Here is a 288,358-nt window from a genome sequence, read left to right on the forward strand (position 1 = left end):
AGATTTCCCAAGAAGCGTGCGAGTGAGAACAAATCACGTTGGAAGGACTCGTGTTGGTTTGCAGGGCCAGTCATCATTTCATGAAGCAACCATAGCGCCAAGGGGCATTACAAATGGTATCAAAGCCTTGACCCAGCTGGAAGTGTGGCCAACGAGGACGTCGGACCCCTAAGGGGGTGATTGTGATAGTCAGAATCCTGTGATCCATAGGGGTAAAGACCAAGTAAAGAGCTGTGTAATCCCACATCGCCTGGGGAAGGTCAAGTGTGATGATTTTAACACTGTATAGGTATGAGACTACATAGTTGAAGAGAGCATAAATACTACCTATGCCAACTAGATGCATCTTCTTTTTTGTAGCCCATCACTTAAGAACTCCAAAGTTAAGCGTGCTTGACCTGCAGTAGTCTCATGATGGGTGACCTCCTAGGAAGTTTTCTTAGGAAGCCTGCGAGTGAGGACAAAGCACGCTGGAAAGACTCGTGTTGGTTTGTAGGGCCGGTCGTCATTCGAGGAAGCAACCATAGTGACATGGGGCGTTACAGATTCCACTATTATAGAATTATGTTCCCAACCATTCATGATATTGAATCTCCAAAACAAAAGTCACTAGCCACATTATATTAAGAAATCTTAACGAATGAATCAAAAGATTCAATAAACATAAACAGGAGTTCATGATTACTCCAAATTTAGACTGATCTACTAATGATCATCTATTATGATATGAATTAAATCTTTATGGTAAACAATAAGTTTATAAATATAATTAATTTATATCGGTCATGTCATATATAATCAATATTACATACAACATATTTACCAAGATGTCTATCCACATTAGTAATCTTAATCTAAATTACTCGAACCCCATATGCTTAGTGAACCGTACTCGCAACCATTCATTACAACTTCATTTATTTAGTATGTTGCTAACTATTTTATTCATTATATATTATCTTAATTCTCTCATAATAATACAAGATAATATTCTCATAAATGAATATGGAATATTCTGATATTTATACAAATTATTCAAACAATAATTATAACATTCAAATATAATAAAATTGTACTTTTATTTAAATCAATAAAATATCTTTTCACACGCTTTTAGGCCATAAACCCTAACAATCTCCCAGTTTTCCTCAAAGCAATTGAGGCATCTCTCTCAATCCCATATTGCGAACATGACCCATTAACGACTTCGCATGAAGTGTCTTGGTGAACGGGTCTGCCACATTTTGTTCTGACGCTATCTTCATAACTATCAGATCACCTTGATGCACAATTTCTCTAACCATATCGTATTTGCATTCTATATCTCCGGGTACAATGCTAACTTCCGGGGCATCAAATTCAACCAAGCACGGTGGGGAAATCAATCCCGAGCACCCTAGGCTAGACTCCCGCACCTAAAATCCCCAAATGTTCAAGAATGCACCCAAGGGCTACAGCCCTTGAAGCCTAGCTGCGGCCCGCCTCTAAAACAGAGCCCAAGGCCCTCCCCCCCTGCATGCAGACACGCACCGCGGCGCCCTTGGGCAGGGCCGAGCCTCCTTGGCTCTTTTGCTTCGTAGGGCCATAGCGCTCTAGAACAGAGCCGCGGCCCTTCCCTTCATGCCCAGAAAAACCACCATTACTAGCATCCTCACCCAATCCAAAACCATTCCAAAGCATCCTGACTCAAAATCCATTAATCACAAAACTTTTATCATGACTCTAACAACATAATCCATCCGAAATTTTGCCCAAAAACCTACAAAAACCCCATTTTGATTCTCTGAAACCCAGCAACTCCAAACACCAAAACCAGTCATGCAAAACTAGAATTTAAACCTCTAAATTACGAATTGAAGCTTACCTCTTCTGCTGAACCACTTCCTGGACATATTCCTAAGCTAGAATCCAAGCTTCTCAGCTTAATTCAATCCTTAAACATTAAAACCATAAACACCTCAATATTCAGTCAAAACTCAGAATTTTAACTCCCATAAACAAACTCAATTCTTACCTTGATCCTGGTTGAGTTTCCTTAGCTGAGCACTAGATTTAACCTACAAGTTTCCAGCCCAAATCACTAAATTCCAACTGATTTCTCTAAAGTTTTTCTGTGGTTTCTTGGGAGAGAAAAGAGAAGAGAAGAGGAGGGAGATAGTATGAGTCAGTTTGTGTTTTGATCCCCTGTTTTCATTAACTTAATCTAATCCTAATCAGTTAAGTCAATCCCGAGGCTCGGGGTACTGGGAACGTCCCCGATGGCAAAATGGTAATTTTCCCCAATATTCACGCCTAAGCTTTCTATTCTCAAATATATCTCCATATATTTATTTCCATAACCCAATAGTCTAAATAACTACCCGATACCTAAAATACCCCAGACTTATCCAAAGTCAAATACTAAGCCCCATTGTGACTTTTCTCGCTATCTAGCTCCCTAGAATCGCCTCAAGTCGCTCACTGCAAATCTACCCACATAATAATGTGGTTCCCACAGATAGAACATTTAATCACATTTACATTCAAATAATCATATAAGCACGCATTGAATCAATAAATTCACTCATAAGTCAATTATGCCTTCCCAGCATACTAATCAGGGCCCTTAAGCCATATTAGTGATTTTGGGTCGTTACAACTATCCCCTCCTACTTAGAATTTCGTCCTCGAAATTTACCTGAATAGCTCGGGATGCTGATCCCGCATCACTGACTCTAACTCCCAGGTCGCTTCCTCGACCTTGCTACTTCTCCACAACACTTTCACTAACGGAATTGTCTTATTCCGTAAGACTTTGTCCTTCCGATCCAAAATATGGACTGGTCGCTCATCATAGGACAAATCTGTCTGTAACTCTAAGTCCTCATACCTCAGCACATGCATTGTATCTGAAACATACTTTCGCAACATGGAGACATGGAACACATCATGAACTCCTGACAGTGACGGTGGCAAGGCAAACCTATAAGCCACCTGTCCAATCCTCTCCAGGATCTCGAAAGGTCCAACAAAACAAGGGCTCAGCTTGCCCTTTACTCCAAATCTCCTTACCCCTCTCAATGGTGAAACTCGCAGAATAACGTGATCCCCAACCTGGAATTCCACGTCCTTACGCTTAGGATCATCGTAACTTTTCTGTCTACTCTGGGAAGCAAGCATTCTGGCTCGAATCTTCTCAATAGCCTCATTAGTCTTCTGAACCATATCTGGCCCTAGGTACCTCCTCTCACCCATCTCATCCCAATGTATGGGTGATCTACATTTTCTCCCATATAACATTTCATAAGGAGCCACTCCAAACGTGGATTGATAACTATTGCTATACAAGAACTCAATCAACGGTAAGTACTTACTCCAAGACCCCTCAAAATCAATCACACACACCCGAAGCATGTCCTCCAATACTTGAATCATCCTCTCAGACTCTCCATCAGTCTGAGGATGAAAAGTTGTGCTAAATTTCAACCGAGTCCCCATAGCTTTCTGCAGAGCTCCCCAAAACATAGAGGTATAGATGGGATCTCGATCAGACACAATAGACTTTAAAACCCCATGGAGACGAACTATCTCCCTCACATATAACTCTGGATACTGTTCCACTATATAGGTTGACTTCACTGGTAGAAAATGAGCTGACTTGGTGTATTTGTCTACTATCACCCACACCGAGTCACAAAGTCCCACTTTCCTGGGTAATCCTCCCACGAAATCCATCGTGATGTCCTCCCACTTCCATTCTGGGATACCCAAAGGCTGAAGCAGTCCCACTGGTCGCTGATGCTCAGCCTTTACCTGCTGACATGTCAAACATCTAGACACATACTCTACCACCTTCTTCATCTCGGGCCACCAGTATAATGTCTGTAGATCCTGATACATCTTTGTGGTACCCTGATGAAGCGAGTATGGCATAGTTTGAGACTCATCAAGTATCTCTCGTCTGATCCCCTCATCTGTTGGAACACAAATCCGCCCCTGATATCGAAATATACCGATCTCAGAGACGGAATATTCCTTAGCTTACCCCGCTAAAACATGCTGCCTGACTTCCTGTAACTGCGCATCCACCAATTGTCCCTCCTTAATCCTCTCTAAGAGAGTCGACTGCAAGGTAATATTAGCTAACTGGCCCACCACCAATTCTATCCTTGCTCTGGTCATTTCATCTGCTAACTCCCTCAAGATCTGGGTGGAACTATACAATTGTCCTGGGCCCCTCCTACTCAACGCATCTGCCACCACATTGGCTTTCCCCAAATGATAAAGAATATCGCAGTCATAATTCTTGACCAGTTCCAACCAACGCCTCTATCTCATGTTCAAATCTTTCTGAGTAAAGAAAGGTCAGTGTATATCTCGCACTTCTCCCCGTACAAATAATGCCGCCAAACCTTTAGTGCGAATACCACTGCCGCTAGTTCCAAATTATGAGTAGGATGCCGCTGCTCATACTCCTTCAGCTGTCGCGATGAATAGGCTATAACTTTCTCATTCTGCATCAGCACGCAACCTAAACCCGTCCTCGATGCATCACAGTAAACCACAAACTTTCCTTCCTCCGAAGGAAGACTCAGCACAGGTGCAGAAATAAGTCGTCGCTTCAACTCTTCGAAACTGTTCTCACATTTCTCAGACCAAACAAACTTCTGGTTCTTCCTCATCAACTCTGTCCTTGGTGAAGAAATCTTTGGAAACCCCTCTACGAACCGTCTGTAATAACTTGCCAATCCAAGGAAACTCCGCACCTCTGAGGCGTTCCTTGGCCACGGCCAATCTCTTACTGCTTCTACCTTGGACGGATCTACCTTAATCCCTTCTACTCCAACTATATGCCTAAGAAAAGTCACCTCTGGCAACCAAAACTCACACTTCTTAAACTTAGCGTATAATTGATGCTCCCTTAACCTCTGTAAAACCTGTCGAAGATGCTGCTCATGCTCTGCCTCTGAACTGGAGTATACCAAGATGTCGTCGATGAAGACAATGACGAACTGATCCAAGAAGTTGTTGAACATCCTGTTCATCAAATCCATAAAAGCTGTCGGGGCGTTGGATAAACCAAAAGACATGAACAAGAACTCATACTACCCATATCGCGTCTGGAAGGCTGTCTTTGGTATATCCTCATCTTTGATCCTCAGCTGGTGATAACCAGATCATAGATCAATCTTTGAGAACACCGTCTTTCCCTGCAGCTGATCAAACAAGTCATCAATCCTTGGTAGAGGGTACTTATTCTTTATAGTCAATTTGTTCAATTCTCGGTAGTATATACACATCCTCAACGTCCCGTCCTTCTTCTTAAAAAATAACACTGGTGCGCCCCATGGTGAGTAACTAGGTCTGATGAAACCCAGATCCAGAAGGTCCTTCAACTGTATCTTTAATTCCTTCAACTCAGCTGGAGCCATCCAATATGATGTCCTTGATACTGGTTCTGTCCCCGGTGCTAACTCAATCTCAAACAGAATCTCCCTGCGCGGCGGCAACCCTGGTAGATCCTTAGGAAATACATCCAAAAACTCACACACCAATCTGGTCTCTCTCGGCCCTGCCGGCGTAACCTTAGTAGTATCCACTACACTGGCCAGAAAACCTATGCATCCTCCCTGTAACAAATATCAAGCTCTCAATGCTGAAATCATGGGTACGCGGGGTCCACATACCGCACCCACAAAAACAAAAGGATCCTCCCCCTCAGGCTCAGAAGTCACTATCTTTTTCTTGCAGTCAATGGTAGCCCCATATCTGACCAACCAGTCCATCCCTAGAATCATGTCAAAATCCTCCATGTCTAACTCAATCAAATCCACCGAAAGTTCCCTACTATCAACCATCACTGGCAGTGCCCTAATCCATCTCCTAGAAACTACCAATTCCCATGTAGGCAATAAAGTCCCAAACCCTGCAGTATGATATTCACTAGGTCTACACAATATATCTATCAATCACTCTATTATAAACAAATGAATGTGTTGCACTTGAGTCAATCAATACAGTAAAAGGAGAGCCAGCGCTAGAAAGCTGACCTGTAACTACCGAGGGACTAGCCTCAGCCTCTGCCTGAGTCAAGGTGAATACTCGAGCTGGAGTCAAGCTATCCACCTTCCCTACTTCACCTTTCTTCACTGTTGGGCAGTCTTTCCTGAGATGCCCCACTGTTCCACACACAAAGCAAGCCTTGGCCCGACACTCACCCAGATGGCGTCTTCTACACCTTGGGCACTCCGGATAAGTTCGCCATGCCTCGCCGCCACCTTGACGGCCACCCTGACCCCTCCTATCAGGACCTGCAGCGGTCAAAGTTTCAGGAGTCTTCCTCTTGAAGTCACTGGGGCCTCCGCCCCTACCTGTCCCTGAATAAGAAGGCACCACTCTGCAGCTCTCGCGCCTCACCACAGTTTCCCTCCAAATCTTGTTCTCCGCTTCCTCAGCGGTAAGAGCCTTCTCAACGGCCTGGGCATAAGTTGTTCCTCCAGTTACCGTTATAATCCTAACATCTCGGGCTATCATAGCATTAAGCCCCCTAATGAATCTATCTTGCCTAGCAGCATCAGTAGGCACAAGATCTGGTGCAAACTTTGCAAGCCTTTCAAATTTTAGGGCATATTCAGTAACAGACATATTGCCATGCACCAAACTCACGAACTCATTAACTTTTGCTGCCCTGATGGCAACATTGTAGTATTTCTGACTGAACAAGTCTCTGAAGCCTTCCCAACTCAAAGCGGTAACATCCCTGGTCTGCGATGCCACTTCCCACCAGATGCGGGCATCTTCTCTCAACGTATACGTGACACAAGCCACTCTGTCATGTCCCTCTATCCTCATAAAATCCATGATAGTAGTGATCATAGTCAGCCATTGCTCGTCCTTTAGTGGATCTGGTCCCTCCTCAAAGATTGGAGGTTGCTGCTTCCTCAACCGCTCATATAACGGCTCCCACCTGTTCCCAACCTCCCTAGGATGTACAGCTGGTACCACTGCAGGTGGTATAATAGGGGCAGCGCTCCCTGATGGAGCCTACTGTCGCAATAAACGAATACGTTCATCTTGGCTCTGCAATCAAGCCTGCATATCCGCCATGAGTTACTACCAGTTCTCAGGGACTGGCGGAGGAATCTGGCCCCGGTCATCACCCCCGGTCCCAGACCTAGTGCCGGCTAGTCGTGTAGATTTTCTTGGACGCATAGCTATCCAAGTCAATCAACGACTCGGCAGTCAGACCATGATGACAGGGTAAAAAACTTCTCCAAAATCCACCAATGGAACATAACCAATCACAAAAAATCAACATATAGGCATCTATCCACATGCACCGGCTGCTAATAAGCATGCCCCCAATCTCTTCACACAATAGCTATGAATCAAGCACTCATCCATACACAATATGCAATTTAATCATCCAAATATTCATTTACATGCACGGCGATGTTAATAAACATGCCTCAATATTCTCACACAGCAGTCAAGGGCCAGGCCCTATCAGTATCTCATGCTTCCTATTAATCCAATAAGTAGCATCATTCATAACTCATTTCAGGCATATAAGCATATAAATACACATTACCAAACCCTGAATTGAACTTGTCTCTAGCAGCGAATGTACATGTCCAGCCAGTCTTCAGGAACCCTTAATCCTAGGACGCTCTAATACCAAGTTGTAGCGCCCTGGATAGCCAAGACCGCTACACTGTGTACTTATAAAGGTGCAAGACTTGCTAATCGACTCATTAGTTTAAAAACGTGTCACTAAACATGCATGAGCTAGGGTTAAAAAGGTTTTGGTCTCAAAAGTTTCACTTTATATAATTAAACAGTTTAACACGTGGGATCCAAAAAAGAAATAGAGTTTAAAAGTTGGTTTACAAAAATCCCAAAATAAAAACAACCATTAGCCATACTATGGCAAAATGGACATTTCTGGTTTTCGCGTCCCTGCCTAAACCCCAACCGTGGCAGCTGAGCAGCTGGTCGTGTACATTCGGCTCACAGAGCTCTCCAAGTCAGGGCTAATCAAGCTTGCCCTTGCCTTTACCTGCACCACGTAGCACCCGTGAGCCAAGGCCCAGCAAGAGAACATAAAGTGCAACACAAACAACAATAACAGATAGTCAATTCATTAAGCATGATCAATCATTAAATATTCCACATTAACTATTCAGCACAAACTCAGAATCAAAGATGCAACTAATCACAAATAACACTCAATTCTTATAATAATCAAGATCGACAACTTAGGCCACACCCTCTATTTACCCCACTGACTCTGGCCCGCTTAAACCGAGCTCAGTGCATAATAAGCTGTCCTCGACTACCAGTGGCCAAGTCGCGCCCTGTGCGCTTGTGTAACCCTTGGCACTCTTAGGTCGTTGGTTCAGTGTTTATATGGCATGATACCATCCTTTCAAGTATACATATTAGAGAGCCCTTAGTCCCATTACAAATACACAACCGGGTGCAGTTTTCTTACCTTTAGTCTCTGCGTTCACTGATTACGAGTGACACTCCTCAAGCACGATCCGTTCCCAAGCCCTAGCTTTAATACCTATTCACAACCAAGGTATTGGGTTCCATTAATATTCAAGTAAAGGTCTCCAGGTACAATGCTAACTTCCGGGGCATCGAATTCAACCAAGCACGGTGGGGAAATCGATCCCGAGCACCCTAGGCTAGACTCCCGCGCCTAAAATCCCCAAATGTTCAAGAATGCACCCAAGGGCTGCAGCCCTTGAAGCCTAGCCACGACCCACCTCTAAAACAGAGCCCAAGGCCCCCGCGCATGCAGACACGCGCTGCGGCGCCCTTGGGTAAGGCCGAGCCTCCTTGGCTCTTTTGTTTCGTAGGGCCGCAGCGCTGTAGAATAGAGCCGCGGCCCTTCCCTTCGTGCCCAGAAAAGCCACCATTTCTAGCATCCTAACCCCATCCAAAACCATTCCAAAGCATCCTAACTCAAAATCCATTAATCACAAAACTTTTATCATGACTCTAACAACATAATCCATCAGAAATTCTGCCCAAAAACCCCATTTTGATTCTCTGAAACCCAGCAACTCCAAACACCAAAACCAGTCATGCAAAACTAGAATTTAAACCTCTAAATTACGAATTGAAGCTTACCTCTTCTGCTGAACCACTTCCTATACAGATTCCTGAGCTAGAATCCAAGCTTCTCAGCTTAATTCAATCCTTAAACATTAAAACCATAAACACCTCAATATTCAACTAAAACTCAGAATTTTAACTCCCAAAAACAAACTCAATTCTTACCTTGATCCTGGTTGAGTTTCCTTAGCTGAGCACTAGATTTAACCTACAAGTTTCCAACCCAAATCACTAAATTCCAGCTGATTTCTCTAAAGTTTTTATGTGGTTTCTTGGGAGAGAAAAGAAAAGAGAAGAGGAGGGAGAGAGTATGAGTCAGTTTGGGTTTTGTTCCCCTGTTTTCATTAACTTAATCTAATCCTAATCAGTTAAGTCAATCCCAAGGCTCGGGGTACCGGGAACGTCCCCGAGGGCAAAACGGTAATTTTCCCCAATATTCCCGTCTAAGCTTTCTATTCTCAAATATATCTCCATATATTTATTTCCATAACACGATAGTCTAAATAACTACCCGATACCTAAAATACCCCTGACTTATCCAAAGTCAAATACTAAGCCCCATTGTGACTTTTCCCGCTATCTAGTTCCCTAGGATCGCCTCAAGTCGCTCACTACAAATCTACCCACATAATAATGTGGTTCCCACAGATATAACATTTACATTCAAATAATCATAGAAGCACGCATTGAATAAATAAATTCACTCATAAGTCAATTATGCCTTCCCAGCATACTAATCAGGGCCCTTAAGCCATATTAGTTATTTTGGGTCGTTACAATTCCTCCACCAAGAGTAAACACTGACTCAGACGTCAACTTACTACTGTCTTTTTCTGATTTGAATTCTGAATCAATGTATCCCGTACGGTTTAACTCACTCCTTGAATATACAAGCATTTAATCTCTCATTCTTCTAAGATACTTCAGAATGTGCTTTACTATAATTCAGTGTTCCAAATCAGGATTTGATTGATAGCGATTTATAATTCCCACTACATATGATATGTTGGGCCCAGTACACAACATAGCATACATAAGACTCCCAACTGCTAAAGCATAGGGATACTTTCTCATGTACTTTTCTACCTGAGGTGTATTTTTTCATTGCTCTCTAGAAAGAGTAATTCCATGTTTGATCGGTAACTGACCTTTCATGGAATTCTCCATTGAGAACTTTTCATGCACCTTATCTATATAATTAGCTTAAGAAAGTTCCAAGAGCTTGTTCTTCCTATTACTTAGGATTTGGATTCCCAGAACATAGCTTGCTTCGAGATAAGTCTAGTTTAGGGTAGTTTTAGAGTGTGTTTTAGTCTTAGTTTTGTAACGACCCGACTAACTTATAGACCTCGGACCATTAAAAACTACTATGACATAACTACTATTTTGGAATACATGCATAAAATAATATAACTTTATTATAAAAATCCAAAATACGGGATCCCATTGTTATTACATAATATCATAAAGAAAACAAATTACTTTAATTAATTGTTCAAATACTAAATGCCGAAAAACATAAATACATAATTGAAAAGACTTGAAACAAAACATCATCCTCGATCTTTCCCATCAGTCCATTAATTCATTTTTCACCCAATACACATGCCAAAGCTGCCATGAATCCATCCCGCCTTCCAAGCTCATTTACCTGCACCATCTAAAATAAAAAGGAATGAGCCTAATGCCGAGCAAGGAAAATCTACTAAAACATATCATAAAACATAAGACTAAAACATAAATCATAAAACATAGGACTAAAATATTAAAGGCCATTAACTCATTACTGTAGTATGTGATATAAACCATCTAGGTCCTCTTGCTACTATTCGAGGTAGGTTTAAACACAATATAGTATATGATAAACTATCTAGGTCCTATTGCTACTATTCGAGGTAGGTTAAATCATAACTATAGTATACGATAATGATAAAAATCTTGGGATTTGCTTATTTGCTATCTAAGCAACTATATTTCCCAAGTGACTACAACATAAAACATATACATACATATACATACATACACATAGCATATGAACATAATCATAACACATAAAATTCTAACTTATTTTCCGTACCAAAAACCACAATATTGGAGACAAAAGCAGGATTGAAAACTCCTAAAACCAAACAGTAAAAATCATAAGTTTTCTAAAGAAATTAAGATGAAGAGAATATCTAAACCATCAAGATAAGAACTTACCGAAAACCTTTAGTTTCAAGAAACTCAAACACCTAACCAAAAGCCATTATAACAAGTTAGGATTTTGAAGAAAATGAAAGAATAAGAGGAACTATAATGAACTAAACTTAAGGATAAAGAATACCTTGGATAGATTAGAAATTCGATCTACACCTTAATACAAAAATATCACTCTATCTTAATTCCCAAGTGTTTAGAAAAGCTTGGATTAGAAAGTTGTTAACCCCAAAACCCTAGTGTTTCTCTCTAGAATGAACTTAGCAGCTTGGAGGCTCTGAAGAATGCTGGAATGATGAAGCAAATGGCTGAGTGAAAGGTCCTATTTATAGAGTTCAAGGAGTGAAACTAACTCCTTTTAAAATGAATAAATAATTTAATAAAATTTTGAATTTCTGCTCAACAGATGCCCAGAACTCGTTCAAAAACATTCAAGAGCAAGTCCAAGTTGTTGAGGGTAGTTTCTAGCTCGGATTCCACAGAATTTCAAAATTGCCAAAGGGAGTCGATATATTGCCCCCTATAGGCGTTATATCACCTGTCCCTATATCTTGAGCCTCCATGGTTTCGTTCATGCGAAGTCGACGTGTTTTCCATATCAACCATAGGCGATATATCGACCCCTAAAGTTGCGATATATCAGCATACGCTAATATATCAAATTTTTTCACACTTTTACCACACTTGAAGTTTTTTAAAACAACTTTGACTGAGTAAAACGTGATCCTAACAGCTGAGGGAATGTTCTAGACTTTCTAGGTTTATCCTTTATTAAATTATTCATCTAAAATCCTTAAATCCTTAATAAACATTCATGTGACAAGTGTCATGTTCTTAATTATTCTATCTAAACTTTAGGTTATAATAAATATCATTTCTATGACCAGCTATATTAATCAAACCTTATGTTAAAATTAATATTTCTAAACTATAGGCTAAACTTATAAAATCCATAACTATCTCTATGAGTTTCCAACTAAATCCCAGTTTGAACCAATAACCACAAAAAATAAAATACTACAGCACAAGCTACTACTATCTAGCTAAGTAAAATTCTAAGATGCTACAATTCTCCCCTACTTAAAAGAATTTCATCCCTAAAATTTACTTACCAAACAATTTCAAATACCATGCTCGGATGTCTCCTTCAAACTCCCACGTTGCCTCCCATTTTGTACTATTACTCCATAAGACCTTAACTATCGGAATACTCTTAGACCGTAATTCATTTATCCCCTTCTCTAGGATTCTAACCGATTGTTCCTCGTAACTCAGGTCTTTCTGAAGTGATAACGCATCATACTTGAGAACATGAGATGGGCGTGACACATATCTACGCAACATCAATATGTGAAACACATTGTGGCTATCTGCAAGAGTTGATCGATTTCTTTTAGTATATGCAATTATGAAAGGTCTTATGATAGCATTGGTCAGGTGATCCCCACTAGCATCAAGGATTTGTGCAAACTCACTACCACTGCAGGCCTGGGGCATGGCTCTATGATCACTGATTTATGTGAGGTGTGGTAGGTGTATATTCCCTAGTGACATATATAGGAAAGTAATGAATCTTATATCTCGAGGTACTGTACATAATTTTCATACACTCTCACTGTTTCCCCCAGTGAGAAGACCTCGTGAGGCAGGAGACGCAGGAGAGGAAGACCGAGGCCATGAGCAAGCGAATGTTCAACAAGAAGAGCCTAGACAAGAAGAGCAGGGGAGTTGGTCCTCATTATCCAGCAAAACTAACACACTCATACCTACTTGGGCGAGCTTCATGATTATCATTGAGCCCAAGTCGACCGTCAAAATGAGTTGGTTTACCAGTGGTCAAACCAAGAAGAGGACAAGAACTACTTTTCGTACCCACAACAATGGCATCCATTCCAAGATTTGCCTTCATTTTGAAATTCATAGCATGGTAAGTTTTATTGTAACATTAGGGACAATGTTTAGTTTTAGTTTGGGATGAGGAACTTAAAATTTGTAAACTTTAGTCGTGTTACTTTAAATTGTTTTGTGTTATGTTTTGTGTTTCTGAGTCTTGAGTCTAACGTGAATCTATTTTGACAGTGATTATCAGCAAAGATAAAATGAATGTTTGGTTGAATAATCTGAAGAAAATGTATTCATAAAAATATGTGTGCTTGATTAGACTACTTTTGTATTTCACTTTAGTTAGTCAACATCTTTGAGTACATTTTCATGATCTTTAAATATTGCACTTGAGTTGTTTATGCATATTAAATGGGTTTGTGGACTGTTTTGGTGGAAATTTATAAATTCTAGAACTTGCTTACTTGTTGTTTGAAGCGAAATAATATACCATGCTTGCTTAGAAAAATGATTTAGTCCATCAATTGGATCATTTGAGCCTTTCTAGCTGACCTTGAATTTGTTTATCCTTTGATTACCCTTTCTGAGCCGAAAAATTAAGACCTTTTTTTTCTTTGCCATTTTCTTAGTCTAAATGAAAACCTTGTTAATATATCCATCCCTAGTACATTATAATCATATGATTAAAAAAATTGGGGTTTAATTGTAATGGGTTTTATTGATTTGAAAATAGTGGGTTGACAAAAAGGAATGGAGAGAGTATAAAAATATATACATCTCTCTCTAAAATAAAGAATAAATCAGGAGATTATTAGGTTGCATATTTTGCGATTGAAGTCGGGATTAGATTGGTCATGTGCTTATGGTATTCTTGAGCCTAAACATTTTCTTCTCATCTACCCTTACCTAAGCCTCACATTACAAGCTTATAAAGTCCTTTTGATTTCTAAGCATGTTTTGATTTATATTAGTGGATGATGACAAGTGAGAAAATGGAATAATTGGTCAGTTTGGTTTGTTTGACAAAAATTTGGTATGCATAAATGAGTTAAGAGTTTTATTTATTGAGCATGACTAGGTAATCTTGGATGTGATTAGTCTAAAGTGTTTTAGAGGAGTAGTTTGACTAAAATTCTATGTTGTGCATAATTTTTATTAATTTTCTGAGAATTATGTGACCTAGTTTAATGATTTGGAGGCATTAAAAAAAATTGTTGTTCATTGGGTTCACATTAAAAGTGTTGTGTTGTTTCTTTTTGTTTGTCATGTGAGTTTGTGTCCTTTGCTCGAGGGCGAGCAATGATTGAGTTTGGGGGAATTCCATAAGTCTAGTTTAGGGTAGTTTTAGAGTGTGTTTTAGTCTTAGTTTCAAGTCAAATTGGGGGTTTTGTGTGATATTATTCTTGTGTTTGTTTTGTGTTAAGGTTTTTGCTATGAATCTGAGAATGGAGAGGAAACGAGCAGATTTAGTGATGAAATTGGGTATTTTGGGAGCTTTTGGCCATTTTGTGTGAGTTCGGGAGAGCCGAGAACATTCAGAATGAATCTGGTGCTAAACAAAGGTTGAAAAGGCGTGAACTCAAGATATCTGGAACACGTTCCATGACTTGGCTCATTGAGTCACGACTCTGAAAGGACAGAGGCATTCAGGACAAAGGAACCCAGGAATCTCGACTTGGATACTTGGGTCGAGGCACGCATGGAGGCAGAGGAGAACCAGAAAAGGGGACCAAAAAGACACGAGTCGTGACTTTGTCTATCAAGTCCGGCGCCTGAACTTCCAGAGATGGAGAGAAGTTGCACGAAAATACATGGGCTGCAACTCAAGAATGAGCAAGTCGCGGCCCGCTTCACCAAAAAGGAAAACGTGTTTTGTTTAAGTGCGAGTTTTAGGTCATTTGTGAGGAGGTTTTTTTTCATTGTGGGATTGGAAACTGTTTATCTCTAATACTCTATTTTTCTTCAGTTTTTAGTAGCTTAATTCTAAGTTTCTTAACATCTATTTTATTGTGTTAGTCATGTATGTTATGAACAAAACATCTTTTCTAGGGTTTAATGTGGTCACTTGGATATTTGTTAATTTTCTATGAAGTTCGTATAATCTATTCTTCTTCTATCCTCTTTCTATATGATTTGTGCTTAATGCATGTGGAAAATTGATCACTATTTATATACATGATTTGTGATTTTGATTTGAGATCCGAGAGAGGAGAGTTGAATATAGGACGAGAGTACATGTATGGTTTGTGTAGCGTTTAGGGTTTACATGCTTCATGCCTGCTATATGTTAAAACTTATCACATATATGTAGAAAGTTTTCATATAGGTTGATATCTTTTTATCTTGAGAAAGAATTAGGATTGTTTTAGTTAACCCACTATTAGGATAGAAATTGAAGAATTATATGTGTTAATCTGTAAAATTAACAGGTTGAAAAGTTTTTTAAGTTAATACCCTAGGTTTTTAACTATTGAATCAATCTTTATAATTGCACAGTTTATTTCAATTTTAAGTTTTAGTTTAAAAATCACTCTATTTTCGCTAGCCAAATAGAAAGATAGAATTGGTTATTGGTACTTGATTGATAGTCTCCATGGGAATGATTCTTGTTTAATATCTATATTACTTGAATCAATTGCATATACTTGTGCATTATATTTTCGCTACCACTTCGCCCAAATCTTTCATTTGGAACTTTTCAGGTAACAAATTTTTCACATTTGACAGTGTCTCTACATCGTTTCCAATGAGAAGAAAGTCATCCATGTAAATAACTAAGAAAACAACAACTTTAACTTTGACATATTTATACACACATGCTTCGCCGACATTCTGTTCGAAGCCATATGTTTTAATTGTCTCATCAAAGGTGATGTTCCAAGATCTAAATGCTTGCTTCAATCCATAAATGGATTTTAGAAACTTACACATCTTATGATTTTTCCCTTTCTTCACGAACCTTTCTGGTTGTACCATATAGATACTCTCATCAAGATAGCCATTAAGGAAAGTTGTCTGGACATCCATCTGCCATATCTCATAATCATAGGCGGCAACTATGGATAAGAGGAGGCATATCGACTTTAGCATGACTACAGGAGAAAATGTCTCTTCATAATCAACACCCTTTCTCTGTGTGTAATCTTTGGCTACTAGCCTCTCTTTGAAAGTCTCTAATTTCCCATCTACACCTCTTTTCTTCTTGAAGATCAATTTACACCCTATCCTGACATCATCAGGTGGGTCTACAAGTTCCCAAAAAAAATTGGAATACCTCAATTCCATTTCTTGGTCCATGGCCTCTTTAAAAGTCAATGGGTCATCCTTGTCTGTGTCAGAAATAAGGACATGTGCCTCATGTTCATAGCGAATAGGTAGGGCTTCCTTTTTAGGAACAGTGGTTTCCTCAGTTTGTCATTTATCATTTGATGATGATGATGGTGTTGGTGGTGGTGGTGGTGGTAGTGGAATTTTATCAGTTGTGAGTTCCTCAAAAACTACCTTGCTCCGAGGTTTATAGTTAGTCATATAGTCGTGTTCAATGAAGGCCGTACTTGTGGAAACAAATACCTTTTTGGTCCTTGTGACTATAGAAGTAACCACCTCGTCTCAGGGAGCATAGCCCATGAAAATGCACACTTAAGACCTTGAGTCATGTTTCCCTGACTTAGGTCTAAGAACATGAGCAAGACAACCTCGAATGTGGAAATGACACAAACTAGGTTTTTTACCATTCTAGAGTTCCGGTGGCATCTTGCTTATGGTCTTAGATGGAACTACATTCAAAATGTAAGTCATCGTTTGAAGTGCATATCTCAAAATGAGAGAGGAATATATGAGTAGCTTAACATAGACCTAACCATGTCCAAAAATGTCTTGATTCTTTTTTCTGAAACACCATTTTGCTGTGGTGTTCCAGGTGTTGTGAGTTAGGATAGAATACCATGCTCCACCATGAAATCTTTGAATTATAAATACAAATATTCACCACCTCGAACTGATCAAAGTGTTTTAAGATTCTTACCTAACTGCTTCTCAGCCTCAGTTTTGAAGTCCTCAAACTTGCCAAAGGTTTTTGACTTTCTAAGCATTAGGTAAGTATGACTATATACCTTGAGTAATTGTCAATGAAAGTGACAAAGTACTCATATCCCCCTCTAGCCTGTACATTGATTGGTCTACAGACATCGTTCTATACAAGCTCTAATGGCTCTTTGGCTCTATTGCCTTTTACTGAGAAAGTTTATTTGGTCATTTTCCCTTCTAGACAAGATTCACAAACCGAAAGAGTTTCAACAGTTAAATCTTTCAATGGTTCTTCCTTTGTCACGGATTTATTCTGTTTGGACTAATATGACCAAGTCTTAGATGCCATAGATATTTATCATAATCTTTTGAAACCTTTTGTCTTTTGTTTCCTTCAGTTTAGCTACTTTAAATAATTTAGAGTAATTTAGCGATCATTCATTTAGTGAAAGCGTTTACTGTCCAAATTTTTGTAATTGCATGTCTACTTAAAGAAAATTAAGAATAATCATATTATTATTTAAAAAATATTCAAATGTCACTACATGCAATAAAAGAAAATTAAAATACTAAAAGAAACAAATTAAAATTGTTCCAAAAAAAATAAAGTTTTCTTAAAATAATAAACTGAAACAAAACGGACTGTGCCCAATGCTTTCTTGAACTAAACGCGCTTTCTCTCTCCTTCCTAGTTCATTTGTCTCTATCGGCAAGTTCCTAGTTTGCTCAAGTATCTATAAAGAAGAACAAAAAATACAATTAGTGGTTTCTAAATCAAAGATTCATAATGATACATTATAATCCACTATTCAATCTTAAGGTAAAGGTAGTTCATATTTACATGTTTAGTGAATGTGGTCTTGTTTGTATATCCGGATAGACAACATCCCACATATCACGAGCATATTCAATCCCTTCAACTTTTTCCTTAGATTTTCTTCCATGTTGCTAAGAATATAAAATCTTGCCATGTAATTCAATCTCATCCAATCAACATATCTTTCATGTTCCTCTTTCCTTGCATCACATGATGGCATAGGAGGATATCATCTTTCTTTTAAAATATGTTTAAGCTTTTTAGCCAGAAAAACAAACATAGTTGAATTAATCCATCCTCCTTCATCCTCTTCAGCGAGTTTCACTTAACTAATTTGTTCATCAATCATTTGATGCTTGACAAGGCGCATAATTGGAATGTAATTGGGTGTCAGTATTTTTATAACTTAAAAAAATAAAAGTTACAAATTTTTTTGTATTTTGAAAATAAATATCAATAATTCGGAAAGTAAACACAATGCATGAATGCAACAATTAAAATACATAAACTTTACATTTATTATTCCATGATAAAACTATCCAACAAATAAAATGTCGCCTTAGGGTCGGTCAAGTTAATTTCAGATAGCTTATAAGACACTCTTATCTTTATTATTTAAAACTCAAAATAACTCATATTTTCTCTTTTAAAAATAAAGTACCACTTGTTTGGTCACTATACAATTATCCACTACAAAAGCTTAATTGTATCTTTGTAAGTGTAACCCATTATTTCAGAATTTATGACGTAACTTAGAGAGTGTTATCTTAGGGTAGGTCAAACCTAAAATACATCATTCTCTCTTATCTTCGTAAAAATTCAACCTTGATATTAATATGACCAAAAACCTTCCTTAGGGGGATGGAAACAAAGCCACCTCGAGACCCTGATCATATTTCATAGTGTTGTACTAATAATGGAGACCATATGTCATATTGAGATGTTAACATTCTCTCACCACTACTACAATTTGGACATCAGCCATCGGAAATGAGAGGTCGGTTCTCCTTAAACCGAATTAACACATGTTCGTAAGTCGGTTTACACAGGACCGACCTATCATGTATGTTCAAGGTAAGCATGGGAGGTCGGTTGCGCGAGAACCGACCTTCTATGTGGACATGGTAGGTCGGTTCTGTGTGAATCGACCTCCCATGCTTGTAGAGGACATAATAGGTCGGTTCATACAAAACTAACCTACCATGTTGTCATGGTAGGTCAGCTCTGTGTAGACCGACCTACCATGTCCTACCTTGCTGACATGGTAGGTTGCTACTATGTGAACCGACTTATCATGTCACATTATAAAAATTTTAAAATATATTAATTTATTTAAACTATAAATATATATATGTAAGTTATTAGTGTATGAAATGATTGTAAGAAATTTAAATTTATTAATATTACATTATAATGTTTTGAAGTATAAATAAATAAATGAATTAAATTAAATTAATATATTTTAATTTTTGAAATATAAATAAATTAATAAATTATTTGTAATTAAAACAAATTAATTTAATTTTTTATAAATAAGAAAATATTTTAGTTTAGTAGTATTTATAATTTAAAATAAAATAAAACTTTATAAAATAATTTAGAGTATCTCTTTAATAATATTTAGATGACATGGTAGGTCGGTTGTGTGAGAAATGACTTCTCATGTGACATGGTAGGTCGGTTGTGTAGAACCGACCTACCATGTCATTGTAAAAATACATTATTATAGATGTGAATGCCAAAAAATGAACCAGAGCCATAGTCAACAGTTTCCCTCAATTAGCCTCGAGCAAGCAAAGCAGCCTAATATCTTGTCCGACACGAGACCCATGTCTCACAGGAGCCCTTAGTGAAAGTGCCCGGAAGGACCTAAGGGGCCTCGCTACGCAAGGCTGCCCTTCCCCCACGGCCTCGGCCCCATGGCCTCGGCCCCATGGCCTTGCACCCATGGCCCCGTGCCCATGGCCTCGCGCCCCATGGCCTCGCCCCCATGGTCTCGGCCCCAAGGCCTTGCGCCCATGGCCTCGGCCCCATGGCCCCGTGCCCATGCCTTCGGCCCCATGGCCTCGCCCCCATGGCCTCGCGCCCCATGGCCTCGCCCCCATGGTCTCGGCCCCATGGCCTTGCGCCCATGCCTTCGGCCCCATGGCCTCGCCCCCATGGTCTCGGCCCCATGGCCTCGCGCCCCATGGCCTCATGCCCATGGCCTTGCGCCCATGCCCTCGGCCCCGTGGCCTCGCCCCCATGGTCTCGGCCCCATGGCCTCATCCCCATGGCCTTGCGCCCATGCCTTCGGCCCCATGGCCTCGCCCCCATGGTCTCGGCCCCATGGCCTATGCCCATGGCCTTGCGCCCATGGCCTCACGCTCCATGGCCTCGGCCCCATGGTCCCGCGTCCATGGCCTTGGAGGTGAGAATACTCACAAGTGGCAAGGTACACGAATGAATGTGGAATGTACCTGCAAACCTAAAGAAGTCAGAGTACGGATATGGTACCCCTACCAGACAAGTAGTGGGAACGTCAGGAGTGGGAATGCAAGGATAGGAGTTAGAGCCCGTACGTCTATGGCCAGGAGTTAGAGTCGACACCACTACCACCTGCACCACTACGTCTGCCACCACTCCTCTGGCATGGGTATGGACAAGTAGTGGAGACATCCTCCTGACACCTGCTCCTGTACTGGATGTATGACCACAACCTCTGAAGCCACTCCCCTGACATAGTACTTATGTACCCCTTGGTCTCCTAGACCACCATGTACCAAGGACCATTAGAGCCTACTATAAAAGGGACTCTAACACCACCTGAAACAGGGTTGGGAGTTCTACTATAGCAAAGGCTTGAGAGTTAATGAAAGATTGATTGATTTCTCCATTGTTATTCTGTCATAATTCTTGAGTTATTGCTTTGATTTCTATAGCTTTTTTATTGACGATCCTAACTTGATAATTTCTTCCAACTCAACTTAGTTGACGAGTTCTCACCGTCAACAGTTTGGCGCCGTCTGTGGGAAGAACAAGCATCAAGCCAGCGTTCTTCCATCATTCCCAGCAAAGAAAGATGCTAAGACGTTCAAAACGCCTATGGCAAATACAAGATGATGAGGTTCTCCGGGATGAAGTAGAGCAGAGGGCTACCCAGAAAGACCCCCCTCCGCCTAAGCATGGAGGCAGACCGGAGGAGTCTCTTCCCCCAAGGGAGGAGAAGGAAGCCTCATCTCCAACCACCTGGCCCGATGGAGGTCATTTGGAGCCGCCAGTGCATTCACTCCATCAGCCTCCGGCAGCGCCACGCTCAGGCCACCAAGGCCCAGGTCCATCAACGCACGGGCCAAGCAAGAGTCCCGGGGTACGATCGGTAAGTTCAGGCTCAAGGACTTGCCTCTACAGGGATGAGATTCAAGAGTTACATAAAAAGACTCGAAAGTTGGAAACCCAGATAGAGAACATGCAAGAGGTTTTAAATGACCTACTGCGAGGAAAGTCAAGCACACCCCCTCCTATGCGTAAAGGGAAGGAGCATGAAAAATGGGAAAGCACTGTCCCCGTCGATGGTGGAGGAACCCAATTTTCCACCAGTAAAACCACCCAGGCAAGGTATCAGGGGAGACCTAGGCCAACAAAAGGTCCCTAGGGGCAAAGGCGGAGGGAAGGTGATGGTCGTAAGAGCGAGGCCGAAGTCCCCTCAGAAGAGGCACCCCCTGGCCTAAGAAAAGAGCACCATGGGGAGAGGTCAGAAGTAAGAGATGTACCCCCCGCAATTCCACCGAGGGACACAACCAAGGCAAGGGATCAGCCCGAGACCCCGCAAAACTCCTTATGTAAAAAGAGGAGGGGGCTAGACACCAAAATGCAAAGCCCTTGGGACAAGATCACCACAGCACTTGGGGGGCGCATGGATGACGGAGAATTCGACCGTGATTCACCCTTCACAAGGGAGATTCAGGCTGAACAAATGCCCAGTGGCTTCAGAGAGCCTCGCATGACTCCGTACGAGGGTACTACAGACCCAAAATATCACTTAGACTCCTTCAATAACTTGATGAGGTTAAGAGGGGTCAACAGCAGAGCAAAGTGTCATTGTTTCATCGTTACACTTAAAGGAGTGGCGTACAAGTGGTTCAGGAGGTTAGGGCCAGGAACAATCAAGTCATGGCAACAATTCTCTGGTGAATTTCTTCAGCAACACCACGCAGCGTGTGACTACATCATGCCAACTACCAGCCTCGCTAACATCAAACAAGGAGAGAATGAAAGTTTGAAGGACTACATCCATAGGTTCGGTATAGAAGCAACAAAGGTGGGAGATTTAACCGAAGCGGAGCTCAAGATGGCTATTACAGCCGGAGTTCGTCCAGGAAGCAGGTTATGGAGTAACATGCTAAAAAGAGAAGTTTCGAGTTTGGACGACTTCTTCGAGAGAGCACAGAAGTACATACGTGTGGAAGAGGGCCATAAGAACCTCCATGTCGAAGAAAGCGAACCTTCCTCCAGTGGCCATACTACCAATATGTCTAGGGATTCCATATAAAAGGGGGGCATCGTGCTAGAGGGGTCACTGACCAAGTCTGTGATCGAATGAAGACCATCTAGCCATGAAAGTCCCCACCCGAGGGGAGATCACCTCAAAAGCAGACGCCTCCAAAAAGGGTCTCTAAAGCAGACGCCTCCAAAAAGGGTCTCATAAGCAGACGCTTGCAAAAAGGGTCTCTAAAGTAGACGCTTCCAAAAAGGGACTCATAAGTAGACGCCCGCAAAAAGGGTCTCCAAAGTAGACGCATGCAAAAAGGGTCTCAAAGTAGACGCTTCCAAAAAGCGTGTCAAAGAAGACGCTTGCAAAAATAATACTATGCCTAATGACGAGAAGGACACTTCTCGCAACAAATAATAAGTGCGCGCAAAAACACATAAAAGGATAGCAAAGACCCAAGGGGTCAATATATCCTTACAAGTAATCAAAGTGCACCAACGGACACGGATCACCCAGCAATACCACCAGAGCATAGGGAGTGTAGCATTAATATGAGTCTACCAGGAAGCCTAAAAACTTCCTCATAGACTCGGGGGGCAAGTGTGAATGCCAAAAAATGGACCAGAGCCATAGCCAACAGTTTCCCTCAATTAGCCTCGAGCAAGCAAAGCAGCCTAATATCTTGTCCGACACGAGACCCATGTCTCACAGGAGCCCTTAGCGAAAGTGCCCGGAAGGACCTAAGGGGCCTCGCTACGCAAGGCTGCCCTTCCCCCACGGCCTCGGCCCCATGGCCTCGGCCCCGTGGCTCCGCGCACATGGCCTCGGCCCCATGGCCTTGCACCCATGGCCTCGGCCCCATGGCCCCGTGCCCATGGCCTCGCGCCCCATGGCCTCGCCCCCATGGTCTCGGCCCCATGGCCTCGCCCCCATGGTCTCGGCCCCATGGCCTTGCGCCCATGGCCTCGGCCCCATGGCCCCGTGCCCATGCCTTCGGCCCCATGGCCTCTCCCCCATGGCCTCGGCCCCATGGCCTCGCCCCCATGGTCTCGGCCCCATGGCCTTGCGCCCATGCCTTTGGCCCCATGGCCTTGCCCCCATGGTCTCGGCCCCATGGCCTCGCGCCCCATGGCCTCATCCCCATGGCCTTGCGCCCATGCCTTCGGCCCCATGGCCTCGCCCCCATGGTCTCGGCCCCATGGCCTCGCGCCCCATGGCCTCATGCCCATGGTCTCACGCTCCATGGCCTCGGCCCCATGGTCCCGCGTCCATGGCCTTGGAGGTGACAATACTCACAAGTGGCAAGGTACATGCATGAATGTGGAATGTACCTGCAAACCTAAAGAAGTCAGAGTACGGATATGGTACCCCTACCAGACAAGTAGTGGGAACGTCAGCAGTGGGAATGCAAGGATAGGAGTTAGAGCCCGTACGTCTATGGCCAGGAGTCAGAGTCGACACCACTACCACCTGCACCACTACGTCTGCCACCACTCCTCTAGCATGGGTACGGACAAGTAGTGGAGACATCCTCCTGACTCCTGCTCCTGTACTGGATGTACGACCACAACCTCTGAAGCCACTCCCCTGACATAGTACTTATGTACCCCTTGGTCTCCTGGACCACCATGTACCAAGGGCCATTAGAGCCTACTATAAAAGGAACTCTAATACCACCTGAAACGGGGTTGGGAGTTCTACTGTAGCAAAGGCTTGAGAGTTAATGAAAGATTGATTGATTTCTCCATTGTTATTCTGTCATAATTCTTGAGTTATTGCTTTGATTTCTATAGCTTTTTTATTGATGATCCTAACTTGATAATTTCTTCCAACTCAACTTAGTTGACGAGTTCTCACCGTCAACAATAGATACTCTAATTTGTTTTATATTATTGAAATTTTTAAATATATTAATTTATTTAAACAATAAATATATATAATTTATTTGGGTATGAAATAAGTATAAAAAATATATACTTATTAATATTACATATATTATAATTTTTTAAATATAAATAAATTAAAAAATTATTTGTAGTTAAAAAAATTTATTTCATTTTTATAAACAAGAAAATATTTTAATTTAACAAAATTTATAATTTAAAATAAAAAATACTTTATAAAATAATTTAGAGTACCTCTTTAATAATTTTTTAGATGACATGGTAGGTCGGTTGTGTGGGAAATGACTTCTCATGTGACATTGTAGGTCGGTTGTGTAGAACCGACCTACCATGTCATTATAAAGATACTGTAATTTGTTTTATATTATTGAAAGTTTAAAATATATTAATTTCTTTAAACAATACATATATATAATTTATTTGGTTATGAAATAAGTATAAAAAAATATATACGTATTAATATTACATATATTTTAATTTTTGAAATATAAATAAATTAATAAATTATTTGTAATTAAAAAAAAATATTTCAATTTTATAAACAAGAAAATATTTTAATTTAATAATATTTATAATTTAAAATAAAAAACACTTTATAAAATAATTTAGAGTATCTCTTTAATTATTTTTTAGATGACATGGTAGGTCAGTTGTGTTGAAAATGACTTCTCATGTGACATGGTAGGTCGGTTGTATAGGTCAGCTGTGTAGAGCCGACCTACCATGTCATTATAAAAATACATTATTAAAGATACTCTAATTTTTTTTATATTATTGAAATTATATAATATATTAATTTATTTAAACAATACATATATATAATTTATTTGTGTTACACCCAGATTTCGAGACCTAAGGGTGTGACCTCGAAAGCTGGACTCGTCAGGTGTAAGCTCGTGATGTCTAAAGTGCATGTTCGTTATCTAGGTGTCAAACCCTCGAAGAAAGGTGGCAACCTCGAAGATATGTAGCCTCGGAACGATATCTAAGCTCGAAAGACGTAGCGTCGGAGTATATCCGTTGTCGGGTGTCTTCGGATCAAGTAGCCCGAGCTCGGCAATGGTATAAGCTCGGAGTATAATGGTCTCGGTGGTATTCACCCGCTCCGAGCTGGTCTTGGGGTAAAGTGACTAGCTCATAATTTCATGAAAGACCTAGTCCGGCCTGATACTGATTACCGATCTCGAACAACGTAATGGGTCATCTGATGAGACGCGGTCCATGCGTTTAAAAGATATTCATTGTTGTAACTCCCCTACATTAAAGGGATATTAACTAGTCTTATATGCCCCCTGGTCTTCAGGGGACGTTTCCTTGTACATGGGAGTTACAAACATTAAAGTAATTAAATTTATTAATTTACAGAATAACTTCCCGAAATGTGTGGGATTAGATTCTGAGATCTCCTCTATAAATAGAGATGTCATGTACCTTTGAAAAGGACCGAATTTTTGTAATCTGAGGAAAAATTCTGGAGAATTCATCCCTGAAGGATTTCCAGAAAATTCTAAACTCCTAATAAAATTGACTCGTGGACTAGGGAGAGTTAACTGCTGAACCATGTAAAAAACTCTCATTGTTTTACTGTATTATTCTTCTTTGCCATAGTTCTTACTGTTTACGTGCTCTACATTTTAAGTTGACGAAAAACGGCGTCAACAGTTTGGTGCTTTCACTGAGAGCCTTAAGCGGTACAATCCCTGAACAGCTATGGTCGCGAATGATCAGAATATTCCTGAAGAAAACTATCCACGACGCCCTGGGAAACAGCCAATGGTAAATCAAGAAACTTAAGAGAGAAGTGAGTCCTCCGATTCTCGAGGACCTCCAGCACCTCCGGCCCCAAGGGATGATGAGGACATGTACTATAATCCTGAATGGTACGTCCCCATTGTGGAACTTGAAAACCGACAGTTGAGAAAACAGTTGGCTGAGGCTAATAAGCGGAACGAGGAATTGGCTAGGTTAGCCACGGAGGCCCAGGCAGGTCAGGCCCCACCTCCGCATGAGAACCAAGCCCCACCTCTTCGGGATGTGCATGTTCCTCCCCACAGGCCTCGTGGGCAACCTCGGAAAAACGCTGCGACAAGGAGACCGGAGCAACCTCCGCCACCGGTGGAGCAACCTGCTCCCTCGCGACCCCGGAGAAGTACTCGGGCTAGGGCTCTGGTTAACTCAACTGCAGAGGTACCAGCGGAAACTGGGAATAACCGAGCCCCTGCGGAGGCTCGAACTCAGATTCCTGGTAACACACAAAATGTTACCGAGCCAACACGGGCGAACTCAAGACCGTCTAGACCCCGAAATGGGTGGCAGCCACCGTCACCCATACGATTCCCTCCGTCGCCTATAAGATACCCTTCATTGCCTCGCAGGAACGCTCAACCAGTTCGAGATGATGAGGAAAGGCGTGCAGGAAGGAAACAAGGAAATAGAGAAGCCTTCAGGGAGCGGAGAGGCGCCCAGCCTATGAGAAGTCAAATGTCTCGGTCTCGCACTGCAGAGATGAGGGAGCATGAAAGAGATCCATCTCGAAATAATCATGCCACAAGCCTCACCAATGATGACTCACGAGAGACTAGATCAGTCAGTATGTATGATCAAGGTCGAAGAAATACTGGAAACCATAGGAACCACTCCGACCTGGGGGAACACCTGAATCAAAATTGGGCTAGTAGTAATCCATCGAACCCGGACCTGAGAGATCGCCTAAATGGGCGCAAAGATCCCCTGCGAAGGCGCGAGCCTGGAATTGTGATCAATGATAGCCAATTTCAGGCAAGACCCCCTGCGGACCCGGTTCAGGAAAGAATTGATCAACTGGAAAAGGCCTTTAGGCTCTTGCAAAATGAGTGAGGTTGGAGTCGGGATGAGGATTCTGATGAGGAGCTCGAACCATTCGCTCCCCATATTTCCAACACTCTGTTTCCTCAAGGGTTTCGAATTCCTCATGTCCCGCCTTTTGAAGGGAAGTCTGACCCGTACGATCATCTGAGTACATTTAACACCATAATGAGAGCAAGTAATGTGGGTTACGAGCTCAGATGCATGTTATTTCCAGCATTGCTTACAAGACCAGAAAAAAGTTGGTTCGAGAAATATAAAAGACATTCAATCACTTCTTGGGATCAGCTATCAAAGGATTTCAAGAAAAAATTTAGAGCCATGATCGAGGTAAGACCCGAGGCATCAACTCTGACCAACGTTCGGCAACAGCCAGGCGAAACGTTGAAAAGCTACCTCACAAGGTTTAATCTGGAGGTTGCCCGAGCTCGAAATGTGGATGAATGCGGTCATCTAATGGCTGTCTAAGCTGGGGTAATGCCGAGAAGTCCTCTCTGGGATAATATGCAAAGAAAACCTGTGAGGTCCTTAACCGAGTTTAATAGGCGAGCTCAGAGGTTTGTCAATGTAGAGGAGGCGAGGTGAACACTGAATATGACTTCTCAGCCCATAACTACAACGATAAACGTAAACTCTACCTAGACTTCGGCGGACCCACCAGCTTCAAAACCTCCTGCGGAAAACCCTTCCAAAAGGAAGAAGAACGAAGGAAGTAACCCCGAGGCAGAAGGGGGAAAGGTATTTCTCCATGTTCAAAGTGTACACCGAGCTCAACGAGTCTCGGGAGAATATATACCTAGCTAATGAGAACCAGGTCCCTTTTAGGCGTCCAGACCCCATGAGAAAACAGATGTCCAAGAGGGACTCCAGCAAGTACTGTCGATTTCACAGAGACACTGGGCACACTACTGATGAATGCATGCAGTTGAAGGACGAGATCGAATGATTGATCTCGAGAGGATATTTCAGATAGTATGTCAAAAACCAGAGTAACAATCAGGCTTCTACTAGCCGGAGGGCAGCTGCGCCACAACCTGCTAAAAATAATAATTCCCGAGCAAGAGAAGAAGATAAGCCCCCTCCAATTGATGGAGAAGACGTGATAACCATCTTGGGCAGGCCTCATCTCGCAGGGATGGGTAGGAATGCCCAAAAGTGGTATGTGAATGAGCTAAAAACTGGGGACGGGTCCCCCTATGAACCCGAACCTAGAGCTCCAAAGTGCCTAAAAATTGATTCTCAGCCAATAACCTTTACCGAGGATGATGCCTCCCATGTTCAGTTTCCCCACAATGACCCACTGGTCATCACTCTCCAGCTCGCAGATAAGAGAGTTCACCGAGTTCTCATAGACAATGGGAGCTCAGTGAACACTCTCTATAAGGCCACCTTAGAAAAGATGGGACTCGCGCTTTGAGACCTAAAAGAATGTGCAATGACCTTGTACTATTTTTCAAGAGAGGGGATTGCCTGTATGGGGTCCATTGAACTCCCAGTAACCTTGGGAGACTACTCAGTCTCAGCAACCAAGATGATGGAGTTTGTAGTAGTGGACCTGCCATCGGCCTACAACATGCCGCTCGGGAGACCCGCCTTAGTAGGGCTGGGGCAGTCTCGTCTGTAAGGCATTTGGCCATCAAGTTCTCGACTTCTAGTGGCATCGGGACGCTGAAGGGAGACAAGTTAACCGGACGGGAATGCTATAGCATTTCTGTAAGAGGAAAGAAGCAGGCAAGCGTACAAGAACTCTTCGTTATTCAGACTAAGGACGGGACGGTCTTGGAGATAGACGAAGAGATAGATCCAAGAGTGGAGGAAAAAGATGATCTCAAACCATTGGAAGAGCTCGAAGAAATCAAGCTCGAAGAGTCAGATCCCTCGAAAACGGTAAAGGTCGGAAGAATCTCCATGAAGAAACTAAATAGCAATTAATTTGCTTTTTGAAGGAAAACCAGGATGTCTTCACGTGGTCACATTCGGACATGGTAGGAATAAGTCCAAATATAGTGAGCCACGCGTTGAATATCGATAAAAGCTTTCCACTGAAGCAACAAAAGCGAAGACAACTGGACGACGATAGGAAAAAGGCCCTAAAAGAGGAAATCGACAGGTTAAAGGCAAACTGATTCATTAGGGATGCTTTTTACCCCGATTGGGTAGCCAATCCGGTACTGGTCTCGAAGCCCAATGGGACATGGCGAACTTGCATTGACTACTCGGATCTCAACAAGGCCTGTCCTAAGGACTGCTTTCCTTTACCACGAATTGATCAGCTCGTGGATGCCATGGCAGGGCATGGACTAATGTCATTCATGGATGCCTATTCTGGATATAACCAGATTTCCATGCATGCCCCCGACCAGGAACATACGAGCTTCATAACAGATAAAGGGTTATATTTTTATAACGTCATGCCATTCAGGCTCAAAAATGCTGGGGCCACATACCAGCGGCTCGTGAACATGATGTTCTCTGAGCAAATAGGGAACAACATGGAAGTTTATGTTGACGATATGTTAGTCAAGTCTCAACTTAATGATAACCATGTTGATGATCTCGAAGAATGCTTTACCGTGCTCCAGAAATATAACATGAAGCCTAACCCTTAGAAATGCTCCTTTGGAGTATCTTCAGGAAAATTCCTAGGTTTCATTGTAAATGCTCGAGGAATAGAAGCTACTCCAGACAAGATCTAGGCCCTGATTGATATGTCCTCACTTCGAAAACACAAAGATGTCCAGAGTTTGACTGGCAGGATGGCGGCACTAAGTAGGTTTATCTCGAAATCTACAGACCGTTGTCTTCCGTTTTTCAACCTGTTGAGGGGAGGCAAGAAATTTGAATGGATAGAGGAGTGCGAGTTGGCTTTTCAGGAACTCAAGAAACACCTTGCAGAACCCCCTATACTGTAAAAACCTATTACAGGAGAAGTTCTGTACTTATATCTTGCCATGACTGAGCACGCCATAAGTGCAGTACTCGTACGAGAGGAAGAAAAGGTGCAAAGGCCCGTATATTACGTCAGTAAAAGGTTACTGGGGTCAGAATCGAGATATCCCTTGATGGACAAGCTAGCTCTCAGCTTAATTCACTCATCTCGGAAACTTCGACCCTACTTTCAAGCGCACCCCATCAATGTACTAACTGATCAACCACTAAGACAAGTCTTGTCTATGCCAGAAGCTTCAGGTCGTCTTCTTAAATGGGCAGTTGAACTCGGGCAATTCGAGATCACCTATCATCCAAGGACGACCATTAGGGCATAAGCCTTGGTAGACTTCATAGTGGAATGTACTGGTATGACCAGCGATGAAGTTATAACCCCGGCCCACAAGCTGTGGAAACTTTACGTTGATGGGTCATCTAATGAAAATGGATCAGAGGCAGGAGTAATTTTGATCACTCCTGGAGGAAGCGGATTTCATTCTGCCTTGAGATTTGACTTCAACGCATCAAATAACGAGGCCGAGTACGAGGCTTTACTGGCAGGACTTCGTATAGCCAAGGAGCTCAATGCTAAAGCAATACATTGCTACAACGACTCCCAACTAGTGGTTAACCAAATTTTGGGAGAGTACCAGGCTTGTGGTACAAGAATGGCAGCTTACTTAGAAAAGGCCAAATCAGCATTGGAACACTTCGAGTTCTATGCAAAAGAGCAGGTCCCCCGAGAACAAAACTCGAATGCGGACGCCTTAGCCCAGCTCGCTACCTCTACCGAGAATGACGAACTAAATGTCGTACCAATTGAACATCTCTCAGCACCTAGAATTAACGAGCCAGAGCAGGAAGATGTGTGTATGATTGATTCTGAGCCTACCTAGATGACTCCGATAATTGAATATCTCGAGACCAGCATCCTTCTGAAAGATTGGAAACAGGCTCGAAAGTTGATGTATCAAATCCCTCGTTATACCATTATGGATGGAAGACTGTATAGAAGAGGATATTCCATGCCATTACTTCGATGTGTAACTCCACCCGAAGCCAAGAAATTCACAAAGGGTTCTATGGAGACCATACTGGGGGGCATAGCCTGTCCAAGAAAATCATACGCCAAGGTTATTTCTGGCCTACCATCAAGTCAGATTCTTTTGATTACGTAAAAAAGTGTGATAAGTGCCAACGATTCGCCACAGTTCCTCGAGCTCCACCGTCCGAGCTAACTATGATGACCTCCCCATGGCCATTTGCGGTATGGGGAATCGACCTCATAGGCTCTCTTCCGACGGGCAAGGGCGGAGTAAAATACGCGGTAGTTGCCGTAGATTACTTCACAAAATGGACAGAAGCTGAACCGTTAGCGACTATAACCTCCAAAAAAGTCCTTGACTTTGTGGTGAAGAACATCATATGTCGATATGGGATGCGGAGGAAGATTGTGTCCGATAACGGAACCCAGTTCATCAGCGATCTGTTTACCAACTTTTGCGAAAAAAATGGAATAATAAAGAGTTTTTCTTCCGTGGCCCATCCCCAGGCAAATGGCCAGGTCGAAGCTGTGAACAAGACTCTAAAAAGCTCGCTGAAGAAAAAGTTGGAAGAAGCAAAAGGAAGATGGCCCGAAGAATTGCCCCGAGTCTTATGGGGATATAGGACTACGACCCGTACATCGACAGGACATACCCCGTTCTCTCTGGCATACGGTTGCGAGGCTATGTTGCTATTTGAGGTCGAAATTCCCACAATTCGAGCCCTCGCTTACGATCAAGCCTCGAACCACTCTCAGCTCTAAGAAACTCTTGACCTGATCGAAGAAAGAAGGAACGAAACTCAACTAAAAAATGCTGCATACCAACAGCGAGCTACCCGGTACTTCAACAAAAGAGTTCAGGATTGAAAATTCGGTGTGGGAGATTTAGTACTAAGGCATGTACTCTTGGCAACGCGGGATCCAGCAGCTGGCGTGCTCGGGCCAAATTGGGAAGGACCCTACCAGATAGAATCAGTCATCTGACCCGGTGTTTACAAGTTGGCGAGATTGGATGGAAATCTAGTACCGCGAGCATGGAATGGCGAACACCTACGACCGTACTATCAATAGTATGGGAAAGATGTTGCCTGTAACCATGCTTGTTTATCTGTACTGTTTTTCTATTTTTGGATTCTGTCAAATAAAGGTTGATTTCGTTTAATATGCTATATGTTTTGCAATCTCTCTTAATTTAATAACCTATGGTGACTCTCATAGGATACTAAGGGGGCATTAGTGGTATATATACCATCAGCTTGAAAAATAAAATAACATATATGAAATACATACAAGTGTTTGGATATAACCAAATGCGCGAGCTAAGATAGTTTGGATGTAACCAAGCTATCAAACAAAAAAAAAACGTACAAGTGTTTGGACGTAACCAAATACGCGAGCTAAGACAGTTTAGATATAACCAAGCTAGCAAAAAGATAAAATGTTTGGATGTAACCAAATATGCAAACTAGATTAAAATGTAAGTGTATGGATTACAAACCTAACACGACCTTAATAGGTTTGGAACAAACTAGCTAAAACTAATCAGAAGTAAGTTGGAGCATAACCCACTTCATGTTAAGCCGAGATCGAGGCTGGAGTATCTTGCAAAACAATATCTTCGACCTCATAACTTCGGAGAACTAACCGAGGACGAGAAAAAGTAACTAAAAAGCAAGATATAACTAAACCATTTCCATTACATACCATACAAGTACTTTTGGGTGTATGGTTAAAGTAATATTCGACCTTGATAAATAACGAGATCGGAAGCGGATAATTCGAGCAAACTATTGATGAATGTATTGAATCTTGAGCTTAAATCCAAACTATGTTTGTGTGATTAAACAAGCATATATGACTCTTCAATATAAAATGTGAAAAATATTTCAAACCAAGAAATGTAAAGCATATATATTAAAAGGAAGTCAAAAAGAAAGAAAAATTGTACCAGCCCTATGGGCATAAATTAAAAGAAAACAATTACAAAAAATAAAGGGACGCAGCCCTGAGGTAAGATTTATGAAGGAGCAATCTCCTTAGTCTTCTCAGCATCAGCAGCACTAGACTCACCAGGACAAATAGCATGACTACCCTTCTGAGCCTCCCGAGCAGCCTCCTCCACTTCAAGCCGAGCATGCCATTTGGCCACAAATCCTGCCTCGAAAGAGCCTAGGAATTTGGTGTCGAGGTCGGCGTTGCTGGCCCAGATCCTATACATGGCTAGATCAATTACCTTGTCCTTCTTCTCTTTAAACTCGGTGAGGAGACGAGCCTTTGCATTCTCTATTATCTTGAAAGTGGCGGCCTTCTCCTCCTCAAGCTTGGCATTGGCCTTCTCCAGCTCCACAAGCCGAGCATTCACCTTTTCAAGCTTGGCTATCTTAGCCTCCACCTCTGTCTTCACAACCTTGAGCTCATCAGCCATCTTAAGCTGAAGATTCTTTGACTTTTGGGCAAAAGACATGCTCGAATGCACCTCGTTGGTCAGCTTATAATTAAGCTGAGTTGAGACAACAAAGCCTGACACACAAAGAGTTTGAATTAGAACATATGCTAAGGCACATAAACAATTAAAGTATGTTGTGAAAAGTTACTGCGGCCGTAAGCTCAATACTCTTACCATAAAGAGTATTACAGTCCCGAGCTTTATTCAAAACTCCCAATGCTCAGCGTCGAAACCACCAAGGCTCTGACCCACCCGAGACAGGATATCCGAGCCGAGTATAGCTCTGTGGGCCCCAGCAGCATTGTTAATCATGAACTCATCAACATGAGTACGGATTGACAGCATGTGTGACTTGGAAGTTGAGGGCTTCTTCGGGGGTGGGCCGAGTGTTGGGTGGACTGTGACCAAGGGAGACATGGAAGAAGTGGTCGAGATGGATGCTTCGACCTGGGCGGTCGGGTCCTCGGCTGTGCTCGCAGTAGTCGGAGCTGGTGGAGGAGTCTTCTCAGTGCGCTTGAGGACTTTGGAGGGTCGGTCCGACCTCCGCGAGCCTCTCGTGCGCTTACTTTTTTTAGCCCCCCGCCACTAGCAAGCACGGCATCAAGATCGAAATCCATGGCACCTGCACAATTGCAATGAAGATTTAGCATGGTGCTAATAGACAAAGAATAAAATAATAAGTAAAGAAAAACCTAACTGGAACTCTCCCCCGAGCTCGTGCTCGGCGACCAAGAAATCCCTCTATCTTCAGAGGAGGCTGGGGGAGTACCTTCCCTATAGGTGGAAGTCAATCTCAAAAGGTCCCTATAGTCATTAGTTCCGTACTGAACGGCTACTCCATCCCACACCTCGTTCAGGCTATACATGGTGTCGTATTTCCCGAGCCAGCTATCAAACCTATGTACCCTATCATCTACCCAAGACCATACATAGAAGTGGTCCCTATCATCCTTACATAGTACTAACCTATCAGGTTTATGTTTTAGCAGTGAGGGAGACCACATATTCGAGCTAAGGATGACTGTACCTTGCTCATCGAAGCCCGAGCTCGAGGCCTCATCGTTGGCCTCATTCCCCGATTGTGGACTCCTATGGCGGGCTAAAGATGGGGGCCTCGCATCTCTTCTCGGGGGGAGGTTGCCGGTTGGCAGAGGAACAAGCTCCCATCGGTCATATTTCTTATTGGACTAGTCCGATGTAGACTGATCCTCTCGTAAGAGCCCACATGCCCGGAGCTTGTCTTCATGCAGGAGGTAGGAGAGGGATCTCCTGCCGTAAGGAATTTGGAGTAGAGTCTCTCTATGCTCCTTCATCTCATCAGTGGGAGCAGGGCGATGATAGTTGGCTGGAAAATCAAACATATTTCAGCTAAGTACGGGCCTAAAAAAAAAGTTCGAGCACAGAAAAGAAGGAGGTTGAGATACTTACGAATCCGTCTGAACGAGTAGTATCGAGACAGGGCTAGGCCATCTGTCCAGAAGAAGGCCTTCTTGAAGTCAGGAGGATGATTGGGAAGATCCTCGAACATCTTCTTCTCCTTGGGATAGCTCGAGAGATAGTAGAAGCCATCTCCTCCCCGAGCTCGGGAGGGATTACTTTTCAAACAAAAGAGATATAAGATCTCTTCAGGCGAAGGCCCTTCCCACTTCAGCTCGTGGTAAAGTGACCTTAGGGCAGACAGAACCCTATAAGAATTGGTATTGAGTTGGAAGGGAGCCAGCCCAACATAGTCCAAGAAGCCTTTAAAGAAGGACTTCAAGGGAAGGACAGCTCCCACCTTCATGTGCTCCTGGCTCCAAGCTGCATACCTCAGCCTGCTGTCAAGGCTTCCATCCCCCGGAGCACGGCAGCTCCGCTCGTGGGCGGTTGGAGCTCGGCACCTAAGCGAGCCCGACAGCCCTAAGCCTTGCAGGGCCAGAATATCAGATATCTGTCCCAGCGACGTGACCAAACTCCAGTAGTGTTCGACCTCGAAGAATTCTCTGCTCGGCTGCGAAGTGGAGGGTTCCCCCATCAGTGAGAATCGAAGACCTCCCGACTTGTACGTGACTGTCACTTTCAGCCTGGGATCAAGGGGGATCGGTCTAGGCTCGGAGTCAAAATCTGAATAAAGAGCCTCTCAGAGGATTTTTCTCTTCTTCTCTATGACCTCGATGATTTGACGCCGGTAATGAGCTCGGGTTTCTTCTTGTTCACGAGCTAGCTCGTGTTCACGAATCAGACGTTGGTTCCGGGTAAACAACGACTCCGGGCTCGGAGTTTTTGGCGAATACGGGATGGCAAGTAACGACCCCCACCGTCTTTCCAGATTCTGTGACATTTAGCAAGAAAGAAAAAATGGTGAGGGCCATGCACGAAAGGAATCAAGAATAACGATCTCAATGGTTCAAGATCGAAAATGCTTGGATACGAAATGAGCTCGATCATGGGGACCCGATTAGTGTCATGACGTGTATTTCACATAAAAGGGAGGAAAATGGATTTAATTTTTGAAAATCCTGAAATATCAGGGAAAAAAGGTGGCGGTTATTCAAAATTGGTATTTTTGGGAATTGTGCATTCTTAAAACCTAGATTTTGTACCCAATATCTTGGTATACAAGATATGTCCTCCAAAAAATGGGAAACCCAGAAAAAAGACCATATTTGGGTCTTCCTACACATGAACTAAGTGAAGAAACCTAAATCTAATACCAATTAATCGAAGCATCCTAGTGCATTAAACTAAAGAATGAACCAGCACAATCCCAGAAACTAAAAAGCAACAGAGGCAGAAATGCACGTAAAATATATATATATATAAAGCCAAGAACAGATACTTACACACTGAAGATGGCGGTCGCAGAGAAATAGATGACTGAAGAAGAGGCTGCAAGTATAGTCTCAATGTCTCGAACAAGCTGATGGTTCTTTGTTTCTTTGGCTGAGAGAACATGCAAAAACAATGCAAATTCTTTCTAGGCTTGCCTCTAGTTTTCTCTCCTTTTTTCCCTCTGATAAACATAAAAATGGAAGGTGGAAGACGACTGGAGTCTTATTTATAGGTCTGAGGGAGTGCAAAGGGTTGGATTAATCTGGGCCATTGGCCAGATTCCGTATCAAATCCGACGGCCAAGGATAAGTGACATGATGGTACCGTAAAGGTGGCAGGCGAATGATCGTGGGCAAGTTTCCAAGGTACTCAAGTACATTGAGTGAGCAATACCGAGCTGACGCGTGTCCATACTCGAGTGTGTGTGACGGTACGGTTCCCGAAGAAAGTAGTTCAAAAGTTTCCTTCTCATACGATTCGAACTAATACTTTTGAGGGGGCAAAATGTTACACCCAGATTTCGAGACCTAAGGGTGTGACCTCGAAAGTTGGACTCGTCAGGTGTAAGCTCGTGATGTCTAAAGTGCATGTTCGTGATCCAAGTGTCAAACCGTCGAAGAAAGGTGGCAACCTCGAAGATATGTAGCCTCGGAATGATATCTAAGCTCGAAAGACGTAGCGTCGAAGTATATCCGTTGTCGGGTGTCTTCGGATCAAGTAGCCCGAGCTCGGCAAGGTTATAAGCTCAGAGTATAATGGCCTCGGTGGTATTCACCCGCTCCAAGCTGGTCTTGGGGTAAAGTGACTAGCTCATAATTTACCTAAAGACCTGGTCCGGCATGATACTGATTACCGATCTCGAACAACGTAATGGGTCATCTGATGAAACGCGGTCCTTGTGTTCAAAATATATTTATTATTGTAACTCCCCTACATTAAAGGGATATTAACTAGTCTTATATGCCCCCTGGTCTTCAGGGGACGTTTCCTTGTACATGGGAGTTACAAACTTTAAAGTAATTAAATTTATTAATTTACAGAATAACTTCCCAAAACGTGTGGGATTGGATTCTGAGATCTCCTCTATAAATAGAGATGTCATGTACCTTTGAAAAGGACCGAATTTTTGTAATCTGAGGAGAAATTCTGGAGAATTCATCCTTGAAGGATTTTCATAAAATTCTAAACTCCTAATAAAATTGTCTTATGGACTAGGCAGAGTTAACTGCTGAACCACGTAAAAAACTCTCATTGTTTTACTGTATTCTTCTTCTTTGCCATAGTTCTTACTGTTTACGTGCTCTACATTTTAAGTTGACGAAAAACGGCGTCAACAATTTGGTCATGAAATAAGTATAAAAATATATATACTTATTAATATTACATATATTTTAATTTTTGAAATATAAATAAATTAAAAAATTATTTGTAATTAAAAAAATTTATTTCATTTTTATAAACAAGAAAATATTTTAATTTAATAATATTTATAATTTAAAATAAAAAAATACTTTATAAAATAATTTGGAGTATCTCTTTAATAATTTTGTAGATGACATGGTAGGTTGGTTGTGTGGAAAATGACTTCTCATGTGACATTGTAGGTTAGTTGTGTAGAACCGACCTACCATGTCATTATAAAAATACATTATTAAAGATACTCTAATTTGTTTTATATTATTGAAAGTTTAAAATATATTAATTTATTTAAACAATACATATATATAATTTATTTGGGGTATGAAATAAGTATAAAAAAATATATACTTATTAATATTACATATATTTTAATTTTTGAAATATAAATAAATTAATAAATTATTTGTAATTAAAAAAAATTATTTCATTTTAATAAACAAGAAAATATTTTAATTTAATAATATTTATAATATAAAATAAAAAAAACTTTATAAAATAATTTAGAGTATTTCTTTAATAATTTTTTAGATGACATGGTAGGTCGGTTGTGTGGAAAATGACTTCTCATGTGACATTGTAGGTCAGTTGTGTAGAACCGACCTGCCATGACATTAAAATAATACATTATTAAAGAAACTCTAATTTGTTTTATATTATTGAAATTTTAAAATATATTAATTTATTTAAACAATACATATATATAATTTATTTGGGTATGAAATAAATATAAAAAAATATATATACTTATTAATATTACATATATTATAATTTTTGAAATATAAATAAATTAATAAATTATTTGTAATTAAAAAAAATTCATTTTCATAAACAAGAAAATATTTTAATTTAATAATATTTATAATTTAAAATAAAAAAAAATTATAAAATAATTTAGAGTATCTCTTTAATAATTTTTTAGATTACATGGTAGGTTGGTTGTGTGGGAAATGACTTCTCATGTAACATGGTAGGTCAGTTGTGTAGAACCGACCTACCATGTCATTATAAAAATACATTATTAAAGATACTCTAATTTGTTTTATATTATTGAAATTTTAAAATATATTAATTTATTTAAACAATACATATATATAATTTATTTGGGTATGAAATAAGTATAAAAAAATATATACTTATCTTGTCACTATAAAAATGTATTATTGAAGATACTCTAATTTGATTTTACATTATTTGAATTTTTAAATATATTATTACTTTATTTATATAATACATATAATTTATTTAGGTGTGAAATAAGTATAAAAAATATATACATATTAATATTACTTATATTCTAATTTTTGAAATATATATTAATTAATTATTTGGAATTAAAAAATAATAATTTAGTTCGTAGAACTAATAAAATATTATGATTTAATAGTTTTATAATTTAAAAAAAACTTTATAAAATCATTTAGAATATCTTTTTAAAAAAAAAAATTAAAGGACGTGGGAGGTCAGTTGTGTGGTAAATGAGTTACCATGTGACATGGTAGGTCGGTTGTGTGAGAAATGACTTAATATGTGACATGATAGGTCGCTTATGCTACAAACGACTTGTGGCATAAATTTTTCTTTTGTCATGCTGCATCATAAGTCGGTTGTAGAATAGACTTATCGTGTTACATTATAGGTCAGTTGCTAATGGACCGACTTACCATGTAAAAATTAGGGCATTGAAAAGAGAGGCAAATTTTTTTTTAAGTATCCTGCATCTTCTTCTTCACTGTATACACCCCAGCCATTTCTTTTTCTTCTTCTTCTTCATTCCGCAAGCGACCCAAAGGACCCTCCCTCCTCAACTCCAGTCACGATAGCGACTCTCCCTCCTCAACTCCAGTCGTGACAACAACCCTCGTCAACTTCGGCAGCAGCTCCTTCCGCTATTTACCTGTTTCTCTCACTGCGTACTGGTTATTCTATCAGGTCAGTCTCTTTATATATATATATATCATATATAAATGGGATTCGTGGGTTGTGTATATATTTATGTTGAATTCGGGAGCGATCTAGATGTTTTTGGTTCTTTGAGCGATTTAGTTTCTCACACTCAACCTCTCAATCGTTTCTCTCTCACACTCAGCCCTCTCGATCCGTTCAACCCTACCGAACTTAGCCTCTGCAAGAACTCAACCTCCGCCAAACTCAGCCTCTGCAAGAGCTGCACTCAGCCTCAGCAAGAACCAATCGACCCCGCCGAAGCAAGAACTAGGTGATCACGCAGCCAAATCTCAATCTATTCCTTTTAGTTTATGTGTTTGGGTTTCCTTTTAATTTATGAAATTTTTATTATTAGGTCTTTCAATTTATATGTCTGGAAGGAAAATGGATTATAGAAATATGGTGGGTTTTGATTTCAGGTTCATTTTGTTTAACCAAAAATATTTTTGAAAGGATTCTTGTCAATATTCTCTGTTGGAAAAAGTTTACTTTTATATCAGAATGGTGATTATGATTGCAACTGCCTCTTCACTTTTACATCCTTAGACATCAGTACATCATGATTTTCTCTTTATATGCGTGACTTTTTTTTGTCGTCAGGGTTATCTTTTTAGTGGAGGAGAACAAGCATTCATTTGTTTTCCCTTACAAATGTACTTGTGATATATATCTCCACTTATATATGTATGGGTATGTGGCTGAATAATTAATTTTTCAATGGTTTTGTATCTGCTTATTTCCTCTACGTTGTAAAGTTAATGAATGATATCTTTTGCACAAATAAAAACTAATTACTGTTACTGATCTAAAACAAGTGTATTGCTTATTAAATTTATTGGGCTTCTTTTCAAACTGGAATATTTGGAAAAGCTTGTTTGCCATTGATTCCATCTTCTTTTCTTTCTTTTTTTTGGTATCTGGAGATTCTTCTCTGAGTTTGGAAACCCAAGGGCGTACTGTCTTATTGCCATTTCTTACATGAGCCTCTACATCTTCCAGCTTGATCTTTGCTTTGCTGACTTGGCCTTCGACTCCAGAAAAGAATTTAGCTTCGGAAAGGATGAACTTTCCAAGACTCTTAGACAGAGAAAAAAGTTCAACCCTCTGCCATATCTTTTTATTCTTCTTTTTCAGTAAGTGAATTTATTTTAACTCTGTTTCAAATTTTAAGGCCTGATCATTGTTTTAAAGAAATTTGTCATTTACTTTTTTAATTATTTTAAAGTATTTCCACTAAATGACTTTAAATTATTTTAAAGCAAATTAAACTAGAATTGAAGTGATCATTTGTTTTGGTTTTGTTTGTTCAAATTAATGACCGTTATTTTAAATTGACTGGTGGTCCTTAATTCGGTGGTCAAAAGTAGCTTTGTGTTGTCTTAATGTATAGTGTGTACGTAATGTTTTTAAATTGATTCACCCTGACTTGGGAATGATGGTTATTAAAAACATGTTTGATAAAAAAATTACTCTTTCATTGGAGATATAGCTTGTAATCAAGTTTATGTGGAGAGGATAATGATATCTCTTGTAAACTTTGTTGTTGAGATAGGTCATGAGAATTATTTATATATCTCACAAGAAAATATAGTCCAGTTTGGCTTAATGGAGGAGATTGGAGCATCATGTATATCGTTATATATCAAGTATCAAAGATTTTTAAAACCATTATAAGTTTGTAGATAACTTATTTTATAAATTTAACAAAGATATATATTTTTTATGTAGGATTTTATACTTCCAATTAGTGAAAAGAGAGATCAGTCACTTTTTTCGTTTTGTTGAGCCAATTTGGTTATCAAATGTTGGATCAACTGAAGAAGAACGAGTTCAATGGGTATCAAAGCGTATGATTGATTCAAATCCGGGTCAAATTTAGTTGTTGCCATATCATAAGGGGTGATTTTTTTACTTTTAGTATTTTGTTAGTGATTATATATAATATTAATAATGAAATGTTTTTGTGTTTCTGTTAGAAAACATTGGATACTTCTAATAATGGATTTTGATTACCAATTGTGCTATTTCCTAGATTCTCCTGACAATTTTCAACCAGATGAAATCAAATCTCACATTTCTTGGTAATAATCTAACCAATTAACTATATACTCTTAAATTCATTTAAAATTTAACAACATATAAATGTTTATGTTTTTATTGCATAGTGTCTTTCAACATTTGCGCACAAATAATGTGAAAACTAAGGAAGTAGTGTGGAGAACTGTTAAGTGTCCTCATCAACAATCAAAATCAGTCAAATGTGGATTTTATGTTATGAGGATGATGAAAGACTTCGTGACAAATGAGTTTTCAATGCGATGGTTAACTAGTAAAGTAAGTGAAAATATTTATTATTAAAGTTCTAGCTTCATCTCAAGATTCAGTATATTAATTCAACTCACGCAAGGAATTTTGTTTTAGTGTGACGAGAAGAACTCTTACACAAAGGATGAGATCAATGAAGTACATGAAGAATGGGCACAATGCGTTGTGGATTTGATGAGTACTACATAGGTCTACTCACTTTTGTTAACTTATACTTTTAAGAAGATATACTTAGAATAACTTGGACTTTCTTTGAGATACACACATTTTTATTTTCTAACTATAATTTACAATGCTTATATGAGTAATTTTGTAATTAACTTAAGACTCGTCATTATTTTGGATATTTAATTCAAATTCTAGTAATTTATATTACTGTGATATATGTTTTGTTTTGTTAAGTTTGTTTGTATAAAAAGCAGGATTTGTTTTGGCATAACACTTTTAATGAAAAACAAAAAACACCATAAGTCGGTTCTACTAAAATTGACAATAGATGTCTACACCATAAGTCGGTTGGGAACCGACTTACCCTGATTTACACCAGAGGTCGGTGTGCCACACCAACCTATCATGATTTACACCAGAGGTCGGTATGCAACCAACCTACCATGTCTTACACTAGAGGTCGGTTTGGCGCCAACTGACCTACTATGTTTTTACATCATAAGTCACTGCATGTGAAGTCGGTTCCCAACCGACTTATGAACGTTCAGAAGTCGGTTTGTAACCGACTAACTATTTTAGAATATATGTGTTTATTAAACTAATTAATTAATTAATATTTTATTAATAACCCTATGAATGTAATTAATTACAAAAATTATAAAATTGATCTAAATAATTACCCATTACATTCATCTAACTTTACTAAAACACATATTAAATAAAGTTGGTTATTCTAAAAGACCTATAATAACTATTGCATTTATTATGATTTTACCAAGTTTTAACTAATTTAACACTTAGTAGTTTATATGCAATTGATTTCACCAAAACAATTAGTATAAACACTTAGGACAATCCTAGATAATCATTTTTCTAAAAGATGCATGATTAATCAAAATTATGTGGGGTTTCGTGTATGGAATTTAAGATACTAATACATGATCATGTTATCAATCAAACATATAATAACATTTATTTAAATAAATACAATAAATAAATAATAAAAGTTGAACCAAGTACTATTGGGTATTTCTAAATTTACAACCCTAAGAAAAATAGAAAATCAAATTATAAGATAGGCTTGAGTTGTTTTCAAGACTCTAAATGGCTTCTCCTTTTCATAGGCCCATCTTCATAATTCTTAGGAATCCATTAGATCCAATAATTAATTAAAAACTAATTTTCTAATTAATTTATTTAATTAAAACTAATTTTTAATTAAATGACCATTTTTATCATCTTTTTAATTTAGTTGAATTTAAATAATTAAAAGATTCAAATACAAATAATTATTTAAACTTAAGATAAAATCTTAACCAACTAAAATATATTTTATTTTTCTAATAAAAATAAAATAAGATAATTAATTTTTCAAATTCAACAATTGAAATAATTAATTAAATAAAAGATAATGCTAAAAATTATGGATTTTTGTGCTCCAAAATTTTGTGCAACAACCTAGGGTCGATGCAAAGGGCAAGCTCCCAAGGGACTCAGCATGCATGCATGTAGGGAGGGGAGCTAGGGCATGTGGCGTGGCTGGGTGGGCAGCCAATGGAGCACGCAGGCATAGGGCTCGGGTGGCCGAGGACTGTGCATGCATGCAGGAAAGGTACTTGGGCGCTAGGGCGAGGGGCTTAAGCAGGCAAAGGCTTGGGGGGTCGAGGTGTTGCTCGGATGCGAGCCTTGGGTGCTACTCGGGGCTCGGGCTGCAAGTGCAACCCATGTGGCTTAGGCCATGTTGCTTGGGTCCCATCTCTTTTTCTTCTCATCTTTGTAACTAGATTTTTTACAACTTCATTTCAAAAATAAAAGTACAAAAATTCCTATGCGCCATTTGGCTTACACAAGATTTAAGAAAAAATTAAAATTGATTCCTAACCCAATAGATTAATATAATTAACGATCCATCATTCAACCATATATTTGAAAAACATTATCATCCATTCAATATACATATCAACATACATATACAAAATGCAAGAAACCCACACAACATTTAACATATATATATATTTGTAGACTGCTCTGGTACAAATTGTTGGTATTAAATAGAAAAATATTAAAATACGCAGCCGAAGGTAGGGGAGAGGATTTTCAAAAAATATTAATACTAGCGAGAATCATACATATATATACATTAAATTAAATCATACAAGGATATATAGATTACCTCTCGCAGCCTATCAAGTATCCTTGAATCTTTTTGTAAAAATCAACGATCTTATTATCCAAGTTGAAAGCTCACACCCAGCCTTCCAAGTCGTTCCTCTAAAACACAAGGACGTGTGTGGGCACGTAGGATTCACAGGTTGATTTTAGGCTTTTTAGATATTCTCAACACATGAGATCTAGAGATGTTTGAGAAGAGAGAAGGCTATGGAAACCTCTAGAATTTTAGGCTTAGAAATTCTACCATTTCTTTTATTTGAGAGAGTCTGATAACCAAAATCTACTTACTTGAAAAGAATCGCTTCTTTTCATGTTAATAAAGATAATTAAAACTATTTTAATATTGTTTATTTAATTATATAAAAACTGATCAGTTATAACCTATTTTAATTAATTAATTTAAATCACATTTAAAAAGAATTATTAAATAATTAAAAAAACAAATTTATTTGAAATTCAAAATTCAAGTCTCATGGATGTGGCACACACATTTGTGGCGCTATATGTGACATCTTTACAAAGTTTTCTCTTGTAGTCCATTGATGTAATAAAAAAATGTAGTTTTATCCTCCATTTATTGGTTCGTTAATTAGAGTTGGTCAAAATTACCATTTTACCCTTCTAATTACATCTTATTCCTTATGTACCATTAATTAACCAGTGAATAATTAATCTATAATCAAATTACAAATTTGAGCTCAACAATTATTCAGTCCCAGAATAAACCCTTGAGGGAAGCAATATTCGATCCGTTAGGAAAGCATGAATTCAATTATTGTAGAATTATGCTCCCAACCATTCATGGTATTAAATCTTCAAAACAAAATTCAAAATCCCCATTATATTAGGAGACATTAACGAATGAATCAAAAGATCCAATAGACATAAGCAAGAATTCATGATTACCCAGGATTTAGACTGATGTACAAATGATCATTTATTATGATATGAACTAAATCTTTATGGTAAACAATAAGTTTATAAAGATAATTAATTCATATCAGTCTTGTCATATATAATCACTATTATATACAACATATTTACCAAGATGTCTATCCACATCAGTAATATGAATCTAGATTACTCGCCTCTCATATGCTTAGTAACCGTACTAGCAACCATTCATTAAAGATTACATACCTTAATACATTGCTGACTATTTATTCATTATATATAATCATAATTCTCTCGTACTAATACAAGATCATATTCTCATAAATGAATATGGAATTTTCTTGTATTTGTACAAATTATTCAAACGATAATTATAACATTCAAATATAATAAAATTGTATTTTTATTTAAATCAATAAAATGTCTTTTCACATGTGGGTTCGACATCATTTTCAATTAAAACTATACTATAATAACTTCGGACGCTTGTGGTGTTAAAATATGTATCAGAAATCACTGAATCTTTCTAAAAAAGAAGGAAATTGATGAAGAGTTTGTTTGAATAAAGGGACTGATTTCTCGCTTGATTTGTTTGAAAATAATTGAAATGATGGTTATTAAAATGGAAAATGCTCGTTGGAATAGAAATCGAAGCATGGATTACGATGAACATAAACAATAAAAACCTTTCATCTTTAGAAAAAATGTGCGGAGCAAAATGTCTAAGATGAGGGGGCTATTTAGGGGAATGATTTCCCTTGATGATGTGGCAAAATTGAAAAAATAAAATGCACAATTTCAATACAATGTTAAAAAAAAGAGCTTAGAGATCTGTATGAATGAATGGAGAGCTCAAAGCTCTGTATGAATGAATGAAGGGCATAAAGATCTGTATGAATGAATGAAGAGCTCGCAACTCTGGATGAATGGATGAGTAAAGAAGTTATAGCTCTAATTGAAACGAAGAGATCAATGCTCTTGATGAATGAAGAGCTTAAAGCTCTGCGTAGATAAAAGAACTCAGAGTTCCGTGTGATGATGAGAAACGAAAAAAGGTGGGGAGGCAGAAAAATTACTTTGCACCCAAATTTTAGAGATTGATCTAAAAGAAGGGAAAACAAGTGGGAACAAGGAATTAGAAAGATAGACACGTGGACCAATGAGAGGAAATCTTTCTAATTCCCTCGACTCATTAATTTTCCTATCACTACAAGAAATATTGGTTTTAGAGGCGACTCTATTAGGGGCGACTATATGTCGACTCTAATATTCTAGAAATCAGGGGCGACACATCATTAGTCGCCCCTGATATTGTATAAAAATATTAGGGGCGACACGTCGCCCCTAATATTGGTATAAATCGCCCCTGATGTTGAGAATTTTTCCCCATTTGTGAAAATTATTAGGGACGACGTGTCGCCCCTAATATTATAATATGTCGCCCCTGATACATTTTATCATTCACCTCTACCGCATAAAACCTAATTACACAGCCGCAGACCCTCATTTTCTATTTGTTTCCTCTTTGCCTTATAGTTTCGTTTTCATTATTGCCTCAGACCTCACCCTCACCCTCACTCTCATTCTCGATCTCTCTATTGTCGCACCCTCACCTCACCCTCACTCTCGGTCTGTTCTCCGATCTCTCCCCGATCTCTCAAACACCGAAGCCCAGGTAAGCTGAAACCCAACTCAGAATATATATATATAGTTTGCTTTTATATATATTTATATATATATGTATAATATAAAAATATGTATAACCGAAGCCCTGATTATTTTTATGTATATATGTGTGTATTTGGTCCGAAAGTTTGGGTTGTTGGAATTGGGTGTTGATTTTGTTTGTGGAATCTGTGTGATGCTATAAATATATGTATAATATTTGGGTTGTTGGAATTTGACAAAATTTTGTCTGGGTAATCTTTGGTTGGTCCGAAAGTTTTTTTTTTATTTCTTTGATTTTTCTGAGATGTAATTTTGTTATCACATTTTGATTTATTTGATTTTCCTGGTATGCTAACAAGGGACAAAGAGAATTGTGGATTTATATATAAATATATATATATATATTAAGTTGATTTAATTTTGTTTAAATTTAATTATTTGGGTTGATTTTGTGTAGAAATTGAAGGAGTATCTCTTGGAAATTCGGTCACTGGTATAATATAATTTTGTGGGATCAAGGTATTTATTTTTTAATTATGTTATTGGTTTAATTAATATAATTAATATGTGAATGTGTGTACAAAGTGAGATGTGTTTAGTGATATATTTATATATGTGTATAAAATTGTAGTATGTGTTAGTATTTAAATTTTATTAATAATATGTATATTGTGAATGTTCTGGGAATTTTCTGAATGTTTTTTGTAGGGTTTTAAATTTTTGGGATATGTTATAATAGAGATGTTATGATTTTGGTAGAGTTAGAGGATTAAATAAATAATAATATAATAAATAAGACATTGAATACTTAGAATTAACAAAATAAATTAAAGAATAAATTAAAATATTAGATAAATAATTTAATTTAATATTAACAATTTAATAATTTTAAAATAAAGTGAAAAATTATAATTTAATATTAAAAAATTTAGTAATTTAAAAATAAATTAAATAATTAGATATATAATTTAAAAATAAATTAAAAGTTAGATAAATAATTTCAAAATAAATTACAAAATTATAATTTAATTTAATATTAACAAATTTAGTAATTTAAAAATAAATTAAAAGTTAGATAAATAATTTCAAAATAAATTACAAATTTAGATAAATGAATTAAAAAATTATAATTTTATTTAATATTAACAAATTTAGTAATTTAAAAATAAATTAAATAATTAGATATATAATTACAAAATTTTAATTTAATTTAATATTAACAAATTTAGTAATTACAAAATTAGATAATTAATTTCAAAATAAATTAAAATTTTAGATAAATGAATTAAATAATCATAATTTTATTTAATATTAACAAATTTGGTAATTTAAAAATAAATTAAATAATTAGATAAATAATTTCAGAATAAATTACAAAATTATAATTTAATATCATAAGATTTTATAAGACATCATAAAACTTCTAGTGTTAAAAAATATTTCTTTTTTTGTTGCTTTTCTTTGGTGATAAAATTTGATCACCAAATATTGGATAGACGTTTTATATATTATCACTTAGTGATAATGTTTTATTAATTATTTTCAATCACGAAAAGCCTTAGACCCGTTCGGTGAAGCTAAGTCAGTAAGAACTCTTAAATATGCTTCTCCGAATTATCCAGGACGGTATGTGTCCGCATGGATAGTTTAGATTTGTTGTGTACCTATAATTTGGTCTAGTACTCATTTTATTGTTTCGTTAATAGAGATTTCAATATGTGTCTCCTTATTTGTTCTCGTAAGTGGGCAAACTTAATTTTAGTCTGCCCACTTATGAGAACTATAAGGAGGTGCTGCCGAAATTTTTACATAAACGAAACAATTTTAAGAGTGTAGATTAAATTATATGTATACTACAAATCTGAATGGGATAGGTTCTTTACCCTTATAGAAGTGGAGTGAAAAGGTGGATTAGGGCACACACACATAGTCAATAAGTTTTAATTATTGTTTATTCTTGTATCGTAGATGCCGATCGATAAGAGTTGGACGACATTAAGGAATCGTAACTGTGATGCTTATTGGAACGGTCTCCAAGCCTTCTTAAGAATGGAAAAAGAACACCTAGACTGCGACGGGAGAATTTTATGCCCGTGTGTGAGGTGCCTGAATGTTAAATTACAAACTATAGATACAGTGGAGGCTCATGTCTTTGACAAGGGTTTTCAACAAAGTTATCAAAAGTGGGTTTACCACGGTGAGGTGGAAGCTAGTGTCGCCAATGAGGTAGTTGAGGAGAATGAATATGTAGATGAGATGGTTGATGTCGTTGATGATTTCCTCTTACCGAAAAATGCAGAGGAAGCAGATGGTGTGTCTGGCAGTCGAATGGGACAGTATTATGACGAGTTGTTCGACGAGATTAAAGCTGAGTTGTATCCGGGTTGTGATTGGATATCATCCTTAAACTTTTTGGCGAAGTTAATGCATTTGAAAGTTAGAGGGAAGTGGCCAAATAACTCTTTCGATGAATTGTTGAAGTTACTAAAATTTGCATTTCCGAAAGATAAAAAAATTCCCCCAACACACTATGAGGCGAAAAATAAGCTGAGTAAGTTAGGGTTGGGATATCAATCAATCCATATGTGTAAATATGATTGTTCCTTATTTTATAATGAGCATGCAAGCAAAGATTCATGTCATGTGTGTGGGAGTAGCCAATGGATCAATGAAAAGAAGAAGGGGAAAAAGGTTCCACACAAGGTGATGCGTTACTTTCCGTTGACTCCCAGATTAAAGCGAATGTACAGTTCAAGACATACAGCTAATGACATGTTATGGCATCATACTGGGAGATCAATAGAAGATGGGGTGATGCGTCATCCGGTTGATGGGTCTGCATGGAAAGACTTTGATGCCACCCTTCCTGATTTTGCAAAAGATCCTAGAAATGTTCGTCTAGGCTTAGCTGCTGATGGGTTTAATCCTTTTGGCAACATGAGCTTATCATACAGCATGTGGCCTGTGATTTTGACGAACTACAATCTCCCCCCTTGGCTATGCATGAAGGAAGAGTATTTTATGCTAACTCTGCTTATTCCTGGGCCAAAATCACCGGGTAAAGACATGGATGTTGTTATCCAGATTTCTGGATAGCGTTTAGATTGATGTCCTCGGGGAAGCAGAATTATCGATGTCTTTCACGGTAGGTGACCAGAGCTCGCGGATGGACAGAAAGGCTTCACCTCTCCTCTTTAGTGTCCGGATTACTCTTCCAAGCAAGCACAACACGGAAACTCGTCGACTCTCCCGGACTCCCGAAGGATACCCCTCGGGGAAGCCCCTTCCAGGAGAAGCTCTTCGAGTGGTCTCCGCGGAAACAGTTCCGTGCCTCGCACAGAACAAAACCGAACGGTCGAGTCCGGGAGAAGGCATATTTGGAATGATATCCGTCTGACACAGGATCCCGCCTGACAGGCCCGTCAGGTCAAAGCCGCACACATCCCAGCACGCCTAAGGGTACCTTTTCGCCTACTGTTCCGCTGACAACTTGGAAAAGACGGCTGACTTTGTGTGTTCCCCATACTTTCACGTAAATATACCCACATAGAGTCTTGTAGCCATGCTACTACAGTAATTGTATCCCCTGTTTATGGCTGGTGTAATTAAGACTCATGTACGTAGAGAAAAACCCTAATCCGAAACCCTAGCTATAAAGACCCCTTCATTTTACAAGAAGAGGGACGGCCAACAAATCACATAGCAAGAACTCTGCTAAAATCTCTAGCTTCTTCTTCTTCAAGAGAACCCGAGAGAAACATTGTGAGTGTGTGAAGTTCTTGTACACCAGCCATCTTACTGTAATCCTTTCCAAGTATAATAACATCGACTCGTGGACTAGGGCTCGTTAACGCCTGAACCACGTAAAAACACTGTTTGTTTGGTTATATTTTAGTATTTCTACAGTTCTTATCTTTTTATTATTCTGTTTGTATTCGTTTCCGAAAAACTCGGTAAACATTTTGGTGCTTTCATTGAGAGCTGTAGGAAGTTGTTAGTCAGCTCTTTTTTTGTGTACGTTTTTTGTATTCACTTCGTGCTAAAGAGATGGTGACTACGAGAAAATCCGCTGTTGACAAAAATGCTACGGTCAACCCCGATACTGCGATGGAAGATGTGGTGCAAAGCGAACCCTTGGACTACCAAGGTGAAGACCCGACATCCCGCCAGGATCGGGTCAGTATCGAAGATACAACATACTTAGAAGACGAAGAAGAGTATGTCCAAGACGGTTATTACAAGGACGGCTGCTACTATGAGAAGGACCCAGAACTGGTCCAAGTAGCCGAAGAACTGGAGGTCACCAAAGCCAAGCTTGCTGAGCAGGAGCGCCTCTCCGAAAAAACGCAGCGCATGATGGAGCGCCTCCAAAGCAAGTTCGGAGACCTATGCGACTCGGACGAGGACGCCTCTGTTTTAGGTGGTGTTGATGCCGCTATGCCGGATCCAGCCGCTGCTGGACCATCCAAAGCCGCCCCTAACAAGGGCAAAGAAAAAGTTGGAGAGCCTCTACGCGCTGACGCCCCTGCAACTCCTAAAGGCGTGAATCACAAGGCCGACTGCCCCCCCCCCCCCCCCGCGCGCGCAGAAGGTCTCTGGCGCTCCTAAGCCCAGACGTCCTTCAGCCCCAAGGGGGCACTCCGTGCCTAAAGGGCCCGGTGCTAAGGACCCAGGCCTAGGGGAAGGAACAACCGCCCCAGTGATTCCGTCAGTCAGGACGGTCGGGCTGCGAACTCGCACTCCGAAGATAGCTGGTCCACGGTGGACCTAAGAAGAAGGTTGGAGGCCAAGTATGAAAAGGCCAAAGGAGAAAAGGCCCGGCCTCGCGGAGATGACCTCCGAAATCATATTAATGACAAGCTCCGGGGACGTGACCTCCCGGAGAGTGATACGAAGAGGCTCGAGGAACAGATTGCTGCCTTGACCAAGCTGGTCCGGAAGCAAAGTGGGGCCCTGTCAGACTCTGAGGAGGAAGACCCGGAACCATGTATTCGGAGGATCGCGGAAACGTCCCTCCCGGATAACTTCAAAATGCCCCACATAGAGTTATATGATGGGAGGACAGACCCGCGTACCCACCTAGCTAAATACAACAAAATGATGCAAGTGGCGCATGTCAGTGAGGACGCCAAATGCATGTGCTTCTCACTCACCCTTACCAAGTCCGCGGAGGACTGGTGGAAAAGATTAGCTCCCGGATCAATCCACAGTTGGAAGGAGCTACAGTCCGCATTCAGGAGGCAGTTTATTGCTGCCCGCGACCACGACATGGAGGTTGGTTCCTTAACCAACATCAAGCATCAACCCACTGAGAACCTCAAAGCTTTCATTCATAGAATGATGGAAGCTGCTGCAAAGACCAAGGTCAGCGATGACATGAAGCTGATCGCCCTTCAATCGGGCCTTACTGTCGGCTCCCTGCTATGGGGGGAAATGCAGAGGAGACGGGCAGAAACGCTGTCCGAATTCATGTCAAAGGCTCAGGGAATCATCAACCTTGAGGATGCCTACCAGCAGGCCTTTGGAGTTCCCCCAGCTCCAACGCCTTCCGTGACTGCGCCGAGCTTTGCTTCGCAAGCTCCCGCACCAACCCTCACGCTTCCAGGAGCCCAATTCACTCCAAGTGTGTATGGGCCTTCCGCGTCTGCTCAGACGCCGAGTCAAACCCATTTCTCTGGGTACGGAGCAGTACAAACCGGATGTAGTATCGCTCCTGGCATGCCGCAGCCGCAAGCGGAAGCCCCAGAACGAAATTTGAGCCAATCGCGGAGCAAACGAAGCGGAAGAAACTCCAACCGGGGAGACCATTCAAAGAAGCCCCGGAAGGACTATGAGCCCAAGTTCACAGAATATACCAGTTTGATAGACTCGCAAGAGAATGTCTATCGGGCGACCTGTAATATGGTCAACTACAGGAAGCCCCCGAAAGTGTCTCACGGAGGAAGACGTCCGCGAGACTCCAATAAAAGGTGTGAGTTCCACGGAGACGTGGGGCACACCACGAACGAGTGCCTTCAGCTGAAGGATGAGATCGAGTCCCTGGCAAGAGCGGGACACCTCGGTCAGTGGGTGAGGATACCCATTATCTATCCCGGACAGGGGGTAGTTCACGGAGCTGCATATTCCCCGGGACAGAGGGGGACCGCTAGCGCTCCTGGAGCCGGTCACCCCCAAGCTCCCGGGTCTCAGTACCCAGCGCTTCCTGCTCCACCCGCTCCGGCGCCCATTGCCTTGTTGGCTCCAGGACCGGGCAACCCATATCCGCCCGTCCTTGCTCCACCACCCGTTGACGGACACGTAGCCACCATTTCCGGAGGACCGCACCTTGCCGGAAGCACCCGCAACTCCCAGAAGAGGTACTTGAGGGAGTTAGAACACGCCGAGGAGATGTGCGCCTTGGTTCAATCACCTGCTCAACGTCCCCGAATGATGGATCTTCCCATCACCTTCACGGAGGACGATGCTCGACATGTGCACTTCCCCCACAACGATCCCCTCGTGGTGGAAGCCCAGATTGCCAATAAGAAGGTCTCACGGATCTTGGTCGATAACGGAAGCTCCGTAAACATCCTCTTCAAAGCGGCCTTCCACGCGATCGGATTGACCGAGACAGACCTGGCCCCATGCCCCATCCAGCTTCAAGGGTTCAATGGGGACGCACTCATGCCATTAGGCAAAATTCAACTTCCAGTCACCCTCAGAGGAGAAAGCGACGCTTGTGCCTTCAAGCATAGCACATTCGTGGTGGTCGACTGCCCCACGGCGTATTATGCCATCTTAGGCCGACCGGTCCTAATCGATTGTAGGGCCATAACCTCGATACGCCACTTATGTTTGAAGTTTGCATACGACGATGGGCGTATTGGCACCCTCCGAGGAGACCAAAGAAGTGCCCGGAGCTGTTATAACGTCTCCGTCCGATCCGTCTACACGGTCCAAGAGACGTTTGCTGCCATTCCTGTGGCGGAAGAATTACCAGAAACTGGGGGTGCTCAGGAGGCATACTTTGACGAACTCGACCCAAGAGTGGGAATCGAGAAAGCAATAGAGCCGATGGAGGAAGTCGAAGAGGTGATCCTCAACCCGGGAGAACCCACCAAAGTCATTCAGGTGGGGAAAAACCTGCCGTCGGCCATTCGAGATAAGATCGTGGCCACTGTGAAGGATAATCAGGATATCCTGGCATGGTGCCACGCTGATATGACGGGGATTAATCCCAATGTTGCGTGCCACGCACTCAACATAGACCCATCTGCAACTCCAATTCGCCAAAAGAGGAGGCCGTTGGACCCAGTGAGAGCCGAAGCCGTCAAAGCTGAAGTGGACAAATTGATGTCCATAGGCTTTCTCCAGGAGTCGCACTATCCCGTGTGGTTGGCCAACCCAGTTCTGGTCCCGAAACCCGATGGGTCCTGGAGAATGTGCATTGACTTCACGGACCTAAACAAGGCCTGCCCGAAAGATTGTTTCCCTCTTCCGCGAATCGATCAGATGGTAGACGCTACTTCCGGGTACGAACTCTTATCCTTCATGGATGCGTACTCCGGATACAACCAGATCAAGATGCATGTCGCGGACCAGGAACACACCAGCTTCCTCACGGACAAGGGTGTCTACTGTTACGTGGTCATGCCTTTCGGTTTGAAGAATGCTGGGGCGACGTACCAGCGTCTAGTAAACAGAATGTTCAAGGACCAACTGGGGAGGAACATGGAGGTGTACGTGGACGACATGTTGGTAAAGTCCAAGACCTTCGAGGACCACAGTGACGACCTTGAGGAAGCTTTCGCCGTGATCCGAAAGTACGGGATGAAACTAAATCCAAAGAAATGTACTTTCGGGGTCTCGTCTGGAAAGTTCCTCGGTTTCATTGTCAGCTCCCGCGGAGTGGAAGCCAACCCTGAGAAAATAAAGGCGTTCATATATATGCCTTCCCCCCGGAAACATAAGGATGTCCAGAGCGTTACCGGAAGGATAGCTGCTCTCAGCCGCTTCGTATCCAAGGCCACTGAAAAGTGTATCCCCTTCTTCAATGTGTTGCGAGGAAACAAGAAGTTCGAGTGGACCCCCGAATGCGAAGCAGCCTTCCAACACCTCAAAGAACATTTAACCCGAGCTCCCATTCTGTCCAAACCTGTCGAAGGAGAGGCGTTGTTCTTATACTTAGCTGTGACTGAGCACGCAGTGAGTGCCGCTCTCGTCCGGGAAGATGGCCGTATCCAACTCCCTGTGTATTACGTAAGCAAGAGGTTATTGGACGCCAAGTCCAGATATTCAATGATCGAGAAACGTGGATGGCCTTCCCCGAGCAAAATAAAACATCGCTTTCTGCTCCAGGAAGCTCCCGTACTCCTTGAAGTCCGGGAATGACATGCTGAGGGAAGAAGGGTCAACCATGATGACACCTTCTGGCAGACTACCGTCACTTAGACACCCGAGGAGCTCATCTACCCTATCACAATATCTGTCGAAGGGTATCCTACGCGGATCTAGCCTAAGGAAACGGGGATCAAACCCCATCTGAGAGGTCCGGGAAACCTCAGACAGGCTGGGGGTGTGGATCAATTGAAAACTAGTCTTACCTCTCCCGGAGGTACTAGCCCCCGGAGCCCCTTCGTTAGGGTAAGCCGCGGCGTGGCGAGCCTCGATCTCCTCTTCCTCCGGCTGGGGGTCGGGGAACCTCTCCGCCCAACTAGGAGATAAAGTATTTTCGTCCCGGGCTGCTTGGGTGATCACCTTGGACAGCTCCAGGGAAATCTGCTCCCGGATGTCAGCTGACACCTGACTTTGCCCCCTGCCACTCACTGGCTCGATGTTTTGGAAAGAGGCGAGTAGCCCATACTCCCTCAACGATTCGGAGGTCACAAGTCCCTCCACTTTCAACTCTTCCTCAGAAAGCCCTTCGTAGAACTTGTACCTCCTTATCATCTCCGCGCAGCGAGGTGTCCGCGGAACGACTTCTGTAAAAATCAAATACAAGCGTTAGAGATCCTCCCAAAAGGCAAATCAAACGCAAAGAAACAAAGTTGAAAAGGAGAGGAAGGAGCACTTACCAGGGATTTTGAAGTCCAAAGATAGGGCTGGCACCCTCTTCAGCGGGAAGCCAGTCGTCAGGAACCAGTATTCCCGGAGGTCTGGAACCATCGCGGTATGACAAGTGGGGCACATCACGTCCGGGTGCCTTTCCAGCCTGTAAAACCCCACCTTGTCTGAATGACCCCTCATAGGCTGAGACTTTAACCCGTAAAAGTACAGCACCTCCTCCGGGGTAGGAGCTTCCAGTCTACGGGACTTGCAAAAGATGAACCACCCCGCTAGGAGCTTGTAGCTGGGAGGAATCAACTGGAAGGGGGCAATCCCCGCCTTCACACAGAAATTGGTGAAGTAACTCCTTAGGGGCAAGTGCGCCCCACACACTATGTGTGCCCAGCTCCAGGCACCAAAGCCCTCGTGACTCTGGCTAGCTGACTCGCCCAGCACCGACAGACGGTGCCACATCAGACCTGGGATGTTCTTCAGGCCTGCCTCAGAGGAATACAGCTCCAGCATGCCATAATTCCTGAAAAGGTTCGGCTTTTGGTCCATCTCCCAGATGGAACTATTGGAGGTCGGTGGGCTAGCCGCGACCACTTTCGCCTTTCCTTTCCCCTTTGCACCAGCAACAGGAGAGCCCTTCTCTTGGGCAGAATCAGCCTCCCCCGCAGCAAGGAGTTGTTCCTTTGAGATGTTCGTCACTGGACAAAAGAAAGAAAGAAGAAAACACTCTAAGCAGTCAGCACCCTTGTCATACCCTAGTGCTATCAAAGGCGTCGGGGAGACCCTCCCCGAAAACTGCTTGGAGAGGCTCCCACCGAGCTTACCGAGGGATTGGCACCATGCCACCCGAAGGGCAGCAAGGAACCAGACTCAGACTCCGAGCCTAAGCCCACCAAAAGAAGTGTTTTTCCAGAGAAAGACACGCTAAAGGCGTTCATGCTTATGCCCTAAAACAGCAAAACAAGGGACGACTTTCCAAACGCAAATCGCCAAAGCATGCAGAAAAGGCTACTTATCGACTCACATCAATCACATGCCTACCAAAGCCCTATTCACGCATGCACATAAGCGATAATGGCAGAAACCTCTACTCTAACAACTACCAACAACCTAAGGTTTGGGAGGAAAGAGCAAAGTAGAAATACTTACTGATATTCGGGTAGTTGGAGGTTGAAGGAGTAACTGGATCACTACACAGCACGATCGCGAGAAGTAAAAGCTGCAAAGACGAACGACGATTCAAACCAGGAACTTCGGCGAATAAACCCACTGCCAAATCAAAAGAAAAGTTTCCAGATCCTTACCAAATGAAGTGGCAAGTTCGGAGGAACGGAAGCTGGGAAGCCTGAAAGTTCGTAGGTTTGGAAATCTGAAAATCCGAAAGATAGAGAATTTGAAAGCGTAAAGAGGAAGAAAGGTCCTTTCCCTCGTTTTTATAGCAGGGAAGAAGTCGTTTCGAATTCCTCAAATGGACGGTCCCGATCTTCCCATTCCGTGTGCATCAGATCCAACGGCTGGAGATGAAGCGACGATCCTATTTATGACTCCTCGGATGGGAATAAAGTATTTATTTCCCATCATTACACCACCTCGGGCCCGGAGTACCATTAAAAACCGTCAAATCATTACTCAGATGACTGACGCACGCATACTCAACCAGTCGCCTCACGCACACGTCTTGGTCGCAGAACCATTCCCAGAATGACACGTGGTCCTTGCCGCACTTGAGTACTTGAGTTCAAACAGAAGAAATTCCCTTTCTTTTTCATACTAACACTCAGGCGGGAAAAAGGAACTCTTCCGGGAACACAGAAGGTGGCCCCTCGCCTAATCTAAGAGACCGAAATACCCGGAGGACTGTACAAACTCCCGGATCTCTCAAAGCTCCGTGACCTTGGGGGGTAAATGTTATCCAGATTTCCGGATAGCGTTTAGATTGATGTCCTCGGGGAAGCAGAATTATCGATGTCTTTCACGGTAGGTGACCAGAGCTCGCGGATGGATAGAAAGGCTTCGCCTCTCCTCTTTAGTGTCCGGATTACTCTTCCAAGCAAGCACAACACGGAAACTCGTCGACTCTCCCGGACTCCCGAAGGATACCCCTCAGGGAAGCCCCTTCCAGGAGAAGCTCTTCGAGTGGTCTCCGCGGAAACAGTTCCGTGCCTCGCACAGAACAAAACCGAACGGTCGAGTCCGGGAGAAGGCATATTTGGAATGATATCCGTCTGACACAGGATCCCGCCTGACACGCCCGTCAGGTCAAAGCCGCACACATCCCAGCACGCCTAAGGGTACCTTTTCGCCTACTGTTCCGCTGACAACTTGGAAAAGACGGCTGACTTTGTGTGTTCCCCATACTTTCACGTAAATATACCCACATAGAGTCTTGTAGCCATGCTACTACAGTAATTGTATCCCCTATTTATGGCTGGTGTAATTAAGACTCATGTACGTAGAGAAAAACCCTAATCCGAAACCCTAGCTATAAAGACCCCTTCATTTTACAAGAAGAGGGACGGCCAACAAATCACATAGCAAGAACTCTGCTAAAATCTCTAGCTTCTTCTTCTTCAAGAGAACCCGAGAGAAACATTGTGAGTGTGTGAAGTTCTTGTACACCAGCCATCTTACTGTAATCCTTTCCAAGTATAATAACATCGACTCGTGGACTAGGGCTCGTTAACGCCTGAACCACGTAAAAACACTGTTTGTTTGGTTATATTTTAGTATTTCTACAGTTCTTATCTTTTTATTATTCTGTTTGTATTCGTTTCCGAAAAACTCGGTAAACAGATGTATTTCTAAGACCCTTGGTGGATGAGTTAAAACAATTGTTGATTAACGAGGTCGACACAAGAGATGGCACAAGGAATGAATTGTTCAAGATGCGTGCAGCCCTTCTGTGGAAAATTAACGATTTCCCTGATCGTAGTAGCTTGTCTGGTTGGAGCGGGCAAGGGTATAAAGCATGTCCAATGTGCAATGAAGACACCACTTCCATTCGAGTGATTGGTAAGACATCGTATGTCGGTCATAGGCGATTCTTGAGGAGTAATCATAAGTATAGAAGGGACAAAGAATTTGATGGAAAAGTTGAGAAAAGAAATCCTCCACAACAGTTTAATTGTCAACAAGTTTTAGATCAAGTCAATGCTTTACCGCTTCAAGTGTCTGGTAAACATGACAGAATTGGGGGAGTGAAGCGCAAGTGAGGTGCAGAGGAAAGTAATTGGAGGAAAAAAAGTATTTTCTATGAACTTGATTACTGGAGTTCAAATCAGTTAAAACACAACCTAGATGTGATGCATGTTGAGAAGAATGTGTGCGACAGTCTCCTTGGGACTTTGTTAGATAATGATAAATCTAAGGACACCACTAACGCAAGACATGATTTAAAGAATATGGGGGTTAGGAAATCGTTGTGGATTTACGAGGATGCCAATAAAAGGTTAATGAAACCGCATGCTCCATACGTGTTCACTTTTGAACAGAGGCGAGATTTTTGTCAATTTTTGAAAGGAGTGAAGTTGCCCGATGGTTTTTGTTCTAATCTAAAGAAAAAAGTCACAGACAATGACTCAAACATTGTTGGGTTGAAGTCCCATGATTGTCATGTGATAATGCAACGATTACTTGCAGTAGGTGTTCGCAAGTTTTTACCAGAATCTATACCCACTACCATCACTGAATTGTGTAATTTCTTCAAACAATTGTGCTCTAGGACACTGAACGTTTCTGATATGGAGAAAGCTAAGGATGACTTGATTGTTATTTTATGCAAGATGGAGTTGATTTTCCCTCCAGCATTCTTTGCCATAATGATCCATCTGGTTTTGCACTTGCCTGATGAAGCAATATTGGGAGGACCTATATTTATGAGGTGGATGTATCTTTTTGAAAGATACATGAAAAAATTAAAAAACTATGTCAGGAATAAAGCTCATCCTGAAGGATCTATAGCAGAAGGATATGTTGCAGATGAAGCTTTGACATTTTGTTCAATGTATTTCAAAGGTGTGGAAACAAAATTTAATCAGCCTGATCGTAACGAAGATGCACCGTATGTGAATCGACACCTCACAGTGTTTGAATCTCAATGTCGTCCTCTTAGTAAGGGAATTCACGTGCCCCTCAATGAAAATACTCGGAATAAAGCTGAGTGGTTCATATTGGATAATTCTCCAGAAACTAAAGTGTATTTAGAGTAAGTACATAATTAATATTCATTTTATTCTTTGTTCAATCTACTCCTTAATTAACAATATTGACATTGTTAATTAATTAACAGGGAACACCTAACTGAGGTGCAACAAAGAGATATGACTGCCAATCATAAATTGATACATAAGAAAAAGTTTCGTTCATGGTTTCATAAGAAGGTAACTTGTACTTTGCAAATTGCATACTACAAATTACATTCTCATTCTAATATATTTCTTTATTATTAGATATATGACTTGCACCAGCTTGGGTCATTAGAGCATGTTGATGAATTACTAGCTTTAGCATCTGGGTCAAATCTATTGGCTTACTCCTACCAAGCATGTATAGTGAACGGAGTTCGATTTGTTTCATACAATCGAGATTAGAATCGAATTACACAAAATAGTAGAGTATGTGTTGTTGGAACAGAAGGTTTTAACTATTACGAGCAACTTGAAGAAATACTCCAGCTGTCTTTTACTAGTTCTTATTCGGTGGTATTATTTCGATGTAAATGGTCCAATACAGATCCGAAAAAAAGAAAGAAAACCATCACTGTAAATAATTTTACTAGTATCAATGTTAGCGGTGAATGGTATAAAGATGAACCGTTCATACTAGCTAGTCAAGCAAAACAAGTATTCTACATCGATGATCTCGTTAGAGGACGAGATTGGAAAGTTGTCCAAGAAGTGAATCATCGGCAAGTTTGGGACTTTCTAAATGCTTCAGATATGATTGCTGATGTTGATGTTGTACATGACACAAACTCATCGAGTTTTGTTTTGACTGTGGATCTCGGAGAGTTGGTTGTTCAGCAATCTGATGTACCAGCGACTCAAGTCAACACGACCTATCGACCTTCTTTAGTTGTTCAAGAAGATGATGGATTTATTAATGACAATGAAGATGATATGGCAGACAGTGTAGAAGAAGCAGAAGATGAAGATGAATTAATTGTCGACCTTAGTGATGATAATACTGATGATGTGTGCTCGATAGATGTTGATGTAATTAGTGAAAATAGTGACTATTCTACTTAGTTTTGTATCTAGTGTTCAATGTATTATACATATTGAGAAATAAAAAGTTCGTTTCCAAACAACATGTTTCAAATTACCTAATCAATTGAAATAATACTCAATAAATTAATTATAAATAATAATTAAATATTAAAATAGATAGGTTAAATTACTGTCGTGTTAGTAGATGTCAGCAGATGTGGCTAGAGCTCACGGTGGAGACGCTGGCGGTGATCCTCCACCGGATCCTACTAGGATCCCGACTACATGCGAGTCAGGTAATTTTTTTGTTATTTTATTTACTCACATATGTTTATCATGTATATACTAATATTCTATGTATTATTAATAAAAAAAATACAGGAATCCCAACTAAGAAAAAGGGTCGTGGCGTAGCTATTGGAAAAGATCTAGAGGAGAGGCGGCGTAAAAATGGAAAACCACTGGAAGTAACGTTTTGCCCACGAACGTACAAGGTTGTTGGGGGCAAGCACGCTGCTTTTGTCCGCCTTGTGGGAACCCAAATTAAAACGAAAGTTCCCGAACATTACGGTTCATGGGAATTAGCGCCTAAACAATACAAGGATCAGGTCCTTGGCATAATTCAGGTAAAAATAGTATTAAATATATTTTTTAAAAACTTGTCTTTAATATAGTACATATATTATTAATATGTTTAATTTTCAATTTAGTACTATTATCAAATAGCGGGCCGCGAGGATTTCTTAAAGTGTTTAGATGGTATCGATCGAGAGATGAAAGACCGATACCGTAATAGGAAAACACTAAGACACGAACACTTTGAGAAACACTACAATGGACCGGAGGATTGGGATAAGGTTCTAAACAACCCAACCAATGATGTCAACAAGGAGGAGTGGAAGCAGATCTGTCAGTTATTTACAAGTCCACAATTTATTGCGTGCTCCATAAAGAATAAGGAAAATCGGAAGAAACAAAAGTATTCTACAACGCAGGGTACAAAATCGCTGGCAGCCATCCGTTTTGAAAAAGTAAGTAAAAGATAAAATATTATCAAAATTATGTTCTTTTAAATTATATGTTCTCTAACATTTTGGTTATATTTTTTAGACGAACCCGGACCTCATTGAGTCATGGAAGGATTATCATTGGAAGAAAGCAACAAATGATTTCGTGAACGATGATGCTCGCCAAGATTATGTAAGTTTGAATTATATTTTTTAATATTAATAGAGTTATATTTAATGATAGTGTCTAACATTTTTTTAAAACAGGAATAACTGAAGGCTGATTTTGAGTTACAAACTCAGCAAACATACACTGATGCTTCTAATAATGATAGTCTGTCATCAGTTGATCAGGTGGAGGTGCTACAAAAAGTATTAGGCCAAAGGCGTGGACATGTGCGAGGAGTGGGCACAAATTGAAGGGGTCGGGGTCGGGGTCGAGGTCGAGGTCGGGATCATCATCTACCCAACACTCTCACTTCAGCGAGTCTCAAGTTCCTCCTCATCATTCAAGAGAATATATAGAAAAATTGGAGAATAATCTACAGAAATTGACTGATCAAGTTAATTTCTTAACTCAATTTTTTGTACCTTCATTTCGTCCACCAAACGTTCAGATGCCGCCTGTGCCTAATAGTGACAATATTTCTAGGGCTTCGTCTTCTCAACCTCCAGCTCCAACTCATCCTTCTATGTACGGGGCAGCGCCGTCTCAACATATGGTACCTACATATATGTACGGAGCAACACCTTATCCGTGGTCGATTCCACCGTCCTCCCAGCCGTCGTATCCCTACATGTATGGAGCTGGATCGTCCACATTGCCTCCCCAATATCCTTGGCCGATGCCGCCACCGCAGCAATCACAACCACAGCCACCGCAACAACCACAACAAGAAGACAATAGGGAGGAGGACGAGGCAGCTGATTTAGGAGACTAGGTTTATTTTATTATTAATTATTGTTAAATTTTATGAACAATATGAATATTTGCTATGTTAATGTATTATGAATATGTACAATTGTTATTTTAATAAACTAATTTGAATATTTAATATAATATTTTTATTTTTAATATATTTGTTTTCAATTATTTAAATTTTAAATAATAATTTCGATAAATAATTAATTAAAAGTGTATTTAATTAATTTATTTTATTATTTTTTTATAAATAAAATAGTATTAGGGGCGACACTGTCGCCCCTGATAATATGCCACATGTAACCATTTGGGGCGTGTTATACCCTGATTTCGAGCCATGGTAAATGTGACCTCGAAAGTTGGATTCGCAACGAATGGTCTCGTAAGGATTAGAGTATGTTCTAGGATTGTATATCGAGCCTGCAAAGTACGATATATGATCTCGAATATGGTGACCTCGAAACGATTTCGATCTCGAAGGGTAGCTCCGAGAACACACTCATCCTTGAGGACGACTTCGGATCGGGGGTCTCGAGCTCGATGTACGTACTATCTCGAAAGACACGTGATCTCGGGAGATGTCATTAGCTCGCACAATGACGTGGGACCTGGGATGCTAAAGCCTTAGGGATACGCGATAACCACCTTGAATACCTACAAGTATTATAAATATGAGATGTAATCCTCATTTATTAATGTAAATCCCCAAGAATCGTGGGATATTATTTTGTCAGTTATGCATTTCCTGGTCTTCAGGGACGTTTCCTTTTATATCTGATTATAGGCATTTAAAGCCATTTATTTTATTCACAAAAGAGTAACTACCCAAAATATGTGGGATAGTATTATGCATCCTTCTCTACAAATAGAGAAGCCATGCACCATTGTAAGGGACCGAAATTCTGATCCTTGAGAGAAAACTCTGGAGAATTCATTCTTGAAGAATTCCTAGAGATAATCTTGAGTTTAATAACAAAGACTCGTGGACTAGGCAGATTTAACTGCTGAACCACGTAAAAATGGCGTGTTTGATTTGTTTTATTTCATTTAGCCATTGTCATTCATTGTTTACGTGCTCTTCTTTCACTGTTTGACGAAAAACAGCGTCAACAGTTTGGTGCTTTCATTGAGAGCCTTAAGTATTCATCCCTGAGAGATTCATGGCTACAAACAATCAGAACACCCCTGATGAAAGCTACCCAAGGCGTCATGGAAAACAACCAATGGAGAACCCGGATGCTGAGGAGAGAAGTGGGTCCTCCGATTCCCGGGGACCACCGCCTCCACCGAGGGATGAGGATATGTACTACAATCCTGAGCGTTACGTTCCTATTGTAGAATTGGAAAACAGGCAATTGAAATAGCTGTTGGCAGAAGCCAACAAACGAAATGAGGAGTTGACTAGGATGGCCGCAGAGGCGCAGGTGGCTCAACCCCCGCCTCCACGCGAAAACCAAGTCCCTCCTCCAAGGGACGTGCATGTTCCTCCCCGGAGGCCCTGTGGACGTCCACAAAAAGATGCTGCCACAAGGAGGCCGACTCAACCTCCGGCACCAGCAAAGCCATCTGCTCCTCCTAGGCCCCAGAGGAGTACCCAAGCTCGGGTCCCGCCTAATCCACCTGTGGAAGTGCCTACAGGAACTGAGAATAACCGAGCTCCTACCGAGGCTCGGACTCAGGTTCCCGGTAGTGCACCGAACGCGACTAACCCATCTCGGGCAAATTCTGGACCCTCTAGGCCGAGGCAAGGGCGGCAGCCACCGTCGCCTATACGGTTCCCTCCGTCTCCCATAAGATATCCTTCACCTCCCCACAGAAACGCTCAACTTGTTCTAGATCAGGATCAAGGGCGTACGAGGGATAGACAAGGACACAAGGAGACTTTCCAGGAGCGGAGAGGCGCACAATCTGAGAAAAGTCAAACGTCCCGGTCTCGCACTGCGGAGACAAGGCGACATGGGAAGAACCCATCGCGAAATGACCGATCGATGAGTTTCACCAGTGACGAGTCCGGAGAGACCAGGTCCGTCAGTAAACACGACCGAGGTCGTAAAAATACTGGAAGCCGCAAGAATCGTCCTGACCTGCGAAACCATCTGAATCAAAGCAGGGGGAAGGGAGATCAGACAAATCCGGACCTAAGGAATCACCTGAATGGGCGTAGAGATCCCTCACGGAGACACGAGCTTGGAATCATGATCAATGACTATCAATTCCAGACACCACCTAAGGACCCAGTCCAAGAAAGGATCGACCAGCTCGAAAAAGCCTTTAGGCTTTTAAAGAATGAACGAGGGAATGGTCGATATGAGGACTCTGACGAGGAGCTCGAGCCGTTTGCTCCACATATTTCTAACACTCAGTTTCCTCAAGGGTTCCGGATTCCTCACGTCCCAGCGTTTGAAGGAAAAACCGACCCATGCAGTCACCTGAGTACATTCAACACTATTATGAGAGCTAGTAACGTAGGTTACGAGCTCAGATGCATGTTGTTTCCAACATCATTGGCCGGACCTGCCAAGAGTTGGTTCGAAAAGTACAAGAGACACGCGATAACTTCATGGGATCAGTTGTCTAGAGACTTCAAGAAGCAGTTCCGAGCTATGATGGGAGTCAGACCAGAGGCATCCACTTTGACTAACGTCCGACAACAGCCGGGCGAAACACTGAAAAGCTACCTGACAAGATTTAATCTAGAGGTCGCCCGGGCTCGAGATGTGGATGACAGTGGGCACCTGATGGCCATCCGAGCTGGTGTTTTACCTGGAAGTGCCCTTTGGGATGACATGCAAGGGAAACCGGTGAGGTCAATAACCGAGTTTAACAGACGGGCGCAGAAGTTTGTCAATGTAGAGGAGGCGAGGTCAACACTCAAGGCGACCTCGCAGACCGAAACTACAACGATAAACATTAACTCCGCCTCAACCTCGGCTGACCCAGCAGCTCCACAGCCTACCTCGGAGAATCCCTCCAAGAGGAAAAAGAGCGAGGGAAATAACCCCGAGGCTGACGGAGGAAAGAAAAAGAAAGGAGAAAGGTATTTCTCCGTATATAAAGTGCACACCGAGCTCAACGAGTCTCGGGAAAACATATACCTGGCTAATGAGAACCAAGTCCCCTTCAGGCGTCCGGACCCAATGAGGAATCAAAAATCCAAGAGGGATTCCAGTAAGTATTGCCGGTTCCATAGAGACACCGGACACACAACTGATGAATGTCGACAGCTGAAGGATGAGATCGAAGGGTTGATCTCGAGAGGTTATTTCCGGCAGTATGTCAAAAACCAGAGTACTGGACAGACTACTGCGAGCCAGAGAGTAGCCGTGCCTTCGACGGCACAAAATAATAACTCCCGATCTCGAGAAGAAGACAGGCCCCCGCCGATAGATGGAGAGGACGTAATAACCATCTCAGGAGGGGCTCATCTCGTAGGAGGGGGCATAAATGCTCAAAAGCGATACGTTAATGAGCTGAAGACAGGGGACGGGTCTCCTTATGAACCCGAACCTAGGGCACCAAAAAGCCAAAGGGTTGAAACGCAACCGATAACCTTCACTGAGGAGGACGCTTCCCATGTTCAGTTCCCTCATCATGATCCATTGGTTATTACTCTTCAGCTTGCCAACAAGAGAGTCCGCCGAGTTCTCATAGACAATGGGAGCTCAGTCAACATTCTTTATAAAGCGACTCTCGAGAAAATGGGACTCTCCCTTCGCGACCTGAAGGCATGTGCAACTACTTTGTACGGCTTTTCAGGAGAAGGGACTGCCTGTATGGGATCCATTGAACTCCCTGTGACCTTGGGAGACTATCCAGTCTCAGTGACCAAGATAATGGAGTTCATGGTGGTAGATTTACCGTCTGCCTACAATGTACTGCTCGGGAGACCCGCCCTGGTCGGGCTGGGGGCAGTGTCATCTGTGAGGCTCCTGGCCCTTAAGTTCCCAACCCCAAGCGGGATCGGGACATTAAAAGGAGATCAATTGGCACGAAGGGAGTGCTATAGCATTTCTTTGAGGGGAAAGAAACAAATGAGCGCTCAAGCACTCGTTATCGTACAAAATAAAGATGGAACAGTTTTAGAAATTGACGAGGAAATCGATCCAAGGATTGAGGAGAAAGTTGACCTCGAACCATTGGAAGAGCTCGAAGAAGTTCAGCTCGACGAAGCTGATCCCTCGAAGAAGGTGAAGGTCGAAAAACACCTCCAAGACGAAGCAAAATAGCAATTAATTTGCTTTCTAAAGAAAAACCAGGATGCCTTCGCATGGTCACACTCAGACATGGTGGGGATAAGCCCAAATGTTGCCAGCCACGCATTAAACACAGACAAAAGCTTTCCCCCGAAGCAACAAAAGCGAAGACAACTGGACGAGGACAGAAAGAAAGCATTAAAGGAGGAAGTTGACAGATTAAAAGCAAACCATTTCATTAGGGATGCCTTTTACCCTGACTGGGTAGCCAATCCAGTGTTGGTCCCAAAGCCCAATGGGACGTGGAGAACCTGTATTGACTACTCGGACCTCAACAAGGCTTGCCCAAAAGACTGTTTTCCGCTGCCAAGAATTGATCAGCTCGTGGATGCCACGGCGGGGCATGGCTTGATGTCATTCATGGATGCATATTCTGGATATAACCAGATTCCCATGCATGCCCCCGACCAAGAACATACGAGCTTCATTACAGATAAAGGGCTATACTGTTATAATGTTATGCCGTTTGGACTCAAGAACGCTGGAGCTACATATCAGCGGCTCGTAAACATGATGTTTTCAGAACAAATAGGAAACAACATGGAAGTTTATGTTGATGACATGCTTGTAAAGTCTCAACTTAACAAGAACCATGTTGATGACCTCGAAGAGTGCTTTGGCGTGCTCAGAAAGTACAACATGAAGTTAAATCCTCAGAAGTGCACTTTTGGGGTATCTTCGGGAAAATTTCTGGGTTTCATTGTCAACTCTCGTGGAATCGAGGCTAATCCCGATAAAATAAAGGCCCTGATTGATATGCCTTCACCTCGGAAGCATAAAGATTTCCAAAGCTTGACTGGCAGGATGGCCGCCCTGAGCAGATTCATCTCGAAGTCAACAGATCGTGGCCTTCCATTCTTCAACTTATTAAAAAGAAGTAAGAAATTTGAATGGACAGAAGAGTGCGAGCTAGCCTTTTAGGAGCTCAAAAGACACCTCGCTGAGCCACCCATCCTGTCAAAACCCGAAACAGGAGAAGTATTGTACCTATACCTCTCAACCACCGAACACGCGATAAGCGCGGTGCTCGTTCGAGAGGATGAGAGGGTGCAGAAACCCGTCTATTACATCAGTAAGAGATTACTGGGGGCAGAGTCAAGATATCCATTGATGGAGAAACTCGCCCTCAGCTTACTCCACTCATCTCGCAAGCTCCGCCCCTACTTTCAGGCACATCCCATCCATGTACTGACAGATCAACCACTTAGGCAAGTCCTGTCTAAACCAGAGGCGTCAGGTCGACTCCTTAAATGGGCTGTTGAGCTCGGACTGTTCGAGATCACTTACCATCCAAGAACGACCATTAAGGCACAAGCCTTGGCAGACTTCATAGTGGAGTGCACTGGTATAGCCGACGACGAGGTAATAACCACGGCCCACGAGCTGTGGAAACTTTACGTCGACGGCTCGTCAAATGAAAATGGAGCGGGGGCAGGAGTTATTCTGATCACTCCTGCAGGGAGAAAATTTCACTCTGCTTTAAGATTTGGCTTTAAAGCATCTAATAATGAAGCTGAGTACGAGGCTCTACTTGCGGGACTACGAATAGCAAAAGAGCTCAAGGCCAAAGCTATACATTGCTACAGCGACTCCCAGCTCGTGGTTAATCAAATCTTGGGAGAGTACCAGGCTCGTGGCACAAGAATGGCAGCTTATCTGGAGAAGGAAAAATCCGCGTTGGAGTATTTCGAGTTTTATGCAATCGAATAGGTTCCCCAAGAAAAAAACTCAAATTCAGATGCCTTAGCTCGACTCGCCACTTCCACCGAAAATGAAGAGCTGAATGTTGTACCCGTAGAACACCTATCAGCACCCAGCATTACTGAGCCAGACGAGGAAGATGTGTGTATGATTGAAAGAGAACCAACTTGGATGAGTCCAATAGTTGATTATCTCGAAAATGGAATTCTTCCAAAAGATCGAAATCAAGCTCGAAAGTTGATGTATCAACTTCCTCGTTACACCATTTTGGATGGAAAGCTATACAGAAGAGGATATTCCATGCCAGTGCTTAGGTGTGTAACCCCTCCCAAAGCAAAGAAGATCATTGAAGAAATTCATGAAGGGTTCTGCGGAGACCACACTGGGGGGCATAGCCTGTCCAAGAAGATCATACGTCAAGGATATTTCTGGCCAACCATTTGAACAGAATCTTTTGAGTATGTGAAGAAATACGAAAAATGCCAGAGATTCGCCAACATACCCCGAGCTCCACCATCCGAACTAACCATGTTGACATCCCCATGGCCTTTCGCAGTATGGGGTATCGACCTCATAGGCTCTCTCCCAACTGGAAAAGGTGGAGTGAAATACGCTGTAGTCGCCGTTGATTACTTCACGAAATGGACGGAGGCTGAACCATTGGCAACTATAACTTCGAAAAAGATCCTTGACTTCATGGTAAAGAACATCGTATGCCGATACGGAGTACCGAGAAAGATTGTATCCGATAACGGAACCCAGTTCGATTGCGACTTATTCGCCAACTTTTGTGAAAAGAACGGCATAATAAAGAGTTTTTCATCAATGGCTCACCCTCAAGCGAATGGTCAGGTCGAGGCCGTTAACAAAACTCTCAAGAGCTCTCTATAGAGAAAGTTGGAGGAGGCAAAGGGACAATGGCCCGAGGAATTGCCTCAAGTCCTTTGGGGATACAGGACCACAGCTCGGACATCAACAGAACATACTTCGTTCTCTCTAGCGTACGGCTGCGAGGCAATGTTGCCCATCGAGGTCAAAATCTCGACGATCTGAACTCAAATTTACGATCAGGATTCAAATCATACTCAGCTCGAAGAAACCCTAGACTTGATCGAAGAAAAAAGAGAAGAGGCTCAGCTGAGAAATGCTGCTTACCAGCAACGAACTACACGATACTTCCATAAGAGGGTTCGAGATCGAAAGTTCGGAATGGGAGATCTGGTATTAAGACGCGTATTCTTGGCTACCCGAGATCCAGCAGCCAGAGTGCTCGGGCCGAACTGGGAAGGACCATACCAGATAGAGTCAGTCATCCGACCTGGTGTGTACAAGCTCGCGAGATTGGATGGGAGCCTAATACCGCGAGCATGGAATGGCGAACACCTTAGACCTTACTATCAATAGTGTAGGAAGTGTTGCCTGTAACCATGAATTTCTATCTGTACTAGTTTGTTTGTTTGTTTTTGAATTTCATCAAATAAAAGGTCTATTTTTTTCCATATGTAATTTCTTTTTATTTTTGCAACCTCTCTTAATTTAATAACCTATGGTCACACTCATAGGATATTAAGGGGGCATGATTGGTATATATACCATCAGATTAAAAAATAAAAAAATATATACATAGATAAAGTATTTGGATATAACCAAGTACGCGAGCCTAGATAGTTCGGACATAACCAACTTATCAAAAAGATAAAAGTATTTGGAGCTAACCAAATACGCGAGCCTAGATAACCGAGTTATCAAAAAGATAAAAGTATTTGGAGATAACCAAATACGCGAGCCTAGATAGCCGAGTTATCAAAAACATACGAAGTATTTGGATATAACCAAATACGCGAGCCTAGATGGTTCGGAGAAAACCGAACTACCAAAAACCTAAAACGTTTGGAGTTAACCAGATGTGCAAACTTAACAGGTCTGGAACAAACCAGCCAAAAAATTGATCGATGATAAGTAGGAGCCTAAACCTATAACGAGACAAGTCGAGATCGAGGCTGGAATATCTTAAGAGAAATAGTTTCAAACTCTTAACCTCGGAACAAAAACTGAGGATGAGGAAAAGTGACTAAACAAAAAAGATATAACCAGATCATTCACATTACATACCATATAAGTACTTTTGAGTTCATGGTTAAAGTAATATCCAACCTTGATAAGTAACGAGGTCGGAAGCGGATAATTCGAATAAACTATGCATGAATGCATCGAATTTCGAGCGTAAATCCAAACTATGTTTGTATGAATAAATAAACATAACCGGTTCATCAATATAAAAATATGCAAAATATTTCGAGCCAAGAAATGTAAAGCATGTAAAAGAATGGTAAAAGAAATTGTATCAGCCCCGTGGACATATATTAAAATAGTTACAGAAATAAGGGGACGCAGCCTCGATAACTGATCTCCCCGAGGTCAGATTCAAGGAAGAGGAGTCTCCTTGGCCTTCTCAGCATCAGTGGCACCGGACCCCTCAGGACGAATAGCATGACTATCCTCCTGAGCTTCCTCCGAAACGGTGCCCGAAACAGCCTTTTCCTTCTCGAGCTGCTCAGCCTTCTCCTTCTCAAGTCGTTCAGCCTCTTCCTTCTCGAGCCAAGAATTCCATCGTTCAAGAAGCGGCGCCTCGTGGGGACCTAAGAAGCTGGTGTCCAGCTCTTCGTTATAAGCCCACATCTGGTACATGGCTGAGTCGACCGCCTTTTCCTTCTTTTCTTTGTACTCGGCAAGCAGGCGAGTTTTGGCATCCTCTATGACGTCGAAGGTGGTGGCCTTGTCCTCTTCAAGCTTCTTATTGGTCTCCCGAAGTTGGGTGTTATCTTTCTTTTGCTCCTCGAGTTCAGCTCTCAGCTTTCTGAGCTCCTTGGCCATGTCCTCACGCTCCTTAACCACTGCCTCGAGCTTAGCATTCGCCGCCTTCAGATCGTCGTTCTCTCTAAGGTGGAGGTCCTTCGCCTCTTGAGCATGAGTCCTACTCGAATGGATCTCGTTGTTCAGCTCGTAATTGAGCTGGGCAGTGAAGGCAAGAGCCTGGAAAAAGGAAGAAACCACCATTAGCCTCGGGGTCAGTATGAATGTAAGCAAAAGGAACATAGAAGAATACTTACCGCAGCAGTGTGCTCGATACTCTTCTCGTAAACAACAGTGCGGTCTCGGGTGCCGGTTAAGCACTGCCACTGGGGAGCTTCGAAACTGCCATAGCTCTGGCCGATCCGGGACATGACATCTGAGATCAGAGTAGATCCGTGAGGACCAGCAGCATTGTCCACCACATATGAGTCCATATGGGTGGAGATTGTTAGCTTCTGAACTCGAGAAGCAGAAGGTCTTCTGGAAAGTTGAGCAGAAGACGTTTCACCCACCACAGGAGGTTGGGACTCAGCAATTGCAGGGGCACCAACCAGCGAAGTCGGTGCAACCGCGGAGACGACGGCCTGCGAGGATGGCATTGTCGTGGAGGCGCTGGCCTGGACAGTCGACGCAGCAACAGAGCTCGAAGCCGGCGGGGCAAGGGGAGGTGTCTTCTTAGATCTCTTGGAGCCTTTGCCCGGCTGGCCGGTCTTCAGTGACCCCGCCCTAGGGCGTTTGCTCCTCTTGGCGCCTGCATTGTCGATAAGGGTGTCAAGGTCGGAGTCCATCTCGCCTGCACAAGTCACAACACAGTGAGTCAGTAAAGGAAAAGTGTACATCAAGTTATTTCAGTATCACAGACATATAGAGTGATGATAGAAGAAACCTAACTGGAACTCTCCCCCGAGCTCGAGCTTGGGGACCATGAAATTCCCCCGTCTTCAGAGGAGGCGGGGGGAGTGCCTTCCCTATAAGTAGGTGATAACATCGAGAGGTCCCTATAATCATTGGTCCCGTACTGCACAGCTATCCCATTCCACACCTCGTTCGTGGTGTACATGGTATCGTATTTCCCGAGCCCACTATCAAACCTATGGACACAGTCATCTACCCAACTCCATATGTAGAAGTGGTATCTATCCTGTGGGCACGAGACTAACCTATTGGGCCTGTGTTTTAGTAAAGTGGGGGACCACATTCGCGAAGTAGGAAGGGTTTTACCTCCATCCGAATCCGAGCTCGAGGCTTCGTCATTGGTCTCATTCCCCGATCGCGGACTCCTCAGGCGAACCGGGAGTGACGGTCTCCTTTCTCTCCTCGGAGGAAGGGCGCCTGTGGGCAGTGGCACTTCCTCCCAGCGTTCATATTTTTTACTGGACCAGTCAGAGGTTGACTGGCCCTCTCACAACAACCCGCAGGCTCGGAGCTTGTCCTCATGCAATAGATATGAAAGAGATCTCCTGCCGTAAGGGAGTCGGAGCAAGGCTTCTTTGTGCCTTTTCATTGCCTCATCGGGGGTGGGACGCTGGAAATTAGCTGAAAGGCGAGACACATTTCAACTAAATATGGATTTAAGAACTAAAGTCTCGAGCTCAGGAATAAAAGTAACGAGAATACTTACGAATCCGCCTGAACGAATAATGCCGAGACGGGGATAGACCATCTGTCCAGAAGAAGGCCTTTTTGAAATCAGGCGGGTGGTTGGGAAGATCCCCAAAAACCTTCGTCTCCTTGGGGTAGCTCGAGAGGTAGTAAAAACCATCCCCTCCCCGAGCTCGGGAGGGGTTACTTTTCAAACAAAAGAGATATAAAATCTCTTGAGGTGAGGGTCCTTTCCACTGCAGCTCGTGATACAAGGACCTCAGGGCAGACAGCACCCTGTACAAATTGGTGTTGAGCTGGAACTGTGCCAACCCAACGAAATCAGTAAAGTCTTTGAAAAAAGACTTCAAGGGCAGCAAAGCTCCTGCCCTCATGTGCTCCTGGCTCCATGCCGCGTATCTCACTGTGGCGTCGCAGCCGCCAGGAGCGAAACAGCTCCGTTCATGGCTGGTCGGAACTCGACACTTAAAGGCGTCGGACGAGCTAAGGCCGTGGAAGACCAATATTTCAGATATTTGGCTGGCTGTGGTAACCGTGCTCCAGTAGAGCTCGGCCTCGAACATCTCCTTCCTCGGCTGCGAAGATGAAGTTTCCCCCATTAATGAAAACTGGAGTTCCCCTGGGTGATACGCAACAGTGACTTTTAGCGCCGGGTCGAGGGGAATAGGCCTAGGTCCTGAATTGAGCTCCGGATAGATGGCCTCCCGAAGAACTCTTATCTTCCTTTCGATGACTTCGTCTATCAGGCGGCGATAGTGAGCTCGAATGTCTTCTTGCTCGCGTGCAAGCTCGTATTCTCTTATCCGACGTTGGTTCCGGGCAAAGAGCGATTCCGGGCTCGGAGATTTCGGCTCGTAAGGGACTGCCAGCAATGACCCCCACCGTCTTTCCAGATTCTGTGACAACTAGCGAGAAAGAAAAAATGGTGAGGGCCATGCATGCAAGAGTCACAAGCTCGATGGAATGAGCTCGGAGGTTTAGGAACGAGACTAAAATACTAAGACCCTTATTGAGGAGTCAGGGGCGTGTATTCCACGAAAAAGAAAAGGAGTGTGGATAATTTTTTGAAAATCCTGAAATTCAAGGGAAAGAAGAGTGGCGGTTAGCCAGGAAAAGCGTTTTTGGGTTTCGTGCATTTGTCAAAGCCCATGTTTTTATCCGAAAACTTAATGTACAAGAAACGCTGCCTAAGGGTTTCAAAACCCAGAAAATGGGAACCACACTCAAACGTCAAAACTGGGTATAAACCAGAGACGAACATCCAGAATGAAAATCTAGGAAGCGTAAAAGCCTATCGGTTCAAAACCTCCTATCGTATCATGCTAAGAACATAAACTAGCACACACAGCAAGAACATTTTAAATGGAGAACAAAAATGGCATACTTACACAGTAATGGTGATTGCAGAGAGATCGTCGATTGAAGAAGAGGTTGCAGGAAAGAACTCACTGACTCGAACAGACCGGGATTCCTTTGCTTCTTTGGTCGAGAAAACATGCACGGAACAGGAACTTTGCAAAGAGGTCTCTGGGCTTGTTTTTCTTTTCTTGCTTATGGCGAATGAAGATAAAAGTGAAGAAGATGAAGAGTGGGGTCTTGTATATATAGGCGGGGAAAAGGAATTAATCAGGAGCGTCGAATGAAATCCTCACTAGATCGAACGGATGGGGATCAATGACAAGAAGGCACCGAAAAGTTGTCAGACGGACGATCGTGGGCGTGTTTCCAAGGTACTCAAGTACCTAAAGTGAGCAATACCCGGCTGACGCGTGTCCATTTTCAAGAGTGTATGACGGTACAGTTCTCAAAGAAAGTAGTTCAAAAGTTTCCTTCTCTTAGGATTCGAACAAATACTTTTGAGGGGGCAAGATGTTATACCCAGATTTCGAGCCATGGTAAATGTGACCTCGAAAGTTGGATTCGCAACGAATGGTCTCGTAAGGATTAGAGTATGTTCTAGGATTGTATATCGAGCCTGCAAAGTACGATATATGATCTCGAATATGGTGACCTCGAAACGATCTCGATCTCGAAGGGTAGCTCCGAGAACACACTCATCCTCGACGATGACTTCGGATCGGGGGTCTCGAGCTCGATGTACGTACGATCTCGAAAGACACGTGATCTCGGGAGATGTCATTAGCTCGCACAATGACGTGGGATCTGGGATGCTAAAGCCTTAGGGATACGAGATAACCACCTTGAATACCTACAAGTATTATAAATATGAGATGTAAATCCCCAAGAATCGTGGGATATTATTTGGTCAGTTATGTGTTTCCTGGTCTTCAGGGACGTTTCCTTTTATATCTGATTATAGGCATTTAAAGCCATTTATTTTATTCACAAAAGAGTAACTACCCAAAATATGTGGGATAGTATTCTGCATCCTTCTCTATAAATAGAGAAGCCATGCACCATTGTAAGGGACCGAAATTCTGATCCTTGAGAGAAAACTCTGGAGAATTCATTCTTGAAGAATTCCTAGAGATAATCTTGAGTTTAATAACAAAGACTCGTGGACTAGGCAGATTTAACTGCTGAACCACGTAAAAATGGCGTGTTTGATTTGTTTTATTTCATTTAGTCATTGTCATTCATTGTTTACGTGCTCTTCTTTCACTGTTCGACGAAAAACGGCGTCAACAGGGCGACATAGTATAGTATTAGTGGCGACACGTCGCCCCTAATAATTAAGTATTAGGGACGACTAATGAAGTATCAGGGGCGACATATCGACAAAAATAATTCAAAATATTCAAATTTTTGAGGCGACATTTCAAGTTTTAGGGGCGACTGTGTCGCCTTTGATATTTGAATATCAGGGGCGACTCGTTCCCTTTAGGGACATTTTTTCACAGGTGGCTAATCAGGGGCGACTTTTTGGGTTATTAGGGGCGACATGCGTCGCTCCTAAAACTCATTTTTGTTATAGTGTATAAAGAGTAGATAAGGAACTCATTTTGGGGATCTTTGATTTATTGATATTTGCTTGATTGTTAATTGAGGAGGAACAATCATTGAGTGACTTAAACATCATAGTATTTTTTTGCAGGTACTCCCCATGTTCACATTTTCAATTCGGTAGAAGATCACATTTATGTTAATGATTTAGCCAATAGAATGTGTAAAAGATTGTACTACATCAAACCACAACGAAAAGATGAAGATCTTACCAAATTGAGAAAGTTATTGTTTTGAGAAGATTTGGACCAGAATAATAATAATATATTTGTAGATACTCATAGAAATACATAAATTGCACACATTAATTCAACGTTTTTGTAGCTATATCAAATTATTCATGATTATACAGCTTTTATTTTATGAATCCATATATATATATATATATAGAATAGAGAAGTTAGTATGGCTCCGGTGGCGGTGATTTCCCAGCGAGGAATGACTTGAACAACACTAGTGATCTAGCTGGTTGTGTACTTGGAGCTGAGTGAGAGCCACCTCTAACGGTCGCATACGTTAATATATTCCCATACTCTTGTGTCCAACCCCCAACCTAAACACACACATGTATATTTTAAAGCAAAACTTAAATATATAAATCAACTATGGATATTGAACAGAGATGAATTAAAAAAAATTAAAATTTCTATCATTTTTTGTTGTCGCGGTTCTTATTATCCCGCTTTTATATATATTGATGTTCTACTCATTTACACTTTTTAATTTTCAATTAAAATTTCAAACCATGTTGAATGTTTGAATGCACAGATGAATAAACAATATCTAGATACCAAAATTGAGTTTGAGAAAAACATATTGTGCAACTAACTTGTTTCTGTTCAAACCAAGCTCTATAGGGTGTAGTTGTGTTCAACTCTGATTCCTTGGCTAAACCATGTAATAGAGTTCGAGTGCTGATGAGTGGGATAATTGAATCTTGATCTCCACTGCCACAATTTTGTTAGAATAAATAAATAAATTATATATCAGACAATGATGGTCTCCAACATATATATGTTACTTAAAATAAAATTTGAATAACAAAAAAATAACTACTGTGAGATAAAATGTACCTATAAATCAATGCCTTATCCCAGATCTAAGAAGAGAGCCTAGAATATTAATGGTTGGTATCTCTACATCAAATGGATTATAATTTACAACCCTGCCAAGAAAAATATAGTGGAAACGAATATGGGAATAAGTCATATAGTATATTATAAACTTATGGGATAGCATATAATTAATTAAACTTTATACAATGTGAGACTGTTAGAGAATAAATACATAAAAAAGAACTATATACCAGATAAGAGATGGCATTATCGTATAAATTAATATGAGGTGTTGTTATATAGATCCCTTACAAAAGAATTATATACACAGTTAATTCATACGTACGTGCTACACGAAATCCATTCTGATACTCCAACAAGCCGAGCATTAAGAGCCTTCTGAACATATTTTCTATTTAAATAATTAGATGCTGTTTTATCTATACAATCTTCATATTTCTCTGCAGACTATGTAATACATATACATTACATCAAAATTATGTCAGAAAATAAAAGAGCAAGTAGTATTAGAATATATATATATATTAAATCATAATTAATTAAAAATATTACCTTTCGAATTCCAAAGGCTTCGTAGTCGCTTATCTTTATTCCAAGTATAGTTGTATTATAAAAGTTTCCAAGAATATTAAACTCATCAATCAAGAAATTCTTTTCTTCTAAGACTTGTTTGAATACACGAATACAAGCAGGAGAAACACTTTGGCCAGGTTTCAATGCCACGACCTCTCTCAAAATTCGTGTAACGTTGCAAACTGAAGTGATTAGATGGTAAGAGTTATCAGATATCAGCCCGTGGGACCAGAGGTATTCAGCCCTAGAATTTTCATCTCAGTTGAATTCAAGTAATGGATTTCCAATCTGCAATAATTTCAAAATTTACCACAATATATGTTTGTTTATAATATTAAACAAATAGTAATTCAACATATATCTCTATACATAAAAATTGTGTAAATATGGTAAATTTTTGATATTTTTTTGTTATCTTTATCATAATATTTCAAATATTTAACCGAATATACTTTTAAAATATATTAAACATACATATTTATTAATTATATTAATATAAAATCAATTTGAAATGTTATAAAATATCATTATTATAATTATATATAAGACTATTTAATAATTATATTAATATAAATTCGATGTTATAAAATATTATTATAATAATAATATATAATCATAATTGTTTACTAATTATATTAATATGAATTCAAATATTATAAAAATATTATTATAATAATATTTAATACAAAACTATATATTTAATAATTATATTAATATAAATTCAAATATTATAAAATATTATTATAACAATAGTATATAATAATCATAATTGTTTACTAATTATGTTAATATGAATTCAAATATGAAAAAAATATTAATATAATATAATATTTAATACAAGGCTATATATTTAATAATTATATAAATATAAATCTAAATATTATGAAATATGATTATTACAATAATAATAATATATAATACATAATCTTAATTTTTATTAAAAATATTATCCTTTATATTTAAAAAGAAAACATTTTATTTTTTTATTTGATCTAACTTATATAAATATATGTATTCATATTGAATAAAAATAAATATTATAAATATATTATTTATAGGTGTTGTGTGTAAATAAATAGTATGACTATGTAACTACATAAGAAATTAGAATAACATTTATCTTCTATCAAGAATAAACAAGTTTATTCTCCAACCATTAAAGTGTAATTTATATAATATCACGAATATTTTGTATCTTAAATATGGTAGGTTATCATATTATATATATATATATATTTAAAAAATCAAAAACAATGTGTTGACCCTCGATCTAGTCAACGACACGAAGTCAATAAAAACGATAGAAATAAGATCGATTGAACTCAAGAATATAAATGACACCAAAGTTTATAGTGGTTCGGCCCTAGATATTGGTAATAACATACTTCCACTTAGTGTTGTTATTGATATCTTATGAAATCTGCGATCAACAAACAAGGGTTTACTGAGTTTCCCAAGCTCAGAAAAGGTACCCAGGGTCATTTTTCTAAAGGGCCCCTTGAGTCCTATTTATAGGCTCAAGAATCTATTTGTGGGCCGACGAGGCCCAATACACCTTTATTTATACATATTTAAAAAAATAACAGAAAACATAATCTTTTCATAAAAATAGGATAAAATATCTCAGAAATATCTTATAACTGTATTTGAAATGTGACTTTGTTACCACGACCAGACCTGGTCGTACATGCCAACACAACCTCTACCTTATGGTTGAGCATTCTTCTTAAATCCATCAAGCAACTTCTAATCTAGTCGTTGGTCGACCTGAATGTAGTCACTGAGTAAATACGTATAACCCTCGTGTACATGAATCTTGCCACGTTAGCGAGTAGTATATTTTATGGTAAACATTTGCCCCCCAAGTTTATTTTACTTCGACCAACAGTTAATAAACTTATTGATCAGCTATCTGTCTGACCTGTCACATCTGTCAGTACCTTTTTGAGAAAGCACGTAATCATGACCTTTACAGTTTGCCAAAAATATTTTAACGGTTATTGTGATTCCCCATGCCTCGAAACTCAATTCTCATTATTACCTTGCATTAATATTCTGATTAGTATAAATATATGTCCTTCCACTCCTTTTCATTTTTTACCCAAGCCTTCTCTCTCCTTAATACCACTTAGAAAAAACCTCCAAGAAAACCAGCGTCTTCTGTTCGATCCGAGGAATCTACGATCAACTTCAAGCACCATCCTCATGTTTTCTTCAACAAATTCGCACTTCAAGTAATTTTTCGAATTCATCTTCTTACTTTCGTAGCAATTTTCACGTGTTTTGGCCCTAATTTGCTTGTTCCCACAACTAGGCTCATACTGTTCTTGGAAAGTTTTTTGGGTAATCGAGTTTACGCAAAAATACATAGAATAACTATGCTAGAAGAGATTTTAGGCATTATAATGTACTAGGAAATGCTTAAAAATCAATGTGGGGTATAAGAGTACTGATGTTGGGTCCAAAATCGAAGTAAAAATTCAATTTTAAGCTTCTCGGAAAAACTGGGTTTTTTCCACCTATTTTGGGAGTTGAAAAGCTTTTTTTACTTTCGCATTTTGATCTGTTTTTTCAAACTGTTCGCGCATTTATTTTGTTTTTATCAGGATGTTGCTGGTCGTATAAAACTTTAACCTTTATACACAAGCAACGTTATCCTTGCTTTTCTTTTTCTTCTAACTATTGGTCGTAGATTCTTACATCCCCTTTGCTCTTCTCATATATTCATGCACGATCCCTAGGGAGGTGAGAGACCAATAGATGACGACCTTCTCGCGTTGTTGTTTGAGGATCAAGAACAGCCTTCTTTGCCCTTTCTTGAGCCTTTATCTTCACAACAAAATCCCACGACCAATCCTTTAGCCAGCCCACCAAACATGGGTCGTGTCAAATATACTGCTCATAAGAAAAAGAAAACTACCAATTCACCTTCTAACCATCCTGCAACCAATACCGAGGGTCCGTCAAATGACCCTCAACCTCTAAATTTTTCACCACCAGACATTCAGCCAAAAGCCCTTCCTCGCGATGGCCCTCGAGCATAAACAAGCTAGTATGTTGCCCATCCTAGTGTCATATCGACCAGGATTGTGGCAAAGTATTCCAAGAAGTATAGGCTTCCTAGTATTACCTTACATATACCCACACCCGACCAAAGGGCAAACGTGCCTGGAGGCGCCTTCAGTGCTTGGTCTAGGTATCACATCGAGGCAGGGACAACCTTGCCCTGACACGATTTTTTCCAAGAGGTGGCCAATTATTTCGAGGTCGCCCCTTTCCAAATAACACCCAATGGATATAGAGTACTATCATCACTCTATATCCTTTACAACCACCAAAAAAAAGGCTTGTGCCTACCCCACACGAGATCAACTATATGTTTTATCTTAAATCCAACCCCAACCAAAACAACACGGGGTTTTTCCACTTTTTCCACCAGAGTGATGTTACCCATAAATCCAACGTAGGAAAATACTTCCAGTAGTACTTCCTCACTACAGACCTGGTTGCTGAAAACATGGCCTTCACACGAGGAGTTACACTTTTCAATCTCTGGTTGGACTTTCTAGTCGTTCATTTTTATTAGTTTTTCCTTTCCTTGTCCTCAGTAATTTGGTATTGCGCTTCGGTCCATGGCATCGACCAGACCCCACTCCAAAGTGGAGATAAGGGCCACAACCCTAGTCAGCTTGACATAGAAAAGAGCATCAAGGAGTTGGTCACTGAAAGCAATTTAAGGCTGGTCGGCCTTTTGGAGCCTCATCAAGAAGTGAGGGAATCTACTGTGGGGAGTGCCACTGGAGAGGGCACTGAAGGACAGGAAATCCTCGAGCAGCAGCAAGATGTGTCACAACCCCAGAGGCGACGAACAATGGGAGCGACCATCCGAGAGCCCTCCAGCAACCCTCGAACCACCGCTGCCCTTGCCCTTCATGGGAGGGGAAAGAAAAAACTACCAGAATATACCGGTCCTATGCTTGAGTCCTCAGATGAGAACAGTATATACTTTTCACTTCTAGATAATTTGCCCATCCCTTATCATTTATTTTACAGGGATGGAAAATTTAAATTTACGACCAGTAATTTTAGCCTGGACCTCTTCGGGACAGATAGTGAGTGTAGTTGTAGTTCTTTAGATAATATATCGACGAGTGAATATAGTTAGGGTATACTACTTGGTATTTCTCTTTACATTATTTCACTATCACTCCAAACTGCTTCTTAACATATCTGCTCGTTTGTTATTGTTTTGTAGTCATGCCATCTGAAGACGCTTTTGACATGTACGCCTCTGCTGAAGCTCCTTCGAGCAAGAAGAAACTGAGCAGAAGGCATCCTGGGGAGAGCAATAGTGAGCCTTCCAAGAAAAAGGCTTGATCAGAAGACCCTCCGGCTCTAGCTCCTTCCTGAACTACAACGCCTCCTCCTCCTCCTCCTCGCAGTGGCCCTTCCTCCGAGTAGGCAGGGAGATCCCTGTAACGCCCTACTACCTTAGAGCCGTTACTTAGTGAGTTTAAAATAGAAATCGTGCTTTTGGACTGACTCTACGCGGTTTCTAAAACCAAAAGTGTGAATAAACCAGAATCTAAGGCTGTACTCTTTGAAAATGTTTAGTTTCATTGAAAACGTTAAGTATCAAACATCTGGGATCCCAAAATAAGGTTTACAAAATATTTACAACTCAAAAATGGATTTACACCAAGTTAACTATCAAAAGAATGAGTTAATACAGCCATATACAAAATGCCCCCAACCAAAGCAGTTGGGCAAGCCGAACATGTACGCGCCGCCCCCACACTCTCCATACTCATGGCCGGTTGACTGACTCCTTGCTTTTACCTGCCACGCAGAGCACCCGTGAGCCTAAGCCCAGCAAGAAAACCCAAATAGTACATAACATATGCATAGTATATAGCTGACATAATCCACTGATAAATAGGAAAACCATCAGACTAAACAAGTACGGCCATGCCGCCCCAGAGGCCTTGCCAAAGCCTGGGCTCTCGGTCTTCACCGTAAGGATAACTCATGTATCCCTTGGGTCCCACCCTGGCTATAGCATCCCATGTGCTGAGTGTTACTTCCGGCCCCAAGGCCGTACCCGGCCTTTGCCGCTCTCGGCCTTAGTCGTTCATTTCATTATAATTGCACGCATAATACATTTCGAAATAATCATTCAAACATATAATAATTCATTCAAGGTCATACATTTGCAAGTAAAACAATCTAGGGCCATGCCCTGCAATAACACTGTGGGCCCATGCCCTAATCCCGGGTGTTACGGTTTTCTTACCTTTAAATTCGATGGCCTTGATCAACCTGACTCCTTGAGCACGATCCTACTCGAGCCCTAGCGCTTACCTAAGAAAAATCCATAAGTCAAAGTCATTACCAAACCTTGAGTCCAAAACCTAGCCTCGGGACAAATCCCGAGCCCCCGGGGAGTCCTAGATCCCCAAAACAAAGTGGCGGAATCAAGTCCCGAACCCTAGGTCAAAAATCCCTTTACAAAAGCCCAAAAATCCCCTCTGTGAACAGTGCAGCGCTACAGCGCACTAAAGAGGGCGCTGTAGCGCTACAAGCAGAACCACCCCATCAGAAACAAGGGCTAGCGCTACAGCGCCCCCTGACTAGCGCTGTAGCGCTAGTTGCAGCCAGACCAAACCCAAAATCGCATCTTGCGATTTCCTTCTACCATTTCAACCCCAAACTTGTCCAAACCTTTTCCAAACCCAAAAACACACATATCCACACCTCACACTCATCCCAAGCATCCCAAGAACTCAATCCCAAGCTCAAGCAACCCAAAACTCAAAATCTAACACAATGAACCCAAAAACCAGAAATTCACTCAAACAACAAAGATAGGGTCTTAGAAATCATACCGTGGGTGGAATTTCGACCTTGAGCTAAACCCTAGACCTCCTTAGCTTGCACCTTCACAACCTTGACCTGATTTCCCCAAAAATCCCATCCATTTAGCTTAAAAACACAATCCAAACTAGTCAAGCCCTAAAACAGAAATCTCCAAGAACTTACCTCAAATTTCTGATGTGATCTTGCTAATCCCTTGTAAATCCTCAAGTCTAGCTTAGGATCCTTGATGCTCAGCCTACCCTAGCTCTCCACTGAGCTTGATTCCAAGAAAAATGAAGGAATTTGGTTTGGAGAGCCACAAACCGTTCTTTAAAGCCAAACCCTTCTGTTTTCCCTCTTTTCTTTTCTCTTCCTTCTTTCTTTCTTTTCAGCCTATACTCTTTTCTACAAAATCCACTAAGTATAAAGCCCCCCTTTAATTCATCTCTTACAAGCCTAAAGACCAAAATGCCCTCCCTTACTAATTCTAAACCTTTATGTCCTTAAAGGGGCATTTTAGTCATATTACCCAAATTCCCACTAATTCCTCAAGTGTTCCTAATAATTCCCGCTCGCTACCCATTACCTGGATAATCATCAAATATACATTCCTCATCATCAAGATTAACCTCAATATATTTCCAAATTCTCATTTAAACTCCCCAGGCTTAACCCAAGCCGGGTACAGATTCCCGCTTTGACTTTTCCGCTAACCCGCTCATTCTAGGATCGTCTCGAGTCATAGATCACAGATATCAACACAGTCATGCCCAAAATGGCCAAATTACAAATATGCTCAATCAGGTCTACATGCATACTAATTCACATAGTCATGCATCACAAATAATCAAATAGTCATATAACGTGCATTAAATCATAATCATGCATTAAACTCATTAAAGTCACACAAAGAATCCCATTATGCCGTCTAGGCACACTACTCAAGGCCCTTAAGCCTTAATAGCGAATTTGGGTCGTTACAATCCCCGACTGCTGACTTGTTGAATAATGCTTTTAATGCTACCTACGAGCAACTGCAAAGATTGTCCAAGCACCGTCATAGCCAGGAGGCCTTTGCTCATCTTCCCCCACTGAAGCATAGCCAGGTCCTTAGTCGTGGGCTTTCTGAAGTCCTCAGTGTAAGTGTTTTTTTTTTGTATTGTCTTAGTCGAGCAACATTTTCTCTAATAACCTCTAACTGTTTCACTTTTTCTCTGTTCAAAGGGTATCCCGACCATCATCAATGGTTGGCGTCGTGCTAAGGAGATTAAGGCCAAACATGCCGACGAGATCAAGGCGGTTGAAGGTAAAGTCGATGGTTTAACTGAGGAGGTAAAAAAGAGCCAAGAAGAGCTTGCCGAAGTCATTGCTGCCAAAGAGAAGTTTAAGGAAGCTTTGGAAAACAGCTTCAAGGAAGCAACCAAACTCCAAGAAGACCTGACAGCCAGCATGAAGGAGGCTACTGGGCTAGAGGAGCGGGTCAATCTGCTCGAGGAAAAAAATTCCCAAAACCTGGAGAGGTTCAGAGGAGCAACCTTCAATTACTTCTATTTGTTTTGGAAGAACAACCCAGGGGAGAATTTCGACTACCTTCCCAAGCAGATAAGGCAGGTCGAACTGGCAAAGTGCGCTGCTCGCCTAGAAGAGGAAAAGAATGCTCATGAATCTCCTGAAATTTCCCTGGCGATAGGCATCGATAGTGCTGAAGAAGATATGGGAACAACAGTTGACCAGCAATCTCAGCAAGACCATCCTCCAGCTGAACAATAATTTGTTTTTAATTTTTTTTAATTAACTTTGTAACCAAAACATGCGAACAATCAGTTCGTGTTGTAGAGACAATTTTGTTGCATAAGGCTTTATCTTTTAATTACATCCGAGCAGCAATTGCTCGCAGTGTAAAGACATTTCATTATGATATTATAATATACTTATTGTTATTATAACATCTGCTCTTATGACCGAACTTAGCATAACACTCTGTTAAGATTTTCACAAAACCAACTAAAACTTTTGAAAAATACTCTAGGTGTCGTAGTATGCTTTCCCTTATTTTGCTCGTGTGTTTACATATGCCTGATGATATGCTTTGTTTGCTTAGTATCTTATATGCCCCCGAAGTGATTGAGGAACTTAAGGTTCTCGGTCACTTGCCATGACCAAGTTCTGTTCGAACATTACTGCTCGTGTATTTGATAAATAGTTAATGATAATATAGCAAAACAACACACATAATGAGCAAATACTTGTAATAAATACAATAATTGGCAAGAGTAACTGCCTGTGCACAGTTCCTTTTATTTCTAGTAATAAAATGGACAAAATCGTGTCTGTATGAGTGATCAAAGATTGACCTTACACTTATAAGCGACCAGCCATTTAACTAACCAGCCCTTGTTCATAAACATGTAAAAAGTAAAATTAATACAAGCCAATTCTTTAAAAAGAATTGCTCATTGATAATACTTGCGCAAGTATTCTCCATTCCAATAGTGAGGAATGAGATCTCCATTTAAGCGAGCAAGTTTATATGTGCCTGGTTGAAAGATTTCTTCAATTCGATATGGGCCTTACCAGTTTGGGCCGAGCACTCCAGTACTATTGTCGCGAGTGTTGCAAAAAACTCTTCTGAGTACTAAATCTCCCACATCAAACTTTCTTTCGCGTACTTTAGAGTTGAAATATTGAGCGACTTTTTGTTGGTAAGTTGCAACTCGAAGTTAAGCCTCCTTGCTCCTTTCATTGACTAAGTCTGAAGACTCCATCAATAATTGGTCATTTGTATTCTGGTTGTATGTTAGCCTTCTATGTGATGGGGGATCTAACTCAACAGGCAACATGGCTTCATACCCATAGGCCAAAGAAAATGGTGTATGGCCTGTTGTTGTTTGGTGAGATGTTCTATACGACCAGAGTACTTTCGACAACTTTTCTGGCCATGCCCATTTTGCTTCTTTGAGTCTTTTCTTTAGTGTGTCCTTTAAAGTCTTGTTAACGGCTTCAACTTGTCTATTGGCCTGTGGATGAGCAACTGACAAAAAAGTCTTTATAATACCATGCCTTTCGCAGAAATCAATTAAAAGATCGCTGTCAAATTGCGTGCCATTATCTGAGACAATCTTTCTTGGTAACCCATACCGACATATGATGTTTTTAACAAAAAAATCCAATACTTTCTTGGTTGTTATAGTTGCAAGTGGCTCAGCTTCAGCCCACTTAGTAAAGTAGTCAACAACAACTACTGCATACTTGGCACTCCCTTTACTAGTAGGTAAAGATCCAATCAGATCAATTCCCCAAACTGCAAACGACCACGAAATTTGCATCTGTTTGAGCTCATTTGGGGCTGCTTGTGGTATCTTGGAGAATCTTTGACACTTGTCACACTTTTTAACAAATTCCATAGAGTCCTCGATCATGGTAGGCTAGAAATATCCTTGCCGGAGAATCTTTTTTGACAAACTTTGCCCCCCCAGCATGATCTCCACAGAAACCTTCATGTACTTCTTGCATTAATCCCTTAGTCTTCTCCTTAGAAATACACCATAATAGAGGCATTGAGTATCCTCGTCTATACAACACTCCGTCGACCAAAATAAATCGTGTTGATTGTCTTTGAAGCGTCTTCGCTTTGTTCCTTTCTGTTGGTAATACTCCTTGCTCGAGATATTTGATGATGGGTGTCATCCACGTGTCTGACGCTTGTATCACTAGCGAGGTTTCTTCCACTTGAATGCTTGGCGCTGACAAATGTTCGACGGGTACTATGCTCAAGGTGTCAGCATCTTTAGCGCTTGCCAACTTGGCTAAGGCATCAGCATTTGAGTTATGATCATGAAGAACTTGTTGGAGAGTATACTTTTCAAACCATGCCAGCAAGTCCTTCGCTTTGTTCAAATAAGCCACCATCTTGAGACCCCTGGCCTGATATTCTCCCATAATTTGATTAACTAATAGGTGAGAATCACTATATACTTCTAGTGGTATTATATCCATATCTTTGGCTAGCCTAAATCTTGCGAGCAGAGCCTCGTACTCGGCTTCATTGTTGGAGGTTGTAAAATCGAATCTGATTACACAGTGAAACCGATGTCCCTCGGGTGTGATTAAAATCAACCCTGCCCCTGAGTTGTGCTCATTAGATGAACCCTCTACGAACAACTTCCAGGTAGGGGATTGATTTTGATCATCAGTCTCTATCAACGGTTCACTAGCAGGGAGTCCGGTGAATTCCGCAACGAAATTCGGTAGGGCTTATCCCTTCATAGCTACTCGTGGTGGATAGGAAATTTCAAACTACCCTAACTCAACTGCCCATTTTAGTAGTCGACCAGCGGCTTCTGGTTTTTGTAGGACTTGTCGTAGTGGCTGGTCGGTAAGCACTATGATGGGGTGAGCCTGAAAATAGGGTTGCAGCTTTCTAGATGCCAGAATCAAGCAATATGCTAATTTCTCTATGGGTGGATATCGTAGTTCTGCTCCCACTAGCCTCTTACGTACGTAGTATGCTGCTTTTTGAATGTTGTACTCTTCTCTGATTAAAACAGAACTAGCTGCGTACTCTGTGATAGCTAAATAGATGAACAAAGCTTCTCCTTCGACCGGTTTGGACAAAATTGGTGGTTGCGACATGTGGGATTTTAATGCTTGAAAGGCTTGTTTACACTCTTCTGTCCATTCAAACTTTTTGTTGCCTCTGAGCAGATTAAAAAATGGAACACACTTTTCCGTTGATTTTGATATGAATCTACTTAGGGTCGCAATTCTTCCTGTTAGGCTTTGAACATCTTTAATCTTGGCGGGGGATTGCATTTCGATTAGTGCCTGAATTTTTTCAGGATTAGCCTCGATTCCTCGTGAGTTTACTATGAATCCCAAAATTTCCCTGATCCAATACCAAAGGAACACTTAAGAGGGTTTAGTTTCATTTGATATTTGTTGGAGATTTTGAAGCATTCTTTTAGGTCCTTGATGTGTTCTTCAACCTTTCATGACCTGACCAGGATATCGTCCACATAGACTTCCATGTTATTGCCGATCAGTTCTTTGAACATGTGGTTGACTAGCCGCTGGTAGGTTGCATGGTTCTAAATCTTGCACTGATATTTTCATTCTTTCTAGTGAAGATTTATACAAAATATTGACCGAGCTTCCTGTATCTACCAACACACGTTTTACCATCATGTTGGCAATCTGAACATCTACAACCAGAGGATCTGAGTGGGGAAATCAAACATGCTGAGCGTCTAGCTCAGAGAAAATTATTAACTCTTCCTCTATTCGAGCTTTTTTGGGAGTTCTCTCCTCGACAATTAGCATTTCGATGTCCTGATCGTGACGTAGAGTTCTAGCATATCTCTCCCTTGCCTTACCACTATCACCATCTATGTGTGGTCCTCCGCAGATGGTCAACAATGTACCGGCGACCGGAGCTAGCTGTAAAGGAGGTGAGCGTTGGTGTACAAGCGCCTGCTCATTGCCTCTGTGAGCCTCTTTTTGAGAACCTCCACCTGCTCGTACATACCTCCTTAGATGTCCTTGTCGGATAAGGAACTCGATCTCGTCCTTGAGCTAGTTACACTCATTGGTGTCATGGCCATAGTCGTTGTGGAAACGACAAAACTTGGTCGTGTCCCTTTTAGAGATATCTTTTCTAATCGGTGCTGGTCACCGAAAGGGAACAGTGGTATCACTGGCTTGATATAATTCAGCTCGGCTATCGATCAGGGCAGTGTAATTGGTGAACCTTGGCTTGTATCTATTTTGCTTGGGGCGCTTGTTATCAGATGTTGCTAACTCGTTGTTTGCCCTTTTCCCCCCATTTTTTCCGTTATTTTTGTCGTTGCCGTCAAGTTTACCGGACCCATTGGCGGCTTTGGTCTGGTCTTCCTTCTTGCCCTGGTTGTCCACAGGAAATTTCCCTTCTTTAGCAATAGCCTCTTCAAGCTTGATATACTTGTGTACTCAATCTAGGAATTCCCGAGTGCTCTTGACTCCATTCTTTTGTAGAGGGGAGAATGGTGTCGAACTCTAGCCGTAAATGCCATCATCTTTCCCTCATCTCCAATAGATTTTTCCCGAACAGCGGCTCGCATGAATTATTGAATATACCCTTTTAGGGTTTCTCCTTCCTTCTGTCAAATCTCGACCAGCTGATTGGCCTCTGTGGGGTGTATTAAACCAGCATAGAACTGTCTGTAAAACTCCTTTACGAACATTTCCCTGGAAACTATGCTGGCCGGAGGGAACTTGAAATACCACTCCTGAGCAGATTCAGAAAACATGGCAGGAAAAATCCTACATCAAGCATCATCTGACACCTTTTGGATGTTCATCTGTATCTCAAACTTGTTAACATGAGATACAGGATCTTCTCCTCTTGTAAAGTTGGGTAAAATTGGCATCTTAAATTTTCTCAGAGTTTCTGCCATAGCCATTCTATGAATGAATGGGGTGCCCTTCCTCCGATCAAATTCTATATGGGACGCCTTGTTCCCAACTAGTGTCTGCACGACCTGATTCAAGGCATCTATTTGGGCCTGAATAGCATTTGGTATTGCTGGAGCGACCAAGGCTGAGGGGAAGTAGTCATTGTGTCTTTCCCTTCAGTTATTGAGTACATCCTTCAGGTCTTCATCCCTTCTCCTTTTCTCGCTTACACCTAGTCGGTCAAAGACATTGGTCTATTTAGGCTGCCTCCTAGCATTTTGGCTTACAGGTTTGTTCTCCATTGGCGGAGGATTTTGTCGTTCGCCTCTCTCTTCCTGTTGTCGACCAACGTTCTTCCTACCAGAATCCACCTCATTATAATCATGGCAATCTCTAAATTGTGACCTATAAGGGTGCGACCTGTTGTTTGCACTATTTCCCTCTCTCCTTACCGGCACATCCCGATAAACAGGGGGAGGCCTGCGTTGGTTGATAGGTCCTCTGACATTACTATGTTGTGGGGGACCTCTAACCACAGAGCCTAAATCTGCGTGTCTCCTACTTCGTGAGGGACGTTGTCCCCTGCTAGGAGGGTTTTGCTCCTCAGCTGCCTAGCGTCTAGGGCTTCTGGGATACTGCTTGGCCATATTCTGCCTTTGCTGCTAGGAGTTATCTCGACCAACGCGAAAGGGTGGTCGCTGCTCAGGATCTTGGACTAGCCTCTCCTATTGAACAGCATGAGGTTTCTCTGGTCATTGAGGATTCCTTGGTTGTGGTGAATTATGATGATACTGGGGATGCTCTGAATGTATATTTTGCTGAGGCTGAGTGTTGGGTGGTTGATTTGGTTGGGAGGCAGGTGCAGGCTATCCTCGTGCCAATTGAATGGCTGCCTCTAAGGCTGTAGTGGCATCCCTCTGCTGGCGATCCTTGTTAGCTTACCACTCATTCATTTCTTGGCATTTCCGGTCAATCTCCCCTTGCTGCAAAACCATTGTCTCAGCTACATTCTCTTTATTAGCTATCAGATTGGCTAATTCTTCTTGCAATACAATCAAAGTTGACTGCAATGTTTCAGCATCCATCTCCTCCTCTTCCAACTCTACCTATGGCTCATCCTCTGCTACATCTTGTGGAGGAGGTTGATTTGGCATATTCCCATAAGTTTGGCCCGCTTCCTGGTTGTCTTTGCCATTTAATCTTCTTAAAGGACTTGAGTTCAACTCTTAATGAAAGCACCAAAATATTGACCCTCGATTTGGTCAACGACACAGAGTCAATAAAAATGATAGAAATAAGATCAATTGAACTCAAGAAGATAAACGACACCAAATTTTATAGTGGGGATGCTCTGAATGTAGATTTTGCTGAGGCTGAGTGTTGGGTGGCTGATTCGGTTGGGAGGCAAGTGCAGGCTATCCTCGTGCCAATTGAATGGCTGCCTCTAAGGCTATAGTGGCATCCCTCTGCTGGCGGTCCTTGTCAGCTTACCGCTCATTCATTTCTTGGCATTGCCGGTCAATCTCCCCTTGCTGCAACACCATTGTCTCAGCTAGATTCTCTTTATTAGCTATCAGATTGGCTAATTCTTCTTGCAATACAATCAAAGTTGACTGCAATGTTTCAGCATCCATCTCCTCCTCTTCCAACTCTACCTGTGGCTCATCCTCTGCTACATCTTGTGGAGGAGGTTGATTTGGCATATTCCCATAATTTGGGCCCGCTTCCTGGTTGTCTTTGCCATTTAATCTTCTTAAAGGTCTTGAGTTCAACTCTTAATGAAAGCACCAAAATATTGACCCTCGATTTGGTCAATGACACAGAGTCAATAAAAACGATAGAAATAAGATCAATTGAACTCAAGAAGATAAACGACACCAAAGTTTATAGTGGTTCGGCCCCAGATATTGGTAATAACCCACATCCACTTAGTGTTGTTATTGATATCTTATGAAACCTGCGATCAACAAACAAGGGTTTACTGAGTTTCAGAAGCTCAAAAAAGGTACCCAGGGTCCTTTTTCCAATGAGTCCCTTGAGTCCTATTTATAGGCTCAAGAATCTACTTGTTGGCTGACGGGGCCCAATACACCTTGATCTATACATCTTTCAAAAATAACAGAAAACATAATCTTTATATAAAAATAGGATAAAATGTAACGACTCAAATTCACTGATAAGGCTTAGGGCCTTGATTAGCGTGCCTGGAGGGCAATAAGTGAATTATTGTTATAATAGGTGAATTTGTGTGAATATGTGTTTAGAGATGCATGTTTATGTGAATTAAATATGCATGTGGGCCCCGTCTGGTTATTAGGGGCATGACTGGAATTTTAGTCCGTTGAGGGCATAAATGTAATAATTGTGATATATCTGTGTTGCACGATCCGAGACAGTTCTAGGGAGCGGTTAGCTAGGAAGTCACAACGGGGTTGAAAATCCGCCTCGGGGCGAGTCGAGGGGAGTTTGGGGTATTAGACATTTTATGGGGTTATCGGGTTAAGGAAATAAATATTTGGAGATATATTTGAGGTTAGAATGCCTAGGAGGGAATATTGGTAAAATTTACCATTTTCCCTCGAGGACGTTTTTGGTACCCCGAGCCTTAAGGTAACCTTATAGACTTAAGTTATATAAAACAAAGTTAAGGAAACACTCAGAATATAGGAACCGTCCCACTCACTCTATCTCTCTCATATTCTTCCTTGGGAGCTTGGAGGTTCTAGTTGTGAAAACTAATTGGAAGCTAGGAATCAAGCTAAAGCTTTGGAGGCTAGGAGCTTGGGGCTTAGGAGATCAACTCAGAGACTCAATTAAGCAAGGGTAAGTTTTAAATTATATGAATTGAGCTTGAAATTCCTGCTGGTTTTCTTAGAGTAGTGCATGTTCGTTGGGTGAAGAGTTGATTTTGAGTTTGATAAGGTTTTTGGCTTGAGCTCTTGTTGGGTTTTGTTGCTAAATCTATAGCATAACCTCTGTGATGATTAGTTTGGATTATTGGCTTGATTCTGGGGTTAATTAGGCTGGTTTTTGAGGTGAAAATGGTGAGTTTTTCTGAGCTCGAGGGGTCGGGCCGCGGCGCTGTTCTTGCTGAGCCGCAGCCCCTTAGATCATGGGGCGTCTGGAATTGAAGGCGCGCCAAGGTCGCTGCGCGTGTAGGCTAATTTGAGGCAGGGCCTCCGGTTGAGCTGGGGGTCGCGACGCTTAGTGCATTTTTGGGTTCTAGAGAGGTTTTAGGCTCGGGAATTCAATAGTTAAGGCTCGGGATGGATTTTATCACCCGGATTGATAGAGTTCAATGTCTCGGAGGCTAGAACCATAATCTAAAGCTATTTAATGGATTAGAACTTGATGGGTGGAAATTGTTAATGCTTTGCGACTAGGGTTTCGGCGAGGCTCGGATTAGAGAAATGTGCTCGGGACATCGGTGCTTGGAAATCTCGGGACACAGGTAAGAAAACTACTGTTCCCCATAGAGCTTGTGTTGCAGGGCTCAGCCCTATATGACTATGTTGCAGAGCGTGGCCCTTTAACTGAATTTATATGTGTTTAAATATTTGTTTAGTTATATTATGTGTGTATATAAATGATGGAACGACGATGGCCGAGAACGGCGAAGGCTGGGAACGGTGAAGGTCGAGAACAGCGAATGCCGAGAACGGCAAGGGGCCGGGGGCAGCGTTTAGCACGTGGAGTGCAAGTTGCCATGGCGAGTACCCAAGGGATACCTGGGATATCCTTACGGTATAGACCGCGAACCCAGGGCCTGGTAAAGCGCCTGGGACGGCGTGGCCGTACATGTATAGCCTGATGATGGCATGTTTATATGTTAAGTGTTTGTTATGCATATGTTATCTGCTTGTGAGGGTTTTCTTGCTGGGCTTCGGCTCACGGGTGCTCTATAGTGCAGGTAAAGGCAAGGGGAAAGTCGACCAACCTTGAGTATGGTGAGCGAGATAAGCGGAGTGTACATGTCTGGTCTGCCTGGCTATTACTCTAGGGGTGCTTTTGGGGAATGGTTGTACTAAACTTAAATTTTGTCGTTTAGTTGACTCTGGTTATATTTTGAGTTGTAAATATTTCTAAACAATGTTTTGGGATCCCAAATGTTAAATGTTTTATAATTTTCAATGAAATGTTTATTCTCAAGTTTATGACTCTGAATATGGTTTAACTACACTTTTGTCCTAAAACCTTGATTAGCGAGTTAATTGCACATTTTAAACTCACTTAGTAACGGCTCTAAGGCAGTAGGGTGTTACATAAAATATCTTAGAAATATCGTATAACTGTATTTGAAATGTGACTTTGTTACTACGACCAGACCTGGTCGTACATGCCAGCACACCATCTACCGTACGGTTGAGCATTCTTCTTAAATCCATCCAACAACTTCTGTCCTGGTCGTTGGTCGACCTAAATGTAGTCACTGAGTAAACACGTATAACCCACGTGTACACGAATCTTGCCACGTCAGCAAGTAGTATTTTTTTAGGATAAACATAATATTTTAGTTTAATTTTTCTTTTGAAATATTTATGTCATTTTTTTTATATATAATATATTTTATTTATTTAAAATTTATATGACAATTATACAAATTTAATTAAAATAATTAATAAATTTTATAAATAAAACTAAACGAACGTGTCTTGCATATTGCTTGTATCTAGTATAAATATACATATATATATACTAGGTATAAGTAACGTGCAATGCACGTCTACTTAAATTACAAAATTTATTAATTATTTTTATTAAGTTTTTATAATTGTCATATAAAATTTTAAATAAATAAACAATATTATATATAAAAGAATGACACAAACATACTTAAAAAAAATTAAACAAATATATTGTTTATAATTTTTTTTTTAAATATGATAACATTTTTTATCATAAACTACCATATTTAAAATATAAAGCATTCATCATATTATTCAAATCACATCTTAATGATTGGATAACAGACTTGTTTATTCTTGATAAAAGATAAATATTATTTTAATTTCTTATTTAGTTAGAGACTCATACTATTTATACACACGCCACTTATATACAATGTATTTATTATGTATTATATATTATTATAATAATAATATTTTATAACATTTGAATTATATTAATATAATTAATAAATATTTATTTTTAATTAATTTTAAAAATATATTTTATTAAATATTTAGAATATTTTTTAAAGTAAATAAAAAACCGTTAAACTAAAAATTTATGTTATCTACGCACTTTTTATATAGAAAATATATATATTTTTGGTTAATTCATGCATTTGAACTTTAATATATATTTATATAATATATATGATTGATGATGTAGTTCCACTCACAACAATTCCCTTCAGATTGAACTTTACTTTTGATTCACTGACAAGTTGAGCAAGTTGTGGCACAAAATGACCTTAAGAAAATAATAAAATGCGTACATATTAATTCTAATAATATATATTTTAATTAGCTTTATATATTTGACTTTACATTCACATGAACAATAAAAAATTATCTTGAAGAATATATATATAGGAAAATTTTTCTATAGGGGCTTCAATTTAAGCCCTATCGGTAAGACTCTCAGTGTTTACAACCCGTGAACAGTTTTCGGCGTAATTTTTTTTATGACCATATATATTGTAGCTATTTAGAGCATCCTGCAAATTTTTAGAAAATTTCGAATAGTTTACAGTACCGAAAACTAGGTTCAAACATGTTGTTGCACGCGCGACTAATTTTTTTTATGCGCGTAGAAAACAACATGTTTGAACCTAGTTTTCGGTACTGTAAACTATTCGAAATTTTCTGAAAATTTGCAGGATGCTCTAAATAGCTACAATATACACGGTCATAAAAAAAAGTCGCGCCGAAAACTTTTCACGGGTTGAGAAACACTGAAAGTCCTACCGGTAGGGTTTAAAGTGAAACCCCTATAAAAAAAATTATCATATATATATATAGCCAAATGTCAAATATATATATATATAGATAGATAGATAGATAAAGACAAATAATCGAAGAGGTACCTGCATAGCTCTCGCCTGTAAGGTAAAGTTCTGAGCTTTTGTACTCGGGGAATTTGTCAAACCAGCGTTCAAGGAATATGAGATTGTCTCGTGCTTAACAATTGAAAATTTCATGTGAATATAACATATAAAATTAAACATGAAACTTCTCCAAATAAATTTCAAACTTCTAACAATAAATTATTGGGTAATTCTACAGTGCAATCTCTAAAAATGGACCTATTGGTAGGGCCATTATGTTTTCGCAACATATAAAAATTATAATCCAAAATTTCTTATAATTATAAGAGACCTCCAACAAATTTTAATAAAATACTGAAATCTGAATCAAATAATTTCTTGCAAGCTTGTTTTTTTTGTTATTATTTTTTTAATATGTGTTATGAAACAAAACAATTTGGTACAATAAATTATGAATAATTTTTCGAAAATTTATTTTTAGGAGTTGCACTTCAAAATTTTATAAAATTATTATTAATAATATTTATTAAATTCGTATCATTGTTATATAAATTTTAAATAAATAAAAAATATTATATATAAAAGAATAACATAAACATATTAAATGAAAAATTAAACTAAAATACTATTTATAATTTTTTTTAAATATATATAATATCATAATCTTTTTAAACATAAATAATAATTTTTTAATAAAAATTAAGATTGTGTATTATATATTATTATTATTATGATATTTTATAATATTTAAAATTATATTGATATAATTATTAAATATCTAGTTTTGTATTAAATATTATTATAATAATATTGAATTCTGTTACACCCAGATTTCGAGACCTGAGATTGTGACCTCGAAAGTTGAATTCGTCAAGTATGAGCTCGTGATATCTAAAGTGCATGTTCGTGGTCCAGGTGCCAAACCCTCGAAGCAAGGTGGCAACCTCGAAGATGTGTAACCTCGAAGTTATTTCTGAGCTCGAAAGACATAGTATCGGAGTATATCCGCTGTCGGGTGTCTTCGGATCAAGTAGCTTGGCAAGGGTATAAGCTCGGAGTGTAACAGCCTCGGTGGTGTTTACCCGCTCCAAGCTGGTATTGGGGAAAGCTGCATAGCTCATAATTTACCTAAAGACCTAGACTAACATGATGCAGATTGCTGATCTCGAACGGCTTAGTGGGTCATCTGATGAGACGCAGGCCATGCGTCCAAAATATATTTATTGATGTAACTTCCCTACATTAAAGGGATATTAACTAGTCTGTTATATGCCCCCTGGTCTTTAGGGGACGTTTCCTTGTATATAGGAGTTACAGAATTTGTAACAACCCCAAATTCGCTAATGAGGCTTAAGGGCCTTGATTAGTGTGCCGGGAGGGCATTATTGGGTTAAATGTGATTTGAATGACTTTGTTGACTTAAATGAATGATTACATGATAAGCATGCTTGTATGATTATATGAATATAAATGTGATTAAATGTTATACTTGTGAGAACCACATTATTATGTGGGTAAATCTGTAGAGCACGACTCGAGGCGATCCTAGGGCTAGATAGCGGGAAAAAAGTCACATCGGGGCTTAATAGTTGACTCTGGATAAGTCAGGGGTATTTCAGGTATCGAGTAATTATTTAGACTATCGGGTTATGAAAATAAATATATGGAGATATATTTGAGGTTAGGAAGTCTAGGCGGGAATATTGGGGAATTTTACCATTTTGCCCTCGGGGACGTTTCGGTACCTCGAGCCTTGGGATTGACTTAACTAATTAGTGATAGAATAAGTAAAATATAGAACTCGGTGGAACAAAAGTTAGAACCAACCCTCTTCCTTCTCTCTCAAAGGAACCACAGAAGCAAGGGAAATTGGCTGGGAAATTCAGAGAAATTGAGTTAAGGATTTGGGGATTAGCTCAGGGTTAGCTAAAGGATCTAATCAAGAGTTAAGCTAAGTTCTGAGTTTTATTTTTGATGGTTAAATTATGTGTATATAGTTGAGTTCTAAGTGTTTATGGGTGTTGGCATTAAAGGTTGAATTTGAGGCTGGAACCTTGGAGGTTAGGTCAAAGAACTCTTGGAGGAGTGGTTCTGCAGCTGAGGTAAGCTCTAATCTAAGGTTTAATGGCTGAGTTATAGTGTTTTCATGGCTGGGTTTTGTGTTTTTAAGTTAGAAAGTTTCAGTAATTGAAATGGGTTTTTGATGGGTTTCTAGCCTAGGTTTCAGCTGGATTATGTTATTGGAATCTTGTGGGAAGTTTTTTGATAATTGAGTTGTGGATTTGGGGTGGTTTTGAGTGAGTTTGCATGAGGTTTGAGAGTTAAAAATGGAAGTTTTTCTAGGTTCGAAGGGTTCGAGCCGCGGCATAGTTCTTGGTGAGCCGCGGCCCTTCGAAGCTGATGGATGCTGAGGAAGGAAGGCAGGCCGCGGCATGGTCTAAGTAGGGTCGCGGCCCTTACCTATTTTTGTGCTTTGGGAGGCTTCTGGTTGGGGCCATGCCATGGCATGGATGGCTAATGCCGCGGCCCTTAAGGGATTTTGGGATTTTGAGATTCTAGGCTTGGGAATTTAACCTAGGGTGCTCGGGATTGAATCTTTTACCATGTTTGGTGAAGTTCAATGTTCCGGAGATTAGAACTTTGTCTAGAAGCTCATTTAAGTTTGTTGATGGTATCCTTCACCTTGGTTGTGGCTAGGTGATAAAAGCTTAGGCTCGGGAACGGATCATGCATGAGGAGCGTTGCTCGTAATCAGTAACCGCAAAGATTAAAGGTAAGAAAACTGCACCTAGTTGAATATATGTAATGGGACTAAGGGTTCCCTATTGTGTATGCTTGAAAAGATGGTATTATGCCATGCAAGCTAATTAGTGAACCAACGGCCTAAGGGTGCCAAGGGTTACACTAGCGCACAGGGCGCGGCTTGGCCACTGGTAGCCGAGGACAGTTTAATATGCACTGAGCTCGGTTTAAGCGGGCTGGAGTCAATGGGGTAAACAGAGGGTGCGGCCTAAGTTGTCGGCCCTGATTATTATGTGATATGAATGTTATAAGTGATTGATTGCATCCTTGATTCTGAATATATGTGCTGAATGGTTAAGGTGGATTATTTGATGAGAGTTCATGCTTAGAGAATTTACTATCTGTTGTTATTGTTTGTGTTGCACATCATGTTTTCTTGCTGGGCCTTGGCTTACGGGTGCTACATGGTGCAGGTAAAGGCAAGGGCAAACTTAATCAGCCTTTATTTGGAGAACTCGGCGAGCGGAATGTACATGGCCAGTTGCTCAGCCACCACGGTTGAGGTTTAGGCAAGGACGCGAGACCCAGTAAATGTTCATTTTGCCTTAGTATGGCTGACAGTTGTCTATATTTTTGGGAGTCTGTAATCCAACTTTTAAACTCTGTTTCTCTTGGGATCCCATGTATATAACCGCTTAATTATATGAAATGAAACTTTTGAGACCAAAACCTTTTTAACCCTAGCTCATACATGTTTAGTGACATGTTTTTAAATTAATGACTTGATTCACAAGTCTTGCACCTTTATAAGTACATAGTGTAGCGGTCTTGGCTATCCAGGGCGTTACAACTTGGTATTAGAGCATCCTAAGTTTAAGGGTTCCTGAAGACAGGCTGGACATGTACATTCGCTGCTAGAGATAAGCTCAAATCAGGGTTTGGTAATGTGTATATGTGTTTATGTGCTTATATGCCTAGAATGAATTATGATTGTTGTTATCTGTTGGATTAATAGGGAGCATGAGATACTGATAGGGCCTGGCCCTTGACTGTTGTGTGAAAATATTGAGGCATGTTTATTAGCATAGTCGTGCATGTACATGAATATTTGGGATGGTTAACTTTATATTGTGTATGGATAAATGCTTGATACATAGCTATTGTGTAATGAGATTGGAGGCGTGCATATTAGCAGCCAGTGCATGTGGATGGACGCCTATATGTTGATTGTTTATGATTGGTGATGTTCCATTGGTGGATTTTGGAGAAGTTTTCTTACCCTTTCATCATGGTCTGACTGCCGAGTCGTTATTTGCAGATTGACTTGGATAGCTATGCGTCCAAGAAAATCTACGCGACTACCCGACACTAGGTCCGGGACCGGGGGTGATGATCAAGGCCAGATTCCTCCGCCAGTCCCTAAGAACTGGCAGCAACTATGGCTTATATGCAGGCTCGATTACAGAGTCATGATGAGCAGATCCGTAATTTGACAGCAGGCTCCATCAGGGAGTGATGCCCCTATCGTACCACCTGCGGTGGTACCAGTTGTGCAATCAGGGGAGGTTGGTAATAGATGGGAGCTGTTATATGAGCGGTTCAGGAAGCAGCAACCCCCAATCTTTGAGGCTGGACTGGATCCATTGAAAGTCGAGCAATGGCTAACTATGATTACTACTATTCTGGATTTCATGAGGATAGAGGGGCATGATAGAGTGGCCTGTGCCACTTATATGTTGAGGGAGGATGCCCGCATCTGGTGGGAAGTGGCATCGCAGACCCAGGATGTTACTGCTTTGAGTTGGGAAGGTTTAATTTGGAGGTTGCCCGGGCTCGGGATGTAGATGACAGCAGTCATCTAATGGTCGTCCAAGCTGGGGTAATGCCAGGAAGTCCCCTCTGGGATGATATGCAGAGAAAGCCTGTGAGGTCCTTAACCGAGTTTAATAGACGAGTTTAGAGGTTTGTCAATGTAGAAGAGGCGAGGTCAACACTGAATATGACCTCTCAGCCTGTAACTACAACGATAAACGTAAACTCTGCCTCGGCATCGGCAGACCCGTCAACCTCAAAACCTCCTGCAAAAAACCCTTCCAAAAGGAAGAAGAACGAAGGAAGTAACCCCGAGGCGGAAGGGGGAAAGAAGAAGAAAGGGAAAAGGTATTTCTCCGTGTACAAAGTGTACACCGAGCTCAACGAGTCTCGGGAGAATATATACCTGGCTAATGAGAACCAGGACCCTTTCAGGCGTCCAGACCCCATGAGAAATCAGAAGTCCAAGAGGGACTCCAGCAAGTACTATCGATTTCACAGAGATACTAGGCACACTACTGATGAATGCAAGCAGTTGAAGGACAAGATCGAAGGACTGATCTCGAGAGGATACTTCAGACAGTATGTTAGGAACCAAAATAATAATCAGGCTTCTACTAGCCAGAGGGAAGCTGCGCCACAGCCTGCTCAAAACAATAATTCTCGAGCTATAGAAGAGGATAGGCCCCCTCCGATTGATTGAGAAGATGTGATAACCATCTCAGGTGGGCCTCATCTCGAAGGGATGGGAAAGAATGCCCAAAAGCGATATGTGAACGAGCTAAAAACTGGGGACAGGTCCCTCTATGAACCCGAACCTAGAGCTCCAAAGTGCCAAAAGATTGAATCTCAGCCGATAACCTTTACTGAGGATGATGCGTCCCATGTTCAGTTTCACCACAATGACCCACTGGTCATCACTCTCCAGCTCGCGAATAAGAGAGTTCACTGAGTTCTCATTGATAATGGGAGCTCAGTGAACATTCTCTATAAGGCCACCATAGAAAAGATGGGACTCGCGCTTCGAGACCTAAAAGCTTGTGCAACGACCTTGTATTCTTTTTCAGGAGAGGGGATTGCCTGTATGGGGTCCATTGAACTCCCTGTAACCTTGGGAGACTATCCAGTCTCAGCAACCAAGATAATGGAGTTTGTAGTAGTGGACCTGCCATCGGCCTACAACGTGCTGCTCGGGAGACCCGCCCTAGTAGAGCTGGGGGCACTCTCGTCTGTAAGGCATTTGGCCATCAAGTTCCCGACATCTAGTGGCATCGGGACATTGAAGGGAGACCAGTTGGCCAGGAAGGAATGCTATAGCATTTCCATGAGAGGAAAGAAGCAGGTAAGCGCACAAACGCTCGTCATTATTCAGAATAAAGATGGGACAATCTTGGAGAAAGATGAAGAAATCGACCGAAGGGTGGAGGAAAGAGCTGATCTCGAACCATTAGAAGAGCTCGAAGAATCAGACCCCCCGAAAATGGTAAAGGTCGGGAAAAACCTCCATGAAGAAACTAAATAACAATTAATTTGCTTTTTGAAGAAAAACCAGGATGTCTTCGCATGGTCACATTCGGACATGGTAGGAATAAGTCCAAATATAGTGAGCCATGCCCTAAATATCGATAAAAGCTTCCCACCGAAGCAACAAAAGCGAAGACAACTGGATGATGATAGGAAAAAGGCCCTAAAAGAGGAAATCGATAGGTTAAAGGAAAACCGATTCATTAGGGATGCTTTTTACCCCGATTGGGTAGCCAATCCAGTACTGGTCCCAAAGCCTAATGGAACATGGCTGTTGACGTGGTTCTTCGCCAACAGGAAATTTAGAAAAGAAGAGAAAGGGATTAGTGCTAAAGGTGAACCGAAACAGATATATGAGCTTAGGAAAAAGAAATGGCTACTCGAGACACGTTTTCTAAGTGGTTCGAAGGTTAAAATCCTTCTACTCCACTAGTCGATATTATTGCTATATTCAGGGGATACAATTATAGGGTGTTTGTTACAAGAGAGAATCCAACCCTTATCAACTCCCAAGGTCTCCATATTTATAGGAGAAGGCACCTGGGAGTTGGTAAGAAGGCCATCCTGTGACCTTCTTACCCATCATGTCGACTCTGTGACATTCATGATTAATTCCTAAACCTGACACATAAGTGTGGTCAAATCAATAGGTAAGGGGATAATGGGCCGCACGGCCCAACCTAGTTGAGGATGTCTGAATACGCACGTTCCTGCTGCGTGTTCGAGAAGTCAGGGATATATCAGACACGTGATGTCTGATATATGCACGTTTACCTTGCGTGGCTGACTTTATAAAGGGTCACAGCCTTCAACCCCAGCTCGTAATGCGGGCTGGATGCTTGACCCGACCTTCGATCGTCGTAACCCGGACTCTGTCTTTAAGTTACCAGAGGCGAACCCCCAACCATCCTCGAGCTAAGGAGGTATGACCTTACGACGCAGCTCTGGTTGCGAGGGATGTCCACGAGATAATCAAGGTTAGGCCGCAGCTCAGCTTGCTAATCAGCCCGTGGGAAAATCAGGGCGTACAATGGCGAACCTGCATTAACTACTCGGACCTCAACAAGGCCTGTCCTAAGGATTGCTTTCCTTTACCATAGATTGACCACCTCGTGGATGCAACGACAGGGCATGGACTAATGTCATTTATGGATGCCTATTCTGGATATAACCATATTGCCATGCATGCCCCTAACCAGGAACATACGAGCTTCATAACAGATAAAGGGTTATATTGTTATAACGTCATGCCATTCGGGCTCAAAAATGTTGGAGCCACTTACCAACAGCTTGTGAACATGATGTTCTCTGAGCAAATAGGGAACAACATGGAAGTTTATGTTGACGATATGTTAGTCAAATCTCAACTTAACAATAACCATATTGATGACCTCAAAGAATGCTTTGCCATGCTCTAGAAATATAACATGAAACTTAACCCTCAGAAGTGCTCTTTCGGAGTATCTTCAGGAAAATTCCTGGGTTTCATTGTAAATGCTTGAGGAATAGAGGCTAATCCGGATAAGATCCAAGCCCTGATCGATATGCCTTCACCTCGAAAACACAAAGATGTCCAAAGTTTGATAGGCAGGATGGCGGCACTGAGTAGGTTTATATCAAAATCTACAGACCGTTGTCTTCCGTTTTTCAACCAGTTGAGGGGAGGCAAGAAATTTGAATGGACAGAGGAATGCGAGTTGGCTTTTCAAGAACTCAAGAAGCACCTCGTAGAGCCCCCTATATTGTCAAAACCTATTACGGGAGAAGTTCTGTACTTATATCTTTCTACGACCGAGCACGCCATAAGTGCAGTACTCGTACGAGAGGAAGAAAAGGTGCAAAGGCCCGTGTATTACGTCAGTAAAAGGTTACTGGGGGCAGAATCAAGATATCCCTTGATGGAGAAGCTAGCTCCCAGCTTAATTCACTCATCTCGAAAACTTCGACCCTATTTTCAAGCGCACCCTATCCATGTACTAACTGATCAACCACTAAGACAAGTCTTGTCCAAGACGAAAGCTTCAGGTCAGCTTCTTGAATGGGTCGTTGAACTCGGGCAATTCGAGATCACCTATCATCCAAGGACGACCATTAGGGCGCAAGCCTTAGCAGACTTCATACTGGAGTGTATTGGCAAGACCAACGATGAAGTTATAACCCTGGCCCACGAGCTGTGGAAACTTTACGTTGATGGGTCATCTAATGAAAATGGATTGGGGGCAGGAGTAATTTTGATCACTCCTACAGGAAGCAGATTTCACTCTGCCTTAAGATTTGACTTCAACGCGTCAAATAACAAGGCCGAGTACGAGGCTTTACTGGCGGGACTTCGTATAGCCAAAGAGCTCAAAGCTAAAGCAATGCATTGCTACAACAACTCCCAGCTAGTGGTTAACTAGATCTTGGGAGAGTACCAAGCTCGTGGTACGAGAATGGCAGCGTACTTAGAAAAGGCAAAATCAGCGTTAGAACATTTCGAGTTCTATGCGATAGAGCAGGTCCCTCGAGAGCAGAACTCGAATGCGGATGCCTTAGCCAGGCTAGCTACCTCTATCGAAAATGACGAATTGAATGTTGTGCCAATTGAACATCTCTCGGCACCTAGTATTGACGAGCCAGAGCATGAGGACGTGTGTATGATCGACTCCGAGCCTACCTGGATGACTCCAATAGTTGAATATCTCGAGACTGGCATCCTTCCGAAAGAACAGACCCAGGCTCGAAAGTTGATGTATCAAACCCCTTGTTATACCATTATAGATGGAAGGCTGTATAGAAGATGATATTCCATGCCATTACTTCGGTGTGTGACTCCACCCGAAGCTAAGAAAATCATAGAAGAAATTCATGAAGGGTTCTGTGGAGACCATACTGGGGGGCATAGCCTGTCCAAGAAAATCATACGCCAAGGTTACTTCTGGCCTACCATCAAATCAGACTCATTTGATTACATAAAAAAGTGTGACAAGTGCCAATGATTCGCCACAATTCCTCGAGCTCCACCATCCGAGCTAACTATGATGACCTCCCCATGGCCATTTGCGGTATGGGGAATCGACCTCATAGGCTCTCTTCCGACTGGCAAGGGCGGAGTAAAGTACGCGGTAGTCGCCGTAGATTACTTCACAAAATGGACAGAAGCTGAACCTTTGGCAACCAAAACCTCCAAAAAAGTCCTTGACTTTGTGGTGAAAAATATCATATGTCGATATGGGATGCCGAGGAAGATTGTGTCCGTTAACGGAACCCAGTTCGACAGCGATCTGTTTACCAACTTTTGCGAAAAAAATGGAATAATAAAGAGTTTCTCGTTAGTGGTCCATCCCCAGGCGAATGGCCAGGTCGAAGTTGTAAACAAAACTCTAAAAAGTTCGCTGAAGAAAAAGTTGGAAGAAGCTAAAGGAAGATGGCCCGAAGAATTTCCCCAGGTCCTATAGGGATATAGGACTACGGCCGGTACATCGACAGGACATACCCCGTTCTCTCTGGCATACGGTTGCGAGGCTATGTTGCCAGTTGAGGTCGAAATTCCCACAATTCGAGCCCTCGCTTACAATCAAGCCTCGAACCACTCTCAGCTCAAAGAAACTCTTGACCTGATCGAAGAAAGAAGGAACGAAACTCAACTAAAAAATGTTGCATACCAACAGCGAGCTACCTAGTACTTCAACAAAAGAGTTCGGGATCGAAAATTCGGTATGGGAGATTTGGTGCTAAGGCGTGTATTCTTGGCAACGCGGGATCCAGAAGCTGGCGTGCTCGGGCCAAATTGGGAAGGACCCTACCAGATAGAGTCAGTCATCCGACCCGGTGTTTACAAGTTGGCGAGATTGGATGGAAGTCTAGTACCGCGAGCATGGAATGGCGAACACCTACGACCTTACTATCAATAGTATAGTAAGGATGTTGCCTGTACCAATGCTTGTTTATCTGTATTGTTTTTCTATTTTTGGATTTTTTTCAAATAAAGTTTGATTTCGGTTAATATGCTGTATTTTTTGCAATCTCTCTTAATTTAATAACCTATGGTCACACTCATAGGATATTAAGGGGACATTAGTGGTACATATACCATTAGCTTGAAAAAATAAAATAGCATATACGAAAAATATATAAGTGTTTGGATATAACCAAATGCGCAAGCTGAGATAGTTTGGATATAACCAAACTATCAAAAACATACAAGTGTTTGGATGTAACCAAATGCGCGAGCTAAGAAAATTTGGACATAACCGAATTATCGAAAGATAAAAATGTTTGGATGTGACCAAATATGCAAACTATATTAAAAATATAAGTGTATGGATTACAAACCTAACACGACCTTAATAGGTTTGGAACAAACCAGCTAAAACTAATCGCCAGTTAGTTGGAGCATAACCCACTTCGTGTTAAGCCGAGATCGAGGCTGGAGTATCTTGCAAAACAATATTTTGGACCTCATAACTTCAGAGAGCTAACCAAGGACGAGAAAAAGTAACTAAAATGTAAGATATAACTAAATCATTTGCATTACACACCATACAAGTACTTTCGGGTGCATGGTAAAAGTAATATCCGACCTTGACAAATAACGAGATCGGAAGCGGATAATTCGAGCAAACTGTGCATGAATGCATTGAACCTCGAGCTTAAATCCAAACTATGTCTGTGTGATTAAACAGACATATATGGCACTTTAATATAAAATGTGCAAAATATTTCAACCCAAGAAATGTAAAGCATATATATTAAAATGAAGTCAAAAAGAAAGAAAAATTGTATCAGCCCAACGGGCATAAATTAAAAGAAAGAAATTACAAAGAATAAAGGGACGCAGCCCCGAGATATCATCTAAAGAGAAGGAGCAACCCCCTTGGCCTTCTCAGCATCCTCCTTGGCCTTCTTAGCATCAGCATCCCCCTTGGCTCCCTCTGCGTCATCTCGAGCAGCCTCCTCCTCATTAAGCCGAGCCTGCCATTTGGCCACGAGCTTCGCTTCAAGATGGCCTAAGAAGCTGGTATCGAGGTCGACATTATTGGCCCAGATTCTGTACATGGCCAGGTCGACTGCCCGATCCTTTTTCTCCTTAAACTCTTCAAGAAGACGAGCCTTCTCATTCTCAATGATCTCAAAAGTGACGGCCTTATTTTTTTCAAGCTTGGCATTGACCCCCTCGAGCCGAGCATTCTCCTTTTCAAGCTCTGCGAGCTTGGCATTCTGCTTTTCAAGCTCGGATATCTTCACCTTAAGCTCCTCGACTCCTGCCTTTATCTTTGCCTTTGTTGCCTTGAGCTCATCACTCAGTTTGAGTTGAAGATCCTTCGCCTCCTGAGCAAGAGTCATGCTCGAGTGGACTTCGTTGTTCAGCCTATAATTAAGCTGAGCATCGACAGCAAGAGCCTGGCGTTCAAAAAACACAAAATTAGTATATGGGCTAAGTGTAAATGCAACTAACTGGTGAGAGAGGAAATATTACTGCAGCGTGGAGCTCAACACTCTTCTTGTAAAGAGTGTTGCAGTCTTTGGCATTGTTCAGAAACTGCCAGTGAGGAGCGTCAAAGCTCCCAAAGCTTTGGCCCACCCGAGACAGGATGTTTGAGCCTAGTGTTGCCCAGTGGGATCCAGCAGCATTGTCGATCACATACTCGTCAGCATGAGTAGAGATCGAGAGCAGGGGTGTCTTCAAGGACGAGGGTTTCTTCGGAGGCAGGCCAGCTGGGGGATTGAGTTGGGATGTAGAAGGAGCTGGGGGTAGGGTCGACGAAGAAGTCCCGACCTGGCCACATGGACTTAGAGCTGAGCTCGGAACAACTGGAGCCAGGGGAGGTGGTGTTTTCTCGGTCCTCTTAAGGACCTTGGCAGGCCAGTTGGTCTTTCGCGACCCCCTGGGACGCTTACTCCTCTTGGCTCCACCACTCTCAAGGATGTTGTCGAGATCGGAGTCCATCTCGCCTGTACAGTTACATCACAATATGAGTTATCAAAAAATAAAGTAACTCAGCATAATGCAAACATACATGGGATAAAAAGACAAGTGGAGAGAAACCTAACTGGAACTCTTCCCAAAGCTTGAGCTCGGCGACCATGAAATTCCCCCATCTTCAGAAGAGGCGGGGGGAGTACCTTCCCTATAGGTGGACGTCAACCTCGAAAGGTCCCTATAGTCGTTGGTCCCATATTGGACGGCTATTCCATTCCATACCTAGTTCAGGCTATACATGGTGTCATACTTCTTGAGCCAGCTATCGAACCTATGAACCCGTTCATCTACCCAAGACCATACATAAAAATGGTTCCTATCGTCCTCACACAATACTAACCTATCGGGTTTATGCTTTAGTAGGGAGGGGGACAACATATTCGAGCTTAGGATGACTGTACCTTGCTCATCCGAGCCCGAGCTTGAGGCCTCGTCGTTGGCCTCGTTCCCCGATTGAGGACTCCTTTGACGAGCTGGAGGTGGAGGCCTCGCCTCTCTCCTTGGGGGGAGGTTGCCGGTTGGCAGAGGAACGAGCTCCCACCGGTCATATTTCTTATTGGACCAGTCCGATGTAGACTGATCCTCTCCTAAGAGCCCACAGGCCCGAAGCTTTTCTTCATGCAGGAGATAGGAAAGGGATCTCCTGCCGTAAGGAAGTTGGAGCAGAGCCTCTCTGTGCTCCTTCATCTCATCAGTGGGAGTAGGGTGATGGTAGTTGGCTGGAAAGTTAAACACATTTTAGCTAAGCACGAGCCTAAAGCAAAGTTCGAGCACAGAAAAGAAGGAGGTTGAGATACTTACAAATCCATCTGAACGAGTAGTATTGAGACAGGGCTAGGAAATCTGTCCAGAAGAAGGCCTTCTTGAAGTCGGGAGGGTGATTGGGAAGATCCTCGAACACCTTCTTCTCCTTCAGATAGCTCAAAAGATAGTAGAAGCCGTCCCCTCCCCGAGCTCGGGAGGGATTGCTTTTCAAACAAAAGAGATACAGGATCTCCTTTGGCGATGGTCCTTCCCACTTTAGCTCGTGGTACAGCGACCTCAGGGCAGACAGAACCCTGTAAGAGTTGGTGTTGAGCTGGAAGGGGGCCAGCCCAACAAAATCTGTGAAGTCCTTGAAAAAAGACTTCAAGGGCAGTAACGCCCCCGCCTTCATGTGCTCCTGGCTCCAAGCTGCGTATCTAAGCTTGCTATCAGGATTTCCATCTCTTGGAGCGCGGCAGCTTCGCTCGTGGGAGGTCGGGGCTCGACACCTTAGCGAGCCTAATAGTCCTATACCATGAAAGGCCAGGATATCGGTTATCTGGCCTAGTGACGTAACTGAGCTCCAATAATGCTCGGCCTCGAAAAATTCCCTCCTCGGCTGCGAGGTAGAGAGTTCCCCCATCAGTGAAAACTGAAGATCACCTGGCTTGAAAGCAATCGTCACTTTAAGCGAAGGGTTGGGTGGAATCGATCTAGGCTCGCTGTCTGGATCTGGATGTAGGGCGACCCTTGTCTTTTCCTTTTTCCCTCTTCGACATCGTCTATCTGACGTCGAAAGTGATCTCGAGTGTCCTCTTGCTCACGCTTCAGTTCGTGCTCCCGAATTAAACGTTGATTCCGAGTGAAAGGAGATTCCGGGCTCAGAGTTACTGGCGAATAGGGGATTGCGAGCTTTGACCCCCACCACTTTCCCGAATTTTGCAGCATCTAACAAGAAAGTAAAAGGGTGAGGGCCAAGCAAGCAAGAAGCACAGAGATAAATAGTACCTAAGCTCGAATGATCGAGGCTACAAGGCAAGCTCGATCCAAAGGAGACGAGACCACTCCCAGAGCGTGTGTTCCACCGAAGGATAGGAAGGTGATATGTCATGGGAAATCCCGAAATATTAGGGAAGAAAGGTGGCGGTAATTAAAAAAGTGATATTTTTGGGAATCGTGCATTCCTTAAAGACACACCCTAATTTTGTACCCGATATCTTGGTGTACAAGATACGGTTCCTGAAATTTGAAAATCCAAAAAAGGAACCATTTTTGGACCATTTTTCGCATAAACTGGGTTTGAACCTAATGTCTACCAGTTGAAGCACCCTAATCCTAGTGCGTTAAACTAGTGAACGGACAAATGGGACGAGAGTAAAACCTAATGCCTACAGTGTAACAGAAGTATAAGCATGCATAAAAAAAATGTGTGTATATATATAACGCAAAAAAACCATAAACCGAAAACTTACACAATGAAATCGGTGGAAACAGAGTAATGGATGATTGGACGAGCGGTTGCAAATACGATCTCACTAAGTCAGAAAGTCCAACATTGCTTTGTCTTCTTGGCATGGAGAACATGCAAGAGCTGGGCAAAAGTTTCTGGTTTTTTCTCTCTGAGAATTTGAACGTGAAAGAGAAATGAAGAAGACGATCGGAAGCTTATTTATAGGCCCATGAAGATGTTAAAAGTTGAATTGATCTGAGCCATTGACCAGATTCCGTATCAGATCTGATGGCCAGGGACAAACGACATGATGGTACCATAAAGTTGGCAGGTGAACGATCGTGGGCAGAGTTTCAAGGCACTCAAGTACCTTGAATAAGCAATACTCAACTAACGCGTGTCTATACTCGAGTATGTGATGAAACGGTTCCCGAAGAAAGTAGTTCAAAAGTTTCCTTCTCATAGGATTCGAACTAATACTTTTGAGGGGGCAAAATGTTACACCTAGATTTCGAGACCTGAGATTGTGACCTCGAAAGCTGGATTCGTCAGGTGTGAGCTCGTGATATCTAAAGTGCATGTTCGTGGTCCAGGTGCCAAACCCTCGAAGCAAGGTGGCAACCTCGAAGATGTGTAACCTCGAAGTTATTTTTGAGCTCGAAAGACGTAGTATCGAAGTATATCCGTTGTCGGGTGTCTTCGGATCAAGTAGCCCGAGCTTGGCAAGGGTATAAGCTCGGAGTGTAACAGCCTCGGTGGTGTTTACCCGCTCCAAGCTGATATTGGGGAAAGCTGCATAGCTCATAATTTACCTAAAGACCTGGACTGACGTGATGCAGATTGCTGATCTCGAACGGCTTAGTGGGTCATCTGATGAGACGCAGTCCATGCGTCCAAAAGATATTTATTGTTTTAACTTCCCTACATTAAAGGGATATTAACTAGTCTATTATATGCCCCTGGTCTTCAGGGGACGTTTCCTTGTATATAGGAGTTACAGAATTTAATGTCATTATTCCCATTAATGAAGAGGAGTATCTTCTCGAAATATGTGGGAATGAACACTGAGAACTCTTTATAAATAGAGATGTCATGAACACTTGAGAAGGAATTTTTGTTATCTTAAGAGAATTTCTGGAGAATTCATCCTTGAAGGATTTCCAGAAACTCCAAAGTCCTAATAAAAAAGACTCGTGGACTAGGCAGAGGTAACTGCTGAACCACGTAAAAAATCCTCATTGTTCTACTATACTATTCATCTTTGCCATAGTTTTTATTGTTTATTTGCTCTGCATTTTAAGTTGACGAAAAACGGCGTCAATATATTCATATTAATATAATTCGTAAAAAATTAGGATTATATATTCATAATAATATTTTATAATATTTAAATTTATATCAATATAATTATTAAATATCTAGTATCATATTATATATTATTATAATAATAATATTTTATAACCTTTAAATTTATATCAATATAATTATTACATAGGTAGTTTTCTAGTAAATATTATTATAATAATAATAATTCATAATATTTGAATTTATATTAATATATTTTATAAATATCTATTTTAAGTTAGTTTTAAAAATATATTCCGTTAAATATTTAGATTATTTGGTTAAAATTAGCAAAACAAACTCTTGAGACGAATAATTTTTATTATCTACAAAGATTTTATTTATATAGAAGAGATATTGATTAATACTCTTGTATTTCCACTTATTATAAATAAGTTACGTTAAGTAGAAGAGGAACCTGTAATTTCATCTGTCACATTGCCATAAAATGATTTATTCGCAGAGTAAGAAAAACCAACTCCTGCAGGTGACTCCAAGTACAACATATTGGCTTCTGTAAAGAAAAAAGAAAAAAGAAAAAAAGAGTTAATTCCCATGTCAAAATTATGTTCTTAATTATTTATTTAAAATTACTAGAATATTAATGTGAGAGAGGGTAGGCATTGTTTGGGTCATAATGTTGAGTATTTGCACCAATGGTGAACCGCGGCCAACTAGTAAAACTTATAATATGATGGAGATTAATTTTAAGGAATTATTATACTAATTTTTTTTTTCTTTTCTTACCAATTTACACCATTGTGGTTTAACAAATACAAAAATATTATTTTATAATTAACGAACCAGTATACAAATATACCTTTAAGCATAAATTTAATTTAATTTATTTTAGATATTACCAAAGTATTATAATTTATTTTTTAAGCAAATTACATAAAATATCTTCTATAAAAAATATTACATGAAATATCTAATATATTAAAAAAATTCAAATTTTATCATTATTTTTCTAAAATTCAAATTTAAATTTAAGTATATAAAGTATTTAATTAATTTTAATTAACTAGAACCCTAAAATTAAAAAATATATATTATTATTTCAGTAATCGAAAGCTTAAGAAGAAAAATTAAAGTAGTCTTACAATTTAAGTTTTAATCAATTAAAATTATTTAAATATTTATAATTTTTAAACTTAGATTTTCGTTTTTAGAAAATTATTATTTTTCAATTTTATTTATTTAAAATAAATTTTTTTGTCATATTGAAAATTAAGATTATTAAAATTATGTTTAACGGATATTTTTATATTAATTTATTAAGTATATTAAAATATTTAATTATTTATGAAACGAGAAGACTATAAATATGATACTCAAATAAAGAAGAGGATATTAAAATAATAAAAATTTTAGTTTTGATTAATAAGTAGCAAGGCAAGGCATATTATAATATGGATAAATGTCAAATTGAAGGAGAAGGACGTATTCTAATGGTTTTTAAACAGATAACTCAAGTATATGGAAAAGATTTCAATTTGTTATATCAAGTATATGAGCATGAGTCATCACCTGTGTTCCAACTGTATTGATTTATACCGAGGTCTTGTTCATTCGGCTTGAAAGGACCATTTATAGCGAAAGCACCAAAGCCAACAGAAGAGCATCCTGGGCCAGCATAAGGTTAAAAGAAGGCCATACGTCATCACCAAAGTCCAATACCTTTTAACAAAAAGTTGCTCCAAATAAGAATAAAAAGAAAACGAAAAAAAAAATGATGTAAATACGTTGGTGAGTTATTACTTTGGATATTTGAAGTGTAGTGAAAGATCTAATCTTTGAAAGTAATAAATTATAGAAATTATAGGGGAATTCTCCAATAAGGGCTTCACTTTAAGTCTTACCGGTAGGGCTCTTACTGTTTACAACCCGTGAACAGTTTTCAGCGCGATTTTTTTTTATGACCGTGTATATTGTAGCTATTTAGAGCATCCTGCAAATTTTCAGAAAATTCCGAATAGTTTACAGTACCGAAAACTAGGTTCAAACATGTTGTTGCATGCGTAACTAATTTTTTTCATGCGCGTGAAAAACAATATGTTTGAACTTAGTTTTCGGTAATGTAAACTAGTCGGAATTTTCTAAAAATTTGCAAGATACTCTAAATAGCTACAATATACATGGTCATAAAAAAAAGTCGCGCCAAAAACTATTCACGGATCGAGAAACACTAAGAGCCCTACCGGTAGAGCTTAAAGTGAAATCCCTATAAAAGAATTGTCCATAAATTATATTCTAAGATGATAAATTACACTATATGTTTACTTTAAAATATATATACACTAGTAAATATAGTCGCGCAATTAGAAAATTATATATATATATATATGAATTTTTATATTTATTTGATTATTTTATAATATTTTAAAAAAATAATATAATATTGAGTAAGAAAATTATAATTTTTTTATAATGCTAGAAAATTATAATTTTTGTATACGTTTAATACTATATATGTTTGTGTACTTCACCAAAAATTATATATATGCATTATATTATATTATCTCTCAAAATTGTCTCATAAATCATTTCTTTTCAGTTTGCTAATAACTTTTCTAATCATTATATAAAAAAATACGATGAATTATATCATAATTTCCAAAGTTCACTTTTTTATAGAGGGTGTATATTTTTAATATTAGGGCGCATATATATTTTTTCAAACGAATTTAGTATCACCACATTATATAATTTTTTATATACTGCTTCAAAGATTGTGAATGTGACATTTTTTAAAATAGGTGATAAAAAAATATATATACATTCTTGTTACATTATACATTATGCCATATATATATTATTCTATTTACATTATATATTTGTCATTTTTTCAATATATAATATATAATACAAAATTAAATATATAAATATAAATAGTATGTTAAATAATAGTATAAATTGAAAAATTATATATGTTACTATTGGGCAAGATTGAGTTAAATCATTCACCATATAAGAAAACAAAATATTAATATTTGGAAAAATTACAAATCAAAGTAAATAAATGACACTTTATTTATAGCCTAAAAGTATAACAACCACAGTGGTTTATAAATCATGTGGGATTATAAGGACTTCTTAAATTGTTAATTAATTTATTTGTTAAATAGAAAAATCACAAATTATGAGAAAATAGATAAATCATATATTATTGATTCTAGAAAGTCACATCATCTCTATATAACTCTCAGTTATATAAGTACTAGATACAAGCAACGTGCAATGCACGTTTGCTTAGTTTTGTTTAAATAATTTATTAATTATTTTTGTTAAATGGGTATCGTTGTCATATAAATTTCAAATAAATAAATAATAATTTATATATAAAACTGACATAAACAAATTAAATGAAAAATTAAACCAAAACATTATTTATGTTTTTTAAAAAATATATATATATAATACCTTTTTAAACATAAATAATAATTCTTTTAATAAAAATTAATAAAATGGTTCAAATAGACCCCTAAACCAAATTTTAATGAAGAAAATATTGAATATAACATCAGTTGCCAAGAAGAATGATTTTAATTTATTTTAAATTGTTAGTTTGGTGACTTATTTGTAATTTTAGTTCAGACTTTCACCAAAATCGAATTTATGGTTATATTTGAACCAGTACAAAAAATCATTTATCAAAACGCATGGTCCAAACAAGTAATTGGATAAAAAATAGAGTCCAAAAAGTTATAAACCCTTAAATTTATATTAATATGATTAGTAATTATCCAGTCTTGTATTATATATTTTTATAATAATGATATTTTTTTATAACAATTGAATTTGAATTTATATTAATGTTGACGTCGTTTTTCGCCAACTTAATTAGTAGAGTAATTAAACAATAAAATACTGGAGCAAATGAATAAAGAGGAAAAAAGAAGATTTTTACATGGTTCAGCAGTTAACTCCGCCTAGTCCACGAGTCTATATTATTAAGACTTCGGAGTTTTCTGGAAACTTTTCAAAGAAGAGTTGCCCAGAGTGTTCTCTCCAAAAATCAGAAAGAAGGTCCTTTACAAATGGTGTTTCCTTCTCTATTTATAGGGAAGGTTGCAGAATTCATTCCCACATATTTCGAGTAGATATTTTGTAAATCAATTAACATAATGCTATTAAATGCATTATCTCCTACATACACGAAAACGTCCCATGAAGATCGGGAACAAATAACAGATTAAATGATATCCCTTAAATATTGGGATTGTAGAACAATAAACATGTTCACACGTAATGGGTTATCCCAGATGATTCATCAAATCTTCGAAATCAGCATTCGGCATTGAGTATGTCAAGACTATGAGTCGATCACGAGCTCGCCACCCAACTTCCTGCTATGCTCGAGACAAGTAGATGTTGACGAGGCTATCGCATCCGAGCTTGCACTTTCTGAGCTTGAGCTGTCTTGCCTGAAGGAAATCGGTGAAAAATATATTTAAGTGTCATGCCGTTGCGAGCTCAGAGAATACTCGAGGCTATACATCCTTGAGGTCGTTGTTTACTTTAAAGAGGTTCGACGATTGGACCATATGATGACCGCATGTATTTCGAGCTCACTCCTGACGAGCCCAGTTTTACAGGTCATAACTTCTTATCTCGAAATCTAGGTGTAACATTTTTCCCCCTCAAAAGTATCAGTTCGAATCCCGTGAGAAGGAAACTTTTGAACTGCCCTTCTTGGAAACTATACCATCAACTGCACTCGAGTGTGGACACGCGTCAGGCGGGTATTGGAAGATCAGAGTACTTGAGTATGTTTGCACCATGCCCACGTCTCCTCATCTGCCATCTTTTTGCCGCCATTGCCACGCCAATACATGTTCGTTCAATCAGATACCAATCTCATCCAACGGTCCATATTTAATTTGTCGTTTGGCATTCTGCTATGGCCTATAAATACGCCCATCGTCTTCTTCATTTCAATTTTACATTTTTGAGTTTTCAGAGAGAAGAGAAGAACAAAAACCCAGAACTTAAAACCCGTTCTACTGTTGTATGTTCTCGAAGCTGATGAAACAAAGCACCGTCGGCCTATTCGACTCCGTGAGATCGATTTTGCAACCTCTCCTTCGGTCATCCATTTCTCTGTTCTCACCATCTACATTGTGTGTCTATTCTTGACCCCCATATGTTCGTGTATATACTTTCTTTTTCCATGCATGTTTATGTTGTTGCACTTAGGCACATTTACTAGTTTTGTACTAGAATGCTTCAGTCAATACCGAGTAGTTTTTAGGCTCTTCTGTTGTTAAGATTTTTCAAAACCAGATTTTTGCATAAATGATGCTAATATGGCTTTTACTGGGTTATCTTGATTTCGACTATCGTATTGTGTAGACCAAGAAACTGGGTATAGGATTAGGGTTTTCAGATTGCACGTTTCCCAAAAATATCACCTTTTTGAGTTTCCGCCAACTTTTTTCCCTAAAAATCCAGAATTCTAAAAAATAAATCCACTTTTCCCCTTTACGTGGCATACACGCTCCGAGCCTAATCTCGCTCTTTTGACCGAGCTCATTCCATAGTCTCGAGCATTCGAGCTTAGACTGTCTTGATTTTCATTCTTAATCTCTTATTCGTCTGGCCCTGACCCTTTTGCTCTCTTACTAGATGTCGCAGAACTTGGAAAAGCGGTGGGGGTCAAAACTCGTGATTCCTTACTCACCAACAACTCCAAGCCCGGAGTCACCTTTTACTTGGAATTAGCGCTTGATTTGGGAACACAAACTAAGGTGTGAGCAAGAAGATACCCGAGCTCACTTTCGACGCCAAATCGACGAGGTCGAGGAGAAAAGGAGGAAAAAACTTAGGGTCGCGATCTATCCTGACTCAGACCCCGAGACTAGACCAATCCCCCTCAATCCTACTCTTAAAGTGACGATCGCATTCAAATCGGGTGATCTCCAATTTTCACTGATGGAAGAACCATCAAATCCCCCATCTACCTCGCAACCAACCACTATTCCCACGTCGAGGGGAGAATTTTTTGAGGCCGAGCATTATTGGAGATCGATTTCTTCACTAGAGAAAATCTTTGACATCTTGGCCCTCCACGAAATTGGATTATCAGGCTCGTTGAGGTGTCGAGCTCCTACCTCCCACAAGCAAAGCTGTCGCGCCCCGGGAGATGGTAATCCCGACAGTAAGTTAAAATATGCGACTTGGAGCCATGAGCACTTGAGGGCAGGGGCCTTATTGCCCTTGAAGTACTTTTTTAAGGACTTTTTGGATTTTGTTGGGCTCGCCCCCTTCCAACTCAACACCAACTCATACATGGTTTTGTCAGCCCTGAGGTCGCTTTACCACGAGCTAAAGTGGGAAGGACCTTCACCAAAAGAGATTGTGTATCTCTTTTGCTTGAAAAGCAATCCCTCCCGAGCTCAGGGAGGAGATGGCTTCTATTATCTCTCGAGCTATCCTCGTGAGAAGAAAATCTTCGAGGACCTACTGAACCATCCTCCCAACTTCAAGGTGGTGTTCTTTTGGACGGACGACTTGGCTCCCTCCAGACACTATTCGTTCAGGCGAATCCGTAAGTATTTTTCTTTTTATGCTCGAATTTTTTCATAGGCTCAAACCACTCATAATACATTTACTTCTTCAGCCAACTATCATCGTCCTACTCCCACTGGTGAGCTGAAGGAGCATAAGGAGACTTTGCTTCAACTCCCTTATGGCAGGCGCTCCCTGTCTTATCTTCTTCATTAAGATAAGCTTCGAGCCTGTGGTCTCTTAGAGAAGGATCAATCTACAAACGACTGGTCCAACAAGAAGTACACCAAGTGGGAGTGTGTGCCTCTCCCAACCAAAAGCCCTCCCCCGAGGCGAAGCTCTAAGGCACGATCCCCCATTCGCCATCCTAGGAGTCCGTGCTCGGGGAATGAGGCCAATGACGAGGCTTCGAGCTTGAGTGAAAGAGGTATGGTCATCCTTAGCTCGACTTTATGGTCTCCTTCACTACTTAAGCATAAGCCTGACACTCTAATCTTGTGCCTAGATGATAGGGACAATTTTTATGTATGGTCCTGGGTAGAGGAGAGGGTCCATAGGTTTGATAGCTGGTTAGGGAAATACGATACGATGTATAGTCTGAACAAGGTCTGGGATGGAATAGCCATCCAATATGGGACGAATGATTATAGGGACCTTTCGAGGTTGACTTCCACATATAGGGAAGGGACTCCCCCTGCCTCTTCCGAAGATGGGGGAATTACGTGGTCGTCGAGCACGAGCTCGGGGGAGAGTTCCAGTTAGGTTCCTCGTTACTTGTCCTTTTATTCCTTAACTGTTTGCATTGTGCTAACTTTTTGTGTCTTGAAATTTCTTTATAATGTGGTGTGACTGTGTAGGTACTATGGATTCTAATCTCGAGACCGTGCTCGCCATGGGTGAGGGGGCTAAGAAGAGTAAGCGCATGAGAGCCTCGCAAAAGTCTGATCGACCTACTAAGGTCTCTAAGAGGACCGGGAAGACTCCTCCTCCCCTAACTCCCATTATTACGAGCCCGGTCGTGGATCCCGCCTCCCAGGTCGATGCTTCCACAACATATGCTCCTCCTCTGCCTCCTGCTGTCAAGATCCTCTCCACGCTTGGCCCTCCTTCGAAGAAACCAGCGTCTAAAGGGCGTCTGTTGTCAATTTCTACTCATGTTGATGAGTATGTCGTCAACAATGCTGTCGGGACTCATGGGGCTACACTTGGCTCGGATGTCCTATCTCGAGTAGGCCAGAGCATTAGCAGCTTTGAGGCTCCCCAGTGGCAGTTTTTGAATAATGCTCGGGACTACAACACCCTTTTTGACAAGAGTGTCGAGCTTGCTGCTGCGGTAACTTCTCTCACCTTATTATTCGTTGTTGTTGTGCTTAGTGTATGTTCTAACTTTATTTGTTTGTGTGTCAGTCTCTTACTGCATTTGCTCAGCTAAATTATAAGCTGAACAACGAGATCCACTCGAGCATGTCATATGCTCAAGAGGTGAAGGATCTCCAGCTCAAGTTCGCGGACGAGTTTAAGGCTGAAAAATAAAAAATGGAGGCTGAGGCCGAGCGGATGAAGTCCAGGATAGCAGAGCTCGAGAAGTTGAGTGCCAGGCTTGAGGAGCTTGAGAAGATCAATGCCAAGCTTGAGGAGGAGAAAAAGGCCACCTTCGAGATAATGGAGGAGTAAAAGGCTCGTCTTCTCAAAGAGTTCAAGGAGAGGAAGGACCGAGCAGGCCATGTACAGGATTTGGGCCAGCAATGCCGATCTTGATACCAGCTTCCTAGGCTCTTTTGATGAGGAGCTTGTGGCCAAATGTCAAGCTCAGCTTGAAGCGGAGGAGGCTGCTCGGGAGGATGCAGAAAAGGCCAAGGAGGATGGTGAGAAGGCTAAGGGGGGCGCTCTATCCTCCTGAATCTTGATCTTGGGCTGCGTCCCTTTGAGACTTTTTGTAATAGTGTTTATTTCTTGCTTTTTATGCCCTTGGGGCTAAGACAATTTATAGCTCGTAAAAGAGCTGTTTTCTTATGATATTTACAATACCATATTTGACTTTACTTTTAATATTTTTTCTTTACATCTCTTAAATTGAAATATTTTAAGCAATTTGTATTAAAAGTTTGTCCTTATGTCTGTTTATTCACACAAACACGTGGTGGATTTAAGCTCGATTTTCAATACATTCATGCACAGTTTACTCGAAGTATCCGTGTCCGATCTCGTTACTTGTCGGAACTTACTTTTACCATGCACTCAAAAGTACTTATATGGCGTGTAAGGCAGGTAGTTTAGTTATATCCTGTTTTTCTAGTTACTTTTTCTCATCCTCGGGTAGCTCCCAAAGGTTATGAGGTTGAAACTATCCTTTTCGCAAGATATTCCAGCCTCGATCTCGACTTAATTTGAGGTGAATTTATCTATATCCCATCTTTTTGTCGATTAGTTTTAGTTGGTTTGTTCCAAACCTATTTAGGTCGTGTTTTTGGTTCGTAATCCATACACATATATTTTTGATCTAGTTATATCTAGATTGCGCATTTGGTTATATCCAAATTACCTTGGCTTGCGCATTTGGTTATATCCAAACACTTTACTTTTAATATCCAAATTATTTTAGCTCACGCATTCAGTTATATCCAAATACTTTACTTTTAATAATCTGGTTATTTTAGTTCGCGCATTTGGTTACATCCAAACACTTTACTTTTAATAATTTGGTTATGTCCAAATTATCTTAGCTCGCGTATTTGGTTATATCCAAACACTTTTATTTTTTAATAATTTGGTAATGTCCAAATTATCTTAGCTCACGTATTTAGTTATATCCAAACACTTAGATTTTTTTTGTGTATGCTATTTTTTATTTTTTCAAGCTTACGGTATATATACCACTAATGCCCCCTTAATATCCTATGAGTGTGACCATAGGTTATTAAATTAAGAGAGTTTGCAAAAAATACAGCATACTGAAATGAAAATGAACTTTATTCGCAATTGAAAAATTTATTAACAGAAGCATAGTAAAGATAAACAAGTACGGTTACAGGTGACATCATTCCTACACTATTGATACTAAGGTGTTCACCGTTCCATGCTCGTGGTACTAATTCCCCGTTTAATCCTGCCAATTTGTAGATGCTAGTTCGGATAACTGACTAGATTTAATAAGGCCCTTCCCAATGAGACCCAAGCACGCCAGCAGATGGGTCCCGCGTGGCTAGGAACACATGCCTTAGCACCAAGTCTCCCAATCCGAATTTCCTTTCCCAAATCTTTTTATTGAAATATCGAGTAGCTCGCTGTTGGTATGCTGCATTTTTTAGCTGAGCCTCTTCCCCTCTTTCTCCAATCAGGTCTAGACTTACTTCGAGCTGGGATTGGTTCGAGGTTTGGTCAAAAGCATGGCTACGAATAGTGGGTACTTCGACCTCAATTGGTAGCATAGCCTCGCATCCATATGCCAGAGAAAATGGGGTATGTCCTGTTGAAGTGCGAGTTGTGGTCCCATATCCCCACAAAACATGTGGTAACTCCTCGGGCCATTTTCCCTTTGCTTCTTCCGATTTCTTCTTCATGGTACTTTTCAGGGTTTTATTCACAGCTTTGACTTGGCCATTCACTTGGGGATGAGCCACAGAAGAGAAGCTCTTTATTATCCCATATTTCTCACAAAAATTGGTAAATAGTTCACTATCGAACTGAGTACCGTTATCCGATACTATCTTCCTTGGCATTCCATATCAGCAGATTATATTGTTTACCACAAAGTCCAAAATTTTCTTTGAGGTAATTGTTGTCAGAGGTTCGAACTCGGTCCACTTCGTAAAATAATCTATCACGACTACTGCATACTTAACTCCGCCTTTGCCAGCTGGCAACGAGCCTATAAGGTCAATTCCCCAGACCGCAAATGGCCATGGGGAGGTCATCATAGTTATCTCGGAAGGTGGAGCTCGTGGGATTGTGGCGAACCGTTGACACTTATCGCATCTCTTGACGTAATCAAATGAGTCTGCTTTGATAGTGGGCCAGAAGTATCCTTGGCGTATAATTTTCTTTAATAAGCTATGCCCCCCAGTGTGGTCCCCACAGAATCCCTCATGTATCTCTTCTAGGATCTTTTTGGCCTCGGGTGGAGTCACACATCGGAGTAATGGCATAGAGTATCCTGTCTGATATAGCCTTCCTTCCATAATAGTGTATCGGGGATCTGATGCATCATTTTTCGAGCCTTGTTCCATTTTACTGGGAGAATGCCGGTTTCAAGGTACTCAACTATTGGGGTCATCTAGGTTGGCTTGGAGTTGATCATGCAGACTTCTTCCTGTTCCAGCTCGCTAATACTGGGTGTCGACAGATGCTCGATTGGCACAACATTTAGCTCGTCAACCTCGGTAGATGTGGCGAGCCTGGCTAGGGCGTCTACGTTCGAATTTTGGTCTCGGGGAACCTACTCTATTGTGTAGAACTTGAAATGTTCGAGTGCTGTTTTTTCTTTTTATAAATATGCAACCATTTTTGTTCCGCGAGCCTGGTATTCCCCTAAAATTTGGTTGACCACCAACTACGAGTCACTATAACAGTGTATCGCTTTAGCCTTGAGTTCCTTGGCTACTCGAAGTCCTGCCAATAGAGCTTTGTATTCAGCCTCATTGTTAGATGCTTCGAAGTCAAATCTCAAGGTGGAGTGAAATCGGCTTCTAGTTGGAGTGATCAATATGATTCCTGCCCCCGATCCATTTTCGTTGGATGACCCATTGACATAAATTTTCCACAACTCGCGAGTTGGGGTTATAACTTTGTCGTCAGTCATTCCAGTACATTCTACTTTGAAGTCTGCCAGGGCCTGTCCTCTTATGGTTGTCCTCGGGTGATTTAGGCTGAGGGCCAATTTCTCCATTAAGGGCCAATTGTCCGAGCTCAACAACCCATTTTAATAATCAGCCCGAGGCTTCTGGCTTTGATAAGACTTGTCGTAGTGGTTGGTCATTCAGCACATGGATGGGGTGTGCTTGAAAATAAGGTTGGAGCTTTCGAGATGAGTGAATTAGGTTGAGGGCCAATTTCTCCATTAAGGGGTATCTTGATTCTGACACCAGTAACCTTTTGCTGACATAGTATACTGGCTTTGTACCTTCTGGTCTTTTGGGATGAGTACGGCACTGATGGCATGCTCAGTTGTAGCGAGATATAGGTACAAAATTTCTCCTGTGATAGGTTTCGACAAGTTAGTAGGCTCCGCGAGGTGCTTCTTGAGCTCCTGAAATGCTAGCTCACATTCCTCCGTCCACTTGAATTTTTTCCCCCTCTCAACAGGTTGAAAAATGTAAGACAACGGTCTGTAGATTTCGAGATAAACCTACTTAATGCCGCCATCCTTCCAGTCAAACTCTGGACATCTTTATGCTTTCGAGGTGAGGGCATGTCAATTAACGCCTGGATCTTGTCAGGATTAGCCTCTATTCCTTGTGCATTCACAATGAAACCCAAGAACTTCCCCGACGATACTCCAAAAGAGCATTTTTGGGGGATTGAGCTTCATGTTGTACTTTCGTAGCACGACGAAGCATTCTTCGAGGTCGTCCACATGGTTATTGTTATGTTTAGATTTGACCAACATATCATCAACATAAACTTCCATGTTATTACCTATAACATTATGTTTATGAGCCATTGGTACGTGGCTCCAGCATTCTTGAGCCCGAACGGCATGACGTTGTAGCAGTACAACCCTTTATCTGTCACAAAACTCGTATGCTCTTGGTCCGAGGCATGCATGGCAATATGGTTATATCTAGAATAAGCGTCCATGAATGAAATAAGTCCATGCCCGGCTGTGGCATCTACAAGCTGGTCGATCCGAGGTAGGGGGAAGCAGTCCTTAGGACATGCTTTATTGAGGTCTGAGTAGTCGATACAAGTCTGCCATGTTCCGTTAGGTTTTGGAACTAGGACCGGGTTGGCGACCCAATCAAGGTAGAAGGCGTCTTGTATGAATCGATTCGCCTTTAATCTATCGACCTCTTCCTTCAGGGCTTTCTTCTTGTCATCGTCCAGAAGTCTTCGTTTTTGTTACTTTGGGGGGAAGCTCTTGTCGATGTTAAGGGAATGGCTTATCACATTCGGGCTTATCCCCACCATGTATGAATGTGACCATGTGAAGACGTCCTGGTTCTTCCTCAGGAAGCAGATTAATAGATAGTTTGTTTCCTCCGACAAGTTTTTCCCTACCTTCACAGTTTTCGGGGGATCGACCTCTTCGAGCTTCATTTCTTCGAGTTCTTCTAGCAGCTCAAGATCAACCCTTTCTTTTACTCTTGGATCAATATCTTCGTCTATTTCGAAGACTGCCCCATCCTTATTCTGAATTACGACAATTGTTTGTGCACTTGTCTGCTTATTTCCTCTAATGGAAATGCTATAGCATTCCTTTCCTGTGAGATGGTCCCCTTTCAGGGTCTCGATGCCACTAGAAGTCGGGAACCTGATGGCCAGATGTCTTACAGACGTAACTGCCCCCCAGCCCTACTAGGGCGGGTCTCCCGAGCAGTACGTTGTAGGCCGATGGAAGATCCACTACTACAAACTCCATCATCTTGGTTATCGAGACTGGGACGTCACCCAAGGTTACGGTGTAACGCCCTACTTCCTTAGAGCCGTTACCAAGTGAGTTTTAAGACAAAACAATGTGCAATGAACTCGCTAACCGAGGTTTTTAAAACAAAAGTGTGACTAAGCAAAAGTTAAGGCTGTAATCTTTAAAAATGCGTGGTTTCATTGAAAACTTCTAGTGTTTAACATTTGGGATCCCAAAATAAGATTTTAAAACTATTTACAACTTAAAATAAGTTTACAGTTGGTCCGTTATTAAAATCACAGGATATTACAGCAATTTCTCGAAAATACCCCCAACCAAAGCAGTCGGGCAGGCCAAACATGTACGCGTCGCTTCACGCTCTCCGTACTCATGACTGTTCGACTCAATCTTTGCCCGTACCTGCAATACAGAGCACCCGTGAGCTGAAGCCCAGCAAGAAAACTCATGCAGTTCATAACATATGCAAATTATACAGTTAATCATATCAGATAGTCCATAGATAAACAGGTCAACCATTAGACTTAAGCGACCCAGCCATGCCGCCCCAGAAGCCTTACCAAAGCCTGGGGTCTCGGTCCTCACCGTAAGGATATCACAAGTATCCATGGGGGTCCCACCCTGACTACAAGCACTTCACGTGCTAAGTGGTACTTCCGGCCACACTGCCGTTCTCGGCCTTTCCCCGTTCTCGGCTCCATTGCTGTTCTCGGCTCCTCGCTGTTTCATTCAACTATAATCACAGATAGTCTAACTCAAATAACATTTGAACATATATCAATTCAATCAAGTCTGCACCCTAACATCTAATGCAATATAGGTCCGTGCCCTGCAATCACACTATGGGCCCATGCCCTGTCCTATGGGTGCTATAGTTTTCTTACCTTTCAATTCGATAGCTTCGATCACTTGACTCCTTGAGCAGGATCCCACTCGAGCCTTAGCGCACACCTAAGCACAAACATAGGCCAAAGTCAACACCAAACCTCGAGTCCAAAACCTCGCCTCGGGACCAATCCCGAGCCCCCCGGGAAGTCCTAGATCCACAAAACAAGGTGGTGGAATTGAACCCCGAACCCTAGGTCAAAATCCCTCACAAATAGCCCAAAAACCCCTTTCTGGGCACAGGGTAGCGCTACAGCGCTCAAAAGAGGGCGCTATAGCGCTACAAGCAGAATCAGCATCCCCAGAAACAGGGCCTAGCGCTACAGCGCCCAAAGACTAGCGCTGTAGCGCTAGTTGCAGGAAGGCAAATTCTCATTTTCTTCTCTGCGATTTCTTTGAGCCAATTTCGACCTTGGGTTAAACCCTAGAACTCCTTAGCTTGCTCTTCTCAAAGCTTGGCCTGAACCCCCCTAAAGTTCCCATCAATTCAGCTTAGATACACAGCCCAAACCAGTCAAAACCCAAAAACTGAAAACTCTAAAAATTACCTCAAACATTGATGTGTTCTTGCTAATCCCTTGCCAATCATCAAGCCTAGCTTAGGATCCTTGATGCTCAGTCTATCCTAGCTCTCCACTAAGCTTTGCTCCAAGAAAATTGAAGAGGAAATGGTGCTAGAATCCTCAAACCGCCCCTTTTGGAAAACCCTCTGTGTTTCTCTCTTTTATTTTTCTTCCTTTTTCTTTCTTTTCCTTCAGATTTCTCACACTCTCTAACAATCCCACTCACTATATAAAGCCTCATTTAATCTATCTCTAAGAAGTCTAATGACCAAAATGCCCTCCCTATAAATTCTAAACCCTTTTTGTCCACATAGGGCCATTTTAGTCATTTTACCCAATTCCCGCTAATTCCTCAAGTGTTTCTAATATTTTCCCGCTTGCTTCCCAATACCTGATAAATCACCAAATATGTATTCCTCATTATCATAATTAACCTCAATATATTCTCTAAATTTCCTGCTTATACCCCCAGGCTTAACCCAAGCCGGGTATAAATTTCCTCCTTGACTTTCCGCTAATCTGCTCTCTGGGATCGTCTCGAGTCACAAGTCACAGATACATCCACATACCAATGTGGTCTCAACAATCATCACATATCAATACAGTTATGCCCAAAATGGCCAAAATTACAATTATGCCCTTCTAACACAATCAGGGCCTACATGCATACTAATACACATAGTCATGCATCTCAAATAGTCAAATAGTCATATAACATGCTTTAAATCATAATCACGCATTTTACTCATTAAAATCAAACATAAATTCCATTATGCCCTCCAGGCACACTAATCAAGGCCCTTAAGCCTTATTAGCGATTTTGGGTCGTTACAACTATCCCCTCCTCATAAAAATTTCATCCTCGAAATTTACCCAAACACATCAATCAGTAAACCCGCAACTTTGACCATGATTTCCAAGGTCCACCGCCTTTACTTTACTTCTCAACAACACTCTTACAAGAGTATCATTCTTGTTCCACAAGATCTTGTCTAATAGCCATTCTTTTGTTAGCCCCTCATTTACACCGCAACCCTGCTGAAACTTCAGAGTCTGCTTAGGTTACAATGATTACCTCGCTGTCTTATTCCCAATTCCAGAGATATTCATAAGCCATCACCCCTACCAGGTGGGATCAACTTGTAGGCCCCGCTGGCCTAACCCTTGGTACAACTTCAGAATCTATATTGAATCAAGAGTCAGAACTCTCCCTTCTTTCCCTGAATACCATACAAATCCTCGTCTGTTATTATGTAGAGAGATACAACTCTTTCATCCCGAAGCTTTATTTTCTAAAAAATTTAACAATTTACCAGTTTCTTTATTCTCCCAGATAGGCAGACACTCCTGCCTTAAGAATTTCAATGACCTCTTTGGCTTTCTCTCTGAACTAATGCCAAACCGTAGTATTCACTATCCTTCACCTCTTACCATGTCCTATGTCGTGTTACATTAACAAGACGCCAGCATTTGCCACCACGAATAACTTATCAGGGATTACACTTCCCTTAATATCTCAAGTATTCGCATACTCAGCGCTTAATTCTTTAAGATATCTGATAAGTTTTCAGACTGCTATTTCACTTGCAATCAATTGATAATTCCGGATTCCCACTCTGTTCTTTTCGTTCTCTAGATCCATTCCAAAATTTAAAATACTACAAGGTCTCAATTCAGTATCATCGACGTTCTACCCTGAAACCAGTTCACTTGACCCAACTACATTAACTCGATCAACTGAGTTAAAACTTTTCATGTCTGGATACCTTACTTAAGATCTATTGTGGTCTACTCCCACGATACACCACCACATCACCTAACCCCTTAGGGTCCAAAGGAAAACACTAGATTCTGTCACCCGCTCAACCCTCCCGGTACAACGTACCCTAGGAGGTGGAATGATATCCATTCAGAATTCTCATTCATAAACCAAATCTAATTGGATCCTTCATCCAATCCTGGTATCCTAACTTGTACCACCTTGGCAGGGTTTTTCCCTGCTTCAACCAAAGCCAACACTTCGGATTCCATAGTTCAGTGACACTCACTAGCTAATCATTACCTACTAACGTTATGCCAATCTCAGTCGTTGCCTTGTCCACTCCATTACAATCTATGGCGTTATTCCTTGACTGACACACGCCTCTCAATTAGGAGTTCCGCCTCCAATTAAATGTCCCCTCGCTCAATCGAGGATTTCAAACACTGATCATCCGTCTGTTACTTTTCACCACATCTGGGTCTCAACGTTATCTTTCTTACTAATACCCAATACTCAGGCACCTTATGATATGCATAACTGTCAACTTAATGCTCCAAGTATATCAACCATGTTCATTCTTTCACCTCCCGCAAGGTTCGATCCCTCCTCGCGTCAATTTATGCCTGGGCGTGCCCAAATCGTGATGCACTCCCACATTTCCATATCCTTACCATAGATCAGGTCCTTTATGCTGTCACTCTATACTTAACCATAACACACACATATTCCAGCATCTCCAGATACCAATCAATTCTTACCTTGTCTTCTGAATTTCTTTCTGATTTGACACCACTCATTCCGTCTAACCTCAAGTTTTACTGTTCTCCTCATCTCTGATGTAGTTGTCTCTGAAGATACTTATGCAATAGGTGATGCGCTTACCAATCCTGTTATGCTTTCTATTCTTCAGATATTCATCATTAGCTTCTTTGTGGCTTCAGATCAATTCTCCTCATACCTGTCCTTTCTTCTTGTAGCCCTATTCTGAGTACTCCTAACGACACCCAAACTAACACTCCGTAGAACCTTACCTGTGACTCTGCCTTCTGGGTACTAATGTCTTCAGCATAATCTTTTGCTCACCATTTTCGTCTGGGAGTAATCCACATATACTGCTCATGAGCTTGATGGGGACTTGCCCATATCGTTCATGCATTCTCTGCCTAAAGGACTTATCTGTGCTGCTGTAGCTTGAACCATTCTAGAATCTTTGTTACCAACTCCTCACACCCTACCCGGTGCAAAATAGACAAATTCATGAAATGTCTCTATCCTTGGTTTCCAGCTGGTAATAACCAGGTCATAGATCAAATCTTGGAGACATTGTCCCATCTTGTATCCAACATTGTACTTTTCGTTCTAACCCGACGATGCTAACAATCCCCGCAGTATAACAGTCTGGCTACTCCAGGGTCAAATTCCTTCGATTGCTTCAATAGATTTTTCTGTCAGCCAAAACCATCTTTTACAACCTTCCTTATACCAATCCTATTTGTAGTCCGACCTTGAAGTACCCCCAAATCTTTCTTTACATACCCACATAATTTTCCCACTGGTCAGCTCAGTTTCCACTCAGTCTCATTTACATACTCCAGATGATATCCTCTACAATCCATGGTTATTTCTTAACTGATTAGCTCTCTCACTGTGACTCATGCTAAGGCTCCCTTAAGACAAACTCTGTCATATTACTATGCACTTCTTGATCACTTGCATCCCAATCCATCTGCCAGAGTTTCTAATTTCTTCTCAATAAGTATTACTATCATCAGCCTCTCGAATAGCACCCTTGAGGCAACCTCTCTATGTCCATCTCCCTCTCGGAACATTCTCAAAACCGAGTTCTTCCAGTTCGTTACATGACCAAAGCATAAACCAGTCAGTTAAATACTCATCCTCGAGGAATCAGCCTCGAACTTTGAATGTATCGATGCATTCTAGTCCTCCATTCCCTCACCATGGGAAATCCATCCTAACATATCGAGTCATTCTATGTAGAAGTCATGCCCTCACCTGACCTCCTCTCAGGTGGCATCCTCTCCCTCATGTGCATACCAAATAACCTCCCTGGTTCCTGTCACCATCTTGATAACTACCTTTTCAATCAGGCTTCTTTCCAATCTCAAATTAGGTGCCCAAGCACTGTCTGGGGTCCTTCTACCTCAAAAATTGAGAATCTGTCCTTGCTGCATTCTATCAATAAAAGTACCATCTTATCAATCAGACTTTTCCCCTTTTCTGGCAAAACCAGAAGCCACAGAACTATCCAGGGTTCTTTTAACTTGATTATCACGAATCTATCTTTACTAACTCCATCAAAGGAAGCACTGCCATTGCGGCTCGAGCACTCATGCTCTATACATCAACCATCAGTTCCTCGAACAACATGGCCCTCTCCGCCATCCACATACGGACGATAAATTCTTACATCAGAGCGGCCCAAATACCTTGGACTATCCCAGAGTTCAATCTTTAAATGGGTCGCCATCATTTCCAGATACATCCGTTAGTATGAATTCCCGAAATGAATTCCCGATTCACCAAACCCATTGATTTACACTGTTGTTACCCTATCAGTCCAAACCAAACTTATAAGCCCACCAGTCTCCACAGTTCAAATCATGTCTTTATAATCTCTTCTAACAATTCATCATCTAGGTTCTTTCCAACCCATTACACCTATGCCTCAGCCCAAGTGCCGCTTCCAGGCATCCCTCTAGCACAATACTTAACACAACCCTTTAGTCATGGGCTCTCATCCTCTTATAACCAAGGGTGGAATTAACTTTGCCCATCCACTGATAATTTCTTTGATAACCCGAACTTTCCTCAGAACCAGAGGATAACACCCTTTAAGCCTTTCACATAACACCCTTGTCTGTCCATATCCTCCCAATAAGCTAATACTGGTAACCTTATTCTTATCCAAGCACACAAAGCTGCTCTTTCCTAGAGAAGTCCATTACTCCTCTTTCCCATCTCAACTGTTAAATTCCACAGCCTGCTCACACATTGGCAATCGTTTACTGCATCTTTCAGGGGTAGATGGAGGTCTCCAACTCCAACTATTATAAAAAATCCCCCCAACAAAACAACACCAAGCCCACTTAACCAACCTAGGCACAAACAACTAGAATTCATCTTCCACCGCTGACCAAACTGTTCAACCTCGGGGTTCACACTCTGAACTAATCCATAACTAAATCCAAATAATCACAGTTATCATGCACACATAAGACATATTAGGTCAAATCCACAATGCCATACATTTAGCTACCCAATTTTAACACAACTAAGTATACCCAAGTTCCATCATGCTTTATCCAAGCCAGTAAACATATATTACATATGAATTTAATTCAGACAATTAACCACATACACTCAATATGTAAACCATTATGCCAATATTCATCCACATGCATAATAATGTTATTCAGCACGCATCAATCTCAACATGCACTAGTCAAGGGCCCAGCCCCAACAGTATCTCATGCATATGTCAACTCATTCCTCATGCTCCATATAAATAAGCAGGCAAACAGGGCATTCAAACATATGTTTAAGCATGTCAATCATTCATACCAACCAACCCTGAGTCGAGCTTGTCACTGACAGCGAGCGTACATGTTCGGTCAATCTCCAGAACCAATAAACCTTGGCTCGCTTTGATACCAAGTTGTAACGCCCTACTTCCTTAGAGCCGTTACCAAGTGAGTTTTAAGACAAAACAATGTGCAATGAACTCGCTAACCGAGGTTTTTAAAACAAAAGTGTGACTAATCAAAAGTTAAGGCTGTAATCTTTAAAAATGCGTGGTTTCATTGAAAACTTCTAGTATTTAACATTTGGGATCCCAAAATAAGATTTGAAAACTATTTACAACTTAAAATAAGTTTACAGTTGGTCCATTATTAAAATCACAGGTTATTACAGCCATTTCTCAAAAATACCCCCAACCAAAGCAGTCGAGCAGGCCAAACATGTACGCGTCGCTTCATGCTCTCCGTACTCATGGCTGGTCGACTCAATCTTTGCCCTTACCTGCAATACAGAGCACCCGTGAGCCGAAGCCCAGCAAGAAAACTCATGCAGTTCATAACATATGCAAAATTATGCAGTTAATCATATCAGATAGTCCACAGATAAACAGGTCAACCATTAGACTTAAGCGACCCGGCCATGCCGCCCCAGAAGCCTTACCAAAGCCTGGGGTCTCGGTCCTCACCGTAAGGATATCATATGTATCCATGGGGGTCCCATCCTGACTACAAGCACTTCACGTGCTAAGTGGTACTTCCGGCCCCACTGCCGTTCTCGGCCTTTCGCCGTTCTCGGCTCCTCGCCGTTTCATTCAACTATAATCACAGATAGTCTAACTCAAATAACATTTGAACATATATCAATTCAATCAAGTCTGCACCCTAACATCTAATGCAATATAGGTCCGTGCCCTGCAATCACACTATGGGCCCATGCCCTGTCCTATGGGTGCTATAGTTTTCTTACCTTTCAATTCGATAGCTTCGATCACTTGACTCCTTGAGCACGATCCCACTCGAGCCTTAGCGCACACCTAAGCACAAACATAGGCCAAACTCAACACCAAACCTCGAGTCCGAAACCTCGCCTCGGGACCAATCCCGAGCCCCCCGGGAAGTCCTAGATCCACAAAACAAGGTGGTGGAATCGAACCCCGAACCCTAGGTCAAAATCCCTCACAAATAGCCCAAAAACCCCTTTCTGGGCACAGGGTAGCGCTACAGCGCTCAAAAGAGGGCGCTATAGCGCTACAAGCCGAATCAGCATCCCCAGAAACAGGGCCTAGCGCTACAGCGCCCAAAGACTAGCGCTGTAGCGCTAGTTGCAGGCAGGCAAATTCTCATTTTCTTCTCTGCGATTTCTTTGAGCCAATTTCAACGTAAACTTCTCCAAATCTTCACCAAACTCAAAATCAAGCTTATAAACACTCTCCACTCATCCCAAGCATCCCAAATCCTCAAAATCCAAGTACCTTCATCCCAAATCTCAAAATCTACCATGATTAACCATAAACCCAGAAATTCAGTCAAACATCAAAGTTAAGGGCTTAGAATTCATACCGTTGATGCAATTTCAACCTTGGGTTAAACCCTAGACCTCCTTAGCTTGCTCTTCTTAAAGCTTGGCCTGAACCCCCCTAAAGTCCCCATCAATTCAGCTTAGATACACAGCCCAAACCAGTCAAAACCCAAAAACTGAAAACTCTAAAAACTTACCTCAAACATTGATGTGTTCTTGCTAATCCCTTGCCAATCATCAAGCCTAGCTTAGGATCCTTGATGCTCAGTCTATCCTAGCCCTCCACTAAGCTTTGCTCCAAGAAAATTGAAGAGGAAATGGTGCTAGAATCCTCAAACCGCCCCTTTTGGAAAACCCTCTGTTTTTCTCTCTTTTCTTTTTCTTCCTTTTTCTTCTTTTCCTTCAGATTTCTAACACTCTCTAACAATCCCACTCACTATATAAAGCCTCATTTAATCTATCTCTAAGAAGTATAATGACCAAAATGCCCTCCCTATAAATTCTAAACCCTTTTTGTCCACATAGGGCCATTTTAGTCATTTTACCCAATTCCCGCTAATTCCTCAAGTGTTTCTAATATTTTCCCGCTTGCTTCCCAATACCTGATAAATCACCAAATATGTATTCCTCATTATCATAATTAACCTCAATATATTCTCTAAATTTCCTGCTTATACCCCCAGGCTTAACCCAAGCCGGGTATAAATTTCCTCCTTGACTTTCCGCTAATCTGCTCTCTGGGATCGTCTCGAGTCACAAGTCACAGATACATCCACATACCAATGTGGTCTCAACAATCATCACATATCAATACAGTTATGCCCAAAATGGCCAAAATTACAATTATGCCCTTCTAACACAATCAGGGCCTACATGCATACTAATACACATAGTCATGCATCTCAAATAGTCAAATAGTCATATAACATGCTTTAAATCATAATCATGCATTTTACTCATTAAAATCAAACATAAATTCCATTATGCCCTCCAGGCACACTAATCAAGGCCCTTAAGCCTTATTAGCGATTTTGGGTCGTTACATACGGGGAGTTCGATGGATCCCGTATAGGCAATCCCTTCTCTTGAAAAGTCATACAACGTCATTGCACAGGCCTTTAGGTCACAAAGAGTGAGTCCCATATTTTCTAAGGTAGCCTTGTAGAGGATATTTACTGAGCTCCCGTTATCAACCAGGACTCGGGGCACCTTCTTTTTCGCGAGCTGCAGGGTGATGACCAGCGGGTAGTTGTGAGGAAAATGTACATGAGACGCATCATCCTCAGTAAAAGTTATGGGTTGAGATTCAACCCTTTGTTGTTTTGGAGCTTTGGGTTCGGGTTCGTAGGGAGACCAGTCACTAGTTTTCAGTTCATTCACATATCGTTTCTGGGCGTTCTTGCCCGATCCTACAATATGTGGTCCCCCCGAAATGGTTATGACATCTTCTCCATCAATCAGAGGGGGTCGTTCGTCCTCCCTTGCTCGGGAGTTGTTATTCTGAGCAGTTGGTGCTGCTGCTGCCCTCTGGCTGGTGGAAGCTTGATTGGGGTTTTGGTTCCTAACATATTGTATGAAATATCCTCTCGAGATCAATCCTTTGATCTCGTCTTTTAATTTTCTGCATTCATCGGTTGTATGTCCGATATCTCTATGAAATCTGCAGTACTTGGTGGAGTCTATTTTTGCCTTTTGGTTCCTCATGGGGTCGGGCCGTCTAAAAGGGACCTAATTTTCATTAGCTAGGTAGATATTCTCCGGAGACTCATTAAGCTCGGTATACACTTTGCATATCCTCCCAGAGAGGACTTCCAGGCATTACTCCGGCTCGGACATCCATTAAATGGCCACTGTCATCGATGTCACGAGCTCGGGCGACTTCCAAATTAAACCTCGTGAGGTAACTTTTCAGTGATTCGTTCGGCTTTTGTTGAACATTGGTCAAGGTAGATGCCTCGGGCCTAATGTCGACCATGGCCTTGAACTGTTTTTTTTTTTTAAATCTCTTGATAATTAATCCCAGGAAGCAATTGAATGTCTCTTATACTTCTCAAACCAGTTCTTCGCTGGTCCCGTGAGCGAGGCTGGGAACAACATACATCTGAGCTCGTAGCCCACATTACTGGCTCCCATGATCATGTTGAATGTGCTTAAATGACTATGCGGATCTGAATTTCCATCAAATGGTGTGACATGAGGAATTTTGAATCCCTGAGGAAACGCGGTGCTCGAAATATGTGGGGCGAAGGGCTCAAGTTCTTCATCGAACTATTCATCTCGTTCCCTACCTCGTTCATTTTGTAAGAGCCTGAACGCTCTTTCCAACTGTTCAATCCTTTCATGGACTGGATCTATGGGGGATCTTACTTGAAGCAGCGGGAACTGGTTATCGTTGATTATAACTCCAGTTTCGCGCCTCGGTACAGGGTTCTTGCGCCCATTGAGATGATCCCTCAAATCTAGGTTCGATGGATTATCATTCCCCCGGTTATGGTTCAGGTGTTCTCGTAAATCTGGGTGATTTCTTCGATTCCCAGTGTTTCTACGTTCTTGGTCATATATACTGACTGATCTAGTGTCTCCCGAGCCTTTATTGACATGGCTCGTTGCATGGTTGTTTCGAGATGGGTTTCTTGCCGGTTTCCTTGTCTCAATAGTGTGAGACCGAGACATTTGGCTTCCCGTGGGTTGGGGACCCCTATGCTCCCTAGCAGTCTCCCCATTTCCATGCCTTCGCCCAGCTCTCCTTTCCTTATCACCATGGGTCGGTTGTGTGTTTCTCCGAGTTGGTGAGGGATACCTTATTGGCAATGGTGGGTGCCTTATTGGTGATGGTGGCTGCCATCCATTACGGGGCCTAGAAGGTCCTGAGTTATCTCGACCAGATTCTGCAACGTTTTGCACGGTACTAGGATTTTGGGTCTGAGGCTCCGAGGGGGTTGAGTTATTCCCTACTCCGACTGGTGCCCTCACAGTTGGGTTGGCAGGACCTCCAGTCCGGTTACTTCTCCGGGGCCTCGGCGGAGCAAGCTGTTTTGCTGGCGGCGGAGGTTGCTCCGCTCTTCGGGTGGCAGCATTTTTGCGCGGCCGCCCTCGTGGCCTACATGGTGGAATATGAACGTCGCGCGGAGGCGGAGCCTGGGCCTTTGGTGGAGGTGGGGCCTAAGCCGCCTGCACCTCAGCAGCTAGTCTAGCTAGCTCTTCGTTGTGCTTCTTGGCCTCTGCCAACTGCTTTCGCAGTTGACGATTTTCGAGCTCCACTATCGGGACATATCGTTCAGGATTGTAGTACATGTCCTCGTCTTCCCTGGGGGCTAATGGTCCTCGAGAGTTGGATGAACCACTCCTCTCATCAGGGTCCGAGTTCACCATGGGCTGTTTTCCAGGGCGTCGGGGATAGTCAGCTTCATCTAAAATTTCCTCCTCAGGAACATTGGGATCATTTGCTGCCATTGTTGATTGAAGAGGCTCTTTGACTGAACAGACTCACACACAGACTGTTTAATGGCTCTCAATGAAAGCACCAAACTATTGACGCCGTTTTTTTCCAACTTAAATAGTAGAGCTATTAAACAATAAAATACTGGAGCAAATGAATAAAAAGGAAAACAAGAGGATTTTTACGTGGTTCAGCAGTTAACTCTGCCTAGTCCACAAGTCTATATTATTAAGACATGGGAGTTTTCTGGAAACTTTTCAGAGAAGAGTTGCACAGAGTGTTCTCTTCAGAAATCAGAAAGAAGGTCCGTTACAAATAATGTTTCCTTCTCTATTTATAGGGAAGGTTGCAGAATTCATTCCCACATATATCGGGAGGATATTCTGTAAATCAATTAACATAATGCTATTAAATTCATTTTCTCGTACATACACGAAAACGTCCCATGAAGATCGGGAACGGATAAAAGATTAAATGATATCCCTTTAATATTGGGATTGTAGAACAATAAACAATTTCACACGTAATGGGTTATCCCAGATGATTCATCAAATCTTCGAAATCAGCAATTGGCATTGAGTCTGTCGAGACTATGAGTCAATCACGAGCTCGCCACCCAACTTCGCGCTATGCTCGAGACAAGTAGATGCTGACGAGGCTATTGCATCCGAGCTTGCACTTTCCAAGCTCGAGCTATCTCGCCTGAAGGCAATCAGTGAAAAATATATTTAAGTGTCATGCCGTTTCGAGCTCAGAGAATACTTGAGGCTATACATCCTTGAGGTCGTTGTTTATTTTAAAGAGGTTCGATGGTTGGACCATATGATGACCGCATGTATTTCGAGCTTACTCCTGACGAGCCCAATTTTCGATGTCATAACTTATTATCTCGAAATCTGGGTGTAACAATTAATATAATTAATTAATATTTAATTTTAATTAATTTTAAAGGTATATTCTGTTAAATATTTAGAATATTTCGTTAAAGTTAACAAAACAAACTGTTAAAACCAAGAATTTACGTTATCTACACACTTTTTATATAGAAGAGAAGTGGTGCATTCAAGCTTTTAAGTAGAATACTTTTTTTCTAATTTTCTTTTAGAAAAAAATATTTATGAATTTCAATATAATAAAATATTAAAAAAATTCTAAATGAAAACTATGAATTTAAAAAGTTTATTGAATCAAATTTTAATTATTTACTTTAAAAAAATTTATAGCCAACAAAAAGTTATATAGAAATATATGTTGTTTAATTAATGGCTAGAGGAACTAAAATAATTTCTCATTAAAAAACTAAAGAGAAAAATAAGAAAATATGTTTATTTATGTCTTATTATGCTATCACATATATGTTTGGTTAAAGGAAATAAGTTAAATGAAAAAAATAAATAATTAATAAAAGAATGAAAAATATTAAATTTAAGTACATAAATATTTTTTTGATTATAGTTTTGAAAATATAATTGATAGAGTAATTTGAATATGTGATGAAAAAATATTATTCATTTATTACTTTTTTTTTCTTCAATTTATGAACCTTATTTATATGATTTTTTTTCTTCAATTTATTTACCTTATTTAGATGATTTTAAAATTATGAATGTTAGAAAACAATAAAAAAAATGTGTTAAATCTAAAGGAGAAAAAAAAATCTACTAAACGCACATTTATTATATATAAAGAAATAGATTTTTTTAATATATAATATATAAAAATATATACTATAAAATTAAATATAAATAATATGTTGAATATTAATATAAATTTGATAAATTAAAAAAATAATATAACTATTGGTCAAAATTGAGTTAAATCAATCATTATATATTACAATTTTTTTTTATTACAAATCAAAGTGAACGAATGATACTTTATTTATAGCCTAAAAGTATAATACTCATAATGGTTTGGAAACCATAAACACTTTTTAAATTGTTAATTAATTCTTTTGTTAAATAAAAAAAAAATAGAAAAACCACATATTATGATAAAATAGATAAATCATATATTATTTATTATAAGAAACCACATCACCTCCATATGGCTCTCATTTATGTAAGTACTAGATACAAATAACGTGCAATGCACATTTCCTTAGTTTTATTTATAGAGTTTTATTAAATTTGTATCATTGTCATATAAATTTCAAATACATAAACAATAGTGTACAAAAAAGAATGACATAAACATATTAAAAGAAAAATTAAACCAAAATATTATTTAAATGATTTTTAAATATATATATATACATAATATGTTAATCTTTTTAAATATAAATGATAATTTTTTTAATAAATTTAATATTATGTATTATATATTATTATTATAATAATATTATATAATATTTAAATTTATATTAATATAAGTATTAAATATCTAGTCTTGTATTAAATATTATAATAATAATATTTTATAACAATTGGATTTATATTAATATAATTATTAAATATCTAGTCTTGTATTATATATTATTATAATTATAATATTTTATAACATTTGAATTTGAATTTATATTAATATAATTAATAAATATCTATTTCTACTCGTTTTAAAGGTATATTTCGTTAAATATTTAGAATATTCCGTTAAAATTAAGAAAACAAACCTTTAAAAAAAATTGTTATCTACACATTTTTTATATAGAAGAGATATAGATGTATAATATGTATATTTGGTGGGTAGTAACAAATAATACATGTTTGTTTACTTTAATTGTTTTTTGACAATTTTTTAATATTTTATTAAAAAAATTATTAAGAAGAATGTAATGCTTTTAGAGTATTAAATAATGACATAATATTTATACTAGATAGAAGCAACGTGCAATGCACGTTTGCTTAGTTTTAAAGTATAATTTTAATATAAACTAGTTCATTTTTTTTAAATATATATATAATAAAATGAATTATAGTTCGATAGTATATATAAATATTTTTATATAAAATCTCTACATATATGACATTTAAGCACAATGTTGATATATATATATATTTACATAGCTACATGACATATATATGAAATACAATAATAATTATTGATTGCCTTTTTCACAATCAACTCTAAAAAGAGAGATTAAATAAATAAATGAATAGAAACACAATGAGTTTTACGTGGTTCAGGTTATAAAAGAACCCTAGTCCATGAATCTCTGGTATTAAAAGGATTGGGAGCTTGCGAGGGAAGCTCCAATAGAGTATTCTCAGGCAGCGTTTAGATTGCTCTGAGTATAAGGTGTTTTTTCTCTAAAAAACTGAACCCTTTACAAGGGAACCCCCAACCCTATTTATAGTGGCTGGGGTCATTAATATTAATCATAAGTAATTAATACATATTCTTCCCATTATTGGGGGATTAATACACTTCAATGCACTTGGTTGCATTGAATAGAGACCACGACCCAAGCGAGATTTGCGGGGCCACTGCAGAAAGATAACTGCTTTATGAGGAACATGCCCCTGGTGCTGCCAGGGCATGTTGTAAGTATTTTTGTGTCAAGCGGCATAGTGGGAGTGTGAATTTTCAAGTCGTACCATCGACAACATTGTAGGCAGATCGCCCAAAAAAGGTTGTCAGGTCTTCCTCTGAGGCAGCTAACCTGCATTGACTGAAACCTAGCTCATCCTTTAGATCCCGAGGACTAGGTCCTCGGCCTGGAATATAACTGATGGCAAGGAAACCCATGGACTACCAAGCATCTTCGGATATAACCTTGGGAAGACGTTCATAGCTCTTGGGACATGGCCCACGAGAGATGTCGACGTCCTCCCTCTATTCGAGGAGAATGATCTCTGACTATAAAACCGACCTCCCAAGGACTTATCCTCGGGGCGTTGCCTCATCAAACGAGACACATGTCCTACTCGGATGATCATGTGTCCTTGGGTGAAAATACAAACAACATTTGCCCCCCCCCCCCAAGTCTTTACTCGTCCTCGGACAGTGGAGACTTAAAATTGAGGAAGACTTCAAAAGGTCCTTGGACAGGAAACATTTGGACTTCTACTGACGTCGCTAAGAGATTTTTTGCCATGCGCTGGAACCCCATTGCTGGGCCATCAATCTGTGCAATTAATGAAAGGTCAATTCCGCGTCCCGAAACGTCTTTTCCGTACCCTAGGTGTCCTATCAGTTTACACTCGAGATTTCCTTTTTCCCATGCTAATGATCATGATCTGCACCGCTCTAATCTTAGGTCCTTGGATTGTTCTCGAGTACCCATGTCCTAGATAATCCGATGATTGGGGTGAATTTACTTCTCCCCCAAGCACTAAGTTTATAAAAGGTTGAGAATCAAATCCCCAACGTTACTTTAGCACATTTCAAATTTTTCATGCCTTCAAACTCTCTCAACTTCTCTCAAACCACTTTTCAGCATTGCCTCCTCTCCAGTTCCTTTTTTCACTATGGATGACTGGCACGAGGCTTCATACTTCTGGGTGAACGGCCAATTGTTCTTCAAAGTTCGCACTCGGTTCAGCATAATCCGACGCTTCATTTCAAGTAAGTATCCCTGAACTATGATTTCTCGTTTTCATGCATATTTGAGAGTTTAGGATGCATTCTTAGGAGTTGTTTTTAGAGCCGTTTTGAGGCTGTTTTTGCCTTATTTGCGATCATAAATGGCCCATTTAATCGCTCTATAGTGTTCTGGGGCATTTTTCCTTAGTCTGCGTCCTTGGTCGGATTCTGGAAAATTTCCAGATTCCGGCGATGTTCATCATCTCTGATGGTGTTCATCTTTTCTGGTGGTGTCTCTGGTGTCAAGTACTTGGCTCCGAGGATACCCCTGAACCATTAGTCTATTTCTTTCTCCTTCCCCGATAAATTTTCTTAGGGGCTCTCATTTTGGCCCAACTTCCTTTGGGTCAAAGCGCTAACTTCTTGGTGTTTGTTTTCAGATGTATGAGGAGCTTCATCAACTCCACAACCAAGGATTCTACGCCTTCGACAACGAAATCCTCCAGAAGGCTCGACAGGTAGAACAACGTTCCGAGAAGGGGAAACAAGTGGCTGGCAGTAGCCATGCTCTTACCGTATGGGAGAATTCGGAACCGACTGCGGTGAGACCTTGCAAAGTTGGCCTCTCGGAGGAGGAGGCCAATGCTAGTCCGATGCTATCAAGTACCTGGTATCCTGCCATAGGATTCGAAGCAGAAGACCTTCTGAGCAAGCTATGACATCGGGGTGCCTTGAATAAAATACTTGCCAACTACGGGGTAGACAATAGCGAGATACTAGTGCGCCTAGCTCGGGAGGATGAGAGGGCACGAAAGCGTTCATGGGCTCAGGCCTTGGAGCACCTCACATCTTCAAGTGGGTGCAGTCTTGCCGCTGCACCAATACTATGTCGACTTCCTCAAATACGTCGGGTATTGGCTGGACTCTACGTCTTATATAAGACCCAAAACTGTCCTACTCCGTGCCCCGCCGAAATACTATATATCTATATTTTTCGGCAATGCTCGAAAAAGGGAGAGAAAGGGGGATATTACATCCTGATGAAACACACGAGTCCGGGGAAAGGCTATAAAGCTCCAAGCGGCAACGAGAACCATGCTCGGGCTTATTAAGATCAATTCTTTTTGGCGGATGGTTTCCCAATGAGGACTAATCCCACCTTAATCCTAGACTTCACAACCATTAGTAAGTATCAAACTCGCGTAAGTTAGCCCGATGGCCCTTAGCTCGTAACTGATCTCTGTACATATTGTCCTAATTAGGTCCGTACCACCGTACCCCATTCGTTGATTCCTTCGACGAGAGGCTTCGGGCGATAGGCTCTTTCTCCAATGAAGTGCTAGAGCTCCCATGTCTCATCACCGATGTCCGTCTTCGACAGTGTGGGCTGCTGCAGGCGGGGCAAAGTCTAAATCCGGTGATCCTTACCGAGTTTCAGGACTCGAAGAGATCTCGGATGGAAGCGAAGCTACACACTAATTTCATGGTGGCCAAGGCGCTCCAACAATACCAACAGCGTCTTCGCGAGGAGCGCGCGGAAAGTGTTCTTGCTATCATAGTCGTTGCAGAGGCGAAAGAAGATGAGGAGCTTGAGGCAGAGGTAGAAGCGGGGATCGAATCATCCTCTACACATCAAGGTAAATCTTCGAACATTCTTCACTATGGTAGGAACATAGGGGAGGAACTAGTCCCCACCATATCTTGTTTTTTCCCTCCCTTCTCGAGTGTGGCCAAGTTTCGGAACGTTGCTGGTCTATGGAAGAGTACCAAGATTACCAGGATCTCATCGATGCGTTCCTCCACAACCCGAGGAGAAAAAGGCACCCTCCCGACTTCTTATCTCTTGACGAATCGACGACCATGCATGCATCTTGGTTTTGTCAGTACAAAACAAATTTAAAACAGGAAATGGGTTGTCTCGTACGTGAATTTTCTAGTACCGTCCTCCATTCTGAGGAGCCTGATCATGGTGGGGCTCCTGAGGAGTTTTATCTTTCTTTTATACATGTCTTATCCTGTTATGGTTTTCTTTTCATTTATCAGGACTAACCAGGGTGTTTGTGCAGATAGCATGGGCCTTTCAAATTTGGTGTGCTCGAAACGTCAAAGGGTGTCGGGCCCTTCTGAGATTGATCTCCTCACAGCTCTGACACCAGTGCCCACGCCCCCTTTGTCCGTTCTAGCACCCACAACTGCTGCTCTAATGGCCCTAACCTCAAGCGCAGTAATAGCTAGCGAGGTCATAGACCTTGAGGCCTCCTTTTCCCGAGATGAGGGGTTCTTTGGGAAAGGCAAGGAAATTCCTCCCAACCCCATCCCCAAGCCAAGAATCCTCGGTCGGTCATCTTTCTGGAATATTATGATGACGATGACTCAGTTCTACATAGGGAGGTCACTGAATACTACAATGCTCACATAGGCGAAGGCAACGAGAGTATCCGACTGCTAATCGAGTTTCTATGCAAGGACTGGCCGAAGGAACCTGTCTCTGCTCCTTGCCGCGAAGAACATGAACCTCTCCTCGCGGGGAGAATAGGAGAGAGGGCCATACCACTCGGAATGGAACTCCTACAGGGATTAACGACCTTCTTGTGCGATATGACCGCAGGCAGTTTCGCCCTTTGGGGCGGTGACAATGAGGTGGTGCTGGTGGAAACCAACCGTCACACTGCCACTAGGGTAAGTCTTGATTTCTGTTTAATTTCGATGAAAAATCTTGTCTTTTTGGTTGATTCATCTTCCTGAATTTATAGGTTGCTACCTTAAATCAACGACTTGGAGACCGTGTGCTGATGCAGTCCCTTGAGCTAAAGAAGACTCAGAAGGAGATGGCTCCTGTCCAGGTGGAGCTTGCTCAAACCCAAGAGACTACATTTCCTCTGAAGGAACATTCACAGCTTCAGAAAGAGATGGAGGACACCAGGGGCCACGTCCGAGAGGTGGAGGATCAATTGGTCACGGAGAGGTCAAAGCTGTCTGCCTTGGAGGAAACATCTGCCAAGTTATTGGAAGATTCCGCGGTTCAAACATGGATCGTGGAGGAGGAACTGGCCCGAGTTCGCGAGGAGTTTCGGTTGAGCCGAGTGGAACATGAAACCCATGTTGGGAAGCTGGAGAAAAACCAATGGGGAACTGGCCAAATACCTCGACTTGATGGCTGAGGACATGCTCTGTATTGCATGGCAGAGCAACAAGGACATGGACCTCTCTTTCATAGAGGATCCTAACATGGGGACAAAATTCGAGGCGCGACTCGAGGCGGACATTGCTTGTGTGGCTCAAAGAGAGAGGCCTCAACGGTGGGCCGAATTCCTGAGGATGACCCAATGGTCGAGTTGGTGACATAGGTGCCATCAGGCGAAGGCCCCCAGTATTCCTTAAGTAGAACAGGCCTGCGTTCCATAATTTTTAGGGGTACAAACACTCAATGCTCGAGCCCCCGAGCATGCTTGTACTTATTTTCCTGTTTAACTATGCATCTTTCCTTTCACTTGATTTGGTTCTCTAAATTCAATGTAACTTAAATTGACACGAGGATAAGCACTCAAACCAGTTTATACACTTGGTTTCATAAATTCAACGTAACACGAATGTCATGAGAACAAGAACTCAAACCGTTTTAAACACTTGGTTCTATAAACTCAATGTGACACGAATGTCATGACAACAAGAACTCAAACCGTTTTGAACACTTGGTTCTATAAATTCAACGTAATACGGATGTCACGAGAACAAGAACTCAAACTATTTTAAACATTTGGTTCTATAAATTCAATGTAACACAGATGTCACGATAACAAAAACTCAAAATGTTTTAAACACTTGGTTCTATAAATTCAACGTAACACGAATGTCACGAGAATAAGTGTAATGCCCAAAATTCTCCGATGTGGTTTAATGGCGGGAATAGTAGGCCAGGAGGGCCATACTTGCTTACTTATGCCATTAATTAATAGAATGCATGTTTATGTGAATTATATTATGATATGATGTTAAATGCATGCATGTGGGTCCATTTTTTAATTGCAGGGGTGTGATGATAATTTGGCCCATTGAGGGCATAATTGTATATTTGTATGCATGTCGGTGATATGTTGTTGAGACCACATTATAAAGTGGGTTTGTTCGAGCCATTCGGCATGAGACGACCATGGTATACTAATTAGCGGTTTAGTCATAACAGGTTTAAGTTCGAGGCTCGGGATGAGTCTCAGGATGATTTTAATGATTAGAGCGTTACCGGGAGTTAAAGGGTAACAGGATATGAATTATTGGTGTTTTTGATTATCGAGAATAGCGGGAATTGGAGAGCGTTAGTTATGATTAACGAGATAGGTTGGAAAGGACAATTTTTCCCTTGGGAGACTTTAGAATCCCTTAATTGACCTAGGGGTATAATGGTCTTTTTACCCCTAGGATAGATATAAACTACCTTTATGGCTGTGAAACAGAGGGAAAACAGAGCAAGTTCTTGACGCTTACCGTACCTTCCTTCTCATCCATCTTCTTTGAGATTTTTGAGCACTTATTGAGGATTTAAGCTTGGGAAGTAGGCCTTGGGAGTTTGGGAGAGTGGTCTACCATTGAAGAGCATCACAACCTGAGTTTGAGGTGAGTTTCAAGCCATTAGTTTTCTGGTATGCTCTGTTTTGATGTTTAGTTTTAACTTGTGATATCTTTGTGGATAGTTGGAATTGATGGAAGTTTTGGTTGGGGTTTAGCTTGGGTTTTGATGAGGGAGTGTTATAGATCAAGTTTAGGGGTTGTATTGGATATTTGAGAGGTGTTTGAGCTTGGTTTGAAAGGTTGTTTCCAAGGAAAATCGTTGGAGAAGAAAAACTAGAGTTTTGGCTGAACTGGGGTTTGGGCCGCGGCATGGCCAAGGAGGGCCACGACCCTTAGTGGCATTTTGGCCAGAAATGGGTTTTGGGCTTGGGGATTCTAGCCTTAGGCCTCGAGATCGATCCTACTACCCGGTTTAGTAGTATTCGATGTCTCGAAGGCTAGGTTTTGGTTTGGGAACCTTTGTTATTCATTTTATTGATGGAATCTCATAATTGGTTATGACTAGGTATCCGCTAAGGGTTAAAAAGACAGGTTGTTCTTACATTAATTCTCGCTCGAACCAAAGGTAAGAAAACTGCACCTCAAATGTGACATGCGTGGTTGTTCACGAGACATGTTGATTGTATAAATGTGGACATGGATTGATTATTGAATGCTTAGCAAATCTTGCTCACTTGTGCATGGTACTGGCTCATTAGTCAGAATTGGCAAAGTTGTCAGTATCAACTGTGAAGCTGTGACTCATTAGTCAGGTTCGGCAGTGATACTGGGCACGGGTCACACAGTGCTGACTCATAAGTCAGGACGGCCTTAGCGTGTTCAATGTAAGTCAATAAATATTAGATCTAATCGATATCTGCATTGGATGACTCAAAGAGCACTAATGCTGGATCGACCTCAAGTTCGATGAATATTATAAGCGCTTGTGTGACTTACCCATCAGTCACTCATCTGTTAAGTTAGAGACTTACCCATCAGTCTCTCATCTATTTAAGGCTAGTGGCTTACCCATCAACCACTCTTCTGTTTAAACTAGTGACTTGCTTGTCAGTCACTCAGTATGGTTTACTAGAACCTCAAGTGATATTCACTCATCTGTTTAAGAGTTATAAGCTCTGTATGATTATAATGATAATCATTTGATAATGTTTATATACAATACTGTGTTTTCTTGCTGGGCTTTGGCTCATGGGTGCTATGTGGTGCAAGTAAAGGGAAAGAAAAGCTCACCCAGCCCTGAGTGGAGAGCTTAGGTGGTGATGTGTACACATGCAGCCGCTTGACCACCACGGCCAAGGAGTTCTCAGAGGAACTAGGGGGTTTACCCTATTTTTGCCGCTTAGGTCAGCGGGTTTGTAAATTTGAAACAGTAATGTCCATTTTGAGTTGTAAATAACTTGTAAACATTTTGATGAGCTCATTAATAGTTTTATATACTCAATAAAGCATATCCTTTCCTTTTTACTGATTTTCCACCTTAGCCTGTTAATAACACTTAGAACACGTTTTTAACCAAAGGACTCGGGTAGCGGGTCAAATTTCCAGTTCACTGTTCACTGTAATGGTTCTGGGGTAGCTAGGGTATTACAATAAGAACTCAAACTATTTTAAACATTTGGTTCTATAAATTCAACGTAACACGAATGTCACGCGAACAAGAACTCAAACCATTTTAAACACCTGGTTCTATAAATTCAACGTAACATGAATGTAAGGAGAACAAGAACTCAAACTATTTTGCAGGTGGTTCCCTTGTTTAGTCTCTTGTAGACCCATAGTCCTAGAAGTAACTTTGATGGGAAATTTACCATTAGTCTTCACTCGGCATCCTATGCCCCCGCAATCCAAAGATTCAGGCTTTCAGGGATTCTTGCATGTGAAATAACCTGCCCCCCAAGTATGCAATACTCGAGAGGTCGGGGCTTTCAAGTCTGCTCTTCGAATGCATATCTCATCACTTCCATACCATCTCACACCTCCTCAAGAGGTGATGTTAACAAGGCGCCTATGTGTAGGCTTCCTGGGTATCCATTCATATCGCACAGATTAGGACTTGGTTATTACTCTCCGGGCGCGCGATGTCCTCGGGAGGTAACCTAAATTCTTAAATTTGCATTATACTGGGTTCTCTAAATGTGGGATATAGTGACATTAGGGGCGCTTTGCTCGTCGACTAGCCAAGCTTCCCATGTCATGGATTTCTCGAGGCCAAGTATAGGGTACTCGACCTTCCATTCGCATCTCAAGACCAAGAGACTAGGTCAGAGCTCCTCAGGCTATTCTCGTGCTACTTAGGTCATCTAGCTTCTATGTGCTAAGCTTGGTTCTGCCTGAAATAAGCTGCCTTCTAGGCTAGACTTTTCTAGTTTCCTAAGACTTTCTATTATCAGGATGGCGATGCTAGGCTTACTCCTTGACAATTGACAAGTTTAGTTTCCTAGGTCGTTCCTTGCAAGGCATAATGCTGACCTAACTCCATGCCCCCCAAGTGATCAGAGACTAGTCTGCAGTCACTTGTCCAGGAGAGCAGGGTGCTCTTACACATCATTAATAGAATATAAGCAAAACAAACAAATTTCTTACCGTGTTTTACATACACGGTTTCCATTACATGTGCCTGAAAGCCAAATAGGGTATTACAGAAATAGACAATGTTTTACTACTTATATTACTCGTAATACCGACGAAGATGCTCGACATTCCAGGCGTGAGGAATCAACTTCCCACTATGTCGACCTAATTTGTATGTTCCAGGACATACAACGCTCTCGAATCGGTATGGGCCCTCCCAGTTGGGTCCCAGTACTCCTGCACCAGGGTCTCGGGTGGCTAAGAAGACTCTTCGCAACACCAAGTCACCCCAAACTTCCTATCTTTCACTTTGGAGTTAAAATATCTGGCCACCTTCTGCTAGTAGGATGCTACTCCTAGTTGAGACACTTCGCGTAGCTCCTCCACGAGGTCCAGAGACTCCCAAAGTAAGGCATTATTCGTGGTCGGATCATACGTATCCCGTCAGTGCGTGGAGATTGCTGCTTCAACTGAGAGCATAGCCTCATACCCATAGGCCATCGAGAAGGGAGAATGGCCGGTGGATGTTGTGGCAATGGTGCGGTAGCTCCATAATGCTCTAGGAAACTCCTCAGGCCAAGCTTCTTTTGCCTGCTCTAGCCTTTTCTTCTAAGTGGACTTGAGTGTCTTGTTAACTGCTTCCCACTTGGCTATTGTCCTGCGGATGGGCCACGGAAGAGAAGCTCTTAATGACACCATGCCGTTGACAGAAGTCCGTGAGCACTTCACTGTCGAACTGCAATCCGTTGTCGGAGACTATCTTCCTCGGAAGCCCATACCGGGAAACAATATTTTCAACGAAGAAATCCAAAGCCTTTTTGGAGGTGATTGTTGTGAGCGGCTCGACCTCAACCCACTTCGTGAAGAAGTCGACGGACACTATGGAATATTTCACCCCTCCCTTCCTTATAGCCAAGGACCCTATAAGGTCGATGCCTCAGACATCAGAAGGCCATGGGCTGGTCATTTGTGTAAGCTCATTTGGAGGCGCTCGGGGGATATTGGCAAAGTGCTAGCATTTTTCGCATTTCTTGACGTAATCCATCGTGTTTGTATTCATAGTGGCCCAAAAATACCCTTGCCTTAAGATCTTATTGGAAAGGCTCTGCCCTTCAGCACGATCTCCGCAAAAACCTTCGTGTACCTCTCGTAGCATCAACCCAACCTCTTGCTTGGATATGCACTGAAGCAAAGGCAAAGTATAACCTTGCCTGTAAAGCCTACCATCCATAATTATGTACCTTGGTACTTGGTACAACAACTTCCAAGCAACCTTCTTATCTTGGGGCAACTCCCTAGAGACGAGGTATTTGACCATTGGCTTCATCCACCCATCTTGGGGTTGTACTGATTCCACCTCGTCTGGAGCCGAGATTCTCAGAGACACAAAATAGCTAATGGGGACCACATTGAGTAATTCAACATCTTTGGTCGTGGGCAGTTTAGCCAGGGCGTCCGCATTAGAATTTTGCTCCTGTGGTACTTGCTGAATACTGAATCTTCTGAAGTTATGCATCATTTCTCACACCCTTGCCAAATATGATGCCATCTTTGTCCCTCAGGCCTGGTACTCTCCGAGAAATCGGTTCACCATGAGTTGGGAATCGCTAAAAATTTCGAGTCCTTCGGCCTTGAGCTCCAGTGCCACGCGGAGCCCCACGATCAAGGCTTCGTACTCTGCTTCGTTATTAGAGACACTAAAGCCAAAGCGGAGGGCACTATGCACCCCATGACCCTCGGGGGAAACCAAAATAAGTCCTGCCTTGTCACCATTTTCGTTCGAAGACCCATCCACGAACAACTTCTATGCTGGTTCGACCACTGGGGCGTACTCTACACTTTTTTGATTCCCGGTGCACTCGATAATGAAATCAGCGAGAACCTGACCTTTTATGGCAGTTCTCAAATGATAGGTGATGTCAAACTAACTCAGCTCCATTGACCATTTCAAGATCCTTTCCGATGGCTCAGGTTTCTGAAGGACTTGTTGAAGGGGATGGTTTGTGAGGACCTTAAACGGATGCGCTTGGAAGTAGGGTCTTAGCTTCTGAGAGGAAACCATTGAGAAAAAGGTTAACTTCTAAATCAATGGGTATCTAGACTATGCTCCAAGGAGTCTTTTGTTGACATAATAGACGGGGTGTTGAACACGACTTTCTTCTCGTACCAACGCGATATTGATGGCATCTTCCCAAACAACCATGCAGAGCAGGAGACGTTCTTTGTCTATTGTCTTGGATAGGATCGGTGGGTTCACCATGTGTGCCTTGAGCTGTTGGAACATCTGTTTGCACTCTCCTGTCCATTCAAACCTCTGACTCCCTTAGAGAACATTGAAGAAAGGGATGCACTTGTCTGTTGGCTTGCAAACAAAATGGCTCAAAGTTGCGATCCTTCCTATCAGGCTCTGAACATCTTTATGTTTCCAGGGAGATGATTAGAGCCTTGTTCTTCTCAGGGTTTGCCTCAATCCCCCGAGCACTTACGATGAAGCCTAGGACTTGCTAGAGGCAACCCCAAATGTGTATTTTTGGGGGTTGAGCTTCATCCCAAACCGGCTGAGCACCGTAAAGACCTTAGTTAGATCGCCCACATGGTTTGCAGTGGTCCTGGACTTGACCAACATATCGTCCACATAGATCTCCATGTTCCGTCCCAACTGGACTTTGAACATCTTGTTAACCAGCCTTTGGTAGGTGGCGCCAACATTTTTCAACCCGAAATAAATCACGATGTAACAATAGACACCCTTGTTGGTTTGAAAGCTAGTGTGCTCTTGATCGGCGACGTGCATGGATATCTGGTTATATCCCGAGTATGCGTCCATGAACAACAACAACTGCTAACCAGAGGTGGCATTGACCATCTAATCTATCTTGGGAAGCAGAAAGCAGTCCTTTGGATAAGCCTTGTTAAGGTCCAAGAAATCGATTCATGTCCTCCAAGTGCCATTCAGATTTGGCATGGGGAAAGGATTGGATAGCTACCTGGGATATTGGGCTTCTCAGACAAACCCATTGGAGAGGAGCTTTTCCACTTCGGCCTTGAGAGCCTCTTTCCTAGAATCAAACATCGTTGTTTCTGCTAGACAGGAGCAAAGCTAGGATCGACATTCAAGGCATGGCATATGATATTCGAATCAATGCCAGTCATGTCAGAATGTGACCACGGGAACACGTCTTGGTTTCTTCGGAGGAAGCCCGCCAATGCCACTCAGACTTCTGTTTTTAAGCCTCTCCCAACTTTTATCTTCCTTTTGGGGGTGGAGGTATCAAGAACTACCTCCTCCACCTCCTCTATCGGTTCAATGGACCTCTCTTCTTGAACCCTCGGGTCTAATTTGTCGGGCCCCGACTCCTAGACAGCTTGTACTTCTGAGGCCTCGAATTTCTCGGGGCCTTCCTCCCTCACCATCATAACTAGAGCCTTAAGGGAGACATTGTAACACTATCTTGCCTCTTTCTGGTCACCACAGACTGTGTTGATACCTGCATCCTTGGGAAACTTCATGCACAGATGACAAATGGAAGTGACGGCCCCAAACTCCATAAGTGTAGGTCGTCCCAAGATGGCGTTGTACGCCGAGGAACAATCCACCACCACAAAGGTACAATATTTGAAGGCTGTGCGACGTACCTCTCCAAGAATCACAAGGAGTTTTAGCTGTCCCATCAGGATAAGGGCTTCTCCCGAGAATCCATAGAGTGTTGAGGTGGAAGGAGATAAGTCTGTCATGGTCAGCCCTATCTTCTCGAAGACTGACTTAAATAGGATATTCATCGAACTCCCGTTGTCTACTAGAATTCGCGACACCATTTTTTTGGAGACTTGGATTTCAATCACCAACGGGTCGTGATGCAGGAAATGCACTCTCCAAGTGTCGTCTTCGAAGAATGTTATGACTCGGTCAGTCATTCGTAGCATTTGGGCAGGCAGCTGGGCCAAAGCCATGACCTCATCTTCATGATTCAAAGCCCATGAATACTTATTCTGCGAGCCTCGAGAATTCCCCCCCCCCCCCAAGTGAGGCACTCGTGAGATGGTTCCTATCTGCCCGTTTACTGAAGCAGGTCCTTGGGCCACTGGATGTTGGGGGGCTACTAGAGCTGCTACTGGGGCCAGTGGTGTATCAGGTGGTACCATCGCTCCAGCCATGAGAGGCTTTGTCGGACATGCTCCTCCATTTTCTTATTGATGGAGGTGTCCCAGATTGATAAGATTCTCAATCTCATCCTTGAGTTGACGACACTCGTTGGTGTGGTGCCCTATGTCGTTGTGGAAACAACAAAATTTGTCAGGGTTCTGCCTATCCGTGTCTCTTCGGATGGGCTGCGACTTCCTGTAATGAACGTGCTATGACGTGGCCACAAAGATGTTCTCTCGGGAGTCTACCAAGTCAGTGTACTCAAAATACTGCGAGACGTACCTCGCCTGATTTGACTCCTTGCTCAGGTTGTGTGGTTCCGCTTCCTCTGGGTTTGCGGCCCTTGCCCTTCCCTCTGTGCCTTGTGCCGTTGGGAGCTCAACTGGATTCAGCAGGCTGGGATGGGGTAACAACTCTAGCACTGAAGGCCAGCTGAAAAGCGTTGTATCCAGTGGGGGCTGCCCCGAATCCTGCTAGAGCCATACCAAATCTAGGAGTAGACATGACGCTGTAACCGGAAGGGGTGGCACTCTTGCTGGGTTGGACACCTCCCGAGCCCTCTTGGATGGGAACATAGGGGGAATATTTGATCCTCGAGGCCACAGGGCCAAGTGTGGCCGATGTGGGGAAGAGGGTGGACGCTCCGAATACCCCAATCTTGGCGTCCTCCCAGCTAATGTATTCTTGTGCTTGATGAATGAAGTTGTCAAGATGTCTGCATCCCCTTTGTTGGAGATTATCCCAAAGCAGGGACCCTGCATGGATGCTTGCCTGTAACACCATCAACTGTTGGTTGTCATCTACCCTCTTTGTTCTCACCGCTTCTTCTTTAAAGGACTTGATGTAGGCCCTGAGGGTCTCGAAGGGCCCTTGCTTTATGTTGGCCAAAGCGTTGACCTCAAAGCTTACCTTCCAAACTCCTATGAATTGTCTTCAAATGGCAGACGATAACTGGTTCCATGACTGAATGGACACTGGTCAGAGATTTTTAAACCATTCATCTGCTGCCCCCATCAGGGTAAGCAGGAACACATGACACTTAGCATCGTTGGAGACACAATGCACCGATATTAACCTATTGAACTTAGATAGGTGGTCTGTGGGATCCCAACACCATCATAGGATGGTATGGATGGAATTTTAAAGCCCATAGGTAGCAGGGCCTCAACAAGATGAGGGGCACATGGCTCCACTTCTTCATCCTCAGAGTCAGACTCATGGCCTTGCCGCCTGGCCATCCTGAGCATTATTCGCTTTAGAATTTCCAATTTTGTATGAAGCGGGTCGCGATCCCAATTGATGCTCTGAGCCGGGTTATTTATTCTCCGAGCGTTGAGATTATCTCAGAGATCTAACAGACTTATCCCAACTGGCTCGCGTCTTCCTGCCTTATTGTACCTTCAGGCATTGAGGATGTCTCGCAGGTCAGCCTGTCCCTGAAAGGTATCGTTATTTGTTGGACGAGCCATTTCGGTCTCTCCATCGGACTTGACATTTTCATTTACCAAAATATTGATGGCACGTTCTCGGTTTTGTGGGATGTTCCTCGGGCAGGTCCCTGGACTGTTATGCCAACGGGGTTAGTTAGGTCCCGAGGGGACACCAGCTCTATGCCTCGTGCGATCTGTATGGGTACGTCGGGGCGGAACGCCCCGAGCCCCATGGGCGCTGACTACTTGGCGGTGTCCTCAGGCCCCTGTGTCATTATCTTTGCTAGCCTGCTGAGGAACCAGGTGGCCTTTGGGTTCTTGACGAGCCTTCTTTTGCTTTGGAGCAGGATTATCGCCAGCCTTTCCCTTACCATGGTCCTGTGGTGGCATCGAGGATCCAACTCCTATCAGATGCTTAACGGGCACCTCAGCTGGCGGATCTCGCTCCTGTACGGCTGGGTGCTCGGGAGGCACCCCAGCCGCATTGAGAGGTGGCACTCCAGCGGGGTGCGCAGGTGGCATGACAATTGGATGCCTAGTTGGTACATTGTCATTGGCGTCCACTCGCAACCCTTGGGCTGCAAGAGTGGCCTTCATGGCAAGTACCATCTCCTAAAGGGCGGCGATGTTACCTTCTTGAGCATCAATATTTTTTTGCTAGGTGGCCACCTGCTCACGGAGCAGCACCACCTCCGGTGTCTCTTCTGGATCCATGGGTTGAGGGTATTCTTCCTCATAATACCCCTGGTCGACACTATTATCCTCACTATCATATTTAGTGTATTCGTCGTAGTCCTCCATCATCTCAAGCACATCCTGAGGTGGTTGCCTACTTGGTTCTCCTCCTTCAACTCTGGTATGAGGGAGCACGTCATCTGTAACATTTCTTCGTGTAATTACCATGGTTGTGAGTGTTTCAAATGCTTTTTCAAGCTCTCAATAAAAGCACCAAAATGTTGACTGCCTTTTTCTCAATCAACTCTAAAAAGAGAGATTAAAGAAATAAATGAACAGAAACACAAGGACTTTTACATGGTTCAGGTTATAAAAGAACCCTAGTCTACGAGTCTCTCGTATTAAAAGGATTAGCAGCTTGTGAGGGCAAGCTCTAATGGAGTATTCTCAGGCAGCGTTTAGATTGCTCTGAGTACAAGGTGTTTTTTTCTCTAAAAAACCGAACCTTTTACAAGGAAACCCCCAGCCCTATTTATAGTGGCTGGGGTTATTGATATTAATCATAAGTAATTAATACACATTCTTCCCATTATTGGGGAATAATACACTTCAATGCACAGGGCTGCATTGAATAGAGACCACGGCCCAAGCAAGATTTCCGGGGCCACTGCAGAAAGATAACCACTTTATTAGAAACATGCCCCTGGTGCTGCCAGGGCACGCTGTTCGTATTTCTATGTCTTACGGCATAGTGGCAGTGCGAATTGTCGAGTCGTACCATCGATAACACTGTAGGAGGATCGCCCTAAAAAGGTTGGCAGATCTTCCTCTGAGGCAGCTAACCCGCATTGGTTGACACCTGGCTTATCCTTTAGATCCCGAGGACTAGATCCTTGGCTTGGAATATAGTTGATGGCATGGAAACCCGTGGACTACTAAGCATCCTCGGGATATAGCCTTGGGAAGACATTCATAGCTCTTGGGACATGGCCCAGGAGAGATATCGACGTCCTCCCTCTATCCGAGGAGAATGATCTTCGACTGTAGAACCGACCTCCCGAGGACTTATCCTCAGGGCGTTGCCTCGTCAAAAGATGCACATGTCCTACTCGAATGATCACGTGTCCTTGGGTGAAAACACAGACAAAAATAATTAAAAAGAAATTAATAATATAAATAAAGTAAGAATATAAAAAGTTATATTGTAGACAGTAGTATACATGCATAAATTATTTTTAGTTTCTAATGTATCTCACAATGTCCTTTGGTGAATTTGATGAAGAAAAAGAGCTTCAATCACTTGATAAAAAATAAATTATCACATAATTTTATAAGAGAAAAAAAATGATATGTATGCCTTTATTATTTTTAAATAAATATGATTTAATTATTTAAATTATTATAAAATATCCTTAAAATATCATATTTTAATTAATTTATTTATTTGTTTTTGTTTAAGTTTATGTTTGTTCTAGTTTTTGAATTTAGCAGTGACAACAAAAGATTATATATGATATGTTTAATATAATATTAAGTTTAAGTTTAATTAAATTTAATTTAAGTTATTAAATATATGGTTTTATTATTTTTAAATAATTATTATTGTAAAATATCTCAAAAATATCATATTTTAATTTGTTTAATTATTTTTTTATTTAAGTTTAAATGATGTTTATAATCTACCGTTAAATATAATAATATTCTGTTAAATATAAAAATATTCCGTAAAAGTTAAGAAAAAAAAAATAAAAAAACTGTTAAAACCAAGTATTTCTACACACTTTATATATAGAAGAGATAATTTATAAATAATTACAAATTATGATAAATAATTATTTTGATTAATTTTAAAATCTTAATAGTAAATGTTGACCCAGGATTTGGCCAACTGACACAGAGTCAGAATATGCTTGATATGAATGAATGTGTAGAGAGAAACATAATGACAAAACGTAATAACAACACGATATTTTTATAGTGGTTCGGCCCCAGGATCTGGTAATAACCTACGTCCACTTAGACTGTTATTGATATGAGAACCAAAGGAGTGATCAAAGAACAAGGGTTCAATGAGTTTCACTAACCTCTCAAGAACAATACAATATCACTAGGAGAATTACTATAGTCTCAAATGATTCAAAAGCCAAAAGTCCCTTCCTTGAGCTATCTTTCTCTATTTATAGGCTCAAGGGGGATTACATAAGATCGTTACAGATATTCTTTCCTGAATAATCAGATACTCAGGAGATTGTGTGAGTTAAATTCGGGATTTACAAAGATCTTCTCATTAATGTTGCTTTGTATGCGGAACTATCGACCAGACTGGTCGCAGGTGAGACTAGGGTGCTTGCTGCTTCTAATGCGTCTTCTGGTCGATACTCTAGCAGAACTTTTCCAGGTGTCAGCCATGTGTCCAGGGATCACTTGCCACGTCATCAATGCTAATTTTTTGGATAACATTTGCCCCCCAAGTTTATTTATCACGAGCAATAAATAAACTTTTGAACGAACGACTCTTCGGTAACCCTGCCTTACGTGTCAGAACCCTTCGTGTGTTCTTGGAAAAAGTAACCTACTTCCGTCTAATCACGTCTTTTCGGTTCCCCAGAAATAATTCGACGGCCATTTCACTTCCCCATACTTCGAAAAAGGGAAACTGATGATTACACCTTTTTAATGCCACAGACAAACTTATATAATACCTTCGAAATCTTCCTTTTCTTTTTACGCACGCCATTGTCTTCACAAGAAACCCTAAAAACCAGAGCTTTAATCGTCCCCGGAGACCATTTCTTCTGTATTCCCAAGACTCAGACCGAGAGTTCCCTGATCTCCGAAGACTCTTTTTCCATCTCCACGATCATTTTCTTGGTAAGTTTTCGAATTCTTATGCTTCAAATTTTCGTGGTGCATGCTTCTGTATGTTGACCGTTTGAGTTTATCTGTTTCTGGTTCGAGATGCTTGTGAGTAGAATGTTTTGTAGGCAAAAAAGGGTTACGAGTTAGTTTAATAGTCAGGATCATATTTTTAGGACGTAAGATCGAAGTAAAAATTCGATCTTTACGCTAGTTGGAAAATAGGTTTTTCCCGCCCTAAGGGGAGTTGAAAAAGCTTTCTTGAAAAAACTTTTTGCTTTCACCCTTTGATCCGTCTTTCAAACTGTTCGTATGGAATACTTAGCTTTTTGTTAGAATGTTGTTGTATAAAAGCTTGGCTTTTTATACTCGTCCAGCGCTATTCTAAAAAGCCTTTAAAAATTCTTTATCCTCACCTCCCCATTCTTCTGTTTGCAGACATTGATGCCAGATTTGTGGTGAGGTGAACGGCCCATCAACGACGATCTTCTCGCCCAGCTGCTCGAGGGCGAAGAACAACCGGCCGACTGAGTCCACGAGATTCCCTTCTCACAATCCTATACTAGACCTCGTCCTTCTCCTCCTCAAATGGCCCGTTCCAAATCCGTAGGCAAGAAAAGACCTGAGTCTGAAAATAGTCCAAACCTTCCTACCCAGCCTGATTCGCAGGCTAGGGCTCCCTCGACCAGTGGTCGAGAAAATCTTGCTCCTGACCCTAATATCCAAACCAGGGCCCGCCCTCGCCATTAGAATCTGCCTGATGTCGAGTGGTATTTCCCCGACCAGCTCAGTGACCATTCAGATGGTTGCTAACTACTTCAGGAAATACCCTCTTACAGGGGTTTCCATTACAATTCCTGCCGTAGACCAAAGGGCTAACCTCCCTGGGGGCATATACAGTGCCTGGTCTCGGTATCACTTAGAGGCGGGGGCTTACCTTCCTCTACATCCTTTTTATGAGGGGGTGGCCAATTATTTCGGTGTCGCCCCCTTCCAAATTACTCCAAACGGATATAGAATGCTGGCCGCACTCTATATCCTGTATAAACTCAAGAAATGGCCAGAACCTACCCCTCATGAGGTCAACTATCTTTTTGACCTTAAATCCAACCCGCAACAATATGGAACGGGTTTCTTCCACTTCTGTCACCAGGAGACCAACCGGACGTTCCTGAGTGACACCACGCATATATCGAATGTGGGGCAATACAGTAAGGAGTACTTCCTTACACCGGACATAACCAGCAACAACCTAGCCTTCGCTCGAGGAGGTAAGTGCTTGCCTTTGACTGGTCGTTACTTTTAATCAAGGTGTCTCCTTTCATTTTTCTCAAACTGTAATCTGTCTTTCAGGCCCATGGTTACGTCCGACCCCAACACCAGACATGGTGTTGAGGTCCAATAGACTGGCCAGGATGACAGATGCAGAAAAAAGCGTCAAGTCCCTGGTTACCGATGAAAACTTGAGGTTGTCTGGCCTCCTGGCTCCTCACCATGAAACGAGAGGGTCCATGGTAGACGATGCCACTGCCGAGGGGGTTCCCGAGCAGCAACCTCCTGCGTCTCCTCGGAGGAGGAGGCCAACGGGGGTTACAATCAGGGAGCCCACGGGCAATCCATCCGCAGAAAGGCCTTCTGCTCCCCAAGGCAAGGGGAAACAAAAGGCCAAAGAGCCAGTTGTGGACTTGGGGGAATCTTCTGATGAGAACGGTAAAATTATTTTGCTTTTAAGTAGCTTGCCAATTCCCTGTCATTTGTTTGACGGGGAGGGCAACTTTACATATACTCCAAATTTAGGGCCAGAGTTCTTCATGCCAGATAATGAGTGTGTGACTAATAGAGTCAATAGTATACCAACCAGTAATTGTAGCTCGGGTATTCACTTTGTGACCTCTTTTCTGTTGTATAAAGAATTTTCATCTGCTTTTATCTTTACCCTTTTGCATGCTTTTTCTTGTGTGCAGATATGGCCGCTCCCAACGTCTTCGATCTATACAATGCTGAAGAGGAAGAAGAAGTTCCTCAGCTCTGAAGGAAGTCGTCGCGAAGACAAACTGGCGAAACAAGCCAGAGACCGGCCAAGAAAAGTCGAACAGAGGACCCTCCCAGGGACGTGCCAGCTGGGCAAACTTCCATTCATCCTCCGGCCCCTGCCGAGAAAGAGACTCCTCCCGTTCCAAAGATCCCTCCTCTGGCTCCAAAGAACCCTCCTCCGGCTATGCTCAGCAGGGAACAAGACAGGCGGGAAGAGACCCTTGGGGCCAAACTCTCAAGCCGTGCTGTACGAGTAGCAAAAGACCGCATTGCGTTCATCAGGAAAAATGACCGCGTCAAGGATGCAATGGTTGAGGCAGAAAATATGACGGTCGACCTGATCCTGAACAGGACCTTGAACGAAATAGCCAGCGTAAGTACTTCTTTAATCCTTTTGGCCTTAGTCTTTTAGTCTTTGCCACATGTTCTAACTCTTATCCTCTGTCTTCAGGCTTTGCTGTCCGCCACCACTGCTCGCACCCGCACCCGCACCTAAGCCACCATCGAGCAGGCTAGGGCAAAGGCCATTGAGGGGTACTAAGTGAAGGTAGCCGAGGAGCTTTCGGCTGCAGAGGCCAGGCACGCCAAGGAGTTGGAGGCGATGGTTCAACAGAGGGACGCTGCGATGATAAAGTTGTCGGAGGCTGAAGCTATAAAGGAAGCTGTGATAAAGTCGAGGCAGGACTATCAAGATGCCAGCCGCACCCACCTTCACGAAATCAGAAGATTGGAAGAGGTGCTTAAGCCCAAGGACGAGGCCATCGCCACTCTTGAGGGCAAAGTAAAGTAGCTAGAGCTCGAAAACTCCAAAAATCTGGAAAGGTATAAGAGGACAACGCTTCGATGTTTCTACAACTTCTGGAAACACAATCAGGGAGCCGACTTCAGCTATCTTTCAGAGGATGTTAGGGCTGCCGAGCTGGCTCGCTGCACTGCCCAACTGGCTGAAGAGGAGGAAAGAGTGAGGATCCCTGCTTCCCCAAGCCTGGCTGGTGCTGAAGAAGAAGAAGGGGCTGTTGAGGATGTTGTCAACCAGAATGCCGCTAATGACCCTCCAGCCCCAAATGCCTCTTGAGCTTTTCCATTATTTTTTCTTTCTTTTTGATTACACTACCCACGGGTTGTGATGTAAAGACAGTATTTTTATTTTAAACTTTGCTGCACGGGCAGTAAATCTTTTTCTTCAACTTGAACAATTACATCCAAGCAGTGATGCTTGCGGTGTAAAAGATTGCATGATGCTATAACATTTTCATTTATTATAACATTTGTCCGTATGACCGAACTTAGCATAGTACTTTGGCATGATTTAACAAAATATAAATTTTGAAAAATACTCTAAGTACCTTAGCATGCTTTCACTCATTTTGTTCATGTGTTTACATACCTCATGGTATGCTTTGCTACTGATGTGCCTTATATGCCCCCCAAGTGATCGAGGAGCTTTAGGTCCTTGGTCACTTGCCTTGACCATGACCTGTTCGAACATTCCTGTTCGGGTGAAAAATAATACTTGTAATACAGCAAAACAACACACATAATGAACAAATACTTGTAAATATAAATTCACAAAGGTTGGCAAGAATGACTGGCTGCGCACAGTCCCTTATAATCTCGTATTAAAAATGGACTAAACATGTCTTTACGAGTGATCCTGAAATAGAATCTTACATATACGAGCGATTAGCCATATAGCGTGGCTAACCCTCTTTGCTAAACTTGTAAAAAGAAAGAATTAATACAAGCTAGTCCTTTAAAAAGGATTGTTCACTGATAATACTTGCGCAGGTGTTCTCCGTTCCAATAACGCGGAACGAGATCACCGTTTAAGTGTGCAAGTTTGTAGGTGCCCGGATGAAGGACTTCTTCAATCTGGTAAGGTCCTTCCCAATTAGGTCCGAGCACTCCAGCAGTTGGGTCGCGGGTATTTAAGAAAACTCGTCGTAGCACTAAGTCTCCGACGTTGAATTTTCTTTCTTTAACTTTGGAGTTAAAGTACCGGGCGAATTTTCGTTGGTATGCAGCAACTCAGAGTTGGGCCTTCTCCCGTATCTCGTCAATCGAGTCTAGGGATTCCATCATTAGTTGGCTGTTCTGGTCCTGGTCGTACGTTAGACGTCGATGTGAGGGGGGATCTAATTCGACAGGCAACATTGCCTCATATCCATAGGCTAGGGAAAATGGGGTATGTCTTGTCGCTGTTCGGTGAGACGTTCTATACGACCAGAGGACTTCAGGCAATTTCTCTGGCCACGCTCCCTTAGCTTCTTCAAGCCTCTTCTTCAAGGTGTCTTTAAGGGTTTTTTTCACGGCTTCGACCTGCCCATTCACCTGGGGGTGTGCAACTGAAGAAAAGCTTTTAATGACTCCATGTCTTTCGCAGAAATCGGTGAATAAGTCGCTATCAAATTGGGTTCCGTTGTCTGAAACTATCTTTCTAGGCAAACCATATCGACAGACAATGTTTTTGATAACAAAGTCAAGGACTTTCTTGGTCGTGATGGTAGCGAGCGGTTCAGCTTCGGCCCATTTGGTGAAGTAATCGACTGCCACGACTGCGTACTTTACTCCGCCTTTCCCTGTAGGCAGGGATCCAATCAAATCTATTCCCCATACTGCAAAAGGCCACAGACTTTGCATCTGTTTCAATTCATTTGGAGCTGCTCGTGGAATCTTGGAGAACCTTTGACATTTATCGCATCTTCGTACAAACTCCATCGAATCCTCGTTCATAGTTGGCCAGAAGTAGCCTTGCCTTAGGATCTTCTTTGCCAAACTCTGCCCCCCAACGTGATCCCCGCAGAAGCCTTCATGCACCTCTTTCATGAGTTCCTTAGCCTTGTCTGGTGTAACGCACCTGAGTAGTGGCATTGAATATCCTCTTCGGTACATAACACCATCGACCAGTATGTACCTAGCGGCTCGCCTTTGTAGAGTTCTGGCTTTGTTTCTATCTATTGGTAGCGTACCATTTGTCAGATACTCCAAATAAGGTGCCATCCATGTATCTTCCATTCGAATCCCCATACTGGATTCGGCCGCTTGCATGCTTGGCTTACTCAGTCTTTCTACTGGCACAATGTTCAGAGTGTCAGCATCCTTCGCGCTTGCGAGTTTGGCTAAGGCATCTGCGTTTGAATTCTGATCTCGCGGGATTTGCTGGAGGGTGTATTTAGTGAATTGGGCTAGCAGGTCTTTTGTTTTATTTAAGTAGGCCACCATTTTCAAGCCTCGCGCTTGATATTCTCCTAGGACCTGATTCACTACCAGCTGTGAATCACTGTAGATATCAAGCGTTTTTATGCTCATACCCTTCGCCATTCTCAACCCAGCGAGGAGTGCTTTGTATTCCGCTTCATTATTTGACGCGGTGAAGTCGAATTTGATGGCGCAGTGAAATCGATGCCCTTCCGGCGTTATCAATATCACTCCCGCTCCAGCGTGGGCTTTGTTGGATGAACCATCCGTGAATAACTTCCACGAAGGAGCTTTGTCTTGAGGCTCAGGCGCTTTAGGCTGTTCGCACTGTTCGCTGTCTGGGAGTTCGGTGAACTCTGCAATAAGGTCGGCCAAGACTTGTCCCTTGACTGCTGCTCGCGGTGAATAGGTTATATCGAACTGCCCTAGTTCGACTGCCCATTTTAATAATCGTCCAGCCGCTTCTGGTTTTTGGAGGACTTGCCGAAGGGGCTGGTCAGTTAGAACTATAATAGGATGGGCTTGAAAGTATGGGCGTAGTTTCCTAGAGGCCAGGATTAAGCAATATGCTAACCTCTCGATTGGTGGATATCTCAATTCTGCCCCGATCAGCCTCTTGCTGATATAGTAGATTGCCTTTTGTACGCCTTCCTCCTCTCGCACTAGTACCGCGCTAGTAGTAACTTCAGTAATCGCCAGGTAAATAAACAAAGTTTCTCCTTCAATTGGCTTTGATAAGATGGGAGGCTGTGCCATATGGGCTTTCAAGGCCTGGAATGCTTGCTCGCAGTCTCCTGTCCATTCAAACTTCTTATTTTCTCTAAGTAGATTGAAAAAAGGGACACACTTGTCTGTTGATTTCGAAATGAATCTACTTAGGGCTGCGATTCTTCTGGTTAGACTTTGTACATCTTTGATCCTTTCTGGCGATTTCATGTCGATCAGGGCTTTTATCTTGTCGGGGTTGGCCTCGATTCCTCTTGAATTTACAATGAACCCCAAAAACTTCCCTGATCCAACTCCGAAGGAACATTTGAGGGGATTTAACTTCATCTGGTATTTGTTCAACACACTAAAGCACTCTTGTAAATCACTCACATGTCCTTCTGCCTTCTTAGACTTTACCAGCATGTCGTCCACGTATATCTCCATGTTTACTCCGATTAGCTCCTTAAACATGTGGTTGACTAGCCGTTGGTAAGTCGCACCTGCGTTTTTCAGTCGGAAGGGCATTACTTTGTAACAGTATAAGCCCGTATCGGTCCGAAAGCTGGTGTGATCCTCGTCAGGGGGGTGCATGCTAATCTGGTTGTAGCCTGAATATGCATCCATGAACGAGAGGATCTCGTGCCCTGCAGTTGCATTGACCAGCTGGTCGATTCTTGGGAGTGGGAAGCAGTCTTTCGGGCAGGCTTTATTGAGGTCCGTAAAATCCACGCAGATTCGCCATTTGCCGTTAGGCTTGGGAACCAGCACTGGATTTGAGACCCACGATGGATAAAATGCCACCCTGATGAACCCATTCTCCTTTAGTTTTTCGACTTCTTCTTTTAAGGCTCTTGATCTATCTTTATCGAGCAGCCTTCTCTTTTGTTGCACGGGTGGAAAGGTCTTGTCTATATTCAGGACATGGCTGATAACTGCGGGATCTATCCCAGCCATGTCTTTATATGACCAGGCGAAAACCTCCTCGTTCTTTCGCAAAAATTCCACCAGTGCGTTCTTCGTGGTAGGCTCTAAGTTTTTCCCAACCTTTACGACTCTGGTCGGGTCTTCTTTGTCGAGTTGGACCTCCTCCAGGTCCTCGACGGGTCCAACATTTTCTTCAAAATCCCCAAAGCGAGGATCCAAATCTCTATCCTCACTTTGGGCAACACCCTATTTGGTGACTTCATCACCGGATTGGGCTTGTGTATCAACTGCCATCTGCAACCTATCTGAGGTAGCGCTCTTCGACGTCCCACTCTTCGCCTTTGTGATTGAGGCATTGTAGCACTCCCTGGCTTCCCTCTGGTTTCCCAACACGCGTCCTACCCCCGCGTCTGTTGGGAACTTCATGGCCAAGTGCCACATAGAGATGACGGCCCGTAGATCAACCAATATAGGCCTTCCAATAACGGCATTGTACGCCGAGGGACAATCGACCACTACAAAAGTGGCGAGTAATGTCCTTGTTACAGGCGCTGTACCCGTCGTTATTGGGAGTTTGATGAATCCGGCGGGGGCAAGTCCTTCTCCAGAGAAGCCGTATATCGTTTGGTTGCAGGGCTCCAAGTCCTTAACGGACAATTTCATGCGTTCCAGTGTTGATTTATACAGGATATTCACTGAACTTCCTGTATCGACCAGTACTCTTTTCACCATCATCTTGCCCATCTGGATATCCACGACCAGCGGATCGGAATGTGGGAACCTGACGTGTTGGGCGTCGCCATCAGAGAAGGTTATCTCACCTTCCTCTGACCGAGCCTTTTTTGATGCACGGTCCTCCACAGTCATCATTTCGATGTCCTGGTCATGGCGCAGAGTCCGAGCATATCGTTCCCTGGCCTTTCCGCTATTTCCCGCGAGGTGTGGGCCTCCACAGATGGTTAAGAGTGTTCCAGTCACGGGGGTAGGCTGTAAGGGTGGCGAGCGTTGGCGCGTGGGTGCTTGCTCATTGCCACCCGGAGCTTCTCGTTGGGAATTTCCCGAGGCCCGTACGTATCTTCTCAAGTGTCCTTGTATAATAAGGAACTCGATTTCGTCTTTCAACTGGTTGCATTCATTGGTGTCATGTCCGTAGTCGTTATGATAATGACAGAACTTGGTAGTGTCTCTCTTCGAAATATCCTTCCGAATGGGGCCAGGTTTTTTGTAAGGCACACTAGAACTTGTGGCCTGATAAACCTCTCCCCGAGACTCAACGAGGGTAGTGTAGTTAGTGAATCGAGGTTCATAACGATTACCCTTGGCTCGTTTGTTGTCGGAGGTGGAAGGCTCGTTATACGGCCGTTTTCCACCATTCTTGCCATTGCTGTTGCCGTTGCCATTAGGTTTGGAACCATTGGCGGCTTTGGCGGGTTCGGAAGCCTTCTTATCCTTGCTTGAGGGCCTTCCATCATCAGCAATGGCTTCTTCGAGCTTGATGTAGCGATCAGCTCGGTCTAAGAATTCTTGGGTAGTTCTCACTCCTTCCTTTCAGAGACTTTTCCAGAGGGGAGAACGATGTTTAACCCCTGCGGTAATGGCCATCATTTTGCCTTCGTCCTCTACCGTTTTTGCTCCAGCCGCCGCTTGCATAAAGCGCTGGATGTATTCCTTTACTGACTCCCCATCCTGCTGGCGAATTTCAACCAGCTGGTTTGCTTCGGTTGGATGCACACGACCTGCATAGAACTGTCGGTAAAACTCCCTTACGAACATTTCCCAGGAAACTATGCTTGTAGGAGGGAACTTAAAAAACCATTCCTGCGCAGCTTCAGAAAGTGTTGCAGGGAAGATCCTGCACCGAGCATCTTCGGACACTTTCTGAATGTCCATTTGAATTTCAAACTTGTTGACATGAGACACTGGGTCTCCATACCCGTCAAAGTTTGGGAGTGTAGGAATTTTGAACTTGCTTGGAGTTTCGGCATTAGCTATCCTCTGTACGAAATGAGTGCCTTTTCTCCTATCGTGGTCGATGTAAGATGTCCTTCCCCCGACCAGCTGTTGCATTGCCTGGTTGAGGGCGTCTATCTGGGCCTGTACAGCGGCAGGAATCGCTGTGGCCTCTGTCGCTGGGGGCACGTTCTCGCCATGCTGCTCGTGGCGATCGTTAATTACGTGACACAAATCCTCGTCTCTTCTCCGCTGCTCGCTACCTCTGAGCCGGTTGAAGACATTATTTTGTTTGGGCTGCCCCCCAGCATCCCATCTATTGGGTTGGTCATCTTGAGGTACCTGGCTCCTGCCTTTACCTCTTTCTTCATTCCTTCGGCCAGCGTTCCCCTTGCCTGAGTCAGCCTCATTATATCCATTGCCATCTCTGAACCTTGACTGGCTATGGTGGGATCGACTTTTCCCTCGATTTCCATTCCTGGCTGAAACGTCCCGAGCGTTAGAGGGTGGCCTGCGCTGGTCGTGGTGTCCCCGTGCATCATCCTGCCGTTGGGGACCCCGGACCGTAGAGCCTAACTCTGAGTCCTTCCTGTTACCAGGGGGATACTGACCTCTGTTCAGTAGGTTTGGCTCATCACCCCTACGGCGTCTAGGACTACGAGGCTGATACTCGGCCCTATTCTGCCTTTGTTGCGGGGGATGGCCGCGACCAGCCTGGGATGGTGGCTGCGCCTCATGGTCCAGCGGGACGTCGTCATGGGGCGCTTAAGGCTGCTCGGGCCTTTGTGGACTTGAAGGCTGGATCGGTGGGCTTGGATTAGGACCTCTCTGAGGTGGCCCATTGCCAGGTTGGTCAGGTTGCGAAACAGGTGCGGCCTGATTCCTTGCCAGCTGCAAGGCCGCATTGAGGGCTGCCGTGGCCTCGCTCTGGCGGCGGTCCATCTCCGCCTGCCTTTCGCTTAGTTCCGCGCGTTGCCGTTCAATCTCCTGCTGCTGCCGAGCTACAACTCCGGCAGCAGTCTCTTGACTGGCTTTCAGACTAGCCAGCTCTTCCTGCAACGCCCCCAGGGTACTCTTCAGCGTTGCATCATCCATTTCTTCCTCCTCAAAGTCCAGATGTGACTCATCCTTCGCCACGCTTGCAGGGGGAGGAGGAGGTGGATTTGATGACGCGGCAGCGGCCGCCTGTCCATCTTTCCTTCCAGTTTTCGCCATTAGTTTTCTCAGCAATGATAAATCAAGCTCTCAATGAAAGCACCAGAATGTTGACCTAGGATTTGGCCAACTGACACGGAGTCAGAATATGCTTGATATGAATGAATGTGTAGAGAGAAACGTAATGACAAAAAGTAATAACAACACGATATTTTTATAGTGGTTCGGCCCCAGGATCTGGTAATAACCTATGTCCACTTAGACTGTTATTGATATGAGAACCAAAGGAGTGATCAAAGAACAAGGGTTCAATGAGTTTCACTAACCTCTCAAGAACAATACAATATCACTAGGAGAATTACTATAGTCTCAAATGATTCAAAAGCCAAAAGTCCCTTCATTGAGCTATCTTTCTTTATTTATAGGCTCAAGGGGGATTACATAAGATCGTTACAGATATTCTTTCCTGAATAAACAGATACTCAGGAGATTGTGTGAGTTAAATTCGGGATTTACAAAGATCTTCTCATTAATGTTGCTTTGTATGCGAAACTATCGACCAGGCTGGTCGCAGGTGAGACTAGGGTGCTTGCTGCTTCTAATGTGTCTTCTGGTCGATACTCTAGCAGAACTTTTCCAGGTGTCAGCCACGTGTCCAGGGATCACTTGCCATGTCATCAATGCTAATTTTTTGGATAACAGTAAATAAAAGAGAATCAAATTGTTAATGTTTTTAGATTTTATATTTTTGATTATTTAAATTAATTTAAAATCTTTCAATTTTTTCATATTATATAACATTATTATTATTATTTAATCATAGTTTTAAGTTTTATTTAGCGCTTTATTTTTCCTAAAAAAAAGTACTGCTTTATTTTTTATATATTTCGCACATATTGATCAATTTTAGTGTTTCGCTTTTCCATTAGGTGGTCATTGGTAACACTTAGAAAAATAATTTTTTATTTAATTAATTAAAAATTTGATAATTAAATATAAAATGTGTTTGGTAATTCTATTTTTATTTATTATTTTTTTGAATTTTAATTAAAATTTATTAAATTTTGAAAATAGAATTTTTTTCAATTTCAAATTTTTTTTAAACCATTTTTGACTTTTATTTATTTTTCTTCTCTTCTTCAAATCAACACGTTATATTGTTAAACAAAAAATAAAAATAAAAGTTATCAAACGCGTTTATTATTTTTTGTTTTTAAAAACAAAAATAGTTACTAAACATATTTTTATTTTTTAAAATTAAAGAAACAAAAGTAAAATTATATTTCCAATTTTGTGTTTAAAAAATTCAAAAACAAAAATTTTACCAAACGCAACCTTAATAAATACCTTTTACTTTATTTTTAATTTGCAGATATATTACCCGTAGTTAGTTGTTGTTGTTTAAAAAATGTATATATTTATGAAAACGTAGTAATGTTACAAACTAAATTTGTTGAATTGTCAAGAAACTAAGAGTATATGATGTTTTCAATTCGTAAGTATTATAATTAAGTTAATATAACCTTATATGTCGACAAATCATGTAATAATTACATAAAAAAAAATATAATATAAACCAAAAAATTGATAAATTAAATAAAAAAAGAATATTTACAATGAAAATTTTAAAAGTGGGTCATTTTGTCAAGTTTCCTTACCATTTCAATAATATGATCAATTAGATTATTTTAGTTTTGAAAATTATGACAAATTAAGGGGTTGTTTGGTAATACTTAAAAAAATAGTTTTTTATTTAATTAATTAAAAATTTAAAAATTAAACATAAAATGTGTTTGATAACTCTATTTTTATTTATTATTTTTTTAAATTTTAATTAAAATTTATTAAATTTTGAAAACAAAATTTCACTTTCAAATTTTTTTTAAACAGTTTTCATTTTTTTTCTTCTCTTCTTCAAATCAACACCTTATATTGTTAAACAAAAAATAAAAATAAAAGTTATCAAACACGTTTATTATTTTTTGTTTTTACAAACAAAAACAAAAAATAGTTGCCAAACATATTTTCATTTTTTAAAAATAAAGAAACAAAAATAAAATTTTATTTTCTTTTTTGTGTTTAAAAAATTCAAAAACAAAATTTTTACCAAACACAACCTAAGGTGTTGTTTTGTAATACTTAAAAAAGTAGTATTTTATTTAATTAATTAAAAATTTATAATTAAATATAAAACAGTGTTTGGTAACTCTATTTTTATTTATTATTTTTAAAAAAATTTAATTAAAATTTATTAAATTTTAAAAATAATTTTTTTTCACTTTCAAAATTTTTTAAAATCGTTTTCGAATATTTTTTTTCATTCTCTTCTTCAAATCAACACCTTATTTTATATTTTTAAACAAAAAAAGTCATCCAATACATTTATTATTTTTTATTTTTAAAACAAAAAACAAAAATAATTACGAAACATATTTTTATTTTTTTAAAATAAAAAAACAAAAATAAAAATAATATTTCAATTTTTATGTTTAAAAAATTTAAAAACACAAATTTTAAAATAGTGACATTTTCTCACTTCTAATCATTACTTTTTTTTCTAAAAAGAAGCAACCTCTTCATGACCTGTATTACCCAATAGTATGTTTCAATACTACCATCGAAAGTAGTTAACAAAACTGTATACCCAAAAGAAACAGGAAAAAGGAAAAAAATCTACTTTTTTTTTTTTTTAAGAACAAATTGTAACTCTGTGATTTATTAACAGCGTTGAAAAAAAGTTCGTTTAATAGGAAATGTTACAGATAGAACAAAGTATAAATATAGTTATATAATATTAGAGTAAGAATTATAGGTACCTCCTTCAAGCCATAAAACAAGGGGCTTAGATTGAGGGTCGTTTTGTGCTTCCACAAAATAGTAAAACATAGCTTTATCTTGCTTTTCATCTGTGGTGATGTAGCCTGAGAATTGTTGAAACCTAACTTGTGGTTGGCCAGGTAATTTCACTATTTTGTCAGATAAAGGAAAGGAATTGGCAGTCACCAATACTATCATGTAAATCATTGCTTTGGCTACACTAACACATTGATCAATATGAGGATTAAACGACATTTTAACTTTCGTGTTTTAGCGGGCTTTTTTTTTTTCGTGTGAGACAGTGCTGAGTTTGGTGATTTGTATTCTTATATATCGCAATGGAGTCTACCGGTTTGGGTATGTTCTGTGCTAGATGATTAATTAGTTAATTAATTAATTAATCCAGGCAATGAAATGAGTACAGGTGTTATCTGTTTTGAATTTTAATAAAACTCCCCCCCTTCCAAGAAATTGCTAACAAACGAATACTAAGAGTAAAAGGGTGTGTGATATAAACTGACTGGAGAATTATTTTATGAGCACACAATAAATATATAGACCTCTATATAATGGTCGAAAAGTATGTGAACTTTCACCCTGGACTTTACATATTGAATCACTTATTTACAAGTACAACAAAAATCTTTTGATAATATATATTTACATATATATGAGAAACTCAATGAGAGAATCAATACATGATGCTACTACTGCATATTACCAAAAAAAAAAATCCAATGCCAAATTAAGTTGCAAATTATTTATTCAAAATTATAGTGAGAAATGGTTGGAGTCATGCATGGTATGATAATGTGAATATCGTCTGGAGTATTTACCAACATTCGATCACCAAATATTTTTAAAAACTTATTATTGAAGTGGAGCTTATTAATTTATAAGGCTATAGACCAATAGGTTATAAATAAGTAAGCATTTATATGTGACAAATATAAAAGCAATTATAACAATTGTGCTTGGCTATTAGAGTTTAAAATATTTTCTTTAGCATAATAGCTTACAGATGAAATTGTAAAATAACAAAACATTGAGAAATAACCAATGTTGTGTATCATACAAAGTCCTTAAAATAGTTACGTTTTCCACCGTGTGCTTGATGATTGCTAACAACGTTTGTCTCTTAAGATAACATGGTCAAAATGAGCAGCAACCAAATCCCTTTGTTGTTAATACGAATGAAGTAAAATGCAGCTCAAATCATGAGAGAATTGAGAAGTAACTCGTCTTCTGTATCATACAAGGTCCTTAAAATAGTTACGTTTCCCACTGTGTGCTTGATGATTGCTAACAACATTTGTCTATCAAGATAAAATGGTCAAATGAGCATCAACCAAATCCCTTTATTGTTAATACCAATGAAGTAAAATGTAGATCAAATCATCAGAGAATAAAAAAAATGAAGTCAATCAAACATGGGAGAATTGAGAAGTAACCAGTCTTGTGTATCATACAAGGTCCTAAAAATAGTTACATTTTTCCACTGTGTGCTTGATGATTGCTAACAACATTTGTTTTTCCAGATAAAATGGTCAAATAAGCAGCAACAAAATCCCTTTGTTGTTAATACCAATGAAGTAAACACTATAAGAAATACAACTTCTGCTGGGGCTTTTATAGTTACACGCCGGTAAACATGTCTTTCATTGGCACTTTTTATATTTTAGCGTTGGAAAAAGTGTCCACCAATATTGCCTCTTATGAACCTTTTGCTTGTGCTATTTTACGTCGGTAAAGATATCTTTTGCCGGCGGTGTTTCACTAACGCATCGGAAAAAGTTGGAGAAATTTCCCTCCTGTACGTGCCAAACTTTTGGTGAGAAATCAAGCCTTTGTCAGCGCATATTTGCGCCATCAAATGTTTTGGTGGGAAATTTCCTGCGTGCTAAAATTGGAGCCAAAAAAGTTGGTGGGAAAAGTTTTACCAGCACAATGTGTTGTGTGGGTAAAAGTAAGTCGCCATATAAAACGCAACGTTTTCAATTAGGGTTTAAGTGATGACTTTTGCCGGCGTGTATTTAGCTTTTGTGCCGGCAAAAGTCACTCGGAATAAATCCCTAACCTGAGCCCCTTACTTCCTCCTCTCTTCTTTTTTCTCCTTATCTCTCCACTGTGCGAAAAACCTCCACCTCCCTGCACGAGTATGTCAATTTTTATGGTATTTTTGGGTTTTTCTTCCTGTAAATCTATCTTTATTGTTTTCTATTTGCTATTATATCTCTCTAACAAGTTACTTTTTGCAGAAAAATGTTTGGGGCTACATTTTTGGGGTTTGTTTCCTCACCATTGTTGAGTTTTCTTCGACCTTGCTGCCGCCACTCTCCGCCCCGACCCTTAGGTATTATATTTTTTTTATAATATTTGTTAAATATCAATATAGTTTGTTATTTTTTGTTAAAAATCAATATAGATTATTTTATTTTGTTAAATGTGATATATTGATAGATTAGGATGATATATTGAAAGATTAAGTTAATAATATTTATAGATTAGGTTTTTCTATAATTTATTTTTTATTTGTGAAAGAGGAGATTGTGGTTAGAATTGAATTTGTGGTTTAATTTATTTCTTTGTTTTTGTTTAAATTTGATTAGATTACATTTAAATTTGTTTGTTTGTATTAGTATTAATTTTTTTTTTCAGATTTGTTTTTCATAAAAAGAAACAAAGTTTGCATTGGATTTAGAGCATTCACAAATTTCATTTGTGAAAAAATGTATTTTTATATGGATAATTTATTTTAATTATTGTGTTGAATTGAAATTAATATGTTAGTAGTATGAATAGGTAAATTAATAACATGAGATAGATTAGGTTTATAATAAAGTCTTAAGAAATATATATATTTTTTGTTTATCAATTTCTCAATCTTATTTGAATTTAGAAATAAGAATATGAATATTATTCTTTGTTTAATAATATTATTCAACTCTTAGAAGAGTTTAAATTTCTTAAATATTCATCCATAGTGAAGTAGGTTATGAGATTAAATATTGTGTGCTGCGGTGATAACTAAAAATTGATAACTTGTGTGTTTTAGTGAAGTAGGTTCTAGGCTTGTTTGTCTGCTGAGGAGATATAAGGAGAAAATTTATTACTTGTTGTGCTTGTTGTTTGTTGAATTGATAGGTACTAGTAAAATTGAGAAATTTTATAGAAACAGAGGAAACTCTGTCCAATTACTTCTTAGGATTGTGACCTTGATAGTGATGGAGTGACAAGGTGGATTAGGACACATACACACTTTTCTAGTTTTTTATCTTTGATTAATTGTTTTATAGAAAACCATATCAAACGATCGGAGTTGGATAACTGCAAAAAATGATCCGCATATTTTGGAGAGGTGTGGATGAATTTGTTGGAGTCACTGAAGCTCACCTTAATTCTTCTAGAGTTACTCGATGCCCTTGTAAGAAGTGTCTCAATGCTAAATTTCATATTTCACAAAAAATTAAGATCCATTTATTTGTAAATGGCATCCAACCATCGTACACAGTTGGTTTTATCATGTGGAGTCTTTTTATAACTCGGCCGATGAGGTTGAAGAGAATGAAGAAGAAGAGATGGTAGATGTGTTGGCATATTTATTAATACAAGATCAAAGTTATTGTGAATCAGCCAGCACTCCTTGTGGATCTTTTAATGACCCCCATCGGTGATAGTACCCAGAATGAGAAGTATGATGATCTATTTAAGGAGGTGGCCAATGAATTTTACCCAGGTTCCTCGAAATCGACCATCAATGCGCTGGTGAAGCTAATGCATTGCAAAGTTCTTAAAAGGGTGGAGTAATCATTCTTTCAACCAACTTTTTGATATATTGATTGAGCTATTTCTTATGGGGAAAAAATTACCAAAGTTTCACTATGAGTCGAAGAGGAAGTTGCGTAATCTTGGTTTATGTTACGACTCAATTCATTCATGCAACACTACTACGAAAACATCCTTTTAGGACACTTTTTTAGGACACTCACAAATATGCGAGTCCTAAAAACAACTTCTGGACTTTTTAGGACTCGCGTTGCGAGTCCTAAAATCTCTGTGTGTCCTAAAAAAGTTTGATTTTGGGTTTTAAAAAAACACCTCCTGGACTTTTTAGGACTCGCGTTGCGAGTCCTAAAATCTCTGTGTGTCCTAAAAAAATTTGATTTTGATTTTTAAAAAAACACCTCCTGGACTTTTTAGGACACTCATTGCGAGTCCTAAAAACTTATGTGTCTCCTAAAAATTTGAATTTTAAAAAATCACAAATTCCCTCCAATCTCCTGGACTTTTTAGGACTCATGTTGAGAGTCCTTAAAGAATTTCTTTCAGGACTCGCAACGCAAGTCCTAAAAACGAATGCGTGTCCTAAAAAAAATTAAAGTTTTATAAATAACTAAATTAAAAAAAAAAAACAAACCCACACTTATCAGCCCCCTCTTCTTTCTCTCTCCTCTCTCTCCTTCCCTCTCTCTCGCCTGAAAGTTTGCCGAGCTCGACCGCCGCCTTCCCCGCCGCCACCTGGAACACGCGCCGGCTAGGGAGCTCCAGAGGCCACCGAAGCTTTGACCCCCGTGAGCTCGAGCCCTCACGCGCTACCTAAGACGGACAACAGAGAAGATCGGTTTTGGGTTTTCCCGAAGTTTCTGACTAGATTCCGACCACCTTGGGTCGTTGTGAGTCGAGCCACCACCACCATCGTACTCAACACTTTCATGCGAGCAAAACCCAACCAAGGATCGGGTTAGAAGTTGCTAGATTTCATTTTTTGTGTTCGTCGGAATCTATGGAGTCCGAAACTTTTTACCTCCAATCCGGCCACCACATTTCGTTCCACGAAGAACCACCACCACCACGACGTTCCCCGAGCCTTAGGCTTCGAAAGCCAATCATTGTTTTCTCGAACCACCGTCGCTGGTGGTGGCGCCGCTGCTGTTGCCGGAGCTCCGGTGGGAGCTTTGGCCACCAATTCATTTTTTTAAAAATTAATAATAAAACGTTTTAGGACTCCCAATGCGAGTCCTAAAATACCCCAGTTTTTAAGGGCTCTCAAATAGAGGACTCGCAATGCTAGTCCTAAAAACCCTTTTTTGTAGTAGTGCAAGCATGACTGTGCATTTTTCTGGATGGAGAACGAGAAGAAGGATGTATGTCCTCTTTGTGGGGAAAGAAAATGGTAAAAATGTTGGGAATCTATTTTACAGGATCATAAATATTTTCATGTATATTTCATATATTGAAGAAATTAACATATAAAAAAAACCTAGAAACATGTTTTTAATGAATTTCATAAAGTAAATCAAACAACAGAGTTTAAGAATCTTACTTTTACGCAGCGGATATTAAGACTCCTTCCTTCACTCTCTCTAACCCTTATTCCTTTCTGTCGCAGAGTAATAACAATTGAGTGAACTGGAACTTCAAACTACAAAGTCTTCCACAATTTCCTTTGATCACGTAGACTAGGGTGGGCAATTCTCAACACATGAGATGAGAAAATTACGGAGAAGAAGAGAGTAGTGATGGGCGGTCGCAATAGGTCTCTTTTGAGTCTAAATTTTTGCATATTCACACTTACTTGACAACCCTAGACTTAAGTCCCTATTTACAGCAACATTTTAGGATTAATTTAATTTAATTAAATAATTAAAATAATAGCTTAAAATTCCCTATGACTGAATATTAGATATATTGCCAAGCCTTGGGATTTTTTCATTTTTAAATTCGAAGCAAAAAACCTTTTAAATTCAAATAGTATTATTTTCTATAATTATATAATAAAATAAAACCCTTATTAATCAATTAAATAAATATAATATGTTTGTTTACCGAGTTTTTCGGAAACGAATACAAACAGAATAATAAAAAGATAAGAACTGTAAAAGTGCTGAAATATAACTAAACAAACAGTGTTTTTACGTGGTTCAGGCGTTAACAAGCCCTAGTCCACGAGTCGATGTTATTATACTTGGAAAGGACTACAGTAAGATGGCTGGTGTACAAGAACTTCACACACTCACAGTGTTTCTCTCGGGTTCTCTTGAAGAAGATCAAGCTAGAGAGATTTTTGTAGAGTTTTTGCTATGTGATCTCTTGGCCGTCCCCCTTCTTGTAAAATGAAGGGGTCTTTATAGCTAGGGTTTTGGATTAGGGTTTTTCTCTACGTACATGAGTCTTAATTACTCCAGCCATAAATAGGGAATACAATTACTGTAGTAGCATGGCTACAAAACTCTATGTGGGTATATTTACATGAAAGTATGGGGAACACACAAAGTCAGCCGTCTTTTCCAAGTTGTCAGCGGAACAGTAGGCGAAAAGGTACCCTTAGGCGTGCTGGGATGTGTGCGGCTTTGACCTGTTGGGCGTGTCAGGCGGGATCTTGTGTCAGGTGGATATCATTCCAAATATGCCTCCTCCATGACTCGACCGCTTGGTGTTGTTCCGTGCGAGGCACGGAACCGTTTCTGCGAAGAACACTCGAAGAGCTTCTCCTGGAAGGAGCTTCCCCGAAGGATACTCCTTCGGGAGTCCAAGAGGGTTGACGGGTTTCCGTGTCGTGTTTTCTTGGAAGAGTAATCCGGACACTAAACAGGAGAGGCGAAGCCTTTCTGTCCATCCGCGAGCTCTGGTCACCTACCGTGAAAGACATCGATAATTCTGCTTCCCTGAGGACATCAATCTAAACGCTATCCGGAAATCTGGATAACATTTACCCCCCAAGGTCACGGAGCTTTGAGAGATCCGGGAGCTTGTACAGTCCTCCGGGTATTTCGGTCTCTTAGATTAGGCGAGGGGCCACCTTCTGTGTTCCCGGAAGGGTTCGTTTTTCCCGCCTGAGTGTTAGTATGAAAAAGAAAGGGAATTTCTTCTGTTTGAACTCAAGTACTCAAGTGCGGCAAGGACCACGTGTCATGCTGGGAATGGTTCTGCGACCAAGACGTGTGCGTGAGGCGACTGGTTGAGTATGCGTGCGTCAGTCATCTGAGTAATGATTTGACGGTTTTTAATGGTACTCCGGGCCCGAGGTGGTGTAATGATGGGAAATAAATACTTTATTCCCATCCGAGGAGTCATAAATAGGATCGTCGCTTCATCTCCAGCCGTTGGATCTGATGCACACGGAATGGGAAGATCGGGACCGTCCATTTGAGGAATTCGAAACGACTTCTTCCCTGCTATAAAAACGAGGGAAAGGACCCTTCTTCCTCTTTACGCTTTCAAATTCTCTATCTTTTGGGTTTTCAGATTTCCAAACCTTCGAACTCTCAGGCTTCCCAGCTTCCGTTCCTCCGAACTTGCCACTTCTTTTGGTAAGGATCTGGAAACTTTTCTTTTGATTTGGCAGTGGGTTTATTCGCCGAAGTTCTTGGTTTGAATCGCCGTTCGTCTTTGCAGCTTTTACTTCTCGCGATCGTGCTGTTCAGTGATCCAGTTACTCCTTCAACCTCCAACTACCCGAATATCAGTAAGTATTTCTACTTTGCTCTTTCCTCCCAAACCTTAGGTTGTTGGTAGTTGTTAGAGTAGAGGTTTCTGCCATTATCGCTTATGTGCATGCGTGAATAGGGCTTTGGTAGGCATGTGATTGATGTGAGTCGATAAGTAGCCTTTTTTGCATGCTTTGGCGATTTGCGTTTGGAAAGTCGTTCCTTGTTTTGCTGTTTTAGGGCATAAGCATGAACGCCTTTAGGGTGCCTTTCTCTGGAAAAACACTTCTTTTGGTGGGCTTAGGCTCGGAGTCTGAGTCTGGTTCCTTGCTGCCCTTCGGGTGGCATGGTGCCAATCCCTCGGTAAGCTCGGTGGGAGCCTCTCCAAGCAGTTTTCGGGGAGGGTCTCCCCGACGCCTTTGATACCACTAGGGTATGACAAGGGTGCTGACTGCTTAGAGTGTTTTCTTCTTTCTTTCTTTTGTCCAGTGACGAACATCTCAAAGGAACAACTCCTTGCTGTGGGGGAGGCTGATTCTGCCCAGGAGAAGGGTTCCCCTGTCACTGGTGCAAAGGGGAAAGGAAAGGCGAAAGTGGTCGCAGCTAGTCCACCGACTTCCAATAGTTCCATCTGGGAGATGGACCAAAAGCCGAACCTTTTCAGGAATTATGGCATGCTGGAGCTGTATTCCTCCGAGGCAGGCCTGAAGAACATCCCAGGTCTGATGTGGCACCGTCTGTCGGTGCTGGGCGAGTCGGCTAGCCAGAGTCACGAGGGCTTTGGTGCCTGGAGCTGGGCACATATAGTGTGTGGGGCGCACTTGCCCCTAAGGAGTTATTTTTCCAATTTCTGTGTGAAGGCGGGGATTGCCCCCTTCCAGTTGATTCCTCCCAGCTACAAGCTCCTAGCGGGGTGGTTCATCTTTTGCAAGTCCCGGAAACTGGAAGCTCCTACCCCGGAGGAGGTGCTGTACTTCTACGGGTTGAAGTCTCAGCCTATGAGGGGTCATTCAGACAAGGTGGGGTTTTACAGGCTGGAAAGGCACCCGGACGTGATGTGCCCCACCTGTCATACCGCGAGGGTTCCAGACCTCCGGGAGTACTGGTTCCTGACGACTGGCTTTCCGCTGAAGAGGGTGCCAGCCCTATCTTTGGACTTCAAAATCCCTGGTAAGTGCTCCTTCCTCTCCTTTTTAACTTTGTTTCTTTGCGTTTGATTTGCCTTTTGGTAGGATCTCTAACGCTCGTATTTGAATTTTGCAGAAGTCGTTCCGCGGACACCTCGCTGCGCGGAGATGATAATGAGGTCCAAGTTCTACGAAGGGCTTTCTGAGGAAGAGTTGAAAGTGGAGGGACTTGTGACCTCCGAATCGTTGAGGGAGTATGGGCTACTCGCCTCTTTCCAAAACATCGAGCCAGTGAGTGGCAGGGGGCAAAGTCAGGTGTCAGCTGACACCCGGGAGCAGATTGCCCTGGAGCTGTCCAAGGTGATCACCCAAGCAGCCCGGGACGAAAATACCTTATCTCCTAGTTGGGCGGAGAGGTTCCCCGACCCCCAGCCGGAGGAAGAGGAGATCGAGGCTCGCCACGCCGCGGCTTACCCTAACGAAGGGGCTCCGGGGGCTAGTACCTCCAGGAGAGGTAAGACTAGTTTTCGATTGATCCACACCCCCAGCCTGTCTGAGGTTTCCCGGACCTCTCAGATGGGGTTTGATCCCCGTTTCCTTAGGCTAGATCCGCGTAGGATACCCTTTGACAGATATTGCGATAGGGTAGATGAGCTCCTCGGGTGTCTGAGTGACGGTAGTCTGCCAGAAGGTGTCATCATGGTTGACCCTTCTTCCCTCAGCATGTCATTCCCGGACTTCAAGGAGTACGGGAGCTTCCTGGAGTAGGAAGCGGTGTTTTGTTTTGCTCGGGGAAGGCCATCCACGTTTCTCGTGCATGGTCGTCCCTTTCAAACTTTTCTTTTTCTTGTTTCTTGTTCCCTGCTGGCGGGCTTGCTTGTGCTTTTATGTTGTTGATTGTCTTGTCTTCCGCTTATCTTCTTTCTCAATTCTTGTTGGTTCGTTAACCTTGCTTTGTACGTTTCTTGCAGAGTATCCAGAAGCCAAGATGTTGGGGAGGGTTACTTTGCTCATTAAGAAGGCTGCCACCAGCCAAGACCCGTCCACGGGGAAAGGACGGAAGACCAAGGCTGGTAGGGGAGGTAAAGCTGCCTCCCCCAAGAAGACAAGTGGCGAGGTGCAAGCGTCTCCGGGGGTAGAGAAGTCTCCTGCTGACGGGCCTTCCGAGACTATGATGGTCTCGAGTAGCAGCAGCGACGGGGAAGGGCTTGTGTTCCCTGTGAAGACAACTGGGGTGAGCAAGCGTCCCGGAGAAGATGCTGAGGGCGCTAAGAAGAAACGCCTTAGACACTCTTCTCCTGGTCGAAGGCAACAACAACAGCAACGACAGCAACCACAACTACAACAACAGCAGCAACAAGAACAACAGAGACAATCACCAACGTCACAGCAGCAGCAACAACAACATCCAAACCAGCAGCAGCAACAAGGGCTAATAATTCCGCTGCCGCAGCAGCAAAAGCAACAGACCGGGGCCTTAATACCCCGTCTGCCTCCTCCTCCAGCCCAAAGGGGGTCCACCCTTCCGGGGTCTCCTTCTTCTCAGACAACCAACCTTCCTCTGCCTGGCCTGAAGTTCCACTTCCCGCGGAAGCCAACCAGTTTCCCCGCTGCCCTCCTGGAGGGTGTAAGACGGGCCGATAGTTTTTTGAAGAGGCGGTTAGAGGCGGAGAAGGCTGTTACTCAGGGAAGGGCAGATAACTTGTCTGCCGTGAAGAGAGCTGAGCTGGCGGAGGGGGTGAGATCCCTTCACCCGGCCGGAGCGGTTTTGGATGGTCCAGCCTTGGAGAAGAGGCTGGTGCCTAGGCTCGGACGTGCATTGGCGCCGTTCGGAGCTGAGATGATGGAGGACATGGCCCTGACCTTGTGCGAGCTCAATTCTGAGAAATGGGCCATCAGTAGCAGTAAGGATCCGCTGTTGCTGACACACGCTGTGAAGCAGCAACTGTCCGGGGTAAGCCGTCAGTTGTTGTTTTTTGGGATCATCTGTCTTTTGGTCCGGCTTTAGCTCATTCTGTTGTCTTTCCTTGCAGGCCTCTATGATCGCGGAACGCTCGTTCCGGGAGGTTGGTGCAGTTCTGGTTCAGCTGGAGGAGAGCCAGCTGGCTCGCCAGGCCTTGGAGGCGGAGAAGCAGAAACTGACCCAACAGGCCTTGGAGGCTTCGGAGAAGATTGATCTGGCCCGACGCACGGCTGAGGAAGAGGCGGACAAGAAATTTCTTGCCAAATATCAAGAGTACCGGGCCAAGGCAGAGAATGAGTTTAGACAGCGGTCGGATGGGATGAAGGCCGAAAACTCCAAGCTCCGGAAAGAGCTGTCCCAAGCCAAGGTGGAGAAGGATACCTTGGAAGCTCGCTTGCAATCAAAAAATGATCTCCTCCTTAAGCAGCAAGAGGAATATTCCACTCTTCAGAGTAAGCTGCACGAGGAGGAGCAACTCCATAAGAGGAGCAGGGATCTCGTGTCTATGCTGCAGTTGGGGCTCGCCGAGAAGGATAAAGAGATCGGGGCCTTGCAATTCACTGCTAGGGGGCATGTGACCGAGAAGCAATCCATGCTGAACCAAAATAAGGAGCAGCGCAAGGAGATTGATTCTCTTAAGGGGGAGCGGGATGCCTCCAAGGCCGAAATGGAAAAATTGAGGGCTCAACTAACTGTCGCGGAGGCACAGCTGGCAACCTCCGAGGCGGAGCGCTTGAAGGAGAAGGAGGATGCTGAGGTGATACTGAACAGGACGATTAATATATCGCATGTGGTCCTCATACATCAACTCTGGAAAGTGAACCCGGAGGTATTAGGCTATCTGGGAGATGATGCCGAAGCCATGAGGGAGAAGCTACTCGTGTGGGATCAAGGCCCAGAGGCGTACGTCCAAACTTACAACATTGACGAACGTGCTGGAGCCCCTGAGGTGGGAGATCCCGGAGAGGCGGGGACCTCTGAACCTTCTCACGACAAAGTTCCGCCTTCCAATGAGCCGACTCCGCCAGCCTCAGTTGAAGCCGATGCCCCCAAAGCCGCGGTCGTGGAAGCTGCAGTTACCCCCAATGCTTGAAGGGGTTTTATCTTTAATTATTTTTCATTTTGAGTTTTTCATTGCGGACATATTTGCCATAATTATAGCATTCTCCTTTCTTTTCTGCCGAGTTCTTTATTTATCTTTGCGCTTAGGGTAGACTTTTATACGGTAGAAACTGTTGTAGGGGCGTATGAGGTTTTGGTTCCAACGGCCAAAACCTATGCACTTCCCACTTGAAGCTCTAACGGATGATGTCTTTTCCCACGTAGTTTCTAGGTTATGAAGGTTTCCTGGTTCCAACGGCCAGGCTCCTTTCACCGTATTTTAGCTTTCCTAAGGAAAATAGCCAATCCCGGGACTTGTAGTTATACTGTTCGCTGGGATTGCTAAGGTGAGCCGTTCCATGGTTTGGAACGAGAGTTCTTTTGGTGAGCGTCGCTAGACTTAAGGTTAGATCTTTGCGAAGCAAAACTAACTGTTGTTGCGAACCTCATGGTGGCTGACTTCAAGGACCTGGCATGGAGCCCTGCGAGGCAAGGCTCGTTGCAGTCGGGGAAATCGCCACGCCCACCAGGTGTGATCCCGGAGCAGGGGCTTTGCGAAGCAAGGCCTGCTGTGAGTGGGGGATCGATCATGTCTGCTCCTGGAGCTGAAACTTGCAATGGTCGAGGAGCTCGCCATGCATTATTTTGTGAGATCCGGAGCTGGAGCCTGCGAAGCAAGGCTTACAACGGTCGCGGATCTTGTCATCTTTCGCCTTGAGGGACCCGGAGCTGGAGCTTGCGAAGCAGAGCTCTACAGTGATCACGGATCTTGCCATTTTTTGCCTTGCGGGACCCGGAGCTGGAGCTTGCGAAGCAAAGCTCTACAGCGATCGCGGATCTTGCCATCTTTCGCCTTGCGGGACCCAGAGCTGGAGCTTGCGAAGCAAAGCTCTACAGCGATCGCGGAGTATTCTGCAAAGGACTTGTCAGGGAGTTGGGGGTGTTTTGGCGTAGCTCTATGAACGTGCCTCAACCCCTAGTCCTGTCCATCGCTGGGCTACACAGGAGATAATTTTCATGATACATACTGGCAGGCATTTCCATGGAAATTTTCACATAAGCACATAATGCACATATGACACGTAATGCAAGCATGTTCATGGCAACAAATAAACCTTAACAATTTAAACATTTCAAACAATTTAAAAATTTCAAACACAATGCTAGCACATAAGTGGTGTTCTGTGTATGTTTTGTTCAAGGGGCGTATGGCTATGCCTTAGCCATGTATACCCCCCCAAGTGAGCGTGGGGTCCGGACGTCTCCGGACCGCGTGGTCACTTGTTTAAACGCAGCTTTGAACACAGGGATAAAAAGTGCAGTAAAAGCGGAGTGAATCTCTCCGTGTTTCATTAAATTAGCCTGCTAGGCGTGAGTTTTACAACAGGGAGGATTATTTCCACATTTTTCACTTTTGCTAATTTCACCAAGGACTTCCGACTGGATGGTCCGGGGCCTACTGGTAGTAACGGCGGAGGTGCTCCGCGTTCCAGGCGCGCGGGACTTTAGATCCGTCGAGTCTCTTTAAGTGATACCTCCCATGGCCCACTTTTTCTTGGACTTCGTAGGGGCCTTCCCAGTTGGGTTCGAGGACTCCCACTCCCGGATCCTGCGTAGCAGGAAATACTCTCCGTAGGACAAGATCCCCAACTTCGAATGTACGGCTCTTGACTCTCGTGTTAAAGTGTCAGGCTATTTTGCCTTGGTACATTTTTAGTTGGACCTGCGACTGCTCCCGGAGCTCTTCGATCATGTCCAAGGACTCCTGGAGAAGGGCATGGTTCCGGGTAGGGTCGTAGGTATCTTGCCTGTGAGAGGGGATCATAGTTTCTACTGGGATGACGGCCTCGCAACCGAAGGTCATGGAATAAGGCGTGTGCCCCGTCGAAGTTCTCTCTGTTGTGCGATAGGCCCAAAGTACTCGCGGAAGTTCTTCCGGCCAGTGAGCCTTGCAGGCTTGGAGTTTTTTCTTCAACGTGGTCTTTAATATTTTGTTTACAGCCTCCACTTGCCCATTAGCCTGGGGTCTGGCGACTGCGGAAAAGCTTTTGATAATTCCATGCGAAGCACAGAAGTTCGTGAAGTGTTCACTGTCAAATTGCTTTCCGTTGTCGGACACAATTTTTCGTGGAAGCCCAAAACGACACACTATATTCTTGATGACAAAGTCCAGTGCTTTTTTAGATGTGACCGTGTTCATAGGTTCAGCTTCAGCCCATTTGGTGAAGTAGTCTACCGCGACTATGGCATACTTCACTCCACCCTTTCCAGTTGGGAGGGAACCTACTAGGTCAATGCCCCAAACGGCGAACGGCCAGGGGCTGGTCATTAGGGTAATTTCTGTAGGCGGCGCTCGCGGAACCTTGGCGTACCTCTGGCACTGCTCACACTTCCTGACATAATCCACACAATCCTTCTTCATGGTGGGCCAGAAGTATCCTTGTCGAAGGATCTTTTGGAGAGGCTCTGCCCGGAGGTATGATCGCCACAGAAGCCTCCGTGAACCTCATGGATGATGGTGCTGACTTCGGTTCCGGCAACACACCTAAGGAAGGGTATGGACAACCCCCTGCGGTAAAGCTTTCCATCCATAACCACGTATCGGGGAGCTTGATATTGGAGCTTCCTTGCGTCAGCTTTATCAGTGGGGAGCTCTCCGGTGGTGAGAAATCTGAGGATGGGTCCTATCCAGGAGTGGGAATGGTCGATGATGGCGTTTATCCTTCGTGTCTCAGTACTGGGGGCTTCTAAGTGTCCGATGGGGACTAAGCCATACTATTCAATCTCCGGGTCCGTTGCAAGCTTTGCCAGCGTGTCCGCGAGTGAGTTCTGGTCCCGGGGGACCTGGCGGATTTGGTAGCCTTTGAAATGCTGCAGTAGGTCGCGGGAGAGAGACACGTAGGCAGCCATTCTTTCGCCTTTCGTCTGGTATTCCCCGGATATTTGGTTTACCACAAGTAGGGAGTCGCTGTATACTTCGATTTTTTGGGCTCCGACTTCTCTGGCCAGTCGTAATCCAGCTAACATGGCTTCGTTTTCTGCCTCGTTGTTGGATGCTGGGAATGCGAAACGGATGGCGCTCTGGAGCTGATGCCCTTGGGGAGATATTAGGATGACCCCTGCTCCAGCTCCTTTTTCATTTGAGGCTCCGTCTACATAGACCTTCCATGTGGGAAGTTCCGGGACAGGATCTTCCGGGAGGTCATTCATTCCCGAGCATTCCACAATAAAGTCCGCGAGAGCTTGACCTTTTATGGAAACACGTGGTTGGTAGTGGACGTCGAACTGGCTCAGTTCCATGGCCCACTTAAGCAATCTGCCAGAAGACTCGGGCTTCTGCAAGACTTGTCGGAGAGGGTGGTTGGTGAGTACTTTGATGGTGTGCGCCTGGAAATATGGCCTCAGCTTCCGTGAAGAAATTAGCAAGCAGAGGGAGAGTTTCTCGATCATTGAATATCTAGACTCGGCGTCCAATAACCTCTTGCTTACGTAATACACAGGGAGCTGGATACGGCCATCTTCCCGGACGAGAGCGGCACTCACTACGTGCTCAGTCACAGCTAAGTATAAGAACAACGCCTCTCCTTCGACAGGTTTGGACAGAATGGGAGCTCTGGTTAAATGTTCTTTGAGGTGTTGGAAGGCTGCTTCGCATTCGGGGGTCCACTCGAACTTCTTGTTTCCTCGCAACACATTGAAGAAGGGGATACACTTGTCAGTGGCCTTGGATACGAAGCGGCTGAGAGCAGCTATCCTTCCGGTAACGCTCTGGACATCCTTATGTTTCCAGGGGGAAGGCATATCTATGAACGCCTTTATTTTCTCCGGGTTGTCTTCCACTCCGCGGGAGCTGACAATGAAACCGAGGAACTTCCCAGACGAGACCCCGAAAGTACATTTCTTTGGATTCAGTTTCATCCCGTACTTTCGGATCACGGCGAAAGCTTCCTCAAGGTCGTCACTGTGGTCCCCGGAGGTCTTAGACTTTACCAACATGTCATCCACGTACACCTCCATGTTCCTCCCCAGTTGGTCCTTGAACATTCTGTTTACTAGACGCTGGTACGTCGCCCCAGCATTCTTCAAACCGAAAGGCATGACCACGTAACAGTAGACACCCTTGTCCGTGAGGAAGCTGGTGTGTTCCTGGTCCGCGACATGCATCTTGATCTGGTTGTATCCGGAATACGCATCCATGAAGGATAAGAGTTCGTACCCGGAAGTAGCGTCTACCATCTGATCGATTCGCGGAAGAGGGAAACAATCTTTCGGGCAGGCCTTGTTTAGGTCCGTGAAGTCAATGCACATTCTCCAGGACCCATCGGGTTTCGGGACCAGAACTGGGTTGGCCAACCACACGGGATAGTGCGACTCCTGGAGAAAGCCTATGGACATCAACTTGTCCACTTCAGCTTTGACGGCTCCGGCCCTCACTGGGTCTAACGGCCTCCTCTTTTGGCGAATTGGAGTTGCAGATGGGTCTATGTTGAGTGCGTGGCACACAACATTAGGATTAATCCCCATCATATCAGCGTGGCACCATGCCAGGATATCCTGATTATCCTTCACAGTGGCCACGATCTTATCTCGAATGGCCGACGGCAGGTTTTTCCCCACCTGAATGACTTTGGTGGGTTCTCCCGGGTTAAGGATCACCTCTTCGACTTCCTCCATCGGCTCTATTGCTTTCTCGATTCCCACTCTTGGGTCGAGTTCGTCAAAGTATGCCTCCTGAGCACCCCCAGTTTCTGGTAATTCTTCCGCCAAAGGAATGGCAGCAAACGTCTCCTGGACCGTGTAGACGGATCGGACGGAGACGTTATAACAGCTCCGTGCACTTCGTTGGTCTCCTCGGAGGGTGCCAATACGCCCATCGTCGCATGGAAACTTCAAACATAAGTGGCGTATCGAGGTTATTGGCCCCATAATCGATTAGGACCGGTCGGCCTAAGATGGCATTATACGCCGTGGGGCAGTCGACCACCACGAATGTGCTATGCTTGAAGGCGCAAGCGTTGCTTTCTCCTCTGAGGGTGACTGGAAGTTGAATTTTGCCTAATGGCATGAGTGCGTCCCCATTGAACCCTTGAAGCTAGATGGGGCATGGGGCCAGGTCTGTCTCGGTTAATCCGATCGCGTGGAAGGCCGCTTTGAAGAGGATGTTTACGGAGCTTCCGTTATCGACCAAGATCCGTGAGACCTTCTTATTGGCAATCTGGGCTTCCACCACGAGGGGATCGTTGTGGGGGAAGTGCACATGTCGAGCATCGTCCTCCGTGAAGGTGATGGGAAGATCCATCATTCGAGGACGTTGAGCAGGTGATTGAACCAAGGCGCACATCTCCCCGGTGTGTTCTAACTCCCTCAAGTACCTCTTCTGGGAGTTGCGGGTGCTTCCGGCAAGGTGCGGTCCTCCGGAAATGGTGGCTACGTGTCCGTCAACGGGTGGCGGAGCAAGGCCGGGCGGATATGGGTTGCCAGGCCCTGGAGCCAACAAGGCAATGGGTGCCGGAGCGGCTGGAGCAGGAAGCGCTGGGAACTGAGACCCGGGAGCTTGGGGGTGACCGGCTCCAGGAGCGCTAGCGGTCCCCCTCTGTCCCGGGGAATATGCCGCTCCGTGAACTACCCCCTGTCCGAGATAGATAATGGGTATCCTTACCCACTGACCGAGGTGTCCCGCTCTTGCCAGGGACTCGATCTCATCCTTCAGCTGAAGGCACTCGTTCGTGGTGTGCCCCACGTCTCCGCGGAACTCACACCTTTTATTGGAGTCTCGCGGACGCCTTCCTCCGTGAGACACTTTCGGGGGCTTCCTGTAGTTGACCATATTACAGGTCGCCCGATAGACATTCTCTCGCGAGTCTATCAAACTGGTATATTCCGTGAACTTGGGCTCATAGTCCTTCCGGGGCTTCTTTGAATGGTCTCCCCGGTTGGAGTTTCTTCCGCTTCGTTTGCTCCGCGATTGGCTCAAATTTCGTTCTGGGGCTTCCGCTTGCGGCTGCGGCATGCCAGGAGCGATACTACATCCGGTTTGTACAGCTCCGTACTCAGAGAAATGGGTTTGACTCGGCGTCCGAGCAGACGCGGAAGGCCCATACACACTTGGAGTGAATTGGGCTCCTGGAAGCGTGAGGGCTGGTGCGGGAGCTTGCGAAGCAAAGCTCGGCGCAGTCACGGAAGGCGTTGGAGCCGGGGGAACTCCAAAGGCCTGCTGGTAGGCATCCTCAAGGTTGATGATTCCCTGAGATTTTGACATGAATTCGGACAGCGTTTCTGCCCGTCTCCTTTGCATTTCCCCCCATAGCAGGGAGCCGACAGTAAGGCCCGATTGAAGGGCGATCAGCTTCATGTCATCGCTGACCTTGGTCTTTGCAGCAGCTTCCATCATTCTCTGAATGAAAGCTTTGAGGTTCTCATTGGGCTGCTGCTTGATGTTGGTTAAGGAACCAACTTCCATGTCGTGGTCGCGGGCAGCAATGAACTGCCTCCTAAACGCGGACTGTAGCTCCTTCCAACTGTGGATTGATCCGGGAGCTAATATTTTCCACCAGTCCTCCGCGGACTTGGTAAGGGTGAGTGAGAAGCACATGCATTTGGCGTCCTCACTGACACGCGCCACTTGCATCATTTTGTTGTATTTAGCTAGGTGGGTACGCGGGTCTGTCCTCCCATCATATAATTCTATGTGAGGCATTTTGAAGTTATCCGGGAGGGACGTTTCCGCGATCCTCCGAATACATGGTTCCGGGTCTTCCTCCTCAGAATCTGACAGGGCCCCACTTTGCTTCCGGACCAGCTTGGTCAAGGCAGCAATCTGTTCCTCGAGCCTCTTCGTATCACTCTCTGGGAGGTCACGTCCCCGGAGCTTGTCATTGATATGATTTCGGAGGTCAGCTCCGCGAGGCCGGGCCTTTTCTCCTTTGGCCTTTTCATACTTGGCCTCCAACTTTCTTCTTAGGTCCACCGTGGACCAGCTATCTTCAGAGTGCGAGTTCGCAGCCCGACCGTCCTGGTTGACGGAATCACTGGGGCGGTTGTTCCTTCCCCTAGGCCTGGGTGCCTTAGCACTGGGCCCTTTAGGCACAGAGTGCCCCTTGGGGCTGAAGGACGTCTGGGCTTAGGAGCGCCAGAGACCTTCTGCGCGCGGGGGGGGGGGGGGCAGTCGGCCTGGTGATTCACGCCTTTAGGAGGTGCAAGGGCGTCAGCGCGTACAGGCTCTCCAACTTTTTCTTTGCCCTTGTTAGGGGCGGCTTTGGATGGTCCAGCAGCGGCTGGATCCGGCATAGCGGCATCAGCACCACCTAAAACAGAGGCGTCCTCGTCCGAGTCGCCTAGGTCTCCGAACTTGCTTTGGAGGCGCTCCATCATGCGCTGCATTTTTTCGGAGAGGCGCTCCTGCTCAGCAAGCTTGGCTTTGGTGACCTCCAGTTCTTCGGCTACTTGGACCAGTTCTGGGTCCTTCTCATAGTAGCAGCCGTCCTTGTAATAACCGTCTTGGACATACTCTTCTTCGTCTTCTAAGTATGTCGTATCTTCAGTACTGACCCGATCCTGGCGGGATGTCGGGTCTTCACCTTGGTAGTCCAAGGGTTCGTTTTGCACCGCATCTTCCATCACAGTATCGGGGTTGACCCTAGAATTTTTGTCAACCGCGGATTTTCTCGTAGTCACCATCTCTTCAGCACGAAGTGAATACAAAAAACGTACACAGAAAAAGAGCTGACCAACAACTTCCTACAGCTCTCAATGAAAGCACCAAAATGTTTACCGAGTTTTTCGGAAACGAATACAAACAGAATAATAAAAAGATAAGAACTGTAAAAGTGCTGAAATATAACTAAACAAACAGTGTTTTTACGTGGTTCAGGCGTTAACAAGCCCTAGTCCACGAGTCGATGTTATTATACTTGGAAAGGACTACAGTAAGATGGCTGGTGTACAAGAACTTCACACACTCACAGTGTTTCTCTCGGGTTCTCTTGAAGAAGATCAAGCTAGAGAGATTTTTGTAGAGTTTTTGCTATGTGATCTCTTGGCCGTCCCCCTTCTTGTAAAATGAAGGGGTCTTTATAGCTAGGGTTTTGGATTAGGGTTTTTCTCTACGTACATGAGTCTTAATTACTCCAGCCATAAATAGGGAATACAATTACTGTAGTAGCATGGCTACAAAACTCTATGTGGGTATATTTACATGAAAGTATGGGGAACACACAAAGTCAGCCGTCTTTTCCAAGTTGTCAGCGGAACAGTAGGCGAAAAGGTACCCTTAGGCGTGCTGGGATGTGTGCGCCTTTGACCTGTTGGGCGTGTCAGGCGGGATCCTGTGTCAGGTGGATATCATTCCAAATATGCCTCCTCCATGACTCGACCGCTTGGTGTTGTTCCGTGCGAGGCACGGAACCGTTTCCGCGAAGAACACTCGAAGAGCTTCTCCTGGAAGGAGCTTCCCCGAAGGATACTCCTTCGGGAGTCCGAGAGGGTTGACGGGTTTCCGTGTCGTGTTTGCTTGGAAGAGTAATCCGGACACTAAACAGGAGAGGCGAAGCCTTTCTGTCCATCCGCGAGCTCTGGTCACCTACCGTGAAAGACATCGATAATTCTGCTTCCCCGAGGACATCAATCTAAACGCTATCCGGAAATCTGGATAACAATGTTGTACCCCAAAATAAGCATGAACTTAATCATTCAGCACGGGGGTATAGTTGGCAGACAAACACATGGAGAAAGCGTACAAGTAGAGCATCTAGCTAACTCTAATGTGAGTAGCTCGAGTTAGACTTGGCAGTATGACAACCAGAAAATCTCCAGATCGCCTCTCAGGACAATAACAAAGATCGAGATATGGTATGGCTAGATTGCCTTCTGGGTACTCTGAACTTGATCCGTATCAAAGTCTGTTCACTCTTTGACATCTAGTTTGAGGAAAATGTTCATCTCGTGGAAACTTGATCAAGATGTATAATGAAGGAACCCAAAAGACTCGAAGGTTCCTTATATGCTCATTAATGCCCAAGCCGCATTACACATTTATTGATCAAGATAAAAGATGTAAATTCCATAGGCAATCACATTCTTATGTAAATGGGAAATTATCCTGATTGATTATTTACCATATTTATGCACGCGGTTACCCAAAACTGTCCAGGAATACTTACTATAAATATAAGGGGAAATGGACAAGAAAAGGGACTGCTTTTTAAGACACAGAAACTCTGTAGAAATTATGAAAGATTAATAATATTTCCTCGTGGACTAGGTGGATTTTAACCAATGAACCACGTAAAAGTGTGAGTGTGAGAAATTTTTCATTTGATTAATTATAGTTTAGACAAGAGTACTAATATCTCTGTTATCAAGTTTCTTAATCCATTGTTGGCGAAAAACTGCGTCAACAGATTGGTGCTTTCGTTGAGAGCTCATTTGTGCTTAATCCCCTATGCAAAGTTTCACTCAACATTCATCATGTTGGTCACTAGATCTATGCATGACAATGAAATAGAGCAGCCTGGTGATCAAGAGGCGCATCATACGGCCGTTTCCGCTGGAAAAGGCCCAGATGCATAGCAACGCCCTAGAAAGCAACATTTGGGCCAAGACGATACTGGGAGTTCAGCATCACCCCCACCAAATCCCAATCTAGGGTATCTAACAGCCATCGAGATGGAAAATGTCCAATTATGGAGCCATCTCACTTGGGCTAACAACCAGATCGAGGAGGTCCTGGCTTGGTTACCCCCTCTTGTAACCGATGTTAACGTCGAAAAGAGGCAAAGTGGATCACATAGGTCTCACAGGAATAACCGACCCAATCCCAGTCGTTCTGTCAAGAGTGCAACTCCGAGCTCCGCACATTCCGAGCGAAATCAGCGGAGTACTCAACCTGCTAACCATCATAGGAACTATCGTTCCCATGTTAGTCGATCGGTTAGAATTGCGACCCCCAACTCCGTGCCTTCTGAAGAGATTCCAAGGAATGTTCACAACAACCCAACAAGGAAAGTTGTGACCAACTCAAGGAGACAAAACACCCCAGCAAATCCATCCGTGCTGCGATCAGAGACTCCAGCACAGAGGACCTGGGAGATCGGGATAGAACTGAGACGGGCCAACCTAGTGCGCCACAATGGAACAAGGATAGCCTCACTGATAAGACACCCACCATCATCGGTTAGACATCCAATACCACCGCGCCTGCAGAGGAATGCTCCAGTTCGAGGGGATAGCAGGAGAAATCCTCCTCCCTCAGAGGACATCAATGTGCCACGATCTCGCACTAATAATCCAGGACCTAGACCTCAACCGCGGGTTGTAAGTTTCGCTAACAAAAGTTACTAGACAGAGAGCCATCATGGAGGCAGATCTAAAAGGGACCCGAGGAATCATTTGAGTTCCGCACAAAGTCTCATTTTGATCCACATCCTGACCTGCGTGATAATTTGAACTCACAAAAGAGGTATCCAGCTCGCCATGATGATGTGACTTATACTCAGTATGGGGGAGATCCATCTATCGTACGTGACAATGAGAACGTCCCACCTAACCGAGCTCAAGCTTGGAGGGAAAACAACCCATCTAACGCATACAATAGGATGAGGGCTGGTGATCAGCTCTTAACTAACCTAGAGACCAAAGATCCAACCCTCGCGCGACTGACCTTTATAGAGGAGCAGATGAATAGGATCCTATCTAGAGAAAGAGTTGATAATTGTGATTGTGATGGGGAGCTCGAGCCTTTTCCTCCAAACATCGTGGCAGCTCCGTATCCTGTTGGCTTCAGGATGCCGACCATGCCTGCATATGATGGAAACACAAACCCATCCAATCACCTCGGGACATTCAATACACTAATGATGGCCCACAATGTCGGGTTCAACCTGAGATGTATCTTGTTCTCTGCAACTTTGACCGGACCCGCCAGGTTGTGGTTCAACAAATATAAAAGACATTCAATCACTTCTTGGAAAAAAAATTGTGTTCCGAATTTAAGAGACAATTCCGAGCTTCAAAGGAAACTCGTGTTGAGGCCGATTCGTTGGCCAACATAAAAAAACAACCAGGTGAGTCCCTGAAAGCATATCTGAGCAGATTCATCAATGCAGCAGCACGAGCTAGGGATGTTGATGATAGCTCCAAGCTCATGGCGATGAGGACGGGAATCACATTCGGAGGTGATTTATGGTAAGAGTTCAGCGAAAAGGATTAAAAAGTGTAGATGAATTCCTAGCTCGAGCTCAAGAATGGATAAATTTGGAGGAGGTGCGATTTGCTATCGCAGGAACCAGCCAGACCCTTGTTCAGCTCGCTGGAGAGGTGGCAGATGTTGCAACTACGATTCAACTTGTTACCCAGAATAACTAGGTGGGGAACAATAAGAGGAAGAGGATGGTGAGGGCGACCGGAATAGAAGAGTTCAAGCCCATTTACACCAACTATACTAACCTGACTGATAGGCAGGAGCATATTTTCTGGCGAACTAAAATCGCCTTCCATGGTAGAAGCCAGAGCCATTGAGGCACCAGAGGGAGAAGATAGATCCCTCTAAGTTCTTCTGGAATCACAATGACATCAGCCAATAACACTGATGATTGCCGAAAATTAAAGGATGAGAATGAAACCCTCTTCCGAGCTGGATCGTTAGCCCAGTATGCCCGGAACCGAGTAGTTCCCAATCAGCAAACCGGGAAAAATACTGATCCAGCCCCGAATAATTTGAACGACCAACCCCGTGCACGCACAGACCAGGGGAACCAAGACCATACCTCTCCAATAGTAGGATGGGGATATAAAAACTATCGCCGGAGGACCCCATTTGGCAGGCACAAGAAATGGGGCCCAAAAAAGGTACATACAGGAGCTGAAAACCCACAACAGTGCTGAATTCATCCCAGAGCAATATTTATCAAAACAACAATGGTTGGAGAAACAACCAATCATTTTCACGGAAGAGGACACTAGCCATGTTCAGTTCTTGCATAATGATCCACTGGTGATAACCGTTCAGCTCGCCAATCGAAGGATATGAAGGATACTGGTTGATAATTGGAGCTCAGTAAATATGCTACTCTGGTCCACCCTGGAAAAGATGGGATTTTCCGTAACCAATCTTAAGGCGACCTTAATGACCTTGCATGGATTCTCAGGTGTTGGAACAACAACCATATGGACGATCACACTAGTAGTTACTATAGGGGATGATACGCGAGCTATTTCTAAAATACTCAAGTTCGTCTTAATTGATTGTTCAGCCACCTACAATGCGATTTTGGGATGACCGACGCTGATGACTTTTGATGCCATCACCTCGATTCGACACTTGGCAATGAATTTTCCCTCAACTTTAGGTATCCGTACTATGAGAGGAGACTAGTTCGCTGCCAGAGAATGCTATAGCATTTCCATGAGGGTAAATTCACAATTCGGACAGCAAGCAATGGTCATAGTTGAAGGAGGAGAGGAACCCCAGGTAATGGAAGTTACCTGTGGGGCGGAAGAACTTCAAGAAAGAGATAATGAGGTTGCCCAACATGAGGACATTAATCCGATATTAAGCGAAGACAATTTTGAGCTCTAAGCATTGGAGGAGCTTATGGAAATCAATATCAACCCAGAGGCACCTTCAAGTGTTGTAAAGGTTGGGAAAAACCTTGGAGCCGATAAGATGAAGGAGCTGGTCCAGTTCTTGAGAAATAACCTAGATGTCCTCGCCTGGTCGCACGAAGATATGGTGGGAATTAGTCCGAATGTAATAATGCATACTCTGAATTTGGAAAGCAATGTTCCTGCAAAGGCCCCAAAATGGAGGCTTTTGGGGAGAGATTGATCAGAAGCTTTAGAAGAAGAAGTACCTTGCCTACTTAAATGCAGATTTATCAGGGAAGAAAAATATCCAACCAGGGTTGCTAACCCTATTATGGTCCCAAAACCCAATGGAAGTGGAGAACTTGCATTGACTTCTCCGATGTCAACAAGGCTGTCCTAAGGACTGTTTCCCACTACCTAGAATCGATCAGTTGGTAGATGCAACGACTGGTCACGAGCTCATGTTTTTCATGGATGCATATTCTGGATATAACCAGATTACGATGAACCCTATAGACCAATAGCATACTAGCTTCATGACTGAGCATAACGTATACTGATACAAAGTTATGCCATTCGGGCTAAAGAATGCCAGTGAAACATACCAACGGTTCATTAACAAAATGTTCGTTAACTAGATTGGGAAAAACATGGATGTATATGTTGATTACATGCTTGTCAAATCAAAGACTGCTAGTAACCATGTATCCGACTTTGAGGAATGTTTTGGCATTCTAAGAAGATATGACATGAAGCTAAACTCGCAGAAGTGCACTTTTGGGGTTTTGTCGAGAAAATTTCTAGGCTTCATAGTCAACACAAGGGGGATAGAGGCAAACCCAGAGAAAATCAGGTCATTACTAGAAATGCCTTCGCCTAGGTTGTGTAAAGAGGTATAGAGCTTAACTTGAAAAGTGGCGACCCTAAACCGCTTCGTTTCAAAATCCACTAACAAGTGTCTCCTGTTTTACAACTTTCTCAGAGGAAACAAAAAGTTTGAGTGGATCGAAGAATGCGAACAAGCATTTCATGATCTGAAAGCTCACCTAGATGAATCCCCCATACTATCAAAACCTATAGCTGGAGAATGTTTGCTTCTATATCTGGTTATCACAGAAAATGCGGTCAGCGGCATATTAGTTCGAGAGGAGAATTGGGCACAGAAATCGGTATACTACATGAGTAAAAGACTTCTGGGAGCTGAGTCCCTATATCCTTTAAAGAAAAACTTGCGTTCTTCTTGATTTTGGCCTCAAGAAAACTTAGACCGTACTTTTAGTCCCACACCATCAACTTCTTAACCGATCAAACTTTAATGCAGGTCTTGCAAAAGCCTGAAACATCGAGACGTCTACTAAATTGGGCCATCGAACTTATCCAGTTCGAGATATTGTATATGCCACACACAATGATCAAGAGTCATGTGCTCGCTGACTTTGTGGCCGAATGCACAAGTTTGCAGGACGAGCCAATGAGAGAACTAGTGCAAGAGTTGTGGAAAATCTTCATTGACGGATCCTCTAACGATAACGAATTAGGAGCTGGGATAATTCTGATCTCACCTGAGGGGCATCGATTCCATACAACTCTTAGGTTCGGGTTTGAAGCATCCAATAATGAGGCAGAGTACGAAGCTCTATTGGCAGGAGTAAGGGTGGCGAAAGAACTGTAGGCAAAGGTGATCCAATGTTATAGTGATTCCTAGCTCGTGGTTAATCAAATATTGGGAGAGTATCAAGCTCGCGGTATCAAAATGGCAGCTTACCTAGCTAAGGTTAAAGGCGAGTTGTGTGATTTTGAGTTATGCACCGTTGAACAAGTTCCCCACGAACATAATTCCAATGTAGATGCTTTACCCCGAATTGCAACCACCAAAGAGGTGGATACACTGAACGTAGTCCTGGTAGAGTTGTTGGAACAACCAAGCATAACGACAGAATCGGTTGAGATTGGAGTGATTGACACAAATCAGAACTGGATAACCCCCATAATGGAGTACCTCACAACCGGTAAAATACCAGACGATCGAAAGGATGCAAGAAAATTTCTGTACCAAGCCCCACAATATGTTATGGTTAAGGGAATTCTGTACCGACGAGGGAATTCGCTGCCCTTCCTGCAGTGTGTTCTGCCTTGGGAAGCACATATTATTTTATAAGAGTTACATGAAGGCTTCTATGGAGACCACGCTGGGGCAAAAAATTAGTTCTAAAGATATTGAGACAGGGATACTATTAGCCTACACTAAAAAAAGACCTTGTACGTACCGAAATGCGACAAGTGCCAACGTTTCGCCACAATTACCCAGGCTGCGCCTATTGAGTTAACCATGATCTCATCCCCATGGCCATTTGTAGTATGGGGAATCGACTTGATTGGTTCATTACCAATGGGAAAATGAGGAGTTTGCTATGCAATTGTCACCATCGAATACTTTACGAAGTGGGTCCAGGCCGAGCTCTTGGCGACCATAATCTCGAAGAAAGTCCTGGATTTTGTCGTAAAGAACATCATATGTTGTTTTGGGTTCCTGAAGAAGATTGTGTTTGACAATGGAACTCAGTTAGATAGCGATCTCTTAACATATTTTTGTGAGAATTACGGCATAACCAAGAGTTTCATGTCAGTGGCATACCCGCAAGCTAATGGGCAGATCGAGGCTGTAAACAAAACTCTAAAGGCGAGCTTAAAGAAGCGACTAGATGAAGCCAATGGATTATGGCCCGAGTAGCTCCCACAAGTACTTTGGGCCTATGGAACCTCACATTGCACCCCCACAGAGCATACTCCCTTCTCTTTAAATGTTGGAAGTAAGGCTATGCTCCCAATTGAGGCACTAGTGACGACACATAGACAGAAAACCTTCCTTCAAGATCAAAACCACGAGTTACTCAGCGCATCTTTGGATCTAATCGAGGAAAAACGAGGAGAGTCACAATTGCAACTCGCCCATTATCAGCAGATAATCACTAGTTACTTTAATTTGAAGGTGAATGGCCGCAGACTCGGACTCAGTGATTTAGTGCTTTAGAGGGTGTCTTTGGTGAGTAAAGATCCCAAGGACAGTGTATTAGGACCTTACTGGGAAGGGCCATACAAGATCGTGGAAATCCTACATGAAGGAACTTTTAAACTAGCTCAGTTAAGTGGAGAGTTAGTCCCATGGACTTGGAATGCCCTACATCTTAAAATACACTATCAGTAATAGTAGACAGGGTTAATTTTTCTTTGACATTTTCGGTACTTTTCATGGCTTATTTATAAAATTCATTCTATTTAAAAAACACTAGATTTTTACGTAGAACTAATATTTTCATCTTATTATTTTGATGTGTCATATGCTCATTTTGTAAAAGAGTCCTAGAATATGCATAAATTATGGTTGCTTGGGGGACATATAATCATCGAAGAGCTTTTAAAAGAGTTTAGCATATTTGGATAAAATTTGAAACTTAGAATTTGGAAAATTGATTATTTAGCGGCTTCTTAAAGCTCGAATTTTCAAGGAAATTTTGAATACGAACTAAGTTGGGAAAATTCAAGAACAAAACAAAACCTAGAAGTCAACTAGGGAATCCTAGATATAACCAGCCCCGAGGCCTGATTCATGAGGTATAACGCTATTAAGTGGATAAACTCCTGGACATAACTAGGTTCGAGGCCTGATTCGTAACAAGTATAATTCTATTAAGCAAATAAAGTCCTATACATAACCAGGTCCGAGGCCTGATTCCTGACAGATATAACGCTATCAGGCGAGAAAATTCCTCAGTATAACCTTGATATGGACTAAAACTATTTAGTCAAGCCATCAAAAACCTATGTCGATCTATAGATAACCCCTACGATTTCAAGTGTGCAAGAATTCAAAATTTATAAGCATGAGAAGACAAAAGATTAAGGAAAAAAATAGATCACAAAATAACGAACATGTACTAGAAAGTATATGATTATCTCGAGGAGAAATAAACTCGATCTAAGCTCGAATGCGATTGTTTGAGTTTGTGAGAACTTAATTATAGGAAAAAGAAAACAAAATAAACTGAATAAAAACATCACTGAGCTCCGACAACTTGCTCATGTGATGAAACATCTTTGTCATCCCCTTCGGCAGCTCCGGAAGAATCCATGGTCTTAAAAGGCTCTTGTGAGAATGGGCTCTAAAACTTGGGTAGAGAACGCCCCCAAAGCTCTAGCTCCATAAAAAAGAAGTCCCCATTCTAGTTGTAAGCCCAACATCGGTAGAGCATCTCCTCCAAGGAGTTATTTGATTCTGCAACATCTAGCTTCGCCTTCTCATCATCATCCTTGGCTTTGGCCTCGACCTCGGATAGTTTGCTCTTCAATGCATCGGCCTCCTCAAGTTTCTTGTAGATCTTAGCCTGCAGCTGATCCCGTCGTTGGCTCACCTCAACAATATGGTATTTGGCAATCCGCTTGTTCTCCTGAGACACAGCCAGGGCGGACTTGAGCTCCTCTCTTTCAGCTAGGAATCGGGCAATGCCATGGAGTTGGGCAAAAGCAGACTACAAAAGACAAGACAAGATTAGCTCGCGAAAGTAAAACAAAAAAAGAAGGAAATAATATAGGAAGAAGAAAGATGACTAACAGCTTGGTTCATCCCCAAGGCGGACTCCAAAACATCCCCAGGGGAATGCTCCACCATGGCACAGGCCACGACACAACTCACCTAGCGCCACGGCGCCAAGGCAGTTCGAGACATCTCCTTGTTCCTCCGCGACCCTGCAAACCCAGATTTTTGTGTTTTCATCCAAGGAAAAATCCCAAATTTTCCTCCCAAAACCAAACCCCATCCAAAAATAAGTCCCAAAAACATTCCCGAACATCTCAAACAACATATAAACCCCAAAAACTTCATCAAAATTCCATTAACACCAAAAATCCCATCTTGAGCTTCTAAGCTCGAAACACAGAGAACTCAAACCAGAAATTCACTAAGATAGGGGAGAACTCTTACCTCAATTGAATAATTTTGATACTAGGCTAAATCTCAAACAAATCCCCATCTCTCCCAAATTCCAAGCCTTTCCTAAAAAAAATTTCAAGAATTCCCCAAGTGCCCAAGATAAAAAAAAAACAACAGAGAGAGGAAGTGGGAGCTGCTTAGTGTTTTCTTTTGTTTTTGGTTACTTATGAGAGCTTCTGGTAAGCTTAAGTCACCCTTTTGCTTGGAAAAGATCAAACTAGCATTTGGTGAAATCAATTGCTCTTTAATGCCCTCAAGGGCAAAATGAACTTTTGTCACCATTTCCCACTAATCCACAATTAACACCATATTTCCCAATTAATTCCAATATCCCCAAATAATCACCAAATAATTCCCATTACCTGATAAATCCTGGTAATGTAGTAAATTACCAAAATTTCCCTAGGCTCACCCCAAGTCGGGTATTTAATCCAGTTGTGACTAAACAGCTAATTTTCTCACTAGGATCGTGTCATGCCTAATAACTCAAAAATATCCACATAATAATGTGGTCTACATCACAAAACACATATATTTACAAATATACCCTTAATGGGTCAAAATTACAAAATACCCCTTCTAATAAGAAACAGACCCACAGACATTCTTAATACACCTAAACATGCTACAATAGTCATATCATGATATAACTCACATAATTCACATAATCATGCATATAATCATAAAATGCACATAATACCCATTTATGCCCTCTCAACACACTAATCAAGATACTAAACCTGATTTGCAAATTTGAGATATTACAATTATCCCCTCCTTACAGAAATTTCGTGCTCGAAATTTTACCTGAACAGCTTGGAATACTGATCTCGCATATTTGATTCCAATTCCCAGTTCGCTTCCTCGGCCTTGATGTTCCTCCATAATACCTTAACCAAAGGTATATTTTTATTCCTGGACCTTGTCCTTCCTGTCCAACTATTCCTCGTAGGATAAGTCTGTCTGCAGCTCCAGATCTTCATAACTCAATACATGAGTATCATCCATTAAATTCGAGTACCAATGATTGCACCATTTTGGTGACAAACTGTATTATTATTGTAAAAAAAATATAATTGAGTATTATTGCTGCTAATATACCTTTTTTTAAAAAAAAAGTAAAACAGAAAACAATAATGTGTTTTTGAACTATTTTTTGGGACTTTTTTTTTTAAAATATAATTTATCGCACATAACTTTCTTATAATTTTTTCTCTCACATCACTCACTCTCATTAGTCATCATTTTGTGTCACGTCATTTGTTCTCTTTTATCATTTTCACACACATAATTTTTTTCTCTCTCTCTCACCATTTTCACTCAAATTACTTTCTCTCCTTTAATTTTTTTCTCTTCTCACTTTTTTCAATATTATTTATGTCTTATTACTTTCTCTCACAATACTCTATAAAAAATTTTCCCCTCCGTGTTTTCTTTCTCTCTCCTCTATTTTCATCATTTTTTTTTCATATTATTTTCTCTTTCTAAATATATTTATTAATTATTTTAGGAAAAATACCAGTTTGACCCCTATGATTTTCCATAATATGCGACCCACTCTTGTGTTTCGCAAAACGATCAAAATAATACTTTGAGTATGATTTTGGTCAAATAATATTTTAATATGACCACACTAACCCTACTTTAACAAATTTGCTAATTATATACAAATGAAAAGCAAATTAAAAATTTAATAAGAACACAATAAATACTTTAATTATTAAAACAAATAATTTTAATAAACTATAATTTGAAACTTTTTTTTCTCTCTCTCTTCTTTTCTCTTCCTCTTCATCTCTTTGGCACTAACCAGGTGGTCTTAAGAAGCTCCTCTTTCATCCCTTTGTCTATCTTCTCTCTTTCCTCTCTATGTTCTCTCCTTACCCAGCTAACCCTGGAGAATTCATGGTTGCATAACAACTCTAGAGAACTTCGTTCTCGGAGTCAGCAAGATCATTTCGTGCCTTTGTGGGGTTGGGAACTCTTCGCTAAAGTTGCGAAGCCAAAGTGTCATATCTGAAGAATATTGACTGAGCTCATCAAATCTGGAGTTGAAGCTGAAGGTTGATGTATCTATTTTTCTCATCATGACTGCAACGTTCTTCTTCCCTGTACTTGAAGAGGACTTGTGGCTGACGAAGAAAGTACAGTCTCCCAAGGTTGGCGACATAGGTGAGCTAGCGGAGGGAAATGTGGTTAGGCCCTTTTTTCCTTCAAAACTATTGGAATAATATTTTATTTAGTGAGATATTTTAATTAGTATTTGTATTTATGATATGAAATCTTAATTTGGGATAATGAATCCATTTGTTTTCTTATTTATTACAACAAATTTGAATATTGGGTTTCTATTATTGATAATGAATTTGATTTGGAATTCGGTGTTCCTTTGTTTAGGAAGTGGAGGAGACGATGGTGGTGCTTTGATACACAAAACAGTTTGGTTAGATCATGATAAAAGTATTTTCATTAAAGAATAGGTATTTTTTATTAATTAAATTGTGTTTTAGGGTTTGGAATTAAAATCTATGGCATTATAGATTCAATTCCTATTATTTCTCATATTATGTTTTAGGGTTGGATTTTGGATTTTGAATCAAGGTTTCTAAGTTTAGAATTTGTTAATTATATTGTGTTTGAGATTTAAGTTTTTATCACACTTAAATTTTAATTTTAAATTTAAAATCTATTTTAAACTATTGAATTAATTCATTAATTACAAAATCTGAGGAAATTTCGGTCATATTAAGAAATAGTCTGACCGAAATCAAGCTCAATGTACCATTTTTATCCATTTTGTAAAACACAGGGTCTGAAAATATCATTTAACAAAACATAGGGACCAATCTCATATTTGAGAAAAATAGAGGTACCAAACTGATATTTTTCCATTTAAATAAATTTGATTTTGGCCCTAGAACTATTACCACTTTAAAATTGTGCCATTCGAATTTTTGGCGTTGTTAAAAATTCCCCTAAAACTATTACCACTACGAAATTGTACCCCCTTGACTGAAAGAGGTGACGTGACATACTGAGAAATTGACTCGTAACTTTTTCACACCTCTTAAAGTATCATCACTATAGAGTTGTGCCTCATGAATTATTATTGAATTGTAGAGTTGTGCCTCTCGAATTATTACAACTATCAAAACATGCCCCTTGAATTTTGGACAGAGGGACACAATTTAGTAGTGGTAATAGTGTGGGATAAATTTTTAACAATACGAAAAATTCAGAAGGCACGATTTGAAAGTGGTCATAATTCAGATGGCGAAAATCCTATGTATTCTTCCAATTTTTCTATTCAATTTTTTTGTTGTAAAAATTATTTTTAGGAAACATTGGCGAAAGACCTCTTTTTCTTGAAAACACCAAGAAGAATTTTCTATTTTCATTTATGAAAATACAATATTAAAATCAATAAACAATGTCAAACATGCCCTAAGAATTTTATCCAGAAAGTTTACTTATAAAATCTTAATAATGTTATAACTTATTCATTTTATTCCATTGTTTAATTACTTTATATAATATTGGAATGTTATTTTAATGGAATAACTTTTCAACAATTTTGGTGGAATGACTATTCCATCGGAAAATGGAAGAAAATGACACTCCAATGCACAAATAAAAATAAATTATTAATTTGTTTCACTCATATTAAATTTTTTTCCACTCCATTCTTATTTTCTCTATTTTCGATTCCATTAAACTATTTTGATGAAATGACTATTCAATCGAAAAGTGAAAGAAAATGCCACTCCAATGTACAAATAAAAAAATTATTAATTATTTTACTTGCATTAAATTTTACTCCATTCCATTCTTCTATTTTCATTACTCTTAACCAAATATACTTTTATGTAGCATAATTTTAAAGTATGGATTTCAACAGCAATACAAAAGTTAAATTTTTTTATGTATTTATAATATTACCTAATAATACTTCAATATAAATATAAATATGGTTATTTTTTTTTGAATAAATTAACATAAAATATGATTCATCTTGCGTACTCAAGCTCAACAATCCTGTTCAGATTGAACTTACTTAATTTGGAGTCAATGGCAACAAGTTGAGCCAATTGTCAATGAATTTAAAAAAAAAAATAATATACTTTTAAAGAAATCAAAGATATAATTTTGTACTTAAAAGAAAGTAATTAATTAACATTTTTGACTGTATTTGAGATAAGATCATGTACGCGTATTCTCCAAAACTATATGTTATTATGTTGACTTAGCTGTTATACGTCATTTCTTTTTCTAAGTAAAAAGTCTATGTCATTTGTATAATAATATGAACAAACTTTCCTTAAATAAATATATTTATATGTATTCACCTTTTAAATCATTCGCTCGTAGGCATGATGAACAATGCAGCATCATGAAAACAAAGTCCGTAAGCGGGAAGAATTGTCAAACTAATGGCAACAACGACAACAACATCAATAATAATAATAATAATAATAATAATAAAAAATAATAATAATGGATATTTGCAGCATAATCCCTAATCTTATAAGTTTGTTGCATATATACTCCTAATAAAAAAAATTGATAGAACAACCTCCCAACGTTTCGTTTCTTAGTATTTTTAGTTGTTAAGGGCTAGTTGTTAGGATTTGTTCAAATACAAAACTCAAGTGGTATTACACAAGTTAGGTGTAAAACCCTAATGGTTTCACATAATGTAGGTGTAAAATTTGGCTTTTTGTTGTAGGCATTTAAAGAATGTAATTTTGGGTCCAAAGTGGTAGATTGAGGAATCTAAGGATGCTCGAAAAGTTTGGGAACATTTCAAGGTGTTTAAGGTCACTTTTGAGAAGTTAGACCTGCCTATATGACATTGCATCGCCTCCTTGTAGGCAGTGCATCACCTAAAGTCTTAAAATCTCTATGAAACGTTGTAGGTGATAGACCAATGTGGCAGTTGGAGGGATTTTAGGTTAATGTACTGGGTTAAAAGTCAGGGCAACAGGCATTGCATCGCCTATCTTACAACAACCCAGACAGGAGATGCATCACTTGCATGAGGGCGATGCAATGCCTGCCAAGCGACGCATCGTGTGGGTTGTCCGTGCGGACTCGTACAGTTATGTGTTTTGGATCCAAAACATAGTTAAAATGATCTAATCTTATTGGTAACATTAATGGCAGTTCATATACTATTTAAGGGGTTCATTTGAAATTTTCATGAACTGATCACTCTCCACTCTCTGTCTCTCTAAAATCCTCTCTCTGTATCTCTCTCTCAAACTCTAAAATATTACTAGTTTTTTTCCAAGATCTTCATCAAGAAAGCTTAACTTGTTTGAAGACCAAGGCTTGTTAATCGCAAGACTCATTCCACCATTGTAGTAGATTCAAGAATTTCTTATGGGAGGCTAGGAATAGAGTTTTTTGGACACCAATTCCATTGTGTCAAGCCTTCATGTTCATCTCCATTGATTTTATATGTAACTAGGGTTTCTCTTAAGAAAAGCCATCTCTTTCCCTTATCCAAAGTCGTGCCATTGTTTATGAGATTATCTAGAGTTTAATTCTTTTGAATTATCATATTAATTTTATGATAATAAGCTATACTTCCAACAATAAAAAAACTCGATTTCCAAATCCTAGATTTTTCTTCTAAGATTGTTTATATCTAAGTTTCTTTTTTTAAAACTCTAACCCAAATACCATGGAAGAAATTTCATCTATCTCAACCCTCAAGTTCATGTCTCAAGCGAAAGGGAAAGCTCACGAGAATCCCCAATCAGAGAAAGACAATTACCAAGCCTTAAGGAAGAATGAAGGACAATTCAAGGGTGTCAAAGGCCCTTGTTTTGTTTCTGGCAAGAGTGGTCACTTGGCAAGGGAATGAAAATTCTAAAAATCTACCAATTTTGGATCCAAGGTCAACATAACTGAAGAGGACTTAGTTGCAACCTTGAGTGAGGTGAATGCCATCCAAGGGAAAATGCAAGGATGGTAGTATGAAAACTTTTACCACCATTCAGGTAACTTATGATAGAGGAATCTTCAAGACATTTGAAGAGACCAAAGATGGCCATGAAATCCAAATGGAGAATGAGCATAGGTCCAATGTGATAGGCAATGTTTTTCTTTTCTTCACATCCATAAAGAATGTTCTTACAAATGTGTTGTATGTTCAGAACATGAGTATAAATTTTGTAAGTGGAAACTTGCTGAGCACACCGAGCATCAAAACGGTGTTTGAGTCCGGTAAGCTTCTTTTGTCCAAGGGCAATTACTTTGTGGGAAAGGGGTATGTTTGTGATAGAATGATTAAGATGTGTACTCAAGACTCCAATTTTGATTGTAATGCATCTAAATCTTCATGTCATATGCTTGACTATAATTTTATTACTTTGTGACATAATACACTCACTCATATAGGTTACAATACAATTAAAAGAGTTACTAAATGTGGTTTAATTGTATGTGATGTTATTAAGCATGATAAATGTGAACTATGTGTTAAATCTAAAATGGTTAAGAAACCTTATCCTAGTGTTGAAAGAGAAACTAATTTCTTAGATTTGATACATAGTGATTTATGTGAATTGAATGGAATGGAATGATAACTAGGTGGACATAAATACTTTATTACCTTTATTGATGATTGTTCTAGGTTCACATATGTTTACTTGCTTAAGAATAAGGATGAAGCCTTTATCATGTTTAAAATCTATAAAGCCCAGGTTGAAAATCAATTGGAAAAAAATCAAAGTAATAAGAAGAGATAGGGGCGGTGAAGAATTTTCCAGTAAAATCATTTTGTTTTGTGAAATTCATGGTATAATACATGAATGTATAACCCCTTATGCACCCCAACAAAATGGTATATCCGTAAGAAAGAATAGAACACTTGTTGAAATGATAAACGCTATGTATTACATGCTAAACTGAGTTTTGCATTGTGGGGAGAAGCCTTGCTATCCACTTGTCATATTCTAAACCAGATTCTTTTAAAGAATAATCAAATTTCACTATATGAGATATGGAAAGAAAAGAGGCCCAACCTAGGGTATCTCAAGGTGTGGGGGTGCCTTGGTTATTGCAAGAATATGGAACCTAAAAGGACCAAGTTGGGTCCTAGAGCAAGAAGATATGTATTTGTAGGCTATGCTTCATATGGTAAAGCCTATAGACTATTAGACTTGGAGTCTAATGTCATAATTGAATCAAGAAAAGTTAAGTTCTTTGATAACTTGTTGTGTAGTCACAAAAAACCTCAAGAACATATCTAATTGGAAGGAACTCAAGAGAAGTTACCTTCAAGGGTTGTAAAGCAACCATTATTCCCTAGAAGAAGCCAAAGACTTAAAGAGGTAGGATCATAAGATAAGAGCTCACAAGTGGATATTCAATACTTAGTAGAGGGTAATCATAAAGGAGACACTTGGAAGTATCCAATGATACTTCAAGTAGAGGATGATTCTAATGGATATTATAGAAATGGTTGGGGATTTTTGGTATAATTACAAATAATGGTAGGATTACAAAGTTACCGTTGATGTTAGTTAAGTATGAAAAAGGAAAAGAATGGAAATATTGTCATTTAGGCTTAGACATAGAGTAGGATAACTATCAACTTCCTAATCTTTCCTTGCATTATTTTCTTCTTCATTCTACTATCATCTACACTTTCTTCCAAAGAGATTTTAAGCTAGGATCAAGTCTTTTGAAAATTTCTAAGGTTATTAAGGGAATTCAAGCTTCAAATGAGAGTTTGCAGCCAGTAGTTTCTACATTATCATATGGAATTAAGCTTAGAGAAGAGGTAATGATCATTCTCTTTGTTTTTTAGCTTTCTCTTCATGTGTTCTTGAGGGAAATTGGGGGTTTTTGTTTAATTTCAAAAATTTATGATTTTAAATGGTTGGGATGAGTAAGTTGGGAATATAAACATTTTTATGAAATGTTTTGAACTTGAAATTTGAATGGAAAACCAGAAATTGATCGAGTTTTAGAGTTTTGGGAAACATAAGGATTTTGACTTAAACTTCTTTGAATTTTGATGTGAAACATGCTGGTAGAGGTTAGGGTAATTTCTTTGGATGTATTTCAGCTTGTATACTTGTTTTGGGGCATAAATTTCGGGTTTGGTACAGATTGGGTCGAATTTTGGATAGGTTCGAAATTCTGAAAACACAGAGATTTAGCTCTCTGTCATGGACCAATCGACCAGCCTGCAGTTTGGCAGATATGCACTTTTTGCAAACTGGTTGACCGGTTTGAGGCAAGCAGTCGACCGATTCACGATGACAGTGGGATTTTGGGTCCTTTTTCAATGAGTTTCGAAGTGCAACCCTAGGGGATCGTGGGCTAAGGAAAACATACTTGGGGTCAACTTGGACTTTGTTTCTGACATCCAAGTAAGAAAACTGGCACATGCACCTAGAGTTGGGCATTGGCCTTAATATTTGGACACAGTTATAACCATGCATTTAATCTGTTTAGGGTTGTGTACCCTTGTTTTGGTAATTTTATCTGTTGCATTTCATTTCTTTATGTTTGTCTCTGGTTGATCGACATGGGCCTTATTTGGCAATAAGCATGCGTAATGCATCCTGTGATGGCGGGGCCACCAAGAGGGTGCTATACCCACTCACTTGGCACAAGGGCGTGTAAATGATTTATATGCTGTAATGAGTTGTTTATTATCTACGAAGCATGCCATTTATTATTTATGTTTAATAAAATATTTACTATGCCTTGTTGAGTTTTCTTGCTGGGCCTTGGCTCATGGGTGCTCTATGGTATAGGTAAGGGCAAGGGGAAAGTCGACCAACCATGAGTTGGAGGGCTCTAGAGTAGCGTGTACATGTTTGGCCTGCTCGGCTGCTACGATTTACATATTTTGAGGGACTTAGAGTATAAGTCAAATTTTTTTCGCGTAGGCCGACTATTTTTGAACCTTTATTTACTTTTAATTACACTTTTGAGTCCAGATGACTCGCTTAACGAGTTAAGCACTATTTTAAACAAACAATGTAACAGTTCTGGATTAGTAGGGCATTACAACTTGGTATCAGAGTTGCCAAGGCTTTATGGTTTCTGAAGATCGATTGAACATGTATGCTCTCTGCTAAAGACAAGCTCTACACTCGGTTCGGTGGGTAATGAGTTGAATACTTGTTTAATTGCTTAATTTCTTAATTTATGTATATGCTTTATCTTCATGCTAGAATAGGGAGCATGAAATATACTGATAGGGCCTGGCCCTTGACTGCTATGTGAATATGAAAGATATGCTTATTGGCATTATTATTGCATGTGAATGCTGTATTTGTTCGGTTTTGACCGTGGGACGATTTCTAGATATGTTATCATGCCTGATAATCCGATTGATTGATTGTAGAAGTACTTGTAAGCTATGCCTCCAAGGCGGTCAATTAGACTGTTTGGCGCTAATATCGAGGTTGGAGATGATAATCAGGGTCAGAACCCTTCTCCCGCCTCTTAGAATTGGAACTAGATTTTGCAGATATGAAAGCGAGGCTTTAGAGGCAATATGAAGAGGTTAGATTATTGGGCAACAGGTTCTGCTAGGGAACGCTACCCCGTACGTGCTACCAGCGGTGGTACAAGGCTTAAGACAAACAGAGATTGAAAACAAGTGCAAACCGTTGTATGAGAGGTTCCAAAAGCAACACCCTCCAACATTTGAGGGAGGCTTAGATCCACTAAAAGCTGAGCAGTGGATGTTCATGATCAGTTCCATCCTCGAATTTATGATGGTGGCGTGCAACGACAGGGTGCCCTATGCCACATATATGTTACAGGACGATGCTCGAATTTAGTGGGAGGTTGTGTCCCAGACCTGGAATATTACTTCTATGGGTTGGGAAGAGTTCCGGGAGTTGTTTAATGAGAAATAGTACAATGACTTAGTTTGAATTGCGAAGGTGGATGAGTTCACTAGTTTGGTTCAGAGCAATATGATCGTGACAGATTATACCCTGAAGTTTAATAGGTTGGCCAAGTTTGCCTATGATTGGTGCCAACCGATGTGGCCAAGAAGGAATGGTTTGTTCGGGAGCTGAATCTCATGATATCCTAGAATGTTAGGATTACCTCTGTGCCTGGAGTGACCACTTATGCCAGGTAGTAGAGAAGGCCATTACTACTTAGGATAAGAGATGGAGAGAGGGCATTGCGAGGCGCGATGCTTGGAGGGTGGTACCTCCGTTACTGGGTTTAGTAGGGGCGGGGGCCCCAATGATTAGAAGAGGAAGGTCGTAGAAACATTTAGCACCCCTGGACAAGAGAGGAGGTTCCAGGACGCTCAGGGTGGCTGTAAAGGAGGCAATGAAAGCTGGAAGAATTCTCTAGATTGTGCTCGGTGTAGGAGATGCCACTTGAGAGAATACCGTGTCAAGGAATGTTTCCTATGCAGCTTGGTGAGTCATCTCAAGAATGATTGTTCGCAGTTTAAGAAAGAGGAACCAAAGAGGGGTAACAACTTGGTTCTATCTAGAGTATTCACATTGATGCAAATAGAGGCTGAGGCTAGTCCCTCAGTGGTGATAGGTCAGCTTTCTAGCGCTGACTCTCTTTATAAAATATTGGTTGATTCTGGTGCTACACATTCATTTGTATCCAATAGGGTGATAGACACACTTAGTAGACCTTGTGATTTGTATGTTGTGAGGTTTGGGACTTCGTTGCCTATTGTGCAATTGGTAGTCTCTAGGAGGTGGATCAGATCATTACTAGTAGATGGTAGGGAGCTGTCTATGGAGTTAATTGATACTGGTTATGGATTGGTTACCCAAGTATGGGGTGACCATATACTGTAAGAGGAGGATGGTGACCTTCGAGCCTAAGGGAGAGGACTCGTTCATATTTCTGGGTGCTATGAACAAGCCTCATGTTCCTATGATCTCGATGCTAAAGGCTAGCGACCAATTGCAAGGAGGTTTGTACCAGTCGGACCAGAGGAGACTAGATTTGTCTATGAATTTCTGGATGTGTTCCTAGAAGAATTACCAGGATTACCACCACATCAGGAGATTGGGTTTGTTATAGAGCTATCCATAGGAACATAACTGGTATCCAAGGAACCATATATAATGGCACCGATAGAATTGAAGGAGTTGAAGGTTTAGTTACAAGAGTTACTAGCCTTGGGGTTCATTAGACCTAGTTTCTTGCCATGGGGTATGCCAGTGTTATTGTTAAGTTGAACGATGGGTCATTGATGATGTGTATCGACTATTAGGAATTGAACAAGCTGATTATTAAGAACAAGTATCTGCTTCCAAGGATCAATGACTTATTTTACCAGTTGCAGGGAAAGACAGTGTTCTTGAAGATTGATCTTTGATCTGGTTATCACCAACTGAGGATAAAATAGGAGGATATTTTGAAGAAAACCTTTCGCACGAGGTACAAGCATTATGAGTTATTGGTTATGTCTTTTGGACAGACCAATGCCGTGGCAGTGTTCATGGATTTGATGAACAAGGTGCTCAAGGATTATCTAGACAAGTTTGTGTTTGTGTTCATCGTTGGAAAATTGATTTACTCCCAATCAGAGACAGAAAACGAGCAGCATCTCCATTTGGTATTACAGAGGCTGAGGGAACACATGTTATATGCCAAGTTCAAGAAGTTCAATTTCTGGTTACCTCAGGTGATGTTTCTTGGTCATATTGTTAGCAAGGACAGGATTATGGTAGATCTGACAAAGATAGAGGCAGTGAGAGATTGGCCAATGACAATGAGTGCTTCAGAGATTTGAAGTTTCCTTAGGTTGGTGGGGTACTATCGACGTTTTGTTGAAGGATTCTTGAGGATTGCGAAGCCATTAATTAAGTTTACACATAAGAACCTGAAGCTTGTTTTGACTGATAGGTGCGAGAACAATTTTCAGGAGTTAAAGCAACGATTAATTATTGCTCCAGTGCTTAGTCTTCCATTAGATCAGGAAAAGTTTGTGGTCAATTGTCATGCCCTATGACAGGGGTTAGGTTGTGTTCTGATGCAAGCTTGGAAAGGGATTGCCTATGCCTCAACACAGCTGAATGAATATGAACAACAATACCCTATGCATGATTTAGAGCTAGCATTAGTGGTATTCCCAATGAAGATGTGGAGAAATTATTAGTATGGGGAGAAGTGCGAGATATACACTGATCATAAGAGTTTGAAGTATTTTTTCATACAAAAGGATCTAAACATGAGACAACAACGTTGGTTGGAGTTGGTAAAGGACTATGACTTTGAAATCCTCTACCATCTGGGGAAGGCTAATGTAGTGCAAATGATTTGAGTAGGAGATGTTCGGGACACTTATTTGGCTCGAAGAAGATATCAAGAAAGTTGGTAGAGGATATGACTAGAGCAAGGATCGAGTTTGTAGTGGGACAGTTAGCCAATATTACTCTGCAGCCCACACTTATTGAGAGGATTAAGGATCTCAAAGGAATGATCCTCAACTAGTGAGGCATCGGGATGATGTCCTATCCGGAGTGGCTAAGGACTTTACAATCTCCGAGACAAATATGTTGAGATATAAGGATCAGATATGTGTTCCGATGGACGCTGGTATAAAAAAGGAGATTATGGATGAGTCTCATACCACTTCATAATCTCTACAGCCAGGCACCATAAGATGTATAAGGATCTAAAATATTTGTACTAATGGCCAGGGATGAGGAAGGATGTGGTCGAATATGTGGCCAAGTGCTTGACTTGTCAGCATGTCAAGGCTTAACACCAGAGGCCAGTGGGGTAACTATAACCCTTGAGTATTCTTGAGTGGAAATCGAAGGATATAACCATAGACTTTGTGGTTGGATTGCCTAGGATGGTGGGATAACATGACTCAATATGGATGATCATGGATAGATATACCAAGTCGGCTCATTTTCAACCTGTGAGGAAATTTTTTACTGAGGATTTGTAGGCTGAACTGTATGTGAGGAAGATTGTATGTCTCTATGGGGCACCAAAGTCTATAGTATTAGATCAGAACCCCACCTTTACTTCTATGTTCTGGGGAGGCATGCAGAAGACTATGGGTACATGATTGAAGTTCAGTAAAAAATGACATGCTTTGAGCATGAGTATTGGATTTGGAGGGATCGTGTCTTCCTTTGATTAAGTTTTCCTACAACAACATTTACCAGTCGATGATCGGAGTGGCCCCGTATGAGATGTCGTATGGTAGGAAGTGTAGATCACCCATCCATTGGGATGAAATGGGTAAGATGAAGTATCTGGGTCCTGAGGTAGTTCAGAGGGCCAATGAATCCATTGAGAGGATTAGAGCTCGAATGCTTGATTCACAGAGTAGAAAGAAAATCTATGCAGATCCAAAGCATGGGAACGTGGAGTTCTAAGGTGGGGAATATGTTTTTCTCCAAGTTTCACCGTTAAAAGGAGAGAAAAGGTTTGAAAAGAAAGGCATGCTGAGCCCTAGGTTTGTCGGACCTTTTGAGATTGTTTAGAGGATTGGGCAGGTAGCTTACAAATTGGATATGCCTCCAACTTTATCGAGAGTTCATAACGTGTTTCATGTATCGATGCTTCAGAAGTATGTGTCAGATACAAAACACGTGCTGAGTTATGAGTACCTAGAGTTGAAACAAGATTTGTGTTATGAAGAGAGATCGATACAGATTCTGGATAGAAAGGAAAAAGTCTTGCGGAATAAGATTATTGCCTTAGTCAAGGTGTTATGGAGGAACAATGTAACACCCTACTACCCAGGGACCATTACACTATGTATTTTAATTAGTGCTAAACTCACTAAATGAGTCATTTGGCCATAATCGTGTAACTAAATGTGATTAACGTTTTAGGGTTAAAATTTTTGGTCAAAGATACAAACGTTTCACTAAAAATTTTACTGTATACATGGGATCTCAAAATACATTTGAAAGGTTAATTACAATAAAAGAGTTACAACCTGCAGACCTAAGCGGCAAAATAGGGTTTGACCCTAGTTCCTCGTTAAACCCTCGGCCGTGGGGGTCGAGCAACAACATATGTACAAATCGTCACTTGAGATCACTAACTCAAGGATGGTCTAACTTTCTTTTCTCTTTACCTTCACCACAAAGCACCCGTGAGCCAAAGATCAACAAGAAAACTTAAACATGCTCATAAGCAGTTATAACATATTACTAGATCGTAATAAGTATGACTAGAAGTAATAACCCTACTCATGCATGCATAACATTCATATAAATGACTACAGTGTCATATGGGACCAATTTCCCTAGATAAATGATTAATGAATCATATCGGGGCCCAACGCCAAAAATACATGATTATGGAATCATACTGGTTCAACGCCCTAGGACATGGGACTAATGAGTCACCCCGGAACCCTTTGCCATGTCCTCTGTATAACCAACCTTGGAACTAGCCCAGCGTACCTGGCGCTTTAGTTATCTCCGACCCATAGGTCGGTCAAGCGTATAATGCACTCCTGGTTAGACTAAATCATATGGATTAGTGCTCAACGCGCTATCGCCATGCTTGGCTAATTAGTCAATGCCTTACGACCAGCACTCAATGTGTTAATGTCGTCCTTGACTAATAAGTCAATGCCTTACAACCAACACTCACCATGCTAATGCCGTCCTTGACTAATAAGTTAATGCTTTATGACCAGCACTCACCGTGCTAATGCCGTCCTTGACTAATAAGTCAATGCTAGGATATGGAACTAATAAGTCACCCCAAGGCCTTTAGTCCTATCCTCTGTAGCGTACCTGGTGCTTCTGGTTAGCGTAACGAAAATGACTAGTGCTCAACGCGCTATTGTTATCCTTGACTAATAAGTCAATGCTTTTTGACCAGCGCTATTGCCAACCTTGACTAATAAGTCAATGCTTTATAACCAGTGCTCAGCACTATTGTCGTCCTACGTTATACTAATTGTGACTTAGGGCTATCTGAGGATGCTTGAAGGGAACAACACTTGGGTCGACTTGGACTTCGTTCTTGACATCCAGGTAAGAAAACTGGCACATGCAACTAGAGTTAGGCATTTGCCCTGATATCTGGACACACTTATAGTCGTGCTTTGAATCTGTTCATGGTTGTGTACCCTTGTTTTTGTAATTATATCTGTTGCATTTGATTGCTTTATATTTTTCTGTGGTTGATCGGTGTGGGCCGTATTCAGCAATAAGCATGCAGAATGCACACCATGTTTGCAGGGCCACCAAGAGGGTGTTGTACCCACTCACTCAGCATAGGGCGTGTAAATTATTTATATGTTGTAATGAGTTGTTATTATCTACGAAGCATGCCATTTATTGTTTATGTTTAATTAAATATTTACTATGCTCTGTTGAGTTTTCTTGCTGGGCCTTTGCTCACAAGTGCTATATGGTGCAAGTAAGGGCAAGGGGAAAGTTGACCAACCATTAGTTAGAGGGCTCTAGAGCGGCGTGTACATGTCGGCCTGCTCGGCTGCCACAGTCGAGATATTTTGAGGGACTTAGAGTATAAGTCCAATTTTGTCGCTTAGGCCGACTATTTTTGTAACTTTGGTTGTAATTATATATTTTTTAAAACTATTTTTGGGATCCCATGTAAACATTTACAATTTTAAATGAAAATTTTATACCTTCGACCCAAATTTCTAGTACCTAGACCTTTATTGACTTTAAATTACACTTTTGAGTCCAAATGACTTGCTTAACGAGTTAAGCACAATTTTAAACACATGACGCAACGATCGTAGATTATTAGAGATACATATGTCTTCAAGAGACTCCACATTTTGGAAGGAGGCAATAAATGATGAAATGGATTCAATTATTTCTAACCCCACTTGGGAAAATATTGATCTACTATAAGGATCAAAACCAGTAGGTTGTAAATGGGTATTTTGAAGAAAATATCACACAAATGGGACCATTCATGCTTTTTAATAAAGATTGGCAGCTAAAGGGTTTAGACAAAAGGAAGGCATAGTCTTTTTTTATGCCTATGCACCGGTGCCAAAGACAACTTCAATTAGAATGTTGTTTTCCTTATCATCAAGACGCAATCTATATGTTCATCATATGGATGTAAAAATGACATTCTTAAATTGTAACCACGATGAGGAAGTTTACATTGAACAACTGGAAGGTTTAGTTATAAAGGAAAATGAACATAAAGTGTTAAGGCTTGTTATATTATTATATGGTTTAAAACAAGCACCGAATTAATGGCATGAGAATTTTGATGAAGCCATTGTCTTGGATTGGTTTAGACACAATAGTGTGGATAAGTGCTTATACTCTAAGAATTGTGATGACTATGTCATTTTAGTGTGTCTATATGTTGATGATATGTTGATATTAATTGATGACATGAAAGACAAAATAGAAACAAAGAGGTTTCTATCTTCTACTTTTAAGATGAAAGACATTGGAGAGGTTTATACCATACTAGGTATCAAAGTTAGAATAAATGTGTATGGATATGCCTTAGGTCAAGCTCACTATATTGAGAAGATGCTTGACAAATTCGGTCATCTTAATATCAAGGAGGCAAACACACCTTTTCATTCAAGTCGAAATCTTGAAAATAGTGAAGGGAGAGAAGTGGCTCAATTGGAATACGCAAGTGGAATAGGGAGTTTAATGCATGCCACACATCGTATAAGAGTGGATATCACATTTATAGTTAGTAAACTAAGTATATGTACTAGCAATAAAAATTTCAAACATTGGAAGGTCGTAGAAAGATTTTTTTGTTACCTCAAAAGGAACAAAGAACTATACCTCCAACATTCGATGTTTCAAAAGATACTTAAAGGATATTCTGTCGCTAGTTGGATATCCGATGTAGGAGATAATCTCTCTACATCTGGTTGGGTGTTCACCCTTAATGGGGGCGTGGTTACTTGGGGATCTAAGAAACAAACCTGTATATGTCACTCAACCATGGAGTTCGAGTTTGTAGATCTAGGGGCAACCGACAAAGGGGTCGAGTGGCTTAGATATCCATGATGGAGATGCCTTTAATAGAGGTTGATGAAAATCTCGATACATTGTCATAATCAAGCCACATTTATTAGAGCCTACAATAAAATATACAATGGGAAGTCTAGACACATAAGTCTAAGACATTACTAAGTGAGAGAATTGATTGATAAGGGACTCATATAAATTTCGTATGTTAAATTATGTGAGAACTTAGCGGAGCCATTCACCAAAACCTCTAGGGGGAGATTTGATTAGTTTTACAAATAGATGGATGAGACTAAAATTAATTGAAAAATAGATTCCCAAATGATGGAAACCCAACACAAAGCTTGTATACATCTAGCGTAGAGTTCAAAGGGTAAGAACAAGTTGTTGATAAGGGAATAGTTGACAACATTAACAAATTAGAGTCCCATTTAGAAGAGATTAATGTTTGTTGCTACATGGCTGGAGGGTTAAGCCAAAGACTTTTAATGAAATTAAATTGAAGAGGAACAAGCATCTATAAATGTAACAAAGACGATGTTAGAATTTCACCTATGTGAATCTAGAGGTGGAGCCGCCTCTCAAGAGAGTAGGAGTTTTCTCTCTAGATGGTTCATGAATGTTTGAGCACAAGGCCAAACTAGTGCTGAGCGTGCAAAGTGGGAAATACATGAGCAATTAGGTAGAGGTTTGTGAGATATTACCGGTTTTATCACTAGGAATGTCGGGTTTAATCTTATAAGAATACTTAGCATTTCAATAACGCTTTGTAGTATTTTCACTAAGGTAAAGTTCAAAAAGTAAAACATATTATTTTATGCAGATATTTTTCTTGGGATATAGGTGGAGGATGTATTTAACCAAGTGGGAGATTGTTAAGATTGGTTAAATACATAGTGAAATAAGTAATGCAAAAAGAGGTGTAAAATAATAAACTATTTCACTACAGTCAACGCAAGTGGGTTGAATTTTGTTGTTGGCGTTTTAAATTTATCTTTTTGGGTCCAAATTATTTATTTGGAGTATATAAGAGTACCCAAAAGGTTTGGTGGCATTTAGATGTGTTTTGCGCCAATGTACTGGGTCAAAATTCAATAAAAGTTGCATCGCTTGTTAAGAGGTGTTGTATCGCTTGTCCTACAATAGCCCAGACAGGTGACACATTACCTACATGCAGGCAACGCATCGCGTGAGCTATCTGTATGGACCCGTAATCTCATCGGATAACATTAATGTTTATTCCTACACTATTTAAGGGGTTCATTTTGAGATTTTGATGAGCTGATCACTCTCCACCCTCTCTCTCTTACTCTCAAAGATTACTAGTTTTCTCAAAGATCTTCATCGAGAAAGCTTGACTTGTTTGTAGACCAAGACTTGTCAATCGCTTCAATAAAGAAGCTACCCATACAAAATGGATAGACGAAGAGCAGCAACTTATGGCCTTGTAATGAGGAATCATTCGTATGAGCCCTCTATGGGAAGATTTGCAAAGAAGGGGTTGCCACAGATTGGACGACTTCGCCAATTTAGCCCAAGAATTCATTAACTAGGAAGACACATACTGGGATTGTCAAGAGGACCGCTAGGCTACTTCACAGGCCCCCAGTACAGCCAGGTTTCGACAACTATCCTCGTTCAAGTTGACCAATCCCAGTATAATTACTTCACACCTCAGGCCAGCTTCAACGCCATCCTGATGGCCTAAGCCTAGCCAACAATAAAATGCAATAACTATGGAGGTGGAAAAAGAGGTAATAACAATCACTCCCGAGGACGGAACAAAAGGGGGAAGAAAAGTTAGGGGGACCAATACACCCCTTAGTTTGTCGAATACATGGATATGGTCGAATCCCATGAAAACACATTCGTAGCACACGAGAAGAAAATTTTGTATTGGAAACCTTAGGGATACTAAGGAGTCACAGATCGACCATAATACTAATGAGTCTCAGAGATGAGATTGAAAACCTTCTCAAGCTCAGACATCTCTAACACTATGCATAGGGTCCTCAACTAGGGGTTCAAGCTTGTCCCTCCCTGGGTTCGAGGATTGGTGAAGGCGAGCAGCAGGTGTAACGCCCTACTATTCACGGACCATTACACTGTGTGTTTAAAATAGTGCTTAACTCGTTAAGCGAGTCATTTAGATTAAATAGTGTAATTAAAGTTAACTAAGTGTTTAGGTATTAAAAATTTGTTCAAAGAAATAATTTATTTCATTAAAAAGTTTGAGTTCATACACGGGATCCCAAAAATATTTTACAAACTAAAGACAGAAGTAAACAAAATACAAAAGTGGCCAGCCTAAGCGACAAAACAAAGCATAACCCTATTCCCTCAAGAGAAATCCTAGCCGTGGTGGTCGAGCAGGTTGCATATGTACACACCGCCCTTACAGACCTCCAACTCATGGCTGGTCTAGTTTCTCGTTGCCCAAACCTGCACCACGCAACACCCATGAGCTAAGGCCCAACAAGAAACCCAATCAAACAGAACTAGGTATTCAACAGAATGTAAATCATAAACACCATTCTTTATAGTTAGAAGAAAACCCAAGCAAGTGTATAATTCATTTATGCGACCACTATGCCGAACGAGCGCATAACACACTACTATAGTGGCCCTCCAATAATGGCCTACATTCCATATGATTATCGCATATTACAGCTCCTTAGCCGATTACCCCAAACAAACACAAACAAGTACAATAACACATGTAACACAACATATACAATTTCGCGACATTTAGATTTTACAAATACACAAGTCATGGTCATAACCACAGGTGCAATTGCCAATTTTCTTACCACAGGTTCTGTATGAAAGATGAAACGACCCCGAATCTGATCCCTATTCGAGCCTCGCGGAAACCCTAGTCACAACGTAAGTATACACTTATCAGAAACCAAATCTATATTTTGAGTTCCAATTCAAACCTTAATTCTTGGAACAAATATTCCCCTATAACAGGGCACTAGAAATGTCCCCCGAGCCCCTAAATGGGCCCCCAAAAAAGATTCCCAGAAATTTAGAAAACTGTCGTTTAAGGACACCTAGCGCGGTCGCGCCCACATAAATTTTGGGGTTTCTGGAACACTGGCGTGGTCGCGCCCCTAATCTCGAAACCCCAAATTGATACCAAATTCTTGAGCTTCTAAGATTGTAGCGCAGTTGTGCCACACCCTAGCGGAGTCAAACTAGGCCTTTGGAAATACAAAATCAAATTCAGAAAGTTCTTATTCTTCCCCAATTAATGCCCTTGTGATTTCTACGATTTCCAGCTCTAAGACCTAACTCAAAATCGACCCAAACATAGTTTCAATAGAGCTTTTGATGACAAACCACCTGAAACAACATAGGCAAACAACAATCAACCACAGAATGCAACAAAAATGAACAAAAAATCATTAAAATCACACTTGGCCATAGTTGAGTTTCAAACTCAACTTAACCTCCAAAATCCGAGTATCCAACAAAGTTCAAGCTACCAGCAACAAATCCAAGTCTTAGAACTATTTTAAACTAGTTTCTAATCTTAATCAAGCATCCAAAACCACCCAAAACCAATAAGAATTCAAAATTGTCATAAACCTTTAAACGTTCTACCAAGAACACCAAAGAGAAGGAACAAGAATTTTACCTCTAAATTTTGAAATCCTACCTTGATTTTGAAGTTTGTAACAACTTCTAATCTTCTTGCTTGCCACTATATTTGTCAAAGAATTGCCTCAAAGCTTCAGAAGCCTTTTCTTCAAGTCAAGTGCTCAACACTTAGGCACATTGAGAGAAACCAAGAAATAAGAAGAACAAGGGAGTAATGTGAAGACAAGGCTGCCCAAAACACTTAGCTGAAATTGCCCAAAACTAGAAAATTATCCCACACATGATCTCGACTCGCATATCCATACTCTTAATTCTATTAGAGATTTTGAGGCGTTACAGTTGGCACCATCCCCTCTGATGGTACCAGGCCCACCTGCGGCCAATATTCATATACTTTTGTCAAGGACAAGATGCAACCCATACCGATCCCTCCGAGACCTAGTGGCCAAGTAAACACCATATTAGGAGGGCCATACCTGGGAGGTCAATTGAGTTCCACCCAGAACTGGTATGCCTGAGCCCTCAACCACGATGAGGAAGTTTACGCTCTTGGACATGCTCCCACGTATATGCCAAGAATGACTGGCTAGGCCATCATCTTTACCAAAAAGGATGCGCAAAGAGTCCATTTTCCTCATCATGACAAATTGGTGATTGAGTCCCAAATAGCCAATAACATAGTGGCCCACATCCTCGTCGACAACGAAAGCTCAGTAAATATACTTTTCAAGTGGGCTTTTGACAAGGTCGGGATGGAAGTACGAGATCTGTAGCCATTCACTTCCACAATGTTTGGTTTCTTAGGAGAAGGAATGACTCCTAATGATTAGATCAAGTTACCGATCACCTCGGGCGTGGCCCCAAGGAAGGTCTTCAAGTATTGTACCTTCATAGTAGTTGACCGGACTTCAACATACAACTTGATCCTAGGCTAACCAACCCTGGTAGAGTTTGGAGCGATCACTTCCATCAGGCATTTGTGAATGAAGTTCCTGATAGGTTCAAGAGTTGGAGTGGTCTGAGGAGACTAGAAGGAAGCGAGGTAGTGCTACAATGTGTCGGTACGTTTGCCAAATCAACCTAACCCCACAGTCATGGTAATAATTGAAGAAATACTTGAAATGGGGGAAGAATGTTCGACTGTGGAAGTAGGGAAAAAGATCGAGGAGATAGTGTTAGATGAGGCCGACCCCTCGAGATTAGTCAAGAGGTTCGCAAGATCCTTGTCACATTCCTTCGCTAGAACTAGGATGTCTTCACATGGTCTCATGCCGACATGGTCAATATTAATTCTCATGTAATCAGTCATGCACCCCACATTTACGAGAATGCCTCTCCCATACAGTGCAAGAGGAGGCTAATAAATATTGACAGGTCAAAAGATTTGAAACCTGAAGTGCATAAGCTATTGGCCAATAATTTCATCCGACCATTTGATAGTTGAAGTACATAAGCGATTGGCCAAAAATTTCCCCTGCCACACATCGACTGTTTGGTAGATGCTATGTCGAGGCATGATTTATTAACCTTCATGGATGCCTATTTGGGCTACAATCAGTTTGCCATGCATATCCCCGATCAGGAGCATACTAGTTTCTTTACGGAAAAGGGAGTGTACTGTTACAAAGTAATGGCCTTCAGGATGAAGAATGCAAATGCTACCTATCAAAGGTTGGTCAACTGAATGTTCAAAGGCCATCTCGGAAAAAAACATGGAAGTATATATTGAGGATATGTTGGTAAAATTGAAGTCCTCGCGGGTATATGTCGTGGACCTAAAGGAGGCTTTCACTATGCTGTGCAAGTTCAACATGAATCTCAACCCCCATAAGAGCACCTTTGGAGTAGTTTCAGGGAAGTTTTTAAGCTTCATTGTGAGCTCGCGAGGCATAGAGGCAAACCCCGAGAAAATTAAGGCCCTTGTTGACATGCAATCTCCTTGGAAGTGCAAAGATGTCCAAAGCTTAACATGAAGGATAGCGACCCTAAGCTATTTTGTGTCTAAAACGATAAACAAATGTATACTATTCTTTAACACCCTCCGAGAAGCCCAATAGTGAAAGTGCACTGAAGAATTCAAGAATGCCTTCCTAGCCCTCAAGGGCCACATGTCTCAACTACCAGTCCTTTCAAAACCAGTGGACGAGGAAGTACTTTTTCTATACCTACCCATTCCCGAGCACGAAATCAGTGGCACCTTGGTGTGCGACGAAGGAAAAATACAACATCTTGTCTACTACATTAGTAAAAGATTGCTAGGGGTAGGATCTCGCTACCTGTTGATGGTAAAATTAACTTTTTGCTTAGTGGAGGCCTCGCGAAAACTCCGTCTACATTTCACGGCACATGACATAAAAGTATCGACCAACCATCCCCTACTACAAGTCTTGTAAAAGACAGGCGCTTCAAGAGGATTGTTAAAATGGGCCATAAAACTCAGTCAATACGATATCGTACACTGCCCGAGAACAACTATCAAAGGTCAGGTTCTCGTTGATTTTGTCGTTGAGTTAACTGGTATAAGTGACGGGCCTGAGACAAGCAGAATGCATATTCCTCAAGTGGAAGTTATTTGTTGACGAATCCTAAAATGAGAACAGCTAGGGGTTGGACTTATTTTGGTATCACTAGATGGTCATTGGGTGCAAAACGCATTGAGATTCAGTTTTGAGGCTTCCACCAATGAGGCGTAATATGAAGTACTACTCTCACAATTACAAGTTTCACGAGAGCTTTAGGTTAAGGGACTCAAGATTTTCACCGATTCACAGCTTGTGGTGAATCAAGTGACCGAAGAGTGCTAAGCTCGAGGCTCTAAGATGGCATCTTATTTGGCTAATGCACGAGAACAAAATTCTAATGCATATGCCCTCGTAAACCTAGAAACCACTCGGGATGTCGAGTTTTTTAATGTGATTCCCGTTAATTATCTAGCAGCGCTGAGCATTCTGGAATTCGAAAAGGTATGTGAAATCCGATATGAATACACATGGATGGGGCTGATCGTAAAGTACATAACCACGGGTGAGCTCCCAGCTGACAAAAATGCATCCAGAAAGCTACAGTAACAAAGTCCTCACTATATTTTTATGGATAATAGGCTGTATAGGAGGTCACACTCAATGCCCCTTATGAGATGTGTAACCGTCGAGGAATCCCGAGCCATTTTGCAAGAGGTGCATGAGGGATTCTACAATGACCACGTTGGGGGGTAAAGCTTGTCCAACAAAGTCATAAGGAAAAAATACTTTTGGCCCACCATGAACAAAGACTCCATGGTGTGTGTGAAGACCTGCAAAAAAGTGTCAGCGTTACTCCAACATACCCCAAGCACGTCCCAATGAGTTGATTCAGATGACCAGCCCGTGGCCTTTTGTAGTTTGGGGAATCGACTTAATCGGATATTTTCCTACAAGGAAAGGAGGTGTACGGTATGAAGTGGTAGTTGTTGACTACTTTACCAAGAGGGTTGAAGCCGAACTACTTGCAACCATCACATCCAATAAGATTTTAGACCTTGTCATTAAAAACATTATCTGCCGATATGAACTACCAAGAAAACTTTTGTCCGACAAAGGTTTGCAATTCAATAGTAGTTTGTTCACTAATTTATCTAAGAAGCATGGAAATCGCAAGAGCTTCTCAACTATAGCCCATCCCCCGGCAAGCGTTCAGGTAGAAAGCATGAACAAAACACCAAAAACATCCTTGAAAAATAGGTTAGAATGGGAAAGGGTACTTGGCTCGAAGAGATACCTCGAGTACTTTGGGCTTACCCAACTACTACTCATACATCTACCAACCCACACCTTTCTCCATGGCCTATGGATGCGAGGCTATTATTCCAGTAGAGGTAGACATCCCCACACACCAACACACCACCTATGACCCGATGACCAACCATGAGTTACTCCAAGAGTCGTTGGACCTAGTTGAGGAATACCGTGAGTTGTCCCACCTTCGGGTCGCCTCATAAAAACAAAAGGTCACTCTGTATTTTATCTCCAAGGTGATGGATCGAAAGTTCGATGCAGGAGACCTTCTCCTTAGACGATAATTCCTTGCCACCAAAGATCCATGAGTAGGGGTGTTGGGCCCAAACTGAGAAAGGCCATTCCACGTGGAGGAAATAATTAGGCCTAGACCTACAAACCTTCCTGATTGACTTGAGATTTAATACCTCATGCTTGGAATGCCAACACCTTCGCTGATATTACCAATGAGAATTTAAGCAATGTGTTTACTATTTTTACTTGTCACATTTCCTTCTTGTTTATGTAATAGACCTACGGGCAAAACTCAATTGAAATCACGTGGTCCTAAAACACGATACAAGGTATTTCGAGAAAGTATTGCTTAAATTATGTATAAATAAAAAGGCCGCATGTGATTTGCCTGAATACTTAAAAAAAGTGATCACATATTAAAATTCTCCAATCATTTGGGGGGCAGAGGAGTAGGGCATGAATCACCCGGAAGCTATACTTCTCGCCTACGAGACCTATACCTTAGAGCTTTCAAACCTTAGCGTTGACAATAGGCATGTGAGATCTTGAATATGGTCCTGGAGCACCCCAAGCTTGTGACTACGACATCTTCAGACCTGAAGCCAATGCGAAAAGCTACAGACCTAAAAAAATGCTTAAAATCCTTAACCCAACTCAAGTAAGAGGAACCTAAAAAAAGTACCTTAGAGTTGGGAAAAGAATAAAAAAAGCTTAGATATCTTAAGAAATCGCACTAGGAGATCTAAAAGCATCTTGTAGGTAACTGGTTTACCATGAGCGTAGCGGAATACACGGGGTGGAGGGCCCAGGGATTGCAATTTTTTTTTAAAAATTTAAACAATCTTTAAATAACTGAATCCATTAATATGTGTACAATAATTAAAAAGATAGGATTAGAAATGGAATTACTAGTTGTAGAACCATCAAGAATCCTTGCTATCTTTTTATATCTCCAACGAACATCCCATCCAAAGCAACCTCCAAAATACTCAGACCAAGATCATCCAAGATGTATCTCTACACCTCTAGACGCGTTTGGGAAAGTAGAGTTATGGTGGGAATTTAGTGATTCGCAATATATTCTCAACACATGAGATCTCAGACTTTTCGGGTCTGATATAATTTCAGAGTAGAATAAATATTATGATATATTTTTCTCTATATGAAAAGCTTTAGAATTGTCTAGAATCTCTTCTCTGCTTCTTGAAACTAATTTTCTATAAGATAGATTTATAAAAGAATAATTAAAATAAAAAATTCAAATTCAAATTATAAACCAATTATTAAGATCTGGTGTTGGACCTTATTACACGCCAGTTACAGTGTAGCACATCCCTTTTTCAGGGAATGTGTCTTAACCACTTTTATTTAGTTATTATTCAATAATAATTTATTAAAAAATATCTAAACCAGATAACTAATCTTATCAGATTAATTAATGAATAAATTTTAAATTAATTCAAACTAATTTTGAATCATCTGAATTATCATTTTTACATAATTGAAATAAATAAAATTAGTTAATTCAATATTAATTATCTTAAATATTTAAATGCTAATTTCGAAAATCAAAATTTTTTAAAAAATATTTTAGAAATTATATTGATTATTTATTAATTTCAAAAATTAATATATCATTTAATTAATTTGTCTCATTTACTTATTTGACTCCGAAGAACAAATTTATTCCAAATATGCCTTTTCCCTATTTTTTCCCAGTTTCAACTCTTACCTTTAATAGTGTTGATAGAGCCACCTTGGGGACCTATGAACCTATAATTTCAAGCTCCAATAAATTTAGATTATTTATTAAAAATCCTTAATATAATAACCTTAATTTATTATTCCTAATATTATTCCAACAAAAATATGATCATGCACTCATGTAATTATATACATTTATTTATTGAGTACTTTTTAAATATAAAATGCGTCCATCGATTTAATAATAACATACAATTCAATCATCTATTAATGGTTCATAAATATAGTAGGGATAAGATACCGTTTTACATCTTTAATTATTACGTCTTTAATTATTTCTTGTATCCTTAAGTATCATTAACTTTACTAGTGAAGGTTAATTCATAAATTGATTTATGAATTTGAGCTCAATAACCTTTTAGTTCCAATAGCTAACCCTTAAGAAAACTAGTATCCAATTCCTCTTGGAAAGGTATAGATTCCATATTTGTACATTATTTTTGCAGCCATTCACATCAATGAGTTTCCAAAACAAAAGTTTTCAGCCTGGTCATTTTGACAAACCATAACGAGTGAATCAAAGAACCCAAATAACATAAACAGGAGTTCATAATAACTTTAGGATTAAGATCAATAACAAATTTTTTTATGATCATCTTATTGATATGTTTAGTTAATACTTATAAAACAAACGACATTCGATTAAGTATTAATAAGATATCGGGTCTCGTTCATGTATAACTACTTTCTACAAAGTACCTCCACTAAGATGTCCTACTACACCAGTAATCCGGATCTAGATTACATGTATTCATAATACTAGTAAACTGCACTTACAGTATTTAATCCAAAGATTCCTTATAACTTTTTTTTTACCGTGAACTATTTATATTTGTTCCATACAATCTTAATCTTCTCGTACCACTACAAGATTTTATTCACAATAACGAATTCGAGAATTTTATGAGATTCATATAATATTATTCAAATAATAATAATAATAATAAACAATCAATATATGCAAAAAATTCATTTTAATTATTTATTTCATGTTACATTGTCCAATACATATGCTTTCACGAGCACAATTCCCAACAATCTCCTACTTGCCCTAAAGAATATGAGGCAGCTCTCTCAAACCCATGTTTCTAATATGATCTTTAAAAGACTTAGTAGCCAATGTCTTAGTAAACAGATCTGCAAGGTTATGTTCTGATGCTTTCTTCATAACTGCTACATCTCCTCTGTGAACAATATTCGTGATTAAGTGGTACTTTCTCTCGATATGTTTTTCCCTCTTGTGACTCCTTAGTTCCTTTGAGTTAGCTACTGCCCCATTTTTTTCATAGTATAGGACCAGCGACTTATCAATGTCTCAAACAACTTCCCATCATAGTAGAATTTTTTAGGCACATAGCCTCTTTAGCTGCTTCACAAGCTGCTATGTATTCGTCTTCCATGGTAGATCTGCAATATTGGTTTGTTTGATACTATGCCAGACTACAACTCCTCCACCAAGTGTTAACACTGATCCACAAGTCGATTTCCGAAAATCTATGTATGATTGAAAATAAGAACCTGTGTAACCAGTGGCGTTCAAGTCACCACATGAATATTCAAGCATATACTCTCTAGTTTTCCTATGATACTTGAGAATATTATTTACTACAACCCAATGACTCAATCCAAGATTGGATTGATAACGACTGACTATCCTTACTACATAACAAATTTTAGGTCTTGTACACAACATGATGTTCGTCATACTATCACATATCCTATTCTTCTTGAGGTTCCTTAGGACATTGTTCTTTAGAAAGGATAATTCCATGACGGGTTGGCATGTGACCCTTCTTTGAATTTTTCATACCGAAGCATTGTAATACCTTATCAATATAAGCAGTTTGAGATAGCGCCAAAACCATATTCTGTTGATCGCGAAGGATCCTAATGCCCATAACATAGTTTTCATCTCCCAAATCTTTCATTTGGAATTGCTCAGCTAGCAATATCTTTAATTTTGTTAATATTTTTACGTTATTTCCAGTAAGTGTGTCATCAAATCTCAGATTCCATACATTTTAATTGTGTCATCAAATCTCATATTCCAAGATCTCAAAGCTTGTTTGAGTCCATAAATGGACCTAAGAAGCTTGCCAACTTTTTGCTCTTTACCTTCGACTTCGAACCCTTATGGTTGAGACAAATATATGGTCTCGTCAAGATATCCATTCAAAAATGTTACCTTATCGTCCATTTCCCATATCTCATAATCCATGCAAACAGCTATGGACACGAGTATGAGAATAGATTTTAGCGTGGCAACAGGAGAAAATGTTTCTTCATAATCAACCCCTTCTCTCCGAGTATAGCCTTTGGCTACAAGCCTAGCTTTAAAAGTCATCACTTTCCCATTCGCTCATCTTTTCTTCTTGAATTTCCATTTACAACCAATAGGTTTAACATTTTCTGATAGATATTCAAGAATCCATAGGGAATTGGAATACATTGATTCCATTTCTCGATTTATGGAATCTTGCCATTTTTTTGTGAGAATCTCTCATTGCATCTCTATATGTCAATGGATCATCTTTGTTTGTGTCAGACATAGCGAATTGGTTGTCTGACCACCCTCCTACAATGACGAAGCTCTCTATTATCCTGACTATAACTTGTGGCTTCTCTGTGTCGTTGTTCATACCGAATAGTTGGTGATCTATTTAGTTGATTTGAGACTATTTGTAACGCCCTACTTCCTTAGAGCCGTTACTAAGTGATTTTTAAGACAAAACAGTGTGCAATGAACTCGCTAACCGAGGTTTTGAGACAAAAGTGTGACTAATTAAAATTTAAGGCTGTAATCTTAGAAAATGCGTCGTTTCATTTAAAACTGCTAGTATTAAACATTTGGGATCCCAAAATAAGGTTTGAAAACTATTTACATCTTGAAATAAGTTTACAGTTGATAAATCATAAAATCATAGATTATTACAGCCATTTTCAAATAAACCCCCAACCAAAGCAGTCGGGCAGGCCAAACATTTACCTTGACTGACACACGCCTCACAGCTAGGAGTTTCGCCTCCAATTATCTCCCCTCGCTCAATCGAGGATCTCAAACACTGATCATCCGTCTGTTACTTTTCACCACACCTGGGTCTCAACGCTATCTTTCTTACTAACACCCAATACTCGAGTACCTTATGCCATGAACAACAGTCGACTTAACGTTCCAAGTGTATCAACCAGGTTCATACCTTCGTCTCCCACAAGGTTCGATCCATCCTCGCGCCAGATGCGCCTGGGCGTGCACAATCCGTGACGCACTCCCACAAGTCCATACCCTTACCATAGATCAATTCCTTTATGCCATCACTTCTTTACTTAACCATAACACACATGCATTCCAGCATTACCAGATACTAATCAATTCTTACCTTGCCTTCTGAATTTCCTTCTGATTTGACACCACTCAGTCCGTCTAACCTCAAGTTTTACTGTTCTCCTCATCTCTGATGTAGTTGTCTCCGGAGGTGCTTATGCAGTAGATGACGCGCTTACCAGTCTTGTTAGGCTTTCTGTTCTTCCAACACTCTTCATTAGCTTCTTTACGGCTTCGGATCAAACCTCCTCATGCCTGTCCTTTCTCCTTGTAGCTCTAATCTGAATATTCCTGACGACGCTTAAACTAACAATCCGTAGAACCTTACCCGAGACTCCGCCTTCTGGGTACAAACGTCTTTCACGTAGTCACTTGCTCACCATTTCCGTCTGGGAGTAATCCACATGTACTGCTCGTGAACTTGAAGGGAACTTGCCTGAACCATTCCTGTATTCTCTACTTAAAGAACTTACCTGTGCTGCCGTAGCTTGAACCAAATCTAGAATCTTTGTTACCAACTCCTCACATTTTACTCAGTTCAAAACAAAATTCTTGAAATGTCTCTTTCCTTGGTTTCCAACTGGTAATAAACAGGTCATAGATCAATTCTTAGGGACATCGTCCCACCTTGTATCCAACCTTTGTACTTTTCATCCTAACCCTGCGATGCTAACAGTCCCCGCAGTACAACACTCTGGCTACTCCAGGGCCAAATTCCTTCGATTGCTTCAATAGACCTTTCTGTCGGCCAAAACCGTCTTTTACAACATTCCTTATACCAACCCTATCTGTAGTCTGACCTTGAAGTATTACCTAAATCTTTCTGTGCATAACCATATAGCTTTCCCACTGGTCAGCCCTGTCTCCTTCACGTACTCCAGATGATATCCTCAACAATCCGTCTGCCAGAGTTTCAAATTCCTTCTCAATAAGTATTACTGTCCTCAGCCTCTCAAATGGCACCATTGAGGCAACCTCTCTATGTCCATCACCCTCTCGGAGCATTCATAACACCGAGCCCTTCCAGTTTGTTACATGACCCAAGCATAAACCATTTTGTTAAATACTCATCCTCGAGGAATCATCCTCGAACTACGAAGGTAGCAAGGCGTTCAAGTTCTCCGTTCCCTCACCATGGAAATCCATCCTAACATATCAAGTTACTCTACGTAGAAGTCACGCCCTCACCTGACCTCCTCTCAGGTGGCATCCTCTCCCCCATGCGCATACTAACTAACCTTCCTGGTTCCTGTCGCCAGCTCGACAACCACCTTAGTAACCAAACTTCTTTCAAATCTCAAATTAGGTGCCCAAGCACTGTCTGGGGTCCTTTCCCCTCAAAAGTGAGAATCCGACCTTGCCGCGTTCTATCAACACAAGAACCATCTTATCAATCAGACTTTTCCCCCTTTGTGGCAAACAAGAAGCCATAGAACTATCCGGGGTTCCTTTAACTCGATTATCCCGAATCTATCTTTACTAATTCCCTCAAAGGAAGCACTGCACTTGCGGCTCTAGCACTCATGCTCTAATCATCAACCATCAGTTCCTCGACATCATGGCCCTCTCTGCCATCCACATACATATGATAATTCCTTATATCAGGGCGGCCCAAATTCCCTAGACTATTCCAGATCTCATATCCTTAAATGGGTCGCCATCCAATTCCGGATACATCCGTCAGTATAAATTCCCAAATGAATTATCCAATTCACCAAACCCATTGATTTACACTGTTGTTACCCCCAACAGTCCAAGCCAAACTTATAAGTCCACCCGTCTCCACGGTTCAAATCATGTCTTATAATCCCTTCTAACAATCATCATCTAGGTTCTTCCCAACCCATTGAGTCAGTACCTCATCCCGAGTACCAAATCCAGGCATCTCTCTGCTTCAACATTTAACGCAACCCTCTAATCGGGATCTCTCATCCTCTTAACCAAGGGTGGAATTAACTCTGCCCGTCTATTGATAATTTCCTTGTCAGCCTGTACTCTCCTCAACACCCGAGGATAATACCCTTTAAGCCTTTCATACAGTACCCTTATCTGTCCATACCTCATAGTAAACCAACACTGGTAACCTCACTGTCGAAACATCTAAATCAGCTATTCCCCAGAGAAAATCCGCTGTTCTCCTATCCCATCTCAACTAACAAACTCCGCAGCTTACTCACACACTAGTGACTCTCTGCTGCTACTTTCAGGGATAACTGGAGATCTCAACTCCAACTTACATCTAGAAACCCCCTTTTCAACACAATATCAGGTCCCCAAACCCTTCTAGGAACCAACAACTCGAGTTCATCCGTCAAAACTGACCAACTCCTGAACTCTGTGGTTCCTACTCTGAACCAAACCACCACTAGGTCCAAATATCCACACGTATAATGCACACACAAGCATATACTAGTTCAAATCCACAATGATATACATTTAGCTACCAGATTTATCACCACTAAGTATATCCATGCTCATCATGCTTCATACAAGCCAATATACAGATATAACATATGAATTTAATTCAGAAAATTAACCACTTACACTCAATATGCGAACCATTATGCTAATATTCATCCATATGCATAATAGTATTATTCAGCATGCATCAATCTCAACATGCAATAGCCAAGGGCCCAGTCCAACAGTATCTCCTGCATATGTCAACCCATTTTTCATGCTCCATAAAGATAAGCAGGCAAACAGGGCATTCAAACATACATTCAGACATGTTAATCAATCATACCAACCAACCCTGAGTCGAGCTTGTCACTGACAGCGAGCGTACATGTTCGGTCAATCTCCAGAACCAATAAACCTTGGCTCGCTCTGATACCAAGTTGTAACGCCCTACTTCCTTAGAGCCGTTACTAAGTGATTTTTAAGACAAAATAGTGTGCAATGAACTCGCTAACCGAGGTTTTGAGACAAAAGTGTGACTAATTAAAATTTAAGGCTGTAATCTTAGAAAATGCGTCGTTTCATTTAAAACTGCTAGTATTAAACATTTGGGATCCCAAAATAAGGTTTGAAAACTATTTACATCTTGAAATAAGTTTACAGTTGATAAATCATAAAATCATAGATTATTACAGCCATTTTCAAATAAACCCCCAACCAAAGCAGTCGGGCAGGCCAAACATGTACGCGTCGCTTCACGCTCTCCGTACTCATGGTTGGTTGACTCAGCCATTGCCCTTACCTGCAACACAGAGCACCCGTGAGCCGAAGCCCAGCAAGAAAACTCATGCAGAACATAACATATGCAAATAATAATATCACTGGCATAATTCACTGATAAAGAGGAAAACCATCATAATAAACAAGTACGGCCGCCGCCGCCCCCGAGGCCTTACCAAAGCCTGGGGTTTCGGTTCTCACCGCGAGGATAACTCATGTATCCCTTGGGTCCCACCCTGAATATAAGCATCCCATGTGCTAGGTGTTACTTCCGGCTCCGCTGCCGTACCCGGCCTACGCCGTTCTCGGCCCTTGCCGTACAATTTACTATAATCACACATATAGTATAACACAACAACATTCCAACAAGTATTAATTCAATTAAGTCTACACCCTAACACATAATGCAATATAGGGCGGTGCCCTGCAATCATCTCATCATGCAACATGCAACATAGGGCCGTGCCCCGCAATCATACTACGAGCCCATGCCCTCTCCTACGGGTGTTATAGTTTTCTTACCTGTATTCCGAGCCTCCTGATGCACTCACGCCGCGAGCACGGTCCCCTAGCATGAGCCTCTCCAATAACCTAGTCACAACACACAAGAAACATCCCTCAACACTAACCAAATCAAAGACCGCTTCCCGGGACCAATCCCACACTCCCGGGACCTCTAAAACCTTAAAACAACACCCCGGAGACATCCTCCGAACCCCCGGAGCAAAGGCCTAAAATTGCCTAAAAATGCCATCCTGAAATTAGCCTTGTGCCGCGGCACCCAGAAACCAGAGGCTCCCCACCGCGGCAAGCAAAACCCGTGCCGCGGCACGCCCTCGCAGATCCAGAATTCTGGGTTTTTCCTTCGCGTTTTCCCGAGCTTCAACCTCTCCAAATCACCCTAAACCAATATCTAAACCCCAAAACTCAATTCCAAGCTTCATATGAACAACTTAACAACCTATAGGCACTAGATACAAGGCCAAAACATCAACACACTCAAGAATCCACCCCTTGATTCCTATTTTCAGCAACTCACACCAAAAACTCAAACACACTAACTCAAGCTCTAGATTTTACAAATCAAAACAGAAATCAAAACTTAGATGTGTATAAAACCCTTACCTCAAATGGAGAACCCACACAAAGTCCTTGATCTCCTCCTAGACTCCCACTTCTCCTTCTCTTCTTCTTCTTGCCCTAACTTCTTTCTCCTTCTCTTTCTTCTCTTCAATTTCTATCAAGCCTCAAGTGACATAAATGCCCAAACCGTATACCCCTAAATCCCAGCTGCAAAATGTCTATAACCCTTGCCAAAAGACCATTTTACCCTTTCCTACTAATCCTCCTAACTAAACCTTCAAGGGCACTTAAGTCTTTACACTTCATTTCAATTCTATCACTTTTTACCTTAAAACTTGTTACCCACAGCAGTAACTAATGGTTACCTAGGTTACTAAATCTCCAATAACCATTACCCGCTAAATCTCAACTTAGCCATAAAATTCCCGAGGTACCCCTAGGCTCCTCCCGAGCCGGGTATAGAAATCCCGTTGTGACTCTTAAGTTAACTAGCTCTCTAGGACCGTCTCGGCACGTGGATCTCAATAATAAAACCATACCCACGTGGTACAATTCACAGAATTCAATTATCACATATCAATACAGTTATGCCCAACATGGCCAAATATACAATTACGCCCTTTTAACACGATCCGGGCCTACATGCATACTAGTAAACATAGCCTGCATCTCAGTTAAACAAATAGCCAAATAACATGCTTTAAATCATAACCATGCATTTAACTCATAAAATCACACATAAATCCCAACCTGCCCTCCTGGCACACTAATCAAGGCCCTTAAGCCTTATTAGCGAATTTGGGTCGTTACACTATTTCCTCTAGTACATCCTTATTGCGAGGCTTGTGGTTATTAATTTAGGCATATCCAAGAAAAGTAGCATTTGTTGATACAAATGTTTTGTTTTCTTTTGGGCTATAAAATATACCACCTCTAGTATCCATGGAATACCCTACAAACATGCACAATTTAGTGCGTGAGTCCAACTTTCTAGTCTTTCCTTTCAACACGTGTGCTGGACACCCCCAAATACGAAAAATGGTGTAAACTATGTTTAGTACCATTCCATAGTTCTAACGATGTCTTCTGGATGGACTTGGACGGAACAAAATTAAATATGTACATTGCACATTTAATTGCATAGCTCCAGAACAACAGTGGCAATGATGAATAACTCATCATTGATCTAACCATGTCTAATAACGTCTTGTTCCTTCTTTCTGAAACACCATTTTGTTGTAACGTTCCAGTTGTAGTGAGTTGAGATTGAATTACATGCTCATGAAAGTGGTCCTCAAATTCATAATCCAACAACTCTTTTCCTTGATTAGATCGAAGAACTTTCAGTGATATACATAATTGCTTTTCAACTTCTGCTTGGAATTCTTTAAACTTATTAATAGTTTCAAATTTCTTTTGCATTAATATAGGTAACTATATGTTAAATTATTATCAATAAAAGTGACAAAGTATTCAAATCCTCCTCTTGCTTGTACATTAAGTGGACCACACACGTCGATGTGTACAAGTTGGAGTGATTCTATGGATCTTGAACCTTTTGCAGAGAATGGTATTTTGGTTCTATAACTGCTACATAAACTAAAATTTCTAAACATTAGTTTTCTATCTTGAAATAGAAATCTAAAATCTCTAAAACAAAATACAAACTAAAATTTTAGAATTGTTCATAACAAAAATAAAATTCTAAATAAAACTAATGCTGGGTTTTCTGCTTGTTCTTTGATGCCGATGCCTTTCCTTTAGAAGTTGACTCCTTTTGAGGAAGAGTCATCATTTCTACAAGGAATAGAAAAATCCTTTTAGAATCATGCATTGTAACATTTATAATGTTAATAAAACATCAATCACATATGTGTAAAAAGAAAAGAAGAATCTGAATTTACCTTCTGTGCCTTTTTTCACCAAATCCAGTATATCTAGAGATCCAACATATTTATGAATCGTATGCCACAACTCATACAATGTATTGATGTGTTCGTACTTGTCTTTGTACTCTTTTACCAAGCTTTAGTATACAAAACTTCCCCTTGTGATTATCCTTTAAACATTTGGTATATTTTTCATGCATACTATAGGTGCCATCTATAGTTGGCTCTTCAAGTTGTTGTTAACGTACAATATAAGAAATCTGATTTCGCTCTGAATATACAACATGTAGACGTTCCAAACATGAATTCTTTTGATATCAAAATTAACATTTTCTAGAGTATAGTCAATTTGTCGAGAGAGATATTCAGACATAATTACTGGAATAAATAAATAATACTAAAACAATTTAGTACATATATGAATATCAATATATTCGGTTAAGTAAATATGATGCACGAATGCAACAAATTTAAATAACACATACAAAAAATTATTACTCATTCTGAGATAAATTAATTTTACAATTAATAGATCAACCTTAGGGTACGTTAGACTAATCTCAAATTAATTTTGAGACACTTCTCAAATTCATAAGCGAGAACTTAAAATCAATTATTTTCTCTTTTAACTTACGAACAACCGCTTGTTTGGTCAAGATTGACAAGTCCATTCTATTAAACATCGATGTTTTCTAACAATGGAGACCATAGGAGTTATGGTTACATCTCCTTCTCCCATTCACTATTTTAGAATTTGTGTTTTCTCAAAACATCATATGCTTTTTAATTAATTAAATTAATCCAATTCAATTGTCAAATGATATTCAAATAATTACTAATCTCATTAAGCATTTAAACATTAAACAAAATTTAATTGATATAGTAAATAGGCCATTAAACTATCTAGTCTATAAATACTCTAATTATTAAGAATATCATTTGCATTTCTAATAAAAATTAATTTATCAAATAGGTTTGAAATAACACTTAAAATTAATTCACCACCACGTATTAGATTAAACAAGATTAATTATTGTTAGGAATTATGCCCTTAAAGCAATTGTAGTTGATAGTGGTTTTAAATAAATAAATGAATGAATTGAATTATTGTATATATGTAGCTTATGTATTATATTATTGTTAATAAAATTATGTAAATATCATAAAATTCCAAAGTTCATCTATGTGGTCTCAATCTCATATTGGCAGGAGAGGATCGACATTGAGATTATGGACCTAAACAGTTCGCAGTAAAATAAAGTTATGGAATCTTTAGATTAATTACTCCTAGTACGGTCCACTAGTATTATGAATACATGTGACCTATATTTGGGTTAATAGTGTAGCAGGACATTTTAGTGGAGGTACTTTGCATATCAAGAGTATGTAGAACTATACTATATGTGATTTGATAATACTTGTTTAAATACCGTTTCGTAGTATTATAAAACACATCAACTAATGATCATATACAAATTGATCTTAATCCTGAAGTTACTATAAACTCATATATATGTCATTTGATCCTATGATTCATGCGTTATGGTTTGTCAGAATGATTAGGCTAAGAACTATTATTTTGTGGACTCAATGATATATATGGCTGGGGACATAGCTTAACAGATATGGAATTTATAACTTCTTATAGATTGAATGATGGTTCCTGTTATCCAAAAATCAGGCACATGTGACGTGGCAGATGTTTTTAAACCCGTGGCTGACACCTGGCAGAAGTTCTATTCGACCATCGACCAGTAAGATTCTCCTGGCGTAACTTTTGAAGTTTCTTTGCGACCAGCATGGTCGTACACTCTGCATATTCCGAGATTATCTCCTATGATTCCTGATTATCCGATTAATTAGGAGAGAATATCTGTAAAAAATCATGTAATCCTCCTTGAGCCTATAAATAGGGAAAGATAGCTCAAGGAAGGGGGACTCTTTTTTGGCTTTTAGTTGATTGAAGCTATACACTTACAAGAGAATTAGAGCTATTGTATTACGATTGTATTGTTTATCTCTCTCAGGCTTGTGAAACTCAGAGAACCCTAGTTCTTTGATCACTCCTTTGAGATCTCATATCAATAATAGCTTAAGTGGACGTAGGTAATTACCAGTTCTTGGGGCCGAACCACTATAATTTCCTGTGTTCTTTACTGTTTTTGTCATTAAATCTATTCCAACAAATCTATCCACTTCAAGCGTTTGACTCCGTGTCAGTTGACCAAATCGAGGGTCAACATTCTGGTGCTTTCATTGAGAGCTTGATACAAGATTGTTGAAGCATTAATGGCAAAAACAACAAAGAAACTGGGCAGGTGGCTGGCGCTGCACCATCTCAACCGCCTCCTCCCCCAAACATGGCTGAAAATGGGCCACACTTGGAGTTTGATGAGGAGGAACTGGATTCCGAGACGCTGAGAAATACCCTAGGGGTATTGCAAGATGAATTGGCCAATCTGAGGGCCAGTCAGGAAAGTGCTGCGGAGATTATGGCGCGACAGCAGCAAGAGATAGAGCGACAGCGCCAGGAGCTAAGTGAAAGACAGGCGGAGATGGACCGTTGTCAGAGGGAGGCCATGGCAGCCCTCGAAGAAGCCCTGCAGTTGGCTAGGAATCAGGCTGCACCTACCTCACAGCCTGATCAACCCCCAAATGGGCCACCCCAAAGGGGTCCCAATCCTAGCCCTCCGATCCAGCTGTTGAGCCCTCAAAGGCCCGAGCAGCCACCAATGCCTCAGGATGATGTCCCACCAAGAGATCCTGAGATGCAACCTCCGTCCCAGGCTGGTCGTGGCAATCCCCCACAAACAAGGCAGAATAGGGCCGGACAGCAGCCCTGCAGTCCTAGACGCTATAGGGGTGAAGAGCCAAACCCACCAAGCAGGGGGCAGTGTCCTTCTGGCAATAGAAGGAACTCAGAGATAAGCTCTGTGGTCCAGGGCCCTCCACGACATGATAATGCACGGGGACCCATCGACCAATGCAGGCCACCCTCTAACACTCGAGAAGTTCCTGCCCGAGGAGGTAACCGAGGGGACAGTCGGTCCCACCATAGCCAATTAAGGTTCAGAGATGGCCATGGTTACAATGAGGCCGACTCAGGCAGAGGAAATATCGGTCGGAGAAACGAAGAGAGAGGTGAGGGCAGAAGCCCACCACCTAGGGAAGACCAACAAGAGAGACGTAACGCTGGGGGGCAGCCCAGACAAAACAACGTCTTTAACCGGCTCGGAGCAAGCGAGCAACGACGAAGAGACGAAGACTTAAGGGATGTACTCAATAACCGCCGGGACCAGCACGACGAGTACATTCCCCCAGCAGCAGAGGCCCCATCGATTCTTGACGTCGTGCAAGCCCAAATAGATGCCCTGAACCAAGCAGTACAACAGCTGGTCGGGGGAAGAACATCTAATATCGAGTACGATAGGAGAAGAGGCACTCCTTTCGTTCAAAGGATAGTTGTGGCGGAAACTCCTAGCAAGTTTAAGATGCCCACGCTTCCAAACTTTGACGGGTATGGTGACCTGGTATCTCATGTCAACAAGTTTGAGATACAGATGGACATTCAGAAAGTGTCCGAAGACGCTCGGTGTAGGATCTTTCCTGCAATACTTTCTGATGCTGCACAGGAGTGGTTTTTCAAATTCCCTCCTGCAAGTATTGTTTCTTGGGAGATGTTCGTAAAGGAATTTTACGGACAATTCTATGTAGGTCGAGTGCACCCAACTGAGGCAAACCAGCTGGTTGAGATACGCCAACAAGAAGGAGAGCCACTGAAGGATTACGTCCAGTGCTTTATGCGACCAGTTGCTGGAGCTAAAACAGTGGGAGATGAGGGCAAGATGATGGCCCTAACTGTAGGAGTTAGACGTCGTACGCCTTTGTGGAGTAGCCTCAGGAAGCATGGAGTTAAGACTACCCAAGAATTCTTGGATCGAGCTGACCGGTACATCAAGCTCGAAGATGCCATTGCCAGCGAGGGAAAGCCCCCAGGCAAAGATAAGGGGACTACAGAACCAGCCAAAGCCACTAATGGGTCAAAACCCAACAACAACGGCAAAGGCAACAAGAACGGCAATGGAAATGGCAAGAATGGGGGGAAGAGGTCCCATAGTGAACCTTCCACCTCCAAGAATAAGCGCGCTAAGGGCAACCGTTACGAATCACGGTTCACTAACTACACTGCCCTTATCGAGTCTCGAGGAGAAGTATATCAGGCCACGAGTTCCAGTGTGCCTTACAAAAGACCCGCTCCCATTCGAAAGGATATTTCGAAAAGAGATACTACCATGTTCTGTCGTTATCATAACGACTATGGACACGATACAAACGAGTGCAACCAGCTAAAAGATGAAATCGAGTTCCTTATCAGACAAGGACACTTGAGGAGATACGTACGGGCCTCGGGAACTTCCCAACGAGAGGCTCCAGGTGGCAACGAGCAGGCGCCTGCACGCCAACGCTCGCCACCTTTGTAGCCTGATCCTATAGCTGGCACTTTACTCACCATCTGTGGAGGTCCGCACCTTGTGGGAAACAACGGAAAGGCAAGGGAATGATATGCTCCGACCCTACGCCACGACTAGGACATCGAGATGATGACTGTGGAGGACCGGGCATCAAAGAAGGCTCGGTCAGAGGACGGTGAAATATCCTTCTCTTATAGTGATGCCCAGCATGTCCGGTTCCTGCATTCCGATCTGCTGGTCGTGGATGTTCAAATTTCCAACATGATGGTGAAGAGAGTGCTAGTCGATACAGGAAGTATAGTAAACATCCTGTACAAGTCTTCACTGGAACGCATGTAGTTGTCCGTCAAGGACTTGGAGCCCTGCAACCAAACAATTTACGACTTCTCTAGTGAGGGACTCGCCCCAACAGGGTTAATCAGACTTCCGGTAACAGCTGGTACAACGCCTGCTACCAGGACATTACTCGCTACTTTCATAGTAGTCGATTGTCCTTCAGCGTACAATGCTGTAATCGGAAGGCCCATACTGGTTGACCGTCAGGCCGTCACCTCAGTATGGCACCTGGCCATGAAATTCCCGACAGATGCAGGGGTAGGACGCGTGTTGGGAAATTAGAGGGAAGCAAGGGAGTGCTACAATGCCTCGATCATGAAGGCAAAAAAGGGAATGTCGCAGAGCACTCCGCCAGAGAGGTTGCAGATGGCCATTGATACACAAGCCCAATCCGGTGATGGCGTCATCAAATAGGGTGTTGCCCAAAGTGAGGTTAGAGATTTAGATCCTCGCTTTGGGGATTTTGAGGAAGATGTTGGACTCGTCGAGGTCCTTGAAGAGGTCCAACTTGACGAAAAAGTTCCGACTAGAGTTGTAAAGGTCGGTAAAAATTTAGAAGCAACAACGAAGCACACACTGGTGGAATTTTTGAGAAAGAACCAGGAATTTTTTGCCTGGTCACATAAAGACATGGCTGGGATTGATCATGCAGTCATTAGCCATGTCCTGAATGTTGACAAAAGCTTTCCACCCGTGCAACAAAAAAGAAGGCTGCTCGATAAAGACAGATCGAAAGCCTTAAAAAAAGAAGTTGAAAGACTAAAGGAGAATGGGTTCATCAAGGTGGCATTTTATCCATCATGGGTCTCTAATCCAGTACTGGTTCCCAAGCCTAACGGAAAATGGCGAACCGGTGTGGATTTCATAGACCTTAATAAAGTCTGCCCAAAAGATTGCTTCCCACTCCCAAGGATTGACTAGCTGGTCGATGCAACTGTAGGACATGAGATCCTCTCTTTCATGGATGCATACTCAGGATACAATCAGATCAGTATGCATCCCCCTGACGAGGATCACACTTGCGTTCGGACCGATACTGGGTTATACTGTTATAAAGTAATGCCCTTTGGACTGAAAAACGCTGGTACGACTTACCAGCGATTGGTTAACCACATGTTTAAGGAGTTGTTCAGAATAAACATGGAGGTATACGTGGATGACATGCTAGTGAAGTCAAAGAAGGCAGAAGGACATGTGAAGGATTTACAGGAGTGTTTCAATGTTTTGAACAAATATCAGATGAAGCTAAATCCTCTCAAGTGTTCCTTCGGAGTAGGATCAGGGAAATTTTTGGGGTTCATTATCAATTCAAGAGGAATCAAGGCCAACCCCGAAAATATCAAAGCCCTGATCGACATGAAATCGCCAGTGAAAACCAAGGATGTGCAATGTTTAACTGGAAGGATTGCCGCACTCAATAGATTTATTTCAAAGTCGACAGATAAATGCGTCCCTTTCTTTAATCTACTTAGAGGCAACAAGAAGTTCGAGTGAACTGGAGACTGCGATCAGGCTTTCCAAGCCTTAAAAGCCCACATGGTACATCATCCTATTTTATCAAAGCCTATAGATGGAGAAAATTTGTCCATTTACCTAGCGATCACCGAATATGCTGCTAGTGCGGTGCTAGTACGAGAAGAAGAAGGCATACAAACGACAGTTTATTATGTTAGCAAGAGGTTAATCGGGGCCGAATTGAGATATCCTCCCATCGAAAGTTTAGCCTATTGCTTAATTTTGGCCTTAAGTGAAATTACGTCCTTACTTCCAAGCCCATCCCATCACAGTCTTAACTGACCAGCACCTTCGGAAAGTTCTACAAAAGCCAGAGGCTGCTGGACGTTTGTTGAAATAGGCAGTCGAACTCGGGCAGTTTGATATAACATATTCACCACGAGCAGCAGTAAAAGGACAAGTCTTGGCTGATCTTATCGCTGAATTCACTGAGCTCCCAGATGACGAGCAGTGCGAAAAACCTAGTGCGCCTGAGCCCCAAGTTGAAGCTCCTTCGTGGAAGTTATTCACAGACGGATCGTCCAACGAATCTCACACAAGAGCAGGAGTGATATTGATAACGCCAGAAGGGCATTGATTTCACTGCGCTATTAGGCTCGATTTCACCGCTTCAAACAATGAGGCCGAGTATGAAGCACTGTGGCAGGAGTTACTACTTATGCACAGGTGGTGGAGAAGGCACTCACAGCTGAGAGTGCAGAGATTAAGATCTGGCATGACAGTGCAGCCAGAAGGGATTTTAGGAGGCCAGGTCCTCCATTTGTGGGTTCTGGTACGGGTGTTGGCCGCAGTGATCAGAAGAGGAAGGTTCCTGACACCTTCCCAGTTCCAGGTCCTGACAGACGGTCCCGTGGTATTTGTGTGGGTCGTCCTGGTGGTAATGAAGCCTGGAGGTCTTATCCTGAGTGTCCTAGATGCAAGAGGCATCACTTGGGAGAGTGTAGGGCAAGGGCCTGCTTCTCATGTGGAACAGTGGGTCATCTTAAAAAGGATTACCCTAAGGCAAGAAAGGAAGAACCCAAGAAGGCAGACATCTCGGCCCCAGCTCGAGTGTTTGCACTGACTCAAGCAGAAGCTGAGGCTTCCCCCTCAGTTGTTATAGGTCCGCTTCTTAGTGCTAGAACCGCGTATAATGTATTGATCGATTCTGGTGCTACACATTCTTTTGTTGCTAGTCGTGTTATTGATAGATTGTGTAGGCCTTGTGATTTCTATGCTGTGGGGTTTGGTACTTTGCTACCCATTGGGGAGTTAGTGGTATCCAGGAGATGGGTCAGATCTTTGCCAGTGATAGTAGAGGGCAGAGAGTTGTCAGTGGATCTTATAGAGTTGGTTATGACTGACTTTGATATGATACTGGGTATGGATTGGTTAGCAAAGTATGCGGCAACCATTGACTGCAGAAGGAAGATGGTCACCTTTGAGCCTGAGGGTGAGGATCCTTTTGTGTTTGTTGGTGCTGTGCATGGACCCTGTATTCCTATGATTTCTGCATTGAGGGCTAGGGATTTATTGCAAGGGGTTGCATTGGATTCTTAGCCAGTGTGGTTGATACCACCATGGTCGTGCCAGTGAGACCAGAGGACACTAGACTTGTTTGTGAGTTTCTGGATGTTTTTCCAGAAGATTTGCCAGGGTTTCCACCACACAGAGAGATTGAGTTTGTTATAGAACTGACACCAGGGACAGAGCCAGTGTCTAGAGCACCATACAGAATGGCCCCAGCAGAGTTGAAAGAGTTAAAAGTACAGTTGCAAGAGCTGTTAGATTTGGGTTTTATCAAACCTAGCTTTTCACGTTGGGGTGCGCCAGTTCTGTTTGTAAAGAAGAAAGATGGTTCTCTGAGGATGTGTATAGATTACAGAGAACTGAATAAGTTGACAATTAAGAACCGGTATCCTTTGCCAAGGATAGATGATCTGTTTGATCAATTGTAGGGTAAGACGGTATTCTCTAAGATCGACCTTCGTTCTGGTTATCATCAGTTGAGGGTCAAGGAGGGAGACATACCGAAGACCGCTTTTCGTACCAGGTATGGGCATTATGAGTTTTTAGTTAAGTCATTTGGATTGACTAATGCCCCTGCTGCTTTCATGGATATGATGAACAGAGTGTTCAAGGATTATCTAGACCAGTTTGTGATCGTCTTCATCGATGATATTCTGGTATATTCTCAGTCTGAGTTAGAGCATGAGCAACATCTGAGGTTGGTTCTACAGGGATTGAGGGAACACAGACTGTTTGCAAAGTTCAAGAAGTGCGAGTTCTGGTTGTCTCAGGTGTCCTTTCTTGGGCACATTGTCAGTAAGGAGGGGATTAAAGTAGATCCAGCAAAAATTGAAGCGGTCAGAGATTGGCCAAGGCCAAAGAATGCTTCTGAGTTTAAAAGTTTCCTTTCTTTGGCAGGGTATTATAGACGTTTTGTGGAAGGGTTCTCAAAGATTTCTACTTCGTTGACTGAGCTGACACGCAAGAGTCAGAAGTTTGTGTGGTCAAATAAATGTGAGAATAGCTTCTAGGAACTAAAATAGAGATTGATTACAGCTCCGATTCTGAGTCTTCCGACAGATCAGGAGAAGTTTGTGATTTATTGCGATGCTTCTCATCAGGGTTTGTGCTGCGTTTTGATGCAATCAGAGAAGGTTATAGCTTATGCTTCTCGTCAGCTGAAGGAGTACGAGAAGAGGTATCATACTCATGACTTGGAGTTGGCAGCGGTGGTTTTTGCTTTAAAGATATGGAGGCATTATCTCTATGGAGAGAAGTGTGAGATTTATACAGACCACAAGATCCTGAAGTACTTCTTCACCCAGAAGGACTTGAATATGAGGCAGAGGCGTTGGCTGGAGTTAGTAAAAGATTATGACTGTGAAATTCTGTATCATCCAGGGAAAGCCAACGTGGTAGCTGATGCTCTAAGCCGGAAGGGTCCGAGACAGATTCATGGCATTAGGCTGATAGCCAGGGAGTTAGCTGATGATATGACCAGAGCTGGTATAGAGTTGCTGGTGGGCCAGTTGGCCAATATTACGCCACAGTTTACGCTGTTAGAGAGGATCAAATAGGGTCAGTTGAGTGATCCACAGCTGATCAAGATCAGAGAGGATGTCTTGGCTGGAGCATCCAGAGATTATACAGTGTCTGATCTGGAGTTGTTAAGATACAAGGGACGGGTATGTGTTCCATTAGACACTGCGTTGAGGCGGGAGATTCTGGATGAATCTCATACTACACCTTACTCTTTGCATCCAGGCACCACGAAGATGTACCAGGATGTGAGATCATTGTACTGGTGGACGGGGATGAAGAGAGATGTAGTAGAGTACGTGGCTAAGTGCTTAACATGTCAACAGGTCAAGGCTGAGCATCAGAGGCCGGCAGGGTTATTGCAGCCTCTGGATATCCCAGAGTGGAAGTGGGAAGACATCACGATGGACTTTGTGGTGGGCTTACCCAGGAGTGTTGGTCAGCATGATTCCATTTGGGTGATAGTGGATCGCTACACCAAGTCAGCCCACTTTCTGCCAGTGAGGACTACTTATACCGTTGACCAGTATGCAGATCTCTATGTGAGAGAGATCGTGCGCCTCCATGGAGCTCCTAGGTCGATCGTGTCAGATCAGGACCCTACCTTTACTTCCAAGTTCTTGAAGAGTTTACAGCAATCCATGGGTACACAGTTGAAGTTCAGTACAACTTATCATCCTACGACAGATGGGCAATCTGAGAGGACGATCCAGATATTAGAAGACATGCTGCGGGCATGTGTGCTGGACTTTGGTGGATCTTGGAGTAAGTATCTGCCTTTGATATAGTTCTCCTATAATAACAGTTATCAGTCTACCATTGGAGTGGCACCTTATGAAATGCTATATGGTAGGAAGTGTAGATCTCCCATTCATTGGCATGAGACAGGTGAAAGGAGATACTTAGGTCCTGAGGCAGTTCAGAGGACCAATGAGGCTATTGACAAGATTAGAGCTCGAATGCTTACTTCTCAGAGTAGACAGAAGAGCTATGCAGATCCCAAACGTAGGAACGTGGAGTTCCAGGTGGGAGACTATGTTTTCCTTAGAGTCTCGCCATTGAAAGGGGTGAGAAGGTTTGGGAAGAAAGGCAAGCTGAGTCCTAAGTTTGTAGGTCCATTTGAGATCCTGGAGAGGATTGGTCAAGTGTCTTACAGGCTAGCTTTGCCTCCGGCATTGTCGGCCGTGCATAATGTGTTCCATGTATCCGCTCTTCGGAGGTATGTTTATGATGAGAGTCATGTTCTGAGTTATGAAGATCTGGAGCTTGAGCCAGATCTCTCCTTTGAGGAGCAGCCTGTTCAGATACTTGACAGGAAGGATAAAGTCCTCAGGAACAAGACAATACCTTTGGTTAAGGTGTTGTGGAGGAATAGCAAGGTCGAGGAGGCGACCTGGGAGCTGGAGCCAGATATGCGGAGTCAGTATCCCGAGCTGTTCAGGTAAATTTCGAGGACGAAATTTCTATAAGGAGGGGATAGTTGTAATGCCCCGGATTCCCTAATATGGTTTAATGGCTGGATTAGTAGGCCGGGAGGGCCATAACTGTTTAATTATGCCAATAAATGTATTTATGCATGTTTATGAGAATTATATTAAAATATGGTGTTAAATACATGCATGTGGGTCCACATTTGTTTACAGGGGTGTTTAGGTAATTTGGCCCGTTGAGGGCATAATTGTATATTTGTTTGCATGTCAATGATATATTGTGAGGCCACATTATAATGTGGATTGGTTTGAGTATTTCGGCATGAGACGATCTTTAAATGTGATTTATCGGTTTGGTCATAACGGGCTTAAGCTCGGGGCTCGGGGTGAGTCTCGGGGTGTTTTAATGATTAGAGTGTTACCGAGGATAATAGGGTAACGGGATATGAATTATTGACGTTTGAGAATATTGAGATTAGCGGGAATTGGGAAGCGTTAATTATGATTAACGGGATAAGTGGAAAGTACCAATTTTACCCTTGAAATGGTTTTAGAAGCTTTAAGTGACTTAAGGGCATTTTAGTCATTTGGATGGATTTATATAACCCTTTAGTTGGCTGTAGAAGGATATAGAATAAACAGAGCCAAAACAGGGTTTTCTTCTCCAACCCGTACACCATCCTTCACCATTTTCTCTTTTGGAGTTTTTGAGCTTAAAGTAGGGTTTCAAGCTAGGAAATCCAAGGGCTGGGTTTGTGGACTTGGTTCAACCATTGGAGGAGGTTCAAATCCGAATTTGAGGTAAAGGGAAAGAGAAGCTCACCCAACCTTGAGTGGAGAGCTTGGGCGATGTTGTGTACATATTGGGCCGCTTGACCACCACGGTCAGGGAGTTCTCAGAGGGACTAGGGATTTACCCTGTTTTTGCCGCTTAGGCCGGCGGGGATTGTAAATTTGAAACAATAGCAACCCTTTTGTATTGTAAACAGCTTGTATACGTTTTGAAAGGCTCATGAGTAGTTTATTTACTTAATGAAATGTATCCTTTCCTTTTTACTGGTTTTTACACCTTAGCCTGATAATTACACTTAGATCACGTTTTTAACCAAAGGACTCAGGTAGCGAGTCAAATTTCCGGTTCACTGTTCACCGTAACTGTTCTGGGGTAGCCAGGGCATTACATTCTCATCGAACAGCTACAGGTCATACCCCGTTCTCCTTAGCATACGGGTATGAGGCTATGTTTCCAGTCGAGTTAGATCTGCCCTCACATCGAAGAATCACATACGACCAAGACCAGAATAGCCAACTATTGATGGAGTCTCTAGACTCGGTGGCGGAGAAATGAGAAAAAGCCCAACTCCGAGTAGCTACGTACCAGTAAAAAGTCGCCCGGTATTTTAACTCAAAAGTAAAAGAAAGAAAGTTCAACGTCGGAGACCAAGTACTTCGATGAGTTTTCTTAAACACCTGCGACCCAGCTGATGGAGTACTCGGAAAAAACTGGGAAGGACCTTACTAGATTGAAGAAGTCCTTCATCCAGGCACATACAAACTTGCACTCTTAAATGGAGATTTCGTTCCGCGCTACTGGAACGAAGAACACCTGCGCAAGTATTATCAATAAACAGTCCTTCTTAAAGGACTGGCTTGTATCAATTTTTACTTTTTACAAGTTTTGAAAAAGGGTTAGTCATGTTGTATGACTAATCGCTTATAAGTGTAAGATCTTTTAAAGATCACTCGTAAAGACATGTTTAGTCCATTTTAATACGAGGATTATAAGGGACTGTGCGTAGCCAGTCATTCTTGCCAAACGTTTGTAATTTTTTTTTTACAAGTATTTGTTCATTACGTGTGTTGTTTTGTTGTATTATAAATGTTGCATTTTATACCGAGCAGTAATGTTCGCACAGGTCGTGGTCAAGGCAAGTGACCAAGGACCTAAAGCTCCTCAGTCACTTGAGGGGCATATAAGGTACATCGATAGCAAAGCATACCAAGAGGTATGTAAACACATGAACAAAATAAGTGAAAGCATGCTACGGTACTTAGAGTATTTTTCAAAATTTATATTTTGTTAAATCAAGCCAAAGTACTATGCTAAGTTCGGTCATGCGAACATATATTATAATAAGAAGAAATATTATAATATCAAAGGGAATTCTTTTACACTGCAAGCAGTACTGCTTGGATGTAATTGTTCAAAAGTAAAAGTAAAATATGCTGCCCATGCAGCAAAATTAAAAAGAAATCAGTCTTTAAATCATGACCCGTAGGTCGTGTAATTAAAGAAAAGTAAAAGAAAAAACTTTATGGAGCTTGAGGAGCAGGAGGATCCTGTGGATCATTCTGATCGATCACGTCCCCAGCAGCTTCTCCTCCCTCAACTCTGGCGGCCGGCAGAATGTCTGGGGAAGCAGGGACCCTGGCTCTCTCTTCGGCAGCCAACCGAGCAGTGCAGCGGGTTATCTCAGCCTTCCTGGCGTCCTCTGGAAGGTAGTTGAAGTTGGCACTTTGGTTGTGTTTCCAAAAATCATAGAAACAACGAAGTGTCGCGTTCTTATACCTCTCCAGGTCCTTGGCATTAGTCAGCTTAAGATGCTCCACCTGGCTCTGAAGGACTGCAATGGTCGTGTCCTTAGCAAGATGCTCCTCCTTAAGTTTTTTGACTTCACGCCATTGAATTCTGCTAGCATCTTGATAGTCATCCCTCTGCTTTTTGGTAGTTTCCAGAGTAGCTTGCTTTTGTGCCAACTCCACTACCAAGGCATCCTTCTGCTGGGTGACTACCTCCAGCACCCCAGCATGCCTAGCCTCCGCGGCTTGAAGCTCCTCAATAACCTTCGCCTGAGACTGCTTGATGCTAGCACCAGCACGGGCACGAGTAGCAGTCATTGTCAGTATGGCCTGCAATCAAAGCATAAGAGTTAGGCCATCTTCAAAGAAAGAAAAAATCAAGACTATAATCACAAAAAGGGAAAGAGTGCTTACACTGGCCACTTCATTTTCATTAAGGACCCTGTTGAGGATCTAGTCGCCCCCATGTTTTCAGCCTCAGCCATTCCTCCCTGCAACGGTCATGCGTCAGGATATGGGTGAGGCGATCCTTGGCTGTTCGTAGGGAGCGGCTCGAGAGTTTGGCCCTTGGAAGTTCGGCTTGCTGGGCCTGTTCTTTTGGAGCCACGGGCGAAGGATTTGTGGCAGCAGCGGGGTCTCCTTCTCAGCAGGAGCGGAAGATTGGGCAGACGATTGGCCAGAGGGCCCATCCATTGGGGGATCAGCTGCTCGACTCTTCTTGGCCGAGGGTGCTTGGCTGGACTCGCCATCGTGTTTCCTGGCCGATTTCTTCCTTCGAACCAGGGGAACCTCTTCCTCCTCCTGAGTGTTATATAGGTCGAAAACGTTGGCGGAGGCCATGTCTGTAGAAAGAGATAAACATGCAAATAGTAAGCTAAAAATAGATGACAAGTTATGGTACATTAGAAAAAAGACAAAGAAAATGACAAAGTCCAATACCCAAGCAATTACTACTTGTCGCTACACTACTGACTCTACTAGTCATACACTCACTCTCTGGCACGAAGAAGTCTGGCCCTAGATTTGGAGTATATGTAAAATTGCCGTCCCCGTCAAATAAGTGATAGGGAATTGGCAAGCTATTTAAAAGAGAAATAACAGTACTGTTTTCGTCTGAAGACTCATCCAAGTCTACGACAATCTCTGCTGCCTTTTGTTTCCCCTTCCCTTTGGGGGCAGAAGGCCTTTTTGCTGAGGGGGCGCCAGTCGGTTCCCTGATCGTAACCCCAGTCGGTCTCGTTCAAGGAGGGGACGCTGAGGGTTACTGCTCAGGATGCCCCTCGGCAGTGGCGTCAACCACCGCGGGTTCCCTCATTCCCTGATGAGGGGTCAGGAGGCCAGACAACCTCAAGTTTTCATCAGTGACCAGAGACTTAACGCTTTTTTCAGCGTCAGTCATTCTGGCCAGTGCGTTGGACCTCAATACCATGTCTGGTGTTGGGTTTGGGTGTAGCTGTGGTCCTGAAAGGTACAAGATACTTTAGAGAAGTACAAGGAAAATTGCTAAGTAAAAGTAGCGAATAGTGGAAAAGGAAATTTACCTCCTCGAGCGAAGGCCAAGTTGTTTGTAGTCATGTCGGGCGTGAGGAAATACTCCTGGTTGTATTTCCCCACATTGGAGATGTGGGTTGTGTCACTCAGGAATGTTCGAGTTGTTTCCTGGTGACAAAAATGAAAAAAGCCCGTCCTGGACTGTTGAGGGTTGGACTTAAGGTCAAAAAGGAAGTTGGCCTCGTGAGGAGTAGGATCTGGCCATTTTTTAAGTTTTTAAAGGATATAGAGTGTAGCAAGCATTCTATATCCATTGGGAGTAATTTGGAAGGGGGCGACACCGAAATAGTTTGCCACCCCCTGATAAAAGGGATGAAGAGGAAGGGTAGCCCCCTCCTCTATATGATACCTCGACCAGGTGCTGTAAGCGCCTCTAGGCAAGTTAGCCCTCAGATCCGCAGCGGGGATCTTGAGATTGAACCCAGTGAGAGGATACTTCCTAAGATAATTGGCAAGCATCCTGGGGGTCACCTGGCTGAGGGGAGAAAGATACCACTCGACATCAGGAAGGGGTTAATGCCGAGGGCGAGCCCTGACCTGAATGTGAGGGTCCGGGACAATGTTTTCTCGACCGCTGGTCGAGGGAACCCTAGCCTGCGAATCAGGCTGGGCAGGAGGATTTGGATTGTCTTCAGGGTTTGGTTTCTTTTGGCCAGGAGATTTAGAACGGGCCATTTTAGGTAATGATGGTTGAGGTCTGGAAGAAGAGAGTCTTGAGAATGGAATCTCGTGAACGCGTTGAGAAGGCTGTTCTTCACCTTCAAGTAGTTGCACAAGAAGATCGTCTTTGATAGGCCGCTCACCTCCCCACAAATCTGGCATTGCGGACAGAAAAATGGGGAGGTGAGGATGGAGAGTCTAGAAAGATGGTTAGAATAACGCTGGTCGTGTATAAAAGTCAAACTTTTATACAACAACATTCAAACGAAAACCAAAATTTTCCACACGAACAGTTTGAAAAACAGACCAAAAAGTGAAAGCAAAAAGTTTTTTGGAAAAGCTTTTTCAACGCCTGTAAGGGCGGGAAAAACTCAGTTTTTCAACTAGCATAAAAATTGAATTTTTACTTCGGTTTTATGTCCTAAATTTATGATCTCGACTATCAAACTGATTCACAACTCCTAAATGGCAAAGATACACCATCCTATCTAGCATCACTTGATAAATCCCCTATTTTCATGCATTTATACTCAAGAACGCAGACAATATCAGAACCTAGAAGTTAACTCACAGCTGCATGCACAACGAAAACAAAGAGTAGAAGAGTTCTGAAACTTACCGAAGCAAAGACTATGGAGGTTGGAAGAAATTCCAAGCATAAGTGAACGAAGGACTGGTGGTTCTTGAAATGCTGAGGGATGGTCTTCAGGAAGAATGAAGGTTCTGATTTAGGGTTTCTTGATAGAGAAATGGCTTGCGTAAAAAGAAAAATGAGGCTCTGAGGAGGCTATATATATTTTGTCTGTGGCATGAAAAAAAGTGGTAATCATCAGTTTCCTCTTTTCGAAGCATGGGGAAAAGTGATAGCCGTAAATGGATTGCTTGGGAACCGAAAAGTCGTGATTAGACAGGGGTAGGTTGCTTTTTCCAAGAATGTACGAACTACTCTGACAGATCTTGTGGGTTAATCGAAGAGTCATTTTCCTTAAAGTTTATTTATTGTTGGTCGTAATAAATAAACTTGGGGGGCAAATGTTATCCAAAAATCAGGCACGGGTGACGTGGTAGACGTTTTTAAACACGTGGCTGGCACCTGGCAGAAGTTCTGTTCGACCATCGACCAGTAAGATTCTCCTAGCGTAACATTTGAAGTTTCTTTACAACCAGCATGGTCATACACTCCGCATATTTAAAGATGATCTTGGGTAAATCATAGTCAATTCCTAGATTATCTCCTATGATTCCTGATTATCTGATTAATTATGAGAGAATATCTGTAACAAATTCATGTAATCCTCCTTGAGCCTATAAATAGGGAAAGATAGCTCAAGGAAGGGGGACTCTTTTTGGCTTTTAGTTGATTGAAGCTATACACTTACAAGAGAATTAGAGCTATTGTATTACGATTGTATTGTTTATCTCTCTCAGGCTTGTGAAACTCAGAGAACCCTAGTTCTTTGATCACTCCTTTGAGAGCTTATATCAATAATAGCTTAAGTGGACGTTAGTCATTACCAGTTCTTGGGGCCGAACCACTATAATTTACTGTGTTCTTTACTGTTTTTGTCATTAAATCTATTCCAACAAATCTATCCACTTCAAGCGTTTGACTCTGTGTCAGTTGACCAAATCGAGGGTCAAAAGTTCCCATTTAGGTTGGCTTTTGGAACTGAAAATGCTATTGACGTCAAATTCATAATTAGATTATGAATTAACCTTCACTAGTAAAGTCAATAGTACACTAGGAATCAAGATATAATTAAAAGGGTAAAACATTAATTTTATTCCAACTTAATTATGAATCATCAATAGAAGATTAATTTGTATGTAATGATTATATCAATGGGACACTTTATGGTTGCAATAAAGTACTCAGTAAATATATGTCTTTAATTCTCAAGAGTGTAGTCTCATATTTATAGTGGAGTAATCATGAGATTAATAAATATGATTACTGAATCAAAGAGTTTTGGTTAATAATATTTTATTTATTGGAGCTTGGAATTATTGGTGCATAGGTCCCCGGGGCGCCTCTATCAACACTATTCAAGGTAAAGAATTTATATAAGGGTCAAATTGTGAATGGGCTATTTGAGAAAATATTTATTCTTCGGAATAAATATGCATTTATGTGATCATTGAAATTGCATAATTTATTATTGCAGTAATGCAATTTTCGAAATTGTGTAGAAATAAAAGGAATTGATTTTAATCAATTATTTTATTTAAGTGAGAAAGGATAAATATGGACAAAATTGGTTTTGATTATTATATTTATTTAGTTAATAATTAGATGATAATGGAAATTCAAATTTTGAATTTTGGATTTTGAAATATAAGTTGTTATCTTTTCCTAAAAAGATGATACCTTATTTGAATTTCTAATTATTAATTAATTAAAATTAAAATGCATGAAAAATCAAATCCCCTTATTTTAGGGAAGTGTTACACGCATAGGGCTTCCTGAACTGCCCTATGTGTGTACCACTACTGTTAATGATTAGTTATTGGTTTTTTTTATTTTATTTAATTAATTAAAAGAAACATTTTGAAAAGAGTTTTTAAAATGGAATGTAAGACTTTGTCAATAATTATCATTTATTTATTATTATTAAGATGATCAATTTTATTATTGTTATGATAATAATGTCTATATATTCTATATGATAGAAAATAAGAATATAGTAGTTTTATAAGAGCAATCAGAAAAAACTGATCATCTTTTTTCTCACAAAAGATAAACTTTTCTCTCTAGCCTATAATCAAGAGTCTCATGTGTTGAGAATACTTTTGATTCAAAAATTTGATTCTTGTTCTCTATGTGCCCACCCACATCTTGAGGCGTAGAGAGCGTCTTGGAAGATTTTGGTATGAGTACTCTAACGAGAATAGGAAGATCAAAATATATACGAAAAGATTCAATGATTCTTGATAGGCTACAAGAGGTAAATCATTTCGTATTATTTTTACATATACATATTTCGTTGATTAACTTATTTCATATTAAAGGATTCTCATATAAGGTAGTTTATACAGATTTTTTGTTGTTGTATACGATACTACCATTCCCGCAATTTCCGCCGCGCACTAGAAACTGTTCCTAAAAATTATATGATTCATCAAATAAAAAAATATAATAAAAGAGGACGTTAATATTCTAAATATGTGGCTACTCGTATGAGGTGCTTGCTTTAATTAGATAATGTTTGGATAATTATATGACAATGCTATTAAACACATTTAATGCATTCAAATATTCAAATAAATAAATACAGTAAATAAATAAATAAATGCGAGCCGGTTGTTTTGTCTATTTCTAGAAAAAATTACAACATTTACAAAATATACAATAAAAATGTAAATATATCTAAGGCCTAAATAAGATCATCTATATTCATAATTTGGGCTTTCAAAGTATTCTTGGTCCACTTTAACTTTTATCCATTATAATTTTGAATTAAAGTAACTTTAATTATCTTAAACTAATTTTAAGAATAATTGAACTCAACAAGTTATTAGGCCCAATTTTAAATTTTGACTCAACAATTAATTCAAAATTAATAATTTTAATGGGCTATATGAAAAACCCAAATGGATAGAATATTGCCAATTAGGGTTTAGAAAAACCCTCGGGGAGTGATTGGGAGCCGCGCACATGGCTCAGAGAGCACCTGGGAGCCGCACGCATGGCTCAAAGAGCGCCTGGTTGGGGTGGCCTGGCGTGCTACTGGACTGGAGCTGAGAGGATCTAGACATGGGATTCGTGGCAATGTGGCTTTGGGGTTCGTGAAATTTTTACATAATTTAAAATGACAGGAAAAATAAATTACAAAAATCCTATGCACAAATGGCTTTTATTTTACAGATCTAGAAAATTAGGATCAATTCCTAAACTCAAAATACCATATAATTAATGATTGCTCTGATACCAATTATTTGTAATTGGCTTACCATGTGCGCAGCGGAGTGCACGGGGTGGTGGGCCCATGGATTTCAAAAAATTTTATTTAAAAAATCTTTAAATAATCAAATCCATTAATATGCGTACAATAATATATAAGGTAGAAAAAGATGGGGAAATAGATGTTCTAGAACTATCAAGAATCTTTGCTATCGTTTTGTATCTACAACGAACATCCAATCCAAAGATGCCTCTAAAATACTCAAACCAAGATCTTCCAAGATGTATCTCTACACCTCAAGACACGTGTACGCACGTAGAGTTATGGTGAGAATTTAATGATTCACAAGATATTGTCAACACATGAGATCTTGGAAATTTCAGGTTTGAGACAATGTCAGGGTCAAGAAAAATATTATGATGTATTTTTATCTTTGTGAAATGCTTTATAATTCTCTAGAATCTCTTCACTTTCTCTTGAATCTAACTTTTTATCAGATAGATTTATAAAAGAATATTTAAATTCAGAATTTAAAATTCAAATTATAATCCAGTTATAAAATAATTAATTTAATAAATAAAAATATCGAAGAACTAATCTTGGACCTTCTTACATGCCAGTCACAGTGCAAGCACTGCGATATTAATGTGTAGCATATCCCTTTTTCAGGGAATGTGTCTTAACCACTTTTCTTTAATTATTATTTAATAATATTTATTCTAAAATATCTAAACCTGATAACTAATCTTATCAATTTAATTAATGAATAAATTTCAAATTCAAACTAATTTCAAATCATTTGAATTATATTTTCACATTATTTAAACAAATAAAATTAGTTATCTTAAATATTGAAATGCCAATTTCAAAAAATTACCATTTTATTTTAAAAATTTATATAAAAAAATTATATTAATTTCAAAAATTAATTTTTCTCATTTACATATTTGATCCTCGAAGAACAAATTTCTTCCAAATATGCCCTTTCTCTAATTTTTTTGGGTTTAAACTCTTACATTGAATAGTGTTGATAAAGTCATCTCGAAGACTTATGGACCTATAATTTCAAGCTGCAATAAATTTAAATTAATAATTAAAACTCTTTAATAGAATATCCTTAATTTAATAATCTCAATATTATTCCACTAAAAATATGAGACTGCACTATTATAATTATAGACCTTTATTTATTGAGTACTTTTTAAATATAAAAATCATCTATTGATTTAATCATTACATCACTTCATTCCTCTATTAATGGTCCATAATTAAACCAGGGATAAGATATTGTTTTACCTCTTTAATTTTATCATGTTTTCTTAAGTACCATTAACTTTACTAGTGAAGGTTAATTCATAAACTGATTTATGAATTTGAGCTCAATAACCTTTCAGTTCCAAAAGCTAACTCTTAAGATAACCCTTATTCAATTCATCTCCAAAAGGTATAGATTCCATATCTGTATATTATGTCCCTAGCTATTCACATCAATGAGTTCCCAAAACAAAAGTTTTCAGGCTGATCATTTTTACAAACCATAACTAGTGAATCAAAGAACCCAAATGACATCTACAGGAGTTCATAATAACTTTAAGATTAAGTTAATTTTTATATGATCATCTTATTTATATGTTTAATTAATACTTATAAAACAAACAATATTTGGTTAAGTATTAATAACATATCGGGTCCCATTCATGTATAACTACTTTATACGAAGTACCTCCACTAAGATGTTCTACTACATCAGTAATCCGGATCTATATTATATGTACTCATAATACTAATGAACCATACTTACAGTATTTAATCCAATGATTCCTTATAACTTTGTTTTACTACGAACAATTTAAATTCGTTTCCTACAATCATAATCCTCTCGTAGCAATACTAGATTGTAGTAACAATAATGAATTTGGAATTTTATGATATTCATATAATATTATTCAAATAATAATAATAAACAATCAATATATGAAAAAATTCATTTTTATTTTTTATATCATAAAACATTGTCCAATACATATGCTTTCAAGGGCACAATTCCAAACACATCTCAGAAGCCTTAGTGTCAAAATTACGATCCTGTAAAAGGTTAAGATGACAGAATAGACAATAAACGTGTTTTAGACGCGTTACGATATATGCGAAAACCTAGAAGACTTAGGTGCACCTTGGAGCCCTATCACTAAAGTAACTCGATACTTAAAAGAAAGGCATAAGGCTTGCAAATAATAAAAAATAGTCAAAAAATTTGTACCAATTAACATTATATAGGCATGAGTGCACTTTGAGGCCTCAGTGCTAATATTATACACATTGGGAACCACAGAACATAATTGACTAGTGATGGAAAATTAATATATAAGTACACCAAGGGTAATGAGAAAGTTAACATATAAAGTACATAAAAAATATGTACATAGAAACGGTCGGGAATGCGAGCAATATAGTTTATGCGCCAAGTGTCCTATGGCTTACAAAAAATATTACAATCAATTGACTACTCTATAAGATGTCCATCACCACTGGCAAAGTCCAGGGGGTAACTCGTTGGCAAGGACTACGATGTTTCCAGTGCTTGTTGGAACAGGAGTAGTCAAAACAATATAGTCGAGAGCCTCCTTGCCTTTCAAGCACTCATCACAAAGAGCTCGAAAAAAGGCCTCATCGTCGCCAAGATAACTTACGTTCAAATAAGGGTTGCAAAGCCACACCCAGAATATAGTGTCCTTACTAACCGAGTTGGATATCTCCCGTAACTTGGTGATCTCGGCCTAGCCGTCCTTGACCACTTCAGCCGCCCGAGCCACTTATGCATCAATTCTTTTCTTGAGAGTGGCCTCCTTCTGGATCAGGACTGATTTGTTTTTCTTCAGCTCAACAATCCTTCTGCAAGCTTCTGTCAGTTCTCTCTCGACAACCTCCCGACGTACTTTTTCCTCTCCCAGATCACACGCAGCCTTCGCGAGAGATTGGGCCAGTTTCTTTGCCTCTCCACCTTAGACTTGTTCAACAGTGCAATATAATTGGGAAGCTCCTCGTTAAGGCATTGGGTGTCCCACATCAACCCCTTCACGACCCCACTTTGTTGGATAATTTGGAGGGTCATGTGAAAGAAAGACAAACATTAGAGGTCAGTTAAACATGAACAATACCAATAGTCAAAACATGCACTAAATTGAGGGGACTCACCAATACAAAAGTCACTGAATGTGTAACACCTCACTTCATTTGAGCTGTTACTATGTGATTTATAAATGAGCCATTTGCTCCCTAATCGAGGGTTTAGATTAAAAGTGTGGCTAAATTAAAATAAACATTGTTTAGTGACATTAATGATAAAGATTTGGACATTCATTGAAATCATAAAAAGTTATACAGTTGGGATCCCAAAATACTTTTAAGAAAATGTATTACAACTCAAAAACATAATTACAGTGGACCTAGGCGACAAAACAGTTCATTATAGTACATTTCCCAAAATAACCCTGGCCGTGGCAGCCAGGCAGGTCGAACATGTACCTGTTGCTCCACGCTCTCCGTACTCATGGTTGGTAAAAATTTCCTTTGCCCTTATCTACACCATAGAGTACCCGTGAGCTGAAGCCTAGCAAGAAAACTCAACATATAGTACATCACATATCAATCCAACAGTATATAGAAAAATAGTCAACAAACTAAACGCATAGCGACCCATGCTAACCTAGGTGCTTTACCAGGCCCTAGGTACGCGATCTTCATAAACAATAGGGTTGTTCCCTGAAATACAAACAATAGGGCCATGGCCTGCTCTACAGGTACAACAATATTCTTACCTGTGTCACAAGATGATTGAGTACCGCGATCCTGAGCAAAGTCCTCTAACCCAAGCCTCGATGAAAACCTAGCACAACGCATTCATAATAACCATCTATCAAGCCTTAAACCAATTAATAACTTCAAAATATTAATCTAGCCTCCGGGGCCTTGGATTCTACTAAACCGGGTAGTAGAATCCTTTCTGGGCCATAACATTCGAGTTCCCAAAATTAAAACCTCCATTTGCCCTTTCTTTCCAATTTGAGTCACGACTTTCGCTCTAGGGCCGCGACCCGCTACAAGTCATAGGGGAAAGCCCTCTCTGCAGAAGGACATGGGTCGCAGCGTGCTAAGCCCTACGTCGCGGTGCGTGGGCAATCTCAAGGCTCCCTAGGCCCTTTCGCACACACGGGCCATAATGCCTGTAGAACAGGGCTGCAACGTGAGTCCCAGAAACCCAGAAATCAGCAATTTTCTTACGTTTTTCCCCGAGTCTAAACCATTTAAACACACTTTGAACACCAGCCAAACGTTGAATTAAGCCTAGAATACTCATTCACACAACCTAAACATCTCAACAAGTCAAAAACTATTGCATATCCTCAACAAACAATAAAAATCAATCTAAAGTTCAGCTCACATGCAAACCTCCAATTCACACTAGAATCAAATAGAAACATTGACTGAACTTCCTTACCTCAGTGATATCCTCAATCCTTGAGCTAATCCCCAAGCGCAGTTAGCTTATACTCTTTAATTCCTTAATCTAGGATCCTAAAAAATGTCCAAGAGAGAGAGAGAGAGAATGTTTCTAATGTGTTTCCCTTCTATTTCCTTCGAACTAATTCTGGAGTCTAAGATAAGTGCATGTTTATCCCGCAACCTTCAAAATAACTAAAATGCCCTGAAGTCTATCAAAAATTCCTTAATGCCACCAAGGGAAATTCTGTCAATTTCCAGATCCTGCTAAATCCTTGAATGTTCCTATAAATCCCTATTTAATCCCAAACATACGTAAACAATCTCTAAATCACCACCTGTTACCCGGTAATTTCTGAACACATACTATATTCCCAAAATACCCGTAGGCTCCTCCCGAGCTGGGTATTCGACCCTGTTGTGAATATTTAGCTAATCTGCTCTCTGGGACCATCTCGCATCACACATCACAAACATATCATCACACCCTCATGGTATCAATCACAACACACACATATATAACATTTATGCCCTCAACGACCTAAAATTACAAGTATACCCCTAATAACTAAATGGGGCCCACATGGAAATTTAATTCACCTAAACTTGCATTTCTAATCATATAATAATTAAATTCACATATTACCATAATTAAATTAATTAGTGCCCTCCTGACAAGCTAATTAAGGCCCTAAGACATATTAGCGAATTTGGGATGCTACAACTATCCCCTCCTTACAGAAATTTCATCCTCAAAATTTTCCTGAATAACTCGAGATATCGATCCCGCATATTCGTCTCAAGCTCCCAAGTCATCTCTTCCACTTTGTTGTTCCTCCACAACATTTTCACCAAGGAGATGGTCTTGTTCCACATGACTTTATCTTTTTTATTGAGAATCTGAACTGGCTTCTCTTCATAGGATAAATCTTGATCAAGTTCTAGGTTCTCATACTCAGCACATGCGTAGAATTTGGTACATATTTCCGGAGCATGGATACATGAAACACATTGTGAACCCCTGATAGAGCTGGAGCCATCACCAACATGTAGGCTACTTGTCCAACCCGTTCCAGAATCTCAAAGGGACCAACAAACCTAGGGCTCAACTTGCTCTTCACTCCAAACCGTTTCTCCCATCTCAAGGGAGAAACTCTTAGAAATATGTGATCACCGACCTGAAACTCTACGCTCCTGCATCTCAAGTCTGAGTAACTCTTTTATCGACTATGGGAGGAGAAAATCTGTGCTCTGATTTACTCAATCGCCTCATGGGTCCTCTGAACAACCTCAGGACCTAAATACCTCCTCTCACCTGTCTCATCCAAATGGATGGGCGATCTACACTTCCTCCCCTAAAGCATCTCATACGAAGCCACTCTGATAGTTGCCTGATTACTGTTTTTGTATGAAAACTCAATCAGAGGGATATACTTACTCGAATATCCCCAAAAATCTAGCACACATGCTTGCAACATATCCTCTAGTATCTGAATCGTCCACTTAGATTGTCCATCCGTCTGAGGATGATGGGCGGTACTAAACTGCAATTGTGTACCCATAGCCTTCTGTAGGGTCTCCTAAAACATGGAGGTGAAGGTGGGGTCCCTGTTGGATAGTATTGACCTCGGAGCCCCATGTAATCACACAATTTCCTTCATGTATAATTCAACATACTGCTCCACTGTATAAGTTTTCCTAACAAGCAAAAAGTGGACTGATTTGGTGTACCTATCCACAATCACCCACATCGAATCATATTGTCCCACAGTCTTTAGTAATCCAACCACGAAGTCCATAATGATATCCTCCCACTTCCACTCCGGAATCCCTAAAGGCTGCAGGAACCATGCTGGCCTCTGATGTTCAGCCTTTACATGCGGACAAGTCAAACTATTAGTCACATAATCCACCACATCCCTCTTCTTGACCACCAATACAAGGTTCTCAAATCTTGGTACATCTTCATCGTACTTAGATCTAAGGAATAGGGAGTGCTGTGAGACTCATTTAAAATCTCTCACTGGATATCGGAGTCCATCGGAACGCAAGTTCGACCTTTGTACCTCAACAAAACCATGTCTGAAATAGAAAAGTCCTTAGGCACTCCAGCTAAGATGTCCTCTGTGTGTTCCTTCAACTGGAGATCCTCCCCCTGTGCCTCCTTGTTCCTCTCAAGGAACATGCACTGAAGAGTGATGTTGGCTAGCTGACCAACTACCAACTCAATACCTGCTCTAGTTATCTCTTCAGCTAACCTATCCGATATCTGCCTTGAATATAATAATTGTCCTGGGCCCTTCCGACTCAACGCGTTGGCCACCACATTGGCCTTCCTAGGATGGTATAGAATGTCACAGTTTTAATCCTTTACCAGTTCCATCAAACGCCTCTGCTGCATATTCAGATCCTTCTACATAAAAAAGTACTTCAAACTCTTATGGTTGGTGTATATTTTGCACTTCTCACAATACAAAAAATGCCTCCAAACCTTTGGTGCAAATACAACCATTGTCAACTACAGATCATGTGTGGGATATCTCTGCCAATACTCCTTTAGTTGTCACCACGCGTAGGCTATTACCTTTCTAGATTGCATCAATACACACCCCAAACCTTGTCTGGAAGCATCGCAGTAAACTACAAACTTCTTATTGTTTGACGGTAGACTCAATACTAGAGCGGTGATCAGTCGCTGCTTCAAATCCTTGAAATTGTTCTCACACTTGTCTGTCCACACATACTTAGTCTTCTTATGCATCAGCTCGGTCAACGGTGTGGCAATTTTGGACAATCCCTCAACAAACCGCCGATAGTACCCTACTAATCCCAAGAATCTCCTAACCTCTGGTACACTACTCGACATGGGCCAATCTCTCACTGCCTCAATCTTACTTGGGTCCACCAAGATCCCTTCCTTACCGACAATATGGCTCAAAATGTTACTTGGGGTAGCAAAAACTCACACATGCCGAACTTAGCATATAACTTGTGCTCTCTCAAACGCTGTAGTACCAAGCGAAGATGTTGGTCGTGCTCTTGTCATATCCGCCTATGCATTTCATGGATATTGTGGTAATTTTGGCCCGTGAGAGCAATTTGGTAATTTAATACTCTTGAGGGGTATTTTGGTAATTTTGTGAAATTATTTATTATGTGATTATATGAATATGTATATGTGATATTATATGTAATATCTGCTTTTACTAGTAAAGGTATTATGGTGAATTGTATGACATTATGTGTTTAATTATATGAATTATGACATGTATGATTTATGATGATTGTTCATTTATGTGTTTTGTCAAGCAATCCACACACACGTGTTTCTTCAAGAATTAGGGGCTAAAGTGTAATAGAAGTTGTGTTTTGGGGGTCAAAGTAGAATTATGGGTTCTATGATAGAAAGCGTAATTATCAAAATTTAAAACTATTAGTTTCGGTTGGAAATTACAGGAAGGGTCTTAAGTGATTATTAAGAGTAAATTTGAGGTTGGGGACAGAAAGGTCATTTGGTTTTATACGAATTAGGTCAGATTAAATAATCTATTTATAAGAAAATTAGGTTTAGGTTTAGTACAATTTTCAGATCTGGTTTTGGGCGATAGACTAAATGGGAAACAGACAAAGAAAAATCTCTCGTTCTTGAATTGAGTTTTTGAAAGCTTGAGGTTTGAAGGAGATCACCAATTTGGGCTATTATAGGGCTAGGAATGTAATAGGTGGCAAGGGTCTGAGTTTTGGTGGCTGGATCTTGATTTGTAAGTTTTAAACTTTTGTTTAAGGTTTTTGTCAATTTAAGTTTTTTAAAATTATGAGATTGTTGTTATTGTTTCTTGGTTGATGAATGTCTAATATAGGTTTAGAGATGTTAATATCTAGGTTCCAAGGGTTAGAAACATGTTAGGATAGCTGTTGTGGGCCAAGATTTTGAGTTCCCTAGTGTTTTGGGATGTTTTGAGTTGAAAGGGTTGAGAAATCGTAGAAATTTTTGGGTTTTTTTCGTAGTGGTGCCGTCGCTCAAATGCGTCTCAGTTAGGCTAAAATGCTCTCTGACTTCGGTAGCATCGCGACTCTATGGGAAGGCGCTGCAGCTCAAATAAATTTTTCTGTTATAATTTTTGGGTTTCGTATTTTCACCATAACTTTTTACGCCCTTGTCCCCAAAATTTTATTTCGATGATGTGGCAATCAGAAGTGACAGGTGGCAGTGCATAATCATCAAGCGACACATTAATGGCCAATAAATGTGTTGACCAAGGGAAGTGCAAAGGTTAGAAAATGACCTACGGAGTTGTGATATCACTAGTCGAAGGATGGTTTTACCTAGTCAGAAAATAATTAACCCGACCGAATAGGAATTTAACTGGTCAGGAAGGAGTCTTACCTGACCAGACACATCAGAAGGGCAGTTTATCTAGTCAGGTGAATTATTTCAGGGAGTCTTACCCAACCAGACACATCAGAAGGGCAGTTTATCCGACCATGTAAGGATTTAACTGGTCAGGGTGTGTTTCACTCGACCAGTTACATTATAAAGGGATTTCACCCGACCGGTTACATCACAAAGGGGTGTCACCCGACCAGCTATGTCAGATTGAGGAATGTAGTCGACCGAATGTGTTAGAACCTCTGGAGTTAATTGCCCAGTGACTTCTTACGGAATCTGAGTAACAACTTCAACCTGAATCGCTTGTAACAACCGTGCGAATCTCTCAGATATACCAAAGTAATAGCTATATTGTTGTAATTTCAATTTGTTTATTATTTTATTAATTAAAATTGGTTGAAACATCCAAGGACCCCGTCAAAATGGGATATTTTTCATGTATGATCCATGAGCATATAAATAAAGGACTCATGGCATCATTTTAGGGGATCAGATCTTTTGGAGACTTTTTGACTTTTTGACTCTCTAACTATGAGACTTTGGGATTGTGACTTGGGAGATTCTTGGGACATTTTCTAAGAGAACTTAGAGAGAGAAACATTGAATTTTCCAACTTATACTTAAGAAACTCAGTTGGCTCAGGTTCATCTGATCTTAAGTGTAGGTGCATATATAACAAATCCAAGTGGATTAGGCTATTACCAACAAATTGGGACTGAACCACTATAAATTATTTGTTTCATTTATTTTCTATTCAAGGTTTACTGTCGTTTTTGCATCTACTCGCCGTTGGCCAAAATCATGGTCAACAATATGGTTGGAAAGCTTGTAAAAACATCTATAGTCCTAGAACCTAAGCCAAGTTTAGATGTTATTACTTTGGAGTTAGAATCTTGAACTTAGCTTGGTATTAATCGATTTTGACCGATTTTGTTTAGGTTTGGCTAGAGACGCTTGAATAGAATCACACTTGGGTTGTTTTGTCAACATAATTACTGGAATTCAAGTAAGAAGAGTGGACACCTGCACGCAGGGTGTATGCTCGACGTACTTCTGTATGGTAAACTTTGTATGCTATGAATTATATTTTGAATTATGTCAAGAGTTATGTTGTGAAATTTGTTAAGAATTATGCTATGAACTATGATGTGAATTATGTTATGAGTTACATTAGGAATTATGTCATGTGTTGTGTTATGAGGTATGTTATGGGTTATGCATGTTATGTGTGGCTGTATTATGTATGAATATGTTGTATATTTGCGTGACATGCTAACGATATGAAATTGCATGCTCACGTTACGAAAAGTTGTATGCTTACGTTATGAAAATGCATGCTTAAGTTAATTCGTGCTCAGTTCCAGAACTGACCAGATTAGCACTGGTTTACGGCCGGAGCAACACCGGTAATACGTGTTATGAATGTTTTGTTATATGCTATGATTGTTGTATGTTATATTATTTTATGGTATGTAAAGTTATACTACGAGAATGATACGTTACAATATCAATTATTGCTGAATGTTTACCGAGTTTTTCGGAAACGAATAAGTAACAGAATAATAAAAAGATAAGAACTGTAGAAATGCTGAAATGTAACTAAACAAACAGTGTTTTTACGTGGTTCAGGCGTTAACAAGCCCTAGTCCACGAGTCGATGTTATTATACTTGGAAAAGGTTACAGTAAGATGGCTGGTGCACAAGAACTTCACACACTCACAGTGTTTCTCTCGGGTTCTCTCGAAGAAGATGAAGCTAGAGAGATTTTAGTAGAGTTTTTGCTATATGATTTGTTTTCTCCCTCTTCTTGTAAAATGAAGGGGTCTTTATAGCTAGGGTTTTGGATTAGGGTTTTTCTCTACGTACATGAGTCTTAATTACACCAGCCATAAATAGGGATACAATTACTGTAGTAGCATGGCTACAAGACTCAATGTGGGTATATTTACGTGAAAGTATGGGGAACACACAAAGTCAGCCGTCTTTTCCAAGTTGTCAGCGGAACAGTAGGCGAAAAGGTACCCTTAGGCGTGCTGGGATGTGTGCGGCTTTGACCTGACGGGCGTGTCAGGCGGGATCCTGTGTCAGGCGGATATCATTCCAAATATGCCTCCTCCAGGACTCGACCGTTTGGCTTTTTTCCGTGCGAGGCATGGAACTGCTTCCGCGGAGACCACTCGAAGAGCTTCTCCTGGAAGGAGCTTCCCCGAAGGACACCCCTTCGGGAGTCCGGGAGAGTTGACGAGTTTCCGTATTGTGTTTGCTTGGAAGAGTAATCCGGACACTAAACGGGAGAGGCGAAGCCTTTCTGTTCATCCGCGAGCTCTGGTCACCTACCGTGAAAGACATCGATAATTCTGCTTCCCCGAGGTCATCAATCTAAACGCTATCCAGAAATCTGGATAACATTTACCCCCCAAGGTCACGGAGCTTTGAGAGATCCGGGAGCTTGTACAATCGGTTTCTTAGATTAGGCGAGGGGGCACCTTCTGTGTTCCCGGAAGGGTTCCTTTTTCCCGCCTGAGTGTTAGTATGAAAAAGAAAGGGAATTTCTTCTGTTTGAGATCAAGTACTCAAGTGCGGCAAGGACCACGTGTCATTCTGGGAATGGTTCTGCGACCAAGACGTGTGCGTGAGGCGACTGGTTGAGTATGCGTGCGTCAGTCATCTGACTAATGATTTGACGGTTTTTAATGGTACTCCGGGCCCGAGGTGGTGTAATGATGGGAAATAAATACTTTATTCCCATCCGAGGAGTCATAAATAGGATCGTCGCTTCCTCTCCAGCCGTTGGATCTGATGCACACGGAATGGGAAGATCGGGACCGTCCACTTGAGGAATTCGAAACGGCTTCTTCCCTGCTATAAAAACGAGGGAAAGGACCTTTCTTCCTCTTTACGCTTTCAGATTCTCCATCTTTAGGATTTTTAGATTTCCAAACCTTCGAACTCTCAGGCTTCCCAGCTTACGTTCCCCCGAACTTGCCATTTCTTTTGGTAAGTATCTGGAAACTTTTCTTTTTGATTTGGCAGTGGGTTTATTCCCCGAAGTTCCTGGTTTGAATCGCCGTTCGTCTTTGCAGCTTTTACTTCTCGCGATCGTGCTGTGCAGTGATCCAGTTACTCCTTCAACCTCCAACTACCCGAATATCAGTAAGTATTTCTACTTTGCTCTTTCCTCCCAAACCTTAGGTTGTTGGTAGTTGTTAGAGTAGAGGTTTCTGCCATTATTGCTTATGTGCATGTGATTGATTGTGAGTCGATAAGTAGCCTTTTCTGCATGCTTTGGCGATTTGCGTTTGGAAAGTCGTCCCTTGTTTTGCTGTTTTAGGGCATAAGCATGAACGCCTTTAGGGTGTCTTTCTCTGGAAAAACACTTCTTTTGGTGGGCTTAGGCTCGGGGTCTGAGTCTGGTTCCTTGCTGCCCTTCGGGTGGCATGGTGCCAATCCCTCGGTAAGCTCGGTGGGAGCCTCTCCAAGCAGTTTTCGGGGAGGGTCTCCCCGACGCCTTTGATACCACTAGGGTATGACAAGGGTGCTGACTGCTTAGAGTGTTTTCTTCTTTCTTTTCTTTTGTCCAGTGACGAACATCTCAAAGGAACAAATCCTTGCTGTGGGGGAGGCTGATTCTGCCCAAGAGAAGGGCTCTCCTGTCGCTGGTGGAAAGGGGAAAGGAAAGGCGAAAGTGGTCGCGGCTAGCCCACCAACCTCCAATAGTTCCATCTGGGAGATGGACCAAAAGCCGAACCTTTTCAGGAATTATGGCATGCTGGAGCTGTATTCCTCTGAGGCAGGCCTGAAGAACATCCCAGGTCTGATGTGGCACCGTCTATCGGTGCTGGGCGAGTCAGCTAGCCAGAGTCACGAGGGCTTTGGTGCCTGGAGCTGGGCACACATAGTGTGTGGGGCGCACTTGCCCCTAAGGAGTTACTTCGCCAATTTCTGTGTGAAGGCGGGGATTGCCCCCTTCCAGTTAATTCCTCCCAGCTACAAGCTCTTAGCAGGGTGGTTCATCTTTTGCAAGTCCCGGAGACTGGAAGCTCCTACCCCGGAGGAGGTGCTGTACTTTTACGGGTTGAAGTCTCAGCCTATGAGGGGTCATTCAGACAAGGTGGGGTTTTACAGGCTAGAAAGGCACCCGGACGTGATGTGCCCCACTTGTCATACCGCGAGGGTTCCAGACCTCCGGGAATACTGGTTCCTGACGACTGGCTTCCCGCTGAAGAGGGTGCCAGCCCTATCTTTGGACTTCAAAATCCCTGGTAAGTGCTCCTTCCTCTCCTTTTCAACTTTGTTTCTTTGCGTTTGATTTGCCTTTTGGGAGGATCTCTAACGCTTGTATTTGATTTTTGCAGAAGTCGTTCCGCGGACACCTCGCTGCGCGGAGATGATAAGGAGGTCCAAGTTCTACGAAGGGCTTTCTGAGGAAGAGTTGAAAGTGGAGGGACTTGTGACCTCCGAATCGTTGAGGGAGTATGGGTTACTCGCCTCCTTCCAAAACATCGAGCCAGTGAGTGGCAGGGGGCAAACACAGGTGTCAGCTGACATCCGGGAGCAGATTGCCCTGGAGCTGTCTAAGGTGATCACCCAAGCAGCCCGGGACGAAAATACTTTATCTCCTAGTTGGGCGGAGAGGTTCCCCGACCCCCAGCCGGAGGAAGAGGAGATCGAGGCTCGCCACGCCGCGGCTTACCCTAACGAAGGGGCTCCGGGGGCCAGTACCTCCGGGAGAGGTAAGACTAGTTTTCGATTGATCCACACCCCCAGCCTGTCTGAGGTTTCCCGGACCTCTCAGATGGGGTTTGATCCCCGTTTCCTTAGGCTAGATCCGCGTAGGATACCCTTCGACAGATATTGCGATAGGGTAGATGAGCTCCTCTGGTGTTTGAGTGACGATAGTCTGCCAGAAGGTGTCATCATGGTTGACCCTTCTTCTCTCAGCATGTCATTCCCGGACTTCAAGGAGTACGGGAGCTTCCTGGAGCAGGAAGCGATGTTTTGGTTTGCTCGGGGGAGGCCATCCACGTTTCTCGTGCATGGTCGTCCCTTTCAAACTTTTCTTTTTCTTGTTTCTTGTTCCCTGCTGGCGGGCTTGCTTGTGCTTTTATGTTGTTGATTGTCTTGTCTTCCGCTTATCTTCTTTCTCATTGCTTGTTGGTTCGTTAACCTTGCTTTGTACGTTTCTTGCAGAGTATCCTAAGGCCAAGATGTTGGGGAGGGTTACTTTGCTCATTAAGAAGGCTGCCACCAGCCAAGACCCGTCCACGGGGAAAGGACGGAAGACCAAGGCTGGTAGGGGAGGAAAAGCTGCCTCCCCCAAGAAGACAAGTGGCGAGGCGCAAGCGTCTCCAAGGATAGAGAAGTCTCCTGCTGACAGGGCTTGCGAGACTATGATGGTCTTGAGTAGCAGCACCGACGGGGAAGGGCTTGTGTTCCCCGTGAGGACAACTGGGGTGAGCAAGCGTCCCGGAGAAGATGCTGAGGGTGCTAAGAACAAACGCCTTAGACACTCTTCTCTCGGTCGAAGGCAACAACAACAGCAACGACAGCAACCACAACTACAACAACAGCAGCAACAAGAACAAGAGAGACAATCACCAACGCCGCAGCAGCAGCGACAACAACATCCAAACCAGCAGCAGCAACAAGGGCAATTACTTCTGCTGCCGCAGCAGCAAAAGCAACAGACCGGGGCCTTAATACCCCGTCTGCCTCCTCCTCCGGCTCAAAGGGGGTCCACCCTTCCGGGGTCTCCTTCTTCTCAGACAACCAATCTTCCCCTGCCTGGCCTGAAGTTCCACTTTCCGCGGAAGCCAACCAGTTTCCCCGCTGCCCTCCTGGAGGGTGTAAGACGGGCCGATAGTTTTTTGAAGAGGCGGTTAGAGGCGGAGAAGGCTGTTACTCAGGGAAGGGCAGATAAGTTGTCTGCCGTGAAGAGAGCTGAGCTGGCCGAGGGGGTGAGATCTCTTCACCCTGCCGGAGCGGTTTTGGATGGTCCAGCCTTGGAGAAGAGGCTGGTGCCTAGGCTCGGACGTGCATTGGCGCCGTTCGGAGCTGAGATGATGGAGGACATGGCCCTGAGCTTATGCGAGCTCAATTCTGAGAAATGGGCCATCAGTAGCAGTAAGGATCCGCTGTTACTGACACACGCTGTGAAGCAGCAACTATCCGGGGTAAGCCGTCAGTTGTTATTTTTTGGGATCACCTGTCTTTTGGTCCGGCTTTAGCTCATTCTGTTGCCTTTCCTTGCAGGCCTCTATGATCGCGGAACGCTCGTTCCGGGAGGTTGGTGCAGCTCTGGTTCAGCTGGAGGAGAGCCAACTGGCTCGCCAGGCCTTGGAGGCGGAGAAACAGAAACTGACCCAACAGGCCTTGGGGGCTTTGGAGAAGATTGATCAGGCCCGGCGCACGGCTGAAGAAGAGGCGGAGAAGAAATATCTTGCCAAATATCAAGAGTACCGGGCCAAGGCAGAGAATGAGTTTAGACAGCGGTCGGATGGGATGAAGGCCGAAAACTCCAAGCTCCGGGAAGAGCTGTCCCAAGCCAAGGTGGAGAAGGATACCCTGGAGGCTCGCTTGCAATCAAAAAATGATCTCCTCCTTAAGCGGCAAGAGGAATATTCCACTCTTCAGAGTAAGCTGCACGAGGAGGAGCAACTCCATAAGAGGAGCAGGGATCTCGTGTCCATGCTGCAGTTGGGGCTCGCCGAGAAGGATAAAGAGATCGGGGCCTTGCAATTCACTGCCAGGGGGCATGTGACCGAGAAGCAATCCGTGCTGAACCAAAATAGGGAGCAGCGCAAGGAGATTGATTCTCTTAAGGGGGAGCGGGATGCCTCCAAGGCCGAAGTGGAAAAATTGAGGGCTCAACTAACTGTCGCGGAGGCACAGCTGGCAACCTCCGAGGCGGAGCGCTTGAAGGAGAAGGAGGATGCTGAGGTGATACTGAACAAGACGATTAATATATCGCATGTGGTCCTCATGCATCAACTCTGGAAAGTGAACCCGGAGGTATTAGGCTATCTGGGAGATGATGCCGAAGCCATGAGGGAGAAGCTACTCGTGTGGGATCAGGGCCCAGAGGCGTACGTCCAAACTTACAACATTGACGAACGTGCTGGAGCTCCTGAGGTGGGAGATCCCGGAGAGGCGGGGACCTCTGAACCTTCTCATGACAAAGTTCTGCCTTCCAATGAGCCGACTCCGCCAGTCTCAGTTGAAACCGATGCCCCCGAAGATGCGGTCGTGGAAGCTGTAGTTACCCCCAATGCTTGAAGGGGTTTTATCTTTAATTATTTTTCATTTTGAGTTTTTCATTGCGGACCTTTTTTGCCATAATCATAGCATTCTCCTTTCTTTTCTGCCGAGTTCTTTATTTATCTTTGCGCTTAGGGTAGACATTTATACGGTAGAAACTGTGGTAGGGGCGTATGGGGTTTTGGTTCCAACGGCCAAAACCTATGCACTTCCCACTTGAAGCTTTAACGGATGATGTCTTTTCCCACGTAGTTTCTAGGTTACGAAGGTTTCCTGGTTCCAACGGCCAGGCTCCTTTCACCGTATTTTAGCTTTCCTGAGGCAAATAGCCAATCCCGGGACTTGTAGTTATACTGTTCGCTGGAATTGCTAAGGTGAGTCGTTCCATTGTTTGGAACGGGAGTTCTTTTGGTGAGCGTCGCTAGACTCGAGGTTAGATCTTTGCGAAGCAAAACTAACTGTTGTTGCGAACCTCATGGTGGCTGACTTCAGGGACCTGGCATGGAGCCCTGCGAGGCAAGGCTCATTGCTGTCCAGGAAATCGCCACGCCTACCAGGTGTGATCCTGGAGCAGGGGCTTTGCGAAGCAAGGCTGGCTGTGAGTGGGGGATCGAGCATGTCTGCTTCTGGTGCTGAAACTTGCAATGGCCGTGGAGCTTGCCATGCATTATTTTGTGAGATCCGGAGTTGGAGCCTGCGAAGCAAGGCTTACAATGGTCGCGGATCTTACCATCTTTCGCCTCGCGGGACCCGGAGCTGGAGCTTGCGATGCAGAGCTTTACAGCGATCACGGGTCTTGCCATCTTTCGTCTTGCGGGACCCGGAGCTGGAGCTTGCGAAGCAAAGCTCTACAGCGCTCGCGGATCTTGCCATCTTTCGCCTTGCGGGACCCGGAGCTGGAGCTTGCGAAGCAAAGCTCTACAGCACTCGCGGAGAATTCTGCAAAGGACTTGTCAGGGAGTTGGGGGTGTTTTGGCGTAACTCTATGAACATGCCTCAACCCCCAGTCCCGTCCATCGCTGGGCTACACAGGAGATAATTTTCATGATACATAATGGCAGGCATTTCCAAGGCAATTTTCACATAAGCACATAATGCACATATGACCCGTAATGCAAGCATGTTCATGGCAACAAATAAACCTAAGCTTAACAATTTAAACATTTCAAACAATTTTAAAAATTTCAAACACAATGCTAGCACATAAGTGGTGTTCTGTGTACGTTTTGTTCAAGGGGCGTATGGCTATGCCTTAGCCATGTATACCCCCCAAGTGAGCGTGGGGTCCGGACGTCTCCGGACTGCGTGGTCACTTGTTAAAACGCAGCTTTGAACACAGGGATAAAAAGTGCAGTAAAAGCGGAGTGAATCTCTCCGTGTTTCATTAAATTAGCCTGCTAGGCGTGAGTTTTACAACAGGGAGGATTATTTCCACATTTTTCACTTTTGCTAATTTCACCAAGGACTTTCGACGGGATGGTCCGGGGCCTACTGGTAGTAGCGGCGGAGGTGCTCCGCGTTCCAGGCGCGCGGGACTTTAGATCCGTCGAGTCTCTTTAAGTGATACGTCCCATGGCCCACTTTTTCTTGGACTTCGTAGGGGCCTTCCCAGTTGGGTCCGAGGACTCCTACTCCCGGATCCTGCGTAGCAGGAAATACTCTCTGTAGGACAAGATTCCCAACTTCGAATGTATGGCTCTGGACTCTCGTGTTAAAGTGTCGGGCTATCTTGCCTTGGTACATTTTTAGTTGGACCTGCGACTGCTCCCGGAGCTCTTCGATCATGTCCAAGGACTCCTGGAGAAGGGCATGGTTCCAGGTAGGATCGTAGGTATCTTGTCTGTGAGAGGGGATCATAGTTTCTACTGGGATGACGGCCTCGCAACCGAAGGTCATGGAATAAGGCGTGTACCCCGTCGAAGTTCTCTCTTTTGTGCGATAGGCCCAAAGTACTCGCGGAAGTTCTTCCGGCCAGTGAGCCTTGCAGGCTTGGAGTTTTTTCTTCAACGTGGTCTTTAATATTTTGTTTACAGCTTCCACTTGCCCATTAGCCTGGGGTCTGGCGACTGCGGAAAAGCTTTTGATAATTCCATGCGAAGCACAGAAGTTCGTGAAGTGTTCACTGTCAAACTGCTTTCCGTTGTCGGACACAATTTTTCGTGGAAGCCCAAAACGACACACTATATTCCTGATGACAAAGTCCAGTGCTTTTTTAGATGTGACCGTGTTCATAGGTTCAGCTTCAGCCCATTTGGTGAAGTAGTCTACCGCGACTATGGCGTACTTCACTCCACCCTTTCCAGTTGGGAGGGAACCTACTAGGTCAATGCCCCAAACGGCGAACGGCCAGGGGCTGGTCATTAGGGTAATTTCTGTAGGCGGCGCTCGCGGAACCTTGGCGTACCTCTGGCACTGCTCACATTTCCTGACATAATCCACACAATCCTTCTTCATGGTGGGCCAGAAGTATCCTTGTCGAAGGATCTTTCTGGAGAGGCTCAGCCCGGAGGTATGATCGCCACAGAAGCCTCCGTGAATCTCATGGATGATGGTGCTGACTTCGGTTCCGGCAACACATCTAAGGAAGGGTATGGACAACCCCCTGCGGTAAAGCTTCCCATCCATAACCACGTATCGGGAAGCTTGATATTGGAGCTTCCTTGCGTCAGCTTTATCAGTGGGGAGCTCTCCGGTGGTGAGAAATCTGAGGATGGGTCCTATCCAGGAGTGGGAATGGTCGATGATGGCGTTTATCCTTCGTGTCTCAGTACTGGGGGCTTCTAAGTGCCCGATGGGGACTAAGCCATACTGTTCAATCTCCGGGTCCGTTGCAAGCTTGGCCAGCGTGTCCGCGAGTGAGTTCTGGTCCCGGGGGACCTGGCGGACTTTGTAGCCTTTGAAATGCTGCAGTAGGTCGCGGGAGAGAGACACGTAGGCAGCCATCCTTTCGCCTTTCGTCTGGTATTCCCCGGATATTTGGTTTACCACAAGTAAGGAGTCGCTGTATACTTCGATTTTTTGGGCTCCGACTTCTCTGGCCAGTCGTAACCCAGCTAACATGGCTTCGTGTTCTGCCTCGTTGTTGGATGCTGGGAACGCGAAGCGGATGGCGCTTTGGAGCTGATGTCCTTGGGGAGAAATTAGGATGACCCCCGCTCCAGCTCCTTTTTCATTTGAGGCTCCGTCTACATAGACCTTCCAGGTGGGAAGTTCCGGGACAGGATCTTCCGGGAGGTCATTCATTCCTGAGCATTCCACAAGAAAGTCCGCGAGAGCTTGACCTTTTATGGAAACACGTGGTTGGAAGTGGACGTCGAACTGGCTCAGTTCCATGGCCCACTTAAGCAATCTGCCAGAAGACTCGGGCTTCTGCAGGACTTGTTGGAGAGGGTGGTTGGTGAGTACTTTGATGGTGTGCGCCTGGAAATATGGCCTCAGCTTCCGTGAAGCGATCAGCAAGCAGAGGGAGAGTTTCTCGATCATTGAATATCTGGACTCGGCGTCCAATAACCTCTTGCTTACGTAATACACAGGGAGCTGGATACGGCCATCTTCCCGGACGAGAGCGGCACTCACTGCGTGCTCAGTCACAGCTAAGTATAAGAACAACGCCTCTCCTTCGACAGGTTTGGACAGAATGGGAGCTTGGGTTAAATGTTCTTTGAGGTGTTGGAAGGCTGCTTCGCATTCGGGGGTCCACTCGAACTTCTTGTTTCCTCGCAACACATTGAAGAAGGGGATACACTTGTCAGTGGCCTTGGATACGAAGTGGCTGAGAGCAGCTATCCTTCCGGTAACGCTCTGGACATCCTTATGCTTCCGGGGGGAAGGCATATCTATGAACGCCTTTATTTTCTCAGGGTTGGCTTCCACTCAGCGGGAGCTGACAATGAAACCGAGGAACTTCCCAGACGAGACCCCGAAAGTACATTTCTTTGGATTTAGTTTCATCCCGTACTTTCGGATCACGGCGAAAGCTTCCTCAAGGTCGTCACTGTGGTCCCCGGAGGTCTTGGACTTTACCAACATGTCGTCCACGTACACCTCCATGTTCCTCCCCAGTTGGTCCTTGAACATTCTGTTTACCAGACGCTGGTACGTCGCCCCAGCGTTCTTCAAACCGAAAGGCATGACCACGTAACAGTAGACACCCTTGTCCGTGAGGAAGCTGGTGTGTTCTTGGTCCGCGACATGCATCTTGATCTGGTTGTATCCGGAGTACGCATCCATGAAGGATAGGAGTTCGTACCCGGAAGTAGCGTCTACCATCTGATCGATTCGCGGAAGAGGGAAACAATCTTTCGGGCAGGCCTTGTTTAGGTCCGTGAAGTCAATGCACATTCTCCAGGACCCATCGGGTTTCGGGACCAGAACTGGGTTGGCCAACCACACGGGATAGTGCGACTCCTGGAGAAAGCCTATGGACATCAATTTGTCCACTTCAGCTTTGACGGCTTCGGCTCTCACTGGGTCCAGCGGCCTCCTCTTTTGGCGAATTGGAGTTGCAGATGGGTCTATGTTGAGAGCGTGGCACGCAACATTGGGATTAATCCCCGTCATATCAGCGTGGCACCATGCCAGGATATCCTGATTATCCTTCACAGTGGCCACGATTTTATCTCGAATGGCAGACGGCAGGTTTTTCCCCACCTGGATGACTTTGGTGGGTTCTCCCGGGTTGAGGATCACCTCTTCGACTTCCTCCATCGGCTCTATTGCTTTCTCGATTCCCACTCTTGGGTCGAGTTCATCAAAGTATGCTTCCTGAGCACCCCCAGTTTCCGGTAATTCTTCCGCCAAAGGAATGGCAGCAAACGTCTCCTGGACCGTGCAGACGGATCAGACGGAGACGTTATAACAGCTCCGTGCACTTCGTTGGTCTCCTCGGAGGGTGCCAATACGCCCATCGTCGCATGGAAACTTCAAACATAAGTGGCGTATCGAGGTTATGGCCCCACAATCGATCAGGACGGGTCGGCCTAAGATGGCATTATACGCCGTGGGGCAGTCGACCACCACGAATGTGCTATGCTTGAAGGCACAAGCGTCGCTTTCTCCTCTGAGGGTGACTGGAAGTTGAATTTTTCCTAATGGCATGAGTGCGTCCCCATTGAAACCTTGAAGCTGGATGGGGCAAGGGGCCAGGTCCGTCTCGGCCAATCCGATCGCGTGGAAGGCCGCTTTGAAGAGGATGTTCACGGAGCTTCCGTTATCGACCAAGATCCGTGAGACCTTCTTATTGGCAATCTGGGCTTCCACCACGAGGGGATCGTTGTGGGGGAAGTGCACATGTCGAGCATCGTCCTCCGTGAAGGTGATGGGAAGATCCATCATTCGGGGACGTTGAGCAGGTGGTTGAACCAAGGCGCACATCTCCTCGGCGTGCTCTAACTCCCTCAAGTACCTCTTCTGGGAGTTGCGGGTACTTCCGGCAAGGTGCGGTCCTCCGGAAATGGTGGCGACGTGTCCGTCAACGGGTGGCGGAGTAAGGCCGGGCGGATATGGGTTGCCTGGTCCTGGAGCCAACAAGGCAATGGGCGCCGGAGCGGGTGGAGCAGGAAGTGCTGGGAACTGAGACCCGGGAGCTTGGGGGTGACCGGCTCCAGGAGCGCTAGCGGCCCCCCTCTGTCCCGGGGAATATGCAGCTCCGTGAACTACCCCCTGTCCGGGATAGATAATGGGTATCCTCACCCACTGACCGAGGTGTCCCGCTCTTGCCAGGGACTCGATCTCATCCTTCAGCTGAAGGCACTCATTCGTGGTGTGCCCCACGTCTCCGTGGAACTCACACCTCTTATTGGAGTCTCGCGGACGCCTTCCTCCGTGAGACACTTTCGGGGGCTTCCTGTAGTTGACCATATTACAGGTCGCCCGATAGACATTCTCTCGCGAGTCTTTCAAACTGGTATATTCCGTGAACTTGGGCTCATAGTCCTTCCGGGGTTTCTTTGAATGGTCTCCCCGGTTGGAGTTTCTTCCGCTTCGTTTGCTCCGCGATTGGCTCAAATTTTGTTCTGGGGCTTCCGCTTGCGGCTGCGGCATGCCAGGAGCGATACTACATCCGGTTTGTACTGCTCTGTACCCAGAGAAATGGGTTTGACTCGGCGTCTGAGCAGACGCGGAAGGCCCATACACACTTGGAGTGAATCGGGCTCCTGGAAGCGTGAGGGCTGGTGCGGGAGCTTGCGAAGCAAAGCTCGGCGCAGTCACGGAAGGCGTTGGAGCCGGGGGAACTCCAAAGGCCTGCTGGTAGGCATCCTCAAGGTTGATGATTCCCTGAGCTTTTGACATGAATTCGGACAGCGTTTCTGCCCTCCTCCTTTGCATTTCCCCCCATAGCAGGGAGCCGACAGTAAGGCCCGATTGAAGGGCGATCAGCTTCATGTCATCGCTGACCTTGGTTTTTGCAGCAGCTTCCATCATTCTCTGAATGAAAGCTTTGAGGTTCTCAGTGGGTTGCTGCTTGATGTTGGTTAAGGAACCAACCTCCATGTCGTGGTCGCGGGCAGCAATGAACTGCCTCCTAAACGCGGACTGTAGCTCCTTCCAACTGTGGATCGATCCGGGAGCTAATCTTTTCCACCAGTCCTCCGCGGACTTGGTAAGGGTGAGTGAGAAGCACATGCATTTGGCGTCCTCACTGACACGCGCCACTTGCATCATTTTATTGTATTTAGCTAGGTGGGTACGCGGGTCTGTCCTCCCATCATATAATTCTATGTGAGGCATTTTGAAGTTATCCGGGAGGGACGTTTCCGCGATCCTCCGAATACATGGTTCCGGGTCTTCATCCTCAGAGTCTAACAGGGCCCCACTTTGCTTCCGGACCAGCTTGGTCAAGGCCGCAATCTGCTCCTCGAGCCTCTTCGTATCACTCTCCGGGAGGTCACGTCCCCGGAGCTTGTCATTAATATGATTTCGGAGGTCATCTCCGCGAGGCCGGGCCTTTTCTCCTTTGGCCTTTTCATACTTGGCCTCCAACCTTCTTCTTAGGTCCACCGTGGACCAGCTATCCTCGGAGTGCGAGTTCGCAGCCCGACCGTCCTGGTTGACGGAATCACTGGGGCGGTTGTTCCTTCCCCTAGGCCTGGGTGCCTTAGCACCGGGCCCTTTAGGCACAGAGTGCCCCCTTGGGGCTGAAGGACGTCTGGGCTTAGGAGCGCCAGAGACCTTCTGCGCGGGGGGGGGGGCAGTCGGCCTGGTGATTCACGCCTTTAGGAGGTGCAGGGGCGTCAGCGCGCACAGGCTTTCCAACTTTTTCTTTGCCCTTGTTAGGCGCGGCTTTGGATGGTCCAGCAGCGGCTGGATCTGGCATGGGGGCATCAGCACCACCTAAAACAGAGGCATCCTCGTCCGAGTCGCCTAGGTTTCCGAACTTACTTTGGAGGCGCTCCATCATGCGTTGCATTCTTTCGGAGACGCGCTCCTGCTCAGCAAGCTTGGCCTTGGTGGCCACCAGTTCTTCGGCTACTTGGACCAGTTCTGGGTCCTTCTCATAGTAGCAGCCGTCCTTGTAATAACCGTCTTGGACATACTCTTCTTCGTCTTCTAAGTATGTTGTATCTTCGGTACTGACCCGATCCTGGCGGGATGTCGGGTCTTCACCTTGGTAGTCCAAGGGTTCGCTTTGCACCACATCTTCCATCACGGTATCGGGGTTGACCGTAGCATTTTTGTCAACAGCGGATTTTCTCGTAGTCACCATCTCTTTAGCACGAAGTGAATACAAAAAACGTACACAGAAAAAGAGCTGACTAACAACTTCCTACAGCTCTCAATGAAAGCACCAAAATGTTTACCGAGTTTTTCGGAAAGGAATAAGTAACAGAATAATAAAAAGATAAGAACTGTAGAAATGCTGAAATGTAACTAAACAAACAGTGTTTTTACGTGGTTCAGGCGTTAACAAGCCCTAGTCCACGAGTCGATGTTATTATACTTGGAAAAGGTTACAGTAAGATGGCTGGTGCACAAGAACTTCACACACTCACAGTGTTTCTCTCGGGTTCTCTCGAAGAAGATGAAGCTAGAGAGATTTTAGTAGAGTTTTTGCTATATGATTTGTTTTCTCCCTCTTCTTGTAAAATGAAGGGGTCTTTATAGCTAGGGTTTTGGATTAGGGTTTTTCTCTACGTACATGAGTCTTAATTACACCAGCCATAAATAGGGATACAATTACTGTAGTAGCATGGCTACAAGACTCTATGTGGGTATATTTACGTGAAAGTATGGGGAACACACAAAGTCAGCCGTCTTTTCCAAGTTGTCAGCGGAACAGTAGGCGAAAAGGTACCCTTAGGCGTGTTGGGATGTGTGCGGCTTTGACCTGACGGGCGTGTCAGGCGGGATCCTGTGTCAGGCGGATATCATTCCAAATATGCCTCCTCCAGGACTCGACCGTTTGGCTTTTTTCCGTGCGAGGCATGGAACTGCTTCCGCGGAGACCACTCGAAGAGCTTCTCCTGGAAGGAGCTTCCCCGAAGGACACCCCTTCGGGAGTCCGGGAGAGTTGACGAGTTTCCGTATTGTGTTTGCTTGGAAGAGTAATCCGGACACTAAACGGGAGAGGCGAAGCCTTTCTGTTCATCCGCGAGCTCTGGTCACCTACCGTGAAAGACATCGATAATTCTGCTTCCCCGAGGTCATCAATCTAAACGCTATCCGGAAATCTGGATAACACTGAACTTTATAATTTATGTAAGGTTATAACTTAGGAGTAGTATAAGTTTTAGACTGTGATTATATGAGTTAGCTTAAGTCTATGTTTTGTATTTTATATTTTACGCTTTATGTTTTTTTTATATATCTCATATTTTTGGGCTTGGGAATTATATAGCTCTTCTTGCTGGGCGTTAGCTCATGGGTACTCTGTGTTGTAGGTAAAGGGAAAGAAGTGGTTACAACGCAATAAGTTGGAGAGCTCTGGCGGAGGGCGTACATGTCAAAGACTTAATGATCATAGGGGATCAGACCTACATTGGAAATTTATTAAGTATTATTTTAGAAAGTTGTTTTGGTTTTATAGATTGGATTTTAAGTTGTTTATTTTACTTTATTTATGAAAACTACGAAACTCCGGAGTTTCATTTTTTTAACGTTTAAGTGGTGTTAAAGAATGACTTTTATAAATAAAATAGTATTATTATTTTAAACTTTAATTATGGTAATTTTCAAGTTAAAACGCTTCAAGAAATTGGGGTGTAACAGTTGGTATCAAAGCAATGGTTTTGCTTTCTGTAGACTATTCTGACATGTAGTCTCGCCACTGAAGACAAGCTCAACTTATTGCACTGTATGTTTTATTTATTTAAGTTTACTGTTTTCTTTAGTTTTATTTACGCTTTGCTACTACATGTTAACACATATCTAATAAGGGTATACTTAATAAGTTGTATGTTGTTTTTATGATGCTCTAGGTTAGTGTGATTGGAAGCCACATGTAAGGATGATTAGGTATTGTGGTTATGGAATAGGGTTGAGTAGTGTTGCGTTTAACATGTCAGGCTACATTTATCACGTCGCGCTATGTTTAACACGCAACACTATATGTTATTTCAGGCATGAAGGTGATGGTTTGATGTTTTATTATTGATATGTTGTATCGATTAGTGAGATAAGAAGTTATGTTCTGTAGTTGAGATGATATAATTAAGTTAAAATTCAAAACAATGTATGGAAAAAAGTATGGTGTCAAAATGACGTGTTGTCATGACATGGTTCTGGGTAGCAACTGTATATGAGTGGTTATACTTTATGAGATTGTTCTAAGGATAAGGATTTGACTTGTTAATGAGATTAAGTTTGATTGTGCAAATGAAGAATGGCAACAAAAGGTACCAGGCTACCAGTTTGGTCATTGTTGAGTAAAATGGCCTAAGGTGATTCAGTATGGTAAACTGAGGATAGAAAATAAGAAAATACTTGTTATAGTAGTTCGTTGCCTTTGGCTTTGGAGTTAGTAAGAGCCAACTTGTATGTATTTAAGTGATAAAATGTGCTAGGTGACATTAAAAGGAAGTTAGGCGTGTGTATTGTGGGGTGAGGCCACTAGGTCCCCCATTGACTCAAATGGTTTGAGGATGGGCATAATCCTCTATCACCCTACACTTATGGTGTGTTTTTGTATGTGTGTTATATATGGTTTCTCATGTATGCTTATTGTTGTTGTACTTCTAGCTTCTGTGCGGTTAGTTGCTAGATTCTTTTGTATGTTTTATTGTTGTTTCTCAGCAATTTATGAAGTCATGTGGTGTTTTGTTCAACATTTCTTCGTTAAGAGGAGTTAGCCAAATGAGGCAGAGAAGGTGATCAATAGCTCTTACTATGGAAGAATGGATGTTGTTCCGTCGTTGACGAACTATTACGACTCTGTAGCAAAGGTTGAATCATGTAAGGTAAGCTACTCATTGAGAAAAGGTAGATAATGATTGGAATGCCTTTGATATTATCCTAGCCACATGGACTATTGAATGTCACTTGTTACAATTTTAGATTCAATGATCTCCAACAATAAAGAAGAAGTCGGGTTGTTGGGAGATGAAGGATTGGTTGGCTAGATGGAAACCATGAACAAGTGACACAAGGACTAGCTGATAGGAGAAGGAAATCCTAATTGCACATATGATGGACACATATTTTTTATTTATAAAGGGTGCTGGTTCACTCTTGATGTGGCACAAAAAGCGGATGGGAAGCCAACACGTACTTGGTATAAGTATTTTCACGTGGGGTTTAAGATGTATTGTTTTGAAAGCTTAGAGCTTTAGTTGGAAGGTTCCGAGAGTAAGTTGGCTGAACACATTGAGTAGGACTGCCAAAGTCAATTGAGTCAAGACAAGCAGCGAGCTAAGAATCATAGAGGATTTGTTGAAGATAAGGAACAAAGTTATTCATTAAATTAATTTTTGAAGGTGAAGCTAAAATTTGGGACGTTGAGGAAATGATGGAGTGGAAAAGAGAATACACTATTAGGACAATACAAATTTATGAGAACAAAGACAATTCGAAAGTTCGTTGACGATCAAGCAAAGATCAGGTATGATGGGAGATAGTAGAGAGAATCCCATAACAATTTAATTATTTGTATTAAAGGATTTTGCATAATGAGAAGCAAGACGATCAACCAATGAATAATGATATTAAGCATGAAATAGGATTAGACACTTCTATTGTAAAAGGATATAAGAACAACTGAGACGTTGATATCTATAAAGAACGACGGATGTGGAGTTAGAATTTTAAAGGTTGAACTTTTAGAGTACACTGATGAAAGTTTACATACTATAAGTTCACCGACAAGGAAAAGACAACATTAGGAGGCTTTATCAGAAATTCAACATACTATATTGTGAAATAATGACAAAAATGACAACAAAGCATAAAGCACAACACAAAAGCTTACTACATGACATGATTGATACGACCGCACAAAGGATGCTCAAGAAATGGAGGCATCACTTTTTCACATGGAATAATAGAGGCTACAAACATATGGAAGGATTGCACGAGATCATCAAGATTTCTCTTCTAACAACAAGGATATCAGGAGCACATAATAAAGAAGACCAAATAAGGATATAGAAGCATATGACATGGATGCAGGAGCAATGTACAAATAATTATAGGGAGACCAGTTATAGATTAATAATGTAGTAATTGCAACTACTTTGAAGAATATGAGGCAACAGGAATATGCCCAAACTATGATAAGGTAAAAGAAAATATGATTACGAGAATGGATAAAGGTTTTAGTGAACCATGATATATGAAAGAACATATTTTAGATACGGTTTATACTTGGATAGCATGGACTTTCAAGATAGACTAATTGGACAAAGATGTCGGTAAATTATGGATATGATGGATTGTATTTTCAAGGCATTAAGATATTCTAGACTCATTATAATGGATTGAAACTCACTGTGCAGAAGAAACTTGATTATGAGTAACATGTAGGAAATGTTACAACTCATGAAAGTATTAAAGTAAGATCAATATGTTAGATGGGTAAGGATTCAAGGTAATAAGATTCGTTAGTGATAAGGATGGATTAATTTACGAAATAACATGGACTTAGCCTCATTAACAGCCGAACCACGTAAAAGATCGTATGTGTTTCTTACTATTTTCTACAAACGTTTCCCTATTTTTATAGTTGACATAAATTTGGGTCAACATGTTTAATTATTTAATCAAATAATAATATCTCTTTTAAATAATAATTCAATAAATAAAATAACTCAAATTATAACAATTAAAATTTAAACGATTCAAAACCGGGTCTGACCTAGATTAAGTGTCACACTATTCAAATCAGGGTGTATGACACCATATCGTGCTCCCCAATTTTTCTCATATATTTATTTAATTAATACGATAAAATATCAATGCACTAAAATAATTTATTATTTCATAAATGCATATATATCATGTGAATATGGGTAATTTTCCCCTCAATCCCTCTGCGCCAAGCCACTAATATAGACCACAAGATAGGAAGGTCTCTCAGGCAGGAGTCTAAGAAAGAAATCCCCAAGCGACAAAGTGTCGAGATACAAGGGCTTCCCTATGCAAGGCCCTTCCTTAAGACTTTCCCGTGAATCCCCACGTGACCCAAGAGCCTCGCATATCGAGGCCTGTCTTGCGTACACACCCAGTGAGGCGCCAAGGGTGCGTATGCCCCTTCCTCAAGATTGCCCGCGAGAATCCCTGCAAGACCCAAGGGCCTTACTATGTGAGGCCTGTCTCACGTACGCACCCACCGAGGCGCAGAGCATGCACATGGTCCTTCCCTAAAACAGCCTGCATGAAACCCTGAGACCCAAAGGCCTCGTTATGCGAGGCCCAACTTGTGCAGGCACTTGCTGAGGCGCGAAGGGCCTTGCACAACGAGGCCTACTTCCCAAGCCTCGCGCATCTCCAAGCCCTGGACTCACCCTTATACACTACATGGAGACCCATGCTATCTTCATTGAGGGATCCGTAAGTTGCTCAACACTTAGAAAAATATAAAGAAGGTTGAGGAAATGACTTACTCTGGAAAGGTAAGAGGGACCATCAGACATAAAGTGCGTGTATGAGTATAGGCTGTACAACCAAGAGCAGGACAAAAGGGTGACCCTGACATCTGTATTCGACAAGTAGTTGTGGTTCGAACCCATACGAAGAGTGGAGGCACTATGTGACCACCCCTTACCATGTACCAGAGACGACTCCACAACCTCCTACACAACTACTTTGAAAATATACCTATGTATGTTCTTGTCCTCTAGGACCACCATGTATCAGGGGCCATTACAGCCCAACTATAAATAGACCTCCACCCCTCAGACTAAGAGGTTGGAAAATTCACTGTGTACTAATGCTATTGAGTAATATACGAGCATTTTTTCTCATTGTTGTTCAAATCTTTTCTTCTTCAATTTTTTTTCTAAGTTTATCATTTCTTAGACACATCTTTGAGTTTTCTAACTTAATATCGTTGATGAGGTCTCACCATCAACAGTTTGGCGTCGTTTGTGGGAAGAAAAAGTATCAAGTCATCGCTCTTCAATCAATTTCGACAAGGAAAAATGCCAAGGCATTCAAGACGCCTACGTGAATCACAAGATATTGAGAACCACTTGGACAGAGACCAACTGAGAGCCTTAAGAAGAGACCCTCCACCACTTAAGAATGGAGGTACGCTAGAGGAACATCCTACCCCTGGAGAGGAGAAGGAGGCATCATCTCCGGCTGTCCAACCTAACAGAGGTCATCTAGAACCACCAGCGACCCCCGTAAGTTGCCTAGGCATAGACCCTCTTCCTCATCCTCCAGCTGTGTCGTGCTCCAACCACCAGTAACCAGGTCCTTCTATGCATAGGTCAAGCAAGAGTCCTCGGGTACACTCCATGAGTTCCAGCTCCAAAACATGCTTTTATGAGTATGAGAAAATCGAGTAGCACAAAAAGAATCAAAGTCTGGAAGCCATACTAGAGAACATACAGGCGGTGATGAATGACCTGCTGCATGGAAAGTCGAGCATGCCCCTTCCCAAGCATAAGAAGAGGGAGCATGGGAGAGGAGAAACCACCATCCCCTTGGATGACAGGAGGACCCGAATTTCCATTAGCAACACTCCCCAAACAAAGAACCATGAAGGCCCTAGGCCAGCGAAGTACCCGAGAGAGAAATGTTGGAGGGACGATGTTGGTCATAGAAGCGAAGTCGAGGTCACCCCTAAGAAGACACCCCCTGACCTAAGAGAAAAGCTCAGTAGAAGGTCATATGTAAGGGCAATGTCCCTTATGGCCCCTTCGGAAGACAAGGGGAAACGAAAGGCAAAACCTTCGAATTTTAAGGACTCCTTGAATTAAAGGAGGAAAGAGCTAGACAACGATATGAGGAGCCTTCGAAGAAAAATAGTCACCCTATCTAAGAGGGAATATTATCGATGATGAGTTCGACTACGAGTCACCTTTCTCAAGGAAGATTCAAGTTGAACAACTCCTAGCCAACTTCAAAGAGCCTCGCATGACCCAATTTGCTAAGAGGTCACTGACTTAGATGACTTCTATGAAAGAGCAAAAAAATAAATTTGCGTCGATGATGGCTAAAAGAACCTTAAGGCAGAAAATAGTTAACTCCTTTCCAAGCCCTCAGCCCGTGAAGGCTCAATTGGTGCAAAGAAGAAGAGAGTGTGTGATGGGCTAAAGGATGACCCTCATAGAAAACACAAAGGCGGAGGTTAACGCAGGCAAACACCATACACCTTCTATACAGACCCGAGGGATATAAGGGAACGTATCTTTCTCACGAATGAAAATTAGGTTCCCCCCAAGAGACCCTCGCTGATAAAAAGAGACAAATCCAAAAGGGACCCCGATAAGTATTTCCAATTTCACAAGGATATTGGCCATACGACAGCGGAGTGTACCCATTTAAAAGTGGAAATTGAGGAACTCATACGCTAGGGCACCTGGGTACATATGTCAGAAGGGAGAATCAAAGACTAGAGGATAGGCTGTCCTCACCCCTAGCTCGAGAAAGAACCAGGAAGTACAAGGAGAAGTAAGAACAGTCTTCAGAGGTCTAGGATTTGGAGGAGATTCAATGAAGGAGCGAGATAGGTATTCCAAGGAAGCTAGAAGAATTCCACCCTCGTGCACCATGAGCCTGGAGCATCAACCCCCTAAATTTTTTGAAGGGGGAGAATGATTCGTTCACCTTCACAGAGGAGGCTACATGAGGGGTGAATTTCGCCCACAACGACCCCCTAGTGCTCACCGTCCAGTTGGCCAATATGAGGGTACATCGAGTCCTTAGGTACATCTTGTATCACCTTTCCTTGGAGAAGATGGGCTTGGGCATCAGGAATTTGAAACCCTGCCATACCTCCTTATATGGATTCACTAGGGACTTAATACAACCCTTAAGAAAGATCGAATTGGCCCTCACCATGGGACCCTGACAAACCATTATCATGGAAATCTATGTCGTAGTAGATTGTGCTTCAACATTCAATGCGGTATTAGGGAGACCCTCCTTAAGAGAATTGAAAGTGATAACCTCAATATATCACTTATATTAGCTGTTAAATTCCCAACTCCTAGGGGAATAACAAGCAAGAAGGGGGAACAGAAAGAAGAGAGGGAGTGTTATAACACCTCCCTTCGCACAGCTGCAAAGCCACGAGAACCCATTGTGATGGTAATACATAGAAGCACAAATCCACAAGAGCTAGACCCCCGAGTCATAGACGAGCCCAGGGCCAAACCTATGGAGGAGTTGGAAGAGATTGTTGTAATTGAGGAACCATTGAGAAAATTGAAGGTGGGAAAAAAATCGGTAAAGATCTGAAGGAAATCTTTGATGTATTCGCTTGGATTCACGAAGACATGGTTGGGATATATCCTTCCATCATGTACCATCACTTAAATATTAACCCCAAGGCAAGACTTGTGAGGTAGAAGAGGCGAGCACTTGGCCCAGAGAGATATGCAATCGTGAAAGAGGAGGTTAACTAATTGAAAATGAATGGATTCATCCGCGAAGTGTTCTACCCAGTATGGGTATCGAACCCCGTACTAGTTGCAAAGCTGAATGGAATGTGGAGGACTTGTGTGGAATTCACTAACCTAAATAAGGCCTGTCCTAAGGATAGCTTCTAGGTGCCAAGGATAGATCAATTGGTGGATGCAACAGTCGGACATGAGTTACTTAGCTTCATGGATCCTAAGGAACCTATGAACCCAACTGACGAGGAACATACTTGATTCATAACAGATAAATGACTTTATTGCTATAGAGTGATGGCCTTTGGGCTGAAGAACGCAGGCGCCACCTACCAGAGGTTGGTGAATATGATGTTCACTAATCAAATAGGAAGGAATATGGAGGTATATGTAGATGATATGTTGGTGAACATCAAGAAGATTGGGGAACTCAACTACGACCTTAGTGAGATGTTCGACACACTTCGAAGATACATAACGAAGTTAAACCCACTCAAGTGCCCCTTTGGGGTCTCATCAGGAAATTTTTTGGGTTTCATGGTTAACTCCGGAGGCATTGAGGCCAACCCTTACAAAATTAAAGCCCTAAAAGAGATGAATCCACCAAAGAATAAGAAGGAGGTGCAATTTATAACAGGATGGGTAGAAACACTCAATAGGTTCATTTTGAGGCCTTTTCTAAGTTGAAGGAGCACCTCGGGAAACCACCCCTATTGGCTAAACACGAAAAGGGCGAGACGCTATGCCTATACTTAGCGGTGTCCGAGCATGCCATAAGTGCTGCCTTGGTCAAAGGAGAGAGAAAGCACAATAGATGTAGAAACCCAATACCCAGAAATAGAGAAGTTGGTGTACGCCTTAGTGGTGGCCTTGAGAAAGTTAAGGCCTTAATTCCATGCCCATGCGATTGAGGTACTCACTAACTTCCCCTTGAGGCATATATTGCACAAACCTGAAACCTTGGGGAGACTGCTGAAATGGTCGATTGAGTTGAGTCAATTCAACATCACCTATTAGATTTTAAACCACTTTTTGAAGGGCAAAATGGTCTTTTCACTTGGGAACCTTGGAAAACTATTTAAGCATCTTTATTCTGCAATTTTTGATAAGCAGTTCTAATTTTGTAAACCCTATTTCTAGAAAAGACTGCTGCTTTAGATTGCTTTTTCTGGTTTTAACTTTCTAGATTTTTCTTTTTCATCTGAATTCCTTAGGTTATTTTATATGAGTAATTATTTTAATGTTATTTTCGTCATGTTATCTACGAACTAATTTCATTTATCTAGGGATGAATGTAGTCACTGGGATTTCTGTTTAATTTTATTATGATATTCTATTGATACTTCTTCTCTATTCTAATCTATATGATGTTTGTTTAATGCTGGTAAATATTTGATA

At 41.7% G+C, this 288,358-nt stretch overlaps 1 pseudogene; it reads right to left on the minus strand.

Moving 5' to 3' along the window:
• Positions 1–76,973: 76,973 nt before the first annotated feature.
• LOC133825210 (serine carboxypeptidase-like 45) lies at positions 76,974–170,621 on the minus strand (annotated as a pseudogene).
• Between the last annotated feature and the right edge of the window lie 117,737 nt (positions 170,622–288,358).

The sequence above is a fragment of the Humulus lupulus genome, chromosome 3 (assembly GCF_963169125.1).
Source record: "Humulus lupulus chromosome 3, drHumLupu1.1, whole genome shotgun sequence".
Lineage (NCBI taxonomy): Eukaryota > Viridiplantae > Streptophyta > Magnoliopsida > Rosales > Cannabaceae > Humulus > Humulus lupulus.